Raw genomic sequence first — 272,014 nt, forward strand, 5'->3', positions numbered from 1 at the left:
GGTATTTGTGTCTGGATTTGAATTTGTGCAAGTTTTCATGGGACTTCCCCTGCAGAGCTCGGCAGCTCCCGACACTTCTTGCCTGAATGGAGAACCGAAGATCTCGATCGACTGTTTGAAAATTTCAAAAAAAAAACAGGAACACGTGGCTAATCCGAAAAGTACACAGTATGGGGGGGTTTAAACAAAGCGTTTCTATTACTTCAAATGTGGATTTCAATAGAGTAACAAAGGCCAAATTGTTTGGGGTTTTTTTTCGACTTTTTGTACGTTGGATGCGATTTCTTATTGACAAAACGGACTCGACACTCGGTGGAAACTCGGATTCAAAATATAACCCAGGCAGTATCCTGCCCTACTTTCAGGGAGTCGACATGCATCAGACTCGTCTTTGCTTGCGGTTTGCGAGTTCACTTTCTCGAGAGTCGACAGCAGTCCGCGTCGGGGCGTGTCGCCGCTTGGCGTCAGCCCCAAGCGCTCAAGGAATTTGAGGCTTTGTGCTCTGGAAAATTAGGTCGCGTCGATCCGAACTCCCAACGGATGACGGCGGCGTTCGGAAATCCGCTTTCTGGCCCAAAAAGCCGACTTGCAATGTTGCGAGATGGTGAACCACGTGGACGAGCTGATTTGGGCGAGTCCAAACGGTAAGCGTGCAGAGGAGCTCGCCGACGTCGCTTCTGAGGCCGAGCACCTTTACTTGGTTTCACTTGGACTTCTTGACATCCAGATGAGGCAAAACCCTCTGACCTCCAATTCATCTTTGCACACCGACATAACGATGAAAAGGTCGTTGTTGCCTCCGCCCTCCAAAGACAAAAAAAGATGAAAAATTGCACTTGGCAAGACCGCGCTTCATAGAAACATCCCGTGAAATTGAATGTGAAGAAATGAAAAGACTTTTGCTTCACGTCAGTGGCCGTTGTGCCGCTGCGCCAAAGCCGGGAAGCAGAGAAGGCCCCAAACTCGCCCGGAGACCGTTTGGATGTTTGCGTGTGTTGCTGCACCGTGTGTGTTCAAGCAACGGCAATTTGAAGGTTTACGACGACCCCAAGGTGAATGTTGATTTCTGTTAGCCCGTCTATGGCTTTTCACATTAAATGTAAGCATTAAGGACTTTTGTTTGATGAAACGATAAGGTTCCTTTGAATAGTTTGTCGGTTCTGTGTTTCTTTGTTGCGTCAGTCTTGGCCAAAACTTGGACATGCCGGGAGCGACGCGTAAACCGGCTTTGAAGCAAGATTTGGAAAATGATCATCTTCTTTCCTTTCTGTGGAAGTGACGTTCATCGCCGGTCGCCGTCGCTCGACAGAGTGAGAAAAGGCCCAAAGGGACGCTTGAAAAATCAAGCCAAAACCTTTCAATTGCTTGACGTGTGGTTTAATATAAAACAACAACACTGAGGGAAGCACACGTTCGCTGACGTCTGGGATTTTTCTTTTTTACTCGCGTTGGGCTTCTACTTGATGTTTAAAAAGGCGGCGGGTTGCTATTCTTAGAAGCCGTTTGACGCAGCGCGTTGCGACATCGGAGGGATTTCTCCGTCCAATAATTGTCCTCCTCGCGCCAGACCCGCCGCTCGGTATCCCCGCCTCGCCTGGTGGGCTCACGAACGAGGATGTTTCCCTGGAAACTGGACAGTTTTTATGTAACCGGCTAATCCGTCAGCCGTCGCAGAGAAAAGATGTATACTTATGGTATATACTCGCTTGGGATGGGATCATACCTGCGGTCAAGGCTGACAAGCGAGCGATATGCGCTTAATCGTTGGTGTAAAAGGGTGAGGGACCCACATGGAGTTCTGTTTTTTTTTTTCTTCTTCTTAATGTCCTGACCCACTAAATGAGGTGAAAAAGCACAAGTGAGGCCCACTGATATATACTGCTGAACCGGTTCAGGGGGTACTCGGCCTCTCGCCCAGAGTCAGCTGGGACGGGCACCGCCGGCACGCCCCTGACCCGCGTCGGGACAAGCGGTAGAGAAAATGAAAACATGAATGAATGAATCATTTCGCTGGAGGAAGAGGGCTGCAGCGCAATTGAAATTATAGACAACAAAATTACCCAATATTCGTTTGAGAACGGCTTTCTTACGTTTTTTTTTTTTCACAGCTGCTGTAAACACGTTGCGTGCAAAACGACAAAACAAACTCTCCGTGTCGATTTCACTCGGTGAAAAATGTGCCGATTGGTCGGTTGGTCAGCTCGGCACACAACAAAGGAAAAATGCCGTTGATATCAAACTCGAGGGCCACACTGACATTCCACTTGCACAAAATATCGTCTCGCGGGCCGCCGGTTTGAGACCCTTGGCGGACGTGCGATCGTCTAGTTGTGCCCCCCCCCCCCATCAGAATGCGACGCGGACGTGCACTTCCTCCTCCGACCTACAGGCGCCGCTGCAGCCGGCCTCGGCCGAAGCAGGAAGCAGTTCAGCGGGCTTAGCTGGCACCGGCTGCTTGGTCGCTCGATCTGCGAGGTCTTTTTTTTTTTTTTTGTCGTCTCAGCTATGGCTCGATTCGCGGCGCTTCTGCTTTTATCGGTTGTCATCGAGTCGGCCTCCGCCATCTCCTTCTTCTTGCCGGTCAACTCGAGGAAGTGCCTGCGGGAGGAGATCCACAAGGACGTGCTGGTCACCGGGGAGTACGAGATAACCGAGCCGACCAGCACCAAAAGCAACCTGAAGGTGAGCGCCGAGGAAGGCCGCGGAAGTGTTTTGCCGTTTGTTCCAAATCGCCCCATTTGTCGGCCGAGAGGCTAAAGGAAGGCTGCTGGCCGAGCTCGCTAACGGCAAGCTCGAATCGAGCGTGTCGGCGGCTTTGCAAAACGTCTTTTCGTGCAATGTCGGGGACGGGAAGCGGGGAAGCGTTTGGTGTGCGGCAATCGGCCCGCGTCGGTTGTTACACGTCACGCTTAAGCCTCCGCTAACATTAGCACGTTCGCTAGCACCCGGTTGTACGCTAACTTGGGAACGGAATGGGACGTAACAAATAACGCCGCGAGAGTCCCTTTTACATTGTTTGACTTGATTATTGTGGTCGGTGTCTGTCTCCACGTTGGGGTAACGACGCTCGTCATAACATTCCAATGAAGACCCGAGTTGGGCGATTGTGGATGTTGCGCATTTGTTTTTTTTTTCAGAGAAGTGCGTCAAATCCTTTGCCCTTCAGCCTAAAAGAATCAATTGATGAGAGCAGACGGCGAAATTTAGAGCCGAAACACTTCATCGAGTAATCAAACAATGGATTTCTGTCGAGCTCTTGTTGAACAGCAAATTTCAACCTCCCTGCGGGAAATGTTCTGATCGCTCTTCCTTAATGAAAGCGGACACGTTATCATCCACACATTTTCAGATCCGCTTATCCTCACGAGTCTCGTGGGAGTCCTGGAGCCAATCCCACCTGCCATCGGCCGCCCTCAACTGGTCGCCAGCCAATCGCAGGGCACTCACAATCACACTTAAGAAGGCACAATTGAGAGTGTCCAATTATGCTTGCATGTTTTTGGGATGTGGAAGGAAACCAGAGAAAAGTCGCGCTAGCGGGGGGGGTGGGGGGCGTGCAAACTCCACACAGGTGGGCCGGGATTTGAACCCCGGTCCTCAGAACTGTGAGGCCAACGCTCTCCAGTTGCTGCCCTGTGCCACCCGTTATCATTTATATTTAATTAAAGAAATTTGCAAACGCAATTATTTTTCATATACGTAATATGTAGGATGTCTTTCCCCCCCCCCCCCCCATGCATAGCTTTCACGGTTGTGTCGGTTTAGTTGCAAAAATGAGTCTGCTCCGCGTGTCCCAAATGCCGTGCCCAATTTTTTACGAAAGGAAATGATTGGACAAAGCTGTAGAAATAATGAGGAGTAGATTTAACCCAACGAAACGAGTGTTTTTGTAACTTTGGTGATTCTGGAAAGTGTTGATAGCGCTCCACTTTTGAAGACGTTTCAAATTTTGACAGGGAAAACTAATTTGAAACCATTTTGGAATGGCATTGACGCCCGCAAATGTACGTACATGTTGGGTGAATTGTACATTTGTTACAGATCACAGATTCCGCCGGCCATTTGCTTTACACCAAGGACGATGCCACCAAAGGGAAGTTTGCCTTCACCACGGAGGACTACGACATGTTTGAGGTGTGCTTTGAGAGCAAGTCCCCCATGGGTAAGTTGCTTCTCATTTTTTTGAAAGGCGCTGCCCCCCCTCCCATCATAACCTTTGACATCAGCTACCTTTTATATAAAGGAACTGGAAGAGTGCCGGACCAGTTGGTCCACCTGGACATGAAGCACGGCGTGGAGGCCAAGAACTACGAAGAGGTAAGTCGTCACATCGTGACGCTTGTGCCACAGTTGGATGAGATGTCGAAGCGGCGCTCGCATCCGCACAGGCGATACACAAAATACGCGGGGAAAAATGACGTGCGCATTAGCTAAAGCTTCATGTGCGACACTGCTGATGTGCCAAATGTTGCGAAAACCTCTAAACTCGGGCTGAGCTGTGACTAATAATTCTCTTTTGAGTTTGATAGTTTCGTATGTAAAGATGAAATGCCCATCCAACGGGGGGGGGCTCGTGATTTCACGTGTTTATGGACAAGACCAAAACTGACGCGGGATTTTGTTCCAAACTCTGATTTTTGCAAACCGAGTTTTAGGCTGACACCTACTGGAGGAATCTTGTAATAACCTGTATCTGCAGGCTGATCTTTCTATTGACACGCGTGTGAGTCCAGATTGCCAAGGTGGAGAAGCTGAAGCCTCTGGAGGTGGAGCTGCGGCGACTGGAGGACCTCTCGGAGTCCATCGTCAACGACTTTGCGTACATGAAGAAGCGAGAGGAGGAGATGAGGGACACCAACGGTGAATTTCTTCTTTCTTTAGCTCAGCCGCCCCGTTTGCGCGCCAGTCCCGCTCACGATGCGGCTGAGCTAAGCCGGGCACAGCAGGCAGCCGTTGCCGTTCACGCAAAAAGTACGAGTGCGGGTGCAGAGGGGCCTCGAGATTCCGGGGTCCCCCACTTATGAGCGAGTGTTGCACGGTGGCAGCGGATTCAACGGAGAAATTTGGCTGTGACTAAACCAGTCTTCTAAAAAAAAGCTGCAAGCTGTTGATTGCCACTTCCATCGAGGCATAAACCAAAGCAAAGCAAATTGCAAATGGTGTCATTACTACACGACTTTGCCTTTTTATCTTATCGTGCTCTAAAGTGAGAAATGGAAGAAAATGTTGGCCGCGGTCCTTGAGTGCCACGAGACCTACGGCCATATTGACTTGGGTCAACACGGTGCCCCGCGTTTTTGCACACGCGTGACGTTCCGTTGGTTTCATGTGCACGCGTGTGACGTGATGGCCCGCAGGCAAAGTCACATCGAAGACGGAATTGATCCGAAGTGGCCATCCGTTCTGCCCTGCAGTGGCGGCGGCGCCCTTTTTGTTGTTTTTGGAGGCTCTTCGCTGCTCCAGCCCAACTCGAGTATTCGAATAGAACGAGAACGTGGTTTATCGATGAGATTGAAATGTACGTGAATGTTGCTGAAGTCCCTTGTGGCCCCGTCCTGCCTCAAACAGAGTCGACCAACACGCGCGTGCTCTACTTCAGCATCTTCTCCATGTGCTGCCTGATCGGCTTGGCCACGTGGCAGGTGTTCTACCTGCGCCGCTTCTTCAAGGCCAAGAAGCTCATCGAGTAGAAGGCCAGCGGAGGCTCTTCAGAAGCGTCCCCACAACAACAACAGCAGGCGGACTCCGTGGACGGCGAGCGATGTTTTTTTTTTTTTTTTTTTTTTTTTTGGGTTACCTGAAATTCTATTTTTTCAAAGATGCCAGACTTAACAGGAGAAGAACGATCGGGCCTGCTTTCTTTTGCGGTTTCAAACGTGACAAGCGCGTCTGTCCGGACAATTTCCAAATGGTCCGGCTCCTCACCGACGACGAGCTCGTTTTTGTTTGGAGGGGACGCGCCACGGGAATCTCGCCGGGGTTCCTCTTCTCCCCGTCGAGGCTATTTGAACACGCGCTTGGCTTTGTTTGTGACGTTGCTGTAATTTTTCTGCGTTCAATCCATCCCTTCACATGCTCGTCTTTTTCTTTAATTTTTTTTTTCTCCACTCTGTAAATGCCCTGAGTCACAATTTGCGTATATTTTTGTTTGAATGTGGTTTGTCGTCGTGGTATTGTCCTTTCGTGGACGAATCAGGTCTTTGACTCCCGACGACGAGCAGTATTTGTAAAGAGACCCGGTTTGTATGTGAAGCCTGCTCGCCGGGCCTTTACGCGCTGCTAACTAAATTTAAACGTTTTGACACGATTCACGAGCAACTCTTCCCAAATGTTAGTACTTGCAGATCCAGCCGATGTACTTCCATTTTTATTTGTTGTCTTTCGAGCTACTTAGGAGGTGTGGTTACGTGGGCTTATGGGAGCTTTGCGGCTGCTCTGATGGGATTTCATTCTGAAGGCGTCCCCCACGGGGAGCTTTCCAATGGAGGAGCGTGTGCATTATGACTCCATAATTGATGATTTTTATGTTAACCGGTGCATTTTGTAAATTTGTGTTGGGCTTTTACTCAATGAGATATTGGATGGATTTCCTTTGGTAGCTGGACTGCAAATACTGCAGTGTGTGAAAATAAAACCTCTAAAAAAAAAAAAAGTCATCTTTGCTCAATGGTATGATAAACTTGGTTGAAATATGGTTAAAAATCTATAAGCAGAGCCCAAATTGTATATTAAAAATATATATATTGCTAAATTAGCTACCAATAGTTTCAAAATTGGTGCCATCAATAGCAATTAAAGTAAAAATAAAGCTTCATCACCCAGTGTTGGGCACTTTGGTCCAGAATATTTTTAAGAACTGCTTTTGCAAGGTGGCTCGCGTTTGGGTAAAAAAAAAAAAAAAAATCTGTCATTTCAAGTTTGAACATGCGTTGCCTTTCAATTTACGACGCAGTCTTTCAGGAAATGTTTGAAAGGCCCCTGGACTGGAGCTCAGTGGTTCGAGCACTGGTTTGGTAAACCAGGGAGGGGTCGGGGGTTCATATCCCACTGGGGCCGCCACACTCCCTCAGTCGGGTTGCGTCAGCAAGGGCGTCCGGCGTAAAAATTGTGCCAAACGTATATCTGCGTTCATCTGAGATGACACGCTGTGGCGACCGACCCCGAAAGGGACAAGGCGAAAGAAACTTTTGTTTTTTAAATTTTAGGAAACGTTTAATGATTACTGTTTAAAAAAAAAAAAAAAAAAAAGCGTCGGTCCCTGAATGCATCAGCGAGATCTCAGCCAATCAGACGGCGTCATAGTCACCGTGACCCGGATGTACTACCAAAGCACTTCCTGGTTTGGAATGGCCGACTTGATGACAATAGTGATAAACTCGCGAGATAACTTCTTTTCGTTCGTTTTGTTGAACTTGTACAACGAGTCGTATTTGTCGCTACAATGCCGGGTGGGGATAAAGAGACCGACCTGACCGAGAGAGTCGAGGCCTTTTTGTTCGACCTGAAGCGAAGCGGGAGCGGGGCCGGACCTCTGCGGAGCTCCGCGGAGACGGCCCGAGAAACGGCCTCGTTGCTCCGCAGGATCACGTCGCAGGCTCGGTGGACCACCGCAGGTGCATCACGCTCCACGCGAAGCTCTTTGACCTCGCTTTTATTCCTAACCACTATCTTTTATTCATCTCCAAGTCTGGGCACTAGTACGCTCTTTGCCTTGAGTCGTTACCAGTTACTTGTAACGCGCTATCCACTGCTCTGTAACTTTTCCGTGCATTACTTAAGTAGGACAACTACATGGTTACGAGAGAGGGTAAAGCGCATTCCAATGCTGCTACTAGTACTAGTGGAGCGCTAAATGTTAAAGTAAACCCTTGCTGCTGATTATTTGTAACGTCTAAGGCGAGCTGATGGAAATCATTCGCAAGGAGGGCCGGCGGATGGCCGCCGCCCAACCGTCGGAGACCACCGTGGGGAACATGATCAGACGAGTGCTCAAGATTATCAGAGAGGAGTACACAAGGTGAGTCACAAGGATGGGAAAGTCACATCTCAATGGCTCGTATACACTTGGATGGGCCTTCGGCGGTAGTAATTAATATACCAATGAATTCATAATTCACCCTTTATCACAAAAGAGTCCCAAAGAGCTTCACATGCAGGCCTGCACTTGGTAAAGTTTGACGACATCCCCTCGCGTAAAGAAAGAAAAAGATCCCGTGCTATTATGGTCTCTCCTGGTGCTTACACTTATTTGAAGTAAAAACCAGGTTCGAGAGGACAAAATGTCTTTAATATTACCAGCGAGAATACTTTGGAGCCAAGTAGCTTTTTCATGAAAATCAGTCGTATGAATATTTAAAAAAAAAAAACAACAACATTATATCAGTCCTATTTAAACGTGTGCTTGTAAGACAGTAATTGATACTTTTGACTTTTTTTTGGACACTAATACTATCGTCATGGTAGCCATGTACATTTGGTCCAAAGCCTGCGCAACACGACCACCAAGGTATGATACCGCTACATCTGAGCATTACATCAAATGAAAAAAAATCAATAAAATAAAAGTCTTGGCCCGTTGCCGTGGTTCAGAGCACAAGCAGTGCTACCTACGGCAGTCCGAAAAGGAGTTCCTCATCTCACGCTGCTATCAGCTGTAAACTCTACTTGAAGTATCATCTGTCACGGCAGCTCGTCGCCTACGTATCTGCAGGTCTCGGGGCGGCGGCGAGGAGCTGGACCAGCAGGACTCCCTCCACAAGTGGCTGACGACGGGAGCGCTGAGCGAGGAGAACTTCTACCAGTATTTTGCCCCCCTAAAAGCCAACGTCATCGAGGCCATCAACGAGCTGCTGATGGAGCTGGGTGAGTCGCTCGCTCGCTCGCTCGCGGGGTTCGGCGGCTGGTTTTCGCGAGCGGCTCGAGCGTTTGCGGCTGCTTCTCCTGCCGTGCAAAAGTGGAATGGCCGGTGAACGCCGCGGCGTGAGACGTCCCCGTCTGAAAACTGCGGCTTTTTGCAGAAGGGACGACGGACAACATCGCCATGCAGGCTCTGGAGCACATCCACTCCAACGAGGTCATCATGACCATCGGCCGCTCTCGCACCGTCGAGGCCTTCCTCAAGGACGCCGCTCGCAAACGCAAGTTCCACGTCATTGTCGCCGAGTGCGCCCCCTTCTGCTTGGTAAGCCGCGCGCGCAACACAAAAAGCCTTCACATACACTCAGGAATCCTTTTTTTTTTTTTTGCTTTCTTTATAACTTTACGATCTAAAATCATTGCTCTTTATCCTTATGCAACGTATTGCACTCATAAGAATCAATAACATCCGTATTAGTGAGCGTTAAAGTGTATCAATAGGCGTAGCATTGCGAGTGACAATTTTATCTTTCCAGGACTAGTAAAAACTCCAAAAATGTTTTCAAATGATGTACTGTTTTTAGAGGGTCTTAAACTGTGAAACAAAGGAACAAAACGAGATTGAATTAAAAAAAGGCAATAAAACACATTTAATTGATCATAAAATGCTATACGTCATTTGTAAAATATAACAAAACAATAATAGGATTAGAATTTTATTCAAAACGCACAAGAGGTCCTGTTAAAGTAGTGCATTCTCCCCAAATTTCAATAATATAATAATGGTAATTGGAGCCTCTAAATTGCCCGTAGGTGTGATTGTTTGTCTCTGTGTGCCCTGCGATCGGCCGGCGACCAGTTCAGGGCGTGCACGAAGATAGCTGCGATAGACCCTTGTGAGGATGAGCGTCTCAGAAAAGAGACGGACGGATAATCGCGTTTTGCATTTCCGTCAGGGGCACAAGATGGCCACCAGTCTGTCGGAAGCCGGCATTGAAACGACGGTGATCTCGGACGCCGCCATATTCGCCGTCATCTCTCGCGTCAACAAGGTAACGGAGAGGCCGCGGCGGACGTGGCAAAATGCCGGCGCAGAACTCAGCCGGCTTGCGCCGCCCGCAGGTCATCATCGGGACGCAGACGGTGCTCGCCGACGGAGGCCTGCGGGCCGTCACCGGCACGTACACGCTGGCCCTGGCCGCCAAGTACCACACCACGCCGGTCATCGTCTGCACGCCCATGTTCAAGCTCTCGCCCCAGGTGAAGCCGAGCCCCCCGGGCGAGCGGCGCCGGCGCCCTCCGTCCCGCGCTATTCTGACCGCCGCTCTGATTTCAGTTCCACAATGAGGAGAACACCTTCCATAAGTTTGTCTCCCCGCATGAAGCGCTTCCGTTCACCGAAGGTAACGCAACGCAACGCAACGCGCGCGCAGCTGATGAGTCAGGCAGAACTTCGGCGCCGCTCGGCTTTAGTTTGACACCGTTGGTCGCACTGTGTTAGAAATGAGACTCAAAAGACACAGAAAATACATATTTCAACTGCGTACTGAGAAAAACGTGCCAGCGCAGTCCTTTGCCAAGTATGAATGTGCGGATGATAATGTCCGTGAAATGTTTATTTTGAAAAACACAGAATCGTTGGGGGGATTGGGTCAAAAAATGCAAATAAGCAGAAGTTAAAAATCAGGTGGATTTGCGGGGAGGGGGGGGGGTGTTCAGGTTTTGGACAATTTTGTGTTTCCGCCCGGGTACTGTGTGCATACGCATAATGAAAATCGACAGTGGACAATTTGTGCCTCAGGGGAGATCCTGTCCAAGGTGAACGTCCACTGTCCCGTCTTCGACTACGTCCCCCCGAAGCTCATCACGCTCTTCATCTCCAACTTCGGCGGACACGCGCCCTCCTACGTTTACCGCCTGGTCAGCGAACTCTACCACCCCGAGGATCACGAATTGTAATCGGTCAGATTGAAAAAAGAAAAGGAAACAAGCCATCTCCTTGTCGTGTGTTTATTTTTGGATCTTGAATCTAACAAAGAAGGATTTTATGGATTGTAAGGATCTCAAAATGGGAACATGTTCTGCAAAAAAACCTCTCGTGCTCACGAACAAAGGCCGACAAAATTCATCTCGGCCTCCACCTCGAGACGTGTCGGGTCTTCCAAGTAAGGAAGGGGGCGTCACAGGCTCGCTTTGTTTGGGGGGGGGGGGGGGGGGGGACACCACACCAACATTCCATATGACATGATTTTCGCCAGAATTGTGGCTTTTGCGGGCCACAGAAAAAAACGATACGGCCCCCGCATATACACGTAGTTTGACGCCTATGGTTTATGGTGTTTGGCGAGAGAGTTCCGGCGGGGGAGCCTCCCGCCGCTGGCGTCGATGTCGGTGCCCTCGTTTTCGTTTGGTGTCTTTGTCAACAAGTGTGCAGTATTTGCAACCTTTTCTCATTTCAATCGAAGCTGAGGTGTGAGGATAAAGGATAAAACCTTGCTGGGAGAAAGGAATGATGACCGTCATCCAATTGAAATGAATCACCAGGAGCAGAACTGCTGACAGCTATTTCTGAAGAAGCACGTTTCATTTTGCGGCCACGTCACCGATGACGCACAGAATTCCTTTACGTACTGCTTATCCTCACCTGTTTGGCGGCAGCCGGCAAGAGACGGGGAACACCCTGAATTGGGCGCCAGCCAATCGTAGGGTGCGTACAGAATAAACTGGGAAACAAACATTCATACTCACGTCCACGTCGTAATTTAAGCCTACGGTACAACCGAGCGTGCGTGCGTGCGTGCTTTGGGGATGTTTCAAGTTTTGGCGGAAGGCCACGCAAACTCTTACAAGGGCCAGGCCCGATTTGGACCCGGAACCTCACAACTGGGACGCAGGTGTACTGACATTTCAAACTAATTTGTTACAAAATTGATGTCAGGCCCGAGACTGTGAAATGAAAATGACAAGTGCCAAAAACTTTCCCATTGAAGCTCCAGCTGGGATGGGCTCCAGCGCTCGATCCCGCAAGTTGTGATTTCTTTCTGGCCATATATTTATTGCAGTAATACACTTGTAACGATGCCCCCTTTTCAAGCAGAGTCTAATTGCCTTACGTTTTTGTTTCTTCTGTTATTACAAGTGAACAAATGTATTATTTGTTATCGACTGTGCTCCTCCTCCTCCTTTTCTTTTGTGGCGAGCTAAGCCCCGCCCCCCTCCCCTCCCCTCCCCTCCCGTCAACAAGACTGCGTTCGATTTTCTCGCACTCGTCGGCTAACGATGATTCGCTGCGTTCGTTAACCGAAAACCAGTCCGTCGCCCTCCCTTTCGACCGTATTTTATTTTAATTTTCGGGGTTCCCCGTCGAGGGAGGCGACCGAGGCCGAGCTGTACCGACCGACCAGGGCGGAATATACAAGGCCGTGTCGCCGCAGCTAGCTGGGGTTAGCATCTTGGCGAGAGGCTGCTAGCTGGCTGAGCTAGCCGTCTTGCTAGCTGGATGGATGGATGGATGGATGGATGGATGACACTTGGCTCGCTTGCTGCTATTAAATGCTCTTTCACACCCTGAAGCGATGATCGGTCTTTGACAGCGGTGAGTGCTGAATGAAATTCCTGCTCCTCTCATCTCCCAATGATGCCGCAATCGTGTAGAGTATTTGGAAGCGGTTTCCATTTATTTATTTATTTTATTTATTTATTTAATAGCTGAGCTCTTGGCAGCGGCAGCAGCAGCAGCAGCTGTCCGGCAGCCACGCCTGAGCCCCTTTCAAGCCGTTTGTTGACATCTCCGTTGCTGTTGTGTTTCAACAGAGGGGCGGAGGGCCGCTTGGTTCCGTGCGGGAGCGTCCCGGATTGATTTGCTTCTCGCCGCCGTTGCTGATGCCCATTTGGAGCCGCCAAAATGATGCCGGTAGGTCGACGTGCATTTGGGCATTTCTTCGACATATCCAGTTGAAGCCCCGCGTACTGGCCGCACATGTTACTAGTAATGTCTGGACTGCTACTAGTTGCACGTTTGTTTGCTTTTTTTTTTGTCTGTGCTCGCCCACAACACAGCTAAACCTCAGCAGTTATTACTGCATTACTAACACAGCTTGTAGGCAGTAGTTTTGCCTCACTAATAACAGGTAGTCATACCCGTTTGCTGGAGTTGTCCTTTTAGTGCGGAGAAACGTCATCCAGTAGTAGGAAGGTTTGATGGAAACGGTGTAAGCGGTGAATTGCGGTGTAAGCTGTCAGTGGTTGGTCTACTTGCTCCAGTTATATACAACATTTAAGCTCATTTCTGTCCTCGTTTTTCAGTATTCTTTGACTTCCACTAAAGTTTTGTTGGTTAAATTAACCTGCTGTGTTTATTTGACAAGAAATATCTAAAAGTGGCAACGTGACATTTGTGGAATTTCGAAAAATACCACACAAACATGGAAACATCTAAAAAATCCTCCTGAACAAATTCTTGAAAAAATCAATTGGTGACTAAAGTACATGACCAATTCTTCTGCCCACACTAATCTTCCCAGGAATGATATTCCTTTTGTGCTATTTCAGTCAAGTTTTTTTGGGGGAAGTGACACAATTTTATTTTTACTTCACGGTAATGTTGAGTCGTCAACTTGGAAAACGCCTCCCTTGGATGTCCAGCTCATACGATCTCATTTGTGAATATTTTGAACTGAAACGTGTTAGCCAAATGGAGAAGGGCTTCACAGACTAGCAGAGAAAACTTAATATGTTGACAAATGATAAACTGTGGGACTAAGTTTAAAGCTGTTTTTTTTTTTTTTTTTTCCTGCCAGATTTTCAGTAGGTGGTATCACACAAAAATGTTTCCCCAAAAGGAAATGTTTGCCACACACACAAAAAACCCCCCCACAATTCCTCCTCAGTATTTTCATTTTTGAGAAATCCTGTCACATTGCTAATTAAAGGTTATTTACATAAAAAAGACAATGAATAGAAACGGAAGTCATATAGAATTGCGTTTAACTCCTGCAAGTATGCCTACTTTTGCATCTCCCTGTTGAGCGTTTTGATACATTACTGATGGGAAGATGTCATAAAAATGGTTAATTATGAGTAGACTTTGCCATAGTTTGCACATTTGAACATTTTCATCAATCCAAGCATTAATGGCGAGTTGCTCACTGTTGATGTTCAAGAAGTTGAATTGAGGCAGTTGGAGCCGTCAGTCTTGAGTTCTACATCTGACGTGTGAACTTTCCTTATTTGTTTCCGTGTTGGGGAAGCTTTTTGGCGTAAATGTGAATTCTTTGTTTCCAACCAAGAAGAATCCACTCGTCTGCTTTTTGTGGGTTCGGATGAGCCGCAAGAGTGACATTCCACTCCGATGTAAGAACATAATACACGAATGGGAGCAGCGCTTGCTTTGTCAGGACCTCCTATTGTTAACGTGGGTCGGGCCCGACAATGCCGCCGTGAATTACGGGAATGGCGCTCGCCTGCCGGACCCCGCGGGGAGGGCGAGCCGGACGGAACGCCAAACGGAGGCCGGCCGCATTCTACGGCTTTTGCTTGGGCTTGTCAGCGGAGGCCGGACACATAGTCCAAGTTTTGATTGGCTAAGAACCGGTCCGGGTTCTGCCCTGCTTCTTTTGCCCCAAAGTCAGCTCAGATAGACTCCAGCTCACCGCAGCCCAATGAGGACAAGCACGTTACAAAATGGATGCATGTATGCGAGCAAATAGTCACATTTGCCAGGAAATCCAGTGTGGACTTTTCCACAGGTTGCAATTAGTGGAGGAATGTTTCTGGGCATTTGTGGCCCGTGGCACCGCCGGGCTATCAAGTCAAAGAGTCAGCGGAGCAAATAGCGGTGCCTGCGCTGGCTGCGTCGCGTGATGGCGCCAGCCAACGGGAAGCCGGCGCATCCACGGCAGGGCGCTGCTGCGAAGGGCAAATTTTGGAGCCCAGTAAATTGTCAACCGGTTGTTAACCTCGCGCGGCCCAACGGCGCTTAGCGGCCTTTGCTGCAGCCGTAGTCAACGCTAAAAGTCCAGTTTTTCGCCCAGGCTCCTCTTTGGTGTTTTTTTTTTTTTTTGTCATCATATTCCCTCAGAGACATTTGACATATTTGATTCCCAACTCCCTTAGCTGCCCCCTCCTTTTCTCTCTCTCTCTCTCTCTCTCTCTCTTTTTTTTTTTGCATTATTCATTTGACTTCCTCTCTGACAGCCTCTAATGCACTTTAGTCATCTCTCAATCAAAGGCAACAGCTGCTTTTGAAAAGATGCTGGATGATGTTTCTGAAATGAAAATATGTCAATTAGTCAGCCAGGGTTAGGGTTAGGGTTCTAAAGGCAATCTGGAAAAGAGGTGAACTCGTTTTTTTTTTTTTTTTTTTTCCCCCAATGATAAGAATGGATGAAATATTTAATTTTTCAGAGGATTACATAAAAAAACACATGCATAGAAAGAGCCGACAAAAGACCTTTGCGTGGGCATTTAAAGCTTTATCTCCGTGGTTTTCAAACAGTGTGTGTGTGTGTTTGTGTGTGGTGGGGGGGGGGGTGGTATTACCGGAGGAGGGCGGGGCTACTCTGAACACTTTTCATGATTAAGTTACATCCAGCATATGGAGCTAATTTTACCACAGAGCTCAAAAGCCCACACCAGCCACTGAAGTTATGTAAAATGAAATGAAAGATGCAAAATTTTATCCGGGGAAAAAAAGGGTAGATTTTTGTGTATTCTTGGTGGCGTGATAAACTGTCCAATATCATATTTCACCTGTAAAAATCACTATAATCAATGATCACTGCAGTGATTATTGATTTTTTTATAAAAAAAAATGTGTGTGTTGGGGGAAGAAGGGATGAAAATGATTTCATCTCGACATCTCCTTTATGACCTCCGTGTGTTCTGGTCCAATTTTCTATTCTAGCATTTTGTGAGATATGTACAAATTTGTCTTACATCGCAAATGGAAGCGAGAATTCCTGTAGAAGGTTGTAAAAGTAGTTTGTCTGCATATTGCGTGAATTTCCTCAGCAAAAGTCCGCCGGTTAGTGGCCCCGGCTCACCCGTGACCTCGAGAAAGGAATTAGCCGTGAAAGCTTGAATGTTTTCATTTTGACCCATCCGAGCAAATATTTGCTTCCTTACGTCGTCGTCTTTCACGTGCCACGTGAGAGCCGTAAATGTGCACAAATAATTCGACGCGTGACGACGTCTGCAAAACTGAAGCGCATTCGACGCGATGCGAGTGTCACCTTGGCGGCCACCTCCCGGCATTCCACGCAGGTGCCCCCCCCTACGTCGGACGCCGCCTCACAAGGCAGAAAATCGACGGGTCGGCTAAAGCCCCCCCCCCCCCCCATGCTGCGTCGGCGTTGTTTATACAGAGCGGCCACGTGGAAATCAAGGCGGAGACGTGCCCTTCTTCCTCACCGAGCAGTTTGATAGCGGCTACTCACTCGCTCTCTCGCTCTCTCTCGTCCATCGCTGCATTTGTTGTTTGGCGCACCCCCCCCCCCCCCTCACAAGGCCAATGCTTTTTCCTCCCGTGCCTCTCCTCTGCGGCACAAGAGCGCCGACGCCGGCCGGGCCGCGGCTTAACGGCATCTCGCGTCCCGCCGTGGAGGATGAAGAGGTTCGTGACCATGTTGTTGCGCGGCCTGGTCAGTCTGTCCAAGGAGAACCCCGTTCGGGCCAAGGAGCGCCAGCGGCCGCCAAAGAGGGAGCTCAGGCGAAAAAGGAGGGCGCCCCGCAGAGCCAGCGCCGGCAGACGCAACTTAGTCAGGGCGGTTGGTATCTCGGAGGGAGCCGTTTCGGCCTTATCGCGTCATTCTGGATCGTTGCAAATATTGAGACGTTCTCCGCCGAGCAGAAGATGACGTGCTCTTCGGATTTGCCATTTTGATGGGCTTGCGTGGTGCTTGAATTTTGGCTGAAGGGTTAAAAACTATCTGGCTGACCAACATGATTGAAACCTCGTTTTAGTTTATCCTGAACAACAGTTGTTTCCACGAGTTTTTATTTTGAATTGCGTCGACTGCAACTCATGCAGCATGTTGCATAGAAATTGTCTCGCTCTTCTTGTGATTGCGCCAGTTTTATCTCTGTTGTTTGGGTCCAATATGTTGTTACCTTCACGTGTCGTTCTGGAGACTTTTGGGTCTTGAGATTACGCGATCGTATCCTTTTGATTTCTTGCGTTCTAGACCTTGCATTGTGACACTCAATCAATCGTTTTGGTTCAAAAGCCCTCCGTGGGAAAATGTCAGCCCTGAGTCCTTTTGACCGGGAGAAATTCCTCCAGCGGCTCGCATTGATTTGCGTTCATAAAATGTGGTCTGAGCGTCATCTAAATCGCAATAATAAACAGAAAGTTAATACAACCACGTAAATGTTTTTGTGGTATTAGCCTCATCAGATCACCTTTTATGAGCAAATTTGACCCTGACATATGCGACAAGCTGCTGTTTGGTCAGCTCGGCGTCGGGTGTACTTTGCCTGAGAGACGCGCGCACGCACATACGTTCAAAGGGCGTTTGAATTCCTTTGCAACCCAAGATAGAAGGTTACACTTTTGAACGTTTTCCCAAAAGGGCATGTGCTCTCAAGTCCTTGCAAACTTTTGTTTGTTGCGCTTCCAGCTGTGATCGCGGCGAACGGACACGAGTCACTAACACGCTGCAACCCTGTGAGTAATCTGTGGGTGAAGGGTGGACGTTTCAGATGGCGAAGGCCTTCAGCATTGGGGGGGTGTGGGACGGGAGACCCCCCTCAGTCCCCCCCCCATGCTGTAAAATCAAGTCAGACCACTCACAGTAATACAACCGGAACCTTACCTTGTTCCTTTTTATTCATATGTCCGGCTAAAAAGTGTATTTAGAAGTTTTCCTGATCTGATCACATGATCGGGAAATCGTGTCATTATCAATTGAGAAAGGATAAGATTTTTAAATCTTATCTTCATTTATGCGACAAAGTAAGTGCGCGTTTTAGTTTTGAGGCGGCTTTTGAATCCATTCGCCGTCCGAGCGCCCCCTTCAGTTCGCATTTTCTCCACTTTATTGTCCTGGTCCTCCTCAGATGATATTGACGGTTTACCTCAGCGACGGGGAGCAGGCCATGACGGAGGTGCCCGTCACGCCCGAGACCACGTGCCGCGATGTGGTGGAGTTCTGCAAAGAGCCCGGCGAGAGCGGCTGCCACCTGGCTGAGGTCTGGAGAGGCAACGGTAAGACTCGATCCAGGGTGTGTCACTCGTGCCCTACTTCTTTTTCACGATTTAGGGGTTTCGAATAGTGGACTGACTGACTCAAGGCAAACTAAAAGTAACTTTGTAACACCACTTGGGTCGCGTCATTGCTGTGACGTAATCCCAACGTAGCAGATCAATGACTGATATGAGAAACGATGAACACATTGTATTGTTTGAAGCTGGCTGCGTGGGACAAAATTCATGCTAGAAATGAAGCATTTTGTCCATCCTCGTAATATTCAATTTGTTTTTGCGCCGCTTAGTACCACGGCATGCATTGATGATATTATAGATACAATTGGTTGGTCATTCCATTCATAAGATAATGTATTGAGGACACTGTATCACTACACAGTACGGAAAATGGTGAACTCCCTTTATGTAGGACATTATATATAGCATGTAGGAAGTGAACCTGAAGGTAGTCAAAGTCTTTTGGCATTCCTGTGCGCTGGCCCATTTGAATGTCACCTCGCCTTCCTTCAGCTTTCCTGGCTAATCTACCGGCACGACATCCAGATCGGGCTGCCGCAGTGAAGAAAAAAAAAAATCTATCACGATTCTTCGATGAATTAAACGCAAGTCAAAGATGGACCGGACAGAATTTAGGATAATCGGCTTCAACTGCAGACTTGAACCTCTGAAAGGGATTACGCGCTGTTTCAGTCCACCGCGCTGCCACAACGCATTCCTCGCCAACAGCTTGCTTCCGTTGACGCGACGGGTGATATCAGCAGCACCCCCCCCCCCCCCCCCCATCGAGAGGCCACTCCTCTGTTGAATGCAGCACCACCGCCAGCCAGATGGGAGATTTAGTCGGGGTTGGGCCGCTGCCTAACAAAGCGCGTGTCCCTCCCCCCACCACCGTAAAACTATCCAAACCCGAAAACTTCTGTGTGCTCTCGGTGTGTATAAAAAAGACGTAAAATGTTGTCCTGAAAATCAGAAGGCAGCCTTGTTTCTTTTCAAATGCTGCTGTTGTCACCGCCGCCATTTGTCGTGCGGGGGGGGTGTTAGTTGCGAGCAGCAGACCCGAGCAAATGGGCACAGCGCAGTTTAGAACTGGAAGTCGCTGCTCCGACTATGTGCAAAGCCATTGGAGCATTTAGTCGCTATCCCGCCATCCGCTTTGTTGTCATCAGTGTAACAATTCTGCACACTAGCGGGATGACCAGAAGAGCCGAAATGGAGGCATTTGTAATGTGTGCGTTCAAAGCGGGTCCGTCGGTTTCCTGACGCGTTTCCCGTGTGCGCAGAGCGAGCCATCCCGTTCGAGCACATGATGTACGAACATCTCCAGAAATGGGGCCCCCGCAAGCAGGAGGTCAAGTTCTTCCTGCGCCATGAAGATTCCCCGACTGAGGGCAGTGATCAGGGTGAGCTCTCTTGCCCCAGCACCCCCACCCCACCGTTGTCATCGTTTTTGTTTTTTCTTCTCACACTTGCTCAAGATGGAGTTTAGTTCCTTATGATGCAAATGCGCTTCTTTCTTTAGCCTCAGTAAGGCTTGGTCTGAGCATATGATCTCGGCCTGTGTTACTTTATATCACCTGGCATTTTAAATAAACTTGAGTTTGGAACTGTCACGACTGATATTTTTTTTTTTAAATCCCAAATTTCTGCCTTATCTTTGAATAAAGTCGTCCTGTTTGCATCAGGCTTTTCCCATTTGGAGAAAGAATGGCATAAAAGTCCAGTTAGTCAGCGTCGCTTGTCAGAGTTGTCGCGCGCGATCTCGTCAGCGCCTCCTCATATCGTGCGTGTCGCCCCGCTTGGCTTCTTACTGACTCGCCGACGACGGCGACTGTGTCCTCGCAGGGAGTCAGCAGTCTCAGGATCAGACCAGTCGGAGAAGCGGCAACGCCGGAGAGAAGCACAATGACAACGGGGTGAGATTCTGCTAAGAGCCTCTTCGCACTCACCGTCTTCGCTCTTAGAGAAGTGCTCGTTTCCACGTTATTATTGATTGCACACCTCAAAAGAAAAATGTCACATGAAGTGGAATTATGTACCGTCTGGCTGAGCCAATGACCGGTTAGCAAGGGTGAACTTATAAGTAATGGATGCCTTTAATGGGGTTATTTTGAAGTGCGTCACTCCCGACCCAGTTTGTGGTTCCCCCGTCGGGTGTCGCAAGATGCGGCTCGAGCGTGCGCGTCTGAATAAAAGCCGCCTCTGGCGTGGCGTCCTCTCTCGCTCCCTGGCCCGGGCCTCGTGTCCCACATTTCACAATAGCGAAGTGATGCATGCGGTCAAGGAATTGCAAGTAATTTGTCTTGCGGGCTGACGAGAAGCACTCACTGGGGAGAACGCAGCCAAAGGCTTTTGTTTCCACCCAAAACTTGAGCCGGGTTCACAAGAGCACTCCGGCTTTGTGTTTTATACCTCCTCCTGAATGGTTTGAGAAGTCCTGAGTGCGCTGCGACTCGAGCGCCCAAGTAGGCGAGGTTAAAGCGGCTGCAGATTCCCCTGCAAATATTCCGCTCAAAGGATTATATCAGTCGGCCTGTGGGATGATATAACGGGCCCTCTAAGAGGATCATTGCTTTGGGATTCAGCCCAAACTTCCAGGTCATTGTCTGCAACACGCGGAGTGCGCCGCCCCCGTAAAGCCTGCTCTGAGCGTAAGTGGCCCTGCGGGGGATACGACAAGAATATTTGGGTTTTACTTTCACAGCACCATTTTTGTGTCTACTGTACAAATGACAGCGAGCGAGCGGGACGTGATGCGAGACGTCCCCCATCCCCCAAGTGTCCCTTATTTAAAGAATGCAAGTCCTTCTTGCTGGAATGACATGCTTTGCGGTTAGATATCGGTCATGTGGTCACTGTCGGGGGGGGCATGTCGGCTTCTGCCTCGGGGGAATCGACTCGGATGTGTTGTCGCCTCGGTGCCTTTTCGAGCGTGGCTGGGCGAGGCTCCCCCGCGTTCCCCCGTCTGCCTCGTCCTTCTCCTCTTAAATGCCTCAACTAATGTCAGGTAGGGATTAGATTGACCCTAAGTGTCTTAAAAATGGATTCTCTCGTGAATAGTGGAGATGCAGGCAATGCACTAAACGGGCAAGTCGGAGTGACTGCACATCATATCCGTGTCGAATCCTTTTACATCAATTATGTACCCCAGAATTATCAATAATTTGAATGATAAAAGCGCTATCAAATTGAAAAGTCGCCTTCTTGTACTCATGTCTAGGAGGGATGCAGCATATTGGACATTATGGCCACCGCAGATGATCCGTCGATATCAATTGTGGGTCCTGAAGCACAGCGTTGTTTTTTTTGCGGAACATTCCACGAGTTTATTATTTTGAATTGCCAGATACAAATCAAGCTGTAGTTTGTGTTTGATGGTCTTTGACGGTAGTTGTTCAACGTTGTCCGCGTCTGCGTGCAGGTTGGGAATCAACGCGTGGAGCTGACGCTTTCCGAGCTCCAAGAGATGGCGGCGAGGCAGCAGCAGCAGATCGAGGCCCAGCAGCAGATGCTCGTCGCCAAGGTAGCGTCGTCATACGCTCAAGAAATGACCTTTGCCCCCCCCCCCCCCCCCCCCCCGCTCGTGGCCCAGCCTGGCGTCCCTCGTGAACCGCACGCTCGCTGTCTGGGCACAAACTATCTTACTCTGCTGTCGTTCCAATTGACTTTGTTTCTGTTGAAAACCTTCGCTTTAAAGAGAGACTGTAGCTGCAAAGCTCTCTTCCGAGGGCAAACGTTACGTAACAAAGGAGGTGGGAAGCGGCATGAGTCACGGCGCCGGTATGGTCCCGCCTGTCCTGGCACGCTCGCCGTGACGCGTGCGCATTGCTGTGCTTGTTAGGCACGGAATGCAAAAATATTATTTGGGAGGCGAGAGCAACACTTATGGATTCAATTAGATCCACCTCAATAATAGTTGACCTTTTTGTTGAACGTTGTGAGAGACGACGGCGGCCTCTCGATCGGTCACGCCAGATGACGCTCTCGGCCTGAAAAGTGGGCCCCCTCCAAGCCCCGCAGTCCTTTGGAAACCTGGGCCTGTCTCTTCCTATTTTAGTGCTGATAAGTGGAGCGCTTCTCAGTTGGATGGAGAGATGAAGTCACCCGACCTGCCTCAGCCTCGACACAGCTGAACGTTTAATTGTGCGCGCTCGGTCGCGATTTAGGCTGGCCGTTGGGGGGAAGCTCCCAGACCCACCCTGCAGTAGGTCATGTGATTGCTTATCAATCATTTTCCCCTCCACGCATACTTTCATCACATTTCAAAAGATTCAAAGCACTGTACTGTATAGGTCCGGGCGCTTTGGGGAGCGATGTCGGGTGCACGTCTGCGCATTGCCTTTGTGACATTTTTTTTTGGGTCTGGCCCCTGAAGGAGCAACGGCTGCGCTACCTCAAGCAGCAGGAGCGACGTCAGCAGCAGACGGCCACCGAGAGCGAGAAGCTGCAGCGGCTGAAGGAGCGCGTCGAGAGCCAGGAGGCCAAACTCAAGAAGATCCGAGCCATGCGGGGCCAGGTGGACTACAGCAAGGTCATCAACGGCAACCTGTGTATGTTTCGCTTTGTCGTCTGGACTTTGCGGTGAACAAGCAACGGTTTGCAGGCAGAGGTCATGCTGACTTGAGGTGTGTTTGATGGATTGTCTGTTCAAATTTGGTTGCGATCGGGGGAATTCATTCCCTTGGAGGGCTTCATCTATAGAAAAGGCCGACCACCGTGCCTTTTCAAAGAATTCACCAAAAACAATTGCTTGCAGAAGTCCCATGCCCCATTCTACTGCCCGTACTGCTCTGCTCTAGACTAATTGTTGTCCTTGGGTTTTTTCGGTTGACTTTCTCAAGCACGTGACAGCTTTTGAGCCGTCGACTTAGAGAAGCGCTCCGAATTTACGGCCCCTAAGAGCTGTCCTTCCGGGTCTCCGTCCAGCGGCAGAGATCGAGCAAGTGAGCGGCCTGTTCCAGGAAAAGCAAGCCGAGCTGCAGGCGGCCGTGCTACGGGTGGAGCAGCTCAGCCTGCAGCTGGAGGACCTGCGCCGGGGCAAGCTCAACGGCATCCAGACCGCTCTGGGGGGCCAAGTGACGGGCACTGCCGCTCTGGAGCTCCGCAAGCTCTACCAGGAGCTGCAGGTACCGTACCACCCCGCAATGTGCGTGGCTGCCTCGTGTGTACTGTGAACCCCCGTTCAGCGTGGGGGATGCCTTCCGGAGCTACCAGTTTATGTTCAAATCTTTTTTTTTTTTTTTTCCCCAACACCTCACACACACACTGTTATAAAAAAAAAAAAAAAAAAAAACCACTTCAAACTTTTAACTCGAACTATGATGCACTTCTCGAGTATTGTATAGCGCGTGCTATCACTGCCCCGAGTAAAAGGCAAGAGGTGTGCTTGCTTCTGGCTTTTTGGCATTCATAGTTGAAGGTTACTGTTAAACTGATGCATAAGACGACATCCAATGGTGAGTAGCAGACCACACCCGTGACTGGTCGCCGTTCGGTCGCAGGGCACAGAGAGACGACGCCGCACGTCAAGTGAAGGTAACGTTGAAATTTCCCCTCGGTAGATCCGCAACAAGCTCAACCAGGAGCAGAACAGCAAGCTGCAGCAGCAGAAGGAGCTCCTGAACAAGCGCAACATGGAGGTGACGCTGATGGACAAGCGCATCAGCGAGCTGCGCGAACGCCTCTACAAGAAAAAAGCTGAGGCACGTCAAAAAGAGAACCTCCCTGTAAGGCTAGAAGCGCTCAACGCATCTCAATGGGCCGCCCCAAATCTTATTCAAATCAGACCCTTCCCTCCCTTCCCTTCCCTTCCCTTCCCTTCCCTTCCTTCCCTTTTCCCTTTCCTTTTCCCTTCCTCCCTTCCCTTCCACCCTCCCTTCCCTTCCCTTCCCTTCCCTCCTTCCCTTCCCTTCCCTTCCCGATTCCTTCCCTGTCCCTTTTCCTCCCTTCCCTTCCCTTCCCTCCCTTCCATCCCTTCCGTTCCCTTCCCTTCCTTCCCTTCCCTTCGGCCTTCCCTTCCCTTCCCTTCCCTTCCCTTCCCGCTTCCCTTCCCTTCTTCCCTTCCCTTCCCTTCCCTTCCTTCCTTCCCTGTCCTTCCCTTCCCTTCCTTCCCTTTCCCTTCCCTTCCCTTCCCTTCCCTTCCTTCCCTTCCCTTCCCTTCCCTTCCCTTCCCTTCCCTTCCCTTCCCTTCCCTTCCCTTCCCCTTCCCATCCCTTCCCTTCCCTTCCCTTCCCTTCCCTCCCTTCCCTTCCCTTCCCTTCCCTTCCCTTCCCTTCCCTTCCCTTCCCTCCCTTCCACGATTTGGCATTTATTATATTCAATATACCGGTATCTCCTCCTACAGCTCCACAGGGCCAACGGGCCGCCTTCCCCGCAGCCGGCCGTCGGCACGCTGGGCCGCGTCGCCGCCGTGGGTCCCTACATCCAAGTTCCCGCGCCGACCCGACAGGACCCGGGTTACGGCTTGCCGCCCGAACCGCTCAAGCCGCAAACCTTGGGAGTCAACAACCAAGCCAACCAAGGCCGCGCCAAGTCAGGTCAGTCCAAAAACGCACTTCCGAGTGGATTTGTTTGGGTGAATGGACACACGTGGACAAAATGGGTGGCGTCCCTCAAAACCTACAATACTTGACATTGACAAAAGTAAAATCAAGCATTTGTTCCGAATTGTGCCTTAAGAAAATTGATTTGAATCCAAAGTAGTGGAACAACAGGGCTGGACAAAAATGAGGCAGGCCAACGAGTCTCATCCTTGGATCACCTTTCAAGGTTTTGCAAGTAAAATTCAATTCCAAGTTCCGGGTCCTGTGGCAGCTCTTTCTCCTTAGTTCTTTTTCTCAAATGGTTCTGTTGAACCACAATTCAAAAGGCAATGTCTGATTTTCATTGAGTACATTTTTAGCACATTTTTATTGATGATTATATTTGTCGTTTCAAGTTATTTGAGTGTTTTTCTTTTCCCGTGTGGTGGAATATGCTCGGTGGCGGACACTTCATGAGGCCCGCCAGCGCAGTTTGGTGACATTTGGGAGAAATTCAGTAGTTGAATTCAAAGAAAGTGACTCGTGTTGTCCAATTTGAGACATCAGCACTGAAATCTGACCAAATTTAAGGCTGTTGCCCTTTTTAAATCGGATGGCGCGCACGCGCGCTCTCATTTTGGAAATCTTTGGATTGTGCAGCTGTAGCGAATGAAGTGTCCGGCCGGCGTCATCTTAACCCCTTTGCATGAACAGGTGTGCGGCCCCCACTGCCCCCTCCCTCTACCTGACTCCCCTTTTGATGTTTTCCACCTGTACTCGAATCTCCTGTGATTTCTTTCCTCCTGTCTAACTTGGCTTTCTTCCTGCGTGTGCCGTCCTCGTCGTCGTCGTCGTCGACATTCTGACTTTGTCTCCTCCCTCCCCCGCCTTTTCCCACTTTTTCCTTCTCCTTTCACGCTTTCTCTGTGCCGGTGCGCGATGTTTCCGTCTCGGTGGGTTTGCGGGCGCGGTGGTGGACGCTCGCAGACGGCGGCGTGCAAAAGTCTCCCGCCGGCCCCTGGAAGGTGTCTGATTTAGACATCGTGGTGGACCCGCTGGCCCCGCCCCTTCCGGAGTCTCACCCGGGCCCGCCGGGAGCCTGTGACGGCACATCCCGTGAGTGCGCAGCGGTCGTGGCACCTCGCGTAGCCTCTCGCCTGTTCGCTCTGTCTTCCCTTTCGGCTTTCCCAAAGAATTTAACTCCGGGTGGAACCTCCACCGTCGGGAACTTCGAACCAAAGTCAAACTCGTGAGCCTTCCAACGAACGTATTAGTGTTAAAATTGCTTCAATGAAAAGCAGTAAATAAGCTTTTAAGAGGATTTAATCTTCTTGAAAGAAGCAAAAGCAACAACCAGCAGCTTTATCCTGATGCATAATCGACTACGACCAAATGTTTTTTTTTCTGGAAAATTGCAACCTTGCCTTTTTCAAGTCAAATTTTAACTTCAGAGTTTCTGTGACGCTGAACACAACAATTCGAGTACAGCGTGGGAGAAATGGAACAAATTCAAATAACAACTTTGGAGGTTCCACACGTGTCTAGCACCGCGACCAGCGTGCATGTGCAGCTGTGCGATGTCACAACGGAGACGCCGTCCTGCACCGGAGTGCGTTGTCAGAAGATGCACTAATTAAAAAAAAATAATAATAATAAAAAAATTTGGGCTTGATTAGTCAGTCGTCAAATCAAAGCAGCCTTTCGTTGCCATCTTGAAGCGCTTTGAGGTGCTAAAGCGCCTTTTATTTCACTCCCTTTGTGCTTTTGCAGGCTCACAAAGATTGACAGTTGCATTTTAATTTTTCCCTTATTTGTGTCTGGTGTTCTTTTTTTTAAATTTTTGTTCATTTATTTTCTTTTCTTATTTCTTTCCAGTTTCCACTCTTTGAACTTTTTACTTCCTATTTTCTATTTATGTTATATTGTTTGTATTTTCGTTGTCGCCATGGTTGGGCAACTGGTCAGAGCATTGGCCTCACAGTTCTGAGGACCGGGGTTCGAATCCCGGCCCCACCTGTGTGCAGTTTGCACGTTTCCCCGTGCCTGCGTGGGTTTTCTCCCGGTGGGCACTCCGCTTTCCTCACGTTTGCATTCAACGGAGAGACTAAATTGCCCCTCGGTGTGATCGTGAGTGCGACTGTGATTGGTTGGCGACCAGTTCAGGGTGCCCGATGACAGCTGGGATTGGCTCCAGCAGTCCCGTGACCCTCGTGAGGGTAAGCGGCTAAGAAGATGGATGGATGGTGTGTTTTTATTGACATTTTTTTCAATTTTGCTTCCCATTTTCTTTAGTAGTCCGTTTTGATGGAAGTTACCTCGCTGGCATGTAAGGTAACAAAATACTGGTATCTTGCTGAAGTATTGAAAAGCATTTCCATTTGTGGCTTTGGCTTTGAACGCTGAACCAAATGACTACATTTCAAGTTTGATGAGCCGTTTAGCTCGCCCCCCCCCCTAGTGGCTCCTTTTGTCATTGCAACTGCCCCCACACCCCACCCCCCACCCCAGCTGTTGATTTGACCGTGTGGTTTGTTGTGCTTTAGCCAGCGACACCAGCTGCCCCCCCGCGGGCAAGACTGGCGCGTCCCTCAAGCCTCCCGAGAGAAGGGACTCGGATCCGCAGGCTAAGACCCCTGCGTCCGGCCCCCCCGCCGTTTCAAGTACAGAAAAGGTCAGTGCGCTTCCTTGTAATCCTCTCAAACGTGTACACGGATAAGCGCCGGCTCCTTTTCCAGCTCCCGGTGCGACATCCAAATGTCTTCTCGCAGGTGCACGACTCCAAAATGGCCGCGTCGTCCCCTTCCATTTCCAAGCCGCAACCGCCGCCGTACGGCTCGCACCTCTCCTTGGAGCGCCGCAAGGATGCGCTTCCCCCGCCTCGCCCGCTGCCGACCCCCTCTGCGCCCGCCTGGCCCCGTGCGCCACCCGCCGCCGGTTCTTCTTCACAGCAGATCCAGCAGCGGATCTCGGTGCCGCCCAGTCCCACCTTCCAGCACCACGCGCCCCTCTTCCCGCCCGGTCTGAGCGAGCGGCCGGACCCCCCGCCGGCCGCGGCGGTGCGCCCCTTCGTCCCGGAAAGGGGGTCGCGGCCCCAGTCCCCCCGGAAGGGCCCGGCCACCATGAACTCCAGCTCCATCTATCACATGTACCTCCAGCAGGCGGCGCCAAAGAGTCAGCCACTCAAACCAGCTCTCAAAGCAGGTAAAAGATGATCGGCGTACTCGGTCTAGACTAGGCCATTTGTCCCTGAGTGGGGGGGGGCCTATGATGTTGGACCTTCTCCTTTGTAGTTGCGGGATGGGGCCCAGTCTCCGCCGATTTTTGATTTTCACAATCATAACGGCTCCCCGAGGGAAAGCATAAACGGGTCTGCCACCGCTGCCTTCAAACAGATTTTGTTGAACTCTCCACACTTTGTCTCTAGTGTACGGGAAGCCCGTCCTCCCTCCCAACTCAACACCCCCGTCGCCTCTGCCCTTCGTCCCGCCCGGAGGGGCCTTCCCGCTGCTGCAGGATACGCCGGACGGCGACGGCGAGGATCACGAGGGCCTACGCCACCCGGAGCCGTCGGCTCCTCCCCCCAGCGTGGAGAACATCCCCCGACCGCTCAGCCCCACCAAGCTGACGCCCATGGTGCACTCGCCCATGCGCTACCAAAGCGACGCCGACCTGGAAGCGCTCCGCAAAAAGCTGGCCAACGCTCCGAGGCCCCTGAAGAAGCGCAGTTCCATCACGGAACCGGAGGGCCCCAGCGGACCCAACATCCAGAAACTTCTGTACCAGAGATTCAACACTCTTGCGGGGGGCATTGAAGGAAGCGTGGGATCGGGGGCAGGCAACGGCGCAGGCGACGGAACGCCATTTTATCAGCCGGCGAATCCCGCGGCCTTTCCGGGCTGCGACCCGACCGCGGATACGGATAACGGCAACCTTCCTTCTGACGCCCTGCCGCCGCCGCCGCCCCCGCCCGGGGCCGAGGAACCGGGCTCGGAAGCTTCATCTATCGACCCCAACGACAACCAGCCGCTGCCTCCGCCCCCTGAAGGACTTCTGGACCCCGCTGAAGAGGAAGGACCGGAAGACGACGACGACGCCAACAACAATTTGGAAAGTTCTGAGGCTTTGCTGCCCAGCCCCGTGCTGGAGGTTACGTTTCCGGAGGGGAGCGGCGTCGTGCTGACCCAACCGTCGGTGAGTCGTGCAGATGCAGAACCAGCTGGAGGGCCTCAAAAGTGTGTGTGGGGGGGGGGGGGGGGGGGGGGGGGGGGCAAAAAAATCTGACAAAATATTTGAAAATGCTGTCACCCTCCTCATGTTTTCCAATCCACTTTTCACACAACCACCCATTTTTGTGGGTTTTTGCTTTTCCGACAATAGTATTGGGGAATTATGTTGAAGGGATGGATTTCTGGAGGTGTTCCGCAAGGGTCTGCAATAGGTCCACAGGTTTGTAAAGTTTACATAAATGTCACAGTAGAAAACGAGCAGTGTTCCAGAAGTCTCAGTCAAGTACCAAGACTTCCGGAACACCACGAGTTTTCTCTACACGACCACAACTCGATAGACGCCGGGGTCCTTGTTTTTGCGACCGTCCCGACGTCGCAACGTTTTGAAATGACCAACAGTGCTCAATGAACATGAACATGAACGTCATGTACAAATTTGGTTTTCGTGCCACCTTGTGAAGGGAACCCCTGCACTGTCCTGGAGATGAGTACTATTTGCGTGCCACATGCCCCTCTACTCATACTACTCGTATATATATATGGAACCCCCCCCCCCCCCCCCCCCCGAACAACAACAACTGAGAACGCTTGTTTTCGCTTCCCTAAGCGCACAAACCTGAAAAAACCAGAGTCCGAGCGCACCGGCCACGGCTTCCGGGTGAAATTCAACCCTCTGGCTCTCCTGCTGGACGCCTCGTTGGAGGGGGAGTTTGATCTGGTCCAGAGGATCATCTATGAGGTGCGTTTAACGAACCCCGGCATTGCATTCTGGGTAACCGCTTCTGTTCAACGGAGTGAGTCATCTTTCTGTTGAAGGTGGAGAATCCCAGCACGCCCAACGACGAGGGCATCACCCCGCTGCATAACGCCGTATGCGCCGGACACCACCACATCGTCAAGTTCCTGCTGGATTTCGGCGTCAACGTCAACGCGGCCGACAGCGACGGATGGTGAGCGCAAACGCGGGCGCGCGCACGTCGCCGGGTGGCTTCAATGTGTTGGCGTATGGCAGGACTCCGCTCCACTGCGCCGCCTCGTGCAACAGCGTCCACCTGTGCAAGTTGTTGGTCGAGTCGGGGGCCGCCATCTTCGCCAGCACCATCAGCGACGTGGAGACGGCGGCAGACAAGTGCGAGGAGATGGAGGAGGGCTACGTCCAGTGCTCCCAGTTCCTATACGGTAACGGATCTTCCACGAGGTCTCCACGTTTTGGCGTTGCGGTCCAAACGTCGCAGCCGACAGCGAAATTCCCCGAAGACCAGATGCCCCCCACCCATATTGTTATATCGTGCTTTTTAAAAAAAAATATATGCTGCGGTGTTCATGTTTTGGATTTGTGCCTTGGAGGGGCGTGGCCTAGCGAGTGACGCCATCTTGAGTCTGGATACGAGCGTGGCCGACAGCGGCTCCTTGCTAGCGCTCTCATTTTGTGGGTCTGCCGGGGCATAGCAGTACCTTAACCCCCCCCTCGGTTGTTCTCTTCTCTTGACGGCGTAGGCGTTCAGGAAAAGATGGGCGTCATGAACAAGGGCACGGTGTACGCCCTGTGGAACTACGAGGCTCAGAACCAGGACGAGCTTTCCTTCGGGGAGGGGGACGCCGTCACCGTCCTGCGGCGGCAGGACGACAGCGAGACGGAGTGGTGGTGGGCGCAGCTGGAGGACACCGAGGGCTACGTGCCTCGCAACCTGTTTGGGGTACCAAGTTCTTGCCTTTGGGTGATCGGGGCACATTTCAATCAGTGCAACTGTCGTCACATTTTTTAATTCGTTTGTCGCTCTTGCAGCTTGACTGCTAAATAAGCGAGTTTTCCGACACCTCCAAGTTAATTTTTTTTTTCTCGAGAAAAACAACTAGCGACCTAAAGAAGTAGTGCTAAGAAAGAGACATGAGCCAAATCAAGTTAAAAAAAAAAAAAAAAAAAAAAAAAAAGCAGCGACGTGTTGGAAACTTTTGAGCTGAGACGCAAATGCTGCCCGACCCAAATGAGGATGAGCGTATGGCATTAAACTACATTAGCGATTCCCAACATGACTTCAATTGCTGCTTTCTTTACGGCTGCTCATTTTTCATCTTTGTACATGTCAATGCCAGCAAAACAAAAACAAAAATCATTTTTCTTGAAGCAAATTCTTCTCATTTCTAATTGTAACAAATCTGATTGCACTTCAAATATTAGTCGTCACCTAAAAAAAGTGACATGAATTTAGGAAACGTTGACTTGTTTCATGCAAAATTTCACTTGAAAGAACTTTGCAAATCTGTCGTCGCAATGAGAAGAAAAAAACTTTTTCAACGTTTTAAAACATTTTTTAAACAAATTCCATTTGAGGGTCCATCTGAGGTCTTATTTGAAGTGTAGTCAGGTAGAAATCAGACAGATGTTCTTTTTCCACCGTTATGTTTTTCAAGGCCCTCCCTGATTTCTTTTTTCTTTTCCAGCTGTACCCTCGGATCAAACCCCGCCAGCGCACCTTGGCGTGACGCCCCAATCCCGAAACGAAGAGCAGCGAACAAACGACGAGCCTCGCGGGTCTTCTCCCGGTGGCCGTTGTCATTTATTTACACGCACACACGGTCGGGCGGTAAGACAAGCACTCCAAATGCAGCAAATCCCGCTGGCCACTTGGAACCCGTCACTCCACGTCTCGTTGCCCCCCCCCCCCCCGTCGCAAGTTTTTCGTCTCTTTCTTCCCCAGCCCACAGAGCAACGTTGGCGATTTGACGTTTCATGGAATTTTTTTATCTTTCGTCTGCCTCGAGAAGAATGAACCCAAATGTGTTCTGACCCACCCAAAATTGCAATAGGTAGTTTTCTGTGTTTGAAAATGTCGGCTGTGCTCTACAAAAGAGAAGAGAAAAGATGAATTATTTTCCCCAGCACTTTGGAATATGCTGAGCAAATGTTCGAGGATCTTTTGGCATTTGGGGCTTGGCACTTCAGTCATCTTCTCAAACTTTCTCAAATCATTAAAACAATTTAATAGGCGGTAATTCATCTGCGAGCGCTCAACTTTGCGGCTGATCAGTTTCCCCTCCACCGAAGCGATCCATTTTTAGCAAAACAGTATTAATCGGAGCTATTTTTACTTTTTGTCCAAACCGCCCAGACATCCAATCTCGAGGAGACAAAATGCCGCACGTCACCCGCAGAGTAAGGCAGCTGTTTTCACCACTTTAAATTGGTTCAATGTGTCATAAGAACACCAAACGTGGGGGCAAAGTTCAGAGCAGGTCGACGTGAATTATAAGCTATTGCTAAAATGTGATCCCAAAGACCAATCAATGTCCCAACGTTTTTGTGACGAGCGTAGAATGATCGGATTGGCCGTTCCATGTCGTATTTAATAATCCCGCTCGAAATTGTCAACAATTGGTGGTCAACCTTTCCAGCGATTTGGCATTCAATATCTTCTTTCGATTGAAACAAATGCACACGCCTCGATGTCTCAATCTCAGGACCAACACGGCGACGGCGATATTTTTACGCTCGGCGCGTCACACGAACGACCAAGCAAACATGTCCAGAAATATGCTGTCATAAGAAGACGATACTGTGGCTATTTAACGACTTTCCCGTGCGTGCACGTTGGCGTACATGTTACCCGAAAATCCGCGGTGCGTTTTCATCCTCCGGCGTGCGAGCGGCCCGGGACTTTTGCGGTCCTGGACTCAAAAGATGTACGGACGAGGTGGGCTTTCTCGAACAATGCTGTACTCGATACAAATACAAAATGTGTACATGTGAACAATAAAATTGAAGCTCTGGCATGACTCATTTGTGGATTTAGTGGAGCGCCGGCATTTTACACTTTATTTAGCTACCGCTAGAGGGCACTCAAGTGTTGGGAAAGACATTTTGTGCGTTTATTATATATATATTTTTTTGTTCTGTCTGGCTGCACGTTTACACTACAGAACTACTTTACTGACCAATTTTTCATTTTTACACCCAGTGATGGAAGTTGTGCAAAATATGCAGATTGCATAGAATTGTTGTCTTTTTTAAAGCGTCGTCAGTAGTCTCCGTTTTTATTTTCTATGTTCGATCGTGCTCTATAAAATGAAGTTAAACTTTCATAGTAGAAGTGCAGTACTTGTCGTTTTATTTATGAGCAATGTAGAAAACGGGTGGACTGCTGAAGTTGCCCAGTTTGGAAATCTACGCGTGCCTAATAATGTGACCTCTGCGTGAAGTGTTTACGTTGCGATGTGCGCCGATGTGCGCACGCGCGAGCTTGGACGGAGCCCGTGGATGACGTCACGCCGGCGATCACCTCGGCCCCTCCCCCGCCGCCCTCCTGCGAGTTTGCTGCACTTTTGCTAGCCGGCGGCGGCTTCGCGGAGGACAGACAATGTTCAGCGCGACCAGGTAAGACGAGCGCTTTGCTTTGTTTAGTTTAGCTTCGCTTTGCTTTATTCTTTGCCTTTTTTTTTTGGGGGGGGGGGGGAACTGGAACCTGAAAACCCGTCCGAGGCGTCTGTGGTGGTTTTCATCTCGCGAGGTCGGCGGTCAGTCGCTCCCGAGTCCCGACCGGCTTGTTTTATCTGCGAGCTTATTATTTTATTTTTTTTTTTTTTTGGGGGGGTGGGGGGTGAAACAAATGAATGATTTACGTTTTGGAAAGTTGGTTTGGCGTCTCCACTCGCCAGCTGAATCTCTCCTGGGTGGAACGCTTCTTCCGAAATAGGTGTCGCCGTCTACTTCCTGGCAGCAGTCACCCAGATGGAATTTGTGATATCATTTAAGAGCCTTCGGCCGTGCAACTTTTGTATTTCCATGTCAATGTTTCGGCTGTTAGCCTGGTTCTAATTCACTATTATGTATGCACCTGTTGTGACAGCCGTTCTTGCGTTCTAATGGCCTCCAGAGCAGTACTGGGAATGTTCCCAAAAGTCTTTGGATTTGGAGTTCAACTCAATTTCAAAGTCGTCCGCAAATCTCACCAGACTAATACAAAGTAGTCGCGATTTGATCTTTGATCGAGGATTATTTCAACAAAGTGACATGGATCAGATCTGTCCACCCATTTTCTGCTACTTATCTGGGGGCAGGCAGCAGCTTCAGCAGGGAAGCGCAGACTTCCTTTTCTCCAGCGTCCGGAGCATCACGAGGTGTTCCCAGGTCTGCCGGGAGACGTCGTCTTAACCGGCCTGTCCTCCCCGGTGGGACGTGCCCAGAACGCCTCACCGAGAAGGCGCCCCCTAAGAAGTCGACGCCCGAGCCGCCTCATCTGGCTCCGCTCGATGCGGAGGAGCAGCGGCTCGAATCTGAGCCTCTCCCGGAAACTCATTCGGTGGAACTATTCGGTGAGGGCAGGAAAATGGAGAATCCTTCTTCACCACGCCGCTAAGATTAGCCTTTGGCGCTCCCGTTGGTTCTCGAGAACAAGACCGCGAGACACTTGAAGTCCTCCGCTCGGGGCAGGATCTCCTCCCCGACCCGGACCCAGCGCTCCGCTCTTTTCCGACCGGTGACCTCGGTCTCAGATTTGGAGTTGCTGATTTTCATCCGAACCGCTTGGCACTCGTCCGGGAACCGTTCTAGCGAGCGTTGACGATCGTAGCCGCAAGCAGACCTTTTCCTGAGACGATATTAAAACAGAGAAGCAAGAAATATAAAAAAAATAAGTATTTGTTCGGTGGGGGCCCGCCGGAGAGCGTGACGGCGGCGTCATGGTTCAAGGCACAAGTCAGCTTAGTCTCAGTCGGACGGTTATCGGCGTTCCCCGAGGATGAAAACCTCGTCAATCGGTTCAGGGCCTGTCCGTGCTTGCGTTGGACCGCCGCCTTGTCGGGGGAGGGGGACGGGGACGGGGGGGGGGGGGGCAATCAAGCTGCCTCCCGCCTCGCTTGGCGTGTTGTTGTGATCCGCGGACGTGGATGTTTTCACCGTGAAGCCAGCGCGAGGTCGAGTCCTGTTCTGGTGCTTTGCCACACGGTGTGGTCATCATTCATTATATTGATTTATGAAGAGCTGAGGGGTGTTGTCGGGAGGTCGAGGGGGTCGGCGGGGGTGTCTAAGGAGGCACGCTGGCGGGCGTTTGCTGCTCTGCCAGCGGAGGTGGAAAAGGACAAGTGGGCGGCTGCCTCACTGGCTATTTACCTGCCACCAGCGGCCGCCGCCCGAGTCACGTGACCTCCTCTCACCGCAACTCCGTGTGGGTGCGTCTGTTTTGCTCCCGTCGTCGGCCGACGGACGCCCAAAAGCCTCCGCGGTAACAATCGGCCTGCTTTTGTGCTTCATTTGGGCCGGACAATGGCTTCAGTCAGCATCCCTCCTCCGTCCGGGCAGGGTCCGTCGCCGCCGCGGGGTCCTCCCCCGTCGCACGATGCCCCCGCCCTTTGGCGAGCGTCGGCGGTCACGCCCCGACGCAAGTTCGCATTCTGCGCATTGTCGCCAAGCCTCATTGTTGCAATTCTTCACGCGCAAACATCCGTCATCACAAGTCGAGGAACCGACCTCGCAACATTTCTGGATACCATTCATTGCTGGTCAATGAAGTAGAAAGTATGTGGTGGGGGGGGGGGGGGGGGAGAAGTTATATAAAAGCTCAGAGTAAAAATTGAGACTGCTCTGCGATGTTTGTGTTTTTGTGGCATTTATTTCCTGCAACATTTTTTTGCATTTCCTCGCTGTCGTGCGTTTGAACGAGTGCTACGTGAAGATGTTTGCTACATTTATGTTCTCACACTAGCTCGCGTTCGTGTGACTTTTGCGGCGTGTTTTTCCCCAAACGTTTTCCAAATTGTTGAGCATTTGTGTGACTGCGTGATGTTGTTCATTGCTAGCTTAACTCGAGCGTCTAGATTTTTGGGGTGTAGTATTTCATATCAACTTTTCTCTGTTTCAGAATCTTTGCGTATTTGCGTCGCCACTGAGTGATTTAGTGCTATGTTAGCATCGTGTGCTAGCCACTGGCTAATTTTAGCAGCTTTTTTTCCCCCCAAAAAACGTTTTCTCAGTTTCGGACTTGCCGTGCGCTCGTTTGTGCTGTTTGACAAGAAGGATTCCCGAGTGAAGGTGTCTCGCCTGCCGCGTTAGACAGTACGGAGTAAAATTCTCGTAGTCAGCGCTATATGCGGTATAAATTTGGCCTACAGTGTGTATCGCAATAACCACATCAGCGCGATAACAGCTTCGCGCGGCTAAACAACGATGATACAAATACATTTGTCACAAACGAATTCAACTCGTAAGTCTAGCGACCCCTGGAGTGTGGCATTCATTTCATATTTGTTTGCTTCTTGTACATTTTTTTTTTGCCACCCCCAAAGATCGCAAGCTATCGACCCTCGTCATTGTCTGGGGTTCAAAGGTCAAAGGGCAACCCTAACGAACAGCTGGTGCGTCCGAAGCCGTCACGGCGCGTCCTTCTTCCTGCTTATTTATTTATTTATTTGTTTGTTTGTTTCGGGCACCGCGATGTAATAACGGTCATTTCAAAAAAAAAAAAAAAAAAAAAAAAAAGAACCAGCATCGATTGTTGTCCCGAGCGTCAAAAGCGGATTGTTGTTGACTGAAGATGTAAACATATGTTAGCTGATCACGCTGGCCTTTTGCCCATTTTGTTTTTTTTGCGGCACGTTTTCCACCCTTACTGAACTGAAGATGAAGACGTTTTGTTTTTGTGGCATATTTTGTCACCGAAACGTTTCCTCCCGCTTTTCGAGCTTTCCCTTCGTGACGGACAAAATAGGAGCGAGGACGTTGGCTTCTTTCGTTTGATGTGACTTTTGTAGCCCAGTTTTTGATTTCAGAGCCGCGGAAACGCTCACCCTTGAGCTATTTCTCGAGACGCCCTGCAAAGTGAAATAAAAGACAGATCCGGACCTACCTGTGATGCATGAAAATTGGAGATTTAAAAAATTGTATTTAAAAAAAAAAAAAAAAAAGCCTCGCCTTGTAGCTGGCTCCCTCCCTCTGGAGAAAACCGTCCTTGTCATCTGGAGTCCTGGCGGCGCTACAACTAGAGCAAGAACTGGGTGACCCGAGAAATTAATTTTGGCCCGATCTGAACTTCCTGCGGTCGTACGCGTTCTCCCCCCCCCCCCCCCCAACCGTATTCCCTCCTTGCGCTACAAACATTTCACGGCGCAAGACTGTGCTCGTGTTGACTGGTGCTGTTGTCCTGAAGTATTAAAGTGATGATCACGCTGTGGTTTGAACAAAGGCAGCGCGTGACTGGACGCGTTCGAGCGTCGGAGGACGGGAGGCGGTTTTTACGGGCCGGGCGGGATTCACGCTTCAAGCCTCGCACGCCTCTCGCTGTCCGTCACGTCACTCACGCTAATTATTAGCACCCGACACCCCTGAAATTTGAATATTTCTGCGCCTCCGTTTTATTCCACGTCGGTCGCACGCCAGCCGCTCGTCTGAAAGCAAATCGGGCCGCTACGTCTGCTCAGGGATTTAAAAAAAAAAAAGTAAATCAAGTTGAGGCCCGAAAAAGGACGCTTGGGCAAGTGGCAAGTGCTTTGTTTTCTCAGGAGGTTTTACCATATATAAAATGACGTTTTCAAAAAATTATAAATTCTGGCCAAAAAAAAAGAGTGCTTGCCTTCAATTTTGTTGATTATTTTTGTCACTTCATATCTCATATTATTTACTCAGCTGCAGGGAGCACCTGGCATTTCTTTTTGAATAATTCTTTATTTTTCTGCTTTGTCTAAAAGGCGTTTGAATTGATTTCAGCGGGGAAAATTGATTTCAGCGCATTTCCGGCGGTTAAGCGGACACGGCCACCCGTCGGTTCGGCTTGACAGACGCCACCTCCGGTCCGCGGTCCGCGACTGCTGTCACTTGTAGCCGAGGTCATTTCAGCCACCTCGCGGGGGACTAATTGCGGTGTGGCGCCAATTTGGTTCCGGGATGTGTCAAGCGGCGTCTTGGCCTGTCACGGAAGCAAAGCGTGCGGAACGAGACGGAAAAGCTGCAGGCGCATATCTGAGCAAGTCGCGGACCGCGCGCTCCGTCACGCTCGCGGCGCGCCGCCGCCGCCGCCCCGCCCCGCCCCGCCCCGCGAAAAGCCCTCTCAAGTCCCGACAAGTTTCCTCCAAGTGGGGAATTTTGTTTTGGCTACGTGGTCTTACTTTTGGTGGCTGGTTTGGAGCCGAGCGTTCGGGCCGCGGAGCCCCTCGGTGAGCGCTCATCCCCGACATCCGATAAGGACGTGCGGGGAACCCCCGTTTTATTGCAGGTTACGCTCCAAATACATTTTACATTCCAAATTGAGCCATTTTGCCAGAGCGAGCTCCGCTTTTCTCTTGTGTCCTGGCGTCCGACTTAACGATTTTGTTGACGCAAATGTAGTTTTGGTACAAACGCAGCTACCGTAGCGACTTGTGCGTGCGCGCGCGCTCGGCGCCGCAGGGCACGCAGGCAGTCAAGTCGATCCAGTTTACTGGTTAACGTGGCCAAACACCGCCGACACCTTCAACCCGCCGCTCAGGTGGAGCTTACGACACCCGGAGATAAGCGGCTCAGCCGTGGGCCGCCTGCGTGCCGGCCATACTTTCGACGTTGCCTTTCAAAGCGCTTTTGCAATATCGGGCTGACGGGCGCCGTCGTTGTTCAGCGCGTTCCGCCACCGACGGTTTCGGTGAAGGAAAAGAAAAGTTTCAGCGCGTCCTCGTCTGAGGGATCAACAAAGTTAAGCCTCGGCCTCGCGATCCGCCGACTCTGTCAATCCGTTACCGGCGCGGCTGATGCCGCTCAAGGTTTAGTCGCGCTTCAAAATGGCGTCCGGAAAGACTTACCACCGCGTTTCTGCAAGCGTGTGCCTGGTGGCGCGTTTTTGCGCTTTCATCCAGAAAACAAAACAATCACTAGAACAAAAAACAAGAACAGCAAAAAGAGGAGTTCATCAAGGGCCTCGCTTGCAATCTGGCTGCAAATCTTCCCCATTTTTGCCATACGGCTTATTGTATCTAAACACGATGGGGGGGCAATTGCCGCCCGAGACAAGTTTAATACGTCGACAATGTGATCATTAGTTGTACAGAAACGATGCAATTCAAGGGAATTGAACGGTTTGCGTCGCTCCGCAGCAATTGAATGGCGGTTGTGTTCTTTCTTCTGCTGTGCCCGCCTTGGGCCAGTCTCAGGCAAACATCACTCGTTGAGACGTCTCGAGTCCACATTTCATCAGCACGCCACTAATATTAGGCATTCTATGCCGAGGATAAAGATTATTACTGGGGTATTGTCTGACTACACGGGTTGCTGGCACTGCGCTGCGTTTAGTGCATCACGTGACCCAAAATAAATGTTGTCAAATGGGTTAGCGTTAGGCTAGTAGCGTGCAGTGGTTGGTGATGTCGCTGTCAGCCGTTTCAAAGTAGCGCCATCAAAAACGCCGTTTTTGGATGCAAAACGATCGTTAGTCTCGATAGAACGGACGTTATTTTTGCGGTCGGAAATATGGCATTAAATGTGGTCAAATTTTCTTCAGACTTTGCGGAATGGACGAAAAACGAGGTTCCGTTCGAGTGCCCGTTGAGCGCCGTAAGAAATGCGAGCCGACGCGTGGCGTTTCCTCGCGTGAACCGCCCGACTGCCAGACGAGATACTCCGTGAGAGGCCACGAGTATTTGCAACTGTGGCAAATTTTTTAGGATTTGTTTTTAAACGAGGCTTCTGTTGTAGTTTGTGTGCTCCGCAGCAGTTGGCGAAGTACCCGCGCGAACGTTGGAGTTGCTTTTCCCGACCGGAATTTACGACTTCGGCAAGAGCACCGCGTAAATCTGTCTGCGTTGTTGACACAAAATGGCTTTTAAATTGCTCACAAAAGTTTTGTTTCATGTAGTCGGGAACCCTTTGAAGCAAAGCGGCGTTCCCGACTCGTCGTCGTGCGATTTACGTCGAGCTATTCATCCGGTGACCCGAATCCGAACTCCCAAACTTGCGGTTTTGCCTTTTCATGATCGCTCATGTTCTGGTGACGTCGTGTTGCGGGCGCTAATTACAAGGCAAGCGAAGGCGCTGCGCCAACTGATTTGGGTTTTAATTTGTGACGGTTGGGGTCTCCCGCGAGGGATTTATGAGCCCGGACCCGCCCTGAATTGATGCCCGCTGACTTCCACCACATGACGGGAGTCAAAATATAGCGAGGTTAGCCGCTCCCCCCCCCCCTTCACGCATGCCTCAACTGTCTGCAAATTTTGTCTGGGGAAGTCCACCGGGGGCGCGAGACGTTTCAGATGAGATTGTAATCCGGCCGTTGTCGCTGGGTTCTGACAGGCCTGGCGTGCCGAACAAAAGTCCCTTTTTTTTTTTTTTTTGTTCCATGCCAGCGGAGCAAATGCGGTCCACGGGCTTGTAATCACATTCCGACGTTTTCAGGGTCACCTCCGGTTTGCCGCCTTCCCGGTCGGTTCCGCCGCTTGTTTTGTCAACACGTGTCGCGTTCGGCCTCCCGGACCTGATGGCAAAACCTTATGACGTTGTTTTCTGTTCTCTTTCTGTCCGTGTCGCGGAGCCGGTCCACCGAACGCATCAACACGGCCGCCGTTTCCTGTTGTATCGACAGGTGACCCGCATATCGCGCCGGGCCGCGATTCCCGGCTTATTCTTTATCCGTCCTCCGTGGGAACCAGACCCGTCTGTTATTCCAGCTGCGGGACATTCTTTTCACAGGCAGCCTGCCGCTGAGCCGCTTGTTCGGCGGGTCGGGCGCCTGCAGCAAATTGCCGCATCGGCGCAGTAACGCGACATCCTTCCACGCGTGCGTTAGCCTCGCACAGGGAACGCAGACGAGTGCGACGCCGCGTCTCGGATTTGAGCAGCGGGTCGCGAGCGTCAGGCCGTAACACCCCGGTCCCGACGTTGCGGGACACCTTTACGGACACTTGGTCAACGTTGCCGATCCCGTCCGGTCCCTGTTACTGCGCTAAGACATTCTTCAAATTAGCCCAATAATTGGATTGCAAAACTAAAGTCACATCAAAATCTCGGTCTTGATACTTTCTGGTCATCTTTTTATTTGGGGGTGGGGCAATCTACGCGCAACGATGAAACTGAAAGTGTGGTGGCTACTGCTAAAAACTTTAATATTTGCTATTGACTGCCCGCTTCATTTTGCTCATTTACAACACGCGAGCATTTCTCGCCTCACTTTTGCTCTCTCAGCGCACCGAAACGAGTCGTCCGGAGGCCGAGGGGGAGGGGGGAGGATCCGAGCTGGGCGGCGTCCTCTGCCGGACCGCGTCCAATTAGGGTGGAGGAAGTGTCGAAAAGGGTGGGGGGGGGTGTGGCCCAGAGCCGGTAACAGCTGTGCCCCCCCCCCCCCCTGCATTCTGCAGCGGAGCGAAGCAAACGACGACGGCGGGCGCAAGTTTTTGCCGGTCGCAGCTTCAGGTCGCTCGCCTCCTTTCTTTCTTTTTTTTTTTTTTTTCTGGGCAAGTCTGGCCGGGGTCGAAAGTGAGCGGGACCTCCCACCTGCGTGGATTAATGGAGACGCTGCAGTGATTTTAAAAGGAGGGGGAGGACGAGGACTCCTGAATAGGGTAAGGCCAAACGATGGCTCGCTAGTCCGCTATCTGCCGCCTGGAATGCGTGTTGGGGTCAGGGCGGCTTTTATCGCGTTTATGTTTACAATCTGGACCCCCCCCCCCACCCCCTCCTCAGGGCGCAGGTGATGCTATCATGTCAGCCTAATTAGATGATGGTGGAATGGAAAACGATGTTGCGGGAGGGGGGACGGTGACAGGAGAGGCAGCTGTTGTGTCGTGTGTAGGCGGGGGGGGGGGGGGACCCTATCGTGATGCTGCCGCTGCATAGTGGTAAAAATAAGTGGTGGGGTCTGCGACCTCGCGCCCCCGGTGGACGACTCCCCCGCTGTCGGGAACGTGCCGGAGGAGGACCGGAAGATTTCGTTGTAGTTTTGGGGCTTTTGATGAAAGTATTTGGGGGAGGAAGAGGAGAGTCAGGTTTTCGGAGCGCCGGGGGTTCCTCTCGGCTCGCGCTCCCTCGTCCTCGTCGCGCTCGTCGTTTTAAGGATTTGTCCACAAGCCCGAGGTTTTCGACAACAACCCATATCCGGATTAAAATGCCAGGCCAGTGGACGTGATAAAATAATCCCCCCCCCCCCCCTGAAAAAAAAAAAACTCATCGCCCACAACGGTATGCACCCACCGGTCGCCGGCAACCGCTCTGGTTGCCATGGCAACTGAGGGGGGGGGGGAAGAGGTCCCGGGCGGAGCTCGTGCCGTGGTGGAGGATTAAAATCGACATTTGTGGCTACGCCAACTACGTCCAAAGCGCATCACCTTCTCTTCTCTGGTGCCGCTTGAGGCTGCAAAGACTGTTTTGAATAAATCGGATCGTTTGATTCCAAAAATCGCAACTAATTCCATGACTTGGTCCTAAGCACGTTCGTTGACGAGCTGCCAATGTTCGACGTACGCTTCGCCTTCAGCCAGCTGGCTGTCCGCTGATTGGCTGACGCCCACGTCGCTCATCGGGCGACCCCTCCCCTTTTCAAGCCGTACACACACACACACGCGCGCGCGCGGCTACGACAGTACAACGTGAAGCTGAAAAGAATATTTTGTCGTGGGCGGGCGTGGAAGAGAGTCTTGTCGAGTTTTGTAAACCGCTGCAATAACAAACAGATCCCCGTAGATGGCGCCCCACACACTAAGATTAGGGGGTGAATCTTGTCACGGCCGTGAAATCCCAACTTGTTTGGGGCGCTGATCCATTTGGCTGCCTCACACTCCCCCAGTTATGGATGTTTTTAACCGTAGGAGAAAGTGTGCGTCACAATTGTGCGGAGTGACTCACAAACACAGTTCAAACATCACTGACTCTATGATTATGATTTTTAACTCAACCCGTGCAGTTGGTCAGCATCGATCATGGTGCGTGTTTTAGTCGCATATCTGTGGTTGTATCACATTTTGCTCTTTTTTTTTTTTTTTTTTCTCGATATATTTTGCCGTTTTCACATAACGCCCGCTTTTAGTAAAAGACGGAGAAAGGTCGAAACGGGTTTCGGCGCTTCTGTTGTGCCGCTCTTTGAACGCGGCCGCGCCCGAACTTGGTTTTGCCCGTTGAGGCCGACTTGTTTGGTTGCACGTGGGAGGCCTTCAACTTGGGCGCCGCACCTCATTTGCATGTCATCGTGACAGCCACGGGAAAGATTGCGCGGCGATGATCGTCAAAGGACTTTCGCCGTCTGCCGAACGAGTTTGACGAGCTTCCCTGACCCTTCGCCATCCGAGTTCATCTGTGGCCTCCTGCTCCCGCTGCCGTTTGGCATTCGTACGCTCGCACGAAGCCAAGAATTTGTGGCGCTTTCTTCCCGGGCCGGGGAAGGAAGTGCCGCAAATTCGCGCAAAGAACGTACGAGCCGCTCCCGACCGCGTCCCGTCACGCCGTTGACGTCCAAACGTTCTTTGAGATCTGTTTTCTCTCACCTTGTCACCTTCTCGACCACGTTTATTCTTTTTCATTTCCTTCCCTCGGACACAATCTGTTAATATGCCAATTTTCCTTCTTTTGGTTTTCTGAGCCTGAGAACCTGACAAGTTCTTAGCAAGTCGCAGTTTGGCAGATCCAATTTGAAACGTTCTTCAAAACTAGACTTTGAGTTCTTTGACGCCACTCCCAGGTGAATTTTACGCTAAATGTAAAGATACGAGAAACTTGCGTATACATCGGGGACGGTGCCCCTGGATTGGCAGACTTGAGCGGCGGTCCGACCGTGTTGCCCGCTCATTTTAGGAAGATTATTTGAAGTCGACCCATAGAGAGGCCCCAAAGCTCAGTGGTTAGAGCACTGGTTTGATAAAACCAGGGGTTGTGGGTTCGTATCCCCCTGAGAAGGGTTGCGTCAGGAAGGGCATCCGGCGTAAACATTGTGCCAAACACCTACGTGTGCGTTGATCTGAGATGACACGCTGTGGCGACCGACCCCGAAAGGGACAAGCCGAAAGAAACTGACTATTTGAACTCAACCCATATCTCAAGACAGCGCTTCAGATTTCAGTCCGACTTGGAGGTTCAGAGGTCAGTCGACGGATCGTTGTGCCTCTTCCGACGTCCGACGATCGATCGCCGCCGTTATCTCGACGTGTGGGCGGAGTCGGACGATGATGAAAGGCGCGAGCCGGTGTGGAGGAAAATGATTGGATTATCTGCGCCAATCGTCCAATTTTCTGCCCGTGTTTTCCCTCGTAGTCGTTTTGACGGCGGTAGGGCAGAGAAGTCGTTTTGGAGAGAAGCGCGAGCCGAACCAATTTTGCCGTCTTCCGTCAGCCGAATAAGAATGAGGACGGATGGATGTCAGCCATCTTTAATTTTTCTCATCTTTGTCCTCGGCTCACGCTCATTTAAAGAAAACCACCAAAGACGAGTGTCTTTCCCAGAATAATCACTCGTTGTCGTTTTTGAGAATAGCGATTTTATGATGTACTTTTTACTTTTGTTTTTTTGGATTAGATTGCGGGGTCGGATGGGGGCGTTTGCTTCCTGCGGTTATCTGCCAGTCTGTGGGCGTCCTTGAGCACGGGTCGTGGACCGGCGGCGTTCCTTCCTGTCCTCTGCAGTCCGCCCGCCGGACCAACTTGTTTCCGGGCTCGGCGAAAAAAAAAAGTACAACCTTTGACGGAGTCGTGGAGTTTGGAATCTTACCAAATCTGATGGCAAAGGAAACTGTGTGAAACCTCAGCGTCATGGAACATTTTCCACTTGTTTTTCCTGACATTTTCCCTGTGAGAATGTCACTCCACGTACACGGGGGGGTCGTCCAGTCAAGTTTCTTCTCAAATAAAGCGAAAGGCCATGTTTTACTGCTTTTTGAATCAAAATACAACATGAATGTCAGGTCGATGACGTCATTGTTGTTGGCGGCAAACAAAACGGCGAAGAAAAAGGACACCGCAGTGATATGAGTCTGGCCGTCGTCTGAGTTACGCAGTCGGCGAACAGTTGAGCAACGAACGGCCCCCAGAACGAGGATGCGACCAGCGTCAAAAGTCAGCCGGTGGCAGCGAGGCATCCTTTTCGTCGGCCTCCTCTCGCTACGTTAATCCTGTCATCGGAGAGCCGCTGCCTCGGTTGGAGCGGACCAGACCGAAAAGGGGCCCCGAGCGCCGGCCGCTGAGACGGCTCCGAAATTAATCTCCTCTTAACCTGCCGGTCGGCATTTGTGCCCTGGCTGGCCCAGTTCTTTTCTAATGCGTGTCCGAGTCGGCGCCGGGTAATTGCTTGTGCTTGCGCTGGTGGAGTTTGTTGAACGTGGGGTCCAGCTGTGCTCCGCGGACCCTCGCGACACAAGGCCACGTGTTGTTTTCTCAATGTTGAATTCGAGCCCTCAAGGTTTTGGCACTTTTTTTAATTGCTCTTAGTCTTGGACCGGCGGCAACTCCACGCGCGAAGGCGGCGGCGCCTCGAGATCCGAGCGACCCGGCTTACGAGGCTTCCTCGATTACGGGCCGGTCGCGCTTCTGACAAACTCAATTCAACTTTGTGTTTAAATGGGCCACGTAACCACATGAGCTCAAATCCGAATCAGCAACAGTATTGCAGTACTCACTCGTATTTCTCTACCTGCGGAGGCGTATTTGCCCTACGACTGACTGGTGACCGGTTTAGGGTCTAGTCCGCCTTTCTTAGTTGGGATCGACTCTGGCACTCCCGCGACCCTTGTGAGGATAAGCGGCTTGGAACACGGATGGATGGAGTTGTGTGTCTATTCGTACATTTGGTTTATACTGCCCCCCGGGTGGAAACAATGCAGTGAATGAGTGTTTCGTTATTTTTTATTTCCATTTAATAATGTATGTAATGATAGAGTGCAGTTTTCCTCATTTTGAAAAACTTTGCAACATCTTCTGTTGTTTTTAAGGAGAGACTGGAACGGATTAATGGCATTTTCCTTCATTTCAATGTAGAAAGATGCTTTGAGAGTATCTGAAGGTACGAGAAAGTTCACGGAACAAATTCAAGCCGTATCTGAAGGCGCCGCTGCAGCGAACTCGTGATCGCGCTCCAGCCGAGTCCCTCTTCAAAACCCCAAAAAGCGAGAGTGGGGAAATTCCAGCAGCTGGACTTTTGCCTCATATTCTTTTCGCAACACAACACGGACCTGGGAGGGTTTTCCAAAATGGCCGCTCCTCGCCAGCCGGGGCAACGTGGTTGGCTTAAAGGGGAAGCCCGCCGGCCTTCGCTGCCCGACTCTCGCGTTCGGTCCCCTTCGAAACGCCTGCAAAAGCTTCCACAAACCCGGGGGTGGGGGGTGAAAATTGTGGCTTTCTGCAAAATACTGCAACCCCCCCCCACGACCTCAGATCTTGTTCTGCGGTTCTGATCTCCCCCCCCCCCCCCCTCCTGTAAATCCCAAATATCGTTTGTGGGTTGAAGGGCTGGGAAAAAAGTGAACTCTTGTGCGATAAATTAGTCAGCTTCCTTTGTGATAGCGGAGCCTCAAATGTGCATCTTGCACTACCATTTTTTTTAATTGAAAATATTACGGAAATATGTAGGTTAGAGCGACTGGAGCATGGACCCTGTGGTGAGATGATCGTTACATTGGGAGTCTGACCCACCCCAAATCCCAAATTAGAAAAGAAGATGAAACTAGTGTCTGCTATTGGCTGCCAAGCAGTTCAGGGCGTAGCGCGCGATGATCCTCTCGCGACCCTTGTGAGGATAAGCGGCTCAGAAAATGGATTTGGGCTTGCACGCTGAGCACAGCGAGGTCTGCCCTTTGCTTCTCTTCATCTCAGGTGAATCCAAATAAGCGCATGACAAAGCAAACAAGACGACCGGATCGGAACACGCGGATGCAAAACGATGGCTCAACTTTGTCGACGAGGACTTTCAGAATCTCGCTCGTGGGTCAAGGGATTGGAATGAAGACGTGGGCTGCGGCTCTGTTCTGACTGGGGAGGACTACGTACGATCTCGGAATGTTCCGGACTCCTGATTTCAGGAAACGCGACGGCACGTCTCTCCAGAAAGCTCCGAGTTATGCCGGCCGCCGCGAGAGAGTCGATTTCAGTAGCCGGCGAGGTTCGTTCGCTTCGTGAATGGCGCGTGTTGGCATTTTTAGCGTCGCTTCGCTGCCGGCCTCTTGGCCTTTACAAGTTCCACTTTTCACCACGGAAATTAGTTCACAACGGAGGACGCTTAGGCCCAAATAGGAAAGCGTGTCGGGTACTTCTGCGGTTTACAGCCTGCGTGACCTGCGTCTTTGGATTTCAAGACCGAGCCGAACCACCTCGGAAGTGCTGGGTTGAGACGAGGACGACTTCGATCGCAGTCGGCTCAAACATCTTTTCTTGATTTATTTATTCATGGTTTGTATGGCTCTCTCGAACACCCCCAAAGATTCTAAATATCTCGTGGAAAAAAAAATGTTGAATTTCCAGTCCAAACCCCAAAGTCTCTCCATTGATTCAAGACAACAGTCCTCAGACGTCAGACTATTGACACACCGAATTGTTCAAAAATGACATCAGCGATTGTTGCCGTGAAGTTTCGCCTCAGCTGTCCGTCAGCGGTAAACGTGGCAGAAAGCGGTTTGAGGCGATGGGGGGGGGGGGGGGGTACAAAACGGCTCCGAATGAAAAGGATGGAAAAGGAAAACTGGGTTTGCGGACAGCTGAGGGCAAAGTTTCAGTCGGCCTTTCGGCGCTTGAAATAACGTTGGTGCCAGTCTGAGCCTGACCCGGGATGTTCTGGGTTTTTTCTTTTTTTGTAACCGGTGCCGGCTCGGCCGTCGATCCACACGGTCAGGGCAACGGGAACAAAAAAGGCTGCCCGAGTCTTGAAATATATTTCGTCTGTGTATTAATGAAGCGGTACAGAAGAATCATTTGCAACAGTCATTTTAGCGCAATAAAAACACCGTTTTTCTTCTTGTTGAGAAAGCGCAGCTGCCACGTCAGGCTTATCGTCGTTCTTTCCCCCGGCCGCTCGCGTTCCATAATTCTGCAAAAGAATTATGGAGTCGAAACGGGCTGCACGCGTACTGATTGTGAACATCGGAACCGGTTTTTCAGATGTGAGATTCGTCGCTCAACGAGGAAACGTATTTTCGTCGGTTTGTATCGCAAGTCAGGAATGAGCCTGCCTTTGGGGAGCTTTGAAACTTCGGATGAAAACGTCTCCCAAAAATGAGGCAAAAGCGGAAACACAAAATCACTTTTACGAGCGCGCGCCGTCCTGCACACTTTGACAAATTCAGTGTGATCTTAATATATATTGAACGAGCACTGTCGTGAAATGAACATTTGCAAGTCGCTACGAGAGTTGGCGCATCTACAATTGGTGAATGAAATGCGCAGCAGATAACTCGCCTACTCGAATCGCTAACGGCACGCTGTGCTGTCACTTCACAGCGGAGAGAGCAAAGAAGTCGCGCAAGCTTTGCTGACTTTGCAAACGCTGACTAGCCACCAGATTGACGCCTGGTTCTGAAACGTACCGGAGCAGGTGTCACTTGAAAGTCCGCAGGATCACCCGGATAACGCGTGTTCCGACTGGCCCGGGGAACGCCGGGAAAGCCTCGATTTGCCTAACGCGCAAGGCCCGGCGGCTAATATCGGAGCGCTCGCGGGTTTCCAATTCCAGCGCACAAAAGCACGGCGAGACCTCGCGTTAACACCGTCTGACGGTCTCCCAGATTCCTGTCGCGGACGCCCCTCAGTCTCAAGAGTTTACGGCTGGATTTAGCGAATGGAAAAGATGGCCACTTTCGTGGACTAATATGGTCAAAGAGGCGCCGTCGAGGTCCGACGCGCGCCGAGCGTGAAGCTGTGCAGCTGCCGCCTGCCGAGGGTCTCGGTAGTCTGTCCGGAAAAGTCAAGGATGTGTCCAAATACGGTACGCCGACCGACGCGTCCGTCTGCGGCCTCCGGGCCCGGATCGCCTTGTCGCCTGCTCGTGCGGCCATCCGTGATGTTTCTTCGCAACGCAACTGCTTCAGCTGTGTTTGTGTTGTTTTTTTTTTTTTGATGAGAAATGACTTGTTTGTAGGGGACAACGAGGCGATTATTTACATTAACCGTCGGCACAGTTTTGCATTTTGTAAAAGGTGTTGTTCAAGGGCTTTATTTATGTTAGACATTCAAAACACAAAAACAGCCGTTGCTGACATCCGCATATCAAAGAAAAGCCGTCAAACAACAATAACGAGACATCTGACGTTGAGGTGGGAAAAGGTTTCCTGAGGACATCTTCAATTTCATAGTGCACAACTAGTCGCAATGTCACTGGAACTAAGCAGCGTTGGATTCGGGAGCAGATTTTCTGTCCTGAAAGAGACTCCACGCCACCAGTTTGATTGGGTTGATTGAAAGGAGCAGTACCTCTGCCATGTTACTGCCTGAAGATGTGCTTCGGGTCACTTGAGCCCTCTTTATTTATTTTCTTTAACCAGAGAAAAGCGCTTGGGAACCGATCGGAGACCCCCGATGACTTAGTTCACCTGGCAGTCCGCCGCCTTGAGTCCACGTTTCCCTCCTGGCGACGATCCAGCGACGACGCTGCTGCCGACTTCTGCGCTCCGTTTTGTTCTACCGTGACAGCTGACCTCCGCGCTGGATTTCATCCCTGAGACGGAGCCAAAGCAGTCGCTAGCAAACAAATCCCGCCTCTCGCCCCAGGAGGGGAAAGTCCGAGGCCAAAAGACAATCGGGACGATTGAGCCGGCCGCGTCCGTCGGTCTGCGAGGCTTTGCAAGAGCTTCTTTTGTCGTCAGACCTCGAAAAGCACCCGGTGGATCGCTGCCCTTTAAAAGGAGAATCACGGCTGAATGGAAAGGAAAAGGTCTGGAAGTTGTGCTTTCCGCTCACGCCCAAAAGTTGATCGTTGTGTCACTGGTGTCGTCACGGCTCTCGTTGCCTTCTGTTTTGGGTTTTGGCGCGTATCTCTCTCCCCGGCATTAGCCAGGAGGGCTCGTTCCGACGCGTGTTGTCATCTCTTGCGGGGTTGTCGACTTTGTTTTCATCACGGGCCGCATCGTCCTTGTGCTTGCCCTCAGGGGCCCGGTTACCACGGTGATAAGGCGCGTAACGGTACGCAAACAGTCACGGTTGGGTGTGTACGTTGGATTTAATGTTCAGGGTTGGGTTCGCCCGTAGCGGATACGCGCCGTGAGCAAAATGCCAAACGAGCCATTTCGTGACATTTCAATTTCAACATTTGGAACAAATCTTTTGTCTTTTTAGGAAAGTGCCAGAGCGATAGTTTGTCTCGTATTCAGGAAGTTAATGACGCAGACAAGCTGCAAGAGTGCTGCGTGGCGAGCGAGAGCGCAGCAAAGTCACAAATTCCCAGTGGGGGAACTCCTCATATCACAATAATCGTGCTATTTGTTACAGTGGTTCTGAACAGAAATCCAAGCAAAATTTGGCAATCTTTACGCTTGCCTTCCACACCGGTGATCTTTTCGAAAGACAACACCGCGTCCGTAAGTGAGCGAGTGTCATCTGACTTCTTTCAGAACCTTCTGACGTCGGCCGAGCTCTGAGGTGGCGGAGGCCGTGACGTGGAAACCCGGCCCAGCGGGGAGCGCCATGGCTCCCCCGAAGCGCGGCGACGGCGGCGGCGGCGGCGGCGGCCTCTCTTCGCTCTGCTGCTGTTTTAACAACAGCGACCACCCGGAGATCACATACAGACTTCGGGAGGACTTCGCCCTGCAGACCATGGCGCCGGCGCTGCCCATGCCAGGATACGAGGAGCTGGACGGGATGTTCTCCGAGTTGGTGGTAAGCAAGAAAGTTCTTTCTTAAAGTCGTGAATCATGAAGCGCCGGGCGTGACCTCGCAGACGATGTAGCGAACTCGAGATGCGAGATGATCCCGATGCAAAGCGACTCGCGACAACAAACAGGTCGTTGCGCTACTGTCGGAAATAATGCGGTGTGACCGGGCCGGGGCCGCCGTCGCTCCCCCGGTTTAGTTTGTCACCAACTGCCGAATCTCGGACTCGAAAGTGATTGCTTTCTTTCTGTAACTTTTGTGCAACATTTTTTCACTTGGGAGACAACAAAGTAAAGTGAAGGTGCCACTCTCAGTTTATTCTGAGGGCACCCCGGTGAAATTCTGACGCTTCGATGGGGATTTTCCTCCAACTTTTGCTGGAATTGCCAATGGTTTGACCCGTTTTTGACTTCGGGTGGTCCATAAAAAAGTGCTTTTTGTTGCACGCCGTACGAACTGGCCGAGGTCTGGGCTCCGTCCCAGTTAGCTCGTCTTGCGAGTGACGGGACCGCGGTGCCGTTCTTCCTCTTGGGCCCGGTGGCCACCTCCCATTCGGCCGAGACCGCCGCCGCCGTTGCCACAGAAACGGAAGCTTGACGACGGCCCTCGTGTCCGCGGAGCGCCGCCATCTGCTAATTGCTTGTTTTTGTCCGAGGCTCTTTATGAGTCCGTAATTGAGTGTGACGACGGGGACTGGGGTACTGCGGGCGTGGGGGGGGGGGGGGTCTTTTTTAGTCTCTGTGTTTCCCAAAAAAGAAAGGCAAGCCTTGTGTGCGCATCTAATCGAAGCAATTTCGCCGAAGGAAGAGACACAAGACGCGCGTTAAGTGGGCTTTCTCTCGGGGCGTTCACGTGAAGTCAAGCAGCCCTCCAAGACGCGCTTCAAAATCGGTGAAAAGCTCTTTTTGTTGCTGCTTTGAGTCCATTAGGCAAGTGGTTTTCAAACTGGGGGTGCAGATTCTTCCCCAACTTGACGAGACTCTCTCTTCTCTCCCCCCGTTTCCAACTTTCAGCACGATCACCCTAACCCACAATTTTCAGTGCTAGCAAGCCGCTTGAAGGGGGGGCACACCCCAAAACGTTTGAAAAACCGCTGCATTAGATCAGCGCTTCTCCAACTTTTGAAACAAAGTCCCATCCCCCAAACGGCCCAGAATAAGGGAGGGGATTCCCGCCCCCCTCCAACAGGAGGTGTAAAGTCCCTGTAAAGTGAAAACGGCACAGAAAGAAGTGTGAACGTTGCCGCTGTGCTTGAATGATGAATAAAATTGAATATAAACTGAGGCCCGAATGGTGCCAAATGTCGTCGTCCTTTCCACTGTCAATCAAACACCTGGAAATTAAAAACATTTTGCATCTTTCTTATGCCCCCACGTAGAAAATGGGCACTGAAGTTCTTATTTAGTGGGGGAGGGATGACACATCCCCGTTTTAATCATACCAGAAAGAAATATCAGCAAAACTAGCATCGTTTCACGCTATGGCGCCATCAGTGAGGACGACGGAGTTATCGGTCCTCGCGCGTATTCATCAATTGCCTCTTAAGTGCTCGATGTATTTAGAAAAAAAAAAAAAAAAATACTCAATTCCCTTTTCATGTTTAATGTTTATTCTTTCCAGTTATTATATTTCTATGAAACTTAATCGTGACTTCCAGGATATTCAGGACGCACCAAATGAGCTTTTCATTGATAGTTGGTCATTTCACTGAGGCCGGAAACAAAACCACGTCAGCTTTTTTTTTTTTTTTTTTTTTTTTCAAATTGGGGACACTCTGCGGCGACGCACGTTGGAACGGGAACCCGACGCGTCCGCAAACCCTCGCGCGGGTGCGCTTCCACTGAGGTTTGCGGGGGTCCCGAGCGGGGACGCGCGTTGCCGCCAGATGTTCGCTAGCACGCGGCGGACAGACTTCAAAGGCATCTGATGGGTGTCATTGGCGTGACGTCACACCAAAACGTCACCTGACATTTTTCTCGTTTGTTAAATAGCAAACGTGGTCATTTTGTGCCGTGTAGGAGTGACGTCATCGAAAGACCTGCAGCGGGAATCAAATCTTGCAGACGAGCTTTTTCCTCCTCCACAAACTTTCTTAATGACTTTGCTTCTTTTCGCCGGCCCCGCGCAGGACGAGCTGGACCTCACCGAGAAGCACCGGGAAGCCATGTTTGCCCTCCCCGCTGAGAAGAAGTGGCAGATCTACTGCAGCAAAAAGAAGGTCAGATGTCCGCCGCCTCTTCCGCTCCCAGCCCCAACTAGTACGAGAGGGGGCGATTGGCATCAAGGAAGTACAGCGTTTGCCCCTTCGTCGCTGGGGGAAGAGGCCGGCCGCTAAGAGCAAAATCTTTGCCTAATCGACATGCTCCTAAAAAGTGGATGATGGAGTCTAGTTGGCACAAGATGGTGGAAAAGCACTCCTTCTCTATTAGACAGGGCTACGGCCTGACTGAATGAAGCACACCGCCCCCCCCCCCCCCTCTCACTCAACACTTTTCCACTCCCGCCCGCAGCAGGAATTGTGCTATTTCTGTGCTGTAGTTATCGTAAACGCGAATCCAAATCATCTCTAATATGAATATGTAACAGATTCTGTCATTGACAAGATTGGTGCGGAGGATAATGTGTGGGGGGGGGGGGGCAGATCACATTTCGCCGTCTTGTGTTGGTTGCGTCTGCCATCTGCTCTCGCTTTCCCTTTTCACTCGTCACAAGCGGCACCGCCGCCGCCGCCGCCTGTTATCACGGATACGACGGCAGGCTTCCCGATTGTCTTTTCCGCTGCTGTTTTTTTTTTTTTTGGTCAAGGCCGTCGCCGCCCACGTACGACAGACTGACTTGAAATGCTCGAAATGTGCTTAGCAGGCTGCGCTAGAGGTAGTCAGCAAGGTAAAAGTCAGCATAATGAGGATTTTAGGAGGTAGTTTCCAGAATATTTCGGATACTACATCTAGAATACACGTTCAAATAGTGTCAAAGCTCACTTTAATTTTAGCTAAGTAGTCACGCTGTACTCATGTACGACTGAAATACTTTTACGACCTTTAAAAAGTCCAAAAAGTTCTTCTTGCGTTCAAAAGTCCGAGACAAACTTTTGAAAGACTTTTTAGATGAGCTCATAGATTCCACGCCAAGGTCACATTTGGAACGTCGGAGGCTGCGGCCGAACGGCAGCCAATCGGAGAGCCCGTCGCAAGTGAAAAGAAAATGAAATAAAATGACGCAGATGAAGGTGAAGATGAAGCGCTGCCTCCAAGAGTGGGGGGGGGGGGGGGGATAAAATCTGTTTGGTCAGGAAGGACGTGCCGCAATAAATCATTTAACGCCGATTCCAAATCATAATTTGGACAACTTTGACGACAAAAGCGGCGATCCGGGAGGCGAAGACATCCTGAATTTTGGTCAAGCTGTAAAAACAGTTGGATGTCGGTCGCCTTTCATAAAATGGCCGACCTGTTTTGAATTAGAGATGACGCAGCGTGACCTCATCGGGGGTTGGTGGTGGTGGTGGGGGGGGGGGGGGGCGTGCTTCCTGCCACCTTCGCCTCGGACGGTCACCGGCGTTCCGATTTGAAGGCGTCAGCCCAGACGTGAATTTTTCCTCCTCAGCCGGAGGCGTCGACGCATTTACGGCGTCGTTTGCCCGACCCGAGCGCCGCTCGGGAATCGTGAAATTTCATGTTGCACAAAGACTTTTTTTTCCCTCTTACTTTCTTGTCTGCACAGGAAATTGTGGCAGAAATATACTTCCCAATGCCGCCCATTTTTTTTTTTTTTAAATTGATGGCTCACCTTCTTGCATTGTCAGAGCCTCACGCGAACATGCAGTACGCGTATACACACACACAGACGCACATAATGAACCGGTTTAGCCTCGGGATACGTTAACACGGTGATTATAAAAAGTCCACACACCTCTGTTCAATCGGCAAGTGTCTTTTCCACCATAAATGTTACCCACAGCCTGTATGGCTCAATTGCTTGATTGATTGTTTTGTTTTGTTTTTTTTTTTTATCTTTTTGAGTGAAATAATGTGGATGCACAAGTGTGCACACCCTCTTCTGGCTGTGTCACCTTTGAACGGTGCAATAAGATCTTCTTCTGTGTCATCTCAAGTCGAGCCACGTCCCAGATAGTGGCCTCGTTGTTGGGTTATCTGCTGCCCGAAATAGCTCCGTGGGACACTTTTAGAAATCAAGCTCAAAAACAAAGAGGAGGGAGGGAGAGAGAGAGAGAGAGAGAGAGAGAGAGAAACGCAGACGGCTCAGGAATGTGTGCTATCGCAGCGTTGGGGGGAGCGACGTCGTCAACCTGCCGCGGTTTGCGTCGATCGAGCCGAGTCAGCTCGGAGCGTCGCCCCGCCCTCCGACGCGTCCGTCGCGTGGGCTCAGGGGAAGTCGGCGAGGAAGCGCTCGGCCAGCCGAAAGCGAACACCAAAAAACCGAGAAAAATTTGGTGGGATTTCAAAAAATCGGGGCACAGGGCAAAAGGTTTGTTGAGGGTGCAATTACCTGACCAAAACCCCGTTGAGCACCTTTGCGACGTGCATGAGCTCTTGTCGTCGTTCAGCCGGGTTTGCAAGGTGGTCGTGTTTGGGCTCCACGACTACAAAACTCCACAGTCTCCGCCTTGCTGCGGCGACCTTTTCGCTGCCCTCAGTCTCTACTTGAGCATAATTCGTCGTTGCGCGTTGACGCGTCTGGTGAGGATTCCTCTGCTCGGTCGCGCACGTTTGCTGCCTCAGTGCCCTCTTGAAAAGAACAAGAACATTGTTTTTCTTACCACGATCCATTTTGGTCGGTTGTTAGCAGGTGTGGTTCCGACCGATTTTATTTCTGTGGGATTTGCGGCAACAAACAAAAGTCTTGTCCCGAGTCCCCCCCAAATAAGATCAAATTCAGAAAGTAAATGAAAGCGGTGTCAGTACCCTCCCCACTTCCTCCGCTGAGTGCGGGAATCCACGCTGGTGTTGGAGGGGAGTCTGCGGTGAAACGTGAACCGCTGCAGTTGCCGACGGGAAATCCCCCCACCTCTTCATCTCGTCCATTAGCGGACGCACCCCCCGGCTCCGCTTGGCACCGGCGGCCTCCCCCGCGGCCGAAAACGCTTCTTCTTGACGAACCGCCGGCCAATTAGTGCGCGGCGCTCCCAGCTCGCGTGCCGTTTAATGGCAGCAGACAACGGAGGGGGGGGGGGGGGGCGGCCTTTTTACGCGGGAGACGGGCTCGGGGTCAAGTCTTCTTCATGTAACGGACTTTGATTACGGAAAAGGGAAACAACTTTTTTTTTTTTTTTTTTTTTCTTCGTACGTAGCACACAGTGGTCGAAAGACGTTATTCACATTCATTTTGGGTTTGTGGAAAAACAATCAAAACCAATTGATTCATCATTTTTCTTCCATGTCAGCAGGCGGTGCAGCGTCGCTCCAATTTAGCGTCCTGAACGTCACGTGACCAAAAGCGGAACCCCCAACCCCCACCCCCCACCTCTGCTGCGCAACTACGAGTCGATGACGAGATGCTTTGAACGCAAATTTGTTCACATTTTGTCGCAACCTTGTTGCCGTCGTCGTCTGTTCTCGCCCCAAAAGAGTTTCGGTTTGACTTTGGCGGCAAACGCGCCCGTCGGGAGATTAAAAGTCGGCAGGGGGCATCCGTGTCCTCAATCCGCAGTTTTAACTCGCTTTGCTAATCTTTTTCTGATTTTCTCGGGCAGCCGCACGCCAAGCCGTGGAACTTTTGAAAAGTGTGTCGCCCTAATTTTCGGGGCCGCGCGCCCAGTGAAACGCTTCCTCGGGGGGGGGGCGGGGCCCCGGTTGCTCCCCGCTTGAGTGCCGCGGCTCCGCAATCGAATGTCTCTTTTATTTTATTTTCCAGGAGCAAGAGGAGAACAAGAGTGCAACCAGTTGGCCGGAGTACTACATCGACCAGCTCAATTTAATGGCGGCTGTAAGTCCGAACCTCAACTTTTTGCGGTCCTTTCGGGTTTTTGCACCATTGCCCCCGTTTTACCCAAAAGATTTTCAGAGATGAGCGTAGGAATCCGTTTCCGAGCTCGTCGTGACTTGCGTCTCCGTGTTTGTGGCGCAGCGAAAGACGCTCCTCGCTCTGGAGAACGTGGACGAGGAGGAGAGGAACAAAACCATCGAGAACTTGAAGACTGCGCTCAGGACTCAACCCATGAGGTGAAAATGCGCGCGGTCGTTTCACTTCATCGCTGCCGGAGACGTTCATATTCGGCGACCGGAACTGAACGCTTGACTGCCACCGACGTATAAATCCGCCGAGCACGTTTTTCAACTGCTAGCGTTCATCGCTTTGGAATCGAGATTAGTGAAGTTCGGCTTTTCACATCCGTTATATGAGGGCGTATTTCTCGACTACGAATATAAATGATTATTTTGCCTTTAAAGGCCCTTCCCCAGTCTTATTTTTGTCGTATCGTATTGAGGAGTCACAAAAGCAAAAAAACATAAAAATAGTCGGCCAAAGTCATTGTTCTGCTTGACGTTTCTTGTCACAGAAATCAAACTGCGTTCCGAGGCAAAAAATCTGAATGAAAGAAGAGGCGGGGAAGGTTCGGTGCTTTTTGCCACAGAACGCAATCTTCTCTAAAATCCTCCCAAGATGGCTGCCATCAAGCGCTCCCAGTAATAGAGGCCCATTTTTGCCAGGTAGCCAAAGTTTGAGAAGACAAGACAGTTGTGAATAATATTCCACTTTTATCGTAACGTTGGCGATCGTGCGTGGAAGGCGGCAGTCCCCGAAGGACGGCAAAGTCCCGGTCTCAAAAGCGCGATTTCCCCCTCCAGGTTCGTGACGCGCTTCATCGACCTGGACGGCCTGACGTGCATCCTGAACTTCCTGAAGAACATGGACTACGAGACGGCCGAGTCGCAGGTCCACACGTCGCTGATCGGCTGCATCAAGGCGCTGATGAACAACTCGCAGGGCCGCGCCCACGTGCTGGCGCACGCCGAGAGCATCAACGTCATCGGCCGCAGCCTGGCCAGCGACAACGTCAAGACCAAAGTGGCCGTGCTGGAGATCCTGGGCGCCGTCTGCCTGGTGCCCGGCGGCCACAGGAAGATCCTGGAGGCCATGCTGCACTACCAGCGCTTCGCCTGCGAGAGGACGCGCTTCCAGGTCGATTTCAGGGGCGCCTTTTAAGGTCACCCCGTGGTGAGCGCCGTAGATTTAACGGCCGCGCCGGCCTGTCGCCCGCAGACGCTTATTAACGATCTGGACCGGAGCACGGGCCGCTACAGAGATGAGGTCAACCTGAAAACGGCCATCATGTCCTTTATAAACGCCGTGCTGAGTCAGGGCGCGGGGGAGGTGAATCCGAATCTGTTGGCTCGGCCTTCGCGGAAAGTCGCTAACTCGCCGTCTTCTTTGTCCAGACCAGCCTGGAGTTCCGGATCCACCTGCGATACGAGTTTCTGATGCTGGGCATCCAACCCGTCATCGATAAGCTGCGTTCTCACGAGAACGCCACTTTAGACAGGTGAGCGCAAGACCAGACTCCAAAGAAATCATTTTTTCCATGGAACGTGTGGAATTGTGCCCCCCCCCCCCCCAAAAAAAAGGTGGTGTTTAGGATTTGTTAAAAAAAAAGTAATAATAATTGTTTATCCTGATTCTGATTGTGGAATACTTTGAATCAGGTCAGAATTATGGAAGGATGAGACAAAATTGTTAAAATTAATTTCTTCCGTGTCACTGACGGGTTGGAACGTGTTGAGGTTGAAATGGTTTTGTGGGGGGGGGGGGGGGGCAAACTTGAAGTTATGGATCATAGAACGTCCTTTTGACTTTTCCGCTCTTTTCTGTGGGTGGCGGCAGGCATTTAGACTACTTCGAGATGCTGCGGAACGACGACGAGCTGGCTCTGTCGAAGCGTTTTGAGTCGGTGAGCGAACGGGACCCTCGTCCGCCGGCGCCCTTTGCCCTTTGCCCCTTTCCTGAGCTCGGCTCCTCTGTTTCCAGGTCCACGTGGACACCAAAAGTGCCACCCAAGTGTTCGAGCTGATCCGCAAGAAGATGAACCACACGGACGCGTACCCGCACTTTATGTCGGTCCTCCATCACTGCCTCCTGATGCCACGTGAGTGTCGGCCGACCGGCACGGGAACGGAAACCGTCGCGCTCTTTATTTCTTGCTCCCAGTTAGTTTTTTTGTCGAACCGACACAGAGAACAAAGGACAATTTGACGTTTTTTTTAATTGACATTTAAATCCGAAATGCCACAGATGGACAAGTTTCTTCTGCACACCAAAGCATCACAAGCAAAGTTCCAAAACGGGCTAACTCAAATGTGTTCTAACGGACTATTTTCACTATTCATTATTGTCTTTAAAAAAAAAAAAAAAAAAAAAAAAAAGCATCCTTTGATAGTGCTGAGCATCCTTTATAAACTTTTTTTTTTTTTTTTTTGGTTCCCTCTCTCTGCACGCAGACAAGAGGAGCGGCAACACGGTCCAGTACTGGCTGCTCCTGGATCGCATCGTCCAGCAGATGGTGCTGCAGAACGACAAGGGCCACGATCCCGACGCGGCGCCGCTGGAGAACTTCAACGTGAAAAACGTCGTGCGCATGTGAGGGCTCGCGCTTTTTGAAAAATGGAATCGCGGTTGACTACACGGAGGCCTTCCATTGGGCTCTTTTTGTGTCATTTGCAAAGAAAAAAAAAATGGGAGAATGGTTCCGCTCATCTTATCGGATTCGCCTTTTTCGAGATTGTAAATTTTAAAGGCTTGACTGTGATTTTCTCAACTAGCGTGCACGTGCAACAGTCAATCAATCAGCAACTATTTTGATAATTGATTCATTTTCAGTTTTGCATTTTCTTATTCCAGTTTGACGTAATTTTGATTAAGGCGATCAACTAAATACTCAGAATAAAATGGTAAAGATGTTAAAATAATTGTTAGTTGCAGTCCGAATTGTTAGAAACAAAAAAAATGTAGCAGATGACAAATGTAACAAAGCAGCAAAATAAAAAAAAAAAAAAAAAAAATCATCAGCCAGCAGTGATGCTCATTAATGTCCGCAGAATGCGACAAACGTCAAAGTTTTGCTCTGCCCGGCCAATCAGAGCAAAGACAGCTGAAAGAGTCCCATTCGTTGGCTGATGAAATGTGATGAAACAGAAAGAAAAACGTGAAATGAAGAGAACAATTTGCTCCCGTTCAGGTTGGTCAACGAGAACGAGGTCAAGCAGTGGAAGGAGCAGGCGGAAAAGATGCGAAAAGGTCAGCGCGGCCCACCGAGGCCACGGCGGCGGCGGCGGCCGCGCGACTCGCTCACCGCCGACTTTGCCCCCCCCCCCCCCCCCCAGAGCACCACGAGCTGCAGCAGAAGCTGGAGAAGAAGGAGCGCGAGTGCGACGCCAAGACGCAGGAGAAGGACGACATGATGCGGACGCTCAACAAGATGAAGGAGAAGCTGGAGAAGGAGAGCGGCGAGCACAAGAACGTCAAGCAGCAAGTGGCCGAGCTCACCGCGCGCCTCCAGCAGCTCAGCGCCGTACGTTGCCGGGCCGTCGGAAAACGGCAAGGGGAGAAAACCTTCGGTTCGGGAGCCTTCCCAAAAAGCTTCCGAGTTGAACGAAACCTAAAACAAAGACGATTACAGTTGAGCTCGCTCGTCACGGTGGTTGAAAGTCTGCTGATTGGAGTTGCGTTGGATTGTTTGCTTTTAGACCAGAAATGTTTTGAATAAGTGGGCCAAAACAGTCAATAAGTCTTTTCAGGGTTGGTCCGCCCCCAAAAAGAGGGGGGAAAAAAAGGCCAACTGTGAACCTCGAGTGCACGAATTTTGCCTGAAGTCTGCCAATTTAACGCAAACATATTAAATGGACGAATCAACAGCAGCGAAGGGGATATTTTGAACACAATCGGTGCAGCAACAGATGCAGACAACGTCACAAGTATAGATTTTGCCTGTGAGAAATGAAAGTTACAAAGTCGTGAAAGCTTCGCCCACACTGGAGTAAGAGGGGTTAGTTTGTTTCTCATGAATAATTGAAAAAAATGTTTTCCCCACACACGTGAGATACAAGAAAGCACCGCAACTCACTCTCACGAATGAACGTGTCCTCCATTTCGTTTCGCCCCAGCGACAGGCCACCATCGTGCCCGGCGGCCCCCCCTTCATCCCCGGCGGCCCCGCTTCCCCTCCGCCGCCGCCGCCGCCGTCCTTCCCGGGACCGTGCCCGCCTCCGGGCGGGGCTCCGCCTCCCCCGCCTCCGCCCCCGCCGCCGGGCGGCCCTCCGCCGCCGCCCTTGGGCGGCGGCCCCCTGCCGCCGCCCGGGGCCCCGTCGGGCCCCTCCGTGCAGAGGAAGAACATCCCGCAGCCCGGCAACCCGCTCAAGTCCTTCAACTGGTCCAAGTTGGCCGAGGTGAGGAAGGTCGCACGAAAGGAAAAGTTGCCGTCGAAATCTATGAAATAGTTATGAGGTGGTCATTGGCAAAATATGTTCCTATGGGCCTTTTGCTGATTTATTCAAACGGGGCAGAAAGCATTTCTTCTTGCCACTTTTTTGTTGTTGTCTTAATTTGTAATGAAATAACCTTTTGACCCCCCCAAAAGACGCGGCGTGTTATTTCCCGTGCAGAATAAACTCGAAGGCACCGTTTGGAAGGAGGTGGACGACGCCAAGGTCTTCCGAGTTCTGGATCTGGAGGACATCGAAAGGACCTTCTCGGCCTATCAGAGGCAGCAGGTGCTCGCGGCGTTTCCCCACAAATTCTTTCTTCTTCTTTTCGGAACGGAGTCGCGCGCGCTCGCGGAATTTGCTCCGCAGCGGTTAGCGTTTGTTTGGTTTTTTTTTTTTTTTTTCTGTCTCCGTGAGCCTTTTTTTTTTTTTTTTTTTTTGGTCCACGTCGGCAAGTTTCCCAAATGCGTAACGACGGCGGTCTCTCGCGCTCGCTTTTGATTCCTTTGACCCGTCCGTTGCTCGAGTCATTCTAACGACTGCTTGTACGTCTTCCTCTGCTTCCCGGCTGCACTTTAGGACTTCTTTGCGATCAATAACAGCAAGCAGGTGAGTACGCGTACGCTCCAGTAGTCTACAAAGTGTGTTGTTTTAATTGCTTGCCAGTTTGTCACACACGCCAAACGTTTCCTTTTATGTGATCCTCATTTTCAAGTCCCACCAAATCTTTCCGTGGGCTAAAGATGAAGCCCGATCCTGAAAGCGTTTCCGTGATCTTTTACCCATCTGCCATTGCCGTCTTACACGCGCAGATCAATCTAAATATGTCGTCGTTGATCAAGATAGAGGCCGGCGGTTGCCGTTGTTTTTGCACTTTTATAAACTCGATGAGCACGATGTGGAACCAAGTAGTTGAAAACGAGTTCCGTTTGCCAGCCGACGTCGGCGTCAAGACGCAACACATTTGAGGATTTTCCACATAAAGGAGGACGTCAATCTTTGGTGTAGCTGATATGTTGGCGAGTTGTCTACGTTGTCCCGCCGTCCGGTCCGCTCCACTTTCTTGCGCGTTTTTCCCGACTGCTATCGACCGGCGACGACGTGCGTTTCAAAAAAAAAAGGCGCCACGTTCAATGGCTGCGTGGGTCTTTGTGCCCGGCAGAAAGATCCGGAGGACGACACGCCGAGCTCCCGAAAGGTGAAGGAGCTGTCGGTGATCGACGGCCGCCGGGCGCAGAACTGCAACATCCTCCTCTCGAGGTACGTCGTCGTCCTCGCCCCGAAAGTGACTGCGTAGCGGGGGGGCTAATGCGGAACGCCGTCGACGGGCTAGCAAATAGCTTTGAGGCGCTCTTTTTTTCTTCGCGGCTTGTTCGAAACGGAGCCGTCAAAGAACGGATGACGAAAGTGGAAGTGGTCGTGTGTGAGTGGTTGACGGAGGGATCGATCCGCGCGCTGCTCGGCAGGCTGAAGCTGTCCAACGACGAGATCAAGCGGGCCATCCTCACCATGGACGAGCAGGAGGACCTCCCGAAAGACATGCTGGAGCAGGTGCGGCGGGCGCCCTTTCGGTTTGCCGGGCCCGCTGGCGACCAACGGACCGCCTTCCCTTTTTTTCAGCTGCTGAAATTTGTGCCGGAGAAGAGCGACGTGGACCTCCTGGAGGAGCACAAGCACGAGCTGGACCGCATGGCCAAAGCTGACCGCTTCCTCTACGAGATGAGCAGGTGCGCGCGTCGTCACGCTAAATAAATAACCTTCATAGATAGGAGAAATTCATTTTTAAAGAATAGATATTAATCAACCGAGGCCTAAATGAATGCGATAAAAGATCCCAGGACTCGTTTAATGTAAATGTTCGGAGAATGGCGCACGTTGCCCGCCGGCTTTTGCGGCACGACGGCCTTCTGTGAGGCGAGCAAAATGAAGGAACCAAAACAAACGTCGAGCTGTCCCGATTGACGGCTGTTCCCGACGTCCCGCCCCCTTTTTCCTTTTTCCAACCTTGTTTCGACGCTGCCCGTTCAGGATCAACCACTACCAGCAGAGACTGCAGTCCCTGCACTTCAAAAAGAAGTTTGCGGAAAGAATCGCCGAGATCAAACCCAAAGTGGAAGGTGAGCCGTCGCCGTCGCCGCCTCCTCCCCGACGCGTCGACATCAACCCGAGCCGACTTGTGGTTTGTTTGGTTTTTTTTTTTTTTTTTGACCGCCCGCAGCGCTGACGAAGGCCTCCGAAGAGGTTTTGCGCAGCAGGAACCTGAAGCAGCTCCTGGAGGTGGTCTTGGCCTTCGGCAACTACATGAACAAGGGCCAGAGGGGGAACGCGTACGGCTTTAAGGTGTCGTCGCTCAACAAGATCGCCGACACCAAATCCAGCATCGACAAGTAAGAAACGACGAGGTCACGCGTTCTGACCTTGCAAACGCACGCCCCAAAAAAATAATCTCAACATTCATTCACACCGTATGTTTGTCCAGGAGGAAAAATGTGACCGTGTCTACAAAATGGATTTGCATTTGTTTGACAAAAATTGGCCTCATCTATATTTTCCATGCGAGTTTTACAACGTAAAGTTTTAATAACTGATTCATTCCAAATGAAAAGCGTCAAATCATTTGAACGAATTTGTACGAAAAAAAAACCCAAAACTGAGCCGTTGCCAGTGCATCAGTGCCACTCAAAACTGGGATTGCACCCACAATGTCGCAATATGTACGATGCATGATGCGTTTTATCCAGACAATGAATTTGAGAACGTTTTTGGCCCCGCCCCCTTCTGTCGGCAGGAACGTCAACCTGCTGCATTACCTGATCACCATCCTGGAGAAGAAATACCCCAAAGTGCTCCAGTTCCAGGCGGAGCTGCCGAACGTGCCCGAAGCGGCCAAAGTCAAGTAAGTGGGCCGACGTTGGCAATTTGCTCAAGTGTAACTGGACCTCTAAAGTACTACGATGGCCTCCTCGCGTGTGGGGAAGTTGCCGTTTATCAAGTCATCGTGGGGGAGGAGGGGGGGGGGAAGACTCACAAGGAGCTTGTGTGGGCCACAACTCACGCGGAGACAAAGCAGCCAATGTGATGTCACTAACTCAGCCACGCCCCTTCAAGGCACACATTCACATAAAAACTTTTTTTTTTTTTTTCATAAAACTGCAATTTTTATTCAGTAAAACCAAAAATGCGGATGTTTGGAACCGATTGACGGTATCTGGATTCATGTCAAGGCTCAAATTGATTTGATATGAAATGGACAAACGCCGTCACCTAATCTAGGGTTTGTTACCCCCCCCCCCCCCAATTTTTTTTTTTCCTTATTCAAAAATTTGGGGGATTGGGGGAAAAAAAAAATGCAATTAAACTGGGCAACAATTAGCTGTGTATTTTTGCTATTTGCGGTCCGGTCTGGTTCCGTTCTCCCTCCCTGGTCAAGTTAGCTAGCGCTTGGTTAGCATTGCCAGCAAATCGTCCTCAACTTGCTTACAGCATGACGGAGCTGGAAAAAGACGTCGGCAACCTGCGGAGCGGCCTGAAGAGCGTGGAGAGCGTACGTCGCCCGTCGGAGTCGGAGTCGGAGTGGCGTTGGGCGCAAAGCTAACCGTTTGCTTCTGGTCCTGTTGGTTTTCCCGGGACACGCCAGGAGCTGGACTACCAGAAGCAGCGAGCGCAGGAGCGGGGTGACAAGTTCGCGTCTGTGGTGAGCCAGTTCATCACCGTGGCCAGCTTCAGCTTTTCCGACGTGGAGGACTCGCTGACGGAGGCCAAAGACTTGGTGAGACCGGAGTCGTCATTGCGGCGCTCGGCGCCCGCACGACACCATATCCCATCGCGAAATGAATCCGCAAAAAAGAAAAGCTAATTTCCGACGTTGCTATTGGTTCGAGTGGTGGGACACGTCGCTCGGCTCGGCCGTCCGCAGACGACTCCGTCATCTGCATAACTATTCGAGTTCTGACCCGAGGGGTAGCATTTGCAGACTGAACGGGAGGGGTCCGGGAACTCAGCCTTGAGGGACATCGTGCTCATTGCCATTTGTGGAGATTGAGCACTTTCCTCCGGGTAGGACCAGAACCGTTTTGGACTGTTCCATTTAGTCCTACCCACGTTTCCAACCCTGTTTGAAAGTAAATAATCATCTACCCGATCAATAGCCAAGACAAAGAGCAGCGTCCTAAACCTGCTCAAAGCCGGGGACCAGATCTCAGGCTTGCGTCTGCGTCGTGTTCGACCCAGCTCCGTCTCAAACACAAAAGAGTTTTTTTTGTTTTTTTTTTAAACAAGAGTGTGGCCTCCATTAGGCCTTCACAAGGTGAAACGCGAGTACGTCCTCCTGACGCTTGATTTACTTGCTTCTTTATTGACCGGGACTTTTTTTTTTTTTTTTTTTTTTCCCCCCCATCTTTATCTTTATCTTGCACGTTTCTGTTCACGCTTGCACTACGTTGACCCGTGTGGCGAGCCGGTCACATGGCAACCGTTAAGTCTCTGTGAATCATTGACGTTGCCCCAGGGTGAAAGGTTTTTTTTTTTTTTGCAGCGGTCCACAGGACATCGCAAGAAGTGAAAACGGGCCTCCTCCTCCTCACGGCTCTCGCTAAAAAGCTCGCATTAGCTCGTGAGTCTTTGATGCGATGAGAGCTGAGCACTTCCTGCCATCTGGATGTGCTTCTTGTTAACCTGCTGTGAAAAGTAGCCAACAAACTCGTCGCCTCCATTTGGACTGTCCTTGACTGTAATAGGCCGCCCCTAGAACCGCAAAGTCCGCCGTCCTCTCATTTCACAGGCCTGATCCGTCACGTGACCTCTGTAAAATGGCCGTCCCGCATGCCGGGCCTGCTGATTTCTGACGGGGCGCCCCTCCACCCCCCCACCCCCCCTTTTTTTTTTCTTGTCCCCTCCGGCAGTTCCTGAAAGCCGTCAAGCACTTCGGCGAAGACGCCAGCAAGATGCAGCCGGACGAGTTCTTCGGCATCTTCGACCAGTTCTTGCAGTCGTTCGGCGAGGCGCAGCAGGAGAACGAGAACATGCGGCGGCGCAAGGAGGAGGAGGAACGCAGGGCCAAAATGGAAGCGCAGGTAACTTCCACGAAGTTCCGTGACCACGTAGAGTACAGAAGTTGCCCGAGTATAAGACCCGGACAACTTGTTTTGTTCTGTGACACCAAGCATTTTTGACGTTCATGTTTTGTACGCAGTAGAAATCTCTGTACCGTATTGTGAGCCTTGCAGAACACCACAAGATTTCTACTGGATCTGCTGTTGATCGTGACATCCACGTAGAGTACAATGTAAAAATCTGGGGCTCAAGTATGGAGCCTCGTGGAACACCACCAGTGTTTTATCCGCAGGGGACCTCGGCTAACAACAATCATTTCTAGGGCACGAATATACAACAATCGATCAAAATAGTTAGTTAATAGTTTATATGAAATGGTTGTGTAGTACTATGTGGGGGGAGATTTTGGGGAATGTAAAATACACACTTTGGAAAGACTCGCGGCCGCTCTCCAATTTTGCTTTTTCCGTGTAATGTTGCGCAGCTCAAAGAGCAGCGGGAGAAGGAACGCAAGGCGCGCAAGGCCAAGGCCAACGGCGAGGACGACGACGGCGGCGGCGGCGAGTTCGACGACTTGGTGTCGGCGCTGCGCTCGGGCGAGGTCTTCGACAAGGACCTGTCCAAGATGAAGCGCAACCGCAAACGCATCAACACCCAGAACTCGGACGCCGGGCGTGAGCGGCCCATCACCAAGCTCAACTTCTAGGATGGCGGCGTCCGCTCGCCGCTCGCCACCCTTCTCAAGGTTTGCCCCCAAACCCCCCCCCCGGACAGACTTCCTCCGTTCCCACACGTGAACGTTTCATGACAAACAACAAAGACACCGTTTGATAGGATCCGCGACGCTGTTTAGTTTTGTTGTACAAGCGAAACTTCCCTTCAAGGACTACAAAAGCGAGGCCGGTTTCTATCAATTCACAGGTGGAGACTCAAATCCTCATCAGAGCTTTAACAACTGTGACCCAAAAGTAGCCTTGAAGCAGGACCTTTTCTCAACACCCCCCCACCCCACCTTTTTTTTTTTTTTTAAACAATTTGACACGTGTGCAGCATTTATATATATATATATATATATATATATATAATATCAGATCACTGTTTGTTAAGAGCTGGCCTTAACTGTCGGGTTTTATGTGAATTCGGTACTCCTCCAGCCGGGCCTGGGCCTAAACCGCCCGAACAATTTGAGTTGTGATGACGTACGATACGATGTTCCGTTCAAAAAGGTTGCGTGCTTGTTACACTTGCACATGTAAAGTTGTAGTTGCGATGCTTAAAAATGCCATTAAAACCATAACCCAAGCAAGTCGACATATGTATTAATTCCTTGCAGTGAAAAGTACATTTTGGATATCGTCCCCTCACTCCAAAATTCACAAAAACTTGCTCCAGACATTTCATCGAACAGCAATGTTTTGATACTTTTATTGCTATTACAGATTTGCGGGGGGGAACTGGGAGATCATTATCTATGGCATCATTTCTATGTCTTTTTTTAAGAATATGAGAAATGTATAACGTTGCAAGCACCCTGACTCTTATACGGTGCACTGAGTTAGGGCTCCATCTAGTGGACAGTAAGACTACTTTTTTCTTTGGACGGCCCTGAGATTTTTATTTTTTTTTTTTTAATTTCAAATGTAAATATCGCACCTATTGCTATCATATAGACATAAATGTGAATAATCACAAGCAGTAGGTGACGCTCACTTGAGCAGAAAGCCGTCCTTCAGCCGGTCGTCGCTCTCCTGCACGAAACAGGAAACTCCCGTGTAAAAAGCTCTGCCGGCCACCTCCACCACCACCGCCTTGAAGTCCCCGCACGTGGTCTCCTGATGAGGATGGGGGGCACACGACAAAAAGCCGTGAAAGAAGATAAGATGACGAAACACCAGACGTGTATTTGTCAAGCAGTCACCTCCACGGCTTTGCCGGTGAATTGCGATCCCGTGGCTCCGCTCTGGAAAGTCCTGGACTGGTTCAACCGGATCAGACCCTTGCGGTACTGGAGGGCCACTCGGGCCGTCACGCCAGATCCGGTCGGGCTGCGGTCCACCTTCAACCGGCACGTAGAACGACAAAGTTATCACCCCCCCGGCCGCCTTCGGTCGTCCCGACTCGCCATCAACGCGTCAAAAGGGCGACCTGAGCGTCGGCGAAGACGCAGACGTTGGCGGTGGCGTCCGAGGAGAAGAGATCTTTGCCGTCGGTGAGGACGGTGCCGTACAGGAACGCCAGGTCGTCGTCCAGCGGGTGCCGCAGCTTCACCTTGAAGGGGCGGAGAGTGCGCTTTGAACAATCATCAACTTTTGCCAGTTGGTGATTTCGCGTGGTCGAAGTGCATCTCCGCACACCTGCGATTTGACGGCTTCGGTGACGGCCGCGGCCGCGTCCGCGAGATCTCTGGTCCTGGACTCCCTCACGTCCAGACCGAAGCGCTGGGCGTCCACGAAGGCGTAAAAGGCTCCTCCGTAGCTGATGTCCACCGTCACGTCGCCGAAGCCTTCCACGGCCACCGTCACGTCTGCGAGAGCGACGCTTTGGTTGTTAGCTGTGAGTTCATATCTCCGCGCTTCTGAGAGGCGGGGGACACCCTGAACTGGTCGCCAACCATTCGCACCGACGAGCAATTTCGAGTCTTCAAGTTTTTGGGGATGTGGGAGGAACACACAAAGGGCGAGGCCGGGATTTGAACCCCGGTCCTCGCAACTGTGAGGCGGACGCTCTCACCGGACCTATACTACTACTACTACTACTTGCATTCATTTTTCAAGAAATCATTTTCGATGAAATTGCGAATAACGCGGCGTCGCTCACCCGCGGCGAAGACAAACGCCGGCACGCTGAGGAACCTGACGGCGCCCGTCTTGCCGTCGGCGTACTCCACGAAGGCCCGGACCAGGCCGCACGGGCAGTGGATGTTGACGGGCGTCTCGGGCGAGCGCGGCTCCTTGACCAGGCCGTAGTCGAGGGCGAAACGTCCCAGGGCCAGCACGGCGTGGCCGCACATGGTGCTGTAGCCCGCGTTGTGCATGAACAGCACGCCCACGTCGGCGTCGGGCAGCTCGCTGGGCACCGGCAAGGCGCCGTACATGTCGTAGTGGCCCCGCGGCTCCAGCATCAGCGCCCGCCGCAGGTGGTCCAGGTGGTCGCGCGCGAAACGCCGCTTGGCCAGCAGCGTGTCACCTTCCACGCGCGGGTAGCCGCTCACGACGACGCGGACGGGCTCGCCGCCCGTGTGCATGTCCACCGTCGACAGCTCGGCGCCCTCGTGGGGCGGGAGCCGCGCGTCCAGGGCCGCCCTGCACGGCAACGTTGACATTTTGCTGTGAATGACACAACTTGGAAAGACTGAATTTGAAATGAACACTCCCACATATATTTTTAGAAAATACAAGTTTGGAGGTGGCTTTCGGTGCCCCTTCGCCAGCACCTCACATCTCAATTTCCTTTTCTTCTTCTTCTTCTTGGATTTTGCCCCTCTTTGCCAGCAGTTGGGGGCTTTTAACTGGTCTCTAACCTGCGGCACGCCAGCCACATCTGGCTCTTTTTGATGGTTGCGTATGGCTCGCAGAGCCCTCGTGACCATATTCCAGAAACGTGATTCTGTCATGCACTCGACGCAAATGACGCGTAGACAGTTTGACCCGGCGGGCTTGCCGTAGGAGTCGACACGCCTCGGTGCAAAAGGGTCGAACGCCGATCAATTGGAGCAACTAATTCTGGAAACGCTTTATTTGATGAAGGGCTGAAGTTTTCAACAAGAATAGACGCCCAACGCGGACGGCGACGGTTCTGCCGTCTGTCTAAATTCACAGATGGGGAGGATGCCAAAACATTCGTACTCCACGTTGCCCATAAACGTTTTGACAACCTCGCTTTGAGACCAGATAATCAAACAAATAAAAAACACGGCAAGAACTGTTCGCCAACGTACTATCGTGATGGGAAATGAAATTGACGCCTGCATGAAGCTTCATCCGACGACGTATGAAAGACTATGATGACGTGCGTCAGCAAAACTGTGCAGCACCAGATGTCGCATTCATGGTGAGTAGTACTTTTTTTTGTCATCGTTGGTTAGCAACATCTGAATTTTATTTCAAAGAATTCAGAGACTTATTGTACTGTAAAAGTGTTGGTCTTACATAAATGCACAAATACACCTGTGCTTAGTCATTTTAAGATATTTGGCAATCCCGACCCCTGCTCTAAAGGATTCGAGAATGACGCCATCTTGTGTGTCACCGAGGCCAGAGAACACAGGTGATAGGTCAAGCGTAAAGTTTAATTTTTCCGATCGGTCGAAGGATTGTCGTGACGTCATTGTAAACCTACCCTATGGATATATGGACTTTCTTTTTATCGAGTCAAGGCACATATTTTACGATTGAATAATCCCCCGGCACACCAACAAAAGTGAATGTCACCAAAAATGGAGCGATTAATTACTGTATGTACTTCCTGCCATCTAATAGAAGAGGATTTTTTTTTTTTAGCAATTACATAAAATTGGATAATTTTCCATGGGACACTGTTTTGGGAATCACTGCTCTGCAGAAAAGTTTATTACCGCTGCGTGCGTGGGGGGTGAAACTAGTATCTCTAATGAACCAACTGCTACCACCGCGTGAGTGACGTTTCCACTTGAGATGGCGTTTTCGAACCGAAACATATTTTGCTACAACTTGTATTTGTTTAAGGTTTGTTTCCCCGGAGCTTTTTTTGTTCGTTTTTTTAAACAAACAGTACTTGTTTTTGCTCGACGCATGGTTTTCTTCGGACATTTCGCATCGAAGTGACGCGTTCACTGACACCCGTGTAATAAATACTCGAGCAAATGAAGAAGCTCCACAGCAATATTTGTAAGATTTAAAAAAAAAAAAACGTCAAATATTTTCGTTTACCTGCGTGCGCGACTCGCCATAAACTCCGGTGGGTTGGACGTCTTCTTCGTCGCTAGCTGCTGCCACTGTGGCGGCAGACAGCTCGACGCGGAGGGGCGTCGCTGCCCTCCAGCGGTCCAGGGGAGGTATGACATTATCCTCAAAAGTTGGAAACAACCAGGTCGTTCCAAAAATTCGCCACTTTTTCGGCTTGCATTAAGATAACTATTGCACAAGATAAATACATCTGTGAACCTATAATATATACATAATTTTCTCTTGACATTGTACCCAAATACTTGCTGGAAAACAAAACAAATGTCTTATTTCCCTCCCCTGGAGGATGGAAAAGATTGAAAATGCGTCTTTGTCTTCTTCCTCGTTGATTTCTGCACATGCAAGTGGGATGAAACGATGATGTAAAATTTGGGATTAATAGAAGAAAATGTTTGAAACGAGCTAGCTCAATGTTTTGTATTTATTTTTTCTACCTTACAAAAAAATTCTCACTATTTCTTGATATGATATATTGAAAAAATATAATCACGGTGCTGTTTTTCACGCGAGCGACAATTTAGTCTTTATGATTTGGGAACGTTGGAGGAAGCCACACGTTAACTTTAAATATTTTTGCAAAGTTAAAGGACAAGAGACAGAACAGCAGCTGGCGGCCATCATTTGGTGTTTTGTTGTTGTTTTTTTCCGCAGATGAGCATTGAAAGCTTCTCTGGATGCATGCGAGGCCGTTTTCAAATCTACAACATGCGCAACGATGCGCTCAGAGGTCGCATGCTTACAAAGATAAATTGGAAGACAAAAGAAGAAGCCGGCGGCAGCCTAATGACATCATCAGGCCCACATTTTGCATATTGTTGTTTTCCTCACCCGAGATATGTTGGCACGAAATTCAAAACTACCTGAGCGTTAACATTGCATCGCTGCACTGACAAAATGGCGTCCCGTGGCGAGATTACAAATTCTTCAGGCTCGGGGAACGAAGCGTCTCTGAGGTTTGAGTCCCGTTTAAGGCACCAACGCCGACTCCGAAGCGAGTTCCTCTTGATTTTCACCTCCAGTTTTATCATCAATCAGCCTCGAAGCGGCAGGCGAGCTGTTGACCTTTGACACGACAGGCCCGTCCGGCTAGCGCGACCTCGAACGCCTTCGTGAGAACGTCAACGTTCCCTCCGGCCGGGAAGCGGGACGGCGAAAAACTCTGATACGGTTTTGGCGTTTGGGTGCTGGTATTGTAGCGACCGATCAAACGGAGCGCCACCTACAGGATCTCAAACAAGTCGAAGGCCTTGGTGGGAGTCAAACGTCATCGGGGACGGAGCACCTGAGACCAGTCTTTGGACTCTCTGGGCACCCCCCAGTCTGGTACATAACTCGTTCGATCCTTACCGGTAGGACTTTTGAAAGATTTGAACTCAGCGACTTTTTTTTTTTCTTGACCGACTTCATTTTTTTGAAGGTGAGGTCAGCAGGGGGAGAGTAAAAACAGAAGTTTAGCCTGGGTCGTTAGTGGAAGTTACAGCGAGAGAGACATGCATGTGCAATTCCGGTGCTTTTTTTTTTTTTTTCAAATTCATATTTTCAAGTTTTGGGATCCTAGTTTGTGAAATATTTGCACTTTGAAGTCACTCGCGGCTTCCAGTCATCGAGTCGACGTCCCTCTAATGCCTCAACGTGGTGTCAAAGCAACTGCACTGTATCAGTACTCAGTTTTTTCTTGAAAAGATTTTCATGCAGTGTTTTTCTAACATTTCTTCAGCAGGCCGGCTAGGTGATGCCCCCCGGGGTCCTTTTCTGACTGAGAGTCGCAAGCGGTTCCCTCAAAAGGGCCCGTCGTCGTTTCGAGGTCCAACCAGGGCGTCTTGGTTCCTGAACCTGGGCCTCGGCGAGGACGTGGGCGGCAGCGAGAGTCTTCTTCTGGCGGCGAGCAGCCGAAGGATCTCGGCCACCTGAGCCTCCAGCGCCGTGAGCCGCCCCCCCAGCGTCTGGATGTCGGCCTTCAGCTCCACCTTGGCCTCGTGCAGCGCCGCCTGCAGGAGGTCCCGCTCGGGCCCGGCGGCGCCGAAGGGGTTCCGCTCCATGGGGCTGCGCTCGAAGGAGCTCCTGGAGTCTCCGACTCGGTCGATGCGGAGGTCGCTCTTGGTGATGCCGCTGTCGCACGAGTCCCTTTTCTGCAGGGCGATGGCTTCCCCAGCGTTGGCGCCGCCCGCCTGGTTCTGATTCTCCTTGGACGCTATTTGCTCGGACGACTGAGATCCTTCGGTCCAAGCCTGGCCTTTCTCTGGCGGCTTCTCTTGCTCTCCAAGCGCAGGAGGGGGCGCAGTTGCGGTGGCGTTTTTAAACTTTGCCCACCCCCTGGCCCCTCCTCTGCCGGGGGCCGCCCCGTTCCCCTCTCTGTTGGCGTCCCGGCTCGGCGGCTTCTCCTCACACGGTCCGGGTCGAGAGCCCACGGCCTCCGCGGTGCAGTTTTGCTCCGACGTCTCAGCCGGGGCCCGGGTTGCGCCGGGGCGGGGCGGCTCCTCCCGCAAGTAGGGGGACGATTCCCCCGGAGTCTGGCCGTCCCTCTGCTGCCGAAACCTCTGGAAGAGCTTCCGGACCGGATGGTCGTCGGGAATGGAGAGCGCCACCTCGTTCCTCTGGCGCTCCTGCTCTCGCTTGACGTCTGCGATCTTTCGAAAGATCACCTGCATGAACGCCAGCGGGACACGAGACCACTCATCTGGTTGGTGTGCGCTACACACACACACACACGCACACACACATTCAACGTCATCTCGGGACCATGTTGTTGAGTGCGGACAAAAATGATACGAGCGCCTCAATCTCATAAAGTCTATTTCTGAATGGCAATGAATTTGTCTACGTGAGAGTACACAAAGTACATATTTAGATGATAGGGTAAATACTTGGTCGCCGTTACGTAGATTTCCTCTATTGCTGGGCCGGTTTGGAACGTGACCCCCTGGATAAGATGAACGAGTACTGCACTGAGCTCTGAGTCGTCTTGAACTCAAATCCAAAACGCGTAGAAGTGTAACACATTTTTCTGTTTACATAAAAAAAAACGCTCAGTCGCACTTCTTGACGCCATCTGCTGCTGTGTCGGAAGTGCAGTACTTTGTGTACTCGGAGCGTTTGGTTGAAATATTCAAGAGCTCAAAGCGGCGATTCCCGGGGGGAGGTCCGAAATGGAAAGTCGGAGCCAAAACTTTACCAGTTTTTTTTGGGCACGGGTTCAAATCTGAACACTTGTTCTTCGGGTTTTATTTCCTTTGAAGACAAAAAGATGTCAATTTTGATCATAGAATCTTTTCAAAACGATTCCATCGGCAATTTTGTAGGCACCCAAATCTTGCGGCGGACAACAAAACCGTACACAGTTTGTTTGTTTGTTTTTTTTGTATGTATAATTAAACCGCCATTAAAATGAAGAAGGGGGCGTGTCGCTTGCGTTTACCCGTTTGCGCAGGTTGCAGGTGAGGATGAGGTTCCGCGAGAAGGAGTGCGCAAAGGCCGTGTAGAATTCCAGCACCCGCATCAGCGCGTCTCGCCGGATCACGTGCAGGTCGCAGTAGGTCAGCGCCCGCACGTTGGCGCACGCTCGCGCCATCGAGCTCTCCTTCCAGAAGACGTCGCCGAACACGTCGCCTTTGCCTGCGCCACGACGCCGCCGGCGTCGGGAAAGATCACGTGACAAACGTGCCGAGCCGCTCGCGACTGCAAAGTTAGCCCGGTGGAAATCTCGAGGCCGAGCGAACGACTTGTGTACTTGTGCCCTCCCGTCCTTGCGGTCGTGAGTGACCGTGAGAGCTCAGCGACTTTATTTTCGGAAAGTCGAAGGTGTTGGAGCAGAGTTTCCGTGCCATTTACTTTTTAGGCTAATGCAGTAAGATGAATTTAAGGTACTATTTCATCATCAGTTTAGGGTACGGCAAAACTTCAAATGTAGCCAATTTCGAGCATTTCCCGGCCATCGCGTTGCAGTTCTTACCGAGTATTGCGATGACTTCGTCGTCCTGGATGACTTCGAGGGAGCCGGAGACGACAAAGCAGAGCGTGTCGACGCTCTCGCCGATGTGGAAGATGAGGTCGCCGGGCGCGCAGTGCGTGGTCTGGAACTCCACGGCCAGCGAGCGCAGGCAGCCGTCGCTGGCCAGGCGGAACGCCGGGTGGTCGTTGAACACCTGGCGGTTGAGGTGCACGCAGATGTCCGCCCGCATGTCTTTGGGGCAGATGGACAAAACCTGCGAGGAAAACCAATCCAGAGCAAAAGCACCGACGGCCACCGAGGTTCAACGGCACTCTGCCACCGTCGTGTGGCGTCTGTGGGTGACCACAGTACTTGTCTTTTTAGAGGGTGCAGCAATTACTGGGTTTTTTTTTTTGCGGAAGGCCTCAATCTGTACCCTGGACGAATGGAAGTGGAACACGATTTGTGCAAAGCTGTGCCTTTCAGGGGCGCGGCCCCGTGAGCTGGAGAGAGCGTGTGAGCGTTCGGAAGTGAGCTGTGGCCTCCACCAGCTCCGTGAAAGGCTCCTCGTTTGGTATTTGTTTGACAAAGTGTGGCGCTCCTTGCCTACCTGCGAGGCCATTCCACTACTTTCATATTTTTTCTCCCCTTAACTTTCAGGAGCTTGCAACACAAATCTGGTCGGGAGTTGAAAAACTCTCGTAAGTCAAGGCAGCGACGAACGGTACCTTATCGGTGTCGATGCCCTTAGACATGGCCCACGTGGACACGATGAAGTCCATGACGCGTTCGCTGAGGCCTTTGGGGACCTGGTAGAGTTTGAGGAAGTCGCGCACGTTGTTGAGCATCTCGTGGTAGCGGTTGGTGTTGGTGTACATCTGCTGGAAGATGGTGGTCACGTTCCCGAAGATGGTGGCGTACAGCAGCGCTGAGGGGGACAGTCTTGACAATCAAAACAATCTGAATATAACGCTGCCATTAATCAACCTTTTTTCACTCCATCATGGCGCCATTTTTTTCTGGCCACGGCGACACGTACCGTACTCTGTTCCTAGCACACATATACGCTACGTGGTCTTTTCTGAGTGCAACGCGCTGAAAGTTGTCCCGCTTTTCTCCCCCACAATTGACGGGATCCACCTCCTGATCTTCCTCTTTTCCCCAAAGGCTGTGCTGATCTCAAACCCCAATTGAGGCAACGTGCGTTTCCCTCTTGGGGAAAATGTCCGCCATTATCGTGCTTTACAGCCCCGAATTTCCCAGGCCTCCCATTCACGAGTTTCGTCACAGAACCGACGTGACTTGTAGGTGCAGGTATTGTTACTGCTGTATTTCCCGACACTGGCTTAAGTTGAGATGAAAGTCCGCACAAACAATTCAAGCGAGAAGACAACAAGCGTTGCGTATTAGCGTTTGTAATGCGCGGCGGCCACGTGAACGGTTCTGGCTGCCTGCGGTGACCTCAAAGAGTCAGTCAGCGCCTCCAACGTGGCGCGTGGAGCCAGTGGAGGGGAAAGAAGTTAAGACGCATATCCGGCGAGATGGACGCTCGGCGGGCCCGCGGGCGCCGCGCTCCCTTTCGGGACGGCCGGCCTCGCGTAATGGCCGGATCCATAGCGGGACATTCATTGGCGGTAATTGTAGCCCACGCTAGCGCGGACCGGGGAGATTTTGCCATTTCGCTTCTCTAGCGCCGCCGGCGTACTGGTGGTGTCGTACTGGGGAGGGGCTGGGAGGTGGGGGGTGACGCCACGGGGCCGCAAAGCTCCAAGCGCGACTGTCACTTTGCGTCGTCCTCACCGCCGTTCGTGCCGCACTTCGCTCGATGCCGCACAGGAGGCGCCAACGTAAAAACAACAAAAAAAAGTCAGCCTCACTCACGCTTTCAATATTGTTTGCACTTTTTGGAAATGAAATGTTCAGCTTTGCCTCAAAGTCGAGTGCGTCCCTGTAAAAATGTGCAAAGATTCCGCAAATTCTTTTGAAAATGTTATTTGCCAAACTCGTTGGGAAAAAGCGTGGCTATTTTCAGAAAGTTCCAAATCTGGATCAATTTAATTTAAGACCCAGAAAAAAATGATGGAACAAATTTGACTATAAAGTAGTCGTATTATTTATTCATTCGTGTGTTAATTATTCATGCATTTTACTTTTATTCCTTAAAAAATTCATTTGACAAAGCTAAACATTCTTATTTTAAAAGCAAAATTTTGCAGACACCTTTCAGGCTAACTCAATTTCACGTGCTTTCGTGCACCTCAGAAAGAAAACTAGCGCCTCAGCACACATACAGAATATGTACACAAGTACTGTATTCATTTCCTCCGCCGCGGGTTTGAAACCTTCAACCCCACAAGCAAGACTGAGCTCCGACCACGGCACCTTTTTCGAATCCAATTCCTCGCTGCGTTGTTTTAAATGCCGTCTCAAGAGGAGGGGCGAGGGCATCCGGCCCCCACCGAGAGAGACACCCCCCTCTCCCCCCCCCCCCCCCCCCCACGTGTGCCCGACGTGTCACTTTTGATCAGGCAAGCTTTCCCTCTCTCCAGTTGGCTCCGTGACTGCGACTTCGATGTGAACACCAGCCCGGTGTCGCTTGCTCTCCGTTTATTACCTAACAAGTGGGGGGGGGGGGGGGGGGCTCACTTTCAGACACGCAAATCTGCAATCACAAATATAGCAAAAGAGAAACCGAATGGACGCCATTATGCTTTGATGCAAATCCAGATTGAAGTGTGGAAGATAGGTTTCTCGTTTTTCTGCATTAATTTTTTTGCATAGCCCCGCCCCCCTCCCCCCAAAAACAACTCCAAATTGCAGACTAACGTTATGCTACATGTACCGCATTCATTTTTTTTTTATTGATTTCTGTCACAGTTTTGTCCATTTGCTCCGCCCCACCATCAAAAATGATGAAAAAGTCGCAGTGCGGCCTCACCTGCGAACCAGGAAGTAGCCCGTGAGCTAACAAAATAAAGTCGTTTTCCAGGATTTTTTTTTTTTTTTTGCACGAAGTAGGACCTCAGCCCTGCCGCGAAGGGTAAAAAAAAATCCCAAAATAATTGCCGTTATCCGCTTTGCTTCAGCCCAAATTATAGAAGCTCCTCCCCTCACTTCAAAAATTGTTCTTTGCAAACAAGATGTCACAAGATGGCGCTGAGCACAACATTTATATTAGAAAACCGCAAACGGGGAAGTTTCCAGTGAATGATGGAGTAAAGCGGGAAAAAAAAGTGAATTTTGCAAATTGCTGCTATGTGATGGAAGAATCTTTTTTAATTTGCTTTTAGCTTGGTTTATTCAGGAAAATTCCAATTTGTTTTACAAGACTTTATAAAAAAAAAAAAAAAAAATCACACAAAACAGGATCAATTCTTGTTTACTGGAAGGGAGAAGCTCCACACCCACCCACAATAAGTCAGGATCTTCAACACAGAGTTATGGGGGGGGGGGGTGGGGGAGAGACTCGACCCCTCCCACATGCTTAAAACACGCGGCGGCTGTGTCTACCGTATACTTGACCATTTTTTTTTTCTTCTTCTAATTAGCAGTAGGAGGCTACATTCGCACACGAGCAAATCTATTCGCAAAGTAGCTCCCTCCCGATGTCGCTGTGGCGGTGTTGGAAAGGCAAATAGTTGTCCTCCCTCCGCAGCGGACACGCTACACCAAATCCCAAACGCCGGACGTGCTCGATTCGGTCGCGGAGCGAACTCAAAAGGAGCGAGCCCGCTGCGGTTCTCGGCGGAAGGAATCCAAAGAGAATAGCGTACTCACATCCCACCATCATCATGGCCACGGAGAAGATCTTCTCCCTGTCGGTGGTGGGCGCGATGTTGCCGAAGCCGATGGTGGTGAGGCTGGTCATGGTGAAGTAGAGCGAGGAAATGTAGAGCGTGTCCTTGTTGGGGCCGCCCTCCCAGCGCCCCGTCCCGCTCACGTTGTAGCGGTACGGCGTCCCGATGCTCAGCGCCAGCTGGTACAGCCAGCTGTCCGTCTTGATGCCGTTGGTGGTCTCGTCGATGACCTCGTGGTCGCCGATGCAGTACCAGATGCAGGCCAGCCAGTGGGCCACCAGGCCGAAGACGCACACCAGCAGGACCAGCACGGCGGCGCCGTACTCCAGGTAGTGGTCCAGCTTGCGCGCCACCCGGCCCAAGCGCAACAGCCGGATGACCTTCAGCGAGCTGAACAGGCTGCTCAGACCCTTGAGGACGGAAAGAAGGCCGGGGGAGCTCCTTCGGTGCGCTTCAAAAGTCGGAGCGGCGTTAAGGAGCAAAAGTCCCTTACTGGCAGAACCGAGTCCTCCGTCCTGGTCCCGTTCCTGTGGACGTGCGACGAGTCACGGAGACGACTCGCCGGGGACGAAGGCGCCACGAAGTCCTGGTGGGATCAAAAAGACGGAGCGCAAAAAGTTGGAAGCGGCCCCCGGCTGTCGGCGCTCGCTCACCTCCTCGAAATGCTCGAAGGCGTTGATGATGTCGTAGGGCAGGCAGGACAGCAGGTCGATGACGAACCAGGTCTTGACGTAGTTCATGCGGATGAGCCTGGCGTCCGAGATGACCTCGCCGGCGGGCCCCACGAAGGTGGTGTGGAAGTTGAGCACGATGTCCACCAGGAAGATGACGTCCACGATGCTGTCCAGCACCAACCACGCCAGGTTGTTCTGCCTGGTCCGGAAGGACACGTTGTAGGGCACCATGATGGCCGTGTAGAAGGTGAGGATGAGGATGATCCAGTCCCACGTGGTCTTGAAGGTGCAGTAGTGCAGGATGATGTGCGGCGGGGTTTTCGGGGCTTCCTGCTTGTACTGGGGGAGGATGTCGGAGCCCAGCTGCAGGGCCTTAAACGCAAATTCATCACAGCTCCACTCGACTCCGCTTTGGTATTTGGAGATCATCCTCGCAGATTCTCCCATCCGCTCATTACGCGTTCTGGCGAGAGCGACCCGAGATGGTGGCCCTTCCCTGTCAAATTTGGATTTCTCAACCATCTCCAACGCATTTCGCACTTCAGAGGCTGAAGACAGTCCAAAGCGACCCGCAGGTGCAAGATGTCATCGCGCCCGACCTTTGGATTGGCTTACGGCGTCGTACGGTACGTCGCCGCACGTTGTCGGCCACTTCCGCAAAGCTACCAAATGTACGTGGAGAGACTCGACCCGAAATATTTGACGGGGGCGCCGTGAGTCTGCTGTCTCAAAGCGCAAGTCGTAATAGTTGTGGCCGTAGACTTTGACATCAGCTTTGTTTCCCTTCTATACGTGTCGTGTCCGGCCCAAGCGCAAGGTCCCTCAGGCGCTGTCTTTCTCAGTGATGGACCTCCAAAACGTCTTCAGTCACGAGCGCCGTTGTCATTCCATTGCTTTCAGTGTGGATTGACCTCCTACGGACGTGCAGTCTGTCAAAGTGTAGGTCCGCCCGCAGACTGTCCACCTCCACAACCGCTAATTGAAATATTTTCAGAGGTGAAGCGTGTTTAATTTTCCTGATGGATTTCAATTAGATTCACGAGTTTTACGACCATTTCCAGCCCGCCTCCGAATTCAACGAATCGTCCCTTTTGGAGTTTCTCGGTTTCGCACGCGCTTTCAGTACGGACGGGAGAATATGCGTCGAGGAAAGACGCACAAGCGTAAGCGCGTTTCAAAAAAATAAATAAACAAAATAAAAGAAACGACCAGCGCCGTCGATTTTCCCACCTCTGCCAATCTGGACGGCTTGTGGCTGACCTCCGTCTTGCTCAGCGGTGCCATCTGCTGGACCAGGTTGCGATTGTTGGTTAGCGCTCGCGTCAGCCTGGCGAACTTCGTCCATCCTGAACAGAAGGAAAAATCCGTCATTCTCTCCTTTCTGTCTGTTCTTCCTTTCATCAAGCATCTTTCCTTCAGCAAATGCACCCTTCCATCCCTTTACTCCATTCATCCTTCCTTCCATCCATCCATCTTTCCATCACAAGGGGATGCGAGTTCCACTCTCCTGTTTGAACGCATCCGTGATTCCCGTGTGAAATTTTCGGTCCAACGGTCGAACGACATGCTAGCACGCAGACGCCGGACATCGCCGGAATGTTTCACCGCTTCGCCGTGACGCGAAAGGCGTCGTTTGCGCACCTCTCGCGGTCTCGTCCTCGATGGGCTGCTTGAAGAGCGTGATGTCTCGGAAGGTGCAGAGGAAGAGCACCACCTTGTCGTTCTCGTTGCGGATGGGCGCCACCTGCATGTACAGCCAAATGGGCGTTCCTGCCGCCGCAAAGGCAAAGACAGAAACAGGCCAAATGGGGACCGGCGGGTCCCAGCGCGCGGCGTCATGCGTGATGTGCGGGAGCAGGCTTACTGTTTTTGGTGTAGAGCAGCACCTCGTAGAAGTTGGACTCGTAGCCGTCGAAGGTTTGCCGGATGTTGTCGACGGTCGTCCTGTCGGTCAGCTCTCCGTACATGAAGCTTCAAAAGGGGGGAACGCAACACGTCCTCCTCTTTAGCAAAACACTGCAGAGGCGCTTCTCCCTCCTTCTGCCATCAGCCATTCATCAATCGGCTCCCTTTCATTCAGCGAGTCATCCTGCCCTCCGTCCGTCCGTCGCTCCTTTTTTCCCCCCATCCATCACTGAGGCCTCACACATCTCAGGAGCTCAATTCAACTTTGCTCACAGCAGCCACCCCAAAATGTGTAGACTACAAAGAAATAATAACTCAAACATGAGTCAGCATATACTTGCACGTGCTGCTCCTGTGCATGACCTCGGCTCGGTGGTAGCCGGACAGCTTGCAGAATCCGTCGTTGCTGTACACCACCGGCCACTCCACGATCTGCGCGTTCCCCAACAAGAAGCTGGTTTCTGGAAAATGTGTTTTGGAAAAAAAACGATGATATAGGCGGCACGGTGGGGCCTCACTCCCACTCTGAGGTCCCGGGTTCAATCCCGGCCCCGCCTGCGTGGAGTTTGCATGCCCTCCCCGTGCCTGCGTGGCCTTTCTCCGCTTTCCTCCCACATGCCCAAAACGTGCTCGCGTTCATCGGAGACTCTAAAACTGCCCCTCGCTGCGATTGCGAGTGCGACTGTTGCCCGTCTCCGTGCGGCCTGCGATTGGCTGGCGACCGGTTCAGGGTGTATCCCTCCTCCGAGCTGACTCCGGTATTCCCGCTACCCTTGTGAGGATAAGCGGCTCAGCTCAAGGATGGATGGATGGATATATATGTACTTCAACAATATACATTTTCTAAATCAACGTGGGCTCATATCCGTGGAACTATTGATTCTATAACACACAAAATGTCTTCACCCTCGAACATCCCTACATTAAACGTAAGTAAGTGAAACAAACAAACAAACAAACAAAAAAGCATGAAAATACATGAACATTTCAAGCAGCAGTAACGGTTGTTGATAAAATGTTTATGCTCCAGCCTCGGCCTTGATTAAAAATGCACGAGGAGCTGCAAAAGTTCTCGAGCAAGCAAATCTTTAGGAGTGAAAAAGCATTCCTCCTAATGACTTTGGACGTTTGGCGGAGGAAAACACTTTGGGCCGGCGTGCATTTGCTTACGACACACGCAGAAAGTCGAGGCTAATTCAACAAACGTGTTTTTCTTCTCGATGCGTCAGGATAAATGTCGACGAGTCCCATTTTGAAACCGTTACGACGGCAAACTGGGTCAAAAGTACACGTATTGAGTCAGAAATACTGCGTCCCAATACTTTTGGAGGGATACAGTCCACGGTTTTATAAAGACCACGCGAATAGCACACGGCAACCTCTGAAGGCGCCTCGGAAAAACTAAATCCAGAACGGACAGGATTACAAATGGGCTCATTAGAGGGACGGCCAAAGTTGGAGGTTTTTGGAGGCGAGGTTGGAGAGAGCAGACTTGGATGGTTCGGACAAGTCCAGATGAGGATGGAGCCGCCGGGCGAAAGGGCGAGCGAGAAGAAGACCAAAGAAAAGCTTGATGGTTGTGGCGAGGGAGGACATGAAGACTGTGAGTGTTAGCGAGGAAGATGCACGAGATAGGCTGAGGTGGAGAAAGATGACACGTTGTGGCAAGCCGAAAGGAAAAGAAGAAGATCTTTTGGAAATGGCATCTTCCAGTGTCGCAAACTTGTCATTTGCAAGGGAAAGGGAAGAAAAATAAGCTCGAAGAAAACATTCAACGTGACTCAAAGTCTTCAGTCCACTCGGAGCAATGAGAGAACCTTCTTTCAAAGTCAAACTCACCACTGGAGCGTCGGACAATATTCTCCAAAAAGGTGTTTTGCGGGGCCACCAGTCCTCTTTTGCCCCCGTGCATGGTGCAGGCTTGAGGGCTGAGACTTGACACTCGGCGCGGCTCTCGCTGCTCTGCTCGCTGCTCGCTGCTCGCTGCTCGCTGCTGTGGAAGATGCGGGTGGCCAAAAACTGGCCCGCGCGCCGGGGAGCGGAGAGGAGAGGAGCCTGCGCGGGGCATTTCCGGCTCGCGCTTTTCAAAATAAAAGTCGACACGTCTTGTCACTTGGGCAATCTCGTCAGTCATACGCTTCAAGCACTCCGAAACCAATTACACGTGCGGTTACTTTGCATCAGGAAGACTCAATTGCCGGTTTTGGAAACCCAACCGGTGGTGTCGGACGTCGAGTCAGTGACATCACGGAACCAAGCCAACGGCACACGGCGGCCATTTTGTGGGGCAAACAAATGCAGCGCAGTGAGAAAACAAAACGAGGACATCGCACGTTTTTATACACGTTACTTAACAATTATAAACACCTGCACTATTCATGGGTGTGACAGATGGGCGAAGGGCGATGTTAAATGAGGTTTTAGTGTGAAAAGTATGATAATTGACATTGAGAGTTCATAATGTCCTTTTCCTTTGGGCTTCTCCCTGTTAGGGGTCACCACAGCGCCTCATCTTTTTCCCCTCTAAAATCCCACCATCCTCATGTCTTCCATCACAACATCCGTCAACCTTTTCTTTGGTCTTCCTCTCTGTCGTTCTTTTGCCTGCCAGCTCCATCCTCAGCACCCTTCTACCAACGTAGTCACTCTCTCGCCTCTGGACACGTCCAAAACATCTTAGTCTGCTCTCTCTCACCTTGTCTCCAAAGCATCCAGCTTCGGCTTCGGCTGAGCTCACTCCGAGCTCCATCACGGCCGGTCTCGCCACTGTTTTATAAACTTTGCCCTTCATCCTCGGGGAGACTCTTCTGTCACGTAGAACACCAGACACCTTCCGACAGCTGCTCACCAACCATCCTTCCTTTCTTGTGCACCTTTCAATCCACACTTCTTTGATCCATCCATCTATCTTTCCATATTCTTTCCTCCCATACAATATCCAACCATCCTTCTTTCCTTGAATCTGCAACTTTCTTCCTTCATTCTGCAATCGATCGATCGATCGATCGACCGACCGACCGATCAATCAATCAATCAATCAATCAATCATCAATCAATCAATCAATCAATCAATCAATCATCAATCAATCAATCAATCCACCCATCCCCGTTTCTTTTCTCGCGTTTTCCTCGTTCTGCAAGAAATGAACATGGTGTAATGCTCCATTGTTTCAGCAGAGGGCGCTCGTCGATTACAAAAAAATGGACGCGGCGGATGAGTGGCAGCAAGGAAGAAGAAGAAGAAGAAGAAGAAAGGCTGCACCACCGAAGAAGAAGTCTGGCCACTGGCCACCGTCACTCCGGATTCGACCGCAGTCGGCGGCAGCCCGTCCGAACCGGCCCGGGCTTCGTGATGTAATGCGCTTTGGATGCTGCTCTTTGGCGTTTGTCTGTCGGGGAAGTGAAACCAACCGCCGTGTCGCACGCTGTATTTTCTATATTTCCATCTGAACACCGACCATGAGCTCGCGCGAGTGAACACCGAGCGAGCGTTTCTTTGACATCATAATGGCGTCGGACGTCGTCAAATCGTTCGTGGCGACGTGTAATTACCTCCAGGACCCCCGCCTGGTGGCCAGGTTCCAGCACCTCTGCGGGGTCCGGGGGACGTTTCCGGAGAAGGCCGGCGTCGCAACGCGGGACGGTGACGCCGGCGACCCCCCCGAGCTCCGGAGGAGGAGCCCCGGGGACGAAGCGGGCGACGGGGCGGCCGTGCACGCCAACGGGAAGACCGGCGAGCTCGGAGCCGAGGACGGGAGCTCCGCCCGGGCCAAGCCTCTCCGCAGGAACTCACTGACCGGCGACGTGGGTCAGGAGTTCCTGATCCGCAACAAGTTCCTCTTCTACTTGTTCACCTTCGGCACGGAGCTGGGCAACGAGATGTTCTTCATCGTCTTCTTCCCGTTCCTTTTCTGGAACGTCGACGCCCTGGTCACCCGCCGGCTCATCGTGGTGTGGGCCTGGAACTTGATGCTGGGCCAGTCCACCAAGGACATGGTGCGGTGGTCCCGGCCGGCCTCGCCTCCCGTGGTCAAGGTGGAGGTCTTCTACAACTCCGAGTACAGCATGCCGTCCACGCACGCCATGACGGGCACCGCCGTCCCCTTCTGCCTCTTCATGCTCACCTACGGACGCTGGCAGGTAAAAAAACCAAAACACGGCACTTTAGTTGACCTTTAGCTTGCTGGTCATGCTGGAACGCTTCAAAGAGGAAGCAAAAAAATTCCAAAAGTTCTTCTCAACAAACAAAGGCGAATTTATTTATTTTACGTTAAAATAGTGGTAACGAAGTTGGAATAGTAACTCCGGCAAGTTGTGTATTTTCAAGAATAAAGTCATTATCGTCATAGCATCCGGAGAATGAAGTCGTCCACAGTTGTTTTCAAGGACAAATGAGATTCATGTCCTCCTAAAAGACTAAAGGTGAATATTTTGGGGAAAAGGGAAAGTTCTGCATTGAGGTCATGACAATGAAGTCCTATTATAAGAAATAAATCGTTAAGAACTTGTATATTTTCAAGAATTGTCACAAATTAAAGTTGGCATGTTACGAGAATAATTGGATTAAAATTGTGTATTTTTGAGGAAGGGAAAAAAAAAAAACTTCAGAGCCTCATTCCAGCAGTAAAGTCTTGTATATCGTGGAGAAAATTGTGGTATAGTTTGAAGGTTTAAAAAGTATATTTTTGTAATTAAATCACAGCATACCAAAGTTGTATACTCTAGATTTGAAAACTTGCATATATGAGACACTTGCCAGCCGCAACATCAGATCCACCCCTATCAACAGCAATATTCATAAGGGGATGGATACAAAAAAATTCAATGTAATCTTTATTGATCCAAAGTATGACATGCAGGTGTAACTACAAATGTCCAATGAGTGAGTGTCATTCATAAAAGTGTTCAGAACACAAACCGTGAACTTGACCCAGGCGGTCGCGAGGTCACTCTGACATTGCTGAGTCCGCCTTTTAAATGCTCATAAATCCCACTTTAATATCTTGTAGCGGCAGTCGCATGATTAAGTTGACAGTCGGCATTGAGAGGGTGTCGCAAGACTGGAAAACCTCTTAACTGCTATCCATGTTTGGAGTTTATGACTGACCATTGCAGCAAATAAAAAAAAAAAAAAAAGACAATTAGGCTGTTTTGAACAATAAACACGATGAGCTGATAGGAACAGGAAGCCAGACACTGACCCCAATAAATGTTCAGTATTTATAGCAATCGATGCCCCCTGCCCTGTATGGAAATGATCGTATAGTCCTGCAAAAACAGCACAACTCAAAAGCTGTGCTGATTTTCAGTTGAAAGGTGTAAAATGCTGCCATCCACAGGCATCTTTTCCACACTACAGTGGTTTACAAATGTGAATTTTAGAGAAGCTGTTCAACTACGTTCTTGACAAATTTACAGTCTGCAGCAGTGAACTTTTTGTTTTCTAGTTGATGAATGAAAATGTCAATTATGACAATTGAAATAAAATGCCGATTGGCACGAATGCTACCCTCTGATTAGCTAACCATTGCTGCGCCTTTTAGGTCTGCCAGGTAGTTAGGCAGACATATATCGGATCACGACGTGACACGGGCTTGCAACAGGACACCGTAAAGAAATTGTCCGAATGTTCCCGGCCTTCATCATTGTTCTGACGCAGCAGTGGCGCCGCAGCTTCCTGTTTCTAAAGCTAGCCCGGCCCATTCGGCTCATTGTGATAAGGATCTTAACAGCTCTTTTGTCAACAAGCATTGCCTACAAACCCACATGGCGCATGTTATGTGGTGACGGGCGGGTTCTAGTGAAGGCAAAGATACTCGAAGAAGATTTGGACAAAAAAAAAAAAAAAAAAAAGAAATCATCTTCTGTGAAAGTTTTGTAATGTGTTTGTTTTGTTGTTGTTGTTGTTTTTTTTTTTTTTTGTCACCCAGTACCCGTTCTTGTTGGGCTTTTGCGTGGCTCTGTGCTGGAGCGGGCTGGTGTGTGTGAGCAGAGTCTACATGGGGATGCATTCGGTTCTGGTAAGTATCAGCACGACACGAGTACCTGATGGTGTGGCTGACGCCACACGTCGCTGCGCTCAGGTTGTTGTGTCCCGCAAATGACCCGTACATGTTTTAGACATCAGACTGGCAAGATAAGTCGGACCAGTTTCACCAGTTAAGATTTGGAACGACGAAGAAAACGTCACTAAAGCGAAATCTACCGTCACCGATTATCAGTCATAAACATCAACGTGACAATAAGTCGTCTAATGTAATGACTGACAGATCCTTGTAGATGGCAGCCATGCATTGCTTCAGATTTGAGATCAGCGCAGCTTTTGAAAAGACCGTGAAGAGGACGTGGTTAATCTCGTCTTCTTGTCGCGTCAATCACGAGGGAGAGAAATGCCGACGAGTTGATGAAGCGGTTTTTGGAGTGAATGGCAAAAGCTACGTTTAAAAAAAAAACAAAACAAAAAAAAAATGCCACTTTCGTTTCGACTGGAGGCGTACGGCAACTCGTCGTACTTCCGTGTCTATCCTCGTATATCTGTAAAGAAATGATTTTTGCCGCATGAAGCCCTTTCCCGGTCTTGTTTTTGTTTTCTACGGTGCAGTGTTTCCGAGCCGCAGCAAAAAACACTTCCTCAGCACTGAACGGGTAATTTTTTTTTTTTCATGGAAAGAACTGCTGAGTGGATAACATTTGATTGTATCATTTTATGGCCAAGCGACTCACGCTTGTCCCTATCAAATCCAAACATTGCTTTATCAGTCAGCTGTCCCTGATGATTCCTTCGCGATGACGCGCTGAGCGCGGGATGGAAACGCGTTCCGAGTTGAAGTCATTTGTGTGCCAACGTTGCAGGAAGTGATGACGGGCTTCCTGTACAGCCTCCTCATCCTGACCTTCTTCCAGCAAACTTTGGACGCCATCGACGACTTCTACATGACGCACGCGTACGCGCCGCTCGTCATCGTGGTGTCGCACGTGGGCTTCGGACTCGTGGCCTTCTCGCTGGACTCGTGGAGCACCTCCCGGGGGGACACGGCCCAGGCGCTGGGCACCGGGGCCGGGGCCGCCCTGGCCACCCACGTCAACTTCCGGCTGGGCCTGACGACGGACCCCCCGCCGTCCTCGCTGCCGTTAGCCGCGCCCACGCTCGGGGTCGGCGTGGCGGCCCGCTCCTCGCTGCGCTTCGCTTTGGGCGTGGCCGTCATCCTGGTGACCCGGACGGTCATGAAGGCGCTCGCCATCCCGTTGCTGTGCCGACTGGCCGGGCTGCCCGCGGGCGACGTGAGGCGGGCGAGGCAGCACGTGGGCGTGGAGCTGCCGTACCGCTACGTCGTCTACGGCGTGGTCGGCTTCACGTGCGTTTGCGTGGTGCCGCTCTTCTTCAGCCTGGTAAACTTGGCGTAAGCGATGTCGCGCCGTCGGCGTCGTGCACTGCCGGAATTCGATTGGTACGGGGCGAATGCCGACCTGCGTCCTGAGATTCCTCCCGAAAGCCCGACAGCCCTGCGCCTCCTGGAGTATTTGGTGTTCAGCACAATTTTTTTAACGTTCCCAAACAAACATCAATCAATTCAAATCACTCTAAGGATAAATAATGAATATCCAATTTTAATCCCGCCAACTCGGCGTGGGGTCACTTATTGGAAATGTTACGATTGTTAATTTAGCAACATTCAGATTGGCCCACCACGCACACATTTTCAGAAACGGGCAAATTAGTTGTTTTGTTGGCAGGTGCGCGCCCACTATTGGCACACAAACTCCATTTGTTAACGTCCCCAAAAAGTCTTGGGTTGCAGCACCACGTCGAAGTCAATTCATGAATTAGTCAACTGTCCAATTTGACTGGTTCGAGAAAGCCCAACTACGTGAAATGAGACTGACAACTCAACTCAAGCTGTTTTCTCCGTGAGCTTGTCCACGAATTCTACTGACTGAAGCCGGACCTACTCAACTGTCCAATCAAATTCCATTTCTGCAAACCGGAACATGGATGTCACCGTCGAGCATTTTCCGTCTCCACGTAACTGAATGCAAAGGGTGTAAAAATGTTCCCCCGGCTGGTTTATATTCCACCGGTTCATCACGGGCGCTTTAACATACAGCGACAACGAGGCGCTCGAAAGGGGCCACGCCGTCCTGTTACCCCCACAGTCCACACACCAGGTTTGAAGTCTTCCCTTTTCTTTAAGAACTAAAACTAGAATCATGCTTGCTCTCTTTCTCAGCGTGACATGTGGACTCACGGCTGACAACGAGGCGCTCTAATGCAGGAGGCCGGCGTGAAGCCACTGTCCACATGCTGACTGTCAAGCTCTTTCAAAAAAAGTTCTCCCTTCATTGGTCTCCCATCTCTGACGTACGTGCACTCAATGCAGACAATGAGGCGCTCCGGCGCCACCTAATTGGTTGCGAATGGGACTGAAGGTGCTCGAGTTCTTCTGTGGTGGGAGGCGGGCGACTCGTTTCAATGCAGCTGCGCTCCCAAAGAATCAAGAAGACCAAATGGAAAACTTCTTGCACGTCCGACCACCTTTTTTTTTTTTTTTTTTTTTTTTCTCTCTGAGCCACTTATCCTCACGAGGATCGTGGAAGGACTGGCACAGGAAGAACATACAAACTCCAAACAGACAAAATTGAGGGATGTGGTCTAACCCGTCGCTCATTTTTGCACGTTTTTTTCAGCAATTTTCTTTAAACCCGTACAATACAGTATTATTCACAATTCACGTTACAGGGTGTTGACGTTTCTAATGTCGCTCCCGTAAATACGATAGTGGAGATAGTTGTTTAAAAATGCACTGTTTGAAACCGTTTTGAAAAATGAATCCTAGGAAGCCACAAGTACACGCCTGGTTTCCGTCCTTCAAGTATTAGGGGAGGGGAAAAAGAACAAAAACAAAAAAAAAAATTCACATCCTCCGGCAACTCCCCAAACAATCAAATGTTCTCTTTATTTTATGTAACATGATTTTTTTTTTGTATAACCTTCTCTTTGCTTTGAATAAGCCAAATGATGAATCGTGTTTGCTAAAACGCAAAAGTTTTCCAAATGATATTTGAAGTATTATCTAATCTGGATGACATCACCACTATTCTTATTTGTGCTACGTTATTATTGTCGTTTCTTTGCTTCCTTTTTGTGTCGCTCTCATGTGAAGGACGTTTACTGTAATGTCGAGTTCTCGAGTCATCGCGTGAATATAAAAAATATTTTTGATGTATTTTATCATGTTGAATAAGACTGCACCTGAATTGAGATTTTTTAATTTTGAGCAGGACATTTCAGAGGTCTGCACTTAAGAGTATTAAAATCTTGACGTTCTTATCTTATTTTGCCTGGCTTGTATTTATTTCTTATTACGCAGTATTTATGAATTCTAATCAATGTCTGAGTTTTGCAGCTTTGATCCTCACAAGGGGTGCAGTTCCAGAAAAGGGTCAGAAGTCCGGTCTGGTTTCAGCGGCGCGGGGGGGGGGGGGGTCCTCGGTTTACGGTGGAGTTCTGTCCCCTTGCCAGTGATGGAAAATCTGTACTGATAGTAAATACTTGTATGAAGATGAATGGCAGAATCGCCCCATGCACAAATCAAGCTAGAACCTGCCCTGGAGACCTGACCACTAGGGGGCCTCATAGGAGTCCATTTTTTGGAGGTTTTTTTTTTTTTTTTTTTTTTTTTTTTGGGTTTTTAGTTCTGCAGAATCCCCCTTGGTGCTTTATCGTTTGGAGTGTAGAGTTGATCAGCCCAAGTCAGTTATTGTAGTTAAAATGTTCATGCTCAAGCAGAAATGTAACAATGAATGGTCAATAATCAGTATAACCGCAGCCCCAAAATCAACTTTTGCTTTGGCTCGCGGGCCATAAAATAAAAACAAACCAGCGAAAGCACCTAACGGAACGACGTAAGGCCGGGGTGCTACGATCGCCCCCTGTCGAATAGTGTCAAAGTCTTTTATTTCGAAGACTCTAAACATCCGGTTAATGAGGAAGTCTGAGCTTTTACTTTGTAGCGTAACCAAAACAGGCGCCCGGCGAGCTGTCAATCATTCCGGCAACATGACGGAGTCGGCATTCATTTAAACGTCTTTTAGTGGAACTTGTAAAAACCGTCGCTTTTTACTGAACGTGTCTTCATTTTTACGACACTCCTATGACGCCAAATACTGTAAATGTGCGGTCATTTTAGCCTTCTATATCTGGAAGTGTCAAGTAGCTCAGCTAGCTCATTTAGTTAAATGTGCGTTTTTGGTTTTTGCTTTGTTTCGTCCTCAAACGCAAATGGCTCACTTCGACAAGTCAAACAACAGTAAAGGGACGACACAAAGGTAACATTTGTCATGCTTTTCACTGACGAACGGTGCCAACACGTGTTGTGGGTGGTTTCTCTTCCAAAGTAGACCGAAGTTGGACTGGAGGTTCGTGAAAAGGTTCTGCGGCATCCAGAAGGTTCTCTTCCCGTCATGGAGCAGCAAAAGCGTGCTCATGTTTGTCACGCTACTGGCAGTCACCTTAACAGGTATGCCGAAGTTCAGCTCAGGGAAAAACAAAACAACAAAAGATTGCAGCGTAAGTTGGACGGCAGGAAGTGCGCGAGGTCACGTGATTATTGTTGTGAGTTATGCGGTTTTGGGGGGATAAAAAAAAAAAAAAAATCCCCTCTGATGGGTCCCAAAACCCCAAAAGGGTTCTGAGGTTAGAAGCAGATAAAAAGTTCAAAGGACTACTAACATGATAACAAACGCTTGACAGGTAAAAGTCACAAATTTAACCTGAAGTTACAGTACAAAAAAGTAACACTTTTGCAAAAGTATAATCAACGCAAAGAAGAAAGCCCGGATTTTACAATAGTAAACGTTTTGTTATGACAACATCGACGTAATATAGTGAGAACAATGTCTCAGATTTAAGTTAAAAAGTACACAAATTTCCCGAGAAAAAAAGCCATAGATGCAGTTAAGACTGCCTGAAGTTAGATCTTTATGACTAAAAATAAAAGTGTCATATATCAGGAAGTTTATGTGGAAAAAGTGATGTCATTTTTTAAGAAAAGTCATTTTTTTTTTTAAAGAAAATAAGTAGAAGAGTCAGTATTCCTGTCCGAAGAGTCATATTAAGCTCAATTTTATGATGAACAAAACTATCCTAATATAAGCACATCATCACAATTTTACAAGATTAAAAAGCCATAAGATGAGAAAAAAGTCATTAGAAAAATAACATCCGAATGCACAATTGTAAAAATTGTGAAAAATGTTGCAATCTCTTGTAAATTTAACAAAAATGAAAGCAGCACCCAACGGGGACAAATCATAAAGTCACATTTTTATGACAAATGAGTCGTACTAGTTCAAGGATAGATTGTGGCAAAAAAAAAGGAATTTTTAGAAGACACAATCAAAAGGAGCATTTTGTGAACTAAAGAAACTTTCTAACTAAGATTGATTTTTCTTCTTCTTTTTTTTTTTTTTGTCAGCCTTGTGTAAGCAGGACGCTGATAGCGACAAAGTGTTAACTAACTCGTCTACGTCTGACCTTTGGCTCTTCACCTTTGTCTGCCTCTTTTGTTTCTGACGCGTATTTTTTTTTTTTTTGGTCTGTTCTCCTCACAAAAGAGCAGCTGATCATTTACCAGGTTGGCGTCCTCCCCAGTCGCTTCTACAAGGTGCTGGCCGACAAGGACGACAAGGCCTTCAGGAACCTGCTGCTCACCGCCCTGGTGCTCATCGTCGTCAACTCCACTGTAAGCCCCACCCGTCACGGGGGGGTGTGGTGGTGGTGGGGGGGGGGAGCCTTTTTTCACCCTGCCGTGAAAGCGCTGTGCATGACGCTTCAGCTTAAAAAAGGGTTGTAAAGACACCAGCAAAGTGCTACTTCTGGCCAAATGGAACGCCTCGACTCACTTCCACATGTTTCCATCACATCAAATATATATATATATATATATCCTTTGGGGTATGCTTCCTTACACTGAGTCTATTTCGACTTAGGTCACCAGGGTGTGGTAACTTGGTAGGGATGAAAGATTTCTGGAATTGAGTATTCTAACGTTGAGTATTTGGCTCTGGGTTCGGAACGACGCTTCCTTGGTAGACGTGACGGGGTTGCGTACTCGTCGTGAGCTACCCGATTTTCTTTGACCTTCCTATCTATGTAAGCGTTTGCTTGGCATCACGCTCGCGTCAGCTGGTCGGGACAGTCTGACATGTTGAACTTTGAGCCTTTTGAAGGTCTTGCTTGTGGTTCCAGTTGAAAAGCCTGGACCAGTACATCGCCAACCTGATGTATGTGGACTGGAGGAAGACGCTAACGGAGAGTCTGCACACGGCCTACTTCCAGGGACGAGTCTACTACACCCTCAACGTGCTCCGAGAGGACCTGGACAACCCGTACGTGTTGACTTTGGCGTCGACGGCGGCGTAAACGCGGCGCTGATGAGGTGCGCTTGATTTGCACGCAGCGATCAGCGCATCAGTCAGGACGCCGAGAGGCTGTGCAAGCAGATGAGCTCCATGGCGAGTCGGATCATCGTGTCGCCCTTCACGCTGGCTTACTACACCTACCACTGCTTCTACAGGTACTGGATCGCGTACTCGGGGGGGGGGGGGGGGGTCCGGTGACCCCCACTGTGGGGAGGCCGTAGGAAACTGTCAATTGCCAAAATCCACACATAATTCATGCCTGCTATAATGGCATTGAATTTACTTTTTTTGGAACGCCCCAATATTCTTGAATAACCGACGATAAACTACTGATCAGCGTTTTCGTTTCTTTTTTTTTCTTTTTTTTTTATGAGCGGATCGGTGAATCTGTGGGTGCCGACTGCGGCTGTGTTGGTCTCGTCATCATTGGAGGGATGTGATGCAGTGACTTTTTTGTTGTGAAACATCCTTTGATTCAACCGTCGGTGAGCTTTGCTTTCATTGAACGACGCTTTTGGGAGAGCGCACTTGAAGCCAGAAGTTGACGTACAACGTACAAAAACGCACATTTAATTTTTTTGTCTGACTGTCTGAAATCACATGAGATACAAAAAAAAAAAAAAACTCTCCTGTTTCGGGTCCGTCAGGATCACCAAAATTCCCATTTTGTTGAATACCCCAATAATGACAGAGAGAATTTCTCAATTTTTTCTTTTTTTTTTTTAAAGTCAGAAGTTGAGATTTCCTTCCTATGTGCGACCACGGCGGCCCACAAACCTGAGTGAGTTCCAGAGGTTCTGTCAGGAGAAATGGGCCAGGATTCCAGCAGAACCTTGTGAAAGGTGACCCTTTGACCTGAGTCAAGCAGTTCAAAGGAAAGGCTGCTCATCCATACAAAGGAAATGGATGGCAAGTTTTGGCCTACAAGAAAATGATCTGAAATTCTCACTCTCATAAATGTTGAATTTAACAAAATGAAATAATTTTGGTGATCCTAACTGACCTGAAACAGGAGAGGTTTTGTCGCATTTGACTTCAGAGAATCAGCCAAAAAAAACATTTTTGCACATTATATGTGAACTTCTGGCTTCAACTGCTGATGCAAAAATTCGACATTTTCAAGTTGTAAAAAAAAAAAAAAAAATGTAGCTCCGGGTTTGCCATTCAACTCGAAAACGGGAAAAGTAAACAAAAAAACCTCTGGATTTTTTTTTTTTGTTTGTTTGTTTGTTTTTTAATCTTGACAGGCTAATGCAAAAAGTAAAATTTCTAATGAACTTGAAAAAAAAAAAATTGAGTTGGGGCTCATTCTGTCAATTTTGCATCACATGTAAAAAATTTGACATTTGACGGAAGAAGTAGGCCCAAACTTTATCTTCCTACTTCTATTCTTAGTATGTCTAATCGGCAAAAGCAGTCAAGGCCCGAATGTGCGTACTTGTGGACTGGTGTAACGCGTCGTTGCGCTTTCAGCACAGGCTGGTTGGGCCCGCTGAGCATCTTCGCTTACTTTGTGGTGGGGACGGGGGCCAACAAAGTCCTGATGGGGCCCATCGTGTCCACGCTCTTCGAGCAAGAGAAACTGGAGGGCGACTTCAGGTACGTTTCTACTTGCACTACTTGGAGCGTCCGCACGGAAGCGCATTTCAAATTGAGGAAGTCATTCTTTTGAAATGGCTTCTGGCCATTAGCAACAATCGCCGGCGTTTTGTCGGACAGGAAGCGCCTGTGGAAAATAACAGGATACGCACGCTCGATCCCGAAGCCCGGCTCTGGTCGAGTCCAGTCCGGCCGGCAAAGTTCTGAAAACTGTAGTTGCGGTTGAACGGTGTGGAAGGCAGGAATATTGATCAAAACGACACACAATGAAGCGTTCAAATATGCATGGAAATCATCTAATGTAAACAAGACAAATATGTGAATGAAGTTGAACCTGCAACCTCACGTGTGAGGCGTCCACCTTCTTGTTCTATATTTATGCCATTGTAATATCCATCCATCCATCCATCCATTTTCTTTGCCGCTTATGAATGACAAATTCCACTATGTGCGTTTGATTCCCTTGTGACCCCCCCCCCCCCCCCCCCCCCCCGAGCGCAGATTCAAGCACATGCAGATCCGAGTCAACGCCGAGTCGGCGGCTTTTTACAGGCGAGCTGCCGCGCTTTCCGTCGTGCTTTGGTCGGCGAGCGTCGCGAGTCCAAAGGTGTGACGCGCTGCCGTTTTGCAGGGCCGGCAAAGTGGAGCACGCGAGGACTGACGGGCGGCTGCAGACTTTGCTGCAAACTCAGCAAAGTCTGATCAACAAAGGCTTGTGGCTCTACAGTAAGAAACGGGCGCAGGCGCACGGCCACCGAATGCGCCGCCTCCGTTTTGATGTCCTGTCCTTCTTTTTCTTCTTTTTTTTCCTAGTTGGCGTCAACACCTTCGACTACCTGGGCAGCTTCCTCAGCTACGTCATCATCGCTATTCCCATTTTCGCCGGCCTCTACGCCGGCCTGACGCCCGGCGAGCTCAGCGCGCTCATCAGCAGGGTAGCGACTACTTCCACGTCTTTCACTATTTTTTTTTTTTTTTAAGAACTTCCACGCGTGTGTGTGTCAGCTGTCAACAACAACATAATATAGTGTTCAGTATCTCAGAATGTTGACTAAAATGTCAAAGCTAAAATCTTTCATTTTGCCTTATTTTTTTTGGGAGGCTGGTTGCAGCCACGAAAGTCTTGTCGAAGTCCATCTGAAGTTGCAATTTTGGCAGGCCTGACCGCCAGGTGGCAGCACGAGCTCGGTGGCTGCCGCTGGATCACTTGCAGTTGTCCTTTCCTTTCCTTTCCTTTCCTTTCCTTTCCACGCAGAACGCCTTCGTGTGCATCTACCTGATCAATGGCTTCACGCAGCTGATCGACCTTTCCACCACGCTGTCGGACGTGGCCGGCTACACCCACAGGTGGTACCCTCCCCCCGCCCCCCTAAAGTGCTCAATTTCCTTGACTTGACTTGATTTTTGCCTGCGTTTGGTCAGGATCGGCGAGCTGAGTGAAGTGATGGACGACGTCCTGCGCCAGCAGTGCGACTACGACCCGGCTTCGGGGGAAAGCTACGACTTTGACAGGTGAGTCTTTTGATTGTTGACGATTCCCGCGTGGCTTTTCTCCGGTTTCGTCCCAAAAACAGGCTCTAAATTGCCCCGTCGGTGTGATTGTGAGTGCGAAGAGTTGTTTGCCTTTACGTGCCCCGCGATTGGCTGGCGACCAGTCCGAGGTGGTACCCCGCCTCCTCGAAAAGAATCCAGAAACATAGGAAGTAAAAAGATTGGCTGCTGAAATTGCCTCTGAGGAGTTGAACGGCGGTCCGTGTGCCCAGCGACTCCACCGTGCACGGCGGCCCCCTGGACACGGCCTTCGTGGTGGACCGGCTGTCCTACAAGTGTCCCTCCTCGGAGCGGCAGCTGGTGGAGGACTTGAGCCTGACCATAAGCGAGGGCACCAACCTGCTGGTGGTGGGCAACACGGGCACGGGCAAGACGTCGCTCTTGAGGGTCCTCAACAGACTGTGGGAGGCGGAGAGCGGTGAGACTTTGGCTTCATCCGGGATTGCGTTGGGGAAAAAAAAAAAACGGTTTCTGGTTTCTGGTTTCAGGTTTTGTCCAAATGACAACGTGCTTCGGGCCCCGAGGGACCCTCTTCCTGCCCCAAAAACCGTACCTGACGGACGGCACGCTGCGCGAACAGGTCCCCGCCCGCCGCTTGAAATGGTGCCCCGCTGGTGATTTATGGATGACTGACGGCTAATGTGCTCTCCCGGCAGGTCATCTACCCGCTCAAGGACGTTTACCCGGAATCAGGTACAAACGGCAGGCTCCAAAATCAACGTGACGCATTCTCGACAGTTCCGTGACGTTTCGTTCCCTTCAGGGTCCGTAGATGACGACCGGATTATGAAGTTTCTGGAGCTGGCGGGTGTGGTGAGTTTTGCAACGGGTCGCAACTTGGCCGAAATAGAAATTCATTTTGTCCAGGCTCAAATTGTGGCTGACGCCAGAAAAGCGAAACATTTGGGACGGTGGCAATAAGATTGAATTCTTTTTTTTTTTTTTTTTCCTTTCTATTTTCAAGAAGGAGAAATAAGTCTATAAAATGTTTGGAAAAAGTCTTTTTTATTGAATATGTTTTCCGAAAGAAAGTATTTTGATGTTTTTTTATTTTTGAAAAATAATGGATCCAAAAATGTTAGCCTGGAATTTGTTTTTTAAAATAAATAAGTAATCAAGCCCCCCCCCCCAAAAAAAAAAATCAAATCCACTGAACTGCATTTATTTTAGTTTTAAAAGGTCACAAGAGTTCTTTCTGCGTGCCACTGCGATTGGAATTTGCCCCTTTTTGCGTTTCCTGCGGCGAATTCCGCCTCGGCGGTTTTCTTGTGCCTGTCGTGACGTTTGCGTCTCGTTGCAGTCGGGTCTGGTGAGGCGGACCGGCGGGCTGGATCAAGTGGTGGACTGGAACTGGTAAAAGCGCCGCACTGACTTTTGTGCGTTTTCTGCTCCACGTACACCAAAATAAATGTGATGTTTTTGCATTTCCCCCCCCAACCCCCCTTTACGGGGTCCCACCAAAACCTCAAATGAGTTTGTGCTGTGCGCAGGTACGACGTTCTGTCTCCGGGCGAGATGCAGCGTCTTTGTTTCGCCCGACTCTTCTACCTGCAGCCCAAATACGCAGGTGTGTGTGTGTTCAAGTGTGCTGGGGGGGGGTGGAAAGAAAAGTTCTGAGTGCGGCCTGCCACCGACAGTGTTGGACGAGGCCACCAGCGCCCTGACGGAGGAGGCGGAGTCGCAGTTGTATCGCACGTGCAAGCAGTTGGGGATGACCGTGCTCACCGTGGGGCACCGCAGGAGCTTGGAAAAGGTGCGCTTTGACGCTCGCTCGCGGCCGTTTTACGTCTTTAGATTTATGAGCTCACGCCGAGTACACGTTTAAATGAAACGCCTTCACAGTTGCAGATAAAAGTCGCTCTTTATTTCATTCATTATTCTATCGATTTATTAATTTCATAAAGAATTACACGTCATGAAATGTTAAAATAGTATAATGGACTTTGAATGTAGTTGGAATGAGTGCATTGTTTTGGGTTTTTTTTTTTCCATCATGTCATTGAAATTGAAATTCAAAGCTAAAAAAAAAAAGATTTTGATGGAGAAATCATTTAAAAAGGGGGAAAAAAAAACACATCAGCCTCACCTGACCCGCTTTGCAAAGGCTCGTTCAAACACTCAATCTGAAATCTTCACCCGAAACACAAAATAGTGCACGGACGCGATGACATCGTCGGACGTGCAGAACCAAACTGAGCAGTGGCGCCGACTTTGGCGCGTCTGAAAGATTGCGAGCCGCAATGTTGACACGATGCGTTGCGTGTTTGTTTTGGCAATTCTCTTTTTGCGCTTGTCTGGATTGTGCGGGTGTCTCCCCCCCCCCCCCCCCCTCACCGCTCACGTTGTCTTTGTCTACCCGTCTCTTCCCCCCCCCCATCCCATCCCATCCCATCCCAGCACCACGACATGCAGCTGAAACTGTGCGGCGACGGCCGTTGGGAGTTGAGCCGAATCAAAGGCCGCGGCGGGAGCGGCAGAGACGACGCCGTCATGTGACCGCAACACTCCCTGGTTCCGCGGCGCCGTCACACTTCCTGTCCGGCGTTGTGGTTCCGACATTCAGCAAACACTTGAAGAAAGTGACCCCAGTTGAGGTTCCTTCGTTGGAGGATTGCGCGAGCCGGTTGGTGCAAGTGTTTTCATTTTCGTCATTCAACTTTGACCTCGGTTGGTCCATTCTTATTCGTTTTTTAAAAATGAGCTCCAGTCAAACACAAATCATCAATAAAAATTGCCTCCAGTCGCTGGTTGGACTCGGCTGATTCCGTCAAATCGATTCAAACAATTGCACAAAAAAATGGGACCGCTTAAATCTTCACTTTTGCTCTTCAAGACCCCCGCAGAGGTCGCGGTGACCTCTGACGATCTCCTGCACGACGGCGGGGTCGTCCAGCGTGCTGAGGTCGCCCAGGCCCCCCGGGTCTCGCTCCACCACCTTGCGCAGAACCCGACGCATGATCTTGCCCGAGCGCGTCTTTGGGAGGCGCTGCACAAACTGACGGACACAACGACCCAAAAAACGTGGAACTCGTCAATATCGATATTATTTCCTGTCATTTAGTGGTGCACGTGAGAATGAGTGGGGGGGGGGGGGGGAGTTTGAGAACACATAAGGATTCAAATGCAGTTAAAAAAATGACAAAATGATGAACTCAATCTTGCAGGATTGCTATTTTTGTGGGGCGGTGGGGGGCTGTGATTAGCTGCTGTTCCCCTCCAGCGTTGAAGAATACAACAGTTTACGTCCTGATGACTCTTTTTACATTTTTTTTTTTTTTTGATTTCATACCTGCGCGGCCGAAAGTTTGGAACTGACCTGGATGTGGTCGGGGCAGGCGTACTTGGCGATCTTGCCGGAGACGGCGGCGTTGATCTGCGAGGCGAGGTCCGCTTCTTGGGCGTTCTGCTTGAGCACCACAAAGGCGTACACGCCTGCAAAGCGGACTCGGGCTCACTTGCGGGGCCTCGCGACGGGGTCGAGAGACTTTGCGTGCGCCGGCTCACCTTGGCCTTTGATGTGATGCGAGCAGCCAACGACGGCCGACTCCGCCACCGCCGAGCATTGGTTCTGTTAGCATTAGCATTTGAAAGCTTAGTCGGAAGGAAGAGTTGAGGAAACCCCGGCCCGGTTTTCCGCCGCCGTCTCTTACCACCGCATCTTCGATCTCGGCCGTGCCGACCCGGTGTCCGCTGACGTTGATGACGTCGTCGAGGCGCCCCGTGATCTGGTAGTAGCCCTCCTCGGAGCGATGGGCGCCGTCCCCCGTGAAGAAGTAACCTGGGGGGTGGGGGGGGGCACGTCGGACCGTCGGCGACGACGACGCTGCGTCGGCGAGCGTTCTTACCGGGGTACGTCTTGAAGTAGGTGTCCACGAATCTCTGGTGGTCGCCGTGGATGCTGCGGGCCATGCCGGGCCACGGCTGACCGAGGCACAGCGCCCCCGAGGCGTCGTTGGACGTCACCACTTTGCCCTGAACGTGGCACAAGACCAGAACTTTTGCAAGCGCCACTTCATTTGGACACACGTACACTATTTTCAAGCAAATCATTGCGTGTGTCTGAAAACGGTTCTGGTCTGCACTTCCCCTCATTTGCGTGAGACCATCAGCTGGGGGGGGGGGGGGGCTGAACATTCACAGACCAAAAATGGTTTTGGTTATGAAACCATACGCTCACAAAAAGAAACGGAATATGTAGAACTGAACCATTTTTGGCTTCAATTCAATGGACATTGTGTTGCTACTTGCGGTCTGCACGCCTTGACCACAAGAGGGCAGTACAATACAAACGCGGAAGTACGTGTAGATGCTCAGTCTTTTACGTGTAAAGAGGGATCAAGTGCTCCCGGCGGCGACAGATTGGCGCGTCGGAGGGTCAGACCGGGATTATGAAACGCTCGCCAGCTGTGTGGCTTTCCATGGCGAGCGAGCCCCGCCGCCGCCGCCCCTGCGCACGCACCTGCTCGTCCATGAGCGCCGGTTGGATGCCGAAAAAAGGTCTCATGGCCATCCCCGGGACGATCTCCGCGTTCGGCTCCGACGGCCTCGGCGCGATGCAGATGCCGCCCGTCTCTGACAAGAGGACAAAAACAAAAGATTTTGCACACAGCCAACATGCCAAAAGTGCCACCGCCGACCCTCGCAAATTCTCGCATTTGGCGGCAGTTGAGGACGTTTTGGAAAATGTTTTGGTCACGTTTCACGAGCATCCACTTTTATTTGGAATACTCCAACTTGGTTGTCGAGCATGACGAGCAGGTTGTAAAAAAACCTCAAAAATGAAACAATTTCTCGGTAGTGCGTGTTTTTCTCATGGTGCTAACCGAGTCTCGCAGCAGCTAGTGGGGGAACATCAAAAACGTGATGCTCAGATTCTTGAACAGCAACACATTATATCTATTTACAAAATATGAATAAATGAATTAAAAATAGGCACAAGAAAAACCTTACATTAATAGGAAATAAGAACAACTACTGAACAAAAAAAAGATAAGGAATTGTAATAGCAATATCAAAATAAAGGAATAAAACAAATGTTTCAAAAAATGACTGTCCTGCATTAAGCTGTGGAAAAATGGATGGATGCGCATAAAATATGCGATTGGGCGCATGGATAAATGACGAAACCAAAGCGTCCTGGGAACCGTGGCGGAAAATCCCACGCGGAGGCCTTAAAGCGGCAGCGGCAGATCCGAATCAAATAGGCCAACAAATGTCCAGGATGAAGAAAGCCACTTAGCGCTGATTGGAAAAACAACGAGACGCTTGCCAGCGGACGATTACGCCTCGATCTGCGTCCATAATTCCAAAATTCCCAATCCCTCCTGTGCTAATGTTGCGATTACGCGTCATTAATTAGAGCTATTGGCCAGTTGTGTGGTAATTAAAAGCCATCCGCGACATTTATGATGATGCCCTCAATCTCATTTCGGGACGTCAGATGTTCCTTTTTGTCTCACGAGCAAAACATGATGATTTTCACATCTTCTTATTAGCGCGTATCACGTCAAATGCTAATTTGGCCGCTCGTGCTGCAGTTTACGCTCCAAAACTGTAGGGGGCAGCATATAACAGAGTTCTCTCAATGGACTTTAAAAGAAAAGAAAATCAAAAGACTCAAACGCAAGCAATAAGGCTGAAAAGGCACATTGAATGCCCATGACCTTTGACCCCTTGAAGCGCCACTGCATGGGGGAAAAAAAAGCACCGTTGCCTGTGCCTGCGCGTGGGCTCGGGTACACTCAGAAAACCGTCGCCAGCTAACACAGTGTAATTTAAAACTCTACCGTGCAACGCAAAAGCAAATACCAAGAACGGCCAGAAAAGCCCACGGGACGGTTTCACTGTGCAAAGTGTTAAAGTGTGTCCTGTGGTCTGACGAGTCCGCATTTCAACTTGTTTTTGGAAATCACGGGCGTGGTGTCCTCAGGCCAAAGAGGAAAAAGGCCACTTGGATTTTTGTCAGCGCAACGTTCGAAAGCCAGCATGGGGGTGTGTTAGACGCTAACGTTAGCGTCGGTTTTCAGTTACCCGTTTGCCACCAGGTGTCCACCACAGGACAGCGGCCCTCTCCAACCACGCTGTGGTACCACTCCCACGCCTCCGTGTTGATGGGCTCGCCCACTGCACACAGGACACGGTTAGGAAGATCCGCGTCTTTCACCGGGCCGAGTCCGTCGTACCGGATCCAAGCGTCCTGAGACTGGAGCGGTCGTACTTGCGGACCCACTCGTCACCGTACTTGAGCAGCAGGCGGATGGCCGTCGGGGCGCCGTAAAACTGGTTGATCTTCAGCCGCTCCACCGTCTCCCAGTACCGTCCTGAAGCCACAACAACGCGAGAAGGTTCCCAGCAGTGTTTTGGAGCGTTTGCAACTGCGCGACACACAACACGACTGACGCCTGACACGTGAGCAGCCGCAAGCTCCTAATTTTAGCTCTCGGTGGGAAAAAGTTATTTGGATTTCAAGCTCAAGCGCAAACAGTTCCACAAAACAGCACGTCGTGATCGCCAACACACACACACACACAAAAGAAGAGCACGGGAGCGATAAAAACTGTCGCCCGTACCTGGGTCGGGATAAACGGGGGTGCTCTCGAACAGGACGCTGGTGCCCCCGTTGGCCAGGGGTCCGTACACGGCGTAACTGTGTCCCGTGATCCAACCGATGTCCGCCACGCAGCCAAACACGTCTCCGTCGCGGTAGTCGAAGACGTACTGAAGGAGGAGGCGAAGAAGACAAAGGCCGCGAGGTTGGCGACTGCGCCCAGAAACGACGTTTTTGCGCTCATCAACCCAAACAAGAAGTTTGCCGGGTGCCGCAGGAAGACAGAAGCGCAAGAGAGCAGCGCACTCAGTTACTGCTTTACTGCTGCCCTTGTCATATCTTTTCTTTTTTTTTTTTTTTTGGACTGGATTCTTTTATGTACGATAAACTCGGGGGCCCTTTCGAAAGAGATCCGGAGATGGTGTTCCACAAGGCTCAATCCTAGGTCCGCTCTACATAAATGTTAAAATGACTTTCCGTGCCGGCAGAAAAGCTTGACAAGGCAACTAAATCCGGCGGTTCCTCGGTTTATGATCTCGCGCTGGGACTGAACAGGTTTACCAATCTCTTACCTTGTGCGTGAGCGCGGCATACAGCAGGTATCCGGCCTGCGTGTGGACCAGACCTTTGGGTTTCCCGGTGCTGCCCGACGTGTAGAGCAGGAACAGGACGTCCTCGCTGTCCAAGGCTTCCGGCTCGCACGCGGCGTCCTCCGTCATCATCTCCTGTCAAATTCGGCTGATTTCGGTCCAAACGGGGTCTCGGAGAGAAGCTGAGGACCTCTCACCTCGTCCATGGCAACGTCCTTGGGCGTCATAGCGACCGGCGTGTCCGTCCTCGTGGCAACAAAAACCTGGCGCACCGTCGGGCAGTCGCGCACCGCCTGGTCCACGGTGGCCTTCAGCCGGGTCACCTTGCCGCCCCTCACGCTCTCGTTGACGGTGATCACCGTACTGGACCGGGCTAAAATGGCGACAGATGAAGCCGGACCGCGCCGGCGGTGGGATGTGATTTGACAGAAAAATGTTTGTCGCTTTCGGCGACCGTGAGGGCTGGCGAATACGCAGAATTTATCCCGTGGAAGCTCTTTCGGCGTCTTGTCTTTCTTTCTTTCTTTCTCTTGCCGCACGCTAGCGGCGAAGCGCATTTCCTGTACGGGGCTAACCGAGCACCTTTATTGCTCTCACTGCTACATTTTTTCGCCACAACAAGATCGGCAAAGTGTATTTCGGAGCGTTTGACTTACGAACAAAGGAAGTTAAATATAAAAGGCTGCAAAATGGTTTCATGTCCCTTTTGGGGAGGGTCTTCCCAAAGACAATTTGGATCCCAATCCAAACGAGTTCACATACATAATTGCTGCCTTGTTTTGTGCAATTTGGACGGTTAATGCAATTTTACTCCACTGAATAATAAACAATAACCTGAATAAAATCTGGGTTTAAAATGAGCTTTTGTGAATAAAAACATTTACACAATGAATTTCTGACATTGCCCTAGCGGGGACGGGACCCTCAGGGTGGGGGGGAGATCACGGAGATACAAAACAGTTTAAGAGCTCCCTCGATCCCGTCGACAGTTTTTGACAAAGTCACATGATTCAGGAACATGTGCGTTTTGCCTGGAATAATATTCAGATGACGACGATAGATTGTGCAAAAATGGTGACAGCTGCTGAAAATGGAGACAAATTAACTACTGGAGAGTCGACCAAGTTGTCAAATCTTCGCCGTGGAGATTTACGACGCGCCGAAGGAAACTGCACAGCGCGCTCGCCGGAAAGCAACCCTGACCTCAACCCGACCTCTGGACCCAACGGGAGGCGTGTGGCCGCGCGCGTTTGCGTTGGCGAGGCGAGGCGAGGCCTCGTCCGTCTTACTCCCAACACGTGGTCGCGGAGACGGGCTGCGAGCGCTTCGAATGGGGGCCGGGGGGGGGGAATCAAATTTGAAATACATACGGAGCATTTGGTGCTACGACATACCATGAGTCCAACAACTGTGCGTCTGTGTGCTCACGTTAACTTACTCGTAGATTATTCGGTTCAACTCTTGTGTGGGCACTGAAATTGTTTTTATCTTATCATAACATACGTCGGACATAACGGACAGAAACAATTTGACTTTTGTACATTTCAGACTCTAATTTTTACTTAAATAAAGTCGAAGAGTTGAAACAATCCCTTAACCGGGCTTTTATTTGTTGTACCTTTATCTGTATTTGCACTTTCGTATGAAGGGTGCGTAATTTTTGGGGAATTCAGAAAAATAATGCAGCTGACAGGGCACTTTTGTTGTGTTCTGGGTATCTGTAGGAAAAGAATAATAATCATAATAAAACCAAGCCTCGGTTGTTTTTATAGGGTCGACAGTCGCGTTTTCATACTTTGCTCTTTGCTCTGCGTCGCCTGAAGGCAGCCGAATTGGCCACCGCAAACGATTTCCGTATCTTATCTCCGCAGTGTATCGAGGAAAGGAAGTCAAGTAGTCAGCTATTAAGTCGCCGAGGGGACGTTAATACCGCGCTATTTTCCGTCGAGGAAAACAAAAAACAAAACAAACGTCTTTGTTCCACATGTGTTGAAAGCACGTTTTGAAAAAGACGCGACCGTCGATTCAAGTCTAAACGCTGTAAATGGAGAACGTGTGTGTTCATCGAAGCACACACACACACACACACACACGAGTAACTACAAATATTGACAGAAATTCTGACTCGACTCGTGCATTAGCAAAGACGACTGAACAGTTTGACTTCTGATTAAGCGCCGCTGCGGGAGTGGAATACCGTCGTGGACTGACGACTATCCACAGGGATCTATACAAAGCCCACAAATGTTTACATTGCACTCTTGGTAAGTCTCACAATTATTTGCCGTTGGATTTTAGTTCCACAAGGCCTGCTGGTCCATTCACAGATGTTTCAAGTACGCGCTGCAGGAATGCAGTACAATTACAGTACAAAACGTAATGGCGTTCCACACGGCTCACTATGCGGTCCACTGTATTCGTGTCAGTGAGGTTAGGGCTCCAGCGGGAAAACTACAGAAAAAGAAGCAGAGTCCCCAATTTGGACTTCAACCGGAACACGCTCCAAACTACCGCAGTAGGAGAATGGTGTAAATATAAAAATGAACTAAAAATGATGGTAAGTCCCCTCAGCCGCCCCACCTCACCGTCTCGGATTCGCTCGGCGAGGGCCTCGGCGCTGAATCCCGCGAAGACCACGTTGTGGGCGGCCCCCACGCGAGCGCAGGCCAGCATGGACGCCACGGCCAGCGGGCACGGCGGCATGTAGATGGTGACGCAGTGGCCCTTTTTGACGCCGCGCCGCCTCAACAGGTTGGCCGTGCGGCAGGTCATCTCCAGAAGCTGCCTGGTTTGTTTGTTTTTTTTTGGAAATAATAATAATAACAAATAAGCTACAGGCAAGGGAGAGGTGGAAAAATATCCTGGCATCCATTTTCTCAAGTCTTGTTTCTCATTGGCTTTTAAAAGCTGTGAACCGAGCAGCGAGCCTTGCGGAATTCCAAAAGTTGTCTACTTGAACGGCAAGCATGCAGTGTGGAGGTAACTCATGGCAATGCCACAAACCCGGGCGGGGATTTCAACCCCCAACCCACACTCAAGCACCGCACCGCTCCACTCGAGTGGGGGGGCCGACTGACCTGTAAGTGACCTTGACCTCGGATCCGGGTTCGTCCCTCTCCCAGATGAGGGCCACCTTCTCCGGGCTGCTGCGTGCATGGCGGTCCAAACAGTTCACTGCAGCAGTTTAGAGAGCAAACATCAGTCAGTCGGCGGGACGGTCCTGGGCCGGAACCGGACTCGTGCCAAAACAGAACAAGACTGAAATGCTTATGCAACCAAATTGCTCAGTCAGTCATTCACTGGAAGGTCGCAGAAAATTCTGACAAGCGAGCTTCACTTTTCACGGCTTGGACGGGCTTTACGGACTCAACACAAATTATTTAAAAAAAAAAAAAAAAAAAAAAAAAAAAACGCATCCCGCGTGTAGAAAGAAGTTGCTCGAGGGTGGTGCGTTCAATGTCAGTCGGCGCAAGTCCAACTCACCGGAGACGTTCAGGCGTCCACCCTCGAACCAGCTGACTTTGCCCCGCTCCGCGTCGTAGTCCAGGACGCCTCGGAAGGGGCTGATCCAGTCCAGGCGGCGGCGCGCCACGGCCCCCCAGAAGCGCTCCTTGCGGGCGACGGAGAACTCCTGGAGCCCCGCGCGGTCCCGCACCCCCTGGAAGCCCGCAGCCTCGGGAATGAACGCCAACGCCGCCGCGTGGCTCTTCCACCTCCGGCCGAGTGACGACGTGGCCGCCCGCAGCCGCATTTTTTTCGCTTGTGGGGAGCGCAAAGCGAGCACGGAAACTACGCGGAAAGACGACGGCCCAGAACTTCCATCCGAAGAGGAGGGCTGGACTTGTTTGGCGCTCTGGGGCGGTGCAAACCTCAAACGCAGCAACTCTGCACACTTTTTTTTTTATTCTTTCTTTCTTTCTTTCTTTCTCCCTCTTTAAAAGCAGCAAAAGGCACAAACCTCCCAAAACAAAAACGTGAAAATCAAAAGCCGTCAGCTTCTTTTTCAATTGTTTTTTTTTTTTTAAATACGACATTTTAATCAGACTCCAGTCACATATATACAAAGACAAACAGAAATTGAAACTATGATACACTTTTGTTCACATTGTAAGTCGGGGATCTTCCAAGTGACGAGGTCAGAGGTCACGGCGTGACCGGATTTTTCTTGCGCTTCTCACGAACGAGTAGAACAAACGTTAAACGAACAGCAAAATCGTCCCAATTCGACAAGTCCCCGCCTCGTATTCACTGAAAAACGCAACCATCCCAGTATTCTGCTGCTCTTTCTGGAGCGCCCCGATGCCGACCGCTTAAAGGCGAACGTGAACCAAGGCGCAGCTAACTTGACAGCGGGGAAGGCGGGCTGCTAACCTTCACAAGACGAAGCAGAGAAAAGAATGAAAGTCGCAAGTATATTAGCGTCATTCTATCACGAAATGAACATTTGGAAGCAGCAACAACAGCGAGCACGTCTACATTGAATCAACTACGTTGGAGTCGCGCCTGAGGCAAATAACTAGCATAGCATAGCATAGCTAGCACTTGGGGCAAACGCAACGTAGCTCAGCTGGTGGCTAGCGAGCCGCTACGTCAGACATTGGAATCGGCGTTTGAACATAAAATGTCTGATATTTTTCAATCTTTGCTGTTCTTAATGTCCACAAAAGCGAAAATGCGAGTTCCGCTTTTGCGGGTGGACGTCTACGATTTGTTGCCGAAGGCGCAAAATCGCCGGCTTGACGGTGTACGTTTATTTATGTATGTGTCCTTTTTAAGTTGGAGGAAGGGGAAGGGGCGGGATCACGTCCCTGGCCCGTCCGTCACGTCCGTTTCCAACGTTGCCCCGAAAGGTTCTCATTTGTCCGTGCGGTCCTCCGTCGACCCCCCCACAGTTTGGTCCTGTCGCCCGGGCGCGGCCAGCGCCTCGGCGCTGTGCTCCTGCGCCTTGGCCCGCAGCACGGCGATGCTGTGCACCCGCAGTTCGTCGCCGCCCCCGGCCCCCCCCCGTTTCGACGGCGTCTCGGTGCCGCCGCTTCTTTCGTCCGGCGGCGTCTCCGCCGACTTCTTGTGCATACCTGAAGGACAGAACGTGTTATATGTTTAGCGCTTGACGGCAATTTCTCACTTGCAGGAAATGGAGGCCTCCTCACTCTTTAATCAATTACGAGCCGCCTGATAGATTTCAGATAATCAATTGACACGTGGTCACTAATCTCTGCTAATGAAGTGGGATTATCGCACGATTGACTGCTGCCGTTTTATCGGCCGGGTTGACACTTTCTGGTCTTTGGCGTGAATCCATCGGGACGGACGGGCTCAATGACAAAACTACGCCGACGCACCCACAGTTTACGAAAACGGGCAGCGAAAGTACGTTATTCGGACAGAAAACTATCTTCATAACCCAAAAAATAATGAATGAAATGTAATACATAACATGTCACAAGTATGTGCGTTTTTGCGATATTCAAGCAAGGACCACCCCTGAGAACAAAGACAATAATGGCCACTTTAGCACACGTTCCCATTCACGGAACAAATTCAAGTTACCTCGCTGCAGTCGTACTAACCACCTTATTTTGCTTTCCCACTGGAAAGCGAAATAGTTTTGATACTCAAGTAGAGAGGACCAATTAGCGAGCCTTGTGGAACACCGCGGGTTTTCTAGTGCAAAACTTGGCCTTTTGGAGCGCACAATGTAAAAATCTGCGGACCTAGCACAGAGCTATCTGTGACGTTGTCAATTTAAAACCAGTTCTTTCTGCTCCGATGGGTTTTGCCGTAATCCAAATTTGTATGCAAGTCGGGACACGCCATAGTCTTGATTAACCCGCGTGAACGAACGCAGTAGTAGTAGTAGTAGTAGTAGTAGTATACAAATAGTGGCCGAATTAGTTACTGTTTGTATTTTCTCTCTCTTTTTTTTTTTAAATAGATAGTTGTCCTAGACGTGTTTTTCATCCAAATATTTACTATAATTAGCACGAATACTGTGTTTATGTACTACGGCAAATTCCGTTTACGTCGATCTTATTTAGCCGGCCAACAGGACGGGTGTTAACCGTTCCTCCTCCGGTCTTCTCCGAGGCCGAGGTTGCTCTCCTTGGGGTTAACTCCCTTCTCGCGTCGCAACTCCCAAGCTCAACGGCGGGAGGAGGTAAATTCACGGAGCATCGACTTGCTGTGTACTCGCTTTATTTTCTTTTTGGCACACGAGAGTTCCCGGTCGCCGATAATCAACTTTCTTTTTGCTCTCGCACTCGTTTCGCGCCAAAAACGCACGCGCAGTCCGCGGCACCCACACGACGCACACGCCCACCTGCACGGAACCCGCAAAACAGGCAATTGACGTATAATAAATCTGCGGACTGAGGAATGAGCCTTGTGGAACGCCGCAGGTTTTCTACTGTCATTGCAAAACTCAACATTTTTCGGGACCAAGCGGAGAAGCGCACGGAAAGCACTTGACTTCCGACGGGGTTCCCCGACCTACGGCGGCGGCGGAACCCCGGTCCAGTCGGAATGTCAAATAAATGCGTCGAGGTCACCAATTTACGGCCAAATGGAAAACTGCAAATACGGCGCTCACCGAGTAACCACGGCGCGTACGACTCGGTCACGCCCCCCTTGGCCGATTTCAGGATGGACTCGGGCAGCGGGATGGAGTGGCGGACCATGGCGCCGTACAGGCCGTACTCGGCCATCACGCTGCTCCGGCCCCAGCACTTCTCTCGCTTGCGCCACTTGGCCCGCCGATTCTGGAACCAAACCTGAAAAAAAGAACAGACACTCACTTTAATATAGTTTAAAAACATCAAATATTGTTGTTGGGAACACATTTTACGCATTTGGGTCCCGAAAGGGAATTTTGATGCTTTTTTTTTGGGGGTTTTTTTTAAGACCAGCTCGGGCTCACCAAAGTGGTGAATCCTGCAGTCAAGTCTGGCCCGGTTTCGCAGTCCAACACGGTGAAAGCGGTACTAAACAGACGGCAATAATAAAGGGGGCGACCTTCCCCCAAAGGGGGGGTCGGCTGCCTTTACAGGTGATGTGAAAAGAGCACCCACCTCCTACGATGCACCGCTTGCACTTTTGCAACCGCGTGAAAGTCGACGTTTAAAAATTGCGCAATGGAAAAAGTCAAGCTGAAGACCGAGTTCCGGGCCCCTCCTGAGCCGAACGGCGAGGCCGACACGTTTGGGTCAACGTCATCAGACGGTGCCGATCGCCATTTTACGCCGTCGCTTTCGTCCCTTGTTTCCGATTGGAAAGGTGAGACTTGCGCGGTACCTCGGCGGTTCCGCTCCGTCCTCCTTTCGCGAGACCCCCTGCGGGCCTCCTCCCGAGCCGAGATTGATTTTTCGGCCAGACGAGTCCCGGCGAGCTCGTGAATATGGATGAGCGCCGACCGGCGTCATAAAATGGCCGTCCAGGCGGAATGAGATTGCCACGCGTGTGCGCTGACGCCAGATTAAAAACCGTCAAAGCGGAGGAGCGGGAAAACTATTCAGATCCATCTGACGGTGACCTCCGTGTCGTAGCAAGATGGCCGTCAGATGAGCTGGGCGAGAGGGGCTCTCGACAGCGGTTTTTGGGGGCGCGTGCGTGACCCCCGGCCTGATTGAAAAATAAGTTCATTTCCAGGCCCTGATGGATGCCAGACGGGCAACACAATAGCCCGGAAACAAAATAAAAGAGATCGGCGACCATCACCTGCTAATTCATTTCTGGCCTTTCGCTTTCATGGGGGACGACACAGAAGTTCTCCACAATTAAATAATTACACTAAACTACAGAACAAGATGAGGAGTGTGAACTTTTTTTTTTTTGGTTGGTTTTCATTTGTCCGACCCCCCCCCCCCTTTGACAAAAAAAATAGCAGTCTGTAATATTTTGCGTCCAAATGAGATCATTGGGGCTCATTCTGCTGTACGCAGTATTGTACAATCGTGCCCAAAACATAGCCACGTGCAGTAGATGCTATTAGTTAGCCGGTCTATGGCGTTTCCCATCATGGATGAGCATGAAGGTTTTTTTTCTATACTGTGTCATTCTCTTCATTTGATGTTTAGTTTGACAGTAAGATTCTCAAATTTCTGTTGGCAGGTTAAAGCAAAGAAAACAACAAGTTGCGAGTAGCCTTACTCGTATCTCAAAATTGCACCAAAAAAAAAAAAAAAGAATATTTATAACGTTGAAATCGAAGCGCCAGCGTGTGTTTTCCTCGATTGCAATAAAAATGCTCGTCAGCTTCACTGAAGACTCGAATGCCACTCGATGCGAGTGCTTGTTTGTCAATTTTGTTTCCCGACCCTCACGCGGTCGGCGCGCCGCCCAACAAAAATGAGAAAACGGAACTAACGGAGAGCTGCTCTCAATTTACTTCAAATGTGCTTCGTTTGTTGGGCTTTGGGCAATCGGTTGTTTTTCCAAAGGTCCGTTTGTGATGGCAAAAAAAAATAATAATAATTTGAGGAGGAATCAGGAGTACGGACTGAGGACAAGCGCTATGGAAAGTGCACCCAAGGATGGCCACCTGTATCCGATCCTCGGGCAGCTCCGTCTTCAGGGACAGCATCTCCCTGGCGTACACGTCCGGGTAGTGTGCCTCGTTGAAGGCTTTCTCCAACTCCTCCAGCTGATACGACGTGAAAATTGTCCTGCGTGCACCAATGCGAAAGATTGCTTCAATATGAAAAATCCAAATCTCGACATTCTGCTCAGAAGTCTGAGGCGGCTGCAGGAAGAAAAATTGGAGACATTCTGCATCCTCAAATTTGCGCCATATCAGATCTAAACATGCTGTCGTTTTGATATCATCAGAAACGAAATATATTTTTCTCCAGGACTCCAAGACAAAGGTCCGAATATGACAATTTCTCAGTCTGTGTTCCAATAATCATTTCTTGAAGAAAAAAAACAACAACAAAAAAAAACCTACCTGTGTCGTCTTTTCTTTCTTTTTTTGCTTTGGTTCAAGGAGGATTTGGAGAACTTTTTCTCGCTGGAGGCAAGACTCGCGTCATCGGAATCTGTGAGGAATAACACACACAAAAAAAAAAACCAATAAAATTGAGATTTCCCATCAAAGATGAACAGTGAGTGATAAGAATTTGTCGTCATATAATAGTGAGACACCTTATCCGACGTAAGACAATTACAGCGCTGGAATAATTTCTGACTACAACTAAAATATATATATATAAAATGTTAAAAACAAATACAAACTCGATTAGCTTCCAAAATGATTTAAATTCGGATGCTTCGACTTTTTTTTTTTTTCCCCACACGAAACTGCGTTCAAATGAATGTCATTTGAATTGAACAAAGGCTGCAACAAAGTTGGAAAAACGAGCCCTCCAAGTGCAAACACGTTCAGGAGAAAGAAATATTAAAAAAGAAAAAAGTGCAATTCATTCAGCGTCCTTGTGCACATGACTGACCCGAACTGGCCGACTGGAGCATCTCGGGCCTGGCGTGCAGCGGCTGCAGATGCAAGTTGCGCGCGTCCAGAAAGCCGGCCTGGCCGAACAAGGAGCGGACGCCGTCGGGGCCCAGCAGGCCGACGCCGTGCCCCGGTGCCGAGCGGGCGGCCAGGACGTGGCCCCGGTGCTGGGCCAGGGCCTCCAGCGGCCGCCTCAGAGCGGCGACGGCGGCGGCGGCGGCGGCGGTGGCGGGCGACAGCGACGGCGGGGGCGGGGGCGGGGGCGGCGGAGGAGGCTGAGGAGGCTCCTTGCCAAGTCCCAGAAGCTCCTGGATGCCGAAGCCGGTGCGGCGGTGCGCCGCAGGGGGCATCTTGCAGGCGGGGGCCGCCACGGCGGCCCGCTGCTTATTTTCGGCGTTTTCCGAAAGCACGACGCCGTCCTTGCCGGTCATGGCGTCGCTGCTGAGATTTCACTTTTCGTTTGCTGCGCTGCAGACGGGATGCTTCTCTTTATCTGACCCCCCCCCCCCCCTCCAGGCCCCCAACCCCCACACCCGGTGGCAGGCAACAGGCGGCGGCCAATCATGAGAACTCGCACACTCCACATTGAGCTTTCCACTACGACCCTTACCCTTCCCGCTCCCCCCATTTTAAGCTATTTTTCATTTCCAAAGGGAAGACCTACATTTTTGACCTCACTTTACTTTTTGTAATTGCGTCTGATGGCTGCAACGAGGCGCAAGAATCTCCGCAAATCCTCTGGAAAGCAGCGGGAGCCTCGCGGAGGACATTTCGCCAAACCCCCCCCCCAAAAAAAACTCACACTTGACGTCCTGGGTTGTTAAAAATCGGCTCCGAAGAAACGAAAATGTCCTTTTTAAACATCCAAATGCACGCCATGTTTATGATTACCCTTTTAGGAAAGCAGCTGCTTAATATTGCTCAAGAATTGCACCTTTATTTGCTCATATATGAGATTGGAATAATGATAAAGATGGAAGAAAACACACGAACCAAAAACGTTATCCGCTCATTTTATGGAGGAGAGAAAAATGGGGGGGGGGGGAATATATGACTGACTGAGAGAAACAAGGACAATTTCTAATCACATACATCTAGAAACTATGTTAATTGGTTTAAAAAAATAAATGTGCAGTTATCACATAATTATGTACAAATTGTTAATAATGGCTCAGATCGTTATTAAAGAAAACCTTTGAATTGACGATTTTTTACGGTAGCTCCCAGGTTATCATCAATTTAATACCCACAAAATGACAAAACTATCCGACAAAAAGAAAATTCTTCTGCCAACAAGCATATTATGGATTGAGAAAAATATCAATCAAAACATGCAGAATATAGATTGAGCAAAAAATATCAACAAGTGTTAGAAGCCATCCATCCACAAAATATGATTTGGAGCAAAACATGAACCCAAATTCGAGTTAAGGTGCGATAGCCACAAAATGTTGTAACGTGTTACAAAAAAATGTGAAACTTTGTGTTCAAACGTGAGCTCAAAGTTGTTGTTGTTGTTGTTGTTGGAGCCAAGTACGACCGACGCTCGTCATTCCTATCAAGGTCCAGAACGTGCACATGAGCGATTTCATGGTCACGACTTTTATTGAGCCAATGAAGACGCCGTCGAGCCTGCGGCTCATTTGCATATTGTAATTAGGATGGCGCAATGCAAAACGTTTTGTGCATCTGTTGAGCTGTTATTAAGCTGCTTTAACCCTTCCGCCCCCACCCGCCCCCGCAAATGCTTTTATAACCGCCCCCGTCCCACTTTCGGGTATTGGGGCCATAACTGGAAAAAAAAAAAAAAAAAATGAAAACAAAAATAATCTCTTCATAATTCTACCCAAATATGTTTTGGATATGTTTTGACGTGAACTGCCGCATACATTTATCATCACTGCAAAAAATGTCACGTAATAGAAAGTGCAACGCGTGGGGCCCCGCCCTCAAAAAGCCAATAAATGTCTTTTTCCAAATCGAAGCGGCTCTATTCAATTTGGGCCTCATTTGAAAGGCACGCGCGGCACAAATTGGGGAGGGGACGTCGGGGGGAACGGCGGAGGACGCGCGTGCCATCTGCGGCCTGCGCAAATGTCCCGAACGCCCCCGCAAGCATTTGCGCCACTGCCGTAAAGTGAAGGGTTTTCAATCTCACGATCAGCGAAGTCACACACGTCCCACTTCCTGAATAATTCATACTTCAAACAGGAAAAAAAAGTCGCAATTTACTCGTGACAATAAATTCAATCATTGCATCTGCACTTTTGCTATATGCTTAAAACTCCCCATAAAACTTCTCAGCTATTGCAAAATATAGATCAAAATCAAAATGAATGAATATTTCCATATTCTAATGAACATGGCTACAGAGTGAAGGTTTGGATGTGTCAAGCAGATCAGGAGAAGCTCATCCATGCTTTTATCTCAAACAGACTTGACTATTGTAATGGTCTTCTGACTGGACCCCCCCCCCCACCACCACCACCAAAAAAAACAGCATTAAAGAGCTGCAGTTTATTCAGAATAAACGAGATTTGAGCAAGTTCTGCTTCGCGTGACGTTCGGCATATCTCCGATTTGTCATAAAGGTCAAAAACAGCAACAGTTGCAAATGTGAACTTTCTCAGCAGGTGGGTTGTTTTTTTTTTTTTTTCTCCCCTCTGAACCGTGACGGCCTTTGTCCGCGAGGCCCAGAAACGGCTCTCCTAATCTGGCTAATTGCCGTTTCCCATGAGCGGCGGCGGCCGTTGATCAAAACATCCCATTAAGGGGAAGACACAAAAGCCGCTGCCGATTCGCCACATTAATGAGGGCAATAAAAATAACGCGGTGGTGCCGTTGCCTCTCTCTGGTCTCCATTTCTGGGAGTCCGGCTCGGTCCGGTCGGCGCCCCTTTGCCCTCGTTGCCTGTGCACATGCGTTATTGGCGTAATGAGGGGGATACTTTCCTGGGAGAGTAACCACAACTTTCTCGACAAAAAAAAAAAAAAAAAAAATCATTGTCATCACGCTTGATAAGGAGTGACATAATTACTCGGGCCCATTTCTGGCATAATTAGCACAGTCCCACAGCGGACGGGGGCGAGCGGCTCGGCAGGAGAAAGGAATCGGACAGGCATGGCAGCGATGACACAGAAAAAAAAAGGGGGCCCCCTCTTTCAGCGTAATTAGGCGGGACAATGCCCCCGACTGTTTTGAGCTACGGCGGCGGCGGCGGCGGCTCGGGGCTGCCGGGGTTCGAGCGGATCGGCGGACGCCCCGCGATCAACCCCCCCCCCCAACCATAAGCCCCTAATTGTCCTCCCCGGATTCGTTCAGCAGCCGAGGCCGGGCCTCCTGCGGTGAGCTCGTCCTGGACCCGCCAGGGCAGAAATTGGAGTTGACTCGCTCACGACCTTTAATTTTTTACCCCCCCCCAAATCCAATCTCCAGACAACTTGTTTTAATGTCGCGTGACAGCAGGCCCGACATCCTGCATCTCTCCTTTTCTCACCGGTGCAACCTCCAGCCGCACATTTGACGTACCGCTTAGCCTCGCCAACGCCGCTGGGTGGTCGGTAGGGGGCAGCAGGGCGCCGCCCCACCACACGCTGTGGTCATCATTTTACTTTCCTTCAAGACAAAAAAAAAAAAAAAAAAAAAGATTTCAAAATATTGACAGTAAAATATTTCAAAATGGACAGTAGTTAATGAGGAGTGAAGTCACATGTCTGGTTGGTGACATACTTCCGATCTCGAGTGCACGTTTCTTCGGCCATCGAGTCTCGTTAGAATCTGACAAGCGAAGTAGATCCCCTTCAATTTAGTAGAGGCCAATAGACAAGATCGCTCCGAAGACCCAGACCACAATCCTTTGGCGCTTGTTTGCCTTGTTGAAGGGGGTGTTAGGTCCAGCTTCCCACTTTGCTTTAGGGGGAAGTAGCTTCAGCTGGGATACCCAGACTTCCCTTTTCCCAGCCACTTCTTCCAGCTCTTCCGGAGGGATCCCGAGTCCTTCCCAAGCCGGTCGAGAAACGGAGTCTCTCCAGCGTGTCCTGGCTCGTCCCCGGGGTCTCTTTCCGGTGGGACGTGCCCGGAACACCTCACCGGGGAGGCGTCCGGATCGGATTCCCCGAGCCACTGACACTGAGCCCCTCCCTGATGCCCGAACTAACTTACCCGTTTTCTCAGGGAGAGCCTGGACACCCTGCGGAGGCAACTCATTTCGGAGGCTTGTATCCGGGATCTTGTTCTTCTGGTCACGACCCACACTTGGTGCCCACAGGTGAGGGGAGGAACGTAAATCGACTTTGCTCCCCTTTGCCACGAGCAATTGTTGAAAATGCTCAACAGGTTGCATTTCAACACGTTTGGGGGTGTTGCTAAAAGGCAGGTGGGCGTCACACAGTCTTAACTTTGGCACCACATTTAATTAGCTGTCAGTTGGCACAAATGAATCAAGTCTTCGCCTAATTAAGCAATGGCGCCAGGCAGCTCCCAAACGCGGCCTATTGTGTGAGCGCCCGCCCTGAGAAAAGCACAGCTAGCAAACTTGTTTTGGATCACGAGTGCAACTTGACGCGCACGCGCACGCGCACCGCTGGATTGCGCGGAAATGACGTCCCAAGACACTTTGAGCTAAATCGAGATTTTTTTTTTTATTTTTTTACAATGGCGGCTTTGCTTCGATGAAAAGGAGAAAAGGCCTCAACAATCATGTCGAGGACAAGAAAAATCATAAGTGACAATTAAAAATTGTCTTGTTTTTTTTTTTTTTGAGAGGGGGGGGGGCAAATATTCCCTTATTTTGAAGTTTAGAAATGCTGAGAATAAACCAGTTTGGACCCTTCCGCATAGCATGCAGGCGAGGGTGGGGGGGGGGCGGGTTCTTCTATCCTGGCTTTGTAGGAATCGTGCGAGCATTTTTTTTTTTTTTTGTAAATGTCTTTAAGGCCCCGAAGGAATTTGGGGGGAAAAGTAGCGCATAGCTTACTAAATATAACAATAGATGATGTCGTTATAGTCAGTATGTTTTTAGGCTTCACATTAAACACGCCTAGGAATGAAAAACTTTTCATTGATTTATTTGTTTGTTGTATTAGCAATGCTGCTTAAAGCACTCGGAAGTCGTTATCGACTTGGACCTGGGATGCGCGGCTGCTTGCGGCGTCATTGCCGGGGCGGGGGCGGGGGCGGGGGGATTCCACGAGCCGCCATCGGCGACATTTTTCGACGTCCGCCTCAAAGTTGAACATTTTCGTCTTCATTGCAGTCTTTGGGTTGCTGGGGGTGGTGAAATGTGACCATGCAGGAGGATGAAAGTTGCTGCAAAACATCACATGGAAAACGCAATAAATACATTTGTGATTTGGCTACAAATAAATATATATATTTTTTGGGGGGTGGTGGGATGAATTCTAACAATTTAAAAAAAAAAAAAAAAAAAAAAAAACAGCGGTAGGCCTACATGTCTTGTTTATATTCTGGTCGCTATACATAACATTAATTGCATGTTTTAAGGTTTACCATCTACAATGTGTGGCAGGTGCATTCATAGTCCACGAAAAACATTTAAAATACATTTATGTAAGCACAGTAGTCTGTACGTACATACACGCGCGCTCAACAGCTTTTGAACGCCCCCCCAAAAAATTCTAAATTGATATTTACGCAGTTTGACTTCTGATTTCATTCTGAAGCCAAAGCGCAGAACAAATAATCTTTTCTGAAGGTTTCATTCCGGGAATGATCCAACATTTGGCAGACAGAATAGCTGAACCCACTGGTGGCGTCTAATCCCTGAAACAAAAATCAAATATTCTTCAGAAATTTCTTATCGACGCCGTCGTGCAAGTTTCCCTGACAATTTATGGGATTTGAATTACGAATAATAATAATAAAAAAAACAACAACAATCATAATAAAAATAAACAATAATTGGAGAGACGTTTTTGGAACAGTCCAATGACAGGGAGGGGTTGGGGGCTGTGTTGCAGGGGCGCGTCACGGCGCAGCATCTCGGGGCGGAATTGTGATTTCACGGCTGACGCGTTCATCGGCGCCGTTCTGGTCCCGGGAGGCCCGACGGCGGCCTCGCGCAAGCTCATTTGGCAGCGGTGTTTGTGCTTGGAATTCAATTACCCACGTATTGATGGTCCTCCCGGGCGCTGAAAGAAGTGGACCCGGACAGTGCGGATGATTTCCCAGGGGGGTTCGGCCCGGCATCTCCAGCTGGATCTATTTCACGGCTTCGCTCGTCAGCGGCGAACGCAGATGGAACCGAAAGAGCTCACACAATACGGAATACATAATACACAATATACTCCTACACAGGCAGAAAGATACACGCAGTGTATGCATGTCCGCTAAATTTCTGCCTCGGCACTCATTAAATACAGATGAAAGAGTTTATATTTTTAACGCCTTTTCTTACCTCGCTATTATTTGCTATTGTGGACTTGTACAAAAAAAGCATGAAGCGAAAGTTTTTACTGACGTGAAAACAATCAAGGATTCCAAGTATCAGTTATATTTTTGCATTTTGTTGCGATTTGAAACGTGAGGAAATGCAGCACTGTAAAGCTCTTGGCGTACAGATGACATCACGAGCAGTTTTGGTTTGTTTTTTGTTCGTTTTTTTGTGTCTCTGATGAATACTTTTCTTCTTTAGAAAGTCCTTCAATTAACTAAACAATGTGATCAACTTCGTAGGGATCAGCTGCCGAGGGCTTATTAACATTTACTGATCTATTTCCCCCCCCCCCCCCGCCCCCCGCCCCCTAAACTTTAGGCCACTTTAATTGCATGAAAGTCACTTGTGGCGTGTGCCTGTGGGAATTTGAATGGAATTAATTCCGAATGGATCACCAGACTGTCAACTTTGACTTGATGTCGGAACTTTACTATTTTCAAATATTATTGACCCAAAAAATGTCCTTCGAAGTAACAATGTGCAAATACTGTACTCACAGAGATCCCCCCGAGTATCTGCACTTTCCTTCAGTATGTCTTTTTCTGCTCATTTTACTTTCATAAACCGCTTCTTACTTTGCCAACCTCGGCTCAGTCCTTCTTTCAACCTCACGCTCGAAAACTGCATCCAGTGTACGCGTTGGTATAAAGGAAGTACCGGTATACTGTACGTGGCGGTCCGTGACAAAATGTGCGCCTTCTGTGGCCCAAAAACTGAAGAACTTCATGGAATAGACGACAAAGTAAAAGAAAAAGACAAGTCACTGACATTGAACTTGAGTCGCCATCGCTCATGCCACGTTTCTGAAAAGAAATTCGCAACTTTTTAGTCAGAAAGCAGCTTTTGGGGCGAAAGCAACACTTCGCTGTTTACTAAAGAACAGAAAAAGTCGTAAACATTTTTTCTCCTGACACAAGAAGAGTGTAGGCTGTGTTTTTTGGCAGATTGTGTGCTTTTATGTCATCCCAGATCAAATATATTCCGCGAGTCAAAATGCTCGAAAGTGGCTGCCGATACTCAGCTCGGAAAACGGCTGCCAGCAAAACACCTGCTGCGGCGCCGTTCGCGCTGGAAAGGTCCGCGAGTCGCTCCAACAGGTAGGGAGCTCCCTGCAGATTAGCCACACGTCTCGGGGTCCCCCGAGGGTCCCCCGAGGCCCCCCCCCCCCCCCCCCCGTCCCAGAGGACCACTTGGCTCGCCGCTGGCCTCGTTCTCCGCTAATTACGCGGCTCATTTCCAGTCTAGTGCGAGGATGCTCCCAGTCTGACGACAACCTGCTGCACTTCGCCTCGCCGCCCACCAACAGCTGGGCCTTTCGGGCTGCACGCCAATACCCACGGGGCCGGGGGGGGGGGGGGGGACGCTTCAGGACGCCGGGAGGGGGGATAAGAGCGTTCATTCACACCACGCAAGGCTTTTGTTGCCTGGTTTCAAAGCCTAATGTGGACTTCTGGGTAGATTTCAAATCACGATACAACACGTCGCCGAGTGTCCTCAGATGTGCCACAATACAGTTCTTCACCCCCCCCCTCCCCCTCAGCCCCCCTTAAGGAATGACTCCGGATCGATGGGGCGCAACGCAGCCCCCTCCGCTTACGCGATTGCGGCGGGTCTTGGCTTTAATGGCCGCAGCAACATGTAAACTGTAAATCTGGGAGTGGAAAAAATAAAAATAAAAAAAGACTGCAGCCCACGTTTGCTCCGAGGTGATGAAAATCAGAATCAAATTCATCCGCCGCCTCGAAGCGGCAGAAGGAGCCGGTCGAACGGAGGGCAAATGGCGAACTGGACCTGACCGTCAGCAGCCTTGAACCCGTGTCATTGAAAAAAAAAAAAAAAATACAAATCGGCATTTTTATGATTTTTATTTACATTCGATAATATGAGTCACTGAAGGAATTGGTAGCAAGGACTAGGGATGATTTCCACACCTAAATAAATGAAAGAACTCCATTTTCGGGTCAGCGAGGCTGAGAACGGGAGAATCAGGACCAGGTCCCGGGCATGATCGAGCTCCGTGTTCTCTTGCTCTCTTTGAATGAGCAACGTCTGGAGTCGATTCCGTTAATTCAGCAGGGATCCGTACTCCTCGGGTGCGGAGGTTGCATCTTCCTCTTGGTATTCATCCTCCTCCGGTTCAACATTTGCCTCGTCGCGCACGGCTGCTGTTGACGTCTCGTGTTCCTCAGATGCTGAAGTGGTCTCATCGTCCTGCAAAGTGGAGGTCCGAGTCTCATTTTCCTGAGGCGCAGCAGTTGTCTCATTTTCCGGCCATTCAACATTTGCCTCATTCCGCAAAGCGGATTTGGTGGTCTTGTCTTCCTGAAGTGCGCTCGCGGTGTCATCCTCCTGAGGTTCAATGTTCGTCTCCTCCTGCAAAGCCAGGCCATCGCCCTCGTCTTTCAGAGGTGGAGCTGCAGCCTCGTCGTCCGGCGATTCAACATTCGTCTCATTCACTCGAGTTTTTGTCAAAGTCTCATCTTGTTGGGGTGCAGCGGCGGCGTCACCCCGGAAGGCCGATTCAGGATTCTCAAGTTCTTGAGGCGAGGCCGGGCTCCCTTCAACTTGAGGTTGAATGCGCGTCTCACTCCGCAAAGGTGATCGAGCGAGCGGATCGGCCTCAGATGCAGCAGCGGTCTCGTCATCCCGCGGTTCAACAGTTGCCTCTTCGCGCAAAGCCGCTGTCGGTGTTTGGTCTTTTTGATATGCAGGAGTCGTCTCATCTTCCTGCAGCCCATCCATAGTGTCGCCCTCCAGAGGTTGAAGATGTGTCTCATTCTGCAACATTGATGCGGTGGCCTCAACTTCTTCAGTTGCAGCAGACGTCTGACCCCGCAAGGCGAGCGGAGGTGCGTTATCTTTCTGAGCTGCGGCATGGAGTTCAACAATAATCTCATTTGGCGTCGCCAAATTACTGCATCTGGCATCGTGCGGAGGTGCAGCAAATGTTTCACGCTTGTGAGCTTCAGTAGCGGTCACGTGCCCCAATAGCGACGTGGCCGATTGATAATCCTCTGGGGCAGAAATGCTCTCGTCGTCCTGATGTTCCACACTTGCTTCTTCCTGTAGCTCAAACGGAGAAGTGGCGTCTTGGTGCAGGACGGCAGCGGTCTCGTCTTCCTGACGTTCGACATTTGTCTGATCCTGCGAAGCTAATGCAATGGCCTCATTTGTAGTCGGCGCAGCGGTGGCCACGTCGTGCGGCGCCATTGTAGACTCCTCAGCTTCTCGAAATGCCGGAGTGGTTCCATCCTCTTGAGGGTCAAGGTTTCCCTCATCTTGCAGTCCCGGTGTAGAGATCGTGGCCTCGTGTTTCTGAGGTGACTCCGGGGTCAGATCCACTTGATATTCAACAGTGGTCTGGTTCTGCAGGGCAAATGTAGTGGTGTGACCTTCCTGGGGTGCGGCCGTCCCGTTGTCCTCCTGGGGTTCAATGTTTGTCTCATCCTGCACAGTCGGTGTAGGTGTCTCGTCTTTCTCGGGTCCAGCAGTCGTCTCGTCCTCCGAGGGTATCACGGTAACCACATCCTCCTGAGGTTCAGCCTGTGAAGTTGTTGTAGTGGTCTCGTTTCTATGTGGCTCAGCAGTGCCTTCATCCGTTTGAAGGGCCGAACTGGTTCCTTCCTCCTGTGCTGCTGCACATGCACCATGCGCCAAGCGCAACGCATCACAAGAAGGAGTTTCTGTGTCCCTAAATCCGACTCTCTTTATAACTTTAGGTGCTGCAGTTCTTTCCTTTGGCACAGGTGACATTGAATTGCCGTTGGTTTGTGGTGGAACGGATGGGTCACCGTCCAGATGAGCGTTGGCCTCGTCCCCCTGAACTGATGTAAAAGTGGCGTCCTCTTGGACCAGCGCCTCTACCTTGTCCACCTGAAGTGCTGATTTTGCCTGTACTTTCCGAGGTTTGGAGGCCGAATCAGTTTCACTCGCGTCACCCTCGGGTGCGGCGGTTGTGCCCTCCTCCGGAGGTGTTCCTGATGTCTTTGTATCTTGAGGATTTGCAACCACCTGCGCTGATGCTGCGGTCTCATATTTGTCCGGCGTAGCAGTGGTGGCATCCAGAGCGCGGTTCTCCGCTTTCTGGGATGAATCGGTTATTTTCCCCTGCGGTGCTTCGGCAATGCCCTCCTCGGTCGAGGTTACAGCCGTCCCATCCTCTTGATGTGCCACTTCGTCGTCATTTTGATCCAGCAGAGGTTGATCGGTTACGTCCTCCCCCTGAGGAGCTGCAGCCGTCTCATCCTCCTGATATGCGAAAGGTGCCTCGTCTTCCGTCCAGCCATTTGTCTTAATCTCCTGAGATTCCGATGCTGCGTCGCCGCCCTGAATGACTGTAGCCATCTCTCTCTGGTGTGCAAGATTAGGTGCAGCATTGGTCTGACGTTGCAGTGGCGCTGCAGTAGATTCGTTTTCTGGAAGCACAAGTACCGAAGTAGCAGTCTCGTCTTCGAGAGGTGCATTGGTGGTCTTATTGGTCCAAGGTGTGTCAGGGTTCTCCTGGTGGGATGCTATTGTCTCAACCACTTGAGGTGCCATAAGTCCCTCAATCCTTTGACGGCCCAAATCAGTTCCTTCCTCCTGGATTGCGGGAGTTGCGTCATCTTCTAGGAGAACTGTGGTTGTGTCATCGGTCTGGGGTGGTGCGGTTGCATCCACTTCCAGGAGAGCTGTCGGTGTGTCCACATTCTGAGGTACAGCAAGTATGTTATCTTCTGGGAGAGCGGCGGCGGTGTGCTCCTCCTGGGCCAGAATGGCCGTGTAGTCTTCCAGGAGAGCTGTGGTTGTGTCTCCCCCCTGAAGTGCATCACTTCTCTCGGTTTTATGGTATTCTGGAGGTATTTCTTCCCGAGGCGCCATCATTTGAGATCCTAGAGGTGTCTCGTCCTTCTGAAGATCCACATTTTGAACGTGTTGAGATTCTGAGGTTGTCTGACCTTTTTCAAGAGCAGTCTCATCCGAAGAGGTGCAACTGCTCATGTCATCTTTGTGCTCAACGTGTATCTCGTCCACCTGAAGTACATTTTTCTCAATCTTCTGGGATTCTGAAGTTGTCTCTTTCCCCAGGGCACCTGCAATTGTGCGACCCTCTTGAGTCGAAGCACTTATGCCCGCTCCAGATTCCCCGTCGACCGGAAATGACTTTGGAAGTGCTAAATATCTGTCTTGAAGTGGAGCAGTTATCTGCGTCCCCAGAAGTGCTCGATCCATCTCAAACTCTGGTGTCGCAGTTGTGCCATCAACCAGAGGGGCTTTGGCTTTCCAGTTGACATCAAGTGCACTGCTAAGCTCTTCTTGCGTTCCTACAGGTGAGTCATTCTCCAAGGGCATTGCAAACGTGACAGGATGATCACTATGAGGTATTTCATTTCTTTCGTCTTCTGGATGCGCAGCAACCGTGTGCTCCTTGCGAGGTGTGGCGGGTGCCTCGTCTTTCTCTACCCACGTGGTTGGTTCAAACTCCTGAGGTGCCGATGTTGTTTTCTCTTCCCCCGGGCCACCAACGACGTCATCCTGTATGGAAGCATTTGCCGTATCAGCCAATGGTTCTGTCTTCATGTCAACTTTACACAATCCTAAACCCGTGTCCTCCTCCTGAGGAACAGCAACAGTCTCATCTACTTGGGTTGCCCCCTCCGTTGTATCCTCCTGAGGTACTGAAGAGGCCTCATCTTTGTCAATAGTCATACCCTCCTGAGGTGCTGCATCCCCCACAACTTCTCCCTGTACTGTCGGTGTGTCCTCCCCTTGAGGTTCAGCGTTTTTGCGAGACTCCTGCAGCGCTACAGCCGAGCAATCCAGCGCTTGCTCTTCGGGTGTGCCCTCCTGCACCGGAGAAACGCTTGTATTTTCAAGTGCCATCGCCCTGGCGTGGTGCAGCAACCTCATCTTTCCGAGATGAAGCCACGCTCTCATCATGAGTTGTTTCATGTTGAAGGAAGTCAGTCCTAAGCTAGTCAAATCCTCCTGAGATCCCATGAGCCTCGCATCTTTGTGTATGGGCGCTTGATCTTTTGCAGAGGTCGTTTCTGGTACTTGCAGGGCTACGGTTGTGTCGGTTTGCCTAAGTGCGGCCTCTGGAGCTTGTGCAGCCGTCCCATCCCCAGGGTCGTATTCACGAGTTGCGTCATTGGACAGATCCTCATCAGACGCAGCTTCATATGCGTCATCCACCAGAGAATCTTCAACTGCATCCTCTCCTTGGGGGGACAAAAGTGTCTCATCCTCTTGAGATGCAGAAATGGTCTCACACACAAGGTTGAGGACGTTTGTCTCCACCTCCGGCGATAACGAAGCGCTTTCCTGCTCCCGAGGTGCAGTGTAGGTGTCCGCCAGAGGTCTGCCATTTTCCTCTAGCTCCCGAGGTAACGGGGGTCTTTCCTGCTCCTGAGGTGCAGCAAGGCTCTCGTCCACACGAGGTCCGACATTTGTCTGGGGCTCCTGAATGAAGTAGGCACTTTCCTGCTCCTGGGGTGCCGGGGCGGTGTCATCTGCAGGGCTGCTGACATTTGTCTCATACTCCGAAGGTAATGGAGCTCCTTCCCGTGTCTGAGGTGTAGCACTTGTGGAATCTATCCATCCAGTTGTACAATCCTGCGCAGACGGGCCACGGTTGTCATCTCGGACCACTTCAGCGCACTCGTTTTCAGGTTCTCTTCCTTCAATTGGTGCGCAAGATGCGCTTTCCATCCGAGCGTTGCCCGTTCCCCCTTCCCGCCTGGCTGCAGTCGGCGGTTCCTCCGCAGGTCCGTCTTCCAGCGGTGTGGCAGTCGCCCGCACCATTGGACCCGTGCGGGCCTCCAGAAGTGCCGCAATGGTGTCGTTCACTAGAGAATTAGCAGCCGTATCAAAATCTTGAGTCTGGGCTTTCCGGGCTGGAGGATCTTCGGTCTGGTCCGCCTCCTTCTCGGCCACGCAGGCTTCAGCCCGGTCCTCGTCCTTTTCAGGTTGGCCTTCGGTTTTGACTTGCTGGAGCGAGGCGGTTACGCAGCCCAGTTTCTGAACCATCACCCCCTGTCCTGGTGCCACACCCTGCTCCTCCTTTCCATCGTGCTCGGGAGTCGCTGCATGCGCCGACCTCCGGTCGGGCGTTCGGTGTTTCTGGATATTTCGGCGTTTCCTCAGCTTGTGTCGACTTGGCATCTTGGGAGTCTGCTCACCGCGTATTTGAGCGAGACGACGCTCCTTCCCGTTGATTGGTGTATTGGCGATCAGTTGCAGCCCCCACGGCCCTCACACCTCCCCGGATGGCCAACGTGGTCATCGATCCAAAGCTTTGAGACGCCGTTGTCATCAGAAGCATCACAGCACCTTGCTCTTGCCCCAAGTGATGACGTCACGTCCCATTTTTTTCTTAAACACGTGCTCGCGAGTAACACAGCGCGGCCCGTTTTATTAATAATGCCGCTCATTGCGTTGCTGACCTCGCAAGTTTTCCAGTTGTCACAAGTCAAAATTTGCAGTTCATATCGTTCTGGTCGCAAAATGAAAATGCACTGAAACGCGACTATGTAGCAATTACGTCATTCATATATTTTGGTGGGAGGAGAAGCAGATGCCTCACTTGGAGGAACGGCGCTGATCAAGCCTGTGCGATATTTCTAAATTGTGTGTTTTTTTTTTTTTTTTAATGAAAGACAAACAAGATTTCATAAACTCTGCTAAACTGTACGAGTAACTAGTGACACCAAGCGGCTAACAGGAGTCATGACAGTACGTATATCATTTCAAAGAAATACATGTATACGGCTAAATGATCATTGACAGTCAATGTTTCAACTTACAAATAATACAAATATTTGGATATACTACCAGTCAATAGTGGGGCAGTTTTCCGCCAATCAAAAGTGTGCCCAAACCTTCGACTCCTATTGTATTCAAATATATTCAGAAAAAAAAAAAAAACAAAACACCATCACTTTTTTTTTTTTTTTAAATTCAATATGGATTTCATTCGTACATTTTATTTGCCGTTTCAGAAAAGCACCCAAAATAATAAGAAATTACAAAGGAATGTACAACATGAATTCAACAAAAATTTGTCATTCAGATGTAAAATAGACAACGAATAACATAACCCACTGAAGCATAAAGAGTTTAAAAAGTTCCACCTTTGAACCTCCTAAATGGCTCTTACGCAGCTTTTCCCGGGAATCGGGCCAACGGGAGCATTTCGACGTCGTCTCATTTGATTCTGCCGCGCGTCCTCAGCTGAGTCAGGACTTGGTCCACCTGCGAGAGGGAAAGAAAGCCGCAAAGCGTCGTCGGAGGGGCCGCCCGCGAGCCCCCGAAACGTCCCGGCGTGCGCACTCACTGTGATGAACCAGTGCGAGCGCGGCCCGTAGCGCCGCTGCCAGCCTTCGCTCATCTCGCCGGCGGGCGACAGGGCGTGCAGGTGCAGGTGGGGCACCGACGAGAACGGGGGCACGTGGAAGCCCAGCCTGCGAGGGGGTGCGGGTGGGGGAAGGCGGCCGGGGCAAAAAAAAAAACAAACAAACAAAAAAAAAAAAAAATCACTCGGGACTCGAACCCCGACACTCCTTTCTTGCCCTTCCTCTTTACCTGATGTCCGTGAGGTCACCCGCTTTATTTTTCTCTAACGCGTCCCTTCCCATCTCGCCCATGCGCTCCACTGGGAACAAATAAACAACTGCTCAAAAAGTTTTATAGGGCCAAATACAAAAAATGTCACGGACTGCGGAAAGGTTTATCGAGAAGTTACTTTTGCTCATCCACACACGTGCTCGTATTTGGTTGCAGACCTGTCTGGTCGTTTTGGACAGAAAGTGATTTTATACTCAGCGGTGCCTTGAGATGAGAGTCACTCCGCCTACAAGTTTCTCATGATACGAGCTCTCCTTTTGAGATTTTGCCTTGACTTTTGAGCACAACTTGAAATACGAGCTCGGCATGCATCGTTACGTCCCCAAAAGCAGCACTCCGGCAAAGTTACTGTCCAACTAAATATCAAATAAAGAACATGACACATATTTAATCATTGGGACGACCAAAGAGCTTTTGTTCAAGTGCGATTAGCTTAATGCCGTCAAATAATGCAAAACACCATAAACTGGTTAACGATTAGCATCTTCGTGTTGGGGCGTAAATGCTGCAAGCAACCAGACATTTAAACTTTGGAAGAACACAGGCGGGTATTAAAATAACACTCACGGGTATGTATATATTTATCCTTTGGGAGAAACCCCTCATATTAGTGGCGAGACAGTCTCCGAGTGCAGAATATCCGGAAGGAGGTTTTAATTATGGCGCCCCTCACACCAGTCGGGGGCTTCCATTTGTCTCTTACGGCTTACTCGTGCCAAAATGGCCACCTAGCTAGTTAAATATTGTTAGCATTTAGCCATAAGGCGACTAAATCGTCACCGGTGGGAATGTGTTGCGCACGCAGAGCTTTGCAGCTGTCAATGTGGGTGCAGGTGATGACGAGCAAGTGAAGGCCGGCGTCGGCCTTGGCGTCCCGGAAGCACAACAACTCGTCGTCCTAAACGCACAAAAAAAAAAAAAAAAAAGTCCACAACGCGGCACAGAGCGAGAGCGAGAAACAAGATGGACTTACGCGCATGAGGATTTCCGTGTCCGTCTGATTGTTCGCGATCTGGCAAAAAGGACACTCGTCGTCGTCGTCGTCGATTTGCGTCGCCATTCGATCGCGATGAAGAGTTTTGAGAGCGCAGAAGAAGAACAAGCGAGGCCGGACCGCGGCCAGGTGAAAGCAATCGCCAACCGAGTCAATCGAACCAGGTGCGTTCAGGCGCCTTCCTAAATTCGTGGACGCAAAGTCTCATTTGGGTCATCTCCAACGTCAACGGGATGCAGATAACATCGAAATGTACCTTTTGGCGAAACTGTGGCCACCTAAGGCCAAATGAAACTCAGAAAAACTAAACTGCTTTCATCTTTTTTGTTGGATCTCTTGCCCAGATCCAGCAAGGATAAATTTGAGACCCCAACGCTTCCTCTGCTAGCTGTAGTAAGAGTTAATTTGGAGGGAAAAAAAAAAAAAAAATCACAAAAAGTGGGACGTTTTACAAGCTGCACATTGGACAAAAAGCTAGAATTGGAAGTGTAAAAAAACAAAAAAAAAAAAACAAAACAGTACTGTATTTAAAAAAAAAAAAAAAACCTGAGCGGGTAAAGAAATGCGTTTTGGAATTTGAAAATCATCACATGAATATGTTTTGTGTCAATTATTTCTAGATCCCCGGCTAAAACGCAGAGGGGAAGGGCATCCGGCGTAAAACTGCGCCAAACAAATGAATGCGTTCATCTGAGACGACGCGCTGTGGCGACCCCTAACGGGACAAGCCGAAAGGAAAACGCAATTATTTCTCGAGTCATTCTTTCATTTGTTTTAGCTGCGTTGTGATCATTTTAGTTTTGACGTGACACCGTCAATGTGACCAACACGGTCGCTACAAAGGCACATTTTTAGCAAATGAAAGCTTTCGCTGCTTATAGATGTGAAATTGCAATTTTTTTCTCACTGCCTGGTGAGCGACATCATCACGGCACGCGTGGTGCGTCACATAACCAACATTTGCAAATTTCAAAAATGAGCGTGCACGTCAGGCGCACCACATTGAAAGGCGCCGCCTCGTCTTTCCTCAAGTTTGCAAACAAACTGGATTGGAGTAGAACTCCAACACAAGTGAACTGTACTGTACTTGGTGATTCCTCGGAGGAGCCCCCGCGCCACGCCGGCCGGACTCGGACACGTCAGGTCGTCACTTCCGTCCGGTCACGTTTCCGGCTCGCGCTCGTCGGCAGCGACGAGGTACGATTTGATTTTATTCTACGTCATTGATCGGCAGCACGGCAACGGGGGCGGGAGCACTTTGCAGGCGCGCCCTCAGTTTTTTTTCCTGGACGCGAGACGGCGGCGCGCACGTCTACGAAGGACGCCGTCCCGGGCAAGAATTTGACCAACGCGCTGCCCGCGATCTGGCTGGCCGGGGCCAGGACGTGCAGGTGCAGGTGATCCACCGACGTGTACGGCGGTTGATGGAATCCAATTCTGGAAAAAAAAAAAAAAAAAACTTTCAGTTGAATACAGCACTGGTGTCAAACTCAAGGCCCGGGGGCCAGATCTGGACCGCCGCGGGAGCTCATGCGGCCCGCAAAGCCAAAGCATGTGTGCTTTTGTTCAAATCTGTACCAACGTTTCAGCGTCACCATAAATGAGAATGTTCAGATATTGCCAGCATTTTTTTCTTTCCAAACATGAACAATGGTTGCCCTTGATTTCTGATTCCAAAACTGGTTCATAAATTTCATGTGTTAACATGATGAGGCTGTTTGACATTTTAACAGTTTCACAGTCTGAGGGAAACCCGAACTACAAAGTGGCCCGCAGCAAAAAGTGGGTTTGACAGCAAGACTAGCATCGAGGAAACGTTCGCCGCCTTGTCAATTATTTTATGAACAAAATTATTTGAAAATGAAGCATATTCCCCCCCCCACCTTTCCAAAAATTGACGAGCCACACAAACTCGGCCTTCAGAAAGTATTGAGCAAAGGTTGCTTGGCAAAACATGGACAATATTTAGAATGAACTCACTTCACGAATATCGTTCTCATGACAAGAATGAACGTTATGTCATGTCATTATCCAAGCCGCTTATCCTCACGAGGGTTGCAGGAAAGCTGGAGCCTTTCCCAGCTAGCTCCGGGCGAAAGGCGGACTACACCCGGAACCGGTCGCCAGTCAGTCGCGGGGGCAGATATCGGCACCGTCGCTGAGCGGGAATCAAGTTAACAAATATCAAAAATGACGTTTCTGGACAAATCTTTTAGATCAAAAATATTTTGCGGTGGCGGCTCATCCGGTGAAGCGTCAGCCTCACAGTCCTGAGGACCTGGGTTCGATCCCGGATCCACCTGTATGGAGTTTGCGTGTTCTCCCCGTGCCTGCGCGGATTTCCTCCTACACGCAACACTCCCCGGGACCCTCGTGAGGATAAGCGGCAAAGAAAATGGATGGATGAAATAAATGCCCCCCCCGCGAGGCCGCAAAGCAAGTCACCTGACGTCCGTCATGTCTGCGACTCCTTGGTCCCGGAGCGCGGCCCGGCCCACGTCGGCCATCTTTTCCACTGCAACAGCGATAAAAGTCACCAAAGGAGCAAAAGCAAACAAAACAAATGCGGCAAACTGACCGAGTGGCGCGTGGCCGCTGTGCAGCGACAAGCAGTCTTTAATGTGCTGTTTGGGGACAACCAGGTAATGGTGAGGAGCGGCGGGGGAAACGTCCCGGAAACACGCCAGCTGCCGATCCTGGGAGGACGACGCACACTTCAACTAGTCCCCCTGAACGCACCGCAAGAATTCCCAACTAGTCCCCCTGAACGCACCGCAAGAATTCCCAAGCGCTATACCGGGGGCGATTTCGCTCTTTTTTTTTTTTTATACCTTTAGGCATTTACCCTACCACACGCACGCCGAAATTATATTAAATATATTGTCATTTCACGTTTTTAAAATGTAAACGACTTCCCGGTTGTGACGCGTGGCTTCGAATGACAACTTTACCCAAAGGACACGACGACGAGTCGCATTCTTACCTTTTTTAAAACTTGAGCTTCTCGGTCTTGACCCCTGGCGATCATACAGAACGTGCACAAATGCTGTCCGCTCGCGTCGGCGTTGTTTTTGGCCATTTTGTTGTCACTTTTGACACTTTCTCCCTTCCGGGATCCCGTGACGCAATCCGCGCACAAAGATCGTCTACGTATGCAAGAGCGTCCTCTCAAATCACGCTGCTTCGTTTTCATTACACTTGACGGATTGGCGCATTGCCCCCAGCAACACGTTCGAGCGTCGAAAATAAACCTAATTTCAAATAATTCCCTCGAAATACTGCAATAGCACGTGATTGACAAAACGCTGCATATGTGTTGGTTTACAAAGCAGGCTCCAAACAACTGGGCAGTCTACATGTATGTATGCGACATTTATTCATGTTTAAATGTAGTTGCAATAGCAACACAATAAATAGATCCTCACTCGCAGCGGACAGCAGTTTTGAATTCACAAGAAATGATAATACTTCAGGCGCATTCACAGTAACGACTACAACTAGAAGACGGCACCTCACTTCCACACGACTCACTCCAATTGGCACAACGTGTGTGTGACTGCAGTTCAGCCATGCGACTTACAAAGCAATGTCAGATATGCATGAAACGTACTTTTGTAGTTAGTGGTATGTGAAGAGTGCAGCGACGCCCGGCGGCTTCCCTTTTTGTAGTGCCGTTGGGACAACTTGCTTGACATGCCTTTTAATTCTCAGTCTAGTGCAAAGTGACAAGTCAGTGATCGTTCTTCTCTCTAATCTTTTAACGCCTTCGATGACCAAAAAACAGGGAAGAAAAACAAAAAAATCTTTGTATAGTGCTTGTTAGCTTGCATTACTCCACAAAATATATATTATACAATGGTAAAGCACTATAAAAGTACAAGCGTAAAAAAATAGCATTGCTCATCAAAATGTAAACCAAAACTTGAAATCATATAAAATATAACAAATGGAAAAATATTTGGTCAGCGAAAAAAATTGTGGCGCTTAGAAACTGTGAAATAAAGTTAACGGGCTCACAATGAGAGCAAGTGCACAATTTGTAAACAATCGTTCAACAAATTTCAAAGTGAAAAGGACAAATGTCAACTTGTGACGCTAAACTTCCACACTTGCTGCGGAGTTCGTTGCCAGCCTTTAGTTCAAACCGTGATTCCCAAACACCGTCAAAAAGAATCCGTTTGACTTTGACACCACCGCTTCATTTGCACATTTTGAAGATTTCTTTTGAACCACAGACAATGTGACGGGTAAACTATTGAAGAAATTTCCGTGTGTTCAATCCCCCCCCCCCCACTAATCGGGATTTGTGAACGTGCACGCCTGCAATATTCAGCACATACGCTTTCATCTTCGATTTTTTGGTAACTATCCGGTGGTGCGCCGTACAGTTTTTCCAAAAGTGAAAAACGTCCCTCGTCTTGACGAAGGGGAAAGGGAAAGACTAGTTTGACCTAAAGTTCTGGTGGGGGCACCTCGTCCTTCCGAGGAGCTCCACACGTTTCCTCTTCACGACACTGCGCCGCGTCGCCAGCCAGCCGGCCGGCAGGCAGCTCACGAAACGTTCCGACGTCTGCGAGCTACTCGAAGGTCCACACCTCCAGACTGTGGATGTTGAAGTCCCGGCGGGCCGACAGCGGCTGGTTGTCGAAGGTGGCGCATCTGGTGGTGGTGCCCCGGTACAGCTCGGCGTCCAGCCACAGACCCAGTTGACCGCTACACAGAGAGAGAGAAAGAAAAAAAAGAACCCCAAACTAGCGCAATAAATTCTCAGTTCAAGCGTGTAAAAAAAAGCTGGACAAGAAAAGTATGAAATTGTTCATTTCCTCTCGATACAGGCATACTCCATTATTAAAAAGGTAGAACTGTTTAAAATGCTTCATATAGATCTTTTTTTTTGTGTGTGTAAAAAAGACAAATCTGTGTATGAAATTATTATCTGATGAGTCAAATTTCATTTTCACCTGAAAGTTTTTCTGCTTATTGATCATTTGGAGGGTGGCTGTATTTGTTATTGTTACATAAAGCCGTTTTAAGAAATCCCACTTGAAAGAGGCCAGTGGGACACGGACGGACGGAGGGACGGACGGACGGACGGAGGGACGGACGGACGGACGGACGGACGTACCCGCCTCCTCCCATCTGCAGCGAGTCGATGTTGCCTTTGACAAAGTAGGAGTTGTCTCCCGTCCAGCGGTACACCTGCGCAACGTCAACATCAGCAACATGCTCGTGCTAATCGACGGCAACAACGAGCGTCCACCTTGATCTCGGGACAGAAGCTGTAGAGGAAGGTCTCGCCGGTGCCGTAGCAGTGCTCGCTTATTTTGAAGGGATGCGTGGAGAAGGCCCCGAAGATCTGGGAAACAGGTCAAAGAAAATGGCCGCCTTTCCGCCACACGGCTCCCGTTTTATTTATTATTTTTTTTTTTTTAAACCGGCCTCGACCTACCTGGCGGTCCAGATCCTTGACGACCAGCAGGACCGGAGCGTCCACGTCGAGCAGGTTCCGGTAGAGCGTCTTGAGGCTGGTGCCGTCCCTGACCGTGCTGTACGCCAGCCGCCACGGGTAACCCTGCACGCGGGCCGGCAAGCGGCAGGCCAGCTGCGGGGCGGGCGGGGCAAACGCTCACGTGCCAAATAAAGATGCTTATTTTCCATTCAGCATTCTTCTGCTTCTTTGGCGCAAATCAGATTTGGGGGATTATTCACACAGACAGACGCCAAGAGCCCAACTTGTTTGTGCCATTTATCGATATTTTATTTTGTAAAGTTAACATTAGTGCAAATATATTCAAATTCATTTGGTCAATTAATGTTGAGATTATAGTCATAAAGAGAATACATAATCACTAATTCACGTCTTGCGTGGTTGAGATTACTGCTAATATCGTTGAATAAATTCAGTAGGTAGCTCTTTAAATTATCGTGACGACGAGGATATTTCACGACTCGTGAATACGTGATGGGAGGAGTTCAATTTTACTTTCCACTCCTTTTCAGATGCGCCATATTAAACTACTGTATGCACGTTTTCATTTTTCATGTTTCTTTGGCAAGTCGCTCTAGTCGTTTGTGATTGTCCATTATTGTAATTAGTTCTTATTTTTGTAGGAGGTTTGAAATCAATAGCTAACGACGACCATCAGCGGAACATCCCAAAATCCCAGATGGGTCGGGCTCTTGTTTATAATGAACGGGCTCGCTATGCTAATTCCAGTTAGCCTATTTATGGTGGTGTGCATTATTTTAGCAGAGTCTAGTTAACTAAACGAAATTGGCAAATTTTGCAGACGACAAGCTACTTCTTGTTTCCGGAGCTGTGGCATATTTAACGACGCGGCAGAGACAAATAAAAGAGCTCGAAGCAAGCACGTTTAGAGAGCTTCCTTTTTGACAGCGACAGCTGGGAAAGATGCTAAAAAAATACCATTGAAAAGTGTGTGTTGATACATTTAAATGTGTTTACAATGTTCAGGGTAACATGGATAATTGAATTCAACGGCCGCCAATGGCAGTGAAGGGGGGGGGGAAAGAAAATGTCTCAGCGCGGATATTCATCTACGGAGGGCGGTTCTGGGAGGTACGGGCCGCCACGGGCAGTACTTGAAAATGAGGACGTTGTACCTTCTCCACGTGAGTGTCCTGCAGCAGGCTGCTGGCGTCGCTCAATATGGGCAAGCCGTCCGCTGCCGCTTCGCCGTCGCAGCTGCCGAAACTCTGCCTCCGCTTGGCCTCGTCGATTGTGATGATCTGCCAACAAATGCAAACGATTGTCCATTTGGATTTGTTGTTGTTGGTTGTTTTTTTGAAATAAACAAATTGAAAAACTGATGAAATGTCCTTTTTATGTCCAGGATACGACTACGTAGATTTTTTTATTAAAATAAGGGAAGACAGGACCTTATTTTTATTTTTTTTTAACTAAAATACATAATGTTTGTGCGGGTGCACCTAATATAGCGAGCGCGTGTTGTATTTGCTTCCGATTTATTTATGTTTCGTTTCACCTCCCAGCTGCACGAGGCGGGGTCGCCGAAGAAATTGTCGATCATGTCCAGCTCGTCCTTCTCCACCACCACGAAGCCTTGCTCGCGGGCCTCCTTGCCGTAGACGTCGGGAGACCACTGGACGAAAAAGGCGTACAGGTGGTCCACTCTGAAGCAAACGCGCACACCCGTCAGTTTGGTGAGTCCCCAAAACGTCACGTTCGTTCCACTCCATCTTCACAAAAACGTAACTCTTGATGCATCGATATCATACAACAGAGCGATCGATCGCTTTGTGTTCAAGGAAACGCTTTTAACGTGTTGATCAAAATCAACTTTTGGACATGTTCAGAGGCGAGAGAGTGAGTATATTGGTAGAAGGATGCTGAGGATGGAGCTCCCGGGCAAAAGAGCGAGCGAGAGGAAGACCAAAGAGAAGGTTGATGGATGTGGTGAGGGAAGACATATGAGGGCAGTTGGGGTGTTGAGAGAGGAAGATGCAGGAGCAAAAGATGACACGCTGTGGGCGACCCCTAACGGGACAAGCCGAAAGGAAAAGAGATGATCAAAATCGACTTTGCCAATTCAAATGAATTTACTGCAAGCTGCTTTAGCGCATTTAGACCGAACAGAAGTTCAGCAGAAAAAAACTCCAGTTTCTGACCAAAAAAGCGGAGCGAGAAACGAGACAAGCAAAACATGGCTCACCTCTCCTGCGGGACGGCAAACCAGTACTCGGGTTGCTTCCCCACGCTCCCCAAGGAGTGCGCCGGGCTGGACGTCCTCCCGCTGGCGAAGGACTTCCTCATTGGTTTTCCCACGCGGAAGCAGAGGAACATGGGCGGGTTCTTGCTCTTCTCCTCGGAGGAGAAAAGCATGTCTGCGCACACAAAGACATTTTGGTTCGGTCGTTGAAGGTGGAAGAGAAACCCACGCGAGGACAGAACCGAGATGCCAACTCCGCACGGGAAGGCCGGAGACTGCTTGCTACCTTCGATCGGAGCCTGAACCCTCTCCATCAGCCACGACTTGACCTCGGCGTCGTAGCCGTCGGGCGTCGGTCCCGTCTCTCCGTCCTGGCGCTTTCGCAGCTCGCCGACTTTGCTCGCGGGTTCTTCGCGCACGCCGGCCGTCTCCGACGACGAGCGGACGGACTCCCCGTCTTCAACGGAGCTGTTCTGGGCCAAGCCTTCGTCCTCGTCGTCATCCGGCTTCCCTTCAGTCCGGCAAAGCGGCGACCTGTCCCGGGCGCCCCCCTCGCCTCGGGCTCTTCGGGCGCTGTCTGGCGTTTTCGAGCAGGTTCCCTCCGCTTCTTCCGCGCTCCCGTTGACGGTGGGCTCCAGCTCGGTGAAGCCTTCGTCCGAGGGAGACTTGTCGGTCTGCTCTCCTTCCGTGCTGACTGCGACGGGACGACACGGTCCGCTCTAAGTTTGCTTCGAGCGTTGAAAACGGGACCCAAGACCGAAGTCTCACCCGTTTCCGAGAGGGCCGACTCCAGGTCGTCCAGGATGATGGGCCGCTTGGCGTCCAGCGCTTCGTAGCGGCTGAAGGGGTTCAGGTCCCGCTCCGAGGGCAGCTGCTCCCACTCGCCGGGCCTGTAGACAGGACACAGATCCCGCGGTAGGTCGCTGTGGAGGCGGGGTCGAGTGAGGGTGAACATGCAAAGGGACAAACAAAACAAAAACAACAAAAAAAAAAAAAAAGGAAAGAAATAAGGCCAAACACAAATGACACATGACAAGAATGGAAATAAATAAAGAGGCATAACGCAGCAATTATGTCTAACGAGGAAATACAAAACTGGGAAACAAATTTAAAAAAAAAAAAAAAAATGTACCAACAAAGTTCTCTATGGAGATGATTAAAGGAGGACATGCTTGAAAAGGGTTACGTCGTGGAAAATGGGAGATTTAATTGCCTACACGTGTGAAATTACATTTTCGTCACCTGCTGAGTTCAGAAATTGTTAGCGAGCCCTTCCAAATTCGGTTCAGTTTACATACATCAATAACCGCTCAAGGACATGAGTGAAGATTGGCAATTTCCAAGTGACGGCCAGACTACACAAAGCCAAAAGTTTTTGGGAGATTCCGGCTTCCGAAAAGCGGCACATCGCGCGCCCGCCCTTGTGGGACACGTGCGTGAAGCGCTGCCTCCGGGCGTGAAAATACTTCCGTTGCCTTTGCGCGGGCGAGGCGGTCGGCTTACGACGGCAGCGCGTCCTTCAGCTTCATGCGCGACACGTCGTCGTAGAGCGCCACGGAGACCACCTCCTCCATGGGGCAGATCAGGCCGTACTCCTCGCAGCCGTGCTCGATGACCAGCGGGTCCGACTTGTGCGGGTCGAACATGATGTTGTTGGGGGTCACGATCAGGACGCCGCCCACCACCCCCTGCACACGGAGACGTAACGTCACCAGTTTTGACAACCTCTCTTGAGTCGAGGCACGGATTTTTACAGCGCGCCGCTAAAGAGCAATGCCTGAAATCATTGCGCTCCTGTCGAAATGTCGTCACAAATTTCCGAACCTCAGTGACAAGTGTGGGCTTGCCTAGCTCACCACAAAGCTAGAATTTCTTATTGCAAGAATGCCAACACGGCCAGCTTCGTTTTGGACCTTCTGCCATCTTGTGGAAGAGCATTTAATTTTAATTTCCTGGCATTAGTCAAATGCTGAACGCTTTCACTGTCATCAGTTTATGCAAGGACGCCAATAACAGACCACAGAAAGAGAAGCGCTTCTCCATACCGGCAGCGATTTTGGACGCCCGCTGATCAAATTGTTACTTTACACGAGAGACGACAAAGTTCGTCAGCAGCAGTTTTGCAAAGTGCTGGCGTTCCACTTCTCACCATTCCATCAGTGAAGTACTTGCAGCTCATTTTGATGAATTGAACCGTCGCCGGGCTGTCGTCCTCGGAATTTGGGGAGAGCTGACGCCGGATGGAGAGCGCCGACGTGGGCTCCGGACTCCCGTCCTGGAGGCCAAAAGTTCCCACGTTAGATTGCAACGCATTCTCCTCACATTTCACTTTTCAAGTTCACTCGACTCGAACCTCGGTCTGCAAAACTGTGAGGCCACAGCTCTCACCAGTTGCTCCACCGTGCCACCCATTCAATCCCAATGTATACTTTTATAATTCATGTAATTTTAAACGTGGGCTGTATTTATAAAATGCCAATTTGCTGAATAATTTGGGGGAAAAAGATGGTTCCATTAAGGGTACAAATACAACAGGACTTCAGAGAATGCCGAGTGCGTTGGGATGAAGACCGGCCGGAGTGGGCCACACCGGCCCGCCTCGTCGTTAGCTGCAGACAAGGTCGCCATCGCAGCGATACGTGTACTCCACATATTTGCCACTGGTATCGGCGCGCGGTACACGACAGTTATGAAACTATGAGTGTGTTCCCTTTATTGAGGCGCAACAGGAAATGGTGAAAGGACCAAATCCCAGTACAAAAATGCTGACTTCCGTTCGTTTCTTTCTTTCTTTTTACTCACTCGAGCCGTCTCCACGGAGGAACCATTTGTGAGCGACGGATCCGAGTCAGTCTGAGACTTGAATTCTGTCCCGCTCACGTCAGGGACAAACAGCTTCTGCGATAGCGGAGGACAACGTCGTCGGGCTCCCAGTTCGCTTCGAGCCAGGGGACTCGGGGCGACCGGCTTCTCACCTGACCGGGGTAGACGCTGTGGCAGAAGAGCTTGTTGAGCTGGACCAGCTTGTTTGGGGTGACGTTGAAGTTGAGGGCGATGCTGTTGAGGGAATCGTCGGGTCCCGCCTGCAAAGAAGTCCGTCCCGCGTGTCAACGGCACCTTGGACGTCGCTCGCAGTTGTTGAGTGCACTCACGATAAACTCCACAGTCCCCGGCGGTCTCCTCTTCTCCCGCTTTGCCGGGTTCTTACTTTTACACACGTCGGCTGCCGCCGAGACAAAACAGAAGACAAAACACCATTAACGGGGGGACTAATTGGCATTCGCTACCCAAACAAGAAGTTTTATTCCGGCTCCAACGCATCCGAGTCCTAAATAATATCTCGGGGTAAGAAGTCAGGTCTTTCTTTGACTTGAAAAAAGATTCCTTCATGCAGTTAAGTCAAGATACATAGTGGAAATGTGCCCCACACGCAAATGAAATCAAAGCAGCCTTAAACGCTTTTGGAACAAAACCTGCACACATTTCACTTCAAACAGACAAAAAGCTCAGCTTAAGGCGTGGCCGTTTTGCGAGGCTCTCGGAAATGTTTGGTTTTTTTTTTTTCCTCTACAGATAAAATTCCATTCCCCTAACATCATTGCGCAAAGAGTTTATCAACTTGAAGCTTTCCGTAATTGGTAAAAATGTCAACTAGTGTCCACGATGAGAGAGCACTCATTGTTATTGTACATTTACACACCAAATAATCATTTAGACAATCTTTACGCGGCTTGTCCTCATTATGCCCCAAAGCAAAAAAATGAGCAACGACCGCAGTTAACGGCAAGATCATCGGCGGCAGAGAGATTTCGTCCATTTCTTCAGATTTGAAAGCGGCTTCGAAAGGACAAACCTGTTTTCTGTTGCTAGGCCGATACACTGAAATGCAATTCGCGTTCTGAATTGAGGACAATTTGCTCACAGCCTCGGGGAACAACTTCTGCACGGGTAGGATCAAACCCAGAACCTCACAACTGTGAGCCAGGCGTGCCAACCACTCACAAAATAGATCATTTCGAGATAAAAAGACCATGAAAATGTTCTGCCCGGTGGTCCAGTACCAGGAGTTGCTTGCCCCCTTTATGTAAGTTTCTAAAGCCGACCCCCCCCCCCCCCCCCCCGCGGTTATCATGGGCACTCACTATTCGACCCCTGCCAAAGTCTACAGTTTGCATTTGCTTTTTGCCAACAGACACAGAAGCCATTAGTAGATCGTCCTCCGCCGCCGAGACGAGGGAGACACGATAGGCGCCCGCGTACATAGGCGGCCATTATTTGCAGATTTTCGGGATTCACGGGGGGGGGGGGGGGGTGCGGGAATACTGAGGGAATTCTGTGCAACCAATAAATAAAGTCAATCCAATCTGAGCAACTCAATCGTCAAGACGACATCTGCTCGCTAAAAAGTGGAATCCCGTCGTAATTCCGACACAGTCCGGTACGTTGGTTACGCAACTTCCTGATGAGGTCATAGCAGCAAATGGCCATGAACGCGGGACCTCCGTGCCGCTAATCAGTCAAGCGAAAGAAACAACAACACAGGTAGAAATTTGGGAGGCCAATGCGCAATGACAGCCAGCGATTCGGAACTAGCAGATACGAAAAGTGCCTTCAAAGGCCTCAAGTGCCCTCTCGATGCGATGACGCCCACCTGAGCCGGCGGCCGTCGTCCTCGGCGGGCCGGCCTTCTTGTTGGCTTCGGGGTCCGGACAGGCGATGACGGCCGCGCCGCGCTCATTGGCGGCTTTGTCCAGTTGGCTCTGCTTGAGCTGTCTCCGCCTCTTCAGCCTGACGGAAAAAAAAATGAAAATAAGAGTCGAGCTAACCGACCACTTACTGCTTGTTCTTTGTAGCTTATCAAGCTAGCCCTGAAAATCTTCCGGAAACGGAGTTGTTTTACCTTCTTGTTTCCACCGAGATTACGCTTTACTTTAGTACACATTTCTTTGTTTTGCCACCTTAAAACGTTGCAGATATTCACTTCAAACGTTCTCTTGGGTGCCGGTTGCAGACGCACCGCTGCCAGTTGATTGGCTGACCACACTCGGCCGCGTATTACCCACAAGGTTGAAGCGACTGGCTAATTCGTTAGCTAGCTAGCTAACTTACCTACTTGGCAAAAAGCCTCAATTCATTCCTTGATCCGTACTTTCATCTAAGATTCAAGTTAAACCTCGAGAGAAAAATCGGTTGAGCAATTTTAGCAAGATTATGTTTTTCTTCCACTTATCTGGATCAGCCACATAAATCGATTTTCCCGGTGAAAGCGGAAATGGGATGATGAGTTTTTGTGTAACTAGTTAGCTATCCAACCCACAGAGGTGAATTCACTCTCGTGGCAAATATCAATCCACACTTTTATTGGGATCTCCATCTTAATTCCAGTTTTTTTTCTTGGTCCCAGAGGAGCAAACCCAAAACAGAAACAAGTTTGCAAATTTTGCATCCTCCCTCGAAGTAACTGGCTGGCGCGCTAACTAATCGACGACGGTTACATTGACTCAAATAGCGGGGGGGAAAAAAAAAAAAAAAAAAAAGTACCAAAGTCATTCAGTTTCACGAGCTCTCTAATTCGCAGCGTCTGTGTTAGGTTTCCACGGGAACCTGTGTTTACTGTAATCGCAAGCAGGCGAGGGAGTGACGCAAGGCTATCATTTTGCAAACTGTGCGGAGGCAGGTTAGCGCAGCGCTTTAAGATTACAGCAAGCGACGTTTACGAGGGAGCACGGAACGATTAGGCCAACCCGATTGATCAAAAGCTTTCACCGGTCGGGCTGACCACGCTTGAAAAAGAAAACATCTCAAGTCCTGTGAACGGAGAGGCCAGATGGGGTCGATGGAGCCTCTCCCTCGGCCCCGGGCCGCCACTTTCGCTGATGCGCTCAACGTTCGTGTGGGTTTCAGCTCAGGAATCCGCACGAGCATTCCCGGCATTGCCATCTGTTTCGCTGGAGGCTACTTCCCGAAAATTCCCCTTCTCTCCCTACCAACTTGGAAAGGACAAATGAAAACGAGAGTCTTAGAGGAAGCATTTTTAAACAGAAACATCCATGACACGACCAATGACTGCGCACCGAATGCGGCGTTAACGCGTCTTTCCTTTTTGGCAGACGATTGCCCGCCGCAGCCTCGACGGTGGGATTTAGTCCATTTCCTTACGCTAAAAAGAAAATACTCAAAGACCGCAAAGTGCACTTTTTGGGAGCCCACTTTGTGTCACTACATTGCCACACGGAAAGACTTTTGACCAACTTAAAAAGGGTGTTTTGGAAAGTGGGAGGAAGCCAGGGAAACAAGAGAAGAAGGAAATTTCAGAGATGTAAAGCAGACGCACTGAACACGATTATTAATTATGTCAGTTAAAGATGAATGACAACAAAATTGAAGCCAAGGCAAACTCCCCCCGGACGTTTTGATACGCGTCAACGTTTACTGCCAGCCGAAAAAATATTCATCAAGTACATTTTTGGAGGTGGAAGGTTTCACCGAGCTCATGTGTAAAATAAACAACTGTAATGACTAACAGATCCCAGTAGAGGGTGGTGTTGCAGCTTTTGGGGAAAAGATAAAGATTAGGCGGCGAATAATAAAGGCCAACACGTCGGAAATCAGACAAGTTTGGGCACCTCGCACGTCGGTAGACTACGAATAGCTGTGGCTTTCATCCCACCCCCCAATTAACGATGTGTGAGCAGATGCCAGCAAGCCCACAAACCTTCAGTAGACGAGCTCCTGATATCTCCCTCTGTTTTAAAGTTAAAGCATATTTTTTTCCCCTTCTTTATTAGTCATCAGTCATTCACCAAAAATATCAGTTTCTGAGCAAAAGTGGGGAAAACAAACTTGTTAGACTCGTCCATATTCCATTTCTGCTAAGTGCTGCCTAAACTTGTCCGTCTTCCAACACGTTGGCACTTTCCTCCCTCGTAATCTACGTGACAAACCCAGATTCCCACCTCATCTTGATCTTCTACTCAAAACCTGTGCTGATCTCAAATCCAAAGCGATGCAATCCTCCATGTTCGGGTTGCTCAATGTCACACAAGTCACAGAGTAAAGTGTCGAGGGATAATGTCGAGAATTTCCTTACAGACAGACAACAAACCCCACCAAGGTGGAATTTGTAAAGCGCGTGTCCTCCGTGTCGCAGGTCACCTGGAGTCGATTCCAGGCGACTTTGGGCCCAGAAGTTGGCTCTGCCGGCCGATCACAGGTGGTCACTTGTCAAGATGCGAATAACCACACTTGCGCTATATCCACACTAGACAATTATCTGTTTTTGGGAGCACGGAGGAGCACGCGCTACCGCCACGGAAGACGGCCTGAGCTGAGAGTCTGGAACCCAAGGCCTCGAGACTGTGAGGCGGTAGAAGCTAACTAGTTGACCGTGCCGCCCTTTTGACACATGACAATTATACAAATTTCTTGTCTCAAGTGCGGCCCCAAATTGGCCACGTTTGGCAACCACAAAAGCATCGCTTACCTGGCAAAGTATCCTGGCTTTCGGTCCCTCTTCTCCATCAGACCGGAGTGTTGAACGTGCCTTCAGGGGAGGTGCACACCCATACGCATCCACCCAGCGTGTGTCCCAAAACACACGTCTCACACGCTGCTGCTGCTGCTGCTGCTGGAGTCGCGCGTCGTTCTCGTCCTGCAAACAAAAAGAGGCTGGTCAACAACCTCTGGTCATCCTCAGTGCAAAAAAACATCCAGCAAACTACCATTGTGTGCAAGGAGAAAAACAAGACATCTGCTTATGATTTACTCTCTTTACTTTGTTATGATGCAGCCGTCGAGTTTGGGTAACACGTGAATTAAACACGAATATAGCTGGGATGGACGCAATTATGGAGCCACTGGCTTTTGCATGCAGGCTGAATGGGGGGGGGGGGGGGGGGAGAAAGGCGTTACATAATCATTATGATAATGAGGTTCATTCGGGAGGAAAGTTCAACCCCAGCGACGTCGTACCCCGTAATTTGCACCTAGCTAGTCACTGCATCATGATCGGCGTGGTCACCGTTTCCTAACATCACGCCAGCTCCTCGGAAGAGAACAAAAAGCCTCGGAGAGCCAGCCCAGTTCTGCCCGCTCCGACTCAACAATGTCACGCTTTTAGTGCCCAAGCGAACACCGAGGGCAAGGTCCAGTCTCGCCGCGCCGCGCCGCGCCAGCCGATGATGCTAACGGCGTTGTTGCTAGCTAGCGGAGCCGCTTGTTGACAAGACAATGGAAAGAAGCCCGCTGGACGACGAGGAGGGGCGGCCCACTCACTTGGACGCCGCGCGCCGGCCTCGGCTTCGGCCTCGTCGTCCTCCTTCTCCGACGACGGCGGCAGCGTCACGGTCGAGTGTGCACTGATGTCTTCAAACGTCAAATAAAAAGAGACATCGCTTCAGCTCAAGTCGCTGCACAAAGCTCGCGTGCATCCTCGCGCAGGCTCACCTCGAACTTTTGACGCCCTCTAGCGGAAAAGGAAGTTGAAACACAATCACACGCGCAAATGCCCTGCTAGTTATCGGTCAAATTTGGTGAATGTTGGACCAGGCGATTTCACTTTGCTATTAAAACATGTTAGTACATACAACACAGAGCCCGTGTATCTCCCTGGTGGTCTAGTGGTTAGGATTCGGCGCTCTCACCGCCGCGGCCCGGGTTCGATTCCCGGTCAGGGAACTACCCTTTTTCCTTCCCAACTCCCAAACGTAACATTTATGGCCCGCAGTTCATTGCAGCTCCTCAAACTCGCCGCAAAGGCGACTTCTCCATGGGGAGACGCGTTGAGTCAAGATGCAGCCGGGTTCAAGAAAGCGCCGTGCAGATGTGCGCCCGCGTCCGTGACCTCACCAACTCGTACTCAGCCTTATCATCGACGTACCGTGTGTGAAAGCACATTTTTACGATTTACGATTTTAATTCCCGATGTGACGTCGGATCTTTCTCTGTAAGGCAACAGCAAAAGTCTCGTTAATTTGCAGTCAATGTTCTTTGAGTTGATGTGTCAGATATCTTTGGGTAAAATTCTCGTTTTGTTGATTTTGTGCTTTGAACCCTGATTTTGGGTGTGGGCTTGTTGTATGGTTCGTTTTGTGAACTAATATAATGCATACTTTTTAATTTAGAAAAAAATTGTAGACTGTATATTATTTTCAATGACCTGAATGAAACCGAGCAGCAACGTGACGTCACGTTCATTAACCCAATCAGTGCAGAGGTGTCACAGATTTGACCAATCGTGGACGAGTAAATAAGAGCGGGTAGAATGCGGAAGTGGAAGAAAGCAACGAAGCCACTTTGACAGGTCCATTCCTTTGCTAAGAAGTAAGATTCTGTGTTCGGGATATTATAAGTTCAACATTACCAACCTTGGACCATTTTTAATGTGAATGACAAGATGTTGCAGCTGTGCTCGGTCAAAGCAAAAGTAACGGAGCTGACTCACGATTCGCCACACCGCATTGACCAAGGTGCTTAAGTCCTGTTTCAATGGCGACAAATACTTCGGATAATACTGCTTGTGGTCATTTTCACAGACCTCTACTGTGGTCAACGACGCCGTGGAAAAATGTGAGCAAAATGCAGTCTGGCAAATACGCGATTTTCTTGCTGTGTTGGGAAGCCGACATGGTGGTCTTCAGCTATGCGAGTCGCGTACATGCTCCGAGCCATCGCCAGAGGGCGCCCTTGGACAAATTTCGGTTTTCCCAATGCAACATTAGAGAGCTTCAGGTTTTCTTGTATTTACACATATTTACATATTGTATAGAAGGATGTGAACGATCCTTTTTTTCGTGCCGTGAAGTGTTTTTTTTTTATCTCTTTAAAGGCAACAATGGCCAAGCAGGGTGTCTTTTGATTGGACCTTTTAACCAGTCGCTGTCTGAATGTTATTTTTGACGACCGCTATCGTCGTGAGAGTCAAGAGATAAGTTCTTGTAGGGATCGGCTTGGCGCCGGTGAGTCCCCCCCCCCTCCCCTGCTCCTCCTCCGGCCCATGCTGACTCCTTCTTCTTCCTGTACCCTGTTTGGTGCAAAGGATGATGGGGGTGTTTTTTAGGATGGGAGACGGGTTTATGTTGGCACCGATCCCGTGGCTCTGGGTCTCATTTGGCACCTCTCCAGCTGTCAAAATGTCACTCATTTACAAGACAGTCACCAAAATAACCAAATAATTACTGAAAACTCGCACATACAATTTGTGGTGTATCATTGGTCATATCTTGTCAAGCAGTGATCCTCAACTGGTGGTCGAGTCCCAAAAAGAGGATCATTGGACGGCAGCTAATAAAAATAAAAAAAAATTATTTTTGTGACAGTACAGAGACGTCCCAAGTTCCCACACGGAACATACTAGATAAGCGACAGGAAAAAGTTACTTGTGTGTTCCTTGACGTGTTCTAGTCACCAATTTACTCCGTAAACAATTACAGTGCGGCTCAGGTTCTCGCTAGCGGGCGTCCATGCTAGCCATATGCTTTTGACTGTATGCCAAACGCATTTGAAATGGCGATTTTTTTTTCAACAAATAAAATGCGTTGTTGTTCTTAAACTCCTTTAAAATTGGAAAAATGCTCTAGGAGCTTCTTTTTGCGTTCTTTTGAGACCTTCCGAGCATGGCTCTCAGGATTCGGCACGTACCGTTAGGTGGTTTCTGGAATTTCCAGAATTGAGCTACTCCTAACTCTGGCACCATGAAAACAACTGTCGAGTCACTGTCGAAACATCGAGGTAGAAATTGAGGGGGGGCGGGGGGGGGGGGGTGATCACTGTTAACACGCCCTGCAAAGGAGGCCAATTTTTCTGAGCATTTGCCCAGGTTGATGGCAAGAGAGGGTAAATGCTCCAATTTGGCCAGTTTGGGTGTACCGTGGTGAAGCTGGGCCTTCTTTTTGTTTGAATTTGAGTAGATGTTTTGCAAAACTGCTGCTGATATAAATTGCCGATATCGCCCTTAAAGATTACTTAGGAGAGGCCTTGAGAAGATCTGAAATGAATTTGGCCAGACGTCACACAGACATCCAGCTTAGACTACTGCCGCTGATAACGGCGAGTACGCCGCGGCAGCAGGAAGACGGCGAACCCAAACACCCGAGAACGCCCGCGTCACGCAAATGGTGATCGATGGTGGATGTGGGACGGCTTGTAATTCATTCTGACGTAAACGTGTGAAGCGAAAACGTGCGCAAGGCACTTTTTTGTTTATATGAACGCATAACTTGACAGGCTGCCGCGCGACAAGCCAATTAGGACAAGAAATATTTGAGAGGGAGCAGTTATGTGTCGAACTAATGTAAACACGTGATTCATCCCAAGAAGGGCCCCCTCTCAAAATCCTTAACAGCCATTTTCCATAAATCTAAACAACAACAACAAAAAAAAAAAGGGAAGTATATTTTGCGTTTACAGAGAGAAGTTTTTGTGGACATATTATGGGCACATCACAATTACGGATTTAGTCACCACTACCTCAAATTACAAGTTTCAGTTCCTTGACCAAGCGCCATTGCTTTATTTTGACTGTGCCCTTTTTCTCACACTCACGACAGACTTTCTCCTACCTGCTGCGACGCATCCTGTTGTGGATGCCGTTGTCCGAGCCGCTTATCCTCACAAGGGTCGCAGGAGGGCCAGCTAACATCGGGCGAAAGGCATACTGCGCCCTGAAACGGTTGCCAGTAAATCACATGGCACATATCGACACGCTGCCCCCACCAAAGTCAGACGTGAGTACCACCACACACCATCAGTAACTGGTCTTGCTGATACATAATCTGTTTGAGTGTGAGGTGCCTAAACATTTGTGTGACATCCGACGTGTTGGCCTTTTTTCTCTCTCATAACCGTCGCCTCATCTTTATCTTCGACGCAAAAGCTGTGCTGATCCCAAATCCAAAATGATGCGAGGCCGCCATCCACGGGGTTCTGTTAGTCGTTACAGCCGTTTGCAAACTTGCATTTCAAGCTGAGCGAGACCCTCTTTGTCTGCCCGTTGAAAAGCATACTTGACAGATGTATTTGTCGATGCAGTTATTGGTGTAACAACAACAACAACAAAAACTTTTTGGGGGAGAGCTGGAATGGATTGATAGCATTTTCATTCATTTCAAGATGAGCTTGGTCAAAGAATGAGTTAAACGTGCAAGCCAAGGATATTTTAATGTAGAATTCCACAAGGACATGTTTTTATCCAAGTTAACAGTCCTGCCACAGTTGCGCGATGGCGATTTGAATGAAAGAGCAACTCTTGGGTCACCGTAAGGTTAATTACTGCCTAATAACACGCACACACACTGACGGAGGAATGAAAGTGATGGAGATGGGGCTTTACAAAATGCCTCCCTACTGTATACCATCCAGTGTCACTCCACCCGCTGTCAACCCGTCCAGCCAGCAGAGGCACTGCGGCGTGTGACCTCTGACCCGGGAACTAAGCAGCTGGCAAAAGGTTGTCAATGTTGGGGTTTTAACTCTTAAAGCTGCACTGCGGATACTGAAGGAGACCAAAAACGTGCAGGGGAAAAAAAAGGAAAGCTGGACGCAAGCTGGATATGGACCTCGGGGGTTCCCCCCCCCCCCCCCTCCTCGGTCACGAGTGCGGTATGGGAGCAAACGGTGCACGGCTGTTTACTCGGCTTATCAGCGGTGTTGTAACAAGTAGACGAGCACGCTGACTGGACGCAACGCTAAGAGAGAAGCTGAGCTCAGGAAAATCCAAAATACAATTTGGAGGCAGATCGGTCCTAGATGACATTTCAATTATGATGCCAATTATTTCATAAAATGCACAAAGTGGATGTACAATCATTTCTTTTACCAATATAATTGATTTTAGAATGAGACAAATGTGTTTTAATTCACCAGTTTTAGGGAAAAAAATTGAAAAATTAATGCAACCATTATTAAAGAACTAATGTAAATGTTCAGCAGGCCTTATCTAAAAAAATAAAAATAAAAAATGGCTCCTTTCTAATAATTGACCATTCCCGCTCTTTAACGCTCCTCTGATCTCATCTGCCATAAAAAAAGAGGCTGGTTGAGTACAGTAATAATCTGTTTTAGGACCCCCCCCCGCCCCCGACCCGACAAACAGCAACTGATAAATAACAGCCATAAATTTCAGTAAGATTTATGAGCTCGTTTATGACAAGACAGGTTTTCATGCACGGTTGAGGTAACCGTCCTTCGCGTTGTTCAAGGTAACGTCAGCGTGCACTCTCAATGTGTGTTCTTTTCGATCCTCACCGAGTGTGTGTATATAATATATATATATATATATATATATATATATATATATATGTGTGTGTGTATATATATATATACGCATACACACACCCCGCCCCCGCCCCCCACCCTCAGACTCTGCTTTAGAGCAAGCCAGCGCCACATCAGTCCATCATCACAGATACGGCCAGCGACTAGATAGCGAGCCTGGCGGCACACAAGACATTTTGTCCACTCTGTCATGTTTACTTCTAATGATAAGCTTTGATGGATTCTCCGCCGAGTTGTAGACGCCACACACGCACTCGCCGCAGACGGACGGACAACAACAACAACGGTTGGCGTCCAGAAATTGTTGCGTTTCGCGTTGAAATCCAGGAAAACAGCCAATGTTTAGCATTCGGGGTGCGACGTTACAAAGCCAACTCCCCGCACGGGAACTTGAAAGCGAAGGTCAAAGTTTGGCTGGATGGAATCAAGACGGCAGAGCTGTGCAAAGAAGGGAGTCCGCGTGCTTAGTAGCAACAAGTGTCGGGGTCACGCGAAAAAGGAGAAAGGAAAAACATCAAATAGACGCCGCTGACGTCATCGCAACGAGGTTGCAATCCCAGCGTTCGACGCGCGACTTGACACGTTCCTCCAACGTTGTCGTCATCAAAACACAGAAGTCGCTTGTTGACATTCTTTGAAAATTAGGACTTTTTTCCCGTAGATTTTGAATTCAGTATTTAGCGTCAGATCATTTGGACGGAATTCGTGGAATATAAAATGTATTTTAGCTGATGAATTCTTGCAATTGTTGCTTCATTCTCTTGGTATTGAAATATTTCTGATCTATTGCGGCTGTTTTCTTGCAAAATTACAACTTTCTTCTTACGTTTCGACTTTCTTCTCATAACAAGATGAGTTTATTCTCTTATTACGACTTTATCTTTGTGCTAAATTAGGTCTTTTTTAAAAAAAATTGTAATATTTCAAATTCTTGTAGCAATTTCTTTATTCTCCTGGAGAGTTTTTTTTGATCTTGCAAATTTTTTTCCCCTCCTCATCAACTCTCAGCTTTATTGTTGATATTTTTTTTGTTTTGTGTGCGGGGGGTGGCTCGAGGGAATTTCTTTAGTTTTTGCGCTTCCACGCTAAACAAAACGAGCGTCTTTGACAAGTTTGTTGCCGCCAATGTTGCCTTTGCCAGACTGGCGGTTTTTGCAGCGGTCTGCTCAGTGTTTCCACACAGTGGGTTTACTTAATCCCGGCGTGGGGCCAGACCCGACTGGACCACCGCGATCGCTCTGGACCAATTAAAAAGACTAATGAGGTCCGGTCAACAAAAAGTGCAATCAAGAAATATAAGCGTAACGACAACGTGGCTCGCAACAAAAATGAACTTGACACCCCTGTATGTGGCGTGTTCATGTGGGGAAACAACATGGATCCGATGAAACGGAATAATGCCTTGTTCTTCATGGGATACTGCTGTCATATTTGACTTGTACCTGTTGATGGCGCTCAAACGGGTTCTTCTTTCTGCCTCGTCATGGTGAAGTTCCTCGCATTCAAGGCCGCCGTTTCGGCCTTTGAGGCAGGGAGAGAGAGAGCGAGCGAGCCAGCGCAAAAACAACCTTCTCCCTTTTTTGGGGGTGGGGGGGGGGGCGATTCTTACGCTAGGTCTCACCCCCCCCCCCCTCTGCCGTCCGTCTCTCAAGGCCACCCTTTTGTTCCTCCCACTTGCTCGACCCAGCGGAGGTCAGAGAAAGAGAAAGGGAGCAAGTCAACACACACAGCAATGTAGGACCGAGCGCAAGCGTTACAAATCTTCTCCGTCTTATCGGGGACAAGCCACTGATAAGTGTGTCTCCACTCCCCATCCGAGAGATCCATCTCCGAAAAAATCTGACACTCTCCGAGGGGGGGGGGGGGGGGGGAATGCGGAACCCAACATGGGCGCAAGCGACGGATGGGTGACTCGCTTCCCTGCCCGTCCGTCCTTGTGCTGTCGCTCGGAGCCCAAAGGAAACATCCGGGCCGGATCTGGTGGCGTCTGAAATGATATTGACGATGATAATTAGCAGGGTTTGGTGGAGACGGGGGCGTGGGAGTTGGCGGGATGGTGGGACGTGGGGGGGTCGGGGCGGGGGGGTGGGGTGGTGTTTGCTCTGTTTGGGAGTGCTGCACCTGCAACTAATGATGTGAAAGCGGCCAACTTGGTCCGCCGATGGCCTTTCGCTCCTCCTCTCAGGTCAAACCTGCACTCGATGACCCCGCCCCCCCCTCTCCCCCATCATCATCATCATCATCATCATCATCATAGTAATAATGTGACAGCGCTGTCGCTGTTCTGTCCGTTGCAATTCTGCCTTGACGGTCACAAAAAGTGGCCCTTGCGCTGCAATCCCTGTAAATTGCGCACGAAGGCTGACTTTTGCACGTTTGCATTTTGATTCACGTCTTGCGGGAGGTTTCCGACAGGCTTCAATTTATGATGTGCGAATTCCTTGAAACCCTGAAGTTGAGCGCTTCTCGTATACACTACTCAGTTGTTCTGTTTTTGAAATACTGCCATTTGAGATAGTCCAGAGTTCGGTAGCCGTATCTGACTCGAGCCAAGGTCGTACTTTACGTGAGAAAAAAATTCCCGGCGCACCACCAAACACAAATGTCAGAAAATTAGATGCAGTTTCCTAAAATGATGTTGGTTTGGCTTACATGTTTACTTCCTAACGTGATGCATTTGTGGGAATTCCAAAGACAGAGGCATTTTCTTGTATTTTTGTCTTGACGACGCGTCATCTTTTAGCCACCTTCATTTGTCCTCCTTTGTTGGTTTCGATCTGTTTGTCAGGCTTTTGACGACTAGTAGGTCGGACGGCCGTAACCTGCGCGTCCTCGCTGCACCCGCATGGGATGCGTGTCGGACCTGTCCGCATACGGTAGAGACCCAAAATCGAAGGTGAAAGTAGTCGTTGTCACCGCAGTGGGAATACGGGCAGAAAAAGTGAAGTTGGACCACTTTGTGTTCACAGCGCACAACTGAAATGAAGGGATTGTCGCCATCTTTTTTGGCCTCGTGGATGTGCAGGATTTGGGCCCGTTTGAGCAGCAAGCAGCACGTCAGTTTGGATAAATCCCCCATTGTGTTTTGCCAGTGCGCACGTGCGCGAGTGCACGCGGCGGCCGGGTCGGCGGTTCCCACAGCCCGCGCGGAGGCGGCCGCTGCCGCGCTATCAGCGTCCGTCTCCGGCCCCAGCACCGGCGGGCCCCCGTGACGTCAGCCCCGCGCTGATAACGGGGTCCGCTCGGGGCCGCGGCCAAAAAGGGGGCGGGCCTTGTGGATTTTCTGGGTGGCTTCGGAGGGCCGGGAGGGAATCGGGGTTACACTAACAGAGGCGGCGGCGGCGGCGGATAAGACCGTCACACAGATAAGAGAGCGGAGCCTCTTTTGTTTTTGCGCTGCTCCTCCTCGTCTGGTGGCATCTTCGCCGTCGTCCTCGGTGACGTTGTCGCTGTCTTTCTGCGAGGCTTTCCACTCACTCCGTCCATCGGCTTTGTCCTCCGCTGCCCCTCCTTTCTTTGTCCAAGCGGGACAATTGTCAGGGTTATCGGCTATTTGTGTTTTGACAGTCCCTGCGTGGCCGGAGCCACCTTTTCTCCCCGCGCTTCCTCGTTTCCGGGAAAAGGGGCGGGGCGAATTTGGGGCGAGGCCTGCGCCGCGGCCATCTTGACGCCTCCTCGCCCCTACCTGCTGAACTCTGCGTGACCCCCTCCCAGACGGCTAAACCAATTGTTGTGATGACGTCACCTCACCTTTACTTAACCTGAACGTTACCCCTCAGTTGCCCCCCAGCGTGCAAACAAAGCGCTTTCCCGTGTCCCCGCGGAAGCTCACGTTAGCGCACGGTGACGCAAGAACTGGGATGAGCGCGTCACGGGCTGTGGAAAGACACGTTTTAACACGGAAACGCAGCGTCTCCGTTCTGGGAAGTTCTTTTGAAAATGATGGCATTCGGGCTTCCAAAACAAAGAAAACTTTTCCATCTGATACCTGCATTGAACTATTTCGATGTGATGTGCTTCATTCCGATCTGGCATCCGGACGCGCACTCTCATTTCATCAAAATAGCAGTTTTACAAATGTGTGACACGCTTATTCATCAGTCCACATCATTTTGTCATGAGGAGACAATTTAGTTGAGCAGCCACGATTCTTTTTACACGTCTGAGAGCAAAAGTTTGATCAAGCTATAAAAAGTTCTACGTCGCAGACCAGCTGCGGTTGGAAACCGCCATCTTTTCAAGTATGTTAATCGACGACGTTAGCGCCCGTTGACGTTGAGCCGGAACACGTGCAAACGGCACGCAGGCCTCCACTCTTCCCATTCACCGTTTCTGTCGAGAAAATTGACTTCTGATGGATTTGCCAAAAGGAATATTCCCCCTCTGTGAATTCTACAAAAATTCTTTTCGGGTTGTATGGCATTTTGATTCAGTTTGGGATGCTCAAGCGATTCTAATCGGACCGCAAGGCTCCCCGGCGCTGCAATGTGGTGTATACGTACGCGTGTTCCATGTTTTTTCCTCAGGCCGTCGCTCGCGAGCGGACTTTGGCTCCCGCTTATCAGCACGAGGGGACCTGCCGGCCTTTCATGCTAAAATGACGGCTCGCAAAAACAGCTTGAAATACAACAAAGATCTCAGCGAGCATATCGAGCAAGTACTGTACACACACTATGTAAAAAAAAGAACAAAAAGTAAGTCAGTAAATACAATAAATGTTGCATTCTCAAATGTACGCAGATCTGACCCAAAACTGGTCTCGGGTTTTCTCGTAGTTGCAGCCAATGAGTGCATGCCCTCGTCTGCTTTTTCTTTTTTTTTTTTTTTTTTTTTTGGTTAAGTCAGCTCGTCCCAACCTTTTCTTCCTGGTCAAAGAAGAGAGCGCACCATTTCTTTTGGCAGGTTCCGTACTTGGAATATATTGTCAAAAACCGCGAGTCCCTCGAGAGCGTGCTTGGAAGAAAGTGTGGAAGAACTTGACTTGAACCCCGTGGAACACATTCCGATGCAGTACCTACTAGTGTCGGTAAAATGGTGCAACTTGGCGTCAGTGGCGTCCGGCGGCGCGCATGATTCCGTCCTCTTTGCACGCAATCGAGCGTCCGGCGCCACATGTTTGCGCCGCTCTTCAACCGGCGCGAACGGCCCGTCCGCTTTGACACTCGAGACTGTCACAAATGAAAAACTGCGACTGAGGAGTTAATTATTGCTCCAAAGCACACTTTTGCATGTGTGTGTGTGCCCCGGTTAGCGAAGCGAGAGAATTTGTCTCTCATCGGCGTGACCCCGTGACCTCAGCCGCTCAAACAGTGTTGATCCGAAAGACGGGCAGGCCCATCGGCCACAACATTAGGGAGACCTGCCGGATCCAATGAGATCCGAAACAAGATCGGTTCCGACTGGCGCTGTCAGAGAGGCTTACGTTTACTGTTATGCTCGTTTCATCTTTGTTTCATTTTTCCTCTCCCTTTTTCTCAGTTCATCGTCTCAATGAAGGTCTTTTTCCACTTTTAACCTACGCTGACAACAAGCTCTTAGTTGGTTCGCTTTGATGCGGGTAGAATTCAAGCATGAACCTATGAAAAAACGACTTAACTACCAAGACCATAAACAATTCAAAAAAAATGATTGACAACGTCGGTCACGCGGAAAGCTGACAACTATACACGAGCCCACACTGAGTTAATATTGATTAGCACTGTTTCATCGTTATCACCCCGGCGATGATTGGTCTAATCAGATCGGGCGAGCAAAACGGGTGAGATCATAAGAGAAGAGAAAAAGATGAAAAAAAAAAAAAAAAAAGATTTAAGCTGAAGCAGCAAATTGACACAAGACGTGTTGCCGTCTCCACGCGGCGATTGACGCGTCGTCGGCTTGCCGGCTTTTCCTGCGTCATCATGTGATGGCCACTTCCTGGAGCCAGGAGTCTAGCGTAGCCTCGCTGTGTCTGGGGAGGGGGGCAACAGGGGCCAAAGTAAGTCAGTGACCCCCCACATGATTGAGTCTCTGGGCCAGCCAAGACGGGGGGACAGCTTTTCCTGGTGCCTGCTTCGCATACTTTGTGACTTGCATTTCCTGCGCACTCAACAACATCGCCGCTACCTTGACCCGAAGGCAACGTCGTCGCTCCCAAAAACACAAATTAGCTGTCAACCCAGCCGCAAGCCCGTCAGGAACGTAAAGCTCATTTCCAGACGGAAAGACTTCTGATTTTACAAAAGCGATAGTTCTGACTTTTGATGCTCAGGGAGGTGCACGTTTAACGGGATGCCAGCACCGCCGCGTTGCACTTGCGGAATGATTAACGCCACCATGCGAAATTGCAAAATAACAGTTGGCAGTGTCAATGTGGATCAACCGCTTCAGTTTACAGTTCGCATTGTTTAAAAAAAAAAAAAAGGGGGGGGGGGAACGGTCATTAAGAAGCAGAGATTGCCAAGATGAAATGTTTGGATATTTCCACATCACTCCAGACGTGTTTTGCTGTCCAAGTTGGCCGGAACAAGTTTTGTTGTGAGCAACCAAACATACTGAGGGAATTGTGAAGTGGTCTTTGAAATCTGATTGGTTGAAGAAACAATCGCTTGCGCGCGTCTAATTTGTTTTTCATTTTTCAGTTGAATTTAGCCCTAAACAGGGATTTTTTTCTTTGACATGAATTTAAACGCTGCCAGTATAGGGAGGTAAGGTGGTTCTGATGGCGGCGGATTATTTAAATGAACGTTTTGTGCTTGGTGAAGGCATTCTTGTGGCGACTCTTTGGAGAGCCGCTTTCAAATTGTTGTCGCTTGTTTTGTTTTTTGTTTTGTTTTTTTCCTTCAGATTTCTTTCTGATGTTTCTACAGCGCGCTTGCCCTCGCACGCAGGAAAGGAGGAGAGCCGCGGTCGACGAGGATCTTTGCCGCCGTTGGCCGAGCCCCGGGAGAACAGTAAAACACACACAATGAACGCAGTCGCGCCGGAGCTGCTTTGGGCCACAGCTCGCACCCGGAGACTCACGGGCAGACTTGTAACCCCCACCAGGGCTCCGCCCCTTAAGGCACATACCTGTGCACGTACTCCGTTTCCGCAGCGTGTAATTTTTTTTGTGTGTGTTCATTTTATGCTTCCAATTATGTTCAAATGTTTTTCAGCTATTGCAGGTTAGTCTGGATCACATCCCGGACAATTGTTTTTATTTGGGTTTGTCCTCCCCAACCCCACATATAAAAACATTTTCTTTTTTCTTTTTTTCTTTAGACATTAAGACCAAGTTTTCTTAGCAAGTAAGCTTTATTGAATTGTTTTGATTTGGAACACAAGGTGTTTGGAGATTGCATTATCCATTTTAACATTCCAGTTAATCTGGTAACCACGACAACCGCGTCACCACATTTTCTAACTCTTTCCATGGTATTTCTCAAAGACTTGATGTATAGAACACGTTTATGGAAAAGGAGTGCCAATTATTATATTGGCCAATAAGCAAACATCATGACGTTGCAGGATCAAGACTAAATATGTACTTGGATTGTATTTGTAGACGCAATATTAAAATAGTTCAACTCGGATTGAGTCACACATGGCGACAATAGGATTGTGTGTGTGTGTGTGTGTGTGTGTGTGTGCGCGCGCGGTACCGGCTGCCATGTGCAACCACAAACTAGGACGTGCACAAAATCCTCCGCCTCTTATTTTCGTCAACTGTTCCTTGCTGCAGGTGGTCACGTGATTTGAGGGTCGCACTGAAAGTTTGGGACCACAAAAGGCTTCTGTGAATTGTGCATTCGTTTAATCAACCCCCGCCCCCGCAAAAATAAAAATAATAAAGAAAAAACATTTTGTTTGATAGGACCAGGAATCGTATTGACTTGTTGCATTCGGGCACGCCGACATCTTATTAGCCATCTTATCAGCGTGTTTCGTTACACATTAATAACAGTTCCGCATTTGCCAATATCGCCCCGTGTGCGCCGAACCGCACTCGGGCTGAAGTATAGCCGCCATCGATATAAAGACATTAGCCCAGGCAATTTATATAACATGGACACTCTTTCGATAATGCCATAAATATATATTTGAAATCTTTAGAGAAATGGACGACCCCCCAAGATGTCCGCATATTGTTTGCAGAACGCTTAAAAACACCAAGTATGAACTTGATGCTGATGCGCGTGCAGCTCAGAAATTCCACTTTGTTGCGGTGAAAAGATCATCTCTCTCTATATATATATGTATAAAAAAGAGGGGATATTATATGCGTGATAAGAATACTTCTTGTATTTGTTTGCGTAAAAATCATGGGGGAGGAAAAAAAATAAACGTGAAGTCGAAGTTTTTTTTTTTTTTTTTTTAAAGATGCAGGGAGAAAAATAACCTTCAATTTAGTATATATATATATATATATATATATTTACTTTGCTGTTATTTCGTGTTGGAAAATAGAGAAAAAAAAAATTGAAGATGGAAGCAATATCACCAAGACGGGGGAACAATAAATTGTTGCCTTGTTGCCGACTACTGAATCCTTATGCGGATCATGCAATTGGGTCATTTTGCCTTTGCAAATGGAACCAATTTGAAAGTTGGACAAACTCACGCAACGCGGTCGTTTCCTCCCTGGAAGACCCCAAAGTGAGCACAGTGCGAAGTTTGAGTGAGAGAGGGGCACAAATGCGAACGGAGGGACGTCTTTCACGCCTCCTCCTCTTTCCTCTCGTGCGCTGACGAGAGTTGTTGGGCGGACGGCGGCGGCTGCGGCTCCAGTTTTTGCGCGTCGACGACGTGATGTGCGCGCCTTGAATTCCATCGGGAAGCCTTTCGCCGATTGCCGCTGTCGAATTTGCGCCGCGCGCGCGACTCGGATGTGCAGCTTCCAGGGGAGGCGGAGGTCGTCATGTACCAGGGAATGATGAGCGCCAACCACCACGGGCACCCTTCGTACGAGGCCGGCGGCTTCCTCCACAACGCGGCCTCGGGCACCCCGCCTGTCTACGTGCCCAGCACCCGGGTGCAGGTCGCGCCGATGATCCCCGGGCTGTCCTACCTGCAGACGCCCGGCGCGTCGCAGACGAGCGCGCCGGCGTCCGGCCACGCCGCCTGGGCTCAGCCGGGGGTCGACCCCTCGTATAACCACTCCCCGGTGTCGCCGCGGTTCAGCTTCTCGGCCAGCCCGCCTCTGTCCTCCGGGGCCAAGGAGCAGGCGGCGGCGGCTGCGGCGGCCTCGTCCCCCTACGGGGGAGGCTCGCTCAGCATTTCGGCCAGCGGCCGAGAGCACTACGGCGCCCGGGGCCTCGGCGGCTCCTACCACAGCCCTTACCCGGCGTACGTGAGCGGCAATGCGGGCGGGACGTGGTCCGCGTCCCCCTTCGACAGCCCGGTCCTCCACGGCCTGCAGGCAGGCGCTCCCGCGAGCGCCGCGCGACACTCCAACATTGGTGAGGGCCACTTTTTTTTTTTTTTTTTTATTTTTAATTTTTAATTCGTCCGGCTCCAAATAGGCCAACGTCTTTGGACTGGGTGTGAACATTTCACAATTACACCTTGAAAATCGAATGGACTGATATTTGACCTTAAAGGATTTTTTTTTCCTTGGAACGAAAACATTTGAATGATTCCCAATGTGGAACAAGTGACAACAATTATGAGTTATTATTTTCATGTTTAATGACAGCAAAACGAAGTCCTTTACTTCCAGAAAGTCTCCCATCAATTTTAATTGATGTCTTCAAATTCGTTTTAACAGCACGCCAACTAAAACAGGTTGAATTCATATTTAAATTCTCCACAGGCCCAAAGCAATTGTAGGATCGCGTTGTCATTTATGAAAACGAAAGCATGCATTTATTTGTCGCAAGGGAACATTTTGAATTTAGCGACTTATTCCTAGCAAGTTGATTTTTTTTTTTTAGTACAATTTCTCCTATGTCAATAATTACAAAATGTTAAACGTACTTTATATTCTTTACACTTTCAAAAGACAGCAAAACGACAAAGTAAACGGAGAACATTAAAATATAAATTTTGATGGTGGAGTTGAAGTGGGGCAAAAGTCATACATTTTAAATGCAACATATTTAATTTTCTTGAGGCATTACTTGGAACTGAGTTGATCGTCTGGCATCATGTAAACAGATAAATACAACAAGTTTGACTACATGTAGAAAACATTCGGTGTTGTCCATAACGTGCAGTACAGTAGATGTGATATATCGATAATATCCCCGTTTTAAAAGGGGCGGGCCTGTTGTTTTTTTTTTTTTTAGAAGAGTGCAACTTTGGCCTATCTGTGATTTCATATCTCTTATGGGAATTGTCGCCATGAAATGACACCAATCTGGAAGAATGCGGACTCTGAATGTTCGCCTTAGAAAGTCGGTGTGCTGCGTTCAATAGATAAGACAATTGATCCAATCGGATCTGTGATCACTCACAAAATAGCCTCCGAAAATCACATCAACAAAAAGCTGATAAAATAAACAATTAAATGTGGAAGTGCTGTCACTAATTATGTCATCTAATTGCGAAAAGGACGTAAATGTCATTTGTTACATTAAACCAGGAGAAAACGTGTCATTAAACTCGTTGCTTTTGCAAATGTCCATGATTATAGTTTTGAAAAAATAGGTGCAAAACCTCAATTTCCCCCCCCCCCTTTTTTTTTTTTTTCTCATAACAATATCCCTGGTCTTTGTGCTCGTCTGCCTGCCTTGTCTCAAACGTGACATATTTTTTCCAAATAAGACCTCGAAGCGCCACCTTGTGGTGGAGTCTAATTTCGGAGTTTTTACTAAAAATGTGAGGTCAAACCTTTTGAATACGTTCGAACAATTTCATTTTGGTAATTTCTGACTTTTAAAAAATTGTTGTAGCCGTATTAAGCGGTCGTCTTATTATTCTGTGGTAGTCGTATTAAGCAATATTGTTTGTCATTAGGACATAATGCTATCATGTTTTGAAATTTACATTCCATCATATTTTGTTCTCAGTTTTTTTATATATATTATACTGTGGAGCCAATGTGCGGTGATATGTCTATGGATTTAAATTTATTCCAAATTAACGAGCAATGGAAATGTCATCAAAGGTAATTGGTGATATATGTTTGAGCGAGTAATTGAAACGGTGACACTATTATTGCATTTTCAAGGTGGTAACTTGAAATTGTAAGCAAGTAGCTTTCTTTCCCTGGATGTGACACAAATTCCACGTTGACTTTTGCCCTCGTGCTCAAGTGATGTTTTTAAAATGGCCGCCGCGATAAGGAGACACGTTGACATTTCTCCGTCACGCGTCGGTGCGACCAGCGACTGTGCGGCGAGCGGCGTCCATGTGTTGGCTACGTTAGCTTCCGCGGCTCAAGGTTAGCTTCCGCGACTCGTCTTTGTTTTGCTGTCGGCGTCGAGTGCGATCTCGCCGAATCGCGAGAAGAAATACACGATCGATAGCAGTCGTTGATTTGGGCCGGTTCAGTGTCCGATCTGCCCATTCCTGCAGATGGCTGGACGTCATGTTATCTGCGTGGGAACGATCCCCCCCACCCTAGAAAAAGCAATCGTGACTCCGAGTCTCGAAATGCGACGGAGCTTCCATTGCGTCTCTATTTCCAGCCGTGTGGTTATCAGCCAGATAAGGATGGGGGGGCTGCTCCGCCACTGCACATCCACCACACACACACACACACAAGCTAGGTTGAAGGTTCACACGCCTTTCTTCCTCTGGAACTTCATCTGTATTTACACACACAGGGTTAGGGTTAGGGTTAGACTTTCTTTTTTTTTTTTTTTTCGTCATTGTAGCCAAAATGTCAAGCAGAGTATGGCAAAGACAAAATCAACACAAAGAACCAAGATAAAGTCGTTCACTTGTCGCCACAGTACAAATTGAAAACAACAGTCTTAAAGAGCTGACGTGGCATCTGTAAAGCTGACGTTCAAGTGGTCACCTGCCTCCAACTTCAGAATGAGCCAATCGCATTCAAGCGCTTGTTAAACGGGAGTCAGCGCACACGTTGGGCCCGACTTTGGACCCAAACAAAAAAATCTTTTATGGAACCTGAGGCACGCCGGAAGGAATTATGAAGAATGGCAGGAAAAGCCAACTAGAACACCTGCACATATTTGGTGTTGATCGGAAGTGTGCTGACTCCCGTTTAACATTGGATCGAACATGATTGGTTCGTTTTGAGTACAGCCACATACATCCCCAATTTTAAGATTTTAATTTGAAGAAATGTCAGCTTTACAGATGCCACGTCAGCTCTTCAGGTGCGCATTGCGGTGTCGGTGTCCTCTTGAAACGTCGCTGCAGCTCTTGCGATTCCAATTCCGCTTGTTGATGGATTATGAAATCCTCTGCGTTTTTGCAGACCTGTTTGACGACTTCGCCGAGGGCCGAGAGTGCGTCAACTGCGGCGCCATGTCCACGCCGCTGTGGAGGCGGGACGGCACGGGCCACTACCTGTGCAACGCCTGCGGTCTCTACCACAAGATGAACGGCATCAACAGGCCCCTCATCAAGCCCCAGAGGCGACTGGTGGGTGGCTGACCAATTTCTTCTTTCCCACGCTCACGACAGTCGACAGTCGGAGAACTTGGATTGCGTTTGCGAGCAGCAACTGAAGTCGCTCGTCGCTCTTTGGGGAAAAATAGTTGTCAGGAGATGGAAAAGTGGCCACGTGCTTAAGTTTAACCAAGGCGGCAAGGTGGTCGACGAGTTAGCACATCCGCCTCACGTTTCTGAGCTTGCGGGTTCAAAACCCTGCCCCCGACTTTGTCCTGCGTGGTTTTTCTGCGGATGCTCCGCTTTCCTCCCACATTCCCAAAAAACGTGCGCAGCAGGTTGATTGAAGACTCGAAAAATTGCCCGTAGGTGTGAATGCGATTGCGAATGGTCGTTGCCCTGCGATTGGCCGGCGACCAGGCCGGGGCGTGCCCCGCCTCTCGCCCGAAAAAAAGCTGGGATGGGCTCCAGCACGCCCGGGTGAGGCGAAGCGGGACACAAAATGGATGGCAAGATACATCATAAACGGAACCATTTAGTGAGAAACGTCCACTAGTTTGGTGCTAACATGTATGAGATGCCATAGACGGGCTAACAAAAAAATGCGCAATGCAAAAAGCACCCAAAAATTGCGACTGAACAGAGCTGTAACACATCGAAGGCGATCTTACAAGATTGCTAACAACTCAAGGTAAAAACCAATCATGACTGGCGTTTAGTTGGGGACCTCATCCGCCTCCCGTCGGACCTCAGTGTAGCCTGGCGTGTTGTGGGCGCGTGGCGGTACTACTCCGACGGCGTGCAACTTGAGATTCAGACTCAAACTCCAAAAAAAAAAAAAGAAGAAGAAGAACTTGAACGTTTGCGATAAAGCCAAAGCACAAAAGATGAAATCCGCCGTGTTGCTGTTTTGCAGTCGGCCTCCAGGAGGGTGGGCCTGTCCTGCACCAACTGTCACACCACCACCACCACCCTGTGGCGGCGGAACGCCGAAGGCGAGCCCGTCTGCAACGCCTGCGGCCTCTACATGAAACTGCACGGGGTGAGGACCGCACGCAACCGGACAAAATGCCCGTTTATAGTTTTGCTCGCGGTCTGCCCAAAATAACAACTCCTGGTTCTGACAGGTCCCGCGGCCCCTCGCCATGAAAAAAGAGGGGATCCAGACCCGCAAGCGCAAACCCAAGAACCTGAACAAGAGCCAAACTGGTTAGTTTCAAATTATTAGTCACAGTCTTGGATATGTGAATCCGTCCAGACTGCGGACTTGTGCGTTTTGTGTAAGGGTCAGGGACCAGACCGGATCTTGGATAGACAAAAACCGCAGATAATAAACAGCCATTATAATTGCGTGGCGCGGTCATCTAGTTTCCGTACTGGCCGTAACTTTAATTTTGTGGCAAGTGCTTCCTAAACTAAGACACTGAAACTTTACAAGAAAGCAAAAGAAAAATTAGAAGACAATACAAAGAACAAAATATAAATAGTGTCGCTAGGAGTACGATCGCAGTTAAAAGGGATCTGGGGAAGTTGATTCAGTGTTCAAACCGAAATCAATACCGCCAAACGTGTGGTCACTACTTTCCCTGTTTCACTGATTGCGGGGGCGTTCTGGAATTTAACCCTCCCGTTAAACGCGAGATTATTTTCAAGATTGATGCTTGATACCGCCACAGAATCTCTTTGTGTACTTGGTAGTCGCCACCCCTCAAATGTATCGTCTCAAATTTGACTTCATTTTTTGTGCGCGACTTTTGGGAAAAAAAAAAAACGAGTCCTCGCGTCAGCCCGGCGCCGAACGTGTTCTTGTGCGTTCATTATCGTCGGGCGTGTCGCTCACCGCAGGGCCTCTGAGCAACGAGGGGACGCCCGTGACGACCGGCGGGCCCCCCCGTGGCCCCGCCTCCTCCTCTTCCTCTTCCTCCTGCTCCTCATCCTCCTCCTCGATGTCCGAGGAGGTCCGGCAGATCAAGACGGAACCGGAGACTCCCGGCTTGTACGCGCACAACGGCGCGCACGTGCAGGTATGCGCACGTGCAGAAATGATGGCGAAAATGAATTTTGTGACTCTGTTCTGTCCATTGCTGATCCTGCTCGGTAAGAAAAGTGCTTTGAAATTTACAATTCGAAGGATTTATCCGCTCTTCGCTCATTTACTCCATCCATGCATTTTCTGAGCCGCTTATCCTCACGAGGCACGTGGTTTTTGTCCTAGGCAGGTGTCCGAATACTTCGGTTTGAAGTCGGTGTAGTACTTACTGCACTTGGAAAGTTTTCACCCTAAATAAGAGTAATAGGCAGCTTCTTCCTCCACCAACAAAGACAAAAAAGAAATGATTTACTTTGTATCCCTATTATTATTACTATGACTGCATATTTCTATTGCTACTACTGTAAATATATCTGTATATTCATTTGCTGCATATTTCTTTTTTTTTTTTTAAGAGTTCAGATGACATGTCTGATTGGCGTAATCTGCAGCTGTCCTCACACTTTTACTTCATATACATTTCACAGAAAACACCCAAAAACTTGCCAGCAAGTTTCCATTGTTGTATTTGAGCAAAAGTTTGCCGCAGGTCTTCCAATATTTTGTCCGTTCAACGTAACTTCATTTCGTCATCCACGCCGCGTCACAATCAAGGAAAAACGATTTACATTTTGGCGGACATTCAGCAGTCCCAATACTTTTAATCATACAGTTATTTACAAAGTACATTTGGTTCAAGGTGTAGGTTAATCAAATCCAAATTCTGTTTTGGTCAACAATTATGCATTTCATTGAAAATGCTTTGTGAATTATAATTGGAAAAATGATTAATTAATGAAAGATAATGATTTCAGTAATCCTACACTGTACTTTCTTGTACAGTTTTGCCGAGATTTTGAAAAACGTCACCCATGGAGACGCTTCTTAGCATAAAAAATACAAACAAATAAACAATTTCACATTTTTGCTTTCCTTTTGCTGACAGCTCTCATCTCTGCCCGCCTACACGACGACTCAAGGCGGAGCCCTCGCCCTCAAGATGCCCCCCGGGGGCCACGGCGGCCCCTCGGGCTCCAAGGCCGAGCCGTGGAACAACCTCATCCTGGCTTAGACGTGGGGGCGGGTGGGGGCGTGGGGGGGGGGGGGTCAAACTGATGAGCAGGACAAAAAACAGTTTGCCATCAACGCAAGGCTGCGTTCAATGTGCGACACAACAGGTCAGAGGTCAATTTCCAGGTTAGTATTGACAAAGCTGCGCTCGCTCGCTCGCTCGCTCGCTGGGGCGACGTCGTCGTCGTCTTCTTTTCAGGTTCACAAAAATGTCAACAAAAGATTCTTTTCCATCCTTTTAAAGTGGTGGCAAAATGATGATGATTATTATTATTATTCCCAGATTTACGTCAAACCGTCATTTTTGGATCAAGAAGTGGCAAAACCAGACCAAACATTTTCCTTATTTTCTTTGTTATGAGCCCCAAAAGTTTCAATGTCTGAAATGATTTGTACCCTCTCTGAGGAAATCGATCGTCGCCATCCGGATATTGTTGATGATGAATACTTTTGATTCATACTTACTTTGTATTACTTGTCATTCACAGCCAAAGGATAACCATTGAATTGATCAATATTCTCACAATTTGGACAGGGTTTCAATACTTTTCATAGCAACTGTACGTGCCCAGATCCTGTTTGCGTATTTATTTCCAATGGCACAAGATAATTATCATTCAGTTATGTGAGCTCAACATTTCATTTAAGAGCTTGTGTATAATGACTGTACAGTATTTTGTGTGTGTGTGTGTAAATGTGCCATACTGTATAGCTGCATGTACTTAACCCCAAAGCGGCAACTTTTATTTACATGTATGCAAAGGCGCCCCACTCCACTGTAAGTGTCTCATATATAAAAATATATATAATTACACACACACACGCGCGTATGTATGTGTAAATACAGACACACACACACATACAGTTTATATGAGGATTTGGGCTATAGTGCCAAAAGCCAGCAGACATGTTGGGATGTACCAACTAACGTTATCTCACCTATAACAAGGTGCAGCCTCCCCTCTTAGCGCACGATGCCAAGTTGTCATTTGCGCTTGTGTAATAAAGGCGTTATTACACATCATTATCGACGTCGGATTTTAATCTCGCGCTCCACCTCTTCCAACTGCCGTCACAACAACAACCATGCGGCGTTGCCCTCGCGAGCGAGACGTGGCGCAAATAGAAAGCTTCCGTGACACCGGCCAGTATGTCCACAAAGCGTGGAACCGGGATCGGACCTGACTCAATGTTGCGTCCTTCCTCACTTTAACGTTCATTATTCCTTGGCATTGAGACACAATTTTCAGAGCAGAATGGATAGATGGGGGGGGGGGGAATCCATAAATGGGGAAATTCACAAAGAGCAAATTGCAAACGTGAGGCGACGTGTATGGTTGTGAGTTTTTTGTTGATTTTTGGAATGTAAATTGTGGATGTTGGCTCAAATGTTGGGGTACACTTATTTAATAAGCTCTCAGTAGAACACGTGGGGGGGGGGGGGGAGACAGTGGACCTATTTCGACGATTTGGATGCGTCAGATCCTGCTCGGTCAGCCATTCCCAACCAACTGGGAAACGATTCAATTTCACGTATTTGGTCTGAAAAAAAAAAATGCATTTACTACAAATAATGTTAATGTATCTTTGTTCAGTTATCTATCCGAGTGATGTTTTGTGACAAAACAAATAAATGCTCATTCATTGGCTGGCAGAATGTACATAATTCACCTGTGCAGTGTTCAATGAGACGTTACGGGACTGGCCGAAGAAAGTCGATGAAATGTATTTGGGATTTTACAACTCTGGGAGAAAATGTTATTCGATCATAAATGTGTTTGGAAATATCGGTGATTAGAATTAGAGTTAGATTTGGAACAGGGCTGCAAAAACTCATCATTTCTTCCTCAAACGTACACTCGTGATTGGCTCTCGGGTCACCTGCCACTCCGCTGTCGTCTCAAATGTGACATATTTTTCCAAATATGACCTGGAAAGGCCACTTTGTGCTGCAGTCTATTACATATTTTTTAATTTGTTTTTAAAGGTTTGTGTGGTTTTAATCTACTTTTTTTTAAAGAAGAAAGATCCCGTTGTTGCGTTTCTTAAAATTGAAGAGAAGCCCTAAGAAATGTAATCAAATGTAATAAATTATAATACTTTGAGAGCATAGTTGAAACCGTTACAACATTGTTATAGTTTCAACAGTTTTTTTTTTTTTGGCAACTACATAACTATTTTTATAAGGTCATCCTCCCAACACCGACCTTCTTGATCTACTTGTTGCATTTTCATTTGGTTGAGTGCTTTATTATTATTATTATTTTCTTGCCAAGTGAAGTTTGGCAAAGGAAACTCGTTGACAACTTTTTTTTTTTTGGGGGGGGGGGGCGTTCCTCTTCCAAATGGACCAATCACATCAATGCGTTCACTTTTCTGGATTTTTGCTTGATGCGTTGCCAGGCAGGATTACACCTGAGAGGTTGGAAGAATAAAGAGCCAATGAAAAGCCAAAGCGCGGTGACGAAACAATGGGCGGGACATCACACCAGCGGCTCGGCTCGCTCATTGGCCGCTTTCCGCTGAGCCCATGCGACGCCGGCCAATCGGAGGCCCTGATTCGATCTGGCCTCAGCCGGGAATTTAACGCCGACCTCCTCTTATAGCTGCGTTGCTCTTCTTTCTTTTTGTCTCTCTCCATCTTGTCGTGGATGGCGAGCGTCCACGCGCATCTTGCCCGTTAAAGAGTCGTCATGGAGGTCCTGCAGTCTTTGGGCCACCCGGAGGAGATCTACAACCTGCTGAAGTTCAAAATGGGAGGCTGCCGAGCCGTCATGCCCAAATTGGATTACGTGAGTGGAAACGGATCAACGCGTCACGTTCGTGCTAAGGGACGCAAGCAGGATCTTTACTCGGTGCGCGAGCCCGGTCGATATGCTGCGGAACCGTTTTTGCTCACTCGTCCCCGCGCTTTTGACCTCAATGTTTAATACGAATATAGTTGTTCGCCATCATTTCAGCGGCTTCCCTGCGGAGGTTCCACAGGTGTGCGCTTCAACTCGGCCGCCGCTAGATGTCGCCACAAAACACGCCAACGTCTGCCAATTCCTCTAAAAGTGCTTTTTGACGAACATCTCGGAGGCAGTGAACCACTGTACTTTTAACGTTGCGCATTATGGCGGTACTTGAAGAGGTTGAGTATTTTACCCCCCCCCCCCCACACACACACACACACACAGACGTTTAGCTGGGATGGCCTCCAAGCACCCCAGCGCCCCTTGTGGGTAAAAGCGGCTCGGAAAATGAGCGGATGGCACTCTTGCGTAAGAAGTTCGAGAAGCCGCTGCACGATGTTTGTGGTTTTCTGGCGACGTTGCCACATTCAATATGGCGGCGCCGTCAACCCGGAAGAGGAGGGGCTCCGTTCCCGCCCCCCCCCTCCCCTCCGAGGCGGGTTCCGGGCGCAGCAGCGGCAGCTCTCTCGTCCGTTCGTCCGTCCGTCCGCCCGCTCGGGCTCCCCCCCCCCACCCCCACCCCCCCACGGAGCTCGCATGGCCGCCGCGGCGTGCTGCAAGTGTCCCGTGTCGCTGGCCGCGTTCAAGCGCTCCTTGTCGGTGGCCGCCGGTCCCCGCTCGCTGCTGTCGGGCCGCAGGCCGTGCGTCGCTCGGCCGTCGGGCGGCGCGAGGACGACGGCGGCAACGGCGGCTGGCTTCGATCGTTCCACGGCTTCGTGTTGTGTGTCGTGCCAGGAGTCCATGAGCCACAGCCTGCGGACGTGCTACGTGTACCTGAACCAGACCAGCAGGAGCTTCGCGGCCGTCATTCAGGCCCTGGACGGCGAGCTTAGGTGAGTCGAGCGGACGCAAACAAACAAACATGGCCTCCCCGATGGGGTCGGAGGGGGGCGGGTCCCCCGTGGTCCGCACTTTGAATCCAACACGGAAGAAGCAGAAAATCCATTTTTTGGAACATCAGTGTGACTAGTTGCACTCTCTGTAATCCAGTTTTACCAAAGCCGAACGACAGCTTCGGTGGTACCTCTACTTCCGAACGGCTCTAGTAACGAAGAATTGAGGTTATGAAACGCCTCATCGAAAAAATATTTTCTCTAGTTAGGAAGGAAAATTCATGATAGGAAAGACAAAAATAGGCACTGGATTCGCACCCCCAAAATTTCACCAAATAAACATTCTGGATCTTGGTTTGTGTGGCCCAATAGAGCTGCTCTCTGATTGGCCATCACGGTAGCATCCTCCTGGCATCCCATTGGCTAGGAGGGATGTGCATCTTTACCCGTGATGCTTTTCCTTTCCCACGGACGCTGGAGCGTCACCAAATTACACGCTAGCGCAGATTGATAAAGTCCAACTTTTTCGTGAGTTTTTGTCCGTTTGCAAATGTTTTCATCTTTTTTCACCATCGTCCCGAGAAACTTTAGTGGAATTAAGTTGCGCGCGTGCGTCCATCCTTACGTACGTTTGCTCTCAGCTGTCAAACGTTTGCCCCCCCCCCCCTCCCCACCCCCCACGATGCCTTTCGCTTGTCACTCCCCCTTCTCTTCGCATACTTGCCATACGCCAAATGTAAATGAACATCATTTTTATTATTGTTTACATTATGTACTTTGAATGCATATTTTTGGCAGGGGGCTTGGAACCGATCAGGCTATTTACATGTAAAAAGTGCTTCCACTTCCGGAACAAAATCATTTCGTAAGTAGAGGTACGACTGTATGTGGAGTATTGTTCTGCCAAATATCCATATTTCATGTCAATGAACTATATCTGTATCTATATTTTGCCCCGGGAATGAAATGAAAGCGAATCTTCACAGGCAGGTCAAGTTTTCGGCACCTGAATTGCGTCTAGCTTGCGATAAGCTCCTTAGCGCCTGAGCGTTCTGATCGGGATGTGCGCCGGCTCTCAACCTGTGCTCTGCTGTTTTTTTTGTAGACACGCCGTGTGCATTTTCTACTTGGTGCTGCGCGCGCTGGACACGGTGGAGGACGACATGAGCATCCCGCTGGACAGGAAGGTCCCCATGCTGCACCAGTTCCACACGTACCTGTACCAGGACGCCTGGAGTTTCGGCGAGAGCCGCGAGAAGGACCGGCAGGTTCTGGAGGACTTCCCCACGGTTGGTTGGCTTTTGAATTATAATTTTTTGTTTTTGGCATCAATATTTGGCTGAAGACTCCGACGCCGATCCGCAGATATCTTTGGAATTCCGAAATCTGGCTCAAGAGTACCGGGAGGTCATCACGGACATCTGCCGCCGGATGGGAGTCGGAATGGCCGAATTCCTGGAGAAGAAAGTCGGATCCATGAAGGAGTGGGACAAGGTGAAGCGCGTCCACGCGGAGATTATTATGATTATTATTTTTTTAATGCGGCCGTTCGCCTTTGAAGAGGATTGCCGAGAGCGATGTAGTACTCTGTCGTCGTCAAGACTTTTCTCGGCATTGGCGGATTTTTCTTTTGTCGCGGCTAAAAGGTCGCGACATGAGACGAGTCAATCCGTCCCCGCCACATGAAAACCTGAAGCGTGTTGCTTTTAAGCATTGCTCCAAAGACTTGATTTGTTTGAGTCATTCCAAGTCGTCATCAAAACGTTTTCCGGTGGCGCGCGCGGTTCCGAAGACGCAGGGCGTTTGTTTTCACCGCTATCGGGCAAAGTATCTGCCACGGTTGTTTGTCAACCCTCCGTTGCAGTATTGCCACTACGTGGCGGGGCTGGTCGGCGTGGGCCTGTCCCGCCTGTTCTCGGCGTCGCGGCTGGAGGACCCCGAGGTGGGCTGGGACGCGGACTTGGCCAACTCCATGGGCCTGTTCCTCCAGAAGACCAACATCATCCGAGACTATCTGGAGGACACGAAGGAGGGACGTGCCTTCTGGCCGCAAGAGGTGAGAACGCGCGTGTGCTTGCCGTTTTTGTTTTGGTAACGACAAACAAAAGAACTGCTTGAAGACGGCTTCCGTTGCGCACGTCTGGTCCTCCCGCAAGGCGTGGAGTCAGTTCGCGGGCCGTCTGGAGGACTTGGCGCAGCCCGAGAAGCTGGAATCGGCGCTGTCGTGCCTCAACCTCCTGGTCACGGACACGTTGCGCCACGTGCCGGACGTCATCGCCTACCTGGCCCGCCTCCGCAACCAGAGCGTCTTCAATTTCTGCGCCATCCCACAGGTGAGGCCACGCCCTCACCTCACCCTCACCTCACCCTCGCCTAACCCGACCGACCGACCGATCTTCGCCACTGGAACAGGTGATGGCGATCGCCACGCTGTGCTCGTGCTACAACAACCCGCTGGTGTTCCAGGGCGTGGTGAAGATCCGCAAGGGCCAGGCCGTCACGCTCATGATGGAGGCCACCAACTTGCCGGCCGTGCAGAACATCATCGGCCGCTACGGCCAAGAGGTGCCCGCCGGTTCTGACTCGCGTTGGCGGGCGTGCGTTTAGAACGACAAAGATTCAAGAAATGGGATAAAACTACTCGAGTACAGTTACCACGTATCTACGTGGACTGGCTTTGTTGCCGCCACTCATTTCAAACGTTTAACCGTCGGCGGTTTCCCCTTCCAGATTGCGCGCAAGGTCTCGCCGGGCGACCCCTCGCGGGCCGAGACCCTGCGCGTCCTGGCGCTGATCCGGGAGAAGTCTCGGCCGTCCGGCCCGCCGGTCAGGAGCCACCACCTGTCGCCCGTCTACCTGTCGGCCGCCATGCTGCTGGCCGCCGTCAGCTGGCAGTACCTCAGCGCCACGGCGGCGCAGGGTGCCGCCGACGTGCAGGGACGCTAAACCAAAGGACTCGGCTTCGCTTCTCCGCTGGATGGACACGCAGCGAATAAGCGCGAGCAGCGGGAGGCGTGGAAGGCCGTTGGAGCGTCGACACTATTTTGATATCCAGTTGAGCGCCGCAACGGAACCGGCGTGCATCCAAACTTGCCGCCCGGTCTGTACACTGAATGCGACGCCTCAAAACGTTTTTTTTTTTTTTTTCTTCTTCTGTATTCGCACGAGGGTGTGCGGGTGCGAGCAGCCGCCTGTAATTTGCATTCATCTGCAGCGCTGAGGCTTTTGCACTGGTTTGTTCTTTGACCTCCACCAGTAAAACAACTAACGTGTGCCTGACATTTTCATCGGTGGGCGTCTCCACCCCGCAAACAACGAGGCGCTCTAAAGCAGCGGGGCAAAGCGCGTCACTAGTTGCCGTTTTAGCCACAGTCGAAAAAGTACTGATCAAAATCAGTTTAATGCTCCACTTCCCACAATTCACGACTGCACAGTTCCAGCAATTATCGTCAATCGTGTTTAGAGAAACAAACGACGCTTTACACGGTTCTCAGGATATGACGCAAGTGGCACGAGTTCCGGAAAAAAAACCAGACTGGTGCGCCGAATGGTCTCCGTCGCCTCATTTTTTGAGGCCACCTTCTTACGTGTTAGTTGCTCTTGCGCCATCTGGCGGTTGAAAATATGCCTGGTGAAAGGTGAAACGTTTGAGCGCTCCCCAAAACTCGCTCGGTGCGATTCCACGCCTTGCACAACGGAATTCTTGGGAGCTCTGGGGAAAGAAAAAAAAAAAAAAATAAAAAATCCACCCCCTGACGGCATTTTTATCGACGTCGATGTGGATCCGAACGGAACGCACGGGAAAGTCTTGACGACCCGCGGCCCAACTTGGACAGGAAGTTGGCCATTTTGGTTTGAAGATTCTGATAAATATGACAATCATCAAAATGTTCGACTCTCCAAACAATTAATGTGTTTTTGTTGAATTTGGTTTGGACGTGCTGGGACGGTGGTGGACTGGTTACAACGTCTGCCTCGCAGTTGTAAGGACTGGGGTCGAAATCCCGCCCCCGCCTGTGTGGAGTTTGCGTGTCCTCCGCATGCCTGCGTGGCTTTTCTCCGGGCAATCGGGTTGTCTCCAACTTCCCCAAAACATGCAACATTCATCGGACACTCTAAATTGTCCTTATTACAGTATTTTTTTTTTTTCCTACGTGCCCCGCGATCGCCTGCCGACCAGTTGAGGGTGTCCCCCCCCTCCTGCCTGAAGATCGCTGGGATAAGCTCCTGCGACCCTGGTGAGGATAAGCGGCTCAGATAATGGAATGGAATTTGTAATTGTAACTCTTATTTGGCTCAAATTAAGTCCGCGTGTGACCGTTAAGCTAGAAATAACCCGAATGCTGTCGGCCGGGGGTGTCACGGGCCACATTGTCGCTAGGGAATCCCTCAGGGGGTCGTTATCACTGTGAAACCATAAAAAGTAAGCTCGGTTTGGAGTCGGAACTCAAGGGTAACGAGTCTTTCAACCATTGTTCAGGTTTGGTAACATTAAAATGCAACACAACTTTATCACTTATTACATATGACAATTTGAAATTTTGGTACAGATTTTCACAAGACTCGCGGAAGTTGGCACGGATGGTTTTCCTTCGCGGGCCACATAAAATCACGTGGTGGGCCGAATCTGGCCCTCGGGCCTTGAGTTGGACACCGGTGCTGTCCAGTTAAGTGTTTTATACTGAAAAGAGATTTCAAAATAAATGTACGTGGACACGTTTGCATTGTTGAGGCTGCTCGTGAAGTGCCCTTAAAGAACTTTGGCCAGCACGAACAAAGCAAACGTCGACTTTTCTGTCACGTGATCGGCGTTCCATTTGCGGAAATTAAAAAAATGCAAAGGAAGTCATGTACAGCTGTGGTCAATGATTTTGGACGTGCAGACGAACACTTTACACAATTTTAGCCTTTTATGACCTGAGAATTTTGCAACATGGCCAATTTTATCTCCAGGCTGCGATGCGACGACAACGAGAGACCGTTTAACGCTACGCAATATATTTGAAAATTTATATACACTCTAAATTGCCCTCAGTTGTGATTGTGTGACTGTTGTCTGCCTCCACGTGCCTCCAAAAAATGGGGCTCCGTGGGGTTCAGGTCTGGATCTTCGCTTATCTTGGCGACGCGCTTCGGGTCGTTGTCATGTTGGAAGACCCAGCAAGGACATCTTTAATCCTCTCGAGTGACGGAAGGAAGTCGTCGTCCCCCCCCCCCTTCAAATCTCGCAGTACACGGCCCAGGTGCTGTCCCGTGTGCAGACTCCCCCCCCCCATTCAAAACATGACTTTTCCACCCCATGCTTCACAGTAGGGATGGTGTGTTTTTTGTTTTTTTTTGGAGGGTGGTCTTCCCTGACAACAAAACTTCCTCCCATGCCTCCTTTTGGCTCATCCATATGGGCGATGCATGATTTTAAACCACAACGTCTTAGTGTATGACCTACCGTAACCTTGGAAACGGCGGTACCGGCTCCTCCCGCGTACTTGTGGGCCGATTCTTAACCTTTCTTCGGATCATCGATACGATCGAATCCCGAGTCCAGATTGCCAATCTTCCCTTTTCTGATCATTTCTCCAGCAGTTAATCGAGTTAAAAGTCAGAAGTACAAATCAAAACTAAGCGTAAAGTTGAAAAAAAAAAAATCTTGGGAACACATAAACAAAATTGATAATGAATATATATATATATCTCAAACTAGTATAGAAAGGTGTATGACGTCAACATTGCCGTTGATGGCGAAGAGTGTGCGCATGCGTGGATGATCCGCGCTGGCCAGGACACCCGGAAGTGGGGCTTTCCGTTATGGCGGCGGCGGAGGCGGGCGGCTTCCTCCGCTTTTTTTTTTTGGACTTATTTTGTTTGCTTTCTGTTCTCACGTGTCGCTCATTAGCATCGAGCGCCGCTGATTCGCGAAGGCCATCGGAATTTTTTTCTTTTCTTTTTGCGATCGAACCGAAGTCGGCGTGATGCTGTGGCGCGTCCATTGGGAGTTGGGCTCCACGGCTGACGCCGTGCTTTTGTGCTCCCTCGCGGCCGCCCTGTGGTGCCTGTGGGGCCGCAAGAGTCAGGTGAGTCGCCGCCGTCAAACTTTCGTTTTGTCTTTCCGCATTCAGGACGTAGTCAGCGTGAAAAAGTAGAGCGCTTGTCTGTTTTTGGATTGAATTTTAATAACAGACGATGCGTTAAAAGATGGGAACATGTAAACACCTTGAAGCTTCATAATTTAGTCCTGCAACACCGAGCATTTACATATGAAAGTCAATCTTTCCTTCTAACGGACTCATTGAGATTTTTTTTTTTTTTTTAATGAGCGAAATAAATCAGTGGAAGTGGGAAGAAGTTGAGTAATTTGTCATTTTTGTTTTTAGATGTTAAAACAATATTGCTAGTAAGGAATGAATAAATGGCGGAGGCGCAAAACATTACGGGGCAGTCTACTGCTAAGTGGACGCCTCAAAGTATTCGGGGAACTTCATCTCCTTGAGATTGTCATAAAACTAGAACTACAATCTCGGTTTTGTGCTGCTGTTTTGGTTATCAACAGGGTCCAACGTCCTCAGCACGTTCGCCACAGATTCCGCAAACTAAGATCGTCGTCGTTCTAAAATCGTTGGTGGTCTTGAATTGTAACCGCGTCCTTCCCGCCGCGCCAGAAACCGTCGCTGGTGTGCAGCGAGATGTTCCGCGACTTCCTGCGGGAGCACTGCCCCGCCGTGAGCGAGAGCTTCAGCCCGACGCCGTGGTGCTGGGGGGGCCGGCTCCAGACGCTGCTCTGCGTCCTCATCAAGTCCAGACCGCACGTCGCTTACCGCAAGTAAGGCTCCGTCCTTTGAATTTGTGAAGCCGGAACCATTCGGTAACCCCCCCAAAATCGAGATCCTTTTAAATTTGAGCTGTAATCTGAAGCCTTCTGAACAGAACCAAAAAAAAAAAAAAATCCATTTCAGTTTTGATTTGTGATTTTGGCTCCCCCGACGTCCTCGCGCATGCCAACAAACGAAAAGACTTGACGAGCGGGCAGACGGACCCAAATAAGACCGACTGACCGTGACCGTCCTCTTCTTTTTTTCCGTCATATACATCTGATTTTGATCCCGCTGATGTAAGAATAATCCCGACATTTGATTACGTGTTTCATCACACCAGCGAGCGAATCCGCACGCCCGACGGCGGTCAGATCTCGCTGGACTGGGCGGACAACGACGGCAGCGCCGCCTACCCGGAAGCGTCCACGCGGCCCACCGTGCTGGTCCTGCCGGGCTTGACGGGCGACAGCCGCCAGACGTACGCGCTCCACGCCGTCAGGCGGGCCGCCCGCCACGGCTACAGGTTGGCGCCGGCGGCGTTCGGGCTCACTTTGCGTGACGGCCTCCGGTTGCCGAAATGTCTTTTGTGCTCCTCTTCCAGATGTGTGGTGTTCAACAACAGAGGCTTCGGGGGGGTTGAGCTGCTCGTGAGTAGCGGCTCATCTTTGACCCGTAGAAAAAAAGTTCTAGAGCGGGACCACGAGTGCCCCGACACGTGCCGTACAAATACAAAATTGGCAAAAGTTGCACGTTTGTGAAGAATTTACAGTTATTTCCCAAATTTAACTGGCAGTATTAAAAGAAAGGAGTTGCAATTTGAAGGGGTTTTTTTTTTTTTTTTTTTTGAAACAGAGGAAAAAACAGTAATAAAGTAATTTTATTACATTTTAAAAAATGTCAATGCGGCATGAAGGCATTCAGTTGAGCTCATCGAATTTGAACTTTCACTCATTTAGAATGGCAACTTTTTTTTTTTAGCTGTCGTATGAGAAGTCCGGTAAAAGTTGAACTTTTGGAAGAAATTGGAATTTGCTTTGTTGTATTGAATTGAGCCGAATCGTTTGGCATTGGCCAGCACAGGCGTATTCATCCGCTGCAGAAAGTAGGCCCCGACAAAAGCGCTGAGCGTAGTTTCTTTCTTTGCATCGTTCAGACGCCGCAGACTTTCTGCGCGGCCGACACTTCCGATCTGGAGCAGGTGGTCCGACACGTTAAAAGCCTGTACCCGCAATCGCCCCTTTTCGGCGCCGGCATCTCCTTGGGAGGGTGAGCGGGCGCCGCCGCGAGTCTCCTTTTCCCGTCGGCCGCCGGCGTAGCGAACCCTCCCGTTGTGCGCGAGCAGCATGTTGCTGCTGAACTACCTGGGCCGCAAGGGCGCCGAGTCGGGCCTGGTGGCGGGCTGGACCGTCTCCGCCCCCTGGGACGCGCTCAAGTCGGCGGACAGCATGGAGGAAGCGCTCAACCGGCTGCTCTTCAACCGACACCTCACGCGAGGCCTTTGCGACGCCGTGCGCAGGTTGCTTGACCTTTCTGACCTTTTGCAAAATGGTGGTGGTGGTGGGGGGGTGTTGTTTAAAAAAAAAAAAAAAAAAAAACATTTCCAGCGTTTGTTTGTCTCACAGGCACAGGCGGGTTCTGGAGAAAGTGGCGGACATCGAGCACGTCCTCGAGGTACGCGACTCCTCCCCCTGGAAAGATGGCCGTCACCTTTCCTTCCTCTTCCTCCATTGGAAGACGAGCGAGATGAAAATTAGATTACAAAATAAAAGTCGTACTTTCAATAGAAAAAGTTCTAAATTCACTACGGAAGGTCAACCCCCCCCCCCCCCCAAGAAGATGTACTTTTTGGCGCCAAAAAACGGCCGTCATTTTAAGATCAATAAATCATCATTTTATAAGAATTGAATTCTGAGGATCAACACAATTATTGGATGAATACATTTATTTTATCAGGACAATAAATGAATCAAAGTTCGGCTTTTTGGGGGGGGTTCAAAAAGAGTTCCTTAAATTTGAATGAAAAGGCTTTAAATCATACAGCAGTAAAACTACATTTTCTTACAATAGAAATCCTAATATTACGAGAATAAAATGTATATTTTGAGAGTAAAATCATTTGAAACCCCCAAAATATAGAAAAAATGTCCCGTAATTGTAACTTTCAGCCCTGCATTTTATGCGGTCAGGTGGGTAATTTGTTTTAATCTAACAGCCACAAGGAGGCACTCTAGCGAAAAAGGGAAGAGTGAGAACGCTGGAATAGATGTGCCGTGGAAGTGACTTTTACGAGCGTCTCAGTGATTTTTACCAGTGTGTTTTTTTTGTTTGTTTGTTTTTTTTTTACACGGGCGTTAGCGGTAAACTCTTTCTGTGTACCGTCTTTCTTTGTAAATATTTTGTGTTTCATTGTGGGCAGTTGCGGCTTTTACACGTATGAATGTACCAAATGGTATTTCCTTTACAAATTTGCTGGGTGAGGCTTATAACTAGGCCGAAAATTACGGTATATTGAGAATTCATGAAAATGGAATAATATGATGACAATGTTTCAAATATAATTTTGGGTCTCCAAGACTAAATCAGGCGGCATTTCTCGCCAGATGAGTGCGCTCGTTCTCCCGTCAACGTTATTTGCACGTCTTTTTGCGACTTTGGCGCTGAGCGGCAGAACCCTCAAGCGTGGGCTTTGCCGGACAGGCAAAACATCGCATCGCGCTTTTGGCGTGGCCCGTATCCGCCGTTCGCTCGCAACGCACAAAGATTTCATTTTCCATCGATAGTCATTTTTGTCTGCCGTAGGCGCGCACCATCCGTGAATTTGACGAGCGCTTCACGGCGCCGCTGTTCGGCTACGAGTCCTGCACGGAGTACTACCGCCACGCCAGCCCCGCCGAGCGGCTCTCCCGGACCGCCGTGCCCGTCTTGTGTCTCAACGCCGCCGACGACCCCTTCTCCCCGCAACACGGTCAGTTTGCCCGATATCGGGGCCACGGTGACGTTCCACGACAATCTGCAGTCAAATCGGCGATGGCGAAAAAAAAACAAAAAAAAAAGTTATGTTGGTCCATTTTTAGACATATTCACAAAACAAATCAACACGCAAGCATGTATTTCAGTGTCCACGTGGCGTTGAATACTTTTGCGTCGGTTTCAGCGTTCCCGTTGGGCGCGGCCAAGGAGCTGCCCAACGTGGCCCTGCTGGTGACGGCTCACGGCGGCCACATCGCCTTCCTGGAGGGTTTGTTCCCGCGCGCCGCCGGCTACATGGAGCGCGTCTTCGGCCAGTTCGCGCGAGCCGTCCTGGAGCACCCGCACGACGCCCGCAAAGCCTGCGGCCTGCCGGGCGGCCTCAACGGGAAATGAGCCGCCAGCTACCTCGGAAACAGAACGTCGCGAGTCCCAAAACGTCGCCATTGTTGTCAAGTGTCCCACTTGCAAGTACAACGCACCCATCCGTCCATCCATTTTCTTCAGCCGCTTATCCTCACGAAGGTCGCGGGAGTTTAGGAAATGGGATATGTTGCAAAAAAAAAACCAACAGAAGTACAAGCTTCTTGCCACCTTGAAATGTATGTGTGCCTTGAGGGCTCGAACCACTAAAATTATTCACTGAAATGAAACATTTGACATGAAAATGGCTGCTGTTTGTTTCCGTTTGACGTTTTCTTTTGCCTCCGCGTGTCAACGGTGCCCGTTGGCAGTGGGAGGAAAACCCTGTGGAATGTAAATCGGTCAAGAAATGTGATTCACAAGAATAAACAGACTGCTTAAACTTTTCTGTCCAAACAATTGCATTTTCAACTTTTAAAAATAGAGGAAAAAGTCACAGGAAGGGAGAAAAAGTAAACGTCTAGGCTGCGGATTCCAATTGGAATAATGTATCCTTTCCAGATTAAAATTAAAAAAAAAAAAAAAAGTAATTCCCGTGGTCAATATAAAAAGAAAAAAGAAATCACAGCAAAACTAATTGGGTTGATCAAAATGTAAGTTCCCGACGTCACCGCCAGGAAGCGCAATTGCATCTCGGACGTGTCTTAGTCATAATAAAATAAGAATAAATATGTCGTTTTCAGAGAAAACCAAGAATAAAATAAGGAAAATTACATTTTGTTTTAAAAGAACTGTAATTTCCGAATGCTTTGATTTGACCAAAACGAAGTGAAAAATGTCATTTTGCGATTAAAAATATATGAAAAATGAGTTTCATAGGTGAGTTGCGATACTGTAAGCACGTCACACCGCATGATGGAAAATGAAAATAAAGTCCAACCTTCCCCAATGGAAGCTTCTTTTTTTTTTTTTTTTTTTTTTTTTTGAATTTATTAACCACGGCCAGCAATCACTCATTAACCCGAAGCAGCAATAAAAGGCTCACCGCGCCCTCCGGCACTGCACCGACGACCCTTTAACCTCATTTTGATACTTTTGACTTCGGAGGGAGAAAATAAAAGTCGCTGTGAGGAATTAAATATGAAGAACTGTAGTTTGGAAACTGCGGTGTTATGTTCAGGGGGATTTTTAGCGTGGGTAAAGCCATGATCGTTCCTGTGTCAATATGCTTATAAGCCGTTCCAACGTTTACTCGATATCCTTGATGTTCAGTTCCAAGCTTGTCTGAATAAATAATAAGGTTACTAGTAAGGTGCAGTTATTCTTCTAATGCGCTAAATTGCCTTCCAAAAATGGTCTGACCCAACTCAACCTGCTTTCATTTTTGGAGCAATTTCATAACAACTGCAGCTGAAACAAAATGTTGCACTTAAATCAAAATTGGGATTTTGAAATGGACTCGACGCAGTGCCACCCAGTGGGGGGAGGCCGGCATAGGGGTTATATCTGCCCCCTGTGTTGTGTTCCAGTTAAAAGGGGAAGCGGCCTGCATTTTGAACCGACCCGAAATATCAAGTTTGGCACACGTATCGGCACCCGTGTCACTCACCAGGTGGGCGGAAGCAGGCGCCGCCTTTTAAAGTCACACACACGCTCCAAAAAAAGTCACAAAAACTGTTGGACGGGTCCATATGGAAACACGACACCTGCGGCTCACGTGCACATTTTGTTGTCAACTCGTGCCCACCGAATTTGGATCCGATTATTCAATGGGATGATAATTGGTCCGCTGTTGTTCCTCCTCTTCCTCGCTCCTTTTCCCCCACCTGGGGAGGGGGGGAGGGGGGGAGGGAGGAGCTTCAGGTGTCGCCGGACCGCTCAATCCCAGAAGAGTTGCGGAGATTGACAGACGTGCGGGGGAAGACCCCCCCAAAAAAAAAGCAAAGACAAAGCGCAGGAAGAAAAAGAGGAAGAGTCAGAGGACCCCCGGTCAAGAACGCCCAAGTTGAAGTTTTGGGGTGGGGGTGGAGGGCCGAACCCATGCGGCACCCGTGAGGAAATCGTCGCACGTTAGCAGCCCTGCAGGTGAGCGGCCGCTTCCCTTCCCGTCTGCGCAGTCTTCAACGACGCTCATTGAACGCATCACCGCGCCTCTACTTCCTGTTGCACACTGACCGAAAAAAAAAAAAAAAAAAAAAAAAAAAGAAAAAGAAAGAAAAATGTGCTTTCGTGGAAATGGCTCTTTTAACTTCTGCCTGGATATTGCACAAATACAAAATATGAAGTGAGAAACAAATTCAAACACAATAAAATGTGTAACAAGAAAAAATAGAAATGAGAAAAAGATAAAAATAAGGAAATGACAAATAAGCTCAGCACAAAAGATTTCATCGCAATTTAAAAAATACATTGCAACTTTTTTTCTTTTCCTTCAAATGCTGCTGCATGTAAAGAAATCATTCAAATAGAACAATAAGGATATATACAAATGATTTAAAAAAAAAAAAGGAATATGCCTGGCAGAATATATTTTAATGTTTTAAGAGCAGTTCAATGTGACTGGAAGCAAACAAGAAGAGGCTAAATAAATGCTGCTTATGCATATAAGTGTCCAAAAGTGCACCTTTAAGCCTTTGGAATTTGCGTTCGTGAGGTTCTTCTGCGTTCACTCGTGGAAATTTCTTCGGTTTCTGATTCAGGCACATGTGGACGAGGTTAATAAGGTGAATATTGTTGCATATGTCCCCCCCCCCCCCATTGCTAACGTCTGTAGTTTGTTTCTTTCTTCTTTCTTGCTCATCTCAGATGTTCGACCTCCACAGCGCCTCAGCGATCATTGGTCCAACCTTCCCGTATTGCAGGTTTCCCCAAAATGCCATAGATGGGCTAACGAATAGCATCACTAATAGTGCAGCAGCACATGTAGACAAACGATAGCGGTGCTCCCAGGAATGTATTCTTTCTCCTGTGCAAAGAATGACTTCTTTGACTTTGGCTACAGAGGTGCAGCGTCGACGTGTGCCTGTGTTGTAGTTTTCCTGGTTAGCCGGCAGAAGCAAAACACGGCAAGAACTGTGAGAACTGTCCTTACATTCTCTTTAGTTTTTTCATTGCTGTACATTTGTGAGGAGGACGCTTGTCAGGTCTTTTCTGTACCGACACGAAGGAGCTGCCCCCCCCCCCCCCCCCCCCCCCCCCCCCCCCCCCGTTGTCGGCGGATGGCGAGCGTGCATTATTCAGCGGGCTCTGGCCGGGTGCCGGCGTCTTGGCCTTTTTCTCCACCTTGACTGCGCGTTTGACTTCCTGTGCAGGGATGGAAACGCAATTGGAGGAGCTGCGGCAGCAGCTGGAGAAGCAAAGTCTCATCAACCAGGAACTGCGCAGGCAGAATCAGGAATTGGGTGCGTACGCCCGCTGGGTGACGTCGAGCGGGCACGGAAAGAAAACCACAACCTGCTCCGGTTGCCGACTTCTCGTTCAAAAGTATTTCATTTAACAAAAATGGCGTTTGTCTGTGCAATCACCAAGATACTAAAATTATGTAGCAGCTTTCCTACTTCCATTTTTTTTTTGTGAGGGTGTGGGGGATCGTGCGTTTTAAATGTCTCGACGTGTTGACGAGACGTTTTTGTCTTCCTAGAGCAACGTTTGCAAGAGAAAGAGAAAGCGCTGCAGGAGCTGCACGCTCAGTACCGCCACGACATCGGTAAGCGCCCGTCCAACAGGCTCGAAAACGCCGCGACGGCGGCTGACTCCCTCCCGACCATTTCAGAGTTTCCGGCTCCGAGCGACGCCGAGCCGCAACCCGAGTTCCGGAAGAGTCGCGCGGCCGTCATCGCGCCGGAACCCATCCCGGAGACGGTGGACGTCCGCAAGGCCCGAGTGAAGAAAACCGACAGGTCAGCCTCGCCGGGACCAATCCTGTTGTTGACCTCGGGAAAAGGTCAAATTAGCTTCGAGCGAGCGGCAAAGTCAAGAAATAAAATGCTCGCGACCTTTACAAAGCTAGCTCGCTAACCAGCGAAAGAAAATCAAAATATCAGAACAGGATAATAGAAAATTTGGCACATGTGGAAAGAGATTTGGGTTTTTAAATGGGGGAAAAAACAACAACAACGACAACAAATTGGACGTCACGTTAGTCATCATTTTATGACTAAAGATGAGCTTGTTTCTAAATGTTGTGGTCCCGACGAGACGCTCGTACGAATGCCGGCGGCCGTTGGAGGACGACAACTGTCGCTTCTGCCGCAGAGGCGCGACTCCAGTTTCTTCTTCTTGATCTTGTCGTGGCTCTCGTTGGCCAGCGAGACGGATCTCATCGTCAAAGCCATCCAGAAGAATGACTTCCTGAGCCGGCTGGACGATGAGCAGATCGCCATGATGGTGGACCTCCTGGAGACCTCCGACGTCCGCCGGGGTGGCGAAGTCATCCGAGAGGGCTCCGAGGGGGACAGCATGTACATCGTGGCAGGTGTGTGACACCCCCCACCAGATTTTTTCCGACTTTGGTGCAAGAGTCGGTGAAAGTCAAGCTGAACATTGCTCTTTCCTCGCGTTTGTTGTTGCGAGTGTCGCCCTTTGCGATTCGATGCCGCAAGACTGACTGCGGCTACTTGCGTAGGTTTTGTTGACCCGTGAAGAACTTTTCAATCGGCCAGTAAAGCTGATTGTCTCAGAGATTCTCCGAAAACGAGCCGTGATGTTGCGAGGGTTCGATTCCCGCGATCGACGCCGCAACAATGTCATGTCGTCGTCTTTTTCTTTCTCTTTTTTTTTTTTTTTTTTTTTATTTTTTCCAGGCGGAGAGCTCCTGGTCACCCAAGCGGGCCGCGACCTCCGAACCCTGACCAGCGGCGACATTTTTGGAGAGCTGGCCATCTTGTACAACTGCAAACGAACGGCCACGGTTAAAGGTCAGCGCTCAAAGGCACGCCGGGACGCGGCAATAACGCCGACGCAATTGCGGCGGGCCACGTTTTATAATTGAGCTCCACTCGGCCGGCGTGATCCGATCCTGGTCCCGACGCCGTCTTTATTCACAGCGCGGACAGGAATGTGAATTATTTAGCGATTCGGGGCCTTCGGTGGCCTTCCGCTTGATTTCCGCCTCAATGAATCAACGCGTCGGTGAATGAAAGCGTCAGAGAAAACACAAAAGAAGGTCGCCCGTTGTTTGTGTGCGCCGGCAGCCAAGACGGAGGTGCGTCTGTGGCGCATGGAGAGGCAGACCTACAGGACCATCATCACCAACAAGTCCAAGAAGAAACGGGAGCAGCTGCTGGGCTTCTTGAAGACGTGCGCCCGCCCGCCCGCCCGCCAGCCCGCCAGCCCGCCAGCCCGCCGACAAAACCAACTCACCTTCTTTTTCCTTTGTTTTGCTTTTCAAGCTCTCGCACGCTGAAGGACCTGAATGACGTCCAGTTGTCCAAAATCATCGACTCCATGGAGGAGGTGCGGCCCTCTCGTCTTAAAATACTTCAGGATCCACTTTTAATGCCAGAAAACTACACCAGTCCATAACTTGAAAAGCAACGACTTCAAAATCGCTCACCTTTCATTTATTAAAAACAAATCATGATAGTTGATTAAATTCAATAGTGTACTATTCTGAAATAATAGCAATGATTATTAAGAATAATTCAATCATAAATAAAATAATAATAAATCCCTCTAAAAAAGTTTGTATTTCTGTTTTAAATTCTACGGTGTAGTTATTATTTTCAAAAAAATAACGTGCTCTATTTTAGTGGTTTGCAATCTTCTGCTTTTGTGGCTGTCATCAAGTGTTTTATTGATGAAATATGATAGATTCCAAAATACTACTTTCCTCTTTTTCTGTCATCACAGTCTCTTTTCTACGCTGGCAGTTTGATTTTTTTCTTCTTCTGTATTGCCATAATCATATCCGATCGCGCCCCCCCCCCCCATTGATACACATAAAGGAGAAAAGATAACGTTTGGGTGCAGGTCAAGTACCAGAACAAAGACGTGATCGTCCGCGAGGGAGCCGAAGCCAACACCTTCTACATCATCTTGAAAGGGGAGGTGACGACTTCCGGGTCCATTCCGGGCTGAATGCGCGCGAGCCCCCCCCCCGCAGCCCGTCCCGCCAAATAATTCTGACCTTTTAATTGCCCGTCAGGTGTTGGTGACGAAGAGCGTCAACGGACTTCAGAAGCAAATTCGCCGGATGGGCAAAGGCGAGCATTTCGGGGAGCAGGCGCTCATACGGTGGGTGAGCGGGCGAGCGGGCGAGCGGGCGGGCGGGCGGTGTAACCTCGATGGCCTTGCGCAAGAAACCCTCAAATGCAAGAAAAAGGCGTTTGTTTTTTTTTTAATTTATTTTCTTATTTGAGATCTATTTTAGTTTGAAAAAGTTTACATTTAAAAATATTTCCCATATTTTAAAATTAAGAATTTATTTCTATTTTGAAATTGTATCAAATGTTTTTAAAAAGTATTGTAAAATATAAATGTTTAAAATTCTCAAGACCACTGTGATATTGTATAAGTTTTGTATTCATGGTAATTTTTTGGAAACTTCCCAAATTAAAAAATATTGGTATTTCAATTAAAAAAAACTAGTTACGTCATTTATATTCAAACATATATTCATATTTAAAATAAATCTTTGCAAAATAGAAATCAATTTTGAATTTTTCGAACATTTTTGACTCAAAATTGCCCTTTGCCAATATTAGCAATGAATCTTTTTTTTTTTTTTTAAATCTGATAATTTGGCTGGAGCAGAAGTGCCTTCACCTCTTTTGTGCCGATTTGTCGCTGAATCTTTTTCTTTCTTTCTTTGTTTTTCTCGAGTCATTCCTGAATCTCCAGTGCACTTTTTGTGCGCCAGCATTTTCCACCCTTTCACACGTTATTAGCGCCTTAGCGTTGCCATGGAAACAACTTCCTGTTGTGACCGCAGCCCGCGTTTTCCCTCGCGGCGCGGCACGAGACACTTTGTGATCATGTCTAATGTGTTTGTTTTCTTATCCCCCCCCCGCCCCGCCTGCAGGGAAGTGTTGCGGACGGCCACGTGCACGGCCGACGGTCCCGTCACCTGCTTCAGCATCGACAAAGAGTAAGAGCGCCGGATTTGGCAGCCGGGCCGGGTGAAGATCTGCCATTTTCAAGCTGAACCTTTGATGGTTTGCATTCCGATCAGCGTCAGAGTTGGCGACGTCCCCACTCCGGTGACGTCAGCTTATGTATTGAAGGCATGAAATATTTCATATTGTCCCCCACCGTGCTGGTTTCCACTCTTGAGGCGCCTCACTGCTAACGACAATCTTGTTAGCTCGTCTGGCGTTTGCCAGACAATTCTGGGCCGTTTTTCTTGGACGCGGTCCCGGCAGGCTTTTCCAGCCATTTGATGGCAATAAATCGTCCGCGCCACGTGCGACCCCCGCGTGTAAGAGGTCACGCCCTCGTCTCGGCGGTACGTCCGGCTTTTCGCGGCCCGCTCCGGCCCGAAAACCCGGACGCGGCAGATCCGTTTTGTGAAATTCTTTTTGCCTGACATTCTAAACGTTGTTGTTGTCTCCTCGGAGGGTGTTCGAGGAGACCATCCCCGTCGAGCACTTGGAGCTATTTGATGAGTATGCACGGCGTTCCTTCTTAACGGTCCGTCTTGTTCAGAACCGCAAATGTAACGTCTTGGTCTTGGTCTTCTCCATTGTCAGCTCCAAGATGCTGCAGGAGGCCCAAGCTCCCGAAAAGTCCAGGTGAGGATCTCGAAGGAAGCCGTTTTTGAACGTTGTTGGCTTGCGTTGTTGTGGTTCTGCTCCAGTTTCAGCTCCACTCTGAGACTGAAGGACCTGGTCCCGGTGCTGTACCAGGAGGGCCGTTTCCAAGGGGACCCGGTCACCCTCGGGGTCGGGGGCTTCGGCCGCGTGGAACTGGTGCCGTCCCGCCGTCGGGCCGCACGCCGGATCGGGTGGCGCGTCGTATCAACGCTTTGGTCTTTTTTTTTTTGGAAGATGAGCCGCTCCAATCACGGCCACTTGTACGCCGTCAAGCGCGTTAGCAAGAAGCACGTCGTGGCCAAGCGGCAGGAGGAGCACGTCCTGTTCGAGAAGAAGATCCTCAAGGCCATCCAGTGCGACTTCGTTGTCAGGTCAAGTCGGGCGATCGCTTTCTCAAATATGTTTTCACAAAAGACTTTTTTTTTTCCCATTAGCTACTCAAATTTAGCAAGATAGCGCTGAACTGTTTTTTTTTTTTGGGGGGGGGGGGGGAGTAGAACAGTACAATGGGACCCAATTTCTAGCCCGGCACGAGTCGCCATTTATCGCCGTTATCCAAAAACTTGAACGCCTTTGTTTGCAAAACAACGAGTGAAAATACATCGGCCTGCACGGGCCATTTAGAGCGCCTCGTTGTCGCTGTGAGTGCGTGTGGGTCACACAGAGAGAGTCGGAAGAGCGAGAACAAAAACGTTTGACCGGAGCACAACGCTGGTGCGGCTACTTTTATTTGTCAGTGAAATTCGGCAGGTTTGTTAACAACACTTCTCTCAAATTGCGTTGAAATGTTTTATATGTTGATCATTTTTTCGCAGGCTCCACGCTACCTTCAAAGACACTCGCTACATCTACATGGTGATGGAGTTCTGCGGGGGCGGCGAGGTCTGGACCAAACTCAAAGAAGTGTGAGGACACACAAACGCACGCACGGTCCAAACAATCAAGATCCGCCCAATTTCTGAGCCTCGCCATCTTTCTCCGGGGGTGGGGGGTCAGAGGGCGTTTCGACGAGCAGACGGCGGCGTTCTGCACGGCGTGCGTGGTGGAGGCCTACGCTTACCTCCACAAGAAGAACATCATGTACAGAGACCTCAAGCCCGAGAACCTGATGTTGGACGCCCGCGGCTACGTCAAACTGGTCCGTTCCGGTGCGGTCCGGCGAGAACGGACGCGTGCCTTTTGGCGTCGTCGACGTTCTTCTTCCCACGCAGGTGGACTTCGGTTTCGCCCGAGAGTTGGTGCGCGGCGAGAAGACCTACTCCTTTGTTGGTACTCCTGAGTACATGGCCCCCGAGATCATCAAGAACCAGGGGCACGACTTCGCTGTGGACTTCTGGTCGCTCGGCATCCTCATCTACGAGCTGCTGGTGGGAAGGTATTTTGAAATTTCACCTCCAGCCCTAATTGCGCATCGGTGATGTAAGATGGCGGCAAATGCTCACAAAGGGACCGAGCGGGCGGGCGCACGTTGAATTGAATTCCATTCATCTAACATTCGTAACCTGCACTCTTGTTTGGTCTTCCGGTTTTCCACTTGCATCTTTTGTTGACGGGAACGCCAAAGTCCTCCCTTTTCGAGCTCGGAGCCTCAGAAGATTTACGCCAAGATCCTGGACGGGGTGATGACCTTCCCGCCGTACTTGAGCGAGGCGGCCAAGTCCATCATCAGCAAGCTGTGCAGGCAAGACCCGAACGTGAAATCCAACCTAGGCGGCGCCGTCCATTTTATTTACGCGCCGTTCGCCCGCGTCGCAGACCTCGGCCCGGGCAGCGGCTCGGAAACACCAAGAACGGCATCAAAGAAGTCCGACATCACAGGTAAGGCCGTCGCGTGGTTCTCGGCGTTCGGTTTTGAGGAAAATCTACGGCGGGGGCTTGAGATAGCAGTGCAGGACGCTAGAACATCACACACAGACATGTTTTCTTTATCCTCTGCGAAGACCTGAGCTTGTCTCCGTGTCAGTAGGCGCAGTACTGCCCCCGGTGGCCGACAAAGAGTAACACAATATCCACTCGAGTGAAGCAAAAACGCGTTCCCTTTTTCTGTTCTACAGTATTTTATATTTTCTTTTTTTTTTTTAATATAAAGTCCAATCTTATCAAATGTAGACATTTTTGTTCCATTTCTCGGGGGAGGGGGGGGGCATCAACTTTTATTTCAAAGGGGAAAGAAAAGTGGGATGGCAGAACAAAGGAAAGCAAGTTTCTTTCGGCTTGTCCCTTTCGGGGTCGCCACAGCGTGTCATCTCAGATATATAACGCAGATATACGGTTGGCACAATTTTTACGCCGGATGCCCTTCCTGACGCAAGCCTTCTCAGGGAGTGGAGGCCCCAGTGGGATACGAACCCACAACCCCTGGTTTACCAAACCAGTGCTCTAAACCACTGAGCTACAGGGCCTCTTGGCAGAACAAAGGACATTTCAGGAAAAGTAAAATGAGGGGAAAACACGGAATTTTCCACATCCATAAAGGAGTTTGTAGCGCAACTGTTTAGACCGTTGATCTCACAGTTCCGAGGACCGGGGTTCAAATCCCGGCCCCGCCTGTGCGGACAGTTGTCTGTCTCGTGCTGTTCCGAAATCAGAAGACATCTTTGCCACGTTTCCCCTCCTTGTGCTTCTGCTTTTTCTTTTTCTTTGTGTCGTTCGCAGGTGGTTCGGTAACATGAACTGGCACAAGTTGCGCATGGCCCAGCTGGACGCGCCCACCGTGCGCCTCATCCGCAAGGCGAGTCCGTCCGTGGGGAAAAACCGCAGGCGCAGTGGGAACCAGTCTGGACTTTGACAAAGGTGGGGTTTTTTTTTTTCGTTCTCCAGGGTCCGTGCTACATCAATTTCGACCGCTTCCCGGAGGACCAGACGAAGGCGGACGAGGAGTTCTCGGGTTGGGACCGGGACTTTTGACCTGCCCGGGGGGGGGGGCAGAGGACAACCCCCCACCCCCACCCCCTTTCCATCACGCATGTCGAGGTGAACAACACGCAAGAGAACTCTTGCGCCCTTCGAACGGGTCCAAAGCAGATTCTGGACCGTGCGATGAGTGCCGGTTAATCTTCTTCTGTGGAAAATGGATTCAGATCATAAATAGTTGCTTTGTGTACTCCCGGCTGGAGAATGAGCGCCTCGACTTGGCCCGGAATCTACTTGAGTGCGCGCAAAGGAGTCAAACGTGTGCTTAGAAATCATCGAAAAGTCCAAATGAAGACGCTTGACGTCAAAATGAATTAAGTTGAATTGTCGCTCGCTAGAAACGGATCACGTAAAACGAGAATTGAAATTTTGGCAAATGTTTTCTGCGTACTTCAAATATTTCTGTTTTCGCCTCAGATGATCTTGAACACTTCAAAGTGGTTTTGTGTTTTTTTTATTTTTTTTAATTGATCCACTGGAGAAAATGAATATTGCAATCCTTCATTGAACAAATGGACATTTCCTTTCCTTGGTGTACAAAGTATTTTCATACCCTTCAGGTAATTCATCAAGGTATTTGAAGTTAAAAAAAATAATAATTTGTTTTTCTGCCCATTTTTTTCTTTATTTGAATTTAAAATGTATGATTTTTTTACATTTGAAATTTCATTGTATTTTTTTATTCCTAATGAATTTGAATTTTTCCAATTTGTAATTCATCATTCTCTCTTGATTTTTTTAAAAATTAATTTTCATTTTTAATATTGAAGCATGTTTAAATATTGATTTGAAAAAACAAATCTGTTTAATTTTGTTACTTTTTAGCAATTTTTCTTTGAATGCGAATGAAAATGTTTGTGAAACGTCAACTCACATTTGTCTGCGTGGCCATTTCTTATCTTTTGCGTTGGCCGAAGGGAAATGAAGTTTCCGGCGCGTCGACTTTTCTTATCGCCTCCGTCCGACTTCCCCGAATCAACACGAACGGCAAATGCAGATAATAAAATGAAATTAAACCGACAATAGACAAAACCGTCGCTACGGCAACCATTGGAGGACTAATGAGCCAACACTTATTTGAAGAGATTTTTGGTATTACACACAAATTCACTATTGACTTTGGTTTGGGAGGATATTATCAAGAAATTGTTTCTGTCCAGTGGGGGGGGAGGGGGGGGGAGTTTCAAATTATAGTCATGGTTATAAAGTATGGCTACAATTAGGGTTAGGGTTGAAAATTATAGTTGAGGTTTGAAATGACAGTTTAGGTTTCAAAGTTGAGTTAAAATTAGGCCAAAAGTTTCAATAAATTGCCAAGTGGATGTGAAATGTTTTGCAATCTCCAACATGCGGGAGGCGGCGCAGTTTCAGGTTCCGTCTTTTTTCGGTCACGGTCGCCTTTGGGCAGCAAGTCATTTAAAAAAAACAACAAAAAAGAAAACCCAAACGAGTATTATTGGTTTGCATATGAAAGATTTTATTTCAAATGTTTTCAAAGTTTGTCTTGCAGTTTCGAGGCTACGTTGACGGCTAACGTGACCGCGCCGTCGCCAAAGAGGAGATTTCGGACATGAGAAGTCAACCACGCACGGCTTCGGCGCACCGCTTGAAAAGTGGCGAGTTGGCAAAATGCAAACAGCTACAATTTTGTTGTCGCGCTTTCGCTTTGCAACGCGTTTCGAGCGACGTTTGGACAAAAGTGACATTCCGATACGATGGCAAATCACATTCAGTGCGCGCCTCAACCGTCAAACGGAAAACAAGCCGACGCGCTTCGGAAGGTGCGAGCGTATACACACCCGCCGCCCGACGTACGACGCCTCCCTTTGGCAACACCTGCCAATCATCACGCCAATAAGGACTGAATTGAGACGCCTGACCCAAGAAGCGGAAAAAACTACTTCAGTGATGAAATTTTGATACTTTTGTCCGTCTTTGGCAAGACACGCCGCTTTTAGCTTGATAGCGTTCAGGAAGCGCCGCACTTACGCGATGAAAACAAAAGACTTGACCGTGTCACGCATTCTCCTACATGCCCGCGAGTACTGTTGTATGTTCCGTTTTGACACGTTGCTGCTCTGTTTTATTGTCAAGCAGCAAGCTAACATCCATTAGCCCGTCTATGGCATTTTGCAGTTAGCATCCAGCTGAAATGATCGGTTCAGCCGAAGAATTTCGGAATTAAATTCTCTTTGTGGCGTTTCTATTTTATCGTCAAGTTGAGGCGGTCGTGACAAACCGACAGCTCGGAGCTTTTCGTACGACGCCACGGTGGGCATTTCCTGTTTGCCGCATTTTGGTGACGGCGACGGTGAAAGCAGCCACAACAAAAAGTTTGACTATTACCGAGTTTAAATGCGTTTGAAGCACGTGACACAGGCAGGGCAACGCTACGTACAAAAAACAAAACAAAAAGAGTTGTCAAACTCAAGCCCGGGGGGTCCCGATGCGGCCCAGCACACCTTTTACGAGGCCCGCAAAAGCAATTCATGCGTCTACTACTTCAAGTTTCTTGCTAACATTCCTAAAAAAATGAAGGACCATTGAGAGATTCTGAGCATTTTGTCTTCCCAAACCACTTTTGAACAAAACGTTTCCCCTTAAGAACGACTTATCCGTAAATGTCTTTGTGAATATAGAATATGTAATACGAGGATGAGGCAATAATCCGTTTTTATTCTATCGGTTCTGGAAAGGAAAGCCGAACGCATTTTCGGTTCCAGTTCCCGGTGGACTTTCACACGCCTCTCGGGGTCCTCTTCAGAACGTCGGCGTAAGGCACACGTGGGCGATCCCTTCGGGGCGAAGGGCCGCCTGTCAGTCATCCGGGAACCCGCAACGACGAGGAGGAGGAGGAGGAGGAACGGCGTCAACATTCATCTTCATCTTGTGAGCGTGGGGGCGTTTGACGGAGAATAAACACCCAAGGCAAAGCGGAGCGAGCTATAAAAGCTGAAATCCCCCCCCCAAAAAAAACGTTCCTCGCCAAGTGTGCGGTCAGGGGACGAAGGGGAAATCCCAAGTCCATCGACCGCTTCCCAAAGCTTTCATTTATTTCAGACATTTTCTTTGCCTTTGTTGGATTTTCTTTTTTTTTTTTTTTTTTTTTCCCCCCCCCGGACTCCAATTTGGCTCGATCAGAAGTTGAGCAGAGTTTGTCGTCCGTCCCCAGGATTTTGGAGGACTTTTCTCCAATGTCGCGTTTTGCAGCACGGTGGCCATCTTGTCGGCCATGTTTGCGGAATCACGTTGGTCATTTTTGCGGAGTGACTTGCTTCACTTATCTCCAGGAAAGGGACGTGTCGGCCCCCGGGGGACGGAAGGTCGGGAGCTCCCCGAGGCTCCTCCCGCCCCCGAAGGTCCTCATTTGGCGTTTTCCACGACGGCGACCTCCAGCCGGTCGGCAAAGTCCGGGCTGAGGCCGTTGAGGAAGAGGCTGCCGTTGCGGGTCAGCGCGCCCGTCGCGGGCTTGAGCGACACGGTCAGGTCGGAGAAGGCCTCGCGGTCGTCGGCGAGGTTGGCCGACAGCGTCCGCTTGCCGGGGGTCATTTCCTGGCCGGCGGAGGCGCCGATGCCCAGCTCCGACGACAGTTTGCGCTTGATGGAGGCGGCGCGCTGGAACCTGTCGTAGATGTCCACGCTCAGGCGCCGGCGGGTCTCCTTGAACTCGGCCGACACGTTGGCCGTCCACTCGGCGGCATGAGCCCGGAACTCGCCCACCTGCGGCGACAGATCCACCGCTTAGTCGTGGGCCCCGACTTTCCATTTGAGAGAATCGGCCCCCGCCTACGTCGAGGTTTTCGGGGCTCCAATGAGAATAAAAATGGATGCGTGACTTTTCAGTCGTTTGTCGATTATCTCACAGACGAACAACTGAAATGACAACCTGGGAATAAAATGGGTTAGTCCACGCTTTGGACGGGCTAGAATAACACTTCTGAGCTGCTTATCCTCACGCGGATCAGGGAGCGCCGGAGCCAATCCCAGCCGTCTCGTCCGCCGAGAGGCGGGCTACGCCCTGAACTGGTCGCTAGCCAATCACAGGCCACGTGGAAACAATCAAGCATTGGCATTCCCAATCACACCGACGGGCGACTTAGAGTCCCGAATGAATGCCGAGTTTTTGGGATGTGGGAGGAAAGCCCAGAGAAAAGCCACGCAGGCCCCGGGGAGAACGTGCAAACTCCACATTCGAACCCCAATCCTCAGAACTGTGAGGCGGACGCTCTCACCACTTGCCCTAATCTACAAGATATTTTTAAATTGCGATTTTAATAATTCAGACTCCTCTCGAGCTCCCTGACTCAAATCAAATACAATTATTAACAAAAAATGGCTTTGGAAGCGCAAAATGATTTTTCTAGCAGCCACGGAAACGGCGGCCCTTGGCCAACAGAGGGCGCTGGGGCGCCACCCCACCACTCAGGGTGAAGACGTGGAAAGACGCGAGCGATTGATGGCGCGTGCCGTCAGGTCTCTGCGGCCTGTTTATTTATTTACGAGTCTGTGAAGTGTGCTCCGTTAAGGCTTCGGCCCATTTGGGCCAGAGCGTACGCCGCCTGCCACGCACACAGCGGCGTGCGTGCTTACACCCCCCCCCCCCCCACCCCCACCTCGGTCATACATCCGTCCGCCCGCCCGTTTGTCCTGCCGAGCAGAGCTGCAGGCGTGCACTGTAGCCGCTAATTAGAAAAAGGGCCTCTTCCCCGGCGGGTTCAACCGCGGCGTCGAGCCGTTTTGAATGCAGGACACGACCTGCAGAATGGACGCACGTCCACAATGTGCGACGCACACTCCAGTCGCACGTTTACATGGGGGGGGGGGAATACAATTCAAATAAGGACGCCGCTGTGAGCGATCGTCACGCAGCCAAGCGACGCCTTAAATCAGGTGAAAATCACAAGACATGCGCTTCCTTCTTTCGACGTCGTGTCAACCTTCCAAAAGACAAAAATCGGCACAGTTGCACTGCGGGCAAATATTTCGAGTTGCTGCCGCGTGACGCTCGCTACTGGTCAGCTGGTGACCCTTCAAATGTTAGCAAAGGTCGCGATCAGACGTGGGGTCGCAAAGCTTGACGGGGGAAAAAAAAAAAAAAATTCGCATTATTGGAGGTCGTCGGGCCTCGCTTGGTTGGACCGAACCAAAATGATGATCGGTATTGTGGCTCGGTTCAAGTGTCAGCGCGCCAAGAACTTCTGACGGGGAACTCAGAGGAATATTCGGGTCACCCGTTCATAATATCTTTCCGGCACGGGTCAACAAGTCGGCAGCAAATTGGGAAAATCCATCTAAAAACACCGGCGTCAGCACCAGCGGGCCGCTGGAGAACCGCAAAAACCAAACGGCAGTCCCCAAGTGGTCGTCGGAGCTACGGCCCGCGTTGAGGACGGAACCGGCAGAGGAGGCGCGACTCCCAAAGTTTAGTGGAAAGCTTTAAAAACGCACCCCGGATGATGAGGACCGATTAAAAAGCCCCCCCCCCCCCCCCAGTACCTCCTCCTTGGTTTTCTTGGAGATGACACGGAACCAGTCGCCGATCATGCTGAGCACGGCGGCGAAGTAGGCCAAACCCACCAGGATCCAGAACCAGACCACCGGCTTGTAGTACTTGAGGTACTCCGGACTCTCGGAACCACCTGCGCGAGCACAGCCGCTGCTCAGATATTGAATCGAAAAAAACATTTCAAACTTTTGTTCTCGTGGAAGGTCTGAAGGTTAACGCAAGGAAATGGGGGGACAAGTTTCCAATAAATGAGTACGCGTGAGTAGCAGAGTACAAAAGCCGGTCCGTCCGAGCCGGATCTCCGAGGTGACGCGGAGCCGAAGATTGAATTCATCTGGAAGCGGCGCCGGCTGCAGAGTGGACTGTTTAACCCGGCGCGTTGGCACCGACGTTGATCCATAATCATTAGAACCGCTCGGGAGAATTTAGTCACACGGCTTAAGTGTCGGGCGCTCGCTCGCCGGCCATCTGCCGGCTTCGCTTTCCTTCTCGTCCGCTGACGAGCGAATATGGACCGGGATGAAAAGTCATCGGGTCTTCATATCAAGTCAGATATGTTCTATTCATAACATCGTGAGGAAAACGATGGCGTCGTATGCGCAGGAGAAGAATTTCCAAAAATCAAGTCGGAACTGGAAAGGTGACATATTGGGAAAAAAAGTCGTTTTTACTATTGGAGCATCAAACAAAAGTATGTTTGTCATTTTTGAAAAGTGCAGTTAAAGAAGTTGCCATTTCTCAAAAGTTCTCCAGTGAAAAAAAGGGTTGAGATTTCTTCCCCAAAAGTCCCCTGAAGACGACGACGACGACGACGACGAGTCAACCTGATTGACGACAAAAGCGCCACGACGACGGCCGAGGGAAGGACCTTTTTCCCCGGCGACAAAGTCTCCGAATCCGATGGTGCTGAGCGTGATGACCACGAAGTAGACGGACTCCAGCGTGCTCCAACCCTCGATGCGCTCGAAGATGAGCGCCGGCAGCGCCACGAAGATCAGGCAGCCGAACAGGATGAAGAGCAGCGTGGAGATGACCCGGATCTTGGTCTGGCTGACTTTCCACTTCTGGGGCGAGACAGAACCGGCGTTAGCGACCGACCCCGGCGGGGATTTTCCGGCTTTCGGGTGAAGACTCCCTCGGACGCCTTTGGTCTCCATTACACACCTACCGACGACTTGAACGACTAAAAACGTTGCAACGTTATAACGCCGAGGCTCCAAAATCGCCCAAAAATAAACCATCGTGGCGTGACGTGAGCGCTCAGTCCAACACGTCGGAGTTCTACCAGCAGGAAGATTAAATGCTACATTGTCTCGCGGCTTAACTTACGACGCTCGAGTGCATATTTTAGCAACAAAATGACAAAATGCTTCAAAGCGCCGGTGGCTGAAATAGAACAACGAGGCGCTCTAAAGCGGCCGGAAAATGCTTCCCTCGCGGGCGTTCCAAAAAAGCCGGAATACGACAAGAGCGAATTTGTCTCGGACTTTCCTGAGCCAAGGCGAGGCGAGCGCTCGCCATATTCCGCCTCCCGTTCCTTTTTGTCCACGTTGGATTCAGGCACCGCCTCGCAGGGCTGGAAGCTGCTCCGTCTTCCTTCCCGGACGCGCCGCAGGTACACGCGCGGCTCCGGTAAATGACGCGCATCATTGATTTCGGAAGCCACGCTGGCTTCCCGCATGAGCCACCTCCACCCCCAACCCCCCCATTTTACGTACGCCACAAAACCCGAGTGAGAGCGACGGCCGACGCATGAAAACTGCTGCCGGAGCTTCCAAGCGTGCTCCGGCGACGAGCTCCGGAGAAGCGAACGCGCGCATCTTCCACGAGCGGCAACGACGGCGCCTGACTTTTTGTTTGGCCACGAGGCGAATTCCTCGCCGCCTTCAAACGCATCCCGATGGCTTTTTTTTTTTTTTTTTTTTCCCATAATTGAGCAAATTTCTTGTCAGCTCCAGAAAGACGCCAGTGACAGATAAAATTACATTCATATTACGATTACTACTCATAATTTACTGGGATATTGATCTCCTTGCCAAGCAACCAAACTCGCTCCATGTGCTTGTATTCATATTTAACGTCACGACGTATTAACTCTATTGAAGTGTTCTTACGTTAAGGAAGAAAAAACAGCTGACAAAGAAAGTCCCATTTTCCCAAATTTGGATTTGTCAATTTCAGGTCGTGAGAAAACGTCATTTTCTTTTGCTACCTGAGAGTCGGTCGGCATGGCAACCGCGCATCCGCAGACACTTAGCGGGAGGCCAACGTTCACAGAGGGATGGAAAAAGCGAAAGCGCCTCACTCACCACGATGGTCTTCTCCGCTCTGGCGATGCCCTTGCCAAAAATGGTGCCCAGCTGGTCGCCCACTCCGGCCAACAGGAAGCCGAAGAGGGGGATCCCCATCAGGGCGTAAATGATGCAGAAGATCCGCCCGCCTTCCGTGTGAGGGGCGATGTTGCCGAATCCTGTCAAGGAGGCCGCAGAACCTGCGTCGGTTCCAATCCCGAGAGGACCTTCCGTCGTTAATGAGCCAATTTGCAGCTGACGCGGCGGTTCCTTAACGGCGCGGCGCCGCTGCCGAACGCTTCGGGGACACCAAATGCTCGGAAACGTGAAAATTGCGTCAGCGGTTGGACGAAAAAAAAAAAACGGGAAGTTGGGTTTTTTTTTTTTTTTTTGGGGGGGGGGGGTGGAGGTGGTGCCAGTCAGGTGGTAACCTGCTAAATAAGCAAACTTGAATGTGATCACAATCAACAACTATGAAATATAAATGTAAGCGTGCTCATTATTTTTAATTTTACATCATGTCATAATTGGTTGGTATTGAATATATTTTTGGGACATTTTTTTCCAGGGAACTATATTTGGCTTTAAGATGGCAAAAGCTCATTTTCAAAATCCATTTTCCAAGCCGCTTATCCTCAAAAGGGTCACAGGTGTGCCAGAGCCAATCCCAGCTAGATTCGGGCGAAAGGCAGACCACGGCGTGAATCGGTCGCAGGGCACGTTACGAAACCGTCGCTGAGCGGGAATCGATCCCACGCTGCTCGCACCAAAGTCAGTCAGCCGCGGGTACGACTACACCATCATTATTATGATTAATAAAGCACGTCTAGTCGAACGTCTGAAAAAGGAGACGAGGCGTGACGAGGACACGACGGTGGAACAACAATCGGCGCGTCAAGGTGCCGACGTATCGGAACCGCCTCACCAGGGTCGCGCATTTGGACCGCAGCGAAAATCTTCACTGACTCGACTTGTCGGTGACAAAGAAGTAAGAAGCGACTTTTCCGGGGACGCTCACCGATGGTGGTGATGACGGTTCCCGCGAAGAAGAAGGAGGAGCCCAAGTCCCACAGGCTGGTCTGGTTGATGGAGTTGGCCGACGGGTTGACGCCCGCCCGGACGGCCGAAACCACTTGCTGGAGCGACGACGACAAAAGGAACGATTGGGTCAAGCAGAGAAAGACGGCAGAAGGCGTCAAATCTCACCAGGAGCCCTCGACGGGAATCCGAGCGACGCTAATTAAGAGCGCCGAGAACAAAGAGCATCTGGCGGCTCACGCGGACCTCGAGGGGCGGGGCGGGACGGTTTCCCTTCTCCTTTCGGTCGCAGCCTCGCGGCAACAGGAAAGCGTCGAGCCCGAATTTGGAAGAAGCATTCGATGCTTGGCTTTCCCTTGCCAGAAGGCTCAAACGTGGCGGAAAACACGCTCGCCCCTTCCCAAAAGGGCCTACGAGCGGCCGGTCCAGAACTCGGCACCGCGGATTCGTTCTCGTTTTCTTTGGTGCCGGCGCACCGCAAGGGGCAATTTCCTTCCCGTCTGCTTCGATTTCTCCTCACCGCACAATCGATTCTCTCTCGCTTTCTCGCCGGCGCGACATCATTTAAGATGTCTGCCGGCTGAACCGCCGATTTGACGAAATCCAGTTGAAACGACCCGACCGTCAACGTCGCACCTTTTTGGCGCCGACTTAAGCGGTGACTGTGCAGAACCCAGCAAAGAAGTCCAATTCATTACTGCCGCAACGTCCAACGATTGCTAAACTTTGGTGTTGTAACCCTACAAAAATTCGGAAGCTTTCCTTTTACATTTCGCGGAAAGTGACAAAGTTACACTTTACCAGCACAAAATGTCAACAGGAAGATGGAAAAAATTTTATTTCCTCTTCAATCGTTTGAAGCTTCACAATGACTGTAAAATTCGAGCTACTTTCTGATAATTGCTTCTTCAATTGTTTGGTGTTCAAATAATGATTGAATTTTTGCAAAAACGCTGACACGGCGTCCTCCATCTTGGCGTTTTTGACGCAAAACGGCGGCTCGCCCTCGCGGGCTTACGAACGTTCGCTTACGTTGTGCGCGTCGAGGCTCGCCGCCGTTAGAAGGCAAGAACGTGACCATAAAGGCCACTTGACCGATTTCAATTGCATCGTACAGCCGTAAACCCCAAACCGGAATTGCTGACAGGGGTCCACGTTCTCTTTTTCCCCGACTTGAAATATAAAGAAAAAAAAAAGCGTACGGCCACAAAATGCACATATCGGTAATCAATAGTGAGGAGGAAACCAATAGTGAGACAAACTAGAACAGGGGTGGGGGCAGCGCTTCAGTCTCTGTTAAATGAAGAAGACGCTTCTCCCTCTCAGTGGGGGAGAAATAAAAAAATGTATAAAAATCAATCGCGCAACGTTCAGAAACAATAATGCAGAAAATTGGACAGACTTTTTATTGCAATGCAATTTAGCCCCCCTTCAAGCGTTTTTTGTTTTTTTTTTTCCTAATTACAAACGAAGACGATCGTCATCAATTCAACAGGTAGCGTTATTTACGTTCTTACGTTTCTAGTGTTCAGGGCATTGTCGCCAATCAGAAGGCTGAAAAAAAGGGAAAAACAAATAATAATGCATGTGGCGAGCCATCAAAACATCAATTATTATCGGTTTCTTGTAAATGGGAGACACGACAAACATGTCGCCACACGTCAACTCATTTTTATTTATTTATTTTTTTTCATTTGTATTTCCGTTTCCACGACAGAGACGCCATCTGACGGCCGCTTGGCGCACAAACAATTTCACGCCGGCGAGCCGATCGTCACCGTTTGTCCTCATTAGCGTCGCGGGCGAAACCGTGTCATTGGCGTCAAGTCAAACGCGAGGCCTCCTACCCGACTGAAAAGGAACCTTTTCCTTTACGTCACCCGGCGCAGCGGCGTTTAGCTAGCTAACATCTTTGGCGTCATCTCCTCAAAAGCTGTGCTGACCCCAAATCCAAAGCGATGCAACGTCGCCATTTTTGAACGAAAGAACCTGAAAGCAAGCTGGGCAAGACCTTTCGCTACCGGTAGAAAAAAAATAAATAAATTGACGCACATATTCGTCAGTGGCAGTAAACGGTTGGATTCCAATTGGCGAAGCTTAACATGCGTAGCAAAGAGTAAAGTTGTGGTTAGCGTGCAAGTACTTGTAACTTGAAATGTTCAAACGTTGTAATTTCCCCCCAAAAGAAGCATACCATGTTGTTGTTTTTTTTTTTTTACCTTGACCAGGTCCTCCAGCTCGGAGGAGTTGACGCAGGCGTGCACGGCCAAGAAGTCGAGCTTCTCGGCCAGGATGGCCAACTTCTGCGACCGCTCGTGCGGCTGCTCCAGCGCCCGGAAGACGGCGGCGCCGATCACCAGGTAGACCACCACCAGGAAGAAGATGGCCGACACCGTCTTCCAGCGCATGACGGTGGCGCGGGCGCCGTCGCGCTCGTCCTCGTCGGGGCACGTCAGGACCACCGGCTTGGCCGAGAACGACAGGCGGGGCTTGGCGTTGTGGGCGGCGGACTTGGGGTCGAGGAGGTCAGGTGCGGCCACTGCGCAACCAGCCGGGGGCGGGGGGGGGGGGGGGGGGGTATTCCTTTTAGATTTCATGCAGGGCGCCAGCGCAAATATTTACAAAATTTCATCCAAAAAAAAAAAAAAGAGCAAATCCAAACTACCAACAAAGTAAATGAAAATGAAATTCTATGCATGTATGGCGTCAATTTGCTGTATATATATGTTATTACATTTAGTACACTGCCTCCATATTTGGTGAATCTCAAAAACAGAAAAAAAAGTTCTAAAAAATGTATTTTTAGAAGGTGGGAAAAAATGAGAAAAAATTTAAATTTTATTTTCCATGTATAATTCCCCCCCCCCCCGCCCAAAAAAAAAAAAAAAATAAACGCATTAAATCTAAAGCTGGAGATCATTTTTAAAATCACTCATTGCTGGGCAGATTATTGATGTAAACAATATAAAATGAATTACACGGCTCCCCCACTTCCAATCTGTCTACGTAAAGCTCGGCATTTGACCCTTTAATAATCAATCAAGTGATTTTCACTCACATTTATCATTTTTATAACTGAAATGTTTTTTTTTTCCTATGACAAACATGACATAAGCAAGTTAATACTGCATGCACGTCGCATCAAAACATGCAACACGGCCAGAAAAGAATCAAAATCGACGGCGCAGTAGCAGAGAAACTCATCAAACACTGAAATATTAATACTAAAAGGCATTCTTAGCCGGGCCGCGGTTGCGTAACATGTTTAGTGGCGCCGACGAGACGTTTGACACCAGTCAGCAGCCGATAAACGCGCGCTGAGTAAAAAGCGACTCTGACACCGCAAGCCGTAGCACAAATATTAACAATAACGCAGATATTTAAAAAGCAACCTGCATCACCACATTGGAATCAAAATAGTCAAAATTCCATTTTTTTAATAAGACTACTATTAGTAACTACATAAAAACAAGAAAATTGGATTAGAAGTACTTCTGATGAAGATCAAATGTTTACTTTGTGACCACATCAACGATTTTGTTATGCGTGATGAGCAGAAGCTTTTTCAAGTTCAAGTTAAAAGAAAGATTGTTTGGGAACGTACTCAATTCATAAAATGAAAGAATAAAATAGAAATGTAAAATGACATCACTCAGTCCCCCCTCCCCCATCTAAAAAAAAAAAAAAAAAAAAAAGAAAAAGAATTGGAATCATTTGAGGCGCTTACTTCTCCAGCATCTCCTCTCTTCTTGGTCTCCTCCTCCTCCTCACTGGAGTTGTTGATGATGATGATGATGATGATGATTTATGCCTCGCGTGGTGACGACGGCGGCGGCGGCGGCGGCGGACGTGGGCGCGCTCCTCGCGCCTCCTCCGGCGTGTCGTCTCCGCCGGCGGAGGGAGAAACACGGGAGGGACCTGACCAGACTCAAAATCTCCTCCGCGAAAGCCATCCGGGTGGCGGCCGGGCGGACCGATCCGCTGCTCTGGAGGAGGAGGAGGAGGAGGAGGAGGACTGTCGATGGCGGGGGGCGGGGGGGGGGGGGGATGGAGGGAGGGAAAAGAGAGAGAGAGAGGAAGAGCGATGAGAGAAAGAGGAAAAACGACGAGAGAGCGTTGGGGGGGGGGAGAAAAGAGACAGCAATGCGGGAGAGAAAAAAGAAAAGACAAAGTGATGAGAGAGACAAGGGAGAAAGGAGAAAAAAAGTGACGTGAGAGAGGAGAGGGAAAAGGAGAAAATCAGAGTAAAGAGAGTGATGGAGAGAAAGAAAGCGATAAGAGAAAAATGAAAGAGAGAAGAGAGGCAGCAATGGGGGGAGAGAGAGATGGGAGAGAAGAAAAAGAGTGACGAAAGAGGGAGAAAAGGAGTAAAGTGAGGCAGACCGATGGGAGAGAGAAAGGAGGGAGAGAAAAAAAAAGAGAGAAACATTGATGAGAGAGACAAGGGAGAAAGGAGAAAAAAGTGATGTGAGAGAGGAGAGGGAAAAGAAAAAGAAAAACAGAGCGATAGAGAAGCGGACAGCAACAGGGAGAAGAGAGAGAGAGAGCGATGGAGAGAGGAGAAAGTGACGAAAGAGGGAGAAAGGAGGAGAAAAGGAGTAAAGCGAGGCAGACCGATGGGAGAGAGAAAAAAGAAGAGAGAAACAATAATGAGAGAGAGATGGGAGAAAGGAGAAAAAAGTCACGTGAGAGAGGAGAGAGCAAAGGAGAAAATCAGAGTAAAGAGAGAGTGATGGAGAGAAAAAGCAAGAGAGAAAGAAAGCGATAAGAGAAAAATGAAAGAGAGAAGAGAGGCAGCAATGGGGGGAGAGAGAGATGGGAGAGAAGAAAAAGAGTGACGAAAGAGGGAGAAAAGGAGTAAAGCGAGGCAGACCGATGGGAGAGAAAGAAGAAGAAAGAGAAACAATAATGAGAGAGAGATGGGAGAAAGGAGAAAAAAAGTCACGTGAGAGAGGAGAGAGAAAAGGAGAAAATCAGAGTAAAGAGAGAGTGATGGAGAGAAAAAGCAAGAGAGAAAGAAAGCGATAAGAGAAAAATGAAAGAGAGAAGAGAGGCAGCAATGGGGGGAGAGAGAGATGGGAGAGAAGAAAAAGAGTGACGAAAGAGGGAGAAAAGGAGTAAAGCGAGGCAGACCGATGGGAGAGAGAAAAAAGAAGAAAGAGAGAAAAGAGGGAGCAACAGCCTGCTCAATTGAACGCCAGTGACGGGAAATTCTGCTGCTGTTTTGGTTAGCAAGGCCCTTCCGACGGGAACGCCAACAGCAGCATCGTGACACTTATTAATAATGCATGTACATGAAATTTGCACAGCACTTTTCTAAAAAGTCAAAGGGGCCCTTTTTGTTTACGTTGAACCTTTTTCATGTTTAAACAAAGTGTTGCTTGTCTTTTCTCTTGCAGTCAACTTCAACTTTAGCTAGCTTAGCATAAGTACAGCGGCAAAATTAAATACACGTAGGTGACGTTAAAATATGTCTTTTATCGGTGCACTCTACGAAAAATTGGGGGGGGGGGAATTGACTCTTGACGTCTTTTCGTAAAGATCATGTTTACATTTTTATTTGCTTCATCAAAATAAGGTAGTGGGTGTAAATTAATGAGGGGGGAAATGAATTTCAATTATATTTGCATAAGGCAGGAGGATGACTAATGGGGTAGAACGGTGGGGGTGTGACTACTTCCTGAATGTCCACTCTTTCCACACCACTGGATTTAGTGTGGGGTGGGGTGAGAGGGGGAAGACAACAACAACAACAAGAACAACAACAACAACAACCCCCCCCCCCAAAAAAAAAAATAAATAAATAAATAAATAAATAAATACATTTTTGTCCCCCGAAAGCATCGATGTCTAAATTCCCGGGAACGAAAGCGAATCCACCCCAGAGTCGAAATGTCCCGACGGTTCATTCGGGTAAATTGGGGGCAAACTAAAAGCTGCCACACAAAATATTTGACCAGGATTTGGACACTCTCAATTGTGGACGTCATCGTCGCATCATTTTGGACCCGAGATCAGCACACTCAGCGCTTCGTACGCATTACGGCAGCGGACGAGAAACATTCTGTGGATCCGGAAAGTCCGAACGTCGCAAAACGGCCTGCAGCACGGCCAACTCTGCCTGGAACATGCTCAGCGGTGGACGTCGTTCAATCGAAATATTCATTCGCGATGATTTTGAAACGGACAGAAATCCAAAAGACAAAAAATTGGATGGTTCCGTCTGGGCGGAGGTCGGCGCCCTCTCCCGTGACATCCGTCCCGCCGCGTAATCGCCGTCACGCGGCAGAATCATAAATAAGCGACAACGGCGGGCCGACCCGCCGGACCATTGATCACGACGGCAAATTGCGAGCCGCATCAGCATTCGCGGCGGCGCCGGCGACGACCTTGGAGGTAAACGCGGAGGTCGTGTGACTTTCCTAAGAAGATTCCTGAGACGCGGCGGCTCGCCCATGCCGACGTTTGGCCAGGCACGCGCGTTATTTAGTGCAGACGACAAACCCGCACTGCACTTTTCAGAAGGGATTTGCCGCCGTTTGACTAGCGCCGGTGCATCGACGTGACAGAAAAGAAGGGCCCGAGGTGACCTTTCGGCCTTTCCTCCCGGAGCCACGCCGGCAACACGGCAAAAATACAAAAGGCCGGCGTCTAACCAACGCTCGCGAGGGCGGCAGCTTGCCATTGAAAAGATCCACATACGATGATATTTGGTAACTTTGTCTTGGGTTTTTTTTTTTTTATTATTTAGTCAGTTAAAATGCAATGGTATTAATAAATCATATGTAAAGAAATTACTTCACTTCAAAGGATATTGTGCCGCTCCTTCTGCTGCGTGCGCCGTGGCCACCCGGGGGCAGCAGCGTACGACATGCGATACTGGACATGGAGATGAACTCAGCTCTTCACTAAGGCAGAAATATGAGTCATTCTTCACAGAGGAAAAATTATGTGAGCATTGCTAGCTGGATGGATACAAATATACAGCGAGCATATCGCGTATAAGAAATGGATCTTTCGTTGTTCCGAAGTGTTTTGTTTTTGGGGGGCAAACATCTTGTCCAAATACAGTTTGTCGTCAGCGCAACCGTGCAGGGCAATGAAGGGAGGCCACGGGGTGTGTACGTAGCGCATTGGACCGGACTGGACCATCTCGAAAACATTTCTTCTTCTTCGCTTGTTGACATTCCGCCGCACGCGTTTGACGTGCGTCCACATGCCGCCCGTCAGACTTTGCTCAAATTTAATTAACCTTCTCTTCTCGCTGACATTGGAGTCTTAATGACATTTGGCAATATTGATTTAATTACACTTACCTTGGGCAGAATATGAATATTGGAAATATTACCGACTTGTCTGGCGTGGTTTTTTTTTTTTTTTTTTTTCCCACTTCCATTTTGGAAGCGTCACGAAATTCAGGATGCCTGTTAAAAAGCAGGCGAAACTTTCAGAAGATTTTGTCCTTCTGATCGTGGCAGTTGTCACAAGTTAGTACACGATCATATAAATAAAATATGAAATATGTTGTCGCATGCAGACTGACTAAAACACGACTAATAATAGTTAGCACGTACTCTGCAATGCTTTGCACCTTCAAGCAATGGCTTGAACACAGAGCGCAGCCACAACACGGAGGCAGACAATATAACAGTAGTCGCAGTCACATATTCTTCATCCTCTGCATAGAACGACTAATATTAGTGCTGTACTGATGGGCTGGGATGTGTCAGTTAAGTCTTGTGATTTTGAAACGTGAGAATGTGCACAGGTTGATCCAAAAATGGATAATTTGGAGCGCAATTCGTGCAAGAAACAGCCCCACCGTTAAGGTTGTTGAAGTGACATCGGCCAGCGCGTCTGATTGCGAAGGCTGTGGGGCAGATTGGACTGACACGGAAAGAAATGAATACAATTCTACGGAAGAAATATTACATTTGAGCTTGTTCACAAAGACCAGAGATTGTGTTATTGTTTACAGGCCCTGACTGATAAATGAATTCCCGCAGACATGCAAGGTGACCAATTAGCTAAACCCCCCCATAAATCCAAACCGCCGACGCTGCGACGCCCCCCCTCCGTCATAAATTTGATCACGCGACCCGCCGGCCCCGACAGGAGAGCAGATTGGAGGCCTCGTCAATCCAGATGTGGAAGCCGCATGTTTTCATAAAACGGATGAAAGTCGGAAAAGGGATTAGCGCCCTAGCTTATGCTCCGCGTCTGCTCTGTTGGTTTGCAAACAATGCAAACTGCTGATAGTCGGGGATTTACGGTTCGTGTCAGCGTATGAGTCATCCGCGCTGAGTTTTTAATTTGATAGCCGCATAAAGTGGACGGCTCATTATCAGCGCCGCCGAGGCTTTTTAGCGTTGCCGCGTCAAAAATCGCGCGGAAACTTACCGGACACTTCATTGGGTACAGAGCCGACGTTAGGAGTCGGATCGCGGCGGGGGGGGGGCGGCAGTTCCCTTAAGAGTGGCCTTACAGACCGGAAAAGCCAAGTTATAATTGTACACGTTTGAAAATAATTCATCAAAGCATGAAAAGACAAGCCTGCAAAATTGACTTGTGGGGATGAGCTGGATGGGCTAAAATGGGGCCAGTGACGTAGCTGGACTTGAAAAAATTTGAGCGCCTTCATTCTATGAGCAGTTATCTGGAGCAATTGCCATGTGCGAGCTATGGCTACAACCTGGAAATGCGATTTCCCTGGCGCTAGCTCGGTTTACAGCGCCTCGTTGTTGGCCCCGAGTGTGCGCGCTTCAAGCGCAAGGGGGAGGGATTTTTTTTTTTTTTTTCCCCCAAACTTGACAAGTAGGTCGTGTAGATTCTTTCTTGAATATAACGTTCAAGCTTCTCGAGTGAATTTGTTGTTTGACTTGTCGCCCGCCCGCCCTGCGCATAAATCAGAAGCAAAGAAGTAGCAGCGACCCGTTTCCAAAAAGGTTGGCAGCCTTTGAGCCCAGAAAAAGATCAATTTGGGTTGCGATTAGCAGCTGAGGTGTGAGCAATAAAGGGGGGCAAAAATATCCCGTTTACACGTCAGCATAATTGAGCCGCCGAACGCTCAAACACACAAATTCCATTTTCATTATGCAAATGCAAAACAACGCGATTATTAAAGCACGACGGCGGCGCGGAGTTAAAAGGATGCCAAATGAAGCTTTGATGCGCACTTTAAGGTGTCTGCGGTGCATGATGGGTAATAATTCGGTCACCTGTCCACCTGTAGCCGTGGAGTTGCGCTTCATCCTGATATTTTTTTCCAGGGCGGAGGTGGGGTTGGCGGCCCGATATCATCCGAGCACAGCAAAAACGCTCGGGCCCTTTCCTCCCTTCCTGTCCGCGTTGCCATGGTTACCCAGGCAACGTCGTCACGACCGGATGAGCTCACGCGAAAGCGCGTCGGTGCACTTTGAACTTTTCAAGCGCAGGAGAAGGCAAAAAGCGCAGTTTGCGCGTAGCCGCTCGCCATATTTTCGTTTGGTTAGCAAAACGGCGCTCAGGCGTGCGTCTGCGTTGGGAACACGACACGGGCACAAAGCGCAATGAGGGAGTGATGCGACCCCCCCCCACCCCCCCAAAAAAAGGAAATGTCTCAAAAGAAGGTCGAGGAGGAGATAAAGTGCAAATAATCTTGGAAATGCGCCCGCCATATTTCAACGATCGCCACGTATAGAAAACGAGGCTTGAAAATTGGGGCTCTGTGCTGAAGAAGAAGAAGAAGAAGAAGAAGAAGAAGAAGAAGTGCTGTCCGACCCAAACTATCCCCTGCGCAACTGTCAATCAAATACAATCAAAAATCAAAATGGATGCTACGTCATCTGGCAGCTTGCGGATGCCTCCGCTCAACTAGGATTGAAAAGCTAAACGGCTCCTGTGGCTAAAACGTACCCGGGCAGGAAGTCGCCAGGCTTTGCCGCGCCGGGACAACGAGGCGCTCTGAAATCGCAACATGAACTTCAACTTGCAGTTGACAAGCTTCGTAATTTTCTTTTTTTTTTTTTTTTAAACTACCCCACCACTCTTCTGTCTTATCTTTCTCTGAGCAATGCGCACGCACTTTTATGGCCAACAACGAGGCACTCGAGAGGGCCCACACCAGCCCGTTCACCTCTCGCTTCTTTTTGTCCTTTCCTGTTAGCTGTTGTAGTGTTTTTTTTTTTGTTTGTTTTTTTTTTAACTCAGTGATACAAAACCCACTTTTGGGGGAAACAAAGCGGTACCTTGACTTACAAGTGGAATTAGCTTTGTGTGTAATTGAACTGACTTGTACATTGGACACCCCCAATTTACTTGGGGGGGGGGGCATCGGGAACTCCGTGAATAATTGACACTCCCCATAATTGCCATGAATTAAAAAAAAAAAAAGTTTTCAAATCGTGCCTCCATCACTCTGACAAATGAAATGTCAGTCACGCCTCTGATTGGTTGTTTTTCCTCAGATGCGGTAGTTTGTTTATGTTTACTGCGCCCCACATGGAGTCCACAGTCCTCATTCATCCAAAGACCAACTGAAGTCCACATGAGCTTCCTCTTTGAGAAGAAAAAAAGCAGAGCGTCGTGGTTTTTGTTTTTTTGTTTTTTTTTGGGGGGGGGGGGTACTGCATGCCCCCCTTGCTCAGCAATTCAGCCAGAGAAAAATGCAAATTTTGGCAAATAAGCAGATTGGAGGCGGGTCCGTGAAGAAGAATAAAACATGAAACAAAAAGGTTGCACCAGTGTGGAAATAAAATTGGGACAAAACGACACGGCGGCCATCCAAATGTCCAACAGGCGATGAGGTCATCCGATCCGATTTGCATCTGAATGACATTTTTACCAAATAGGACAAAAAAGTGGTGACGCCTCTGACGGCCTTCGTGAGAACACATCAACTTGGTTATGACGAAAAGCGAGACTGGCATTATAGCGCCACCAAGTGGCCGTAACCCTTGTTTGCAGGGAGGGGGGGGGGGGATGGAATACTGTACATATGTTTTTTGTCTATTGTCATGCTAGACTTTTTGACATAAAAAGGATTCTGATTGTGACCATGTCCAGTGTGCTTGTTGAATGTTTTGATTTCTTTTCATGCATCTTTCAATATTTTTTAAATGTAATATTTTTTCAAAGATGAGCCAAAGATTCTTTTTCAGGTTGCGATTGCGACGGTTTCACTCGGCGTTACCGGCAAGGGCGGGGAAATCGTCGTCAACGTTTCCCCGGAGGTCGCCGTGCACGGCCATCTCGGCGGTTGTCGTCAGACGCGTCAGGCACGCTCCGACGCTTTCGTCGCGGGCTGTCTTGACCTGAGATGGGTACAATTTGTCGTCACAGATGAATTACATATGGCGAAATATTCTCCAAAAGGAACTTCAAAGAGGAGCTGAACACCGGAGGGACGAACTCACTTGTGCTCAGGTGCTTTATTGAAATTCAGTATCTGTGGCAAAAACACGACAAATATGTGCAATTCCTTCCATGACGAATGTTGGACAACTACACAAATACACACACTAAGAACATCGAAAAAAAGTGCCGACAGTTTTGCTGCGGTGCGACTTGTCAACCAAAGTTGGCAATACTGCTACGTGTACGGCGAGTATACGCCACCGAGAACAGTAACGGCACGAAGCGTGAACGGCAAACAATTTGCATCAACTCATTCACTCATTTTTTTTAAATGTAGCATAAAAATGAACTGAGGTTAGCAAGGACGCTTATTCTCGAACCAAAGGATGAAACAAGGCCAAGGGGCGGGGGGCATTCTTTGGACTTCCATAAGTTCCAGTGGCCATCTTCCGAATTGTACGTCAGGTTCTGGTCCGCACTGCAGCGTAGTCCGAGGTCAAAGGTCTTAAAGGACTGAACGCGCCGGCCCGGGGCAGGCACCTGTCACGGCGCAGCCGCAACGAGGAGCATTCGCGACATCACGAGCGAGTCTCAAGTGTCTTCCGGGTTGCAAAAGAGTTCGGTTTCCAAAAGCCGTGACTTGCTCAAAGGTACCTCTACCTACGAGCGATGACCGAGCCTTCTCCGTCAGAGACGTCATCGCCGACGCCGTCCTCGTTGGGCTCGTAGCGGGCGCCGTTGTTCGTAGCGTCGATGGGCCTCCTGGGCTGCTGCGCCGGACCACAAAAGTCCAGTTCTCCCTGTCGGGGACGCCGCTGGTCGCCGCGGTGACCGTCGCCCCTCATGGCCCGGGTGTAGCTTTGGGCTCCGTCGTCGGCGCGGCGGCGCTCCAGCTCGGGGTCGCCCCGCTCCTCTGGGTGCCGGTCCCGACTGCGACGGGAGCCGTCGGCGGAAGCGTCAGCGGCGTGGAGGTTCTGCCGCTGGCTGAGGGCTTTCTGGAGTTCGCCGCGGAACCTTCGCCGTTTGCGCAGGTACCACACGCCGCCCGCGCACAGCAGCAGCAGGAAGGAGGCCACGCCCACCGCGGTGGCCACGTTACTCTCGGGGAGCGCTTGGAGGGTGGGCGAGCCCGGATGGACGTGCAGCTTATCGTCCACGGAGGTGGAGCGGACGGGAGCAGTAACGGTGGAGGCCAACGAGGGAGGATCTGATAGGAGCGGAGGGCGGAGAAAGTCAGCGGCGCCCCATTTGACCGACCAGGAGTGTGACAAATTAGCATTTTCGTCACTGGGCAGCGCCAATAAATTCTCATCCACTCCATGCTGGAAGCCCGGAAATATAGAAGGAATGAAATCATATCTTTTCAGTTCCCTTATTGCTTACAATAAATTACGAATTACAGGCAGAAGGATGGATAGTTTTATCATCCTTTACTATTTAACTTGACAACAGGGAAGAAATGGCTTCGATTGGGAGATTTTTGTTGTTGTTGCCAATTTGAAAATCATAGCTCTTCCATCTTTTTCTACGTGACGTGCACAAACTCACAACGGACAACGAGGCACGCGAAATGGGCCTGAAGAGATGATCCATTTTCAGTGGGGCTCGTCCGGATTCAAACAAACCCGCTCGAGTTCTTATTTGGTGGGGGAAGGGTGACTCAAACATTAAAAAAAAAAAAAATAATAATAATTTTTACTGTTCCTGATTTGTGTGAGATTTGGGGGATTTCATTGCAAGCACGATGGGTTTATCCACTAATAGGGAAGTTGTGGCAGGTTTCGTGCGACCCAGCTGATCTTATGTGGTCGCACTAAGTTATCTCGTCCAAACGTAAAAACAACAGTCGACCGCAAGTGAGAGCGACTTCAACCTCATTCCCGCACTGATCATCGAACATCTCGTTCGGGATGATGATGATGATGATAAGCGGCCGTACGTGACGTGGAAGGTGAATAATTCCCTGGGAGGCCACCGGGAGGTCAGCGCGTCGTCCATCGCTCACCTCGGATGAGAATGCGGAGGTCCCGACTGCGGAGGTCCACGGCGTTGGCGACCTCGCACCTGTAAACGCCGGAGTCGTTCTTCTGGAGCGGACGCGGGAAAAGGAGCTCGCCGTTGAGGATTTGCACGCCTTCCGGCATGTCGCCGTCCAGCCTGGAAGGCACCAACAACAACGGCGTCATCAAAAAGTCTGGAAGGACAAACGAGGAAAGCGACCACGACGGAACTTTGTCCACGAAGGCCGACAACGTGGACAACACGTCCTCCGCGTATTGACTTCAAAACAAAATTAGGCCGAAAAGTAACTTCAGGCTGGATTCCCGAAGACTGCCAGATTTTGGCCCACCCACATTTAAGTCAAAACCCCAGCGAGCCGAAGCCGACAAACACGTCTACTTATTATTCTCGGACGCATTCTGTGCTGTAATCGTCGCCGAATGTCTCGTTTTTTTTTTTTTAAACAGTGAGGTTGGATACATTTGAGTAGGCTTGTTTTCTTGAAATCTATTCCTGAAACGGCAGCCGCATGAGATAAAGTAGCTTCATTTCCAGGAGTTTTGCATCGCTGGCCTTCGTGACGGTGACGGAACGTGGGCATTTGCTTTTGTGAACTCGTACAACTCGTGTTCCGCCGTGTTTGGAAACTCAAGCAAGACGGCGCTTTTTTGCCCTCATTTTCGGACAGCGACGGTACCTAAAAAATCCGAGCAAATACCGCCACTTTATAGGGTGCTACATTCCTTTGTCCAGCTCCGTCGATGACATCACACCGAGGCAAGGCGGCGTACAGATTTTGGCGACAAAGTCTTCCCCGGGCAACTCCTTACCGACTGTTTGAAATTGATTATTATTGTAGAGTAAAGCCATTTTCCTTATCCTGAGTGGAAAAAAACGCAAAGAGAACTTGTTAGTGACGTAGACACGACGGGCCCTTTAAGGACTGCACATTTTTTGGGCGGGATCTCCCGGGATTACCTGGGCAGTGCTAATGATGTCGCCGCTCAGTGTATACACAATCTATACGTACATATGAATAAAACTATACACACCTGCTCCATCTGAAGCGATGAGCTGGCGGATTTGCGTAGGCTCGGCACGTCAGCCGAACGTCGCCCCTGCCGACGTTCCATTCCCCGTCGTAACCCGCCACAGAGATTTCGGGAGCAACTGCGGCAAAGACACAAAACTTGATGCAATGAAAACGTAAGGAACGATTTGGGTTTGTCTCGCACGTGCGTCAAGGCACGACTGCCCGGGGGTGGAATTCTCTAAGAATTCTCGCTCTTGCTGTATGGCTTTATTTCAAGGTGAGAAATATCGGGGAGAACCGATGCACGTACACTGCACGTCAAGCCGGTAGGGGAGCCTGACGTCGTCGGTCAGCGTCGGGTGGCGGACGACACACGTGAGCGAGTGGCGCCAGACGCTGCGGGTGGGCCGCCACAGGTAGCGCACGATGGTGGTGGCCGTCCCGTCGACGTCGAAAAGCTGCACCTCGGACCGGCCCAAAAGGTTGGACTCCCACGACACCGCGGCGGGGGGGCGGGCGCGCTCGGCGACGCAGGTGGCCACCGTCGTCTCGTTGCCGCCGTCCATCAGCGGCGTGGTGCCGGTGGACACGTAGACCTTGGGCTCGGCTTCGGGTTCCCAAAAGGGCAACGGAACACCAAGGAAGGGAATTCAGAGTTCAACCGGGTGAACTGAAAACATTTGCAAACTTCTGCCATTTTTCCCGTGTAGAATGCATCTTACTCATCTCCACTCGGAAAAAGAACTGCACTGCAGCTACGCTTGATTCCTCATTCTTCGTTTGAGAGTGCTAATAATAACAATCATCTGCAGCAGCTCTTCCGTGGGAATTGCACAACTTTGGCACGTCTCGTCAGTATTTTTAATCTATACCCAAGTATAATGCGCTCTATTGACTTTTTGAAAATCTATTTGCGCACCATTCACGGGAAATGACACTAAGTGCAAGAAATCCCGGAATGGAGGAGACTGAAAGAAAGTTGAGGCGCTTACCGAGCACGCGGACGGTCACGGAGGCTTGGGCGTTGCCCAGCGGGTACGTGGACACCTTGCACGTGTACACGCCCTCGTCCGCGAAGCCCACCTTCTCCAGCACGATGGCGGAATCGCGGGAGGAGGGCGAGCGGAAATGCAGGCGATGGACGAACTCCGGCGGAACGGAGACGCCGTAAGTGGGGTTGTAAACGGCCACGATGGCCGAGCCGTTGGGCAAACGCCGCTCCCAGGAGCTCTGCGCCAGCGTGAAGTCGGCGCCCGCGTCCAGCCGGCACTCCAACGTCTGCCTCTGCCCCAGCACGGGGCTCACGCTGGGCGGCGCCACCACCCGGATGGCCCACAGCCCTGCCCGAGAACGCACCAAAAAATATATACAATTTGAAAAATAAGAATCGTCATGCTGGGTTGCAAAACTTTGGGCAATTTTCAAAGTTGGCATCTTAGTTATTAGCGGGAATACATCAGGAAATTACAAAAACGGTCGCTCTTGAGAGGCTTGTAAAATGGAGAAAAAATACATTTGAGCAGAAACCGGATGACAGCGGCCAACAACAACTCGGCTAAGTTCAACGCTAGCTACTTCGGTTGGGCCCCAACTTACGAGACTCGGAGATGCGAGCCGTCGCTTCTTCAGTCAGTTACGTGTCGAAATTTGAGGGACGACAACAACAAAAATGGTTATTGCGCAAAATTATTTTCCATAGACAGTTTCCTACTGGGGATATTTGCAATTTAGAAATTTCCAGCTGAATCGTCAAGAGCTCCTCAACAAGTAGAAGCCGCCTGGTTTGAACAGCGCAACAAGTAAGTCAACCAACCAAAGAGCATTTCATTTTCTTTTGCGTTCAAAAATTTCCTTTGTGGTTTGACCAAAAAAAAAAAAAATCTTCTTCGTACGGAAACACATCCAGAAACAGCCACTCGTTTAACATATTCCACCCACCCATCCAGCCATCCCTTCTCTAAGCTGCTTATCCTCACGAGGGTCGTAGCATACCCTCAACTTGTCGTCAGCCAACCAATGACAGACACTCAGAATCACACCTAGGGACAATTTCGAGTGTCCAATTAATGTTGGATGATTTTGGGACGCGGGAGGAAACCCAGGCAAACTCCACGCAGAGGGTTGCGGGATTCGAACCCCGGTCCTCAGCGCTATGAGGCCAACAACGCGCTGCCTCGTTTAAGATATTACTTACCAAACATTCCGACGACGATAAGGTTGGCAGCGGCTTGCATCCATTTGATTGAATGATTTCGTTTCAAATTGTACAGCATGCGCTAAAATATTCTGACTTGATATTGATCATCGGCCAGCGTCAAGCGCACCAATTGTCCAACTGGATGGCATAACGCCATCGAAACTGAATTTACGCTGTACGTGTTCAGCTCTCAAGTCATATGGGAAAATGACTTGCCCCATTTCTTAACCAAAAAAAAAAAAAAAAATCATAAGCGGGGCTTTTAAAACTTCAAGGCAACTCTTAGCTAACAGTTGGGTGCCAACGAAGTTTCTCAGCCGATGGTTTGCCAGGCCAAAGTTTCAGACTCGGGGAAAAAAAAAAATAATAATAATAATGATAAATCTTCCTCACCTGAGATGCAACAGCAGAGGTGAAAGAAGGCGACTTTGCCTCGGGAGGTTTGCCAAGGGGTGGGCGACATTTTGCCCAAGTTGTGACGTCCTGCCTCAATTCGCCACTTTGCACCGGGTCCTCGTGCTCAGCCACCGTTTGCGGACTGAACCATGTGCGCCGCGCGCGACGGGGGGAGGAAAGGGGGGCGGGGGGGGGGGGTTTGAGCTCACCTGCAGGAGCGCTGGCTGCATTGCACTCGGCGGAAACGCCCTTTCCTCCCACCAGGACCCAACCAAAACCCGACAGCCAACGGAGGAATCCACCCCAGGATGTGATGGATCTCGGTGGAATTTTTCATTATATTCAGAAATATTATCGGAGATCACTTGTTAAAATGATTTAAAGAATGTTTGGCAAAAAAAAAAAAAAAAAATCTCTAATCCCCAAACCGGACTAAAATGTGCTGCTACTAAAGAATTGGAGATCGACTCCATTTATAAATGTAGATGACAAGAGATGTTGAAAAAAGGCCTTGAAGGGATTAGAAATGAAACGCGGACTGCTTTTATGACCAACCATCACAAAAGCTCCCATAGAAGACTTGTTCTTGACTTACTGGACTACTCTGACAATATTGCTAGCAATTTCCTAATCGTTTTTTTTTTTTTTTTTTGAGGTTTCTAAGAGACACGTTACAAAATTGTGTGTTTTTGCAAGGCTGGATCGGATTACTGACATTTTCATTCACTTCAATGGGGACAGGCGATTCGAGATTCCGGCGTAGGTCACAGAGCAAATTAAACCTTTTTCACTGTAAATTTGAAATAAAACTAAAAAAGTCAAATACCATCAAGTAAGTGCCTTCTTCAAGTGGTTGGAAGAAGGTGGTTTCAAGTTCGTCTTTGTTTTTTTTTACAGTACCGACGAAAAACAACCAAGCAAGTCGCGTGAATGTGTTTTGTTTTTCCTCTTAGGCATAAGCCCCCCTCCCGAGAACTTCAACCCCACCTTGCCATTTGCCTCTCTGGCTCTCCGGTGCAAATCCTCTTAGAGGCGGATTACGGGTCTAAGGTGTCTAGTGAAAGGGAGAATGCAAAGTAAGACGGCAGAAGACGCAGCAGGAGCGCGATAGCGCAAACAACGGGCAGGAGCGGCGTGGAAGGAGGCCCCGGCCCCGAAGTCCGGGGCCCCCCCCCGGGGTCGCAGCTTTTCTCTCAATGAGGTCAGTGCGCTAACAAATGCTGATAAACGGCAAAGGTGGCAGGTGACCAGGGGAAAAATACTGTACTTTACTCGAGTATTTCTTTTTCTGACGAGTCCTTACTTTGACTCCCAACATTTGGGGGGAAAAAAAGCAAGGAAGTGGTGTCTTCAGTTTAATTCGTGACGTGACATGACCACAAACTGCCAGCCCACATGGGGGCAGTGTGATACAGACACGCGGGTCTCCATGGAGACAAAGATGATGTCACAACCCCACAGCAGTAAGCTTAGTCGATCTTTGCAGAAGATAAAGAATATATCCGTGTGAGTACTGCATGTGTAGTTTTTCTTATTCGTTGAACACATTGCAGCCATTTTCCTCGTTTCTTTTGACAGCTGGAACAGAAAAACCGCATTTCATTGGGAAACGATGATTTTGAGATTCAGTTTGGACACCCCAGGTTTATCGTCCTCACCCCGGTAGGCCGAGCCTCGCTTGTTGAAGTCCGGCACGGGGGCCCGCTAGGAGGCCATGTCCCGGCCGGCGTCCCCCGTGTGGGCCGTGGCCCTTTGGGCCGTCCTGACGCTTCCCTGGCCGTCGACGGCGCCAGAGCGGGCCGACGGCACGGCGCGACGCGACGGCGGTGGTGCGCAGTGTGGAGAGTACACCAACCAGGTAACCGCAAGTGAATGGAAAATCAAATTATGCTTGACGGTGGAGTTTGTTTCCCCCTTTGACAAACTTCCCGCGTCTTCTGGCGCAGGTGTCGGAGGACGGCACGTGCCGCCTGGCCGCTACGCTGCCCCAGCTGGACGACCAGCGCTGCCCCGACATGTTCCGCTGCTCGGACGAGGTTTCCTACTGGCTGCACCAGAACGAGGAGCGCAAGCAACAGATGGCCGCCCTGAAGGAGACGGTCTCGGAGCTGCAGGAGGAGCTGAGGAACCACCGGCACCGCATCAAGGTCTTGGAGCTGCAGGTGACAAACCTCCTTCGGCGGCGCAGTTTTCGTCTTACCCGCGAACCACTGACAATGACGACGTTGACGTGGCGGCCGGTCCGACTTCTGACGTCGACTCGGATCGATGTCACGGTGACGCCACTTTGCTGTCCGAAGCGGGACCGGATTGCAAAGTGACGTCAGAACCCAAATAGGTTTCCCTGCAGGAGCAGGGCCTTTATGTTCCCCGCCGGTGTGTCGTTTCCTCGCGCTTGTCTTGACGGTCGGAAGCAGCAAGCGGTGGGCCGTCATGTGTCATCGGGCAGCCGCCGCCGCCCCCCCCACTCACATATCCTTGACCTCGCTAACTAACGGGATTAGCCTCCTTCTCCACCACGTGTTGCTTCATGCGCCGTCATCCGCTCATCCACTGAGACGGCACCATGTTGAGCCAAAGTGTGACGTGCACAACAACAGGCCCGCGAGGCACGTGTGTGTGTGTGTGTGTGTGTATTTGCCCCGTCCCCGCAATGTCGCGTGGCGGTTCCGGTGACTCTAACGGACGTGTGGTTTTGCACGACGTCAGCATGAGGACGGAAGCCTCTGCAACGCCACCCTGGAGCGCCGTTTGCACGAGATGGAGGCGCGCTACGTCGAGGCCGCCGGCCTGCTGCACCTGCAGGCCACCCTCATCCTCAACCTGCAGGTAACGTGCCGCCTTCCCTGCCCCTTCAACAAAACCTTCAGAGAGTTTGGCTGAAATGCAGTTCAGGAGCTTTTTCACCAATCGCCCCTCACTTGAGCATTCACATCAGTGGTTGTGCGGCGCAATCGCAACATGCAAGTCGCTAGCTAGCTAGCTAAACCTAGGCCTAGAAAATACAGCTTTCCTTTGGAGAGTACATTGGGGTGCCATTTTAGAGCGCCTCGTTGTTGGTCACGAGTGCAGGAAAACAGAAGAGCAAGGGGGAGAAGACCAGCTTTGTAGCTAGCGAGTGGAATGCACATTTAGGCCTGAGAGTGCCTCGTTGTTGGCTCCGAGTGCGTGCGCGTCACGCAGGGAAAGACTGTTTGTGTTTTTTTTGTAGTCGAAACCTCTCCGACGCTTGTCCTCTGTACTTCCAGAACCAAGTTCATAACCTCAGCCAATCACTGGAGCACGCGAAGAAGAGTCCCGGCTGTTTGATCAACACGGTCCGGCCCAACCCCCTCATGAGCACCCAGCAGGCCTCGCACCCGGGTCGGCGCACTCTCCTCGGAAAGCGGCGCCACAGAATTCCGGCAGGGGACCCCCCAACTGACCCCCGCTCGTTCCTCCTTCAGAGCTCCATCACATGAGGAACTGCCCCGTGGACTGCGCCGCCATCTACTACAACGGCGCGAGGAGGTCCGGCGTCTACACCGTGGTGCCGTCGTTCGCGGGCGTGCCCGTGGAGGTCTACTGCAACATGGATACCGACGGTCAGTCGCGCCTTCGGGGACGGGGAGGCCGGTCCTCTTTGCAGGGAGGAAAAACCGATTCCATTTGTCACCTCCATCAGGTTGATATCGTAGAAACACAAAAACAGCCAAGAGAAATGCTACGAAATCAAGATAATGGAGACCGTTCAGGTTACATTCACATAATGTCATGTTCTAAATTTAGGTTGTGGTAGTGGGTCAAATCTGACCACCCCACCACCTTCAAGACGACGCTCGACGCGCAAAATGCCGTTAGTCCATCACGGTGAAAGTCAATGTCAGGAAAAGTTTAGTCAAAGCGCTGTCAGGATCTCTCGTTCTTTGCAGAGGATAAAGAATCTACCTCGCTCGCGTTCCCGGCGCGACCCTTTTGTTGCACGTAGGCGGCGGCTGGACGGTGATCCAGAGGCGGGCGGACGGCTCCGTGAGTTTCGACCGCAGCTGGCGGGAATACGGGGCCGGTTTCGGCGACCTCCACTCCGAGTTCTGGCTCGGCAACCGTCACATCCACGACCTGAGCGGCCGGGGGGACTACAGCCTGCGCATAGACTTGGAGGACTGGAGCAACAAGCGCAAGCACGCCCTCTACCAGCACTTCAGGTGGGTGCTCGTCAGGAAATAACCGCCAAAACCTGAGAAAAGTTCCCTTGCCTGTAGCCTGCGGGGGGAACCTGCACTCCCTCAAGCGATCTGCAAAAAAAATTAATCAAATAAAACTTGCCGTTCTCAATCATTATTGTGGTACTTGGGTAGCCAAGTATTTTGTTGAGGTGGCACTTGGTGGAGAGGCACTGCCACGTACTTTGTCCAAGTCATTTTCCAACGTTTTGCCATTCCTCTCCATCAAAATTGACATTACAAAGTGATATTTACCACATGATCCTATTTTCTGAAAAGCGGCGCGATCTCAAAATTAAAGCAAAGCAATGCCACCATCTGCTGGCGTCTATTTGTCATTGCAATGGTTTGACGAGCCGAAGCTCACATACAAGCTGGGGCGGACACGAGAGCCTCTTCCACGTGCGACCACTGAAAAGCGTCCTCGTGGAATACCTCCGTCCGCGGCGGTAACAGTTTGGATTCCGGTTGCCCGAGGGAAACGTCGGTAGCGCCGAACGATGAACGATTGTGATGAACGCGGAACAGCGTGGAAGATGAGGAGCACCGGTACCGCCTCCACGTGTCGGGCTTCAGCGGCAGCGCGCGGGACTCCTTCGGCTGGTACCACGACAAGCGCGGCTTCAGCACGCCCGACAGCGGCGACATCTGCGCCGAGATCTCGCACGGCGGCTGGTGGTACGGCCAGTGCTTCTACGCCAACCTCAACGGAATCTACTACGGGGTGAACGTCCGAGCGCGACCGCCCCAACGGGAGTTACCGGCGCGCCTTGACCTGTTTTTGTCCCGCAGGGCGGTCACTACACGCCCAAAGGCAGAGGCCACCTGGGCCCGGACGGGATCGTCTGGCACTCGTGGAGGGACTCGGACTATTACTCGCTTCGCAAAGTCGCCATGATGATCCGGCCGCGCACCTTTCGGAACCGTCTGTCTCCGTGAGCGACTGTTACCGTGGCGCTTCAGGACTAACACTTTCACTCGTAGGACATTATTACGATTGTTTTTGGACTGTTTCATGATTTCATTTTTTTTTTAATTTTATACCTTTTAGATGTTTTTATTTTTGTTAGCAAAAAAAAAAAACATTTTGTTTTAATGATAATCCAGATGTTAAAATATTGAATGCATAACATTAAAAATGAACATTATGGAAATATGAATAGTGTATAATACAATAAAATCACAGATGCAGCTCCAATTTGAGTTAAATTCAATTAATTTATTTCAGATCTGTAAAAAAAAAAAAGCTAAACTTACAATATACAGATTGTCAAGTCGTATTTCTTGAGATGACGGATTTTCGCAGTAAGATATCGAAATATTTCACTCTCTATAGATATCCATCTATTCATTTTTTCTTAGTTGCTTATCCTCACAAGGGTCACGGAGGAGCACCCACCAATCGGAGCACATCGAGACAGACAACAGTCGCACTCACAATCACACCTGGGGGGGCGGATTGCCCGCAGAAAAGCCACGCAGGCACGGGGAGAACATGCAAACTCCACTCCGGGTTCGAACCCAGGACCTCAGAACTGTGAGGCTAACACTTTCCAGCTGCTACCCCGTGCCTCTCACTCTCTCCTTTTTGAATTTAGAGAAATGAAAAATTTCGGATCCGCCTGTGTGGAGTTTGCATGTTCCCCCGGTCGGTGCCTGTGTGGGTTTCCTCCCACCCTCCAAGAACATGCGACATTCATTGGACAACGAGTGCGTCCGTTTGTCCGGACGTGCCCTGCGATTGGCCCGTCGACAACATTCACGTCCGTTTTCACTTCACTTCCCGGGGGCTCCAAGCCACTTCACACAGTTAGTTCCCGTCCGGCTGCACCTGACGGCACTGGGGAACTCAAAGGCCGCTTTCACCCCCCCCCCTCGCCCCCCCCCCCAACTGCATTTACCGGACCGCACAGACCCCCTCATTGACCCTTTGCGCTCTCATTGGCATTCCTCGCCGCCTCTCGAACGCCGTGCGGACGATAAGGGCCTCACTGTGCGCCCGCGCTGACAACAAGGCGAGGATTCTTTCGATGTAAATAAAAGAGGAAAATGATTGCTTAATAACTCAAACGGAAGCACCTGCCGGAATAATGTATATTTATTTATATGTGCTGTACACGCAGCGGCCACTTCATTAGGCACACATGTACAAATAAGAGCCGAGAAACCGTCGGACTGACCAAAACAGACCCCGAAGTCGTTCAAACAGGCCTTATTCACTTTGTACACGTGCACCTGTGGTGCCGGTCAGCGTGCTTATTAAATATGCGTCTATACATCTATTATAGTTGTGTATCACGTGATAGTAAAATAAAGTGAGCCCCCCCCCCCCCCCAAAAAAAAAAAAAATAAAAAATTAAAGCCAGGGATTGATTGCAAGCAAAAAGCAAAACAAACCAATAAACAAAAAAGCACAAACTGCATATGTGCTCGACAGCTCCTGCACCTTTCATAAAAACAAAAAAATTCAAAATCAGACCACTGGCAGCGGGAATCATTCATAAAGTCTTTAAACGCGTGTTATGTCCTGCAATGTAAACATTTGCAAATGCAGACATGGAATTAGCTTGAAGCTTACGGAGCAAGGCACGCGGGCGGAGGACAGGAAGGGGTGGAGCTTCCTGTCATCTGAACAGGAAGCGCAAACACAAACATGCACGATTCCTTCGAAGGATGAGTCGCGGGGCACGCATTCACGTGGAAAGGCACACAACAGTTGCCGCGGTAACTTTGTTGACATTTCATTCTTAAAAAGAGGCTACAGTGAATAGTAGAATACTTTTCCAATTGCGTGTTCTGTCGTCCGCAATCAGCGCCAGGCCGCTCCGCTTTGAACGCTATTTAACGCTCAAAAAGCCGCCCAAGAGATGAGAGGAGATTGGTGGTGGGGGGGGGGGGGGGTGGGGGGAGAAAAAGAAAAAAGAAAAACCTCAAGAGGCTGTTATGTGGCGACTATTTGGGACATGGGCTTCGTCGGCCGCGTTACATGGTCGTGAACTGACTGTGAGCTTGTCTCAGCTTGGCGGCGATCTGCGGGGTGCGAGGGAAAGAAAGACCAGAGCGCGGATTAAAGACGGCGCTCCGGACAGACAGCGGACAACGACGTTGCTCTTTACCGTCTCGTAAAACTTGACTTGCTCTTCCAGGTAGAGCTGCATGACCCGGTTGTAGTCGTAGATGCGGTTGCTATGGAAGTGGTTCATCTCAGCTGCGGGATACGAGTCAGACAAAACGGTGAGAATCCGCCGGGGAGTCTCTGGCCGAGCGCCGTGGCGCGCTTACCTTGTAGCGCGTAAGACATGGTGCTGACCCGTTTGGCCATGACGGCCTTTTCCTGAGGGCTAATTTTACTGGTGGCCACCAACTTGTCGCCTTCCTTCACTTTCTCGATGGCCGCCTGCAACACGGACATTCACGCGTCCGCAAAATCCATCCATTCCCCGAGCCGCCCATCCTCACGAGGGTCACGGGAGCGATAGAGCCGACCCCAGCTAACTTCGGCCGGAAAGCCAACTGCACCCTGGACCGGTCGCCAACCGGTCGCGGGCCATACCAGAACACCATCTTCCGCCTCTCCTTTTCTCGCTTGTCACGGTACCGTTGCGGAATCCAAAAATATTTGTCTGATTTCTAAGATTTTTGAGCTTTTCTTTACTTCAACAAAGGGGCCTTACCGTAGCGCTCTACGAATGTTTCTTTGCGCAGCGTGCAACACTTTCGCACCCGTGGGCTAACTTGTGAGATTGGAGGTTAAAGTCTGGGCTCCACCCGACCTACGCGGAATTTTGTCTGCGTACGCCGCCTCCCTCCCATTAACGCATCGCCACCCACCCGCAAACAAGTCACCCCGAGTCTGCCCTACGAAAGACCCAAACGAGGAAAACGTTGCAAAGGCGGGGGGGGGTGCCGTACCTTATGGACGCCGATGGTGTCCGGGAAGCATCCGAGCAAACCTTTGTACTCGTTGTTGGTCTCCATGAGGAAGTGGAGGTCCTTTTTGGGCTGCACGGAACAAACCAACGCAGACACAAACACGGCGTGTTCAGGTGCCAGGCTCGAGGAAACTTTCACGGATGACTACGGGAATCTAAGCGGCAGGAACGCGTGAATGACTGAGGGGGAAAAATTCAAATGCTTCCATTATTGCAGATTCCTACAAGAACGTACTGTAGGGCTGCTTTTCGTCTCTACAGACAGACGACAGACCTGAAAGATTTTCTGTCTCTACGACAAGTAAACGAGGGAGACTCGAGACGCACGTCTGGCTCGGCTCAGTCTTACCACAAATGCCGCAGCAGAAAAAAAGGCCCCGTGTCATGTCAAAACAAAAAAAACAAACACATTTCAGGGATATTTTTAAACCAAATTCAGGGCAAAATGATCTACACTGATAAAGTATTGGGACCAAGGGGGTCGTTCAACTCCTGATGGAGTTCACGAAATTATTACATTATTATTCTTATTGACTCAATCAGGATTTGAACGAATACATTACTTTTGTCATGACATTTGCCATCGCTTGACACGCTTTCTGCCTCCACACGATCCGTTTCTGCATACTCTGTTCAAGCCTAAACTTGCCCCAACTTGTGTCTTGGCATTTCGCTCCCTCGTAACAAGAAGCGCTTCACCTCCTCATCTTTGTCTTTGACTCAAAACCGGTGCTAATCTCAAATCCAAAGTGATGCAACGTTGCCATCCGCAGGGCTCGCCCTCTTCGATGTTACGGTGGTTTAACAAACCTGAATTTCAGAGACGAGCTGGTCGAGACCCTTGTCTACACACTGAAAAATGTACTTCACAAAGGCATTCGCTAACCGGTTGAGTTCCAGAAATTGCTCGTGGCAGTGAAGGAGTTAAGCGTTGTCCCGACATTTTTGGTATGTTGAGCTCTTCCTTTTCAGATACCGCCAGCAGGATGCTGGGTCGAAAGCGTAATCAAAAAAGGCAACGGGGGCGAGGAAACGGACACGTGAGACGTAAGCTTGCTCGAGTCAAGACAAAATTAAAAATTGATTGGATTAAAAATGATCACAATGACACTTAAGGGAAGCAATCAGCACCCACCTGCTCCGCCACCAACTGGGCAATCTCCTCGTACGTCTTCCCCGCGGCCGTCATGGCGTCGGTCAGGGTTACCTCACCTACGGGGAGGGAGACGGGGTTGAAATGCAAAAGAAAAACAACTGTTCCACATACACGACGAGTGGATAAATGCACTTGGAACAAAAAAAACAAAAAAAAAAAAACAAAAACAAGAAAATGATTTTAGCTCGGAAATCGTCCGAATGCAAAGAAATGCTCAAAGCCGGAATGGCCACGAAAGCACAAAGTCGAGGTCTGTCACGTCGACATACAGTTGCGCAGTTGCGCTCAAAATGTTGTGACATGCATTTTGTTGCTCATTTTACAAACGGTATTGTGAAATAAAGCAGCCGCATGTCGGCCTCACAGCCGCGAGACGCGAGCGTGAGCGCAGGCGAAGAGGTGGCGGCCACCCTTTTGCCCGCCCGACGTCAGCTGGGAAAAGGCCTCTTACGGAAGAATCCTCGGCTCCGGAGAGCAAACGCAATCACACAAATGGCCGTCTTCTGAATCATTTTCATCGCAATCGTGTGGCCCGGCAAATCATGCATTGGTTAAAAAAAATGATATCTGAGCAATCTGACTGGATGCTGGGTGCAATTCCGGTGATGTCATCATCGTCGCTGAGGGCGACGTGGTGAGCACCCGTCGTATGAGGGGCAAAAAATATCACAAACGCAAACAAGTCAGAGTCAAATGTTCAAGCACAAATGATAAGAAGAAGAATTTGGTGACCGAAGACGCCTGACGGGCGCAGTAAGTGGTCCTCGGGGGCAACGCGTCGGTGACCCCCGCTGTCGACTACAAACATTCCAGTCAACGCTGGTCCGCCAGCGCGCTCACAACCGCACAACTCACTTTGCGTCGTGGCCGTACCTTGGTAGCCGCTGCTGGTGAAGACCGAGGAGAGGTTCTGGAAGGCTTTGCCGATTCGCTGGTACTCTTTTGGCAGAGCTGAATGAGCAGAGATGAGCGGGAACGATTTCACATAATGACAATTTTGAAATGTAAATGGTGCTTTTCAGCAGCGTGGACTGCACGCACGGCCGGTGCATCGCTTCCAGTGCTCGTGGCCCACTGTGAGGATTTCCTTCACGCCGTCGTCCATCGCTTTGGTGAACCTGCTGAACTGCTCGCACTTCTGCTCCCTGTGCGCCAAGGTCCGCAAAAACATGCCCGCTGAGTGTTTGTGCGGCCAGCTGAGGGACGTCTCGCCATTCTTACACTTCGATGGGATCCAAGTCGGCAGCTTCGGGCTCAACGGTGGTGAAGATCATCACTCCCACCGTCTCGTCCTTTTCTGCTTTTCTCTTGCCCATTTTCCAGTCCTGAACCGTTGAAAAACATTCTGGCGTCATCATGTAAGCACTTAGCTATGAGGCCGCATTTACACTAGTGACAATTTGTTTTTGCGTACCTTCTCATCCTTGTACGTGAGGAAGAGCTGAAAAACTTCGCTGCCGGCAATGACGGGGTGCCTGCACATCCTGCTCATCCAGCCCTGCAACCGCTCCATTCGCATCTTAATGAACTCTTCTTCAAAGCGCCCTGGCACGCACAAAGAGCACACTCGACACCGTCGGCCCCTCAGCTCCACCAAAGCCGGGAAGAATTTTAAAAAAAAAAAAGAGAGAGAGACACGCACCTGTAACCTGCTTGTCCGGTAACGACGGGATGGGAACGGCCGAGCCGAATTTGTCCAGCAGCCGCTCGTACAGCCAATCGAAGTGCTTGTATCTGTGGTTCACGGGTCGGTTCGTGGTCTGAAAGCGAATTGCCGCGGGTCACGTTCGAGCGGGCCCGAACGCCGTCGCGAGCGGCGGCCGCTTACGTTCGGTGTGATTTGGTACTCGATGTAGCTCTTGAGGCCGTACATCTTGGAGCCTTTCTTGGGATCGGCGACCACACAGTCCAGCTGCGATTCCGGGTAAAGCCACACCGGACCGACCTCTCCCATCTGTGAAGTCAAGTGACAAGGCCGCATGCAGAGAACGAATCCTCGGAAATCGACAAACTCTCTCCCAATGTTCAAGGGTGACAGCTGTCTACGAGAACCCGGCGAGAAACGAGAAGCAACCTACGTAGATTGGCAGTTTGTCCTTGCCCTTTGCAATCTGCTTGCACAGGAGGTACAACTCGGGACCAGACTTGGAGAAGCCCGGAAACCTGAAAGCCAAACGGAAAGGTGATGCACCGCTTTCTGGTCAAGTCGGGTTGCAGACACAAGACGTCGACCCTTTACTTGATTTTCATCGACGCGTGAGCGCCCCCTCGCTGTAAGCCGCTGCCATCTCCGGGTTCGGACTCGCCGTAACCCCCGGTCGACTTGTCGTCCCACTCGTCGTCCCACTCGTCGTCCTCGGCTCCTGGAGGTCAGCCCACCCAAAAAAAATATTACAAGCTGCGCTTTGCCCTCGAAGCGCCGTCGACGCTCAGAAGAGACTTGGAACGTACGTCAGAAAAATGAGAATTCCACTCTTAAAAATGTTTGCTTGGCTCCGCGTTAGAGAAAGCCGTTCGTCCTTCAAACTCAACTTGTTTGTAATTAATTAATTACAAGTCAAATCGTGCATTAAAGTCCTCCCCCTAATAACTCCATTGAAGCAGTTGCAGGTTGCAGCAAACAGTCAACCCAGTGTTAATCTGAAGTTGTCACGCATGCTTTTAATACATATTTGCCGTCCTTCACGCAAAAATTTGAAGGAGCCATGCCGAGGATACCTGCGTAATCAATAAGGTACGGATAGGGGTAGATGTCTTTGGAAAGAGGGAGAAAGAAAAGTGGAAAAGTCTGTCAATTCTGCTCCCCTGTTGGTTCCCTTTCACTTAAAAAAAAAAAAACAAAAAAAAAAAAAAACAAATGGAGAATTGAGGTCAGGCCTCATTTTGCCTGCTTGACTCATACGTGAGTCCACTTTTTCCACCGTGCACGACCTGCACGCAATAATAATATCTGCTGTGTCATCGGCTGTGCACACAGCTGCAGATGACCTTGTTTTTTTTTTTTTCCTGTTTTCTACATAGCTGAGGTATTTCCTTTGTTTCAAGTGAGTCGGAAAACACACTCGTAGCGTTATGCAGTTGTGCCGACTCTCCAGTCTAGCAGGTGAACAATTTGGTTGGGGGAAGCCACCTTACAATGACTTCATCAACATGACATTAATACCTCGGACTCTGTAATTCATATAGGTTATTACATCTTCTACAAAAACCACACGGCCAGCAACACCAACAAAGACGTAGAGAAAGAAAAACAGAATCCCACTTAGGACGTAAATATGTCATAATTACACTTGAAATGTGAGATGTAACTGGCAAAACTTTCCGAACGAAGGACAAGATTCGAGGGTGTGTCTATGGGAATTTTCTACATCAACATTTGGGACAATGTCGGACTTGAACGAAGGCCTGACTCTGCTCCGATCTCTGCTCTAGTCTTCGACTAAAAACTCTTACCCGAGATGTTCCCGCAAAGTTGGTGGCTCAGAAATAAGATTCAAGTGGGACCAACACTGTCGAAGCAAACTTCGGATGGAGCAAAATGACTGACTGAGGTGTGTATCGATATCTTTGCCCGTGTACGTGACGTCTGAAATGCGGAACGCGGGTACTTACCTGGACCCTGGTAGGCCTGAGGATGGCCCTGAGGGGCGCCGCCCCAAGAGTCAACCGGGGCCGGCTTGCCGGTCTGGGTTCCCTCTGGGTTGGATGCCCAGTTGTTAGAGGAGCCCGCCGAGGGGTCCGCGTTCCACGTTGACCAGGGGTCATTGCCGTTGCTGTGGGCCTGAAGAGTCAAAGAAAAAAATGATTTACACATTTACCATGTTGTAGATCCGATTTGGGAGATTTGTACATCTGCCAGGCATGCGCCCGAAAACCTCGTTGCCGTCGACATGCACAATAGCACATACAGTACTTGGGTTCCTGTTAGCTTAGCGCAAGCCAAACGCAGACCCGGTAGAAAAATCAATAATGTGTCCTTGCGTACACACACACAATGAAAGCAGTCATCTTATGACCCGAATGGAACACTATATTCCAACAGCGTATAGTGTGGATATGAAGTCTACCCACCCCGTGTTCCAATGTCAGCCAGGCTTATATCATATAATAGTTGGAGGTGTCATAAAACAAAATAAAAGCAACTCTTCTGCTCGACATGTTCCACTACTGAGTGGTCAAGAACGAAAAAACTTTGACCTTTTTCTGACAAAAGAAGAGCATCTGCTGTTTCTTTTGGGAGGTTCGGCGCGCGTATTGCCACAGACTTATTATTATTATTATTATTTTATTTTTTTTTCTGCGGGTCTCAAAAGATCACTCAAAGTGCTCGAAATGCTTTGCCAAAGTGGGGAGGGAACTAAATGAGTTACTGTTCACGTGACCTACAACCTGGACAGAAACAATCAAACAATTTGGGGGAGGAACCTCACATTCTTGCTGATGTCAAAATGTTCTGATGGTGATTTATCTTTCTCACATTATTATGATTTTTTTTTTTTAAATGCAGGGCATTTGAACAAGGGTGTGTAGACTTTTGATACCTTCTGTCAATGTTATGTTTTCCATAAATAGATTCCAATGATTTTGAATCAAAATATTACAATAAAGCGTGAAGAGTTGTGTAGGAACATGCGGTCGACAGGCAACGGGAGGCGGGCAGGGAATTGCGCGAGGGAACCGATCGCAGCCAATGGGTGGGGTGGGGGTCGGCGGGTGTCATGCCAATCTGGCTGCTGACCACCCCGGAGTGGCGGTTACCTCATCGGGGGACGAAAGGTAGGGGGAAACTGGGGTAACTGGGGTGTCGGGCCGGGGGCTCGAGCCCCTAGCGTCCACCTTGAGGGAAGGGAGAGAAGGTGACGTCACGACGAGGCGCCCAGAACCGAGCGGCTCAAGCGAAGGCAAAGAGAGCCAGGGAGAGGGAGGACGTTTCGCTAGCCAGATTTTCTACCGATGCAGCAGTACACTCATTTCCTCGGAACTTCTCGGTCCAGCTCATTTCCTCCTAGTATAACCATTCAAAGTGCTAAAATGCAAACGTGACCAAAAAAAAAAAAAAAAAAAAAAAAAGCGGCGTGACATTTGGCCAATCTCACTTCTGCATTTTGTGTTCACACAGGCAGGAAAAAGAAGAACAAAATGACATTTATGGGCCCCCCCGTTGAACTCTCAAGCGCTCGCGTAAACCGCCGGCGTTACCTGGTTTTGTTGGGTCGACGCAGGGGCGAAGGCGTCAAAGAAGGACAGATCGGAACTTGCGACGTTCCCGACGTTGGCGGCGGGGAACGACGGGAGGGGCGACTTGTTGAGCTGCGGATGGGAAGGAACAGAGAAGGGGGAACAATTCCAAGCGGAGTCTTTATGACTTTCACAGGTTCATTCCGACGGGGTAACGTGAAGACGTTCCAGTGGAAGTTAAGACCAAAAAAAAAAAAAAAAAAAAACCCACTGAAGTGCAAAACCAACGGTGCCCTCTTCCTCTCGTGAAATACTTTCGAGAGCAGAACGTGTGCTGGAAAGGGATTGAACATTTCTGTTCCTCTTGTGTGTAGTGTGCCCCGACAGTCTCAACACAGACCACCGCACATGAAGACTTCTTTTTTTTCCCCACGGACCTCGAAATCTCATGCAATCTCACAAAGATGACTTTCGGGCGTGTCCCCATCAATCGTATCAAGTTTTTATGGCACTTGTTGCCAGATCGTTGTGTGTACGTACATGCATGCGTATTCACATCAAGTCAAGTTACATTTTCATATTTTGTCATGTCCCATTTTTCCACATTGTTTCGTGTTTTCTGGAGCGAGCCTTCGTGGATTTTGATCTTGTTACGCACGAGAGAGGATGCATTAACGAGAACTGACAAGAAAATGGTGGCACCGTGTGCTGGAGACCAAGTAAAAATAAATTAATTAGTTTAAAAAAAAAAAAAAAAAAAAGACCGACCAACCCTCGTCCTGAAATGTAGAAAAATCAGAATCACAACATTTTTTTTTTTGGTTTTGTTTGGCCTTACTCAAAAATGGCACCAAGATTTTTCAGACCTCAAATCTACTCTTCCACACAAAACTTGGGAAGGGCAAACTTTTTGGCAGAGGGGTCACATTGATGTTTAAAATTGAAGCAAATGTGGTGTTAGTACTTGGGAACTGCTGTGTTGTTTTGTTGATCATTTTGGTTTCGCCGGTGCATCAAAGTCTGGTAATGTTTTTTTTTTGGGAGCAATTCTCAGAACGGCAGCCATCAAGTGGCAGGAATATCCCGTATCCAATACAAAATAAAAACAAAACAGTGGCTTAACTAGACCCATGACTTAGTCATCTGCGCCACACACGTTACAGTTACATCAACACGACTCAGTAACTTCAATTGTTGTTGTTTTCCTTTCGGCTTGTCCCTTTCGGGGTCGCCACAGCGTATCATCTCAGATGAAAAGTGAGTGGCGCTTTGATATAGGGGCCCTTCAAATGCAGACGCACAAACATCACTCGGGCTACTTTGTGTCCAGAGCCAACCACGTCCTTGCAGCGAAGTCACACAAACGGATGAGAGGAGACGACCTCATCAGCGCAACTCTCCAGGAGGCGCATCCTGTTGAGATTTCACTTTCAGGCTGGCGGGGGTCGGGTGGTCGGGTGGCTCCGGCAGCCAGCTTTTGACTATCTGCCTGCGATTTTGTTTCTCTTTTTCTTTTCAGCACAGGATTAGGTTGGTCCGCGTTGTTCCGTACCTCGATGTAGTCTTCGGGCACCAGGCCGACGTCCCCTCTGGAGTTCTGCGCTTCAATCCAGCCACCGCCGATGTGCTGCAACCCAAATTCCACAACATTCGGTCGGGATCAATCAAATCAATCAAAGGTGAACTCGTTCAGCTCAATTTGTTTCCAAGCGGTGAACTTTGTCAGTAATTCCTGCATCAACAAGTGCCAAGGCCGTTCCCGTGGACCTTGGTGGAGGACACACGGCGCTCACACGTGTCTTAGCAGGCGGTGACACGATGAACGTTTCCCTTTGAGATAACTTTTCTTGCAGTGGAGCTGTGGGCCATTTTCGCAAGCAATATTCTAAAATGAGGCGCTAACATCAGGCGCTCGTCTCAGAACGTAACCAGCCCACAAACATTTCAAGTTTGCCAAAGGCGCACACAGCATCATAAAAGTTTGAGGCCAAGTCCTTTGGTTTCATTAAAAAAAAAAAAGAGTCCACAGCCTTTATTACGTCCACCTTTTTTGTCATTAAATTTGTGTTTAGTTGTCTTTGTTAACATACTTTGTGACTACAACAGTTACCTTACAAGAACACAACAATGTTGAAGTTGCATTACACAGAGTTCTGACTAAATAATAATCATAAAGATAAAAAAAAAAAAAAAAAGAAAAAAGCTGACACTGTATAAGGAAATCTCACCACCCTGAAACTGGCATCAGCAGCGTTTTACAAGCCGTACAAAAGACGTTTCAGAGGCAACGGTCAACTGCGGCCCAAATCGCTTAAGACAGACTTTGAAAACTATGCGGGTTAGCAAACACAGCTCAGAGACCTTTGAACTGTTGGTGACTGCAATGACATCACGTTTGCTGTGTGCCTTCCTTCCTCCGGGCTGTGTTTGTCACACACGATTTGAGACCTTGGAAGGACTGTTTTTTTTGGTTTTTTTTTGGGGGGGACAGTCACGTGTCTCCACTTTCATTTGTGCCGCTGATTTGGGTTCTCGCTGCAACAATAAGCGAGCGAGTGCGAGGGCAAACCGTGTGCAGGAGAGCCGCTGTGACGTTATTGCGGTCGCCGCACGCACGGGAATAAAGAAGTCGTGTTGTCGGCGTGAGCTGCCGCAAAGTGTCGTGTGACAAAAAAAGGCAGATAGCGGCCCACCCACCTGATTGGTGACGGTGACGGTCTCCCCTTCTTTCACCGTCAGCTCATTGTTTCCAGGCTCCGCAGTGAAGTCGTATAAAACCTGTGCCTAAAGACAAACGCGCAACCCCCAGGTTTGTTTGTTTTCTCCCATTTGTCTGTCGGCGGCACGACATGACCAAATATGAATACACATGAAACAGGCCGCCTTCTGTACTTTGAAAGTGCAATATGAAACAAGCCAAACTAGTTCCCCCTTCCCCTTTTTCTGCTGACGCTTAACTGGATCGCAGTGTCAACCAAAAACAAGCAAGGGGGGGGGGGGGGGAAAAGTCTACTTTTAACAACCGCTGCACATAACCTTTTTGCACGGTGATGAATGTCACTATTCATATTTACATCTGTGCAAAGTCCACACATGGCAGTGTCATATTTACACTCGGATGGTACTGCAGCTAATTGCTGACATAATGCGTGATGTACACATTACTGTGCAAAAGATTTGAAGTATGCACTTGTTTCATTGCTATCACGACCCTCCGCTCCGATCATTTTAACATTGAAAAGATGAAATTAGTAGGACAGATACAGATAGAAAGATTACACAAAAGGAAAAAAAATGGATTTGGATAAAATCTGCACACAACTGTTTTAGTTGTCCACTTGTAAACAAAAAACCCCAAAAATACACCCTCCTTCACCTCAGCACTATAAATTCGAGTTGGGCCGCACTAACAGAGGCTTATACATTATACTGCACATGGTTCTTTTCCAGAAATGCTGCTGCCTTAAGACTTTAGCACCCTGCACAGAAGTGTAAAACCCATAAAAAAATTTAAAAAATTGTTTGCTGTGTCAGCAAACTAAAAAAAATGCCACTTAATTAAATGTTAGTTATTTTATGTCATTTTCAATTAATGCATATCTTCCAAAAAAAAGTGTAAAACGTAGCCGCAGACTACAATTCCCAGCATGCAGCGCGATTAGCAAATGACCCGCACTTGAAAGGTAGTAAAATGTCACAAGACTTTTTCATAGTGACACATTTTTCCATGTATGGCGAAACAATAGCGTCACCCACTACTACGTAAAGACGCGCTGGGAGTCTAGTTGACTTTTCCGAACTCGAACCTTTGGGCGTTTTTGCGCCTCGCTTCGTAACTTTGACTTTCAAAGTTAGTGACAAGCTAACGTGAGAAAGTGCAACAGCAGTCAGCCCGCCGAGACGCCGACGACGCCAGCGGAGCGCTGCTCGACTTACCTTCAGTGCCATAGTCGAAGCATTTATCACTCATTACAAACAAAACAAAACAAGACAAAAAAAAAAAAAAAAAAAACAAACAAGCAGGCCCCGCTGCTCGGTTTTGAGGCTTTCCCAACACTCAGCTGGACATTTCCTTCCGCCGCTTTTCTTCTTCGGCACGTAAACAAGACGGTTCCTCGAAACAAGTCTTCACAAAATACTTTTCATGCAAAAAAATATAAAAAAAAAAAAGATTAAACGCGGGAAGGCCAAGTGGGCTCGGGCGAAGTTGCAGACGAGCTGCGTTGCTTGCGGACCGCCCCGAGCTTTGTGTGTGTGCGTGCTGGGAGTGACCCGAAACCGGAAAGGTGGACCCCATTCCACCCCACCCCATCCCATCCCATCCCATCCTATACATTAAGATCGTTTTGGAAAAGCGTTCACTTACTGCGGTCAACATGACTTCAGTGTGTCTCCGCGCACCAGGAAGTGCACCGGCGTATCACGAAACAATATATACCTTCATAAAATTGCAGTAAAGCAACATCAAATTATAAAGGTAAGGGCGGAGTGCAACTTAGAGTCATTATTTCGAATACTCCGACTTGAAATGGAACCTTGGCAATTTTTTTTCCATTGCACAAAAAACAACAACAACAACGTCACGTAACATGTAAGTGTCGACCTCAGCTGGCTGAAAGTTGCATTACAGCGAGTATTTTTTTCAGCGTCTGGCTGTCTCTGCTCCACTTGCACAAACGTGGCTAATTTACTTCTATCCAGTCATCCATTTTCTTCCGCTCATCCTCACAGGGGAGCCTATTCCAGCTGTCAGCGAACAGGAGGCGGGTTACACTCTGAACTGGTCGCCAGCCAATCGGAGGGCACACGGAGACAAACAACCAATCGCACTCACGAGCACGCTTTTAGGGGAAATATGGAGTCTCCAATGAATGCATGTTTTGGGGATGTGGGAGGAAACCGGGAGAAAAGCCACGCAGGCACGTGGAGAACATGCAAACTCCACACAGGCGGGGCCAGGATTGAACCGGGACCTCAGAACTGTGAGACCACAGCTTTACCAGCTGAGCCACCGTGCCGCCCACGTGAATAACATTTCCATAAATGAATCAACAGACCAAAGATGTCCACAAACGCCCCTTCCTTTTTTACCCTTTTTTGAAACCGCCGCGCGTGAGAAAGAACAACCTATTGATGACAGAAGGCGTAACCAACAAAATGTTAATCATTTCCCGTGCATGTTTCAGTCACCGCAGGCCCATAGCCTCCCGATTACCCGTTAGCTTGGGTTTCAGGAACTTTGTAGACTATTTTGGAATATCCGCGTGTGGGAAAAAAATGCACATTCCTTATATGCTAACAGTTGGGAAAGACGAACAGCAGAAGGATTGCGTCGGCAATGGTCCAAGATTCTAATGAAGACATTATAGTGTGCGTGTGAATAAAAACTGTTTGGCTTGCGTTGCATCTCATTAGGTGAGCATATGGAGATGAAATATCGTTTTAAAAACCAAAATGCTGCCAGATTCAAATGCAGGACACTTTTCATTGGCTTTTCAAGGCGGGTCCACCAGCGGAGGAGTGATGATGATGATGATGACGACGGAGTTGGCGGTGGCGCGGGAGTGGGCGGGACCGGCATTGTCTGCGCGGCGGGAGTTAGGGCGGGAGGGCGTGGGGCTCGCCAACGCACGTCGGCCACAGCGGAAAACGCTCGGGCCTCAAGCGGACGTCATGCTGGCTCTGCTTCCCATCCTGCGCTTGGCGGGTCTGGTGTGGACGGACGCGGTCCGGGCCTCCGATCCCGACCTGCCCTTCGCGGACTACCTGGACGACGAGCGGCTGGTCCGCCTCGAGTGGGGATTTGACGACGCGCCGGGCAACATCACGTTCAGATTCACGGTCAACGCCACCGGCTGGATCGGCTTCGGCCTGAGCCCCCGCGGGGACATGACGGGGGCCGACCTGGTCATGGGGGGCGTCGGGCCGGACGGGACCGCCTACTTCAAAGTGAGCCCGATGATTTGTCCCCTTCGAGTTGTGATTTGCTTTCTCACAGAAGCGTTTGGCTCCGCGCAGGATTACTACTCGACAGAAAACTCCTTCCCGGCGGAGGACCGAGAGCAGAGCTACACGCTGCTGTCGCTCGCCGAGAGCCGAGGTCAAACGCTCGTGACCTTTTCCAGGCCCTTGCAGACGTGCGACGGGCAGGACCTCGCCATCACCGTGAGTCGGTTCCAAGCGCCGCTCGGGATCAGAAACGTGACGACCGATGATTTCACATTCTCATTTGCAGAAAAAACGAAAGCAAAAATGAATTACATTCAATGGATCCACATTTTTCATTTGTTAGTTATTTAATATTTTACTTGAAATCACGGTTATTTTGTTTCAACAACCACAGATGATAAACTATTTTTTTTCTCATTGCTTCAATCACACGTTGGTGCTTGAAACGCGAAAAATGTTGCGATTATATTTGCAATTATCGTTGATATCCTTGCCAAAGTATTGTGAAAGCGTATCGTGAGTTCCGACAACTAAGAGTTGAGTTTTCCCATCAAATGTAATTAATACCTTCCGGGAAGCGTCGTCGTTGTGGGTGTTATGAGGAACTTTTTGTGGGTGTCGTTTTGTTGTTTTCCACCACCGCCGCGCAGCCTTCGTCTTTCCTTCTATTGTGTCCAAGATGCGAGCTCCAGTTTCGGGTCCGTTTGCTCGCCGTGCCGTAGCAACGCAGTTTGTTCTCTTTGAAATGGACGTAATTCAACACGGCTTTGTTACCCGTCAACGGGAGCGCGGCGTCCGAGCACCAATTAGTGTCTCGCTTGATCAAACCCTTGTTTCATAATTATGTACTTGAGTTTTCTTGCCGGTGAAAGTTTGTCTTTGTGTTGAAGCCCAAATTCTGAATTTGCTAGGCGGGACCCATGCGCGTGATATACGCCTACGGAACGACGGACGAGATCGGGTTCCATGCAAATCTCGTCGGTGCCAAAGACCTCAACCTGCTGAACTTTGTCCCCAGAATCGCCGAAGCCAATGGGAAGTATATCAGTGCCACGATGGAAAATGTAAGAAGAAGAACATCTTTTTCATTCCGCCGACGTCGTCCCAAACGGCCAGACCGTGCAAATATACTGTAAGTGTTGCAAAACCTGCGTGAATGTGCTTTTTGCCACATTTCTTTGCAGGTGACCGTCCCCCCGAAGGGAACTTATTACCACTGCAGGGTGATGAGGTTTCCGACCTTGACCGCCAAGCATCATGTAGTTCAGGTCCCCTGAATGGAGTCCAAGTTGATTCCAAATGAGTGAATGGACAGGAATGTCATCGCCGGTGGTACGATCGTCCCGTTTCCGCCCATTTCAGATCGTTCCGGAGATCGAGCACGCCGACATGGTGCACCACGTGCTGCTCTACAGCTGCCCGTCGCACGTGAGCACGGCCTACGACGGCGAGTGCTACCGGGGCCACCCGGGCGACGCCTGCTTCGGCATCGTGGCCGCGTGGGCCGTCGGAGGCCAGGTCGGAATCCGAATTCTCTTTTCCTCCCGTGACTCGTGTCCAGTCGGCGTTCCGTCCCTTTCCCGTCTTGCGCGTGACCAAATAATTAGCCGTCTCACTTCTTCGACAAGATAAGTCGCGAGTCCGTTCCCCAAGTCATCTCCCCAAATCGGCCTCCACAGATCTTCGAGGTTCCGCCAAACACCGGGATTCCCGTCGGAGGTGGCGTCGCTGCTGCGTTTTATAGGCTGGAAATCCACTACAGCAACCCAAACGGTGAAATGGGTACGAAAACGGAATCCGGAGCTGGAATCTTACGCCTAAACCTGTCGGGTTTTCAGCCCAAAGCTGGACTCATTCCGTGTCTCCAACAGGCAGGACCGACAGTTCGGGTCTGAGGCTGCACTACACGCATCAACTGCGCCCGCACGACGTGGGCATCATGTGCGCGGGCGTCTCGCCGTCTTTCCCCATCGACTACGACATCCCCCCTCGGGCGACGAAATTTCGCACCTACGGCGTTTGTAACACCACTTTGTTTTCTCAGGTACGTCGACGAAGGGTGTGAAATGGTTTATTGTGCATCTAAAATACAATCGAACTGAATCGGCTTCCCCAGATCGTCGACCCCGTGCCGGATCTGCGAGTTTTTGCCGTGATGTTGCACACTCACACGGCCGGGAGGGAGGTCCGAGTCCGACATTTCAGGTACGAAAAAAATTTCCGATTTCCGTTCCCCGAAGATGTCGGCGACAGATTTCCTTGCCGTGGCTAGAAATGGAGAGCGGATAGGTTTCCTCGGCGTGAATGCCGACTACGACTTCAACCTGCAAGAGGTCACCAAACTGGGACGCGTCAAGACCATCGAGCCGGTGGGTGACTTGCCGTTACGTCACATCACACTTCGAGGTCCTCCAGAGTTGAACGAAACGTCGTCGCACACTATCTGGACAAGTGCACGCTCGCCGTTTGAGCAAATGCTCTGCCACAACTCATTACAAGGTTGTGAGGACCGAGGTTCCAATCCCGGCCCCGCCTGTGGGGCGTTCTCCACTTATTTTCATCCGGGTGGGCTCTCCGCTTTCCTCCCACATCCCAAAAGACTTGAAATTGCCCCTAAACGTGTGATCGTGAGCGCGACTGTTGTCTGTCTCCGTGCGCCCTGCGATCGGCTGGCCACCGCTTTGGGGTCCACCGCTTCCACGACCCTTGTGAGGATAAGCAGCTCAGAAAATGGACAGACGGATAGATTTGTAGACCCGAACGTTAACCAAATGACAAAACAAACAACGGTGCACCACAAGCGACTCCAAATAATCCATCGATCCATCCGTCATTATCCAAGCTGCTGATCCTCACAAGGGTCACGGGAGAGCCAGCTTCAGGCGAATTACACCCTGAACTGGTTGCTGAATGGAGTGAGAAGCCCAAATATTACAAAATAGAGTCATTGGATTGACTGATGCTTAACGACGTCTCGTGCCCGGCAGGGAGACGACATTGTGGTGGAGTGCTCCTACAGCACTTCTGATAGGACGGCGCCCACGCAGGTTGGCATCCTTTCCGAAATAACAAATATAAATACACGTTTTTGGGGAAGAGGCCACGGAAACGAGCACGTCTGCCGCTCCGCAGATGGGATTGGCCACCACCGACGAGATGTGCCTGGCCTTCCTGTTCTTCTACCCCAAAATCGAGGTCGTGACCTGCATCAGCCAGCCCGACATGACCAGCCTGAACCAGCGGTGAGACGTCTCTTTCGGCGACTTGCCGCACCATTGATTTTATTCCCCCCCCCCCCCCCCCCACACACACACACTGTAATCATTTGATATGAATCCCCTGCAGATTCCCTCTGGGGGGCTCGCTTTCAAACCAAAAGGAAATCGAGGAGTACGAGCGCGCGCTGAGGAACCTGCCGCAAATTGAAATTGCATTCGCTAATGAGGTAAGCGACGCTCACGACTGTGAAAACTGCAACAGACCGGCGGTTGCCAGTCTTTTTCATCACTCACAAAAAAAAAAAAAAAAAAAAATGTATTCATCTGCTACTGACATATTCGTAGGAAGAAGCTAAACTATTCCCAACTAAACTTATCCAACCATCCATTTTCTGTAGTGCGTCTGGAGACGGTCCCAGCTATGTTCAGGCCCGCCTGAAGTCAATTAAAAGACAAACTAAAATGAATTAAAAAAAAAAAAAATACAATCAAATTCCAATTTCCATTTCCCAAGCCGCTGATCCTCACAAGGGACGCGGGAGTGCCGGAGCCGATCCAAGCTAACTTGGGGCCAAAGGCGGACGACATCCTGAACTGGTCGCCAGTCACTCGTAGGGTACATAACGACATAAAAAAAAATTGGGGGTTGTTTTCACATTGCTTCCTCCGATATTCCACATTTTTTCATATGCAACTTGCCTATATAGCAGGCAGGAATTGACAAGGATCATTCGTCTGCACAAGTTTGTGCTCGGCCACCAGTCCCAGCAGCCGGGCCCCAAATGCTGCCATGAATGATAATCCTGCGCAATTATTCACCCTTAATGCAGTGATATGATGGATTGCCACTTATCTGATATTTTACTCCACTTTTTTTGTGCGTTGTTCTGTCTTTCTTTCCTTTTCTGCTTTCTGACAGACTCGGTTCCAGATTTACCCTCACGGCCACGTCAGGGATGCCACGGAAACGCCGCCGTTCCGCTGCAATCATACAACAAACGCGGCCGGCGAGCGCGCGTCCTGGATTTGGAACCGGGCCTCGGTCCTGTTTCTGCTCGCCTGGACGGTTCTTTTCTGACGCCAAGGTCACATTAGGCTTGAATATTTGGCCAACCACATATGTTCGTCAGGTCAAAGGCCGTCACATTCCTGTTTCAGTGACGATCGTCATTGTTATCTTATCATTTTTACTACAATATAAATTATGATCATAGGTGGATTGCTGATTTTTACATTGTCTTTTGATTATGAAATAGTGTATTTGATTAATAAAATGAATTTATAATTTTTGGTGATGAAATGAAGTTCAGTTCAATTAAAAAAAAATCTTTCAGTGAGTTCAGAGATTTATTTCTAAATACATTATTTATGTTTGAAGATTGAGAACCGTGTAGTTCAAGCAAAGGACCAGTTTTTCCTGAGCAGATACGAGAGATGGACTTGAAGGAGAACTGGATCCATTTGGGACGTCAGATGTGTCCAGGGTGTCAAAGTTCATCCGACGGCTTCACGTGGGGCCTGACCTCGGATTCCCAAGTCCTTCAACGGACTGGATGTTCATTTGCCAACAAATCCTTTTGAGCCAAAATCGACTGGACAGACCTTCGATTTACGTGAGCGCCGTCCCGGCCTCGGCCTCGGCCTCGACCTCCTGGTCGAAGGACGAGTGACCTTTTCAATTCGCAAGAAAATTGTGCAAAATTGCCAGTGTGAACATTTCCATAGTGTGGGATTATGTAGGGGAAAAAAAAAACCCAAATAGATTATGTAATCTGTACCAATCATGAAAACATTTCAAGTGGGAGTGAGAGCATTTCAGTAGTGTGTGAGAGGTACTCTTAAATGATCTCAGAGACTCACATAGGATTGTCACAGCGTCATAGATTTGCTCATTTGTATGTGAGGTTGTGTATTAAATATGGGAGAGCATTTTACTTTCAGTACATCTCTGAATACGTCACAGCGACAGAGATTTAGGTCAAAGTGTGAGGTCTCACTCTCACTCAATTTCCGCACCCCCCGCTATCAAAGTCAATGGGTGCTGCGCGCTTTCGGCAATGTTGTTATCAGAATGATATCGCAGCGGGACAGCGTGGATTTCGCTCGTTTTTATACCGTCACGGACCCCACGAAGCACCGGAAAGGCTACACGGTTTACAAAGTCACCGGGCGGGTGAGTGGCGGGCTCGCGACGGCTCCACTTCACAGTTTATGCTAATAATGCTACCTCCGGGTTAGCTAGCGGTGTAGCTTGAGCTAAGCCAGTTGCGTTATTATTATGTAAGCGCACAATAATGTCACTGACAAGATAGCACAGTTGGTGTTTTTTTTTTTTAAATGTGGCATTCGGGTCGTTTTCCTCCGTAAAATACCAATTGTGTTTTTTTTTTTTTTTTTTTCCCCAAGTCAACGCTAAAAGCCATTCGCCATCTCAACCGTAAATGAACCTAACAAGAGCTAAGCGTAAACTGCGTAGCTGAATGACACGCTAAAAACACAAATAACGCTACACTTCAATAATAAAAGGAGGGTGGGTCGGATAATTAAGGTGTTGGGGAATCTGTTTGAGTGAATTCAACAGCTTGTTCCATTATTACCGTTACGGTACATACAGAATGACTATATTCCGAATTTAGCAGTCTACGTAGTGGTGTGTCAGGAATAAGGATTCGGGTAAGTAGAGCAGAACTTGGAAATTTGCGTAGCAGTTTGTCTCAATACGGGGATAAATGATCAACATTGTTCATAATGTACATCATGGAAAAATACCAAAGTTCCGCTGAAGAAACACGTAATTTAACAACCCAAAATTTCAAGCCTTACCTGATTTGACAGAAAAAAAGAACACAATTTATTTGACAGCTATACTGTATTTGAACTTTATTCAGAGTTTGTTTAGCGATGTCTCCATTTTCCCAGTGCCACTCACTACAGAAAGAATCCATTGTCCCCCCTCCTACTTCGTATTCACCAGAACAATTTGATTTTCATCCCCCCCCCCCCCCTTCTGCTTTTCCACAGATCATTTCGCGAAAGAACCCAGAAGACATCCAAGAGGTAAGGCATGCAAACATTTTTCATTGTCACTGGGTTGCGACATTATAAAGTGCGCGTTTCGGCAGCAGTTTTTTGTTTTTCAGTAAAGATGTCCACTTAGGAATGTACTCTCACGCGGAACTTGGGCAAGTGCATGCAGCGTGTTGTCAATTACTACTTGGAAGTCTCGCCAAAGAATGAGTTCAACAGGGAAGTGAGGCCAGTTTGTTGCAGACCAGCGATTTGGAGCAACTGGACCCCGGGATCTTGACTTGAGGGCTTTCACGTTTTCTTTCACATCACTCCACCGGCCTTTGTGTGGCTTGTTCTCCAGATAACGGTGTGGAAAAGGTACAGTGATTTCCGGAAACTTCACCACAACCTCTGGCAGCTGCACAAGAATGTTTGTAGCCAGTCAGAACTGTTTCCACCCTTTGCCAAGGCGAAAGTTTTTGGTACGTAACCTTCTTATGTGATTAAAAGTTTGTAAATGTTTGAATAATATCTACCTTGGTCTAATTGACATCCAGACATTTAGATGAAATAAGATCTGTTGTTTTTTTTATTTGATATGGTATTGAATGCGGACTTTTTGGTAACTCGGGGGTGAAGAGTTTTCTGAAAAACGTTAAAAAAATGTGCTGCTCTTTTTGTAAGATGTTACAGTGTTTCTATCCTGGCAAAATACTGTATCAGGAAAGAATAAATTACATGCATGTTTCTCACAATATTTCCTTTTTATTCAACTTACATTTTCATTTTTTCTTGTAATATCCCAGGTTTATCATCCTACTCCTGTATCCCATTTATATTTTTGTCAACTTAAAATGTTTTTTCTTGTAATAACCACTTTTGTTTTACATTGTGTGTGCTTTATCTGTACAAGTTTAATCTTGAAATTACCGTGGTACCTCTACTTGAGAAATTAATTCATTCCAGAAGTCATTTTGTAATGTGAAGTCCTTGCAAGTACAGTAGAAGCGCTTTTTACATGTGAATAGCCTAATCCGTTCCAAAAAAACCCCTAAACATTCAAAGTAATAATAAAATTATTTTCATTTTCCTTTGGCGTTGGGCGACTATGCAAAGGGAAGGGTGAGCGTGAGAGGCAAAAGGCATCGCGGGGTGCAGGGGAGGGGGCAAATGTTTGATAGGTAAGAGAAAACTTACGCACGCGCACAACTTAATTCCACAAAAGTTTCTTGGGGCCCATAGTGAAGAAAGATGAATTAAACCTGCAAAAAACTCACAAAAAAGTTGTACTTTCCCAGCGTGCGCTAGCACGTGACCATTTGTGAAAGCGCTAGCATGTCATTCGGTGACGCTCCAATGTCCAAGGGAAACAAAAAGCATCATGGGTAAAGGTAAACCATTTAGTGATTTATAGACCAGTAGCAGAACTTTAAACTGTACCCCACCCCCCACCCCGATGGGGTTATCTGCAGCTGCAGAACTAATACACAGCAGACGGCAGTGGTTTGTGGCTTAATTGAATGCGTGTTAGCTTACATTTGCTTTTTTTATGCTCTTTCACGTTCAGGTCGCTTTGATGAGTCCGTGATTGAGGAGAGGCGGCAGTGCCTGGAGGATCTGCTGCAGTTCTCAGCGAACATTCCCGCCCTTTACGGCAGTCAGCACATTCAGGAGTTCTTCAAGGTAAGACGTTTTTGGGTCAATTGAAGCACACAGAACCCCGATCACAAAAAAAAAAAAAAAAAACGTGACCCAGCGCGTTTTGACACGCGTCGACCAGGGAGGCGAAGTCCACGACTGCTCGGAGCTCATCGGACCGTCGTCTGAGCCCTTTTACGAATTCCTGGCCGACTGCAGCTCGGATGGTGAGTGGCCGTCTTGACAGTTCCTCTCGACCGAGTGACTGCTGAGAGTAAAGCTTCCGTATGTATGTTCTTGTGATTCAAAAAAGGCTTTTCAGTGGTTTGACTGCTCACTTGTAATATGCTTCATAGTCTCAATTAAAAAAGAAAATGGGCCTTCTGATTTAATGGCGTGGCTACAAACTGAAGAATCCAACCAGAGGTGGATTCTCTCTCCGTCCCTCTCATAATGAAGCTCCACCTCTCACGTCGTCATAGCTCCTTGGGCACCAGATGGCGCCAAAGCGCTACTTTTCTATTAGACATGGCTGCAAACGGGGAGTGGTCAATCTTTAATGGTGGATATGATCCCGCCCAAAAAATCTGCATATCCATGAATTGTGAATATGCTGAGTAATACAAATATGGAACACACCATGTATCTCCCATACTGTCAAAAGTTGAAGTTATTAAACAGCAAACCCATGTATATTTTTTTTCATTCTTTTGACCAATGAGAATTGCTAAGGAATCGGATTGATAAGCAGGATCGCGAGTGGAGTCGGAATCTGCTTTAAATTGTGATCGCTTCCCATCCCGAGATGGGTTAGGCTCCAGCTCACCTGTGTCGCACAAACAAAGACAAAAAAGGTTGACTTGACTAAACTTTGCCAATTTGGATTTCTTCCTCAGTTCAAAGAGACAAAAGTTGTGGCGAAGATTTGACGATCACATCAGAGTATGGAGGTAGATATGGTGTCAGTCTTGTTGTTGATCCGATTAGAGCTGCCGTCCATACTGCGGGATCGGTCCGCCTCTTCCGTCCTCGTCTTTCAGGCCCGTCCAGTGACAGCAGCGACTTGAACTCGCTGCCCGTGGACACCGACTCTTTGGCGGAGCTAGACGATGGCATGGCCTCGGGCCGCACGTCCCCGAGCCAGCCGCACGAGGGCGCCTCCGGCGTCAGCAGCAGCAGCAGCCCCCGCTTGCCCTCCCTGCACGATCGTCGGCGTTCCCCGGCCCCGAAACCGGAGGGCAACCGAGCTGGCCGCGCGTCGCTCTTCTCCAAAAAAGCCGGCGGCCTCAAGGAGAAACTGAAGGGCGACTACCTGGACAAAGCCGGCGATCTTATCTGTGTGGCGGTGCAGAAGGAGAAGGATCGGGACTACCGGGCGGCGTTCGCCTTCTACAGCAGCGGAGTGGACCTGCTCCTTCAAGGTGTTCAAGGTCAGTTTGCTCCAGAGTTGCGATAGGCCTAATCATCACTTCCTTGACCCCTGTAGTGGGCCTCAAACTTTGAAGCGAACATCTCGTTCTAAGTGAACGAACCTCACGCTGCAGGTGAACCGAGCCCGACGCGGCGAGAGGCAGTGAAGAAGAAGACGGCCGAGTACCTGATGCGAGCAGAGCAAATATCCAGCCGGCATCTTTGCAGCCACGTGGGCCAAGGATCTACACAATCAGTGGTGAGCCACAACCAAGTAGCTCATCGATTTGTAATCTTTTTAAAAAGAAAAAAAACATTCCTTTCTTCCTAATAACATGATGTCACTGAACCGCAACGCTTTCAGCAGCAGTTGATGGGGACGCAGTGCTGCGTATCCACCAGCAGAGGGAGCCGGCAAAGTCTTTCTGACGATCTGGGTGCTTACAGGGTGGTGGGCGTCATCGATAAGGTCAGTTGAACGATGGACTTGAGGATTTCATAAATTGCTTTGTGTCATCTGTTAATAACACTATTACGCATTTTGTGGAGTTGGAGACCAAGACGTCACGCCAATTTCACTCGTATTGGTTACCCCCCCCCCCCCCCACCCCTTAAGTGGTGCCTATATAATAATTTTTTGGGGGGGAGGGCAGCTGATCTTCCTTTGTTTGGTGGCAAACATTTTTTTGTGTGTGCTTAAGCAAAATTCATCCATCCTCCCATCTCCGCTCTTCCTACAGTCGTCTTTTCAACAGCAATAAAACACACATAAAGATTAACATGATCGTGTAGTCGAGAGAGGTTGTGTGCGTGCGTGCGTGCGTGCGTGAGTCTACACGTTTAACAGCAGTTTTGACAACCACCAAGGTCAGTTTGGGTTGCCGGTTCTGTCAGCCAGCTGCCGGCGAAGCAACCTCACTACTCAGCCGTGAAATGACTTGGCAAGCGCCTCAGAGAGCGCCACACAACACTGACTCAATGATGCGCACACCCTAAGGAGAATGTTGACACGAGTTCAGAACGCCGTCGCTTTGTCGGAAGCTTCACATTTCGAGAAATCCCCAAATTTCGCTGGGCTTCCTTTCCTTGTCGCATCCTTGCGCTTTTCACTTTTAATGGGGACAGAAGAAACAGATGGAAAGAGCTCCTCACCCTTTTGCCACTCCCCTACACGTTCCCCCCCTCCCTGATGTTTGTGTCTTAATTATATTAGCTCCCTGGCTAGCGCCACCGTTCTGTTTACTCACATCTCCATTCATATCCATTTAGCCTGCACCTGTTTGGTCCCGGCCGGGGTCACGCGGTGAGAACGCGTCGGCGCCGCGCGCGCGCGCACACACACACACACACACGGACGGACGTAGAGACGCACTCACCGGGTCGCGCACATATGCTGCGGAACTCCCCAGAGACGGCGATGATGGAGCGCGAGAGCGATGATGATGTTAGGAGAGAGAGCTGCAAAAATGACGATATCATAGACGGGAAGGAAGCCCCCGCAGCCGATAATTTTTTTTTTTTTTTTTTTTTGAAATGGTAATACTGGCGGCGGGCGCGAGAGGAAGGTCGAGATTCATGGGTGGCATCGGCGACATCTGCCCACTAATTTGAAACGGTCGACATGTATGACAAGTCACTGAATCAAAAAGATGACGCCATCAATAAATCCTCCTCCTCGTACAATATTAATAAAAAACATCATTCTTTCTGTTTTGTTTATCTATTTTATGTAAGTACAGAATGTAGTATTGGTATTTGGAACACCGAGACTAGCAAGGTGGGATTTAGCGCATTTTCCATAAGAAATAGGTAAAATACATACATGTACACAAATTCTGTGCACGGCAGTATTACAAGTTCAAATTATATATTCATGTATATATGCAGAAAACTACCACATTCTTGACTGTTTTGTTCAACCATAACATCTTCTGATTCTAATTGCGTTCTGTTTGCGTGGAATCGCTCTCTAAATTTGTACAATCTTAACTATTCATTTTATTTTAACTGAAAAAAGTCAACCTGAAATCAAATGGGCCAACTGTCACAATGCGGACGATAAAAATTATAAATGTTGTGTGTCTTTGCTCAATAATTGACTTGAAGCACATTTGTTTGCGCCCATCTGGTCCGCTAATCAGCTAATAATTTGAGCCCTAATGTGCTTAAATCAGTGTTTGGTGGCTGTGACATTGCTTTGGTAAACACCGCTGGGCCTGATGGGTTAATCCCCCCCCCCCTAATTTCCAGTGTCATTTAGGGACCAGCATTTATTTTGCGGTGACCCCTCTCCTGTTGGAAGACGAGCCAGTCGTTGCACAACAGGACCACGATGTCAGAACCCGCCCACTAATGACACTTTTCCACCGCAGGTTCTTTTGGTCACGGACAAGCGAACACGAGAGATGTTCGTCATGAAAGTAAGTGTACTGTAGTGTTTGCGTGCGTGCGTCCCGCATGGCGGTTGTCCTGACTGTGAGTGTGAAGCGCGCCAGACGCCCGTGTGCGTGACCGGCGTAATTGATTCTAATGGGCCCGTTCCCGTCAGCTCCTCTGCTCGCAGGTGTGAGACGTGTGCCAGATGTCATCGCGCAGATGACTTCACATACACGCACGCGCTCGTAAACGGACGTATCTGCAGACACTTGCTGCCAACGTGAGCCTGATGTGCGAGATTTGTGGGGCTCTTTGAAAGTCGCCGGCGCTGTGTGGCGCGATGGATCTCGTGACTTTTGGGTTGGGGCGCGGCTGGCAGCCGTAGATAATAGTAGATTTCCCCTTTGCCGCACGTCCATCCAAGTACGCTCTTACGAGTATTGATACACTTTGTGCAATAGTTGCGTCTTCCAGCTTCCTTGGGGGGGGTGTTGCAGTTTTTCCCCGCCTAAAAAAAAAAAAAAAAAATCACTTTTTGTCTTTATCAAAAGTACTTGTATGTAATACATGAGAAATATGATTTGTCCCCTATTTCACATCCTGTGTCCTTGAGATACAAGTTTTAATATGATCCACGATCACGTTTGTAATGTGCCATTGAAATGAATGATGATGCCATGAATCCCTTCTGCCCCCAACGTCCCCAAAAGTGTTTTTTTTAAATAAGGAAAATAGCGACCTGTACAGTAATAACAGATAATTTCTGCACTGCGATTAATCTATGGCAGCTGCATTGGCGCTCATGTGTCGGTTATTATAATAAAGACATGTATATACATAAATGGCAAGCAAACCAAAACGAGCAGGCATTCCAAAAACATTTTCTTGCCTCAACTTTGTGCTCGCATTCAGATTTCGTACTTTTCTTTTCAAATATTTCTTGCTTAAAGTATTATGACACCCGCACAAAGACATACAATTCATTCGCCCATTTCCCAATACGCGTTAGCATTAACGTTACGTGGTTTTGAATACACTAAGCGGAGTTCTCGTAAGTCGGGTCAGTCGTATATCACGGCACTACCATGAATCGTAAGGTTGGTAATTCCTCCAAAGTGATATTTTTATACTGGACACGGCTTTGGCGACTACGTGAGTTTTTCAGCAAACAACAGTTGTCGCCAAAAATCCACAAACGGTCGCGTTTGCGGAGCATGAATGTACAGACGTTGACAGTTGCGCAGTGTGACGATGTCCGAAATGTCAACATTCCCCTTTTTGTCCGCCGTCAGGGTCTGAGGAAGAGCAGCGACTGCGGCCGACTGAAGAAAACCATCACGCCCCGCTCCGTGCCTCACATGGTACAGCTCAAAAAGCTGATCGACTCGGAGGACAGCGTCTTCCTCCTGCTGCAGCACGCCGAGGGTGAGGCGCTTCATCTTTGGCCTCCCGCCTTACGCTGGTCTTGGCGTGGGTGTCCTTGTCCAGGGCAGATGTTTGATGGAGATGGGGGGGATGTCACAGGCCGTTATTCTGATACCAGGTGGTGGCGCGCTTCATTAGACGGGCCCACATCTGGGCCTCACGTTTGGGTCGTGGGTGAACACGTACAATGCACGGAAGCCTCACCACTGCTGTACTACTCGCTTATATAGTGTTCACTTTTTTTCATTATTATGATTTAATTTTGAGGGTTAGGGAAGAGTGTAGCGAAGGGACGGCCACTCCGTGTTCTTTAATTTGACTCAGCAGGCACTTAGCAAACTACCTTCTATTTGTTCATTTAGGTGTTTTGTTTTCCCCCTAGAAATTGGTTGATTAAAATGTCATTTTTTAAATTAATTTATATGACTCAATAATTGGTTGAATTATTTTTCATGTCAATGGGAAAAAATGTAAAATATACTTTTTTAAATGTGCATTTAATTGCCACTGATGCTGGCTTTCAAATGTAGGTCAATTTCATGAATTATAATGAAAAAAAGTAATCTTGGTGTATTTTTCACAAAAACCTGGCATTTCAATAGTTCTGGCATTTGAATAGTGTGGACTATTTATATCCACTTTAGAAACAAGTTATGATGCGTATATGCACTTAAAATCGTATCCCAATTTGATGCAGTGAAATATATGTATAGTGTATTTACATCTTCAATGTCAGCAAAGCTTCAACTGTGACAAATTAAGTAATTTAAAAAAAAAAAAATCCAAATGTCAAAGTATTGACGAGAGGTACGTGGATTCAAACTGAACCTCCGTCCCATTTGGTCCCCAATGCTAGTTTCTGTTCCTGTAATTTTGCATCTAAATGGTGAATGTTGGCCTTTTTATTTCATCTTTTCCTCCCTTTGCTCGCTCTGCAGGTGGTAAGCTGTGGACCCACATTGGGAAGTATTTGCGGGATTCCAGTCCAGACGACAGCTTTGAAATTCCTTTCATCCAGAAAAGCCACACAGTAGCCGTGCACTCGCCACAATACGGCGCGGGTTCAGATAGTCCCAACCGCGGGCCCGTCGCTGGACGGGATTCCGCGCCCTGTGTAAGCAACCAAGTCAAAGACGCTGCTGCAGCCTTCCCGCATCGAAGCGGCCTCGTCGCCAAGATCGGGAAAAAAATGGCAGCCTGCTCAGACTCCGGCGCCACCTCTGAGGAAGAGTGCACCAACAGTTATTTAACGCTTTGCAACGAGTACGAGCGGGAGAAAGTGGAACCCGACGCGCTGGAGGAGGACAACGAAACGAGGGGCGGCCAGGAAGGGTCGGCCCACGTGGCGCCCGGGGCCGCCTCCTCCTCCTCCGCCGCCGCCTCGCGGGGCCGCCCGCTTCCCAGGAGCGATGGTCCGCCCTCGGCGGCGGGCTGCCAGGAGCTCGTCTTTTTTGCCAACGCGCCTGACAAGAGGCGAGACGACGAGGGTTGGGACGACGGCGACGTGCAACGGGCGCCGCCGTCTCTGGACCGGTCCAAACGCACGCCCATGGCGTTTTTCCGGATTGACAGCAGAGACAGCGCCAGCGAAGTGACCTGCCTTGATTCAGGAGAGCAGCAGCAGCAGCAGCCGCCCGCCTCCCATAAACAGCCCCCCGCTTTTTCCCCCTCCGAGGTCGTTGATGATCTTCCAGAGCTCGCTCCGGAGGTGGAGGGCCGCACCGCACAGCTTTGGGGGTCAGATTCTTATGATAAAGGTTGCAGTGAGTCAGTGCCGGTCATTTCTTTTAAAGAGGCGGCAGCGGAGGATGAAGGTCATCCGCCGGACCTCTTGGTCAATCTGCCCGTAACGAGCGGGGCCGCAGACTCCCGACGAGAGGAATCGGAAACTTCCGTGCCGTGTCCGGGCCTTGAGGTCGCGACCTCTCCTCAAAGGTCCATCAAGCCGGATGTTTTACAGCTCCCGGGCCAGTCTGAGGGAGAGGAAGAACAGCGGCCGTCACCTTTGTGTGCGGCCTCCGCGAGTCGTGACCCGGGTGTCGCGTCTTCATCCGCTTTGACCTCCCTCTGGGACGACTACAGCTTGACATTTGGGCAAGAAGACACAGAAGAAACGTCTGCTGAACCTCCGTGCCACCATCGGGACTCTTTACTCAGCGCAGGCCTTCCGGCGGCCTCCTCCCTTTGTGAAAAAGCAATACACACACACGCAAACGCTGAACTGCAATACCGTGAGAAATCGCCGGCGTTCGACGCGCAGTCGGCAGCAGTTTCGCCCGACGGGGTTGCATTCGACAAAGACGTATCGCGGCTCTTTGCCGAGCTGGATGAGATGTCGCTGGCCGCGTCCCGGGCTCGTATCCCCGAGGCCTTCGTCCGATGCTGGGCCGTCGAGCTCGTCGCGGCGCTGGATTCTCTGCACCGAGAGGGCATCATCTGTCGAGACCTCAATCCCAACAACATCCTCCTCGATCGTCAAGGTGAGCAAGAAGGTACAACGGGCCCCTGTTGGATAGGAACGGGCTGCACCTCGAATAGTGAAAATCTGTGGATAATTGACCTCTGTTATAATTGCATTGAAGGAAAACTTTTTTTTTTAACAAAAAAAAAACCCCAATCAAATCTGTGACAACGTGAATCCACCGCTCAAAACTACAGAAGAACCAAAGAAAGTGTTCCTCAACCTTTTATGGAGCCAGGGATCATTTTAGAAAATCTCACGACCGCTCCCAAACGAAAATGTCGCAAAATATGCAGTGAACCCCAACATATTTCTGGCAGTATCGTTTGGCGCCATCTGGTGGGAGGAGACCCAGAAGAGGAGCCTTATTTTGATTAAAAATAATCCTTTTCAGGCATTTGGTAGCATCCAAAGGCTATTGCAGTGCATTATAAGACCTTTTGCTTTGGCGTTAAGATAGCAGACTGAAATTTTAAGCGCTTTGCTTGTTTTAAATACAAAACTATGATTAACCGTTCAGGCAGTACCTTAATTAACATTTAAATACTATCAATTGTCACACAAGTGAATAAAGATGTCAATTGCTGTTAATTTTAAAGTGTAAAATCAATTGCCTACTTGTGCGACCAATGTGTTGACGACGGTGCAAAAAAAAAAAAACCCAAAAAGATGGCTGCTTGGGAGGAGAGTCACTTTCCATAATCTTTACGCGCCGTGCGATCGGCTGACGACCGCCCACCCGTCAGTCGTGATCGTTGTACCGAAATAAAGACGAGAGAGCGTGCTTTAGTAGGTCACAGATTCCTCCCAATTTTCTTGTGTTGTCGTCCCACAATCATCTCTTTCCACCTCGTTATCAACAAACGTCTAATTAGCTGAGTGGCTGTTTTAGTCTCCCCCGTGGTAATTATTGTTCTAGAGGGTCCATCAATGTGTGCTGCGGTGTATCATTCTGGCTAGGCCCGGCTAATGGCCACGGCTACCTAATGACACCATTAGTTCTAATGATGGCGTTAACGGGTAGCCGCTAAACAGGAGTAATCGTCGAGGCGGCGCGCTGGAAACGGCTCACGGAGAGGATTTGTAGGGAAGCCGAAAGGAACTGGTAGAAAAGCAAGTGCTTTGGAACACTTTGACAAGTTACAAAGTCAGAGTGACACTTTACTGTCCAAGGTGTTGTCTTTTTTTTTTTTTTTTTTTTAAATATTATCTTTTTCCTTTCAGGTCACGTTCAGCTAACTTACTTCTGCAGCTGGAGTGATGTGGAGGAGTCCTGTGACGAAGAGGCCAGCGCTAACATGTACTGCGCGCCAGGTAAGAAATCATATCTTGCTTGGCAACGCCTTTCACACTGTGTGTATTACTACATATTTGCTGAATTACACACAGCGGGGTCACAAACGCTGAAGATCGAGCCCAATTTTGAGCTTTTTATTTTTGGACTAACTCTTATAAATATGGTTGCAGCCATTGGATATTTTTTAAACTGGGTATTCTATCAGGTAATCGGATAAAAATACATTTGGAATTATAAACAATATAACATACAGCCATCATTTGTGTCCACTTGGGGTCACCATCTTCACGTTCTACTGTAGCATCTGTGACTTTTCAGTGTACTTGATGTGAAAAGGGAGGGCCTCGTCCGGTGAGTGACGTGGGTGTCAGTGGATGAGTGTGCTTAGCTGATGGCTAAGTCTATTTTTGACTGCTTGCACAGACATTACAACACTGATGCGTTACTTTCTGTACACAGAGTATAAACATGACACCAACAGACATTTGGCCAGAGATTTTTCATCTCCATGAGGTTTTCCTGTGTTAAAAATTACATTATTCCCCTTTTCCTTTGTGGGGTTTCTTGAAATCTTAAACAAATCATCCAAGATGTTATAAATTGGAATCTCAGTTTGCGTCACAGCTTTGCTTTTGAGACGGACGGAGCAAATCCTGTTGTAATTCCCTTGCCCGCCTCTGAGGGGTGCTGGTGTGCAATGGTGAGGCCAGCACAAGCGTGCAAACGCCGCTCGTTTGTTGCCCTCGGCAGGCTAGCGGCGGCTCTGGCATGTTGTTGAAAAGCTGGCAAAAGCAAACAGTTTGCTGCTGGATGAGGGCACGTTTGTATGTTTTAATTATGCCACTTCAGACACTCAAGTGGATCAAATGTTGATGTGTTTAAATCCACATTTCTTTTTGGAAAACACTTCAAGAGAATCTTAACACCCACTTGGCTTATTCAGATCGTTTATCTGTCCAGGAAGGTGCAGTGATGCCTTTCTTTGCAACCTCGGACATTTTGTCGAAACGTATAAATATGCGCAGTCCCGACATTTCCAAAAACTTTGGGGAAAAAATATTTCATTACAAATGTGTTGGTTGTTAAAAACATTTTAATGAAACGTTTGTTACATGTTGGTTTTATTTTTTTTTTTTGAAAAAAGAGCAGAAAATATTTGAAGAAATTAAAAATCATGTTTAAATGCATGTTTTTCAACTACACAGTTTTTTAAGGATTAATCCATAAAATGGCTTTATTAATTTCACACTTGAGAAAAAACATCTTGTCTCATTCTTAAGCAATAAATATTTGTCAACTTTAAAATATCCTTAGTTTTTGAGGAAAAACAAATGCAGTAAATAACCGCATTGCGCTCAATGTCTTCAGGGATGAGGCACAGAATTGATTTAAATAACCTAAAGACAATAATCTAAATAATCCTGTGCCTTAATTCAATAAAAAAAAAAAAAAAATCTGATCTTTTGCTTTTTGGATTTGAGGTGTACTTACTTTGTTTATAATATCCTTTTACAGCCCAAGATATGTCATCGAAAACATGTCTAGGATAATCCAAAAAAATCCCTTCGTATAAATATTCAATTGTTCATTACTGTCTCTTGGGTTAAAGATTGGTCAGTAGGGGGCGTCTGATGCCTTTCTAGCGTCCACACAGCTCTCACATTTCTCTCGGCCTTTTTTCCAGGCATTTTTCTTTGGACTTTTGTCTGATATATCAATCAGCACTTACAACATGCATGGATCTTGTGTATTTACTTGTCGATGCAAACACCAAATAGGCCGTTTGTGCTCGTGTGTGTGTGTGTGTTTTTTTTTTTTTTTTTTTTTTTTGTCCCCCCCCCTCGCCCTTGTTATGTATGACTGTTTATCCAGACAGGGTCAGCTCTATGGCTTCATTCCTGATGACAGATTTATGACTGTTTGCCAGAGAGCTAGCAGGGGGTCTGCTCTCTGTGTGTGTGTGTGTGTGTGTGTGTGTGTGTGTGTGTGTGTGTGTGTGTGTGTGTGTGAGAAGGAGAGAAACATGTTTTTAAAGCACACACTGAAAAAAAAAAAAATAGGGAGGGGACTTGGAAAAATCCAGTGGCAGTGTATTAATCTCTTTATTCTGCACTTCCGCTTATTTACTTTCTCACCATCAGAGGGCAAATGTTTTAGTTTGTAATTAGCAAAGCAAAATGAAATAAAACCAAAACATCTGAATGAATGTTTGAGGAACAGAAGCAAAATGTAATAATTTTTCTTATTGCAATGGAGGCAAAGGACACTTTGCATCAACATCAATGACACAAAAGATGTGAGCCAACAGCGACCTGAGGTTTTTTTTTTTGTTTGTTTTTTGTTTTATTAGTATGTGTGTGTTCTACTCCAGATAATATTTTTTTTTTTCCCATCACAAGTGTAATTAATTCATATGCATCCCACCCCTGGACAGATAATTATTGTAAAATTGAGTTAAAAAGCAAGAACCTATAAAAAATGTTTTGTTTTTTTTTTTAAACCCATATTTCTTTAGACGCGGCTTTGTCGTCTTGAATACTTAGGGTGTTATGTTATTTTCAAGTTTTTGTTGACTCGGTCACGTTTTTGGTAGCCAGGTCACGAGTCCTTGCCCTGTTCAGTACTGATTCTGTTTCTGTTATCATCATATTTTGCCTCTTCGTCATGACTGTTACCGTTCTGTGGGCAGTATTGTTTAAAAAAAACCCTGAAGTGATTCGAAAGCGCAAATTCAATTTTTGTTGTGGCTTGAAAAGCGCAAAATCATACAAAGGATGCGAGCTGCCAAAAAACCGCTCCAGCACTGGCCCGTCATACTGTCGGGTCGAGGGGCTCCCTCCTCGTACTTCCTACCTGCTTTAACAACGCTTCCTCTTTCGATAGAACTCTTCGGTTAAGCATTGGAGGAAGTTGGCGTGACAGGAGAAGATCGAGAGTTCCTTACGGCCCACAGGAGAGCGGAGATGTGATTTGAGATACAAAGCAAAGTGTGTGCGCTGCATTGTTTGGCGTAAAGGGGAAGAAGAAGAAGAGGCCACGAGGTGAACGTGCGGTATTGTCGAACTCTTCTGCATCCCACGTTTGATTTCCCATCTCAAGTATTCGCCCGCACATGCGAGTTGAAGGCAGAGTCACTCTGCGGAAGAGTTGTTTGGCGATGACCTGTGGCCTCTGGACGAGGCTAATTCCCCCCTTTGCCGTCCTCTTTCTCCCCTTCGCCGTGCCTCGCTCTGACAGAGCGGTAAGTGTAGCCAGCTCCACTGTACTCTCCCTGCAGCTCCTTAGACATTAATCCATTGTGATGACATCGACCTTGCTCTGAGACGTGCGCGTGTGCGCGTGTTCACTATCGGCCCTCCAGCGAGGCGCTACGCAGGTATCACTAGTCCGTTCAATGACAATCTTCTCTCCTTGGCTGTCAAAACAGTAATCGTGGGGAGCCCCGAAGACCGACCGCTTGCTCAGTTAGCGAACACCAGCGAGCGCTATCGTGGCTCGCTCTAACCTTGGCTGCAAGAGAGCCACACGCGGCCCGCGGAGTTCCTCCGGGAGGCGAGGGGTCTTTGTCCCTCGTGTTCCCCCAGCTGAGGAGCCCGATCCCTGGGCGCACACGCACAGGGTCACTGGCCCCCCATCCCCCGGGTGACCACCCCCAACGCCGCCCTCGGAGGGCGGAGACGAGCGAAGTTGAGCGGCATCAGAAGCCATCTGGTGCCGAGCGGAGCTAGCAACACTTTTTGACTTTGGCAGAAGGCCGACACTCTTTTGGGTCTTAAGTGGGGGTACACACGTGCTGATAATGCCGCCCGATTGGAGTGTTTTTCCTTTTTAAATTTTTTTTTGGGGGGAGCCAAGTCTGCAAAGGCTCAATTGTCTGATGCTTTGGAAACATTACATGATTATTTGGGGTGTATTTAGTATATTACGCCTCTGATATGCTCCTAAAACGCACAACAATCCTAAATTTCACCCTTGCACTTGAACACGTGAGCCACAGCGTCCGTGATTGTGACGTGAAACTAGTTGATGGCAAGCGAGCTGAAGACGCAAAGGCTGCGTTGAGTGTTTGCTTACCGTCCTCCAAGTTATGGTAAAAATGACGAGAAGAGTTTGCAGCCGAAATGTTCGGTGGCAGATAAGATTCCCGTGTCCGCGCTAAGCACAAGGGGGAATCGGGAGCTGAAAGATGAGCAGAAGCACGAGGGATGAGAGTCATGCGAGAGTGCGAGAGTGCAGCGCTCCACACGATCGTCAGAAGAGGCTACACGCAGCTAAGGAGAAAAAATGAGCTTCACAAAAAGTGCACATTTTGAAAAATTGAAATTTCTCCTCAGGCTCCGTAAGGCAACTTTTTTTTTTTTTTTTTTTTTTTTTTACTCAAAACAAGAAAAAAAAAATCAGCCAATGGAACGAGTATAAACAGGATCGTGTACGTATCATAAAACAAGTCTTCAGTACAGTATGTTGTTTTTTTTACAAAAAAAAATAAGATGAATTTATTAGGTGAAGGTTTGAGTTCTTGCAGCGTCAACTTTTCTTTTGGCGGACGGATTTGCCATTAAAGTTCAACCTGAGAGGCTTTCCACGCAAGGGCCACGTAAGTAATTCATTAAAAAGGCCAAAGGAAAGTCTGACAAATGATGTGTCCTCTGTAATTAATTACTGAGAAGTGTTAAATAATGTCGCTTGTCAAGATACAACCCTCGGGCCCGCGGAGACGCCTCAAATTGAAGGAGCGAGCGAAGAAAGCGAACAAAACTCCGTTGCGCCGTTTGTTCTCTTGTGTCGGCGCTTCACATTTCTTAATGTGCACGTTTAGTCTGAGTGTGTGTGTTTGCTGTTGGAGGTCGGGTCATGCAGATGGTGTGAAGTTGCGGCACAGACGGTTTCCTCAATTTAACTGCTTTTTTATTATGCAAATGGGGCTTTTATGAGACCCACTCCGTGCGTGCGTGCGTGTGCGTGCACGCGATCCTTTTGAAGCAAGCGTGTCCCGGCGCCGCTGAACGACGACGACCGATTCAAGTTGTCGGCCTGTAACAATGTGGAGGCTTTTGAAAGTGAAGTAGCTTCAATAGCCAAGTTGAATTTCTTGTTTGAAGAGAAGCGCGTGCGTGCAAATCCTCCACCGTCTTTCGAGACGGACTCAAAACGTGTTTTCATTTCAGAGGTGGGAGGCATCGGCGAGGAGACGCCGGCGTGCGATTGGTGGAGTTTGGGTGCCATCTTGTTTGAGCTGCTGACAAGCATGGTGAGTCCCAAAAGAACCAAAAGTGCTTTTCTTTCTTTCTTTCTTTTTTGTGGATGAGGTATTCCAGGACGCCTGCACCTTGATTGGCATTCAGCTGTCGCACTCTTCATGTTCTTGCCAGATCGTGTGTGTGTGTGTGTGTGTTTTGTTGTTGTTGTTGTCGTCGTCGTTTGTGTGAGCGAGGTGCGTCTTGGCTGCCGCCTCTCGCTCTGGTTCTCCGGGAGCGCCAGGGGTGTCCGTGTGACTTTCTCCCCCAGCTTGAGCTCCATCTGCCGGGCCACGGGGTCAGCCCTCCGCGGGGGTCTATCCTGGCTCCAGGAGCACCGGCGCAAACCTTACGTCGGCGCTGAAGGTGAAGACCGGGCCAGCTCTCGCAAATGCCGATGGCTCGGCTCTGTCTTCGAAAGATGTGGAATGATTGGAGGGGGGAGGGGCTTGTCTGGAAGTCTCGCTAGCTGCTGTATGAATCTACAAATCCAATACAGCAGACCGCTTCACAACAAATGCCCAATTTGAAATTCCAATCCCCAAAAAGTCCCTCAAAAACGTGTCAGTCACCATATCTGACAGAACGCAAGCATGGCTGGACCTCTGGTTTCGGGCCTCGGGTTTTTATGTCGTGAACAACACAACACGTGGGGTCCTCGATTCATGACGAGATTTCTAACCCGATGGTTATTTACACAATGAAAAGCATTTACAGTGCATAAAAAAAACAATTAACTAAAAAAAGAAACCCTTTAATCATATATATCAGGCTTGGTAGTTTGTTTAAATCAAATAAATGGCAAGCTTCTCCTTTATCGCATTAAGATTACAATCGTTACTTAAAAAATTGTCAGCACAAATGGTGAAAGGTTTCAGGATGGCAGTCGCTTGGCCCCGCAAGCGGTTGATTCAATGGCAGTTATTATCCACAATAACATTTGTTTGAAATCTGAACAAATCAGATGTGGCCCAGCATAAAGGATCAGATTATGTTTAACATTGGAGGTTACACACACACACTTACACGTCGTGCATGTGCAAAAGGGCCCTTCAATTTTTCGTTGTCTATTAAATTTAAATAGAGTGTAACTGTTTGCCAGTGGGCATATTTTCTTATCAGGCATCAACGGTGCCCATCAGTGTCCCAAACATGAGATGGGGGTGTTAGGTTGGTGTTATTGTGTTTAATGACACACGCGCACACGCGCTTACCTGGGGAAAAAACCAAAGTCAGTCACACAGATGTCTCCTTTGATGATTACGTCTGGGTACCGTCCTGGCAAAGACACACACGCAAACACACAGACACGAGCGCAAATAGTGTCTCTTGATCCTTGCAGGATAAGATCTCGCCCGGGGCAGTCTTGACTGCGGCCAGGAACCGAGCCAGAAGTCCCGCAGCACGTATCAGGAGAGAGGGAGCGAGGCAACAGCTCCAGCTGGGGGTGGAAAGGGAAGGGAAGGGAAGGCGGGGCGGGGCGGGGTGGGGTGGGGGCGGCATCGGTGCCCCTAACACAAACGAAAAGCACAGCCTGCCACACACACACACACGCACACGCACAAGGATACACACTCATCTGTCGTTTTGGGGTGGGGGGGGGGTTCTGTCGGGAGATGCGCCGCTGCGCCGCGATGATTATAGGCCATTATTGTCAATTATTTGAACAATAAGGCTTTACTGTGCGGTTTTGAAGAGCACTTACAGGTCTTGTGCTCCCTTTCACTCACTCAGTTACTTTTTTGTTTGTATTTTCGGGCGAGTGCGCTATTTTGCCTTCTGCTTGAACCCTGCGGTGAACTTTTTGAAAATTTGGATGATTAAAAACCGTATGTTTTCCATTCTGTGACACACACAGGCAGTTCCAAGAAGAGCGTAACCGCCGTCATCGTTGTTGTTTCAGGTGCTCGGTCCTCCTCCTCCTCTCCGGCCGAGGCTCAGCGGGTGTCGTCACCTTTTTTTGTTGTTTTTTTCTCCCCCCCCCCCTGTGTTTGCGCTGATGGTTATCTCTCGCCGCAGTCGCTGCTCCAGTGCCATCCAGCGGGAATCGGACGCCACACGGCGCTCAACATCCCCGAGTCGTTGTCGGAGGAAGCCAGATCGCTGCTGGAACAGGTGCTTGTGCAAAGCAAATACACGGCTGCAATGACGACGTACAAAGCAAGAACTACTCTTCAATTATTTTTTTTTTCGGGAAGCCCAAGTTCAACGTATAGCCACAACTATCTATACATTAGCAAGAGAAAATGTGATTGTGGCTCTCACACAAAGCCCCAAATTATTAGAAACCCCGCCTTCGTCTGATGCAGTGCTGTTCTACACAACTGCAAAGTCAACAATTTTGTCTAGGGATCGTCGTCACATCTCTTGGGAGACTCGTACATTATTCGTGCACTCAGTGTTGTAGACTCGTCACTCTGCACTAATTGCACATCTGTCATCGGCCAATATTTGCCACTTTTGCTCGCGAACTATGGGCACCCTTTGCACCATTGCGACTACCAGATTTTCGCTTCATTACAGGTTTCCAAATTGCTGGATGACGCTGCGTCATTTGCGCAACTCTCATTGTATCGGCATTGCTACATTGCTCGGTGACTCGGCGTAGTATGCTTTTATGTCTAGCAAAAGTATTTTTTGTCAGATGGCCAAAAAAGTCACAGTTAAAAACACTGACTATAACTATTTTATTATTAAATGTAACCATGCAATATTTAAATGAATGAATCCAACTGAAGTCGATGCTACTTTTGATTACAATTGACTTGGTGTCCGCTGCCTCTTGCCAAAACTTGGTCCACGTGGCCTCCAGCTCAGCCACCAAGAGATAAACCGTATGCAAAATGGCCGAATTGTGTTGTTGTCATGGCGGAACTTTGGTTTTGCTGATGAATCCGTTCCAGAAGGTCTGACTAAAACCCAATCGCATTAAAACCAAAGCAATATGAATCTCATGCATTCATTCCAGACACTCAAAAATATCGATTTCATAAGGAATAAATATAGTCTTATGTAGAGAAATCTGTATCAAATAAATATGAATGAAGTGAAAACATGAACAACTGGACAAATGATCCTATTGTCTAAAAAGTGGTCCAAAAGACGTAAAGGCGTATTCCAGAATTCTACACAACTCTCCCGGTCTGCTCGGCAACAGCGATGGTGCACAAGCGACAGCTTGCATGGTGACGTACTTTTTGGCGTCGGTCGGACGCTTTCATGAAATGCGTAAAATGAACACGCGATGATGCTCGCTCACTCAACACTCCCAATTACACCTTTTTTTTTTTTTTTTTTTTAAATATGGTAACTACTGGGACAGAAAATGTATGAAAAAAATGTAATAAAAGACAGAATTAAAAAAAAGAATGCTCTTCTGCATGGCTCCCGTTGCTGAGGAATTGATTTCCCGTTTGCCAGTTGCTGCAGTACAACCCGGCGGAGCGGCTGGGCGCGGGGGCGGGCGGCGCCGACGACATCAAATCGCACCCCTTCTTTGCCAAAGTGGACCGGACCGAATAGACGCTGCCCAACCCTTCCAAGGATGCATGCTGGGAAACTGACCGTCACTGTTACACTCCAGGTAGACAGAGTAGAGACAAGAGTCCACTTTTACGTTAGATTTGTTTCATTGGCCTTGTGTGCAGTTCCAATCTTTTCTGTTTGCTCGACTGATGCGCCACTAAACTTTGTTAGTTTGACACTCATTTTGTTGTTGCTCTAAAAGCCACGAGCAAGACCAAGCGGTGAAACTTTGCAATACTTGCACTGACGGCGAGCGTGTCGAGGGCCTTGTTGTTTACAGACGAGCGTGGCCACAGAGATTAGCCCAAATCAGAGTAGTTTTTTTTTTTGGTTGTTGTTTTTTTTTAAACTTGCAATATCAGGGGTTTACTATGCAAGTTGGGAAGCAAAACGTGGCCGAGCGGGAGGTGTGGGCATTATTTCAACGGGCTGGAATTCTCTCTCCATCCAAATGAATAAAGTTTTGGAGAAAAAAACCGAAACAAAAACTTTTGTATACGACGCACTGCACTAAACACTGAGTTACTGTTGTCACGTAAGATGAGAAACCATATTTTGTGTAAATATCCCTTGAAAGGACCCAAGTTTTGCATCAAAGAAACTTATCCCTACACTAATGACTGAACTTTATAGTGAACATTGCGGTGATGGTGTCTTGTCAGTTTTGCACATTAAATCCTCCTTATCAATCTCTTTAGCATTTTTTTTATTTGGCCCCGTGTGGACCATCCGTACTGCACTCACTCGGCAGCGACGGCGCCGCCGTCTCGCTTCCTTTGAGCCCGGTAAAGACGTTTGTGTACTGCTCACGTCACGCGCGACCGTGGCCCGAATGTGAGCCGGCTCCGTGGCGCCCATACATGCGCACATTTTTTTTTTTTTTTTTTTTAAATACTCACAGTAGGGATATTAAAGATAAAGCCTTATGTACGTTTTGGGATTTGAACTCATTTGCGTCAACCATTAGAGATGATCAATGTCACTGGTTACATTGATGCTGATCCAAAAGAGGACAAAAAAATAATGGATAGAGATAATAATTTGTAAATGAACTGTTATTGTGTTAAATTTATGTCTAGATTTTTCATTCCTATTGTAAAATGCTCATTAATAGCTTACAGTGAGTGAAATAGTTCTTTTATTGAATAAAATGAATCTTTTTAGGGGGGACTCTCAGTTGAGATAAAAATGTTTGCATATTCCAATTATTGCAATTAGACATACATTAGTAATCAAATGTTTTCCAAGATTTTATGAATGAAATGTTTTAATGTAAACATTTTCAACTTACTTCCTGCCGATGCAAGAAGTGTGTTGAAAAGGCTTCGGCTGGCCCTTTTTGGAACCATCTTGCGGTGCAACGGGAGCGTTACAAACGCTCCCCGGTGAGGAGTCAACTCATCCGTAGCTCAAGATGGGAGAGGATGTGGGAAATGAGCAAGGCAGTGGTGCGGTGGGATGCTTTTAGAGTCTCCACCGTGTTGGGTTTTTTTTCATTGTGTGTGATTCCAAACTACCATGTGGGTAATAAGTAGTTCACTGATCTTAAATGTTTAAAAAAAAAAAATGGAATTATTCTCCATTTTCCAATCTGCTTATCCTCACGGGAGCCTGTCCTAGCAAAACTCCGGCGACAAACGGACTACACCCTGAACTGGTCGCCACTCAGTGACGTCATCGCTGAAAATGAGTAAATGTGGATTCTATTTTCATAGTCGTTTATCATTATTTTCATGTAATTGCGAGCCGCGAGCGAAGTCGCCGTACGTGTCGTAATGTCATCCCGATAACAATGTAATTACATGGGATGAAGTCCACTTAGCAGACTGTATGAACTGAACATGAACCCTCTCAGTCAAAGCTTCTGTCACCCGCAATGACATATTCATACACACGCACAGGTCAGGGAAGTTGTTACGGGCGCCGCCTCGCCTTCCCTGGTGCCCACCTCGTCGGCGGCGGGGTCAAGCATCGGCGGCGATTAGCGCTCGTCAGAAGGCCCCGTCTCTCATTAGCGGGCGCGCTCGGGGTGAGAGGTTCCCCCCGGTGCCGAGGAGAAGCCTGTCAATCTCGCGCCGGCGCGGACGCGAGCGAGGCGCGTCTCCGGTGCGTCGGCGGCCTCCTCCTCCGTCGCGTGTTTGATGCCGGCGGCGTGCGTTTGGGCTTCAGAGGCTCGCTCGCGGCTCCCGTGAGACGTATTCAAAGTTGTGCCTTTGCAAAGGTAATTTTCTGGTCCCTCAGCCCCCCAAAAATGCTATTAACTGTCATGACTTGAGTTCCCCGCGCAGACGTCAGCGTGTGAATGGCAAAACGGCAGCACCCGACTTAACCACAGCATGGAACCCGTCCAATTGTATGTCAGGATGTGAAACGTTTTCATTTTTACAGCCTTCCGTGGTCAAATAAATTCAATAATATTGATACATTAAAAGAAAGCTGCATTATATTTTTCTATGAAAATATAATGACGGGAATTTAAAATCCACATTTAAAAAAAAAAAAAAAAAGTTTAGACGCAAGGCACTTTTCCATTTGAGCTCTTTCTTCCTTCCTTCCTTCCTAAATCATGAATAATAAATACTTTAATACATTGGATATATTTTTCTGCATTCTGCATTTTCTTTTTTCTCGAAAAATAAAAAGATTAGTTGGCACGGGGACTGACTGACTGGTTAGTGCGTCTGCCGCACATTTCTCAGGACCGGGGTTCAAATCCCGACACCCCCCCACCCCCTGTGTGGAGTTTGCGTGTTCTCCCCGTGCCCGCCTGGGCACTCCGGTTTCCTCCCGCCTCGACAAAAACATGCTTCATTCATTCATTGGAGACCCCAAATTCCCCCGTCGGTGCAATTGTGAGTTCCAATTGTTGTTTGTTTCTGCGTGGCCTGCGATTGGCTGGCCTCCTGCCCGATGACAGCTGGGATAGGCTCCAGCGCTCCCGCAGCCCTTGTGAGGATAGGCGGCTCATAAAATGCATGGATAAAAAGGCCATGCACATTAAGCGTTAAGTTGTGATTTTTTTTTTTTTTTTTTTTTTTATCTGAACTCCCATCGAGGCCCGACAATATTTTTTAGTTTAAAAACTGTGATCTGCAATCCACGTGAACCGTGTGACGATCTTGCATAATTCATGACTGGATTGTGTACATTTTTTTTTTTTTTTTTTTTCCCCAAGAACTGCTCTTCCAGAATTCCCTGATTTTTGTTTTGCGAGCCAAGGTGCGTGTTTTGCGCGAGTGTCTTTGCCGCAGGGAAGCGTCCGTCCGCTCCCAGGCAAGATGGAGAGGACACGCCAAGGACTCCCATGATGCAACGCTTCTCACGGTGAGCCCCGGGAGTGTCACTCCCAGGAGCCCGCGGGTGCCAGTTGCCCCCCCCCCCCGCATATTCCTCCAACTTCCTGGACCGACTCTCCGCTGTTGTCTTTTCCACACGGGCAGCAGCCAAATGGCCTGCCCTCTGTTTCATTTTGCTTGTGGTCAACTTTTGTTTTTGTCTTTGACGCTTTGACTTTGGCTCACAAAGCCCAGGAGGACTCGCGTAGCCTCAGGAGTGACGCGCGCTCCGGCGCCAAGCTGAAGAGTTCCGCTCGGAGAACCCGGGGCGTCTTCTCCAGCTTCTGTCAGAGCCATGATGTCGTTGTGAGGAGACGCGATGCCTCCTCGTCGCACCCCCCGACCCTCCACAAGCGCGCGCACACCGAACGGCGGCCTCGACACAACCGGTCCAGGTAGCCGCGTTAGCATTTTTAGCGCCGTGCAGAAGTGGCGCAGTGGAGCGCGCGGATAGCACGCCTGCCTCGTAGTGCGGAGGTTCTGGGGTCGAAGCCCGGTTCTTTCAGCAAAAGGTCACGAATTTTGACACATGCGGGTGGAAGTGGTACTCTGAGCGTTACTTTCAAGTTTTACGCCCCCTGAACGGATTCAGTTTTTGTTGTTGCTGGTTTTAGGCTTGACCATCGTGTGCGTGTTAAAATGTTACTTCGAACGTGACATGTACCATATTTTATAGATTTTGGCTGCTAAAACGAGACCCTCCTTCAACTTCTTGTATTATTCATCCTGGAGAAAGTTGATTTAAAACCTGAATAAATCAAAGTTTAAACATCAGTATTGTATAAAGTACCTGACCTCCATACATGTCTCTAAAGTCTTTTTCACATAAAATACAAGTTTAAGTAATGTTATCGAATATTACTCGAGCAAGACATAAAGGACATTTTCTGTGCCTAAGTCATTTTCTGATATTATGCCTCGATATGTACTGGAGGTAAAAGTATTTTAAAAATTGAGTAGTTCAAATTGTAAATCTTTTTTTTTCCCAATTTTCCATTAAGTTTACTACTTAATCTCAAGATGTTTATTTATTTATTTTTTTTTCGTAAGAAGTTACGACGACGGTAAGGGGAAACGTATCAAAAAGTCGTGGCGTAAAAGAAAAAGTTCTGAGAAACCCGAAAAACAAAGTAGAGTACATGTACGGTTCGTGAACGTTCTACTTGAGTCGAGTAACCGACATTTGTACCCTGTTACATTGTAACTGGGTACTTTTTAATGAGGTTACTCGCGCACAGAGGCCGATTTTGCGTGTGCGCATCGTGCAGCTGACCATATTTGCAAGCTGCTATGTTTTCTACTTATTCCTACATTTTTGTGAATCGTGAATTTGCTTCTCCAAATAGTAATCAATGGTGACATGTCCCCGATGCAGGCCAACGGTGGGGATTTGTTGGTTCAAGACAAAAGGGACAGTCTCCAGGGAAATGGTGACACTTAATGTCCTATAAACTGGACTTCCTGTCGAATTACCCAAGGTGCCTTGCCGTGTGAAGGCCCCCCCATCCGCCCCGCGCAAGTGTGCGTTATGGTTCCCGCTCCGAGCGTTGTTCTACCTCACCTTCCCCGCCACATCCTATTCGCGGCCCCTCTCGTCGGCGATCGCGGCAGCGTGTGAGTCACCGTCCGAGAGGCTCAGATGGTAAAGGAGTCGCAACCGGTGGCCAAAAGACGCGTCACTAGTAATAGCTCCCCCCGAGACCCGAGGTGTCTCCTTTCGTTGCGCTGTGGGCCTCCGTGATCCGTGTGGAAGGGCGACGCGTGGTACGCGGGCACGCCGTCAGCGGCCGGCTAACGCGGCATTAGCCGGGCGCTCGTCTCTGCGGACCCGCGCTGTCTCAACGCCTCGCTCACGCTCCACTGCGCGCACCTTCTGCGGCTCTGCTCGTTAGCCGCCCTCCCCGAGACTGGGCCTCCTTCTGGGCCTTTGTGTTTTTCTCGCCTGGACCGTGCGTGCTGGAAGAGGCCCGACGAACAATTCAAGGGCAGGTTCACTTTTAGCCACAGTGGAACTTTAAATAAAAGTCTTTTTCTTGGGATTTTTGTGGGTATCTTTGGGAGAGCAGAGTCAAGAAAAATCTCGGTCCTGGTTTTCCAGCATCGTCATGGATCCGCTCCGCAAAAGATGAACATCAGCAATTAAGAATACATTTATTCGTCACCTTTTCTAATAATTACAGGGCACACTTTCAACTTGGTGCCTCCTTACGGATTGTGGTTTTACCATCCAGATCCAAACATTGAGCGTGAGGTGGCTAAATTTGTCCCGCTCCCGCATCGGCATTTCTCTCCCTCGTACAGGATGTGGAAAACCAAGCCTCCCTGCCTAATCTTCATCTTCAACTCAAAAGCTGTGCTGATCTCAAATCCAAAGCAATGCAATTTGGACATCTGGTCGTCATTCTAGTGGTTTACAAAGCGGAATTTCACCGACAAAACCTTCTTCTGCGCATTATCCATTGACGAACGTACCGAAGAACTGGTTGCGAGGCATACTGCGCACCACGGAGGCACCCATCTAGTGAGGGATGAAGTTTGGGCAACGCCTCACCAGTCTGCCGCGCTGCCTCCCGTTATTTCACGGGGGTGAAATTCATTTCAAAAACTGACATTCCAACAACCGATTGTGTACGACCTCAGAGGTTTCTAGAAGAAGAGTAAATAACAGGAGTGCAGATGGAGAACAAGAGAGCGCCAGTGGATCAGTTTCTCATCTCGTCTTTTTGTTTAAGGGGTGGGGGTGGGGGGCTGGAACGGGGTTTGTGCGGCGCTGTGGTGGCTTTGCCGCCGGCCGCCCTGAGGGGAATGTGACGCCTGTTTAGGAGACCTTCCCGGGAATGTCGCGCTGGGAGCAAAGAAGCCAGCCGCTAATCTGTCTGTTCCTCGCAGGCGCGGGGGTCTTCCCGCCGATGGGACGCATCCTGTTCCGATGCGCGCACACAAAGACTCAGCCAGACGACACCCCGTTCCCCTCGAGGGGGTGCAAAATGGGAGCTTCACAGGAAGGCGGACTCCTTGACGTCTCACACGTTTTGACAGTCATTAGACGGAAGTGGGGATTAAGAGGCGCAGGGGAAGCAGGTGGGGAGGCGACTCCGGCGATATGGGGCGGGGGCGGGGTCGGGGAACGGGCGACGACCGCTTAAATGCCGCGTTGGGCGAGTGGGAATCTCCATCTTGAGGCGGCGCAAACATTTCTCGGCCTCGCGCCACCTCGCGGCGCGGCCTGCGCTCAAACAGATGCACCGGGGGGGGGACGGGGGAAGGCCGTTCTGATGCAAAAGGGCCGCCAGCCTCGTCTTACAGAGCAACTTTGATTGGAACACGACTTGTTGATTTCGGACATTCTCATGGTTACCAGCGGTCATCCGGACATTTGAAATGTTCCTTCATTGTACAAAAAGTGCAAAGAGATGTCAAGTGTGTTATTCGCACCCCTGCCAAATTGAAACGATTACAAAAAAAGGCCACGTTTGTAATACAAGGGCAGAAAAAAAAAAATCAACCTGGAGTGTTTGAGCTGAGAGAAAACCCACGTTTGCTAAAAGCATCCCGACCAACCGGATGCCCGCAGCCTGAAGCCTTGGCACAAACCAAAAACAAAAAATTCCATCTTTCTCTGCATGCACTCACCGCCAGCAACAAGGCGCTCTAAAGTCGCCGCACGAGCAGGATATCCAAAGGTAAGGCGCGTTTCCAACCATTGCTAGCTAGCCAGCTAGCTAGCTCACTGCATGCGCCAGATAACTGTGGGTGTGGATGATATAACACGGGAAAGGCAATTCATACCCAAGCCGAAGTACGTCATATGGCACCGTTTCAGCCACCGACAAATCTGTAAAAGTGAAATAGCGATAGCAATTTTGCTCCAATTGAGGATGGCAGTTACAGAGAGCTGACAAATGGACTTCATTCAAGGAATGAAGTATTGGGAAGGAAACGCTGCATACACGACAGTAACGGGGCTTTCGGAAATAAACCGACGGCCAGTATTGTGCCGGTGTTTTGGAAAAGTACCGACTCTAGTGGGAGGAAGTAAGTGGAAGGAGAGCATCAGCGACTGGCTCCTCATCATCTATTTTCTCTCCTCCGTGTCCATTTTTGTTTCAAGTGTAAGTGATCATATTCTCGCGCCAAGCTCTCCACGGCTTGAGTGATTTGCTAAGGCGGCGTGCGCGTCTCCCCCCCGTTAGCCCTTTTTTCCCATTAAAGCAATTTTGCCGCCCATTGTATTCCTGAAGAGGGCCTGGGAAGTCACTAATGGTGCCTTGCGTCCACACTTGGGCGCTCGCCGACATCTCTCGTAGCGCGCGCGCGCGCGCCATCGTCACCTGTCGCCTGATTACTGTAAAACGCGCACATTAGCATAGAATGAGACGCATTATCACTCCTGATTATGGCGCGCTAAGAGGTTTCACAGAAAAATAAAAGACCTCGCACCTTTCCCGCACAATGGCGCCCGCCGCTGAGCTAAATGCGTGTTGTCCAACATCGGTGACACCGCCGCTAACTCTGAAGACTCCACTGATGCTTTTCAATGGCCTCTTGTTGTCCGTGCGCCGCGCTACTTCTCTTTGAATTTACACCCCAGCAGCAGCAGCAGCAGCAGCCTCCATTAAAACAAGTACCGCGCTTTGAAAGTGGCCTGAATGTGCCCGTGTGTTCCTTCTGTTGATTTTTTTTTTTTTTTTTTGGTTGTTTTTCCTCGTTTCTGCCCCAATGAATGAAACGTGAGTGGAAAAGGAGACGTCCAAGTAGCCTGCTGTTTGTCATCGATTGGACGACATCCTCCGGTTTCCTGAGAACGGCGCCACTACTCACCGCGTTTGGCTCCCGCTGTTGTCACTTTGGACGTCGCCGTGCTTGACGTCTTCTTTCGGTACTTTTTGATGAAAACGCTTTAGTTTGATTTCAGCCGCTTCTCCTCTCCTGCACTTTGCGCCGTTTCATTTTCCTGCCTGCCGAGTTTGCTTTGCCGTCCGCTTCCTGAATCCGCATGGGTGGAATAGTCCATTGCATCAGAAGGGAGGGGGAGCACAAAATTATTCCTGGGAAATATTTGGAATATACACTCACTTTTCTTATGAAATCATAGCTTGGAGTATTTTTTTCAACGATATATTAAAAAAAAAAAAAACTTCCTCATATTGTTTTATTGTTAGAAAAAGGTTTTGTCCAACTTTATTCACAAAGTAGTACTTCATTTTAAGGGGACATTTTTTTTTTTTTTTTTACTTACAAATAAGCATGACTTTAATCAATCTTTTAATCTTTTGTCTTGGAAAATGACATTTTACTGCTTAAAAAAAAGTTGCATCTTTTATTCTCTTGAAATGTGCTTTGTCCACATAAATATTTATTTTATTTTTGCACGTATAAATCTATGTGTCGCTTTTCTGGGCACATGACAACCACGTTCCCGTCTAAAAAGTACCAGTTCAGTACAGTACTTGAGTTTTTTTCTCAGCGCCCCCAGTTTCCGCCACGTCCAACGGATACGTCGGGCGCCCGTTTAGGGCTGCTCGGGTCTTGGTCTCCGTGCTCTTTTGCTGTGTTTTCTTAAGTCCCTAACGGGCCCCGATGAGGTCCTGCCGCTCATTTCGGGCACGGGGGGTGTCGACCATAGGAAAAAGGAAAGTGGCCAGTGAGCTCTTTTCCTCCGGCCCGTTGCTTTTGTGCAGACTGCAAGCTAGCGGAAGGCCGCGTCTGGCTCCCCAAATAGCCCGACGGGGTCAAACGGCGATGGGCGGAGGAGACCACGCGGGAATTCCCCAGCTTGTGTCGGGGGGGGGTCACCGTCGGACTTTCAAACAAAATACGGCGTTTTGCGCTTTATGGACGTCGGAGTTCGAGTCGTTACCCGACTGTGATTTTTGGCATGCACTTGAAGATTCGAGCCATTGCGTTACCTCAAGTTACTTTTCTTTTGTTTCCCTTTAACTTGTTTGAGTCGTTTTAATGCAACATACTTTTTTACCAAAGAATATTTGTTCAGAAAATGATTTATCTTTAATCCGTCGTGTGTGTATTTTTAATCTTCTATTATTAGCTTTTTTTTTCACCTCCGGCAGCTGACAAAAGTGAAACTTTTTCTTCTGCAGCAGCACTTTGAAACATTAATTCATGCTTTTATCACATCTGAGCTGTATTACTGGAATGCATTTTTTTTTTCAACCTGTCCTTTCTCAAACATCTTCAGTTAGTGGATTGCTTCTCAATTGTTTACTGTTACAACCCCCCCCCCTCCCCCCGACTTCCCAAAAAAATGTGTGACCC

General features: G+C 49.4%; 23 protein-coding genes, 2 long non-coding RNA genes and 1 other non-coding gene across 57 annotated transcripts; 15 read left to right on the top strand and 11 right to left on the bottom strand.

Moving 5' to 3' along the window:
• Positions 1-1,430: 1,430 nt before the first annotated feature.
• tmed10 (transmembrane p24 trafficking protein 10) lies at positions 1,431-6,548 on the top strand. Its single transcript, XM_061812304.1, has 5 exons — positions 1,431-2,682; positions 4,042-4,162; positions 4,244-4,317; positions 4,734-4,860; positions 5,569-6,548. The coding sequence occupies exons 1-5, from the start codon at positions 2,506-2,508 to the stop codon at positions 5,688-5,690; spliced, it is 621 nt and encodes a 206-aa protein (XP_061668288.1). The 5' UTR covers positions 1,431-2,505; the 3' UTR covers positions 5,691-6,548.
• Positions 6,549-7,320: 772 nt separating this feature from the next.
• On the top strand, positions 7,321-10,850 carry eif2b2 (eukaryotic translation initiation factor 2B, subunit 2 beta). Its single transcript, XM_061812303.1, has 8 exons — positions 7,321-7,613; positions 7,897-8,017; positions 8,711-8,862; positions 9,018-9,181; positions 9,813-9,908; positions 9,979-10,116; positions 10,193-10,259; positions 10,658-10,850. Exons 1-8 carry the CDS (start codon positions 7,442-7,444, stop codon positions 10,813-10,815), a joined length of 1,068 nt encoding a protein of 355 aa, XP_061668287.1. The 5' UTR covers positions 7,321-7,441; the 3' UTR covers positions 10,816-10,850.
• Positions 10,851-12,062: 1,212 nt separating this feature from the next.
• ppp1r13bb (protein phosphatase 1, regulatory subunit 13Bb) lies at positions 12,063-32,573 on the top strand. Of its 4 annotated transcripts, XM_061812362.1 has the most exons (19): positions 12,063-12,451; positions 12,670-12,769; positions 17,914-18,061; positions 19,342-19,461; positions 19,904-19,974; positions 21,480-21,581; positions 22,434-22,608; positions 22,985-23,184; positions 23,620-23,760; positions 24,402-24,594; positions 25,567-25,695; positions 27,123-27,250; positions 27,348-27,780; positions 28,004-28,770; positions 29,413-29,544; positions 29,622-29,755; positions 29,818-29,984; positions 30,303-30,502; positions 31,248-32,573. In XM_061812362.1, exons 2-19 carry the CDS (start codon positions 12,761-12,763, stop codon positions 31,287-31,289), a joined length of 3,291 nt encoding a protein of 1,096 aa, XP_061668346.1. In that variant the 5' UTR covers positions 12,063-12,451; positions 12,670-12,760; the 3' UTR covers positions 31,290-32,573. The 4 variants fall into 4 exon arrangements, with proteins under 4 accessions (XP_061668346.1, XP_061668343.1, XP_061668345.1 ...); XM_061812359.1 differs by lacking the exon at positions 25,567-25,695 and having other exon boundaries at positions 12,064-12,451; positions 23,620-23,784; XM_061812361.1 differs by lacking the exon at positions 25,567-25,695 and having other exon boundaries at positions 12,064-12,451.
• Positions 32,574-33,023: 450 nt separating this feature from the next.
• Positions 33,024-67,318, top strand: LOC133496722 (disheveled-associated activator of morphogenesis 1-like). Of its 6 annotated transcripts, none has more exons than XM_061812611.1 (27): positions 33,035-33,177; positions 49,196-49,584; positions 50,261-50,525; positions 52,648-52,737; positions 56,394-56,465; positions 56,607-56,701; positions 57,329-57,662; positions 57,744-57,854; positions 57,920-58,023; positions 58,362-58,428; positions 58,506-58,623; positions 58,976-59,114; positions 59,713-59,771; positions 59,858-60,045; positions 60,638-60,919; positions 61,136-61,243; positions 61,535-61,564; positions 62,118-62,215; positions 62,422-62,506; positions 62,576-62,682; positions 62,984-63,072; positions 63,174-63,342; positions 63,744-63,851; positions 64,439-64,499; positions 64,593-64,724; positions 65,857-66,027; positions 66,492-67,318. In XM_061812611.1, exons 3-27 carry the CDS (start codon positions 50,334-50,336, stop codon positions 66,711-66,713), a joined length of 3,231 nt encoding a protein of 1,076 aa, XP_061668595.1. In that variant the 5' UTR covers positions 33,035-33,177; positions 49,196-49,584; positions 50,261-50,333; the 3' UTR covers positions 66,714-67,318. The 6 variants fall into 6 exon arrangements, with proteins under 6 accessions (XP_061668593.1, XP_061668597.1, XP_061668598.1 ...); XM_061812612.1 differs by lacking the exon at positions 33,035-33,177 and adding an exon at positions 41,149-41,312; XM_061812609.1 differs by lacking the exon at positions 49,196-49,584 and having other exon boundaries at positions 33,024-33,177.
• Positions 67,319-67,441: 123 nt separating this feature from the next.
• On the bottom strand, positions 67,442-71,065 carry LOC133496727 (trans-L-3-hydroxyproline dehydratase). Of its 2 annotated transcripts, none has more exons than XM_061812630.1 (6): positions 70,915-71,006; positions 68,825-69,333; positions 68,362-68,531; positions 68,153-68,275; positions 67,926-68,063; positions 67,442-67,839 (listed from the first exon to the last, which is right to left on the bottom strand). In XM_061812630.1, exons 1-6 carry the CDS (start codon positions 70,932-70,934, stop codon positions 67,714-67,716), a joined length of 1,086 nt encoding a protein of 361 aa, XP_061668614.1. In that variant the 5' UTR covers positions 70,935-71,006; the 3' UTR covers positions 67,442-67,713. The 2 variants fall into 2 exon arrangements, with proteins under 2 accessions (XP_061668614.1, XP_061668615.1); XM_061812631.1 differs by having other exon boundaries at positions 67,443-67,839; positions 68,825-69,309; positions 70,915-71,065.
• Positions 71,066-72,728: 1,663 nt separating this feature from the next.
• Positions 72,729-84,281, bottom strand: LOC133496723 (potassium voltage-gated channel subfamily H member 5-like). Of its 4 annotated transcripts, XM_061812617.1 has the most exons (13): positions 83,429-84,281; positions 83,094-83,334; positions 81,592-81,715; positions 81,214-81,320; positions 80,991-81,119; positions 80,580-80,695; positions 79,329-79,721; positions 79,169-79,261; positions 78,656-79,085; positions 75,607-75,806; positions 74,900-75,152; positions 74,366-74,562; positions 72,729-73,592 (listed from the first exon to the last, which is right to left on the bottom strand). In XM_061812617.1, the coding sequence occupies exons 2-13, from the start codon at positions 83,320-83,322 to the stop codon at positions 72,729-72,731; spliced, it is 3,135 nt and encodes a 1,044-aa protein (XP_061668601.1). In that variant the 5' UTR covers positions 83,323-83,334; positions 83,429-84,281. The 4 variants fall into 4 exon arrangements, with proteins under 4 accessions (XP_061668601.1, XP_061668600.1, XP_061668599.1 ...); XM_061812616.1 differs by having other exon boundaries at positions 74,900-75,092; positions 83,094-84,281; XM_061812615.1 differs by having other exon boundaries at positions 83,094-84,281.
• A 76-nt stretch (positions 84,282-84,357) lies between these two features.
• LOC133496772 (sphingosine-1-phosphate phosphatase 1-like) lies at positions 84,358-90,587 on the top strand. 2 transcript variants are annotated; one of them, XM_061812750.1, is made up of 3 exons: positions 84,358-85,394; positions 87,185-87,274; positions 88,158-90,587. In XM_061812750.1, exons 1-3 carry the CDS (start codon positions 84,762-84,764, stop codon positions 88,656-88,658), a joined length of 1,224 nt encoding a protein of 407 aa, XP_061668734.1. In that variant the 5' UTR covers positions 84,358-84,761; the 3' UTR covers positions 88,659-90,587. The 2 variants fall into 2 exon arrangements, with proteins under 2 accessions (XP_061668734.1, XP_061668733.1); XM_061812749.1 differs by having other exon boundaries at positions 84,361-85,394; positions 88,107-90,587.
• Positions 90,588-91,256: 669 nt separating this feature from the next.
• On the top strand, positions 91,257-99,569 carry abcd4 (ATP-binding cassette, sub-family D (ALD), member 4). Of its 8 annotated transcripts, none has more exons than XM_061812625.1 (19): positions 91,257-91,580; positions 91,650-91,821; positions 92,868-92,995; positions 93,502-93,641; positions 93,713-93,829; positions 95,148-95,273; positions 95,775-95,825; positions 95,905-95,999; positions 96,087-96,208; positions 96,529-96,620; positions 96,696-96,785; positions 97,037-97,242; positions 97,313-97,404; positions 97,481-97,517; positions 97,588-97,637; positions 98,125-98,177; positions 98,315-98,391; positions 98,462-98,577; positions 99,222-99,569. In XM_061812625.1, exons 2-19 carry the CDS (start codon positions 91,716-91,718, stop codon positions 99,318-99,320), a joined length of 1,797 nt encoding a protein of 598 aa, XP_061668609.1. In that variant the 5' UTR covers positions 91,257-91,580; positions 91,650-91,715; the 3' UTR covers positions 99,321-99,569. The 8 variants fall into 8 exon arrangements, with proteins under 8 accessions (XP_061668609.1, XP_061668607.1, XP_061668610.1 ...); XM_061812623.1 differs by having other exon boundaries at positions 91,650-91,771; XM_061812626.1 differs by having other exon boundaries at positions 91,653-91,821.
• A 54-nt stretch (positions 99,570-99,623) lies between these two features.
• Positions 99,624-107,843, bottom strand: acss1 (acyl-CoA synthetase short chain family member 1). 2 transcript variants are annotated; one of them, XM_061812621.1, is made up of 14 exons: positions 107,445-107,843; positions 107,039-107,135; positions 106,547-106,746; positions 104,159-104,334; positions 103,944-104,093; positions 103,394-103,541; positions 103,007-103,144; positions 102,855-102,947; positions 101,284-101,396; positions 100,670-100,796; positions 100,475-100,602; positions 100,329-100,392; positions 100,141-100,256; positions 99,624-99,819 (listed from the first exon to the last, which is right to left on the bottom strand). In XM_061812621.1, the coding sequence occupies exons 1-14, from the start codon at positions 107,710-107,712 to the stop codon at positions 99,640-99,642; spliced, it is 1,998 nt and encodes a 665-aa protein (XP_061668605.1). In that variant the 5' UTR covers positions 107,713-107,843; the 3' UTR covers positions 99,624-99,639. The 2 variants fall into 2 exon arrangements, with proteins under 2 accessions (XP_061668605.1, XP_061668604.1); XM_061812620.1 differs by having other exon boundaries at positions 103,944-104,096.
• Positions 107,844-108,013: 170 nt separating this feature from the next.
• Positions 108,014-115,863, bottom strand: LOC133496728 (visual system homeobox 2-like). Its single transcript, XM_061812633.1, has 5 exons — positions 113,405-115,863; positions 112,903-112,993; positions 112,498-112,621; positions 110,551-110,731; positions 108,014-109,036 (listed from the first exon to the last, which is right to left on the bottom strand). Exons 1-5 carry the CDS (start codon positions 113,835-113,837, stop codon positions 108,816-108,818), a joined length of 1,050 nt encoding a protein of 349 aa, XP_061668617.1. The 5' UTR covers positions 113,838-115,863; the 3' UTR covers positions 108,014-108,815.
• Positions 115,864-127,802: 11,939 nt separating this feature from the next.
• Positions 127,803-129,626, bottom strand: LOC133496502 (adenosine 5'-monophosphoramidase HINT3-like). The gene is made up of 5 exons (XM_061812179.1): positions 129,438-129,626; positions 129,245-129,362; positions 128,423-128,492; positions 128,175-128,301; positions 127,803-128,092 (listed from the first exon to the last, which is right to left on the bottom strand). Exons 1-5 carry the CDS (start codon positions 129,522-129,524, stop codon positions 128,045-128,047), a joined length of 450 nt encoding a protein of 149 aa, XP_061668163.1. The 5' UTR covers positions 129,525-129,626; the 3' UTR covers positions 127,803-128,044.
• Positions 129,627-130,408: 782 nt separating this feature from the next.
• On the bottom strand, positions 130,409-133,004 carry LOC133496501 (adenosine 5'-monophosphoramidase HINT3-like). The gene is made up of 4 exons (XM_061812177.1): positions 132,442-133,004; positions 132,037-132,154; positions 131,904-131,973; positions 130,409-130,895 (listed from the first exon to the last, which is right to left on the bottom strand). Exons 1-4 carry the CDS (start codon positions 132,649-132,651, stop codon positions 130,679-130,681), a joined length of 615 nt encoding a protein of 204 aa, XP_061668161.1. The 5' UTR covers positions 132,652-133,004; the 3' UTR covers positions 130,409-130,678.
• Positions 133,005-133,142: 138 nt separating this feature from the next.
• Positions 133,143-145,722, bottom strand: LOC133496499 (nuclear receptor coactivator 7). Of its 6 annotated transcripts, XM_061812171.1 has the most exons (18): positions 145,595-145,722; positions 145,424-145,513; positions 144,633-144,800; positions 141,801-141,937; positions 140,302-140,372; positions 140,125-140,232; positions 139,952-140,047; positions 139,299-139,424; positions 138,653-138,837; positions 137,918-138,072; positions 137,436-137,843; positions 137,153-137,324; positions 136,466-136,613; positions 136,083-136,208; positions 134,908-135,133; positions 134,719-134,814; positions 134,584-134,657; positions 133,143-134,171 (listed from the first exon to the last, which is right to left on the bottom strand). In XM_061812171.1, exons 3-18 carry the CDS (start codon positions 144,668-144,670, stop codon positions 134,010-134,012), a joined length of 2,328 nt encoding a protein of 775 aa, XP_061668155.1. In that variant the 5' UTR covers positions 144,671-144,800; positions 145,424-145,513; positions 145,595-145,722; the 3' UTR covers positions 133,143-134,009. The 6 variants fall into 6 exon arrangements, with proteins under 6 accessions (XP_061668155.1, XP_061668160.1, XP_061668158.1 ...); XM_061812176.1 differs by lacking the exon at positions 145,595-145,722 and having other exon boundaries at positions 134,908-135,060; positions 137,918-138,039; positions 145,424-145,588; XM_061812174.1 differs by lacking the exon at positions 145,595-145,722 and having other exon boundaries at positions 137,918-138,039; positions 145,424-145,588.
• Positions 145,723-145,753: 31 nt separating this feature from the next.
• trnae-cuc (transfer RNA glutamic acid (anticodon CUC)) lies at positions 145,754-145,825 on the top strand. Its single transcript has one exon. It is a non-coding gene; the product is annotated as a tRNA-Glu (tRNA).
• Positions 145,826-146,400: 575 nt separating this feature from the next.
• Positions 146,401-157,989, top strand: LOC133496997 (uncharacterized). The gene is made up of 3 exons (XR_009793909.1): positions 146,401-146,716; positions 148,696-148,872; positions 157,270-157,989. It is a non-coding gene; the product is annotated as an uncharacterized LOC133496997 (long non-coding RNA).
• Positions 157,990-158,900: 911 nt separating this feature from the next.
• On the top strand, positions 158,901-166,022 carry gata4 (GATA binding protein 4). The gene is made up of 6 exons (XM_061811714.1): positions 158,901-159,840; positions 162,771-162,937; positions 163,821-163,946; positions 164,032-164,113; positions 164,750-164,928; positions 165,880-166,022. Exons 1-6 carry the CDS (start codon positions 159,300-159,302, stop codon positions 166,003-166,005), a joined length of 1,221 nt encoding a protein of 406 aa, XP_061667698.1. The 5' UTR covers positions 158,901-159,299; the 3' UTR covers positions 166,006-166,022.
• Positions 166,023-168,577: 2,555 nt separating this feature from the next.
• fdft1 (farnesyl-diphosphate farnesyltransferase 1) lies at positions 168,578-173,072 on the top strand. 2 transcript variants are annotated; one of them, XM_061811711.1, is made up of 8 exons: positions 168,578-168,796; positions 169,694-169,791; positions 170,897-171,080; positions 171,157-171,285; positions 171,656-171,847; positions 171,948-172,124; positions 172,204-172,356; positions 172,522-173,072. In XM_061811711.1, the coding sequence occupies exons 1-8, from the start codon at positions 168,698-168,700 to the stop codon at positions 172,735-172,737; spliced, it is 1,248 nt and encodes a 415-aa protein (XP_061667695.1). In that variant the 5' UTR covers positions 168,578-168,697; the 3' UTR covers positions 172,738-173,072. The 2 variants fall into 2 exon arrangements, with proteins under 2 accessions (XP_061667695.1, XP_061667694.1); XM_061811710.1 differs by lacking the exon at positions 168,578-168,796 and having other exon boundaries at positions 169,479-169,791.
• A 2,462-nt stretch (positions 173,073-175,534) lies between these two features.
• On the top strand, positions 175,535-179,971 carry LOC133496307 (phospholipase ABHD3-like). Of its 2 annotated transcripts, XM_061811713.1 has the most exons (9): positions 175,546-175,862; positions 176,448-176,608; positions 176,941-177,123; positions 177,202-177,247; positions 177,754-177,866; positions 177,943-178,116; positions 178,223-178,271; positions 179,400-179,565; positions 179,755-179,971. In XM_061811713.1, the coding sequence occupies exons 1-9, from the start codon at positions 175,761-175,763 to the stop codon at positions 179,961-179,963; spliced, it is 1,203 nt and encodes a 400-aa protein (XP_061667697.1). In that variant the 5' UTR covers positions 175,546-175,760; the 3' UTR covers positions 179,964-179,971. The 2 variants fall into 2 exon arrangements, with proteins under 2 accessions (XP_061667696.1, XP_061667697.1); XM_061811712.1 differs by lacking the exon at positions 177,202-177,247 and having other exon boundaries at positions 175,535-175,862; positions 176,339-176,608.
• On the bottom strand, positions 179,887-181,672 carry LOC133496310 (uncharacterized). Its single transcript, XR_009793770.1, has 2 exons — positions 181,540-181,672; positions 179,887-180,314 (listed from the first exon to the last, which is right to left on the bottom strand). It is a non-coding gene; the product is annotated as an uncharacterized LOC133496310 (long non-coding RNA).
• On the top strand, positions 181,580-191,450 carry prkg3 (protein kinase cGMP-dependent 3). Its single transcript, XM_061811709.1, has 22 exons — positions 181,580-182,015; positions 183,242-183,331; positions 183,571-183,636; positions 183,703-183,829; positions 184,238-184,404; positions 184,733-184,846; positions 185,123-185,228; positions 185,321-185,384; positions 185,901-185,978; positions 186,076-186,164; positions 186,952-187,017; positions 187,487-187,534; positions 187,619-187,660; positions 187,726-187,837; positions 187,916-188,052; positions 188,497-188,586; positions 188,678-188,819; positions 188,893-189,056; positions 189,246-189,362; positions 189,437-189,499; positions 190,337-190,412; positions 190,502-191,450. The coding sequence occupies exons 2-22, from the start codon at positions 183,244-183,246 to the stop codon at positions 190,586-190,588; spliced, it is 2,043 nt and encodes a 680-aa protein (XP_061667693.1). The 5' UTR covers positions 181,580-182,015; positions 183,242-183,243; the 3' UTR covers positions 190,589-191,450.
• Positions 191,451-193,748: 2,298 nt separating this feature from the next.
• On the bottom strand, positions 193,749-203,306 carry LOC133496588 (potassium channel subfamily K member 2-like). The gene is made up of 7 exons (XM_061812349.1): positions 203,157-203,306; positions 201,649-201,968; positions 199,410-199,527; positions 198,410-198,570; positions 196,969-197,164; positions 196,091-196,233; positions 193,749-194,314 (listed from the first exon to the last, which is right to left on the bottom strand). Coding segments are annotated over exons 1-7 (1,296 nt in total). The 5' UTR covers positions 203,158-203,306; the 3' UTR covers positions 193,749-193,957.
• Positions 203,307-210,818: 7,512 nt separating this feature from the next.
• LOC133497002 (nectin-3-like protein) lies at positions 210,819-216,572 on the bottom strand. 2 transcript variants are annotated; one of them, XM_061813140.1, is made up of 7 exons: positions 216,388-216,572; positions 214,790-215,137; positions 214,108-214,404; positions 213,817-213,934; positions 213,595-213,644; positions 212,769-212,920; positions 211,454-211,970 (listed from the first exon to the last, which is right to left on the bottom strand). In XM_061813140.1, exons 1-7 carry the CDS (start codon positions 216,455-216,457, stop codon positions 211,605-211,607), a joined length of 1,401 nt encoding a protein of 466 aa, XP_061669124.1. In that variant the 5' UTR covers positions 216,458-216,572; the 3' UTR covers positions 211,454-211,604. The 2 variants fall into 2 exon arrangements, with proteins under 2 accessions (XP_061669123.1, XP_061669124.1); XM_061813139.1 differs by lacking the exon at positions 213,595-213,644 and having other exon boundaries at positions 210,819-211,970.
• Positions 216,573-218,104: 1,532 nt separating this feature from the next.
• Positions 218,105-221,531, top strand: si:ch211-203k16.3 (fibrinogen-like protein 1). Its single transcript, XM_061813089.1, has 8 exons — positions 218,105-218,248; positions 218,337-218,552; positions 219,100-219,219; positions 219,639-219,753; positions 219,837-219,974; positions 220,358-220,574; positions 221,121-221,316; positions 221,385-221,531. Exons 1-8 carry the CDS (start codon positions 218,105-218,107, stop codon positions 221,529-221,531), a joined length of 1,293 nt encoding a protein of 430 aa, XP_061669073.1.
• A 1,143-nt stretch (positions 221,532-222,674) lies between these two features.
• Positions 222,675-235,501, bottom strand: snx9b (sorting nexin 9b). Of its 2 annotated transcripts, none has more exons than XM_061812394.1 (18): positions 235,225-235,501; positions 233,556-233,642; positions 232,411-232,485; positions 230,880-230,990; positions 229,293-229,461; positions 227,920-228,043; positions 227,759-227,843; positions 227,509-227,634; positions 227,323-227,440; positions 227,095-227,225; positions 226,902-227,005; positions 226,722-226,825; positions 226,554-226,631; positions 225,660-225,736; positions 224,505-224,594; positions 223,875-223,989; positions 223,709-223,800; positions 222,675-223,622 (listed from the first exon to the last, which is right to left on the bottom strand). In XM_061812394.1, exons 1-18 carry the CDS (start codon positions 235,234-235,236, stop codon positions 223,575-223,577), a joined length of 1,746 nt encoding a protein of 581 aa, XP_061668378.1. In that variant the 5' UTR covers positions 235,237-235,501; the 3' UTR covers positions 222,675-223,574. The 2 variants fall into 2 exon arrangements, with proteins under 2 accessions (XP_061668378.1, XP_061668377.1); XM_061812393.1 differs by lacking the exon at positions 235,225-235,501 and adding an exon at positions 234,795-235,124.
• Positions 235,502-236,491: 990 nt separating this feature from the next.
• Positions 236,492-241,103, top strand: moxd1l (monooxygenase, DBH-like 1, like). Its single transcript, XM_061813090.1, has 13 exons — positions 236,492-236,807; positions 236,877-237,023; positions 237,719-237,871; positions 237,992-238,075; positions 238,170-238,325; positions 238,487-238,589; positions 238,679-238,851; positions 238,924-239,012; positions 239,080-239,176; positions 239,795-239,854; positions 239,940-240,049; positions 240,153-240,252; positions 240,945-241,103. Exons 1-13 carry the CDS (start codon positions 236,532-236,534, stop codon positions 241,101-241,103), a joined length of 1,707 nt encoding a protein of 568 aa, XP_061669074.1. The 5' UTR covers positions 236,492-236,531.
• An 868-nt stretch (positions 241,104-241,971) lies between these two features.
• On the top strand, positions 241,972-262,581 carry rps6kc1 (ribosomal protein S6 kinase polypeptide 1). Of its 2 annotated transcripts, none has more exons than XM_061812395.1 (16): positions 241,972-242,198; positions 243,047-243,082; positions 243,396-243,516; positions 244,602-244,717; positions 244,815-244,899; positions 245,569-245,622; positions 245,713-246,102; positions 246,217-246,341; positions 246,447-246,551; positions 248,455-248,502; positions 249,751-249,883; positions 250,822-252,363; positions 253,569-253,658; positions 258,810-258,892; positions 260,898-260,993; positions 262,299-262,581. In XM_061812395.1, the coding sequence occupies exons 1-16, from the start codon at positions 242,097-242,099 to the stop codon at positions 262,398-262,400; spliced, it is 3,228 nt and encodes a 1,075-aa protein (XP_061668379.1). In that variant the 5' UTR covers positions 241,972-242,096; the 3' UTR covers positions 262,401-262,581. The 2 variants fall into 2 exon arrangements, with proteins under 2 accessions (XP_061668379.1, XP_061668381.1); XM_061812397.1 differs by having other exon boundaries at positions 246,450-246,551.
• Positions 262,582-272,014: the final 9,433 nt, after the last annotated feature.

The sequence above is a fragment of the Syngnathoides biaculeatus genome, chromosome 23, assembly GCF_019802595.1.
Source record: "Syngnathoides biaculeatus isolate LvHL_M chromosome 23, ASM1980259v1, whole genome shotgun sequence".
Classification (NCBI taxonomy): domain Eukaryota; kingdom Metazoa; phylum Chordata; class Actinopteri; order Syngnathiformes; family Syngnathidae; genus Syngnathoides; species Syngnathoides biaculeatus.

Bases quoted from the DNA above. Each gene is read 5' to 3' on its own strand.
- tmed10 (XM_061812304.1), top strand. From the start codon at position 2,506: ATGGCTCGATTCGCGGCGCTTCTGCTTTTATCGGTTGTCATCGAGTCG. The intron at 4,163-4,243 runs GTAAGTTGCTTC...TTTTATATAAAG, and splicing joins TGAGAGCAAGTCCCCCATGG to GAACTGGAAGAGTGCCGGAC. The intron at 4,861-5,568 runs GTGAATTTCTTC...TGCCTCAAACAG, and splicing joins GGAGATGAGGGACACCAACG to AGTCGACCAACACGCGCGTG.
- eif2b2 (XM_061812303.1), top strand. From the start codon at position 7,442: ATGCCGGGTGGGGATAAAGAGACCGACCTGACCGAGAGAGTCGAGGCC. The intron at 7,614-7,896 runs GTGCATCACGCT...GTAACGTCTAAG, and splicing joins GGCTCGGTGGACCACCGCAG to GCGAGCTGATGGAAATCATT. The intron at 9,182-9,812 runs GTAAGCCGCGCG...CATTTCCGTCAG, and splicing joins AGTGCGCCCCCTTCTGCTTG to GGGCACAAGATGGCCACCAG.
- ppp1r13bb (XM_061812362.1), top strand. The intron at 18,062-19,341 runs GTAAGACTCGAT...CCGTGTGCGCAG, and splicing joins TGAGGTCTGGAGAGGCAACG to AGCGAGCCATCCCGTTCGAG. The intron at 29,985-30,302 runs GTAACGGATCTT...TTGACGGCGTAG, and splicing joins GTGCTCCCAGTTCCTATACG to GCGTTCAGGAAAAGATGGGC.
- LOC133496722 (XM_061812609.1), top strand. From the start codon at position 50,334: ATGGCTCCCCCGAAGCGCGGCGACGGCGGCGGCGGCGGCGGCGGCCTC. The intron at 58,624-58,975 runs GTGAGTGTCGGC...CTCTGCACGCAG, and splicing joins TCACTGCCTCCTGATGCCAC to ACAAGAGGAGCGGCAACACG. The intron at 63,073-63,173 runs GTGAGCCGTCGC...GACCGCCCGCAG, and splicing joins GATCAAACCCAAAGTGGAAG to CGCTGACGAAGGCCTCCGAA.
- LOC133496727 (XM_061812631.1), bottom strand. From the start codon at position 71,048: ATGTCATACCTCCCCTGGACCGCTGGAGGGCAGCGACGCCCCTCCGCG. The intron at 68,532-68,824 runs GTGAGCGACGCC...TCGCTCTCGCAG, and splicing joins GGCGTTTGTCTTCGCCGCGG to ACGTGACGGTGGCCGTGGAA. The intron at 68,064-68,152 runs GTCGCCCTTTTG...TGCCGGTTGAAG, and splicing joins GCGTCTTCGCCGACGCTCAG to GTGGACCGCAGCCCGACCGG.
- LOC133496723 (XM_061812615.1), bottom strand. From the start codon at position 83,388: ATGACTGACGAGATTGCCCAAGTGACAAGACGTGTCGACTTTTATTTT. The intron at 81,716-83,093 runs GTGAGTTTGACT...CACATTTTCCAG, and splicing joins TATTGTCCGACGCTCCAGTG to AAACCAGCTTCTTGTTGGGG. The intron at 75,807-78,655 runs GTGAGTACGCTA...TGTCCCCCTCAG, and splicing joins GGCCATGATGATGGTGGGAT to CGCTGCTGTACGCCACCATC.
- LOC133496772 (XM_061812749.1), top strand. From the start codon at position 84,762: ATGGCGTCGGACGTCGTCAAATCGTTCGTGGCGACGTGTAATTACCTC. The intron at 85,395-87,184 runs GTAAAAAAACCA...TTTGTCACCCAG, and splicing joins TCACCTACGGACGCTGGCAG to TACCCGTTCTTGTTGGGCTT. The intron at 87,275-88,106 runs GTAAGTATCAGC...CCAACGTTGCAG, and splicing joins TGGGGATGCATTCGGTTCTG to GAAGTGATGACGGGCTTCCT.
- abcd4 (XM_061812623.1), top strand. From the start codon at position 91,534: ATGGCTCACTTCGACAAGTCAAACAACAGTAAAGGGACGACACAAAG. The intron at 91,772-92,867 runs GTATGCCGAAGT...TCCTCACAAAAG, and splicing joins ACTGGCAGTCACCTTAACAG to AGCAGCTGATCATTTACCAG. The intron at 97,243-97,312 runs GTGAGACTTTGG...TTCTGGTTTCAG, and splicing joins ACTGTGGGAGGCGGAGAGCG to GTTTTGTCCAAATGACAACG.
- acss1 (XM_061812620.1), bottom strand. From the start codon at position 107,712: ATGCGGCTGCGGGCGGCCACGTCGTCACTCGGCCGGAGGTGGAAGAGC. The intron at 100,797-101,283 runs GTGCGTGCGCAG...TGCCACGTTCAG, and splicing joins CGGCGCTCATGGACGAGCAG to GGCAAAGTGGTGACGTCCAA. The intron at 100,257-100,328 runs GTGAGCCGGCGC...TCCGCTTTGCAG, and splicing joins GCATCACATCAAAGGCCAAG to GCGTGTACGCCTTTGTGGTG.
- LOC133496728 (XM_061812633.1), bottom strand. From the start codon at position 113,837: ATGACCGGCAAGGACGGCGTCGTGCTTTCGGAAAACGCCGAAAATAAG. The intron at 112,994-113,404 runs GTCAGTCATGTG...TATTCCTCACAG, and splicing joins GCTCCAGTCGGCCAGTTCGG to ATTCCGATGACGCGAGTCTT. The intron at 112,622-112,902 runs GTAGGTTTTTTT...TGGTGCACGCAG, and splicing joins AGAAAGAAAAGACGACACAG to GACAATTTTCACGTCGTATC.
- LOC133496502 (XM_061812179.1), bottom strand. From the start codon at position 129,524: ATGGCGACGCAAATCGACGACGACGACGACGAGTGTCCTTTTTGCCAG. The intron at 129,363-129,437 runs GTAAGTCCATCT...TTGTGCGTTTAG, and splicing joins ACACGGAAATCCTCATGCGC to GACGACGAGTTGTTGTGCTT. The intron at 128,093-128,174 runs GTGAGTGCGCAC...TCCCTCTCGCAG, and splicing joins GCTCGCACTGGTTCATCACA to GTGGACCAAGTCCTGACTCA.
- LOC133496501 (XM_061812177.1), bottom strand. From the start codon at position 132,651: ATGAAAACGAAGCAGCGTGATTTGAGAGGACGCTCTTGCATACGTAGA. The intron at 132,155-132,441 runs GTAAGAATGCGA...TCGTCCTCCCAG, and splicing joins AAGCTCAAGTTTTAAAAAAG to GATCGGCAGCTGGCGTGTTT. The intron at 131,974-132,036 runs GTCAGTTTGCCG...TCGCTGTTGCAG, and splicing joins CAGCGGCCACGCGCCACTCG to TGGAAAAGATGGCCGACGTG.
- LOC133496499 (XM_061812171.1), bottom strand. From the start codon at position 144,670: ATGGAGAAGAGGGACCGAAAGCCAGGATACTTTGCCAG. The intron at 140,233-140,301 runs GTGAGTGCACTC...ACTTCTTTGCAG, and splicing joins CGGGGACTGTGGAGTTTATC to GCGGGACCCGACGATTCCCT. The intron at 135,134-136,082 runs GTACAACGTCCT...TTTGCGCCAAAG, and splicing joins AGGACACTCACGTGGAGAAG to AAGCAGAAGAATGCTGAATG.
- gata4 (XM_061811714.1), top strand. From the start codon at position 159,300: ATGTACCAGGGAATGATGAGCGCCAACCACCACGGGCACCCTTCGTAC. The intron at 163,947-164,031 runs GTGAGGACCGCA...TGGTTCTGACAG, and splicing joins TCTACATGAAACTGCACGGG to GTCCCGCGGCCCCTCGCCAT. The intron at 164,929-165,879 runs GTATGCGCACGT...TTTTGCTGACAG, and splicing joins ACAACGGCGCGCACGTGCAG to CTCTCATCTCTGCCCGCCTA.
- fdft1 (XM_061811710.1), top strand. From the start codon at position 169,496: ATGGCCGCCGCGGCGTGCTGCAAGTGTCCCGTGTCGCTGGCCGCGTTC. The intron at 169,792-170,896 runs GTGAGTCGAGCG...TTTTTTTTGTAG, and splicing joins GCCCTGGACGGCGAGCTTAG to ACACGCCGTGTGCATTTTCT. The intron at 172,125-172,203 runs GTGAGGCCACGC...CCACTGGAACAG, and splicing joins ATTTCTGCGCCATCCCACAG to GTGATGGCGATCGCCACGCT.
- LOC133496307 (XM_061811712.1), top strand. From the start codon at position 175,761: ATGCTGTGGCGCGTCCATTGGGAGTTGGGCTCCACGGCTGACGCCGTG. The intron at 176,609-176,940 runs GTAAGGCTCCGT...TCATCACACCAG, and splicing joins CCGCACGTCGCTTACCGCAA to CGAGCGAATCCGCACGCCCG. The intron at 178,117-178,222 runs GTTGCTTGACCT...TTTGTCTCACAG, and splicing joins CTTTGCGACGCCGTGCGCAG to GCACAGGCGGGTTCTGGAGA.
- prkg3 (XM_061811709.1), top strand. From the start codon at position 183,244: ATGGAAACGCAATTGGAGGAGCTGCGGCAGCAGCTGGAGAAGCAAAGT. The intron at 184,847-185,122 runs GTCAGCGCTCAA...GTGCGCCGGCAG, and splicing joins ACGAACGGCCACGGTTAAAG to CCAAGACGGAGGTGCGTCTG. The intron at 187,018-187,486 runs GTAAGAGCGCCG...GTCTCCTCGGAG, and splicing joins TGCTTCAGCATCGACAAAGA to GGTGTTCGAGGAGACCATCC.
- LOC133496588 (XM_061812349.1), bottom strand. The intron at 198,571-199,409 runs GTGAGCGTCCCC...CCTCCTTGACAG, and splicing joins AACCGTCATCACCACCATCG to GATTCGGCAACATCGCCCCT. The intron at 197,165-198,409 runs GTGAGTGAGGCG...GTCTCGCCCCAG, and splicing joins GAGCGGAGAAGACCATCGTG to AAGTGGAAAGTCAGCCAGAC.
- LOC133497002 (XM_061813139.1), bottom strand. From the start codon at position 216,457: ATGTCGCCCACCCCTTGGCAAACCTCCCGAGGCAAAGTCGCCTTCTTT. The intron at 214,405-214,789 runs GTAAGCGCCTCA...GGGAACCCGAAG, and splicing joins CGTGACCGTCCGCGTGCTCG to CCGAGCCCAAGGTCTACGTG. The intron at 212,921-213,816 runs GTGTGTATAGTT...GGTGCCTTCCAG, and splicing joins CATCGCTTCAGATGGAGCAG to GCTGGACGGCGACATGCCGG.
- si:ch211-203k16.3 (XM_061813089.1), top strand. From the start codon at position 218,105: ATGTCCCGGCCGGCGTCCCCCGTGTGGGCCGTGGCCCTTTGGGCCGTC. The intron at 218,553-219,099 runs GTGACAAACCTC...GCACGACGTCAG, and splicing joins TCAAGGTCTTGGAGCTGCAG to CATGAGGACGGAAGCCTCTG. The intron at 219,754-219,836 runs GTCGGCGCACTC...TTCCTCCTTCAG, and splicing joins CCAGCAGGCCTCGCACCCGG to AGCTCCATCACATGAGGAAC.
- snx9b (XM_061812394.1), bottom strand. The intron at 226,632-226,721 runs GTGCGTGCAGTC...CTGCTCATTCAG, and splicing joins CTGGAAGCGATGCACCGGCC to CTCTGCCAAAAGAGTACCAG. The intron at 223,623-223,708 runs GTAAAGAGCAAC...CGCACCCCGCAG, and splicing joins AAGTCAAGTTTTACGAGACG to ATCGCCGCCAAGCTGAGACA.
- moxd1l (XM_061813090.1), top strand. From the start codon at position 236,532: ATGCTGGCTCTGCTTCCCATCCTGCGCTTGGCGGGTCTGGTGTGGACG. The intron at 238,590-238,678 runs GTACGAAAACGG...TGTCTCCAACAG, and splicing joins CAACCCAAACGGTGAAATGG to GCAGGACCGACAGTTCGGGT. The intron at 239,855-239,939 runs GTTGGCATCCTT...GCCGCTCCGCAG, and splicing joins ATAGGACGGCGCCCACGCAG to ATGGGATTGGCCACCACCGA.
- rps6kc1 (XM_061812395.1), top strand. From the start codon at position 242,097: ATGATATCGCAGCGGGACAGCGTGGATTTCGCTCGTTTTTATACCGTC. The intron at 243,517-244,601 runs GTACGTAACCTT...TTTCACGTTCAG, and splicing joins TGCCAAGGCGAAAGTTTTTG to GTCGCTTTGATGAGTCCGTG. The intron at 246,342-246,446 runs GTGAGCCACAAC...CAACGCTTTCAG, and splicing joins AAGGATCTACACAATCAGTG to CAGCAGTTGATGGGGACGCA.